General features: G+C 39.0%; 12 protein-coding genes across 24 annotated transcripts in view; 8 read left to right on the forward strand and 4 right to left on the reverse strand.

Annotated features, from left to right (window-relative positions):
• Window positions 1-2,013: 2,013 nt before the first annotated feature.
• On the forward strand, window positions 2,014-56,047 carry dgkh (diacylglycerol kinase, eta). Of its 8 annotated transcripts, XM_026910344.3 has the most exons (31): window positions 2,014-2,251; window positions 4,337-4,495; window positions 15,910-16,020; window positions 16,911-17,057; window positions 18,378-18,458; window positions 26,636-26,740; window positions 27,712-27,844; window positions 32,564-32,670; window positions 33,051-33,176; window positions 33,564-33,666; window positions 38,008-38,170; window positions 38,277-38,385; window positions 38,482-38,621; window positions 39,761-39,842; window positions 41,022-41,113; window positions 41,211-41,310; window positions 42,588-42,885; window positions 43,115-43,246; window positions 44,210-44,344; window positions 44,488-44,605; window positions 44,978-45,088; window positions 45,185-45,281; window positions 45,476-45,583; window positions 47,065-47,178; window positions 47,278-47,412; window positions 47,500-47,766; window positions 47,897-47,989; window positions 48,100-48,219; window positions 48,996-49,101; window positions 50,350-50,480; window positions 52,337-56,047. In XM_026910344.3, exons 1-31 carry the CDS (start codon window positions 2,204-2,206, stop codon window positions 52,421-52,423), a joined length of 3,858 nt encoding a protein of 1,285 aa, XP_026766145.1. In that variant the 5' UTR covers window positions 2,014-2,203; the 3' UTR covers window positions 52,424-56,047. The 8 variants fall into 8 exon arrangements, with proteins under 8 accessions (XP_026766145.1, XP_026766137.1, XP_026766157.1 ...); XM_026910336.3 differs by having other exon boundaries at window positions 2,014-4,495; XM_026910356.3 differs by lacking the exon at window positions 50,350-50,480 and having other exon boundaries at window positions 2,014-4,495.
• Window positions 56,048-57,385: 1,338 nt separating this feature from the next.
• On the forward strand, window positions 57,386-58,069 carry LOC113526169 (uncharacterized). The gene has a single exon (XM_026912995.1). It carries the CDS (start codon window positions 57,386-57,388, stop codon window positions 58,067-58,069), a length of 684 nt encoding a protein of 227 aa, XP_026768796.1.
• Window positions 58,070-59,733: 1,664 nt separating this feature from the next.
• akap11 (A kinase (PRKA) anchor protein 11) lies at window positions 59,734-86,898 on the forward strand. Of its 3 annotated transcripts, none has more exons than XM_053234061.1 (12): window positions 59,734-59,870; window positions 64,818-64,911; window positions 68,315-68,425; window positions 69,315-69,368; window positions 69,594-69,725; window positions 70,015-70,258; window positions 70,455-74,727; window positions 76,896-77,051; window positions 78,064-78,150; window positions 81,183-81,229; window positions 81,612-81,793; window positions 83,334-86,898. In XM_053234061.1, exons 2-12 carry the CDS (start codon window positions 64,849-64,851, stop codon window positions 83,499-83,501), a joined length of 5,517 nt encoding a protein of 1,838 aa, XP_053090036.1. In that variant the 5' UTR covers window positions 59,734-59,870; window positions 64,818-64,848; the 3' UTR covers window positions 83,502-86,898. The 3 variants fall into 3 exon arrangements, with proteins under 3 accessions (XP_053090036.1, XP_053090037.1, XP_053090038.1); XM_053234062.1 differs by having other exon boundaries at window positions 78,067-78,150; XM_053234063.1 differs by lacking the exon at window positions 78,064-78,150.
• An 8,317-nt stretch (window positions 86,899-95,215) lies between these two features.
• Window positions 95,216-103,872, forward strand: tnfsf11 (TNF superfamily member 11). Its single transcript, XM_026913123.3, has 4 exons — window positions 95,216-95,507; window positions 97,300-97,329; window positions 101,857-101,983; window positions 102,069-103,872. Exons 1-4 carry the CDS (start codon window positions 95,319-95,321, stop codon window positions 102,488-102,490), a joined length of 768 nt encoding a protein of 255 aa, XP_026768924.1. The 5' UTR covers window positions 95,216-95,318; the 3' UTR covers window positions 102,491-103,872.
• A 12,362-nt stretch (window positions 103,873-116,234) lies between these two features.
• On the reverse strand, window positions 116,235-130,166 carry epsti1 (epithelial stromal interaction 1). Of its 2 annotated transcripts, XM_026910928.3 has the most exons (11): window positions 130,031-130,166; window positions 125,237-125,295; window positions 124,468-124,551; window positions 124,301-124,374; window positions 124,104-124,187; window positions 123,572-123,645; window positions 122,944-123,028; window positions 120,981-121,064; window positions 119,858-119,931; window positions 119,531-119,706; window positions 116,242-117,695 (listed from the first exon to the last, which is right to left on the reverse strand). In XM_026910928.3, exons 1-11 carry the CDS (start codon window positions 130,147-130,149, stop codon window positions 117,565-117,567), a joined length of 1,044 nt encoding a protein of 347 aa, XP_026766729.3. In that variant the 5' UTR covers window positions 130,150-130,166; the 3' UTR covers window positions 116,242-117,564. The 2 variants fall into 2 exon arrangements, with proteins under 2 accessions (XP_034160375.1, XP_026766729.3); XM_034304484.2 differs by lacking the exon at window positions 124,468-124,551 and having other exon boundaries at window positions 116,235-117,695.
• Window positions 130,167-130,170: 4 nt separating this feature from the next.
• dnajc15 (DnaJ (Hsp40) homolog, subfamily C, member 15) lies at window positions 130,171-147,942 on the forward strand. Its single transcript, XM_026910940.3, has 7 exons — window positions 130,171-130,309; window positions 132,731-132,918; window positions 133,327-133,378; window positions 139,214-139,287; window positions 142,972-143,048; window positions 144,779-144,849; window positions 147,429-147,942. Exons 2-7 carry the CDS (start codon window positions 132,811-132,813, stop codon window positions 147,497-147,499), a joined length of 453 nt encoding a protein of 150 aa, XP_026766741.1. The 5' UTR covers window positions 130,171-130,309; window positions 132,731-132,810; the 3' UTR covers window positions 147,500-147,942.
• Window positions 147,943-151,921: 3,979 nt separating this feature from the next.
• Window positions 151,922-200,157, reverse strand: enox1 (ecto-NOX disulfide-thiol exchanger 1). The gene is made up of 15 exons (XM_053234003.1): window positions 185,343-200,157; window positions 174,352-174,483; window positions 173,725-173,862; window positions 171,255-171,422; window positions 170,910-171,116; window positions 170,075-170,308; window positions 165,248-165,460; window positions 163,432-163,538; window positions 161,752-161,869; window positions 159,762-159,946; window positions 158,609-158,716; window positions 156,886-156,945; window positions 155,699-155,798; window positions 154,517-154,602; window positions 151,922-152,804 (listed from the first exon to the last, which is right to left on the reverse strand). The coding sequence occupies exons 1-15, from the start codon at window positions 185,404-185,406 to the stop codon at window positions 152,673-152,675; spliced, it is 2,052 nt and encodes a 683-aa protein (XP_053089978.1). The 5' UTR covers window positions 185,407-200,157; the 3' UTR covers window positions 151,922-152,672.
• Window positions 200,158-207,093: 6,936 nt separating this feature from the next.
• lacc1 (laccase (multicopper oxidoreductase) domain containing 1) lies at window positions 207,094-211,315 on the forward strand. The gene is made up of 5 exons (XM_026909917.3): window positions 207,094-208,111; window positions 208,753-208,931; window positions 209,392-209,557; window positions 210,162-210,387; window positions 210,533-211,315. The coding sequence occupies exons 1-5, from the start codon at window positions 207,583-207,585 to the stop codon at window positions 210,729-210,731; spliced, it is 1,299 nt and encodes a 432-aa protein (XP_026765718.3). The 5' UTR covers window positions 207,094-207,582; the 3' UTR covers window positions 210,732-211,315.
• A 20,804-nt stretch (window positions 211,316-232,119) lies between these two features.
• serp2 (stress-associated endoplasmic reticulum protein family member 2) lies at window positions 232,120-236,303 on the forward strand. Its single transcript, XM_026910044.3, has 3 exons — window positions 232,120-232,466; window positions 234,729-234,801; window positions 235,905-236,303. Exons 1-3 carry the CDS (start codon window positions 232,383-232,385, stop codon window positions 235,943-235,945), a joined length of 198 nt encoding a protein of 65 aa, XP_026765845.1. The 5' UTR covers window positions 232,120-232,382; the 3' UTR covers window positions 235,946-236,303.
• An 851-nt stretch (window positions 236,304-237,154) lies between these two features.
• tsc22d1 (TSC22 domain family, member 1) lies at window positions 237,155-266,140 on the reverse strand. Of its 3 annotated transcripts, none has more exons than XM_026911892.3 (3): window positions 262,832-266,140; window positions 239,645-239,696; window positions 237,155-238,592 (listed from the first exon to the last, which is right to left on the reverse strand). In XM_026911892.3, exons 1-3 carry the CDS (start codon window positions 265,396-265,398, stop codon window positions 238,332-238,334), a joined length of 2,880 nt encoding a protein of 959 aa, XP_026767693.1. In that variant the 5' UTR covers window positions 265,399-266,140; the 3' UTR covers window positions 237,155-238,331. The 3 variants fall into 3 exon arrangements, with proteins under 3 accessions (XP_026767693.1, XP_026767700.1, XP_026767707.1); XM_026911899.3 differs by lacking the exon at window positions 262,832-266,140 and adding an exon at window positions 243,021-243,919; XM_026911906.3 differs by lacking the exon at window positions 262,832-266,140 and adding an exon at window positions 240,202-242,840.
• Window positions 266,141-273,558: 7,418 nt separating this feature from the next.
• gtf2f2b (general transcription factor IIF, polypeptide 2b) overlaps window positions 273,559-288,358 on the forward strand; it is a 16,866-nt gene continuing 2,066 nt past the window's right edge. Inside the window, exons 1-7 of the mRNA XM_026909864.3 lie at window positions 273,559-273,735; window positions 273,852-273,925; window positions 274,361-274,379; window positions 274,742-274,886; window positions 287,270-287,351; window positions 287,443-287,542; window positions 287,617-287,760. Of these exons, the coding sequence (XP_026765665.1) occupies window positions 273,667-273,735; window positions 273,852-273,925; window positions 274,361-274,379; window positions 274,742-274,886; window positions 287,270-287,351; window positions 287,443-287,542; window positions 287,617-287,760 (633 nt within the window). The 5' untranslated portion in view covers window positions 273,559-273,666. The remainder of the gene's footprint in view (window positions 273,736-273,851; window positions 273,926-274,360; window positions 274,380-274,741; window positions 274,887-287,269; window positions 287,352-287,442; window positions 287,543-287,616; window positions 287,761-288,358) is intronic.
• Window positions 280,011-281,976, reverse strand: kctd4 (potassium channel tetramerization domain containing 4). Its single transcript, XM_026909849.3, has one exon. It carries the CDS (start codon window positions 281,519-281,521, stop codon window positions 280,574-280,576), a length of 948 nt encoding a protein of 315 aa, XP_026765650.3. The 5' UTR covers window positions 281,522-281,976; the 3' UTR covers window positions 280,011-280,573.

Raw genomic sequence — 288,358 nt, forward strand, 5'->3', positions numbered from 1 at the left:
AGTGAGCATCAGACTTGGACCATGGAGCAATGGAAGAGGGCGGCCTGGTCTGATGAATCACGTTTTCTTTTACATCATGTGGAAGGCCGGGTGAATGTGCATCGTTTGCCTGGGGAAGAGATGGCACCAGGATGCACTATGTGAAGAAGCCAAGGCGGAGGAGGCAGTGTGATGCTCTGGGCAAGTGTTCTGCTGGGAAACTTTGGGTCCTGGCATTCATGTGGATGCTATTTTGACACGTACCACCTACCTAAACATTGTTGCAGACCAGGGACACCCCTTCGTGGCAGCGGTATTCCCTAATGGCAGTGACCTCTTTCGGCAGGATAATGTGCACTGCTACACTGTAAAAATTATTCAGGAATGGTTTGAGGAACATGACAAAGAGTTCAAGGTGGTGACTGGGCCTCCAAATTCCCCAGATCTCAATCCAATCGAACATCTGTGAGGTGTGTTGGCCATCAAGTCCGGTCCATGGAGGCCCCACCTTGCAACTTACAGGACTTAAAGGATCTGCTGTTAACGTCATTGTGCCAGATACCACAACACACCTTCAGGGATCTAGTGGAGTCCATGCCTCGACAGGTCAGGGCTGTTTTGGCAGCAAAAGGGGGACCAACACAATATTAGGCAGGTGGTCATAATGTTATGGCTGATCGGTGTATATATATATATATATATATATATATATATATGTGTGTGTGTGTATTTGTCGGTTTGTGTCATATTATATATATATATATATATATATATATATATATAATGTATACGTACTATAGACACTAATCAACATAAGTGTACTTTTGTGTACTTCTATTGCTAGTTTTACTTGTCAACTGGTCAAATTAGACTATTCTAACGTGATACCTATAGTATGTCCATAACATTTTTCCATATGCTTCAACTCAAACCATTGACTATATGAAAAGTTATTTATTGGCTTTTACTACCTGTTTATAAATTATTTGGCCTTCTTATCTCTTTATCTAATTACCATTATAATTAATCTACGCTTGCAAACCCTATTTTAACTATTGTTGGAAAAAAGACCAAAACAGCTTTGAAATGCCTTAAAGGCATTTCCTTTTAGGTTTCCAGGAAGTGTGTGGATTTGTCGGTTTGTGTCATAGTATTGGGTAAAACTGCATCAGTGGTTACTCATCACTGGACTTCCCTTTTTAGCCAGCGTTTAGGTTTAATCTGGGAAACAGGCCCAGAATGATTTTAAAATGATTTTGTGAACATTACTCCATATAAACATTTATTCTTGAAGTCAATTCCTTAGTGCATCGGGAACTCCAAGAAACTATGTTCACCACTTCATCTTTCAAACAGCTAAATTCTTTTGCACTCAGAAAGAAAAAAAAAAAAAGGTTCCTCAAGGATTCTTGGCTCTAGCTTTCCAAAGGAGTTCTACTAGTGACCTTTTCTGAAAGAGAAATCCACAATCCATCAAGAATGCAGGATACTAATCTTCTTCTAAGGATGTAGATTGTGCGCTTGTAGCCTGTATGTTGTTTAAATGAATAAATGTGATTCTTTGCACAAGTGGAAAGAGTAATTAGATGGTGTGTATGGTTTATCAGGTCACCTCTAATGACCCCAGATGCCTATGAAGGCAAACTGCATCTTGGCCCAGACTGGTCCCTGCCTCAGCTGAATAGAAAACAGAGCTGTGTGCTCACCTGATCTCATATCTTTAATGTACATAAAACAAAAACAACAACAACAACAACAACAACAAGTGCACTTTGTCGCTTTGAAGGTTCAAATCGAGTCAACAAAGAACTGGGAAGGATTAGGAGAAGGAGTGTAGTAGGACCAGGTCAAATGACATCACAGGCTACGTCCATAACCGCAGCTACCCTTCTCAAGTGTGTCAAAATAGGACAAGCACTAGTGGCAGGTTTTTGGACGTAGCCATGGTGATCGCTCCACTTCCTTTTACGGCTTGACATTTATCACGTGGCGAGAAGGCTCAGCCCTTGGAGAGACCCTGAAAGAGGAGGAGGAGGAGAAGGAGGAGGAGGGAAGTGATAAGTGGCGGAGTGGAGAAGCTGGAACAGGCTAACAGCGAGCTGAAGAATCCACCCATATGCCCGGTTAGGCGCTGAGAAATTCAGCTGAAGATTAGACTGAAAGTGTGTGAGGCGCTGGTGTTTGCGGCACGGCAGCGGGACGGACTGCGGGGGGATTTGGGAATATGGACGATGAGTACCAGTACACACGGAGCCCTGCCTGGGAAGAGCTGGTGAGTACAGCCTCACTGATTTCCTCCCCGGAGTTAGGAGCAAAGCCCTGTCTCTGTTTCTCCACACATTCTTAATGACTGATTAAGGTTGGTTAGTGTAACACTGGGAGGAGCTTTTGATCTAAGAGCGTGCTTTGGGCTTCGAGCAGGGCTGAGAGATCAGGCAGTAAAGTGAGCAGAGAGAAGGCTGCCGCTGGAAAGCTCTGCTTTTCCTGCTTTTGTTGCGATCAGAGGAAGGGAGAGGATGATAGACGCGGATAGCCTAAGTGCACTGAGAAAAGCGAACCTGAGCAGATGTTTAGATAAGCTTCTCTTCCATTTTAAACACTTTCACAGCTCCAGCCCTTTAACTCGAGCGCTGTGAGACTGTTTAAAAAAGTCGAAGCCAAGTACGTTCAGAGAGTTTGAGGATTTCAGTGGAGTGAATGTTATTTAACATACAAGGGGGTTGGAGTGGAATAGAACAGAATGGAAGAGAATAGAATGGAGAATAGAATGGAATAGAAAATATAAGATGAAAGGACGGAATATAGAAGAGTACAGAATAGAAGAGAATAGAGGAGAGAATAGAAAAGAATACTGAATAGAATAGTACAGAATGATGTAAGCCAGAATATAATAGAATAAAATATATAGAGATTAATATGGAATAGAGACTAGAATAGAACCAAATAGAAAAGAGTAATAAATAGAACAGAATATAGAATACTACATTATAGAGTAGAATAGAATAGAATAAAAATATGTAGAATAATATGGAATAGAGAACCTAGCAGTATAGAATAGAATAGTATATTCAGGGAAAAATACATATAAAAGAATAGAATAAAAATGATATAGAACTGAATAGAGAATAGAATAAAACAATAGAATGGTATAAAATGGCATAGAATAGAATAGAATAAAAATGTAATATAGAATAATATGGGATAGAGAATAGTACAGAATAGAACAGAAAAAATACATAGAGTAGAATAGAAATGATATAGATTTGAATAGACAATAGAATTGAGAATAGAATGTTATAGAATGATATAGAAAAGCACAGAGTAAAAAATGTGATATAGAATAGAATATTGTCACGTGATTGGTAGCCGAGACTCACAGCCATTTATTGTTATTTATTATGAATTATGAACAAATAATGGATGATAGAAATGTCACCTATTCAAATCTTTCCTTGTATAGCCTACTTACACAGGACAAAGTTTATTCTGTGACGTAAATAATTTCTTCACTCATCACTGAAGCTAGTTTTAAGGAAAGACTACTTGAATAAAATAATAAATGCATGCTTATATGGATTTTTATTCGCTTATCTGTTAGAGCACAGTCTGATTGACAGTGATAGTTCTGGTGAAGGAATACTCAGAACACACGTCAGACCTTGTCCCTCATGAGGGAACCATAAAAGCAGTGGAGCTCTGTAGAACTCTGAAGCTGAGCGTTTATCAGAACTGTTTCAAAGTAAAAGCCTTCTAGCGTGATAAGAACCCTTACATTTCTATAAAATACACCTTGAGCACAAATGTATTGAACTAAATCTATATCCAGATGAATATCAAATCAGTGTGAATAATGTAGTTTCACGCGACTGCACGAGTCTATAAGACACATTTTCCACTGTAGTTTAGTTTCTATGGAGCGACCTGCTTCAGAGGTGTATAGTAGACACAGCCTAGTGCCCTAAGTAGGCTGAGTAGAGAGACATCTGTTGCAGTGTGAGTTTGAGCCACCGCTAGGGTCTGCTACAGAGATTTCCTCCCGCTCTCTTGCTGTAATAATAACAATAATAGGAATAATAATAATGGATCTGTGCCGTGTGGAGTCTCAGGCTGTGTGTAAGCACCAGCCGTGGCTTTAAAAACCCCCTCGACAGGGAGCGCTGCTTGCAGAATGCCCACGGCGACAGTATGCCTTTATAGGACAGAGTGAGTAGGGTTGAGCTCAGTGCATGGGGAGTAGGAAGAGAGGAGGATGACGGCGAAGCGAGCCGCTGTGGAGCCCTTGTGCGGCTCTCCGTGGCTCGTGGAACGGAAGGGAGCGGCAGCGCGCGCTCACCGCGGTTCCGCTCTCCCGCACCAGGAGCCCCGCGGAGCAGCCGCCACGCAGCACAGCAGCGCGGGGTCCGGGGCCGCCGGCGGATCCGGGGCTGCAGACGAGTCTTCGGACAGCGAGGGCGAGCAGGAAGGGCCGCAGAAGCTCATCAGGAAGGTGTCTACGTCCGGCCAGATCCGGAGCAAGGTAAGCGACCAAACCTCTGCACCGTCAGCTGGGATAATATGAATGCATGAACTGTACTGTGACTTTTGATGTATGATAGCTATGCATCAGTAATCCTCAGTGCTTACACACATTCATATAATGGCCTGCCTGCATGAGTCTAGATGACGGACCAAAACCACACATAAACGATTTTCCTTTCTTTCTTTCTTTCTTTTGAGCTGTGCACTGTGGCACTATTACCATGACAGACAAAACTGCTATATTGTCAAGCTCTTCCCTTGCAAATGGAACAAACCTGTTGATGGGCCACTTGTTGAAATAACATGGTGTTTGGATTCAGTCACTCAGCAGAACGTCATCATACACATAGCAGTGCTTTTAAATGCTTAAGTGTTATTACTGGGAAAAAAAATCTCGTTTGTTGTTTGATGTATTGAGCTGTGTTTGTTTACTTGTCACAGTCCTGTAAACATTCCCAATCCTCATTTCCATCACTATGATTCACCTGAATAAACTCATTTAATAGTGGACTGCTTGTTGCTCCTTGAGCATACTGTCCAGTACTCAATTAGGTGCCACCTTAGACGAAATTACTGTGCACAGAAACTCGGCGACATTAAAAAGTTCCTCTTTTCTGCCCAGTATGAGCTCCCCTCAATTATTGACTGCTGCTCTCTAGCCTCACTACATTATTTAAGAAGGCTATATTTAGAGACTTGCTGCTCTGGATCATGAACCGATGCAAGAAGGCTTTTGACATGTTAATTAAGAGCCCATTACACACACTAGATGGGTAAATAGAGACTCCTTAAAATGTTAACAGGAATGAGTGAGCTCTTTCAAAATGTCATTCCGTCCCTCATCTTCACATTTCTCTACTGAGCGCAAGACTGTATCAGTGCAGTTAATAACTGACGTGTTTGCCTCGTGACATAACAACATGCAATGAATGCAAAACTTGTAGTATGCTTTTTACAAGTATATGCTTATGTGTTAACATGAATATTATTAACATGGATGTTATGTCTAAAAATATTTCCTTTTAAAACGATCAGTAGAAAGCTTAAAGAGATGTTTATATACTTACTGTAGTAGGTTAGTAATCTGACCTACACACAGAGGCTTTGGAAAGAGCAGTTCTGTTCACAGCTTTTCTAAAACTTTTTTTTTTTTTTAAATAATGCTTGAATTTTAAAGGTTGGAGTTTCTCTGCTAATGTTAAGAGAGCAGTTTGCTATCAGCCCCTTTAAGAGCCCTAAACAGGACATCTGCATCCTCGGTGGGGAACATAAGCACAGTCTGGCTGGTATATGAATTTCTGTATGTGCATATATAGTGTTAGTATGTGCTTATGTGTCTTAACGATGTATGTGTGTGTGTGTGTGTGTGTGTGTGTGAGAGAGAGAGAGAGACAGAGACAGAGAAAGAGAGAGAGAAGAGAGGCAAACAGCTTGTATGTGCACATAATATAATCACTAAGTGCAAAAAAGGAAATGACTTTTTTGTGTTACTTTGGGTGACCAAAAATGACCAAAATCATGATACTTGATATGAATCATGACAACAGCAAGCTAACAAACTGCCAGCAAAACAGTAGTGCTGCACTAAAAAAAAAAAAGAAAAAAATCCAAAAACCTGAGTTCAGTGATGCTTTAATTTAACATCTACAAAAATGATGAAGGGAACATTTAAAAAAAATCTATACAAAATTTTAACATTTAACACTTTTAAAGATTCAATACAAAATTTTAATACCTATTTAGAGTTTGTAATTGTTCTAGTTATACTGCCTATATAAGTCTTCTGTGATGTCTCAGAAAATTGTATTGTGGCATAATTTATCATGATACTGATATGATCTTGTCATATTGCAAAGCCATTATACAGTATATCTTTTTGAAATGAGCAAAGTTGAAAAACTTTTAAAAAAATGAGAAAGAAGTAAGTTTTTTTCTGGTAGCTGCTGTAACTGGACTTGTTTTAACTGGACCTGTGCCGTAGCAGACTGCGCACTGGGCTGTGATGTGTGCAGATTAGCAGTAATGGAGCACACAGCCTCTGAGTGTTCCACCTCATTGTTTGCACAACTTGGCTCATCATAGAGACTGTCTATGGTTTCCTGCTGCTCCTTGTCCACTGACATACACACACACCACATATATACAGTGACACACACACACACATACACACACAGCTGTCCAGATGCTGTGGATCTTTTACTGCAGGGGTGCAACGACAGTTTTTCACCCTGATTTGCTGATGCCATGGCGACCAGCCAGTAGGCCTCCATCTTCATCAGAATAACGTGTAGGAGCAGAAAGCTTCGAGCAGGATGCTCGGTGGCTTTCAACAGCAGTTAAGCTGGACAGAATAAGCCTTCAAACATGAAAACAAAATGAAGAAAGACTTGTTTTAATCTCTTTGTCTTATGATGTGTAGATTTGGTTTCCGTAGCAACACACCTCTCAGTGTTTATTCAGTAGGTTTCCCACTCAACACTCAGGCTATTTGTGATGCCAGTTTACAGGTTTTCTACAAAAGCATGGTGAGAAATTGTGCAGCACAACAGCCTTTGAGTTTATCAGTTTAAGGAACCTAAAATATTTGTAATATTTTTATATTTTTTCTGACAAAATTGATGATGCATTTTAAATGTAGTGATAATATAATTATCATTATAGTAATATTTAATTCGCATACTTCTCATTGATTCTGTCTGTAGATGCATTGATTATTTATAATTTATTTAAAATGGCTAAAGTTTTGCCATGTAAAAGGCTTTTTCCGTAATTTTCCACTGACCCTTAATGATGCAACATTTATTTCAGTGACTGTTTACTTCATGCCTGTGATGCAAGTAAACATATCATATGGTCAGACTTCCCCTTTTTGCAGTAAACTTGTTGACTCCTGAGCTGAGGCTTATAGCCAGAAGAGCAGTGTGAGGTCTAGCTTGCAGCACTCCTGCTTCTGGCATTCTGATAATTCATGAGTTTTGCTTTTGTGTATTGGAGACTTTCCTTTAAATGGGAGAACTCAGCAGTTACAGATCATCTGAGACCTAGTTTTCCACACACGTATTGAGAGCTTTGCTATACCATGAAATGCTTTTACCATTAAATAGAGGAATATAGGTTGTATAATGCTGTAAATTCAAAACTGTGACTGACTTTATTTCCTAATGAATATCAGCCCTCTGTACTTTTAATGCGCTGAAAATCTACAGTTACCCTGTTGTCATCTGCAGTGATGCGATTAGCCACGGAATGGGAAAATTTGATAGTGCAATTAAAACTGGAAATGCACACAGATGATATTGCATTTAGAGCTCATTGATGCTGTGTTGGACAATTATCAGCACAGCGTATCACAATAGTGTCGATCAGAAATGTCATAAATTATGTGTAGAAACATTGTACAAATGAAACCAGATGCTGCAGTCAGAAGAGAGAAGTGCTAGACGAGTTTAACATACTCTTCTGAAGTTTTACCTTTGCTTTACCATTAAAAATGACATAACAGTGAAAGAAACCAAGAGGCCATTGTATCATTCTACCATATTCCTAATGCAAGAGTGAGTGCAGTTCAGAAAGCTCAGATCCAGGTGTATAGATAAGATGGGGAAACCCATGATAATACTGATAGAGAGGACTGCAATCATGTCTGACAAGTCCTCTTATTGAGTTAGGGAGATCTGCTTTGTCTGTGTGTCCTGTGCTCTAATGCATGAATAAGATGCACCGTTGATTAGATAGTGGAGCTGGAAGAGTGGAATTGCCGCAGGCATGAAGCAGAATACACGCCGTCTGTTTGTGTAGTTTGCTATACAATCAGATCATCTGTCTTTCACACATAGGGCTCTAATTTCATGCAGGTGCAAGCGTAATTTAGTGGCATAACACCAATGCAAGTCTAATTGCTAATTAGGTTAGGCAAAAGCAAAGTTTCCTTTTTTGCTGTCACTTGCTATTTTTAATGACAAAATATTAACAGTTCCTGTACTGACAGCAAGGGTGTGACTGTTAAAATCTGCCAGTGGAGTTATGGAGTAATGTTAGAAAGCCCACTCAAAGTTCTCAAGAACTTCCGTTAGTGCAAGCACAAAACTATAATTTCCTGATATTGAGAAAAGCCTTAAAAGTCTTGTTCTATTTCCAACAATCCAGCTTATTTATTTTATTATACTTTAATGATAATAAGCTACTAACAAAACTTCTAGACTACTAGCTAAATACAGTTGACTGAATTATTTTGTCTGTAACTTGGGGTGGACAAAAATATCGTATTATGGCACTTGACATTTCTGCGATGCATGATGTGTACCATGATGTATAGGTTTGCTAATAAACTGCTAGCAAAACAGTAATGTTGCATTAAAAAAATCTGTTCAGTGATACATTTATTTAATGTTTGCAAAAATAAATTCTTTAACAAAAATGGAGGGAATTAAAATTTATGCTTCCAATCGGAGTTTGTAATTGTTATAAAGATGATATCTCAGAAAAGTGTACTGTCATATAATTAAGCAATATTGCATGAGCCAGAGTATGGTTATACTGAATATCGGCACGATTGCTCTTGCAATGTTGCGGATATCAACAGAATGTCTAACAAAATGAATTTAATACCAGGGCTAACAAATTTATTGTCCCCATAGAGATGAGGACTAAGCCTAGTGTGTGAACACACATGAAAACACATCCATGACGTGAAATCTATAAATGAACTTTACAGGTATGCCATTATGAAAATGTCACTGCAAAAGTCCCAAGCCCCTTTTAGAGTTTCCCCACTTTTCGCTAGGTCACTGCTGTGCTAATGGTCACAAAAATATGTAACAAATAAAAACACAATGGGGCATATAAGATGCTATTATAAAAGAATAATCAATGATAGGGTGGTGTGATACCCCTGTTGCAACCCTGAAGTTCATTATTTTCCAATAACAGCACATACTGAAGTGTATATTATACCTCTTATACCACAGCAATTGCCAGCAATTACAAGTTTTTAATGATGAAAGAATGAAATGTTGTACCTTTAATTCATTTATAGGTGCGTTTAATGTTGCAGAATGTCTGCGAAACAAGTTTGTTCCTGTTATCACTTGCATTATAGTAACTACAAACAGTCATTCCCTCAACAGCCTCACTTCTTTCTCTTGATTGAGTGTAACTTGGCACCATAGAAATGATAATGTATTTGAACTGGCTCATTAATATAAACCAGTGATTTGTCATGTAGCTGTAACTAATGTCATATCCATGCTGCTAAAGAAAACAAATCAAACATTCTGACCAATCAGATTAAAGAATTAAACAGCGCTGTGGTATAATGAGGATATATAACACAGCAATCAGATGTTATTTTTGTGATCTACTTCACAAACTTCACAAAAGGTTCATGGGAAATGGTTCTTCCATAGTCTTCTGGTTAAAAGTGATAAGTCTTTCCCATATAACGGACTACGTTCGTTGATTTACAGTGGGGATTTCACAGATCAGCTCTGTTGATAATACAGGGAGTAAAGACAGAAAGCCCTCTATAAACCCCGTTGCTTCCAGAGTTGCTGGGTTCCTGTTGGAGACACAAGATTAGACAAAGCATCTCCATTCAAATATGATTCCCTGCTCTTTCACAAGGGGTTTGTAAGCAAAGCATTAGGCGAAAAATTGCACTTGGTGGAGGTTAAAACAGCCAATATATTCTCCTCGTTATGTAATTTCCATTTTCATGCTAATTGGCTCCACTTGACATACAGTATTTCCCATCTCGCATGAGTTCTTTTTGCAATGATTGATCAGTTTTTGGAGTGTGACTGTGTCAAACCCTAATATCCTCCTGACCCTAAATGCCACTGTATTTAGATGTAATATGACAGGTGGTACCTGGACATGGCACGTTTTGGCCAAAAGAATTGGGACTATATTCATAGTCAAGGCTGTCTGGAAGATATATGTTTGCATTATGTGTGTATATTGGGGGAGGGGTGGCAAGCCAGGGCTAGCTTCTTTTCTTTGTTAAGCAGCTTTAATGGCTGTTCTCCTCCCCTCCCTCCCCTGCTGACTGTATAGCAGTGTTTCAGTGGCTGTCATTCCTTCCGCCTCCCCACGCCTGAGCGTCCTGACCAGTGTAATTGTTACCTTGTGTGCTGCCTCCTCTGTACACAATGGCTCTGTGTCGCAGGAGATGGGAAAATTATGTGCAACATTTGACAAGGTGTAATTGCTGGACCAGTTTAAACCCTGCTGCAAAGTTTTAGTGAAAGTGGTATTTTTAACTTCCAGGGCGGCAATGGCGTGTTTGTGTTAATGTGGGGCTCTGATCATGTTCAGCTAACACAAAGCCTGAAAAGTCATCACCGGGGAGGCAACATGTCCCTGCTGCTCTTTGTGATTTCACCAAAGATCATTTATTTTTCAGTTGCTACTTTGTGCCATCCATGAAACTGGAGAGTCTCAGGTTGTAATTGTTTGATGGGGAGAATGTGTGAATATATGCTTCTGCAGCATCACCATCGAGGCGTAGCCTGGACTTAATTTAAAGTGGGCCTCAAGAGATATTAAAGGTGAGAAAATTTTGGGGTAATTCCACATATCATTCCTAAAATACATCTTAAAGCAGTACCCCCCTGTCACTGTGATCGCATTGGATAAAATCCAGTCTTCCAAACATGTACATTTTCTGAATTCAATATTCACCCAAAAAACAAAAGCACTAGGTCATATTTGCAATCTTTGGATTACTTTAGAGCAAGTGGTTCACTGATTTCCTTATTTTCTCTATTGAGAATTAGTAATCCCAGTACTAGCTCCCAATTAGACCCAAGGCCATTTGCGACAGCAGTATACAATGGTGTGAAAGCTTGGTGTGGAGTTTGATATGCAGACCATTAAGTGCTAACACAGAAAAATGCATTCTTTCAATTCCAGTTTATGCCACAAAACCCCACAGGCCCAATGTAGTAGATAGAAAGATCACCACCATGCAGAAAGGGATCTTATTTACAGGACTCTAGCCACTAACTAAGACTCTAAAAAGGTTTGGTCATTTTTTATTTATGCGGTGCTGGTACTTACATCCATTTGAAGCCTGGACAGATTGACACTATCACACTGTATTTGTTCATTCAGTTCTTTAATTGTTGTATGGTGTTGCATTGGTTTGACATGTAGAGTACTTTTTAAGTAAGTTCTTGTTAAATTTTACATTAGGTAAGCAGTGAATCAAGGAAATATGTCTTTTGTGAGGTTTGTCTGAGCTGTCTTCACACGTATATGCGTTGCATCACCTGATTGTACATTAACAGGTGTAATCAGTCAAGAAGAACGTACTGGGAAAAGTTAAGGTTCTTCAGTATAATCAAACAGTATTTTAAACATAATAATTTATACATATTTTAAATATTTTTCTTAGTCAAAGAATAAAAGAAAAAAGAATAGTTGAACTATTTGTAACCAGTGTCTATATTTATTATAGTATTAATTATAGCATTATTTAGTTTTATATGTATTTTTTAATAAAATGTTTATTGTTCAGTAAACTCTATGTGTATTTCATTATATTCATTTTTTAAAATTATTCATAATTTTGTTTTTGCAGTTACTTTTGCTATATAAAAGGCAGACAGAAGTTTAGTGTCGATATATAGTATGACCCTTATGACTCTACATAAGGCATAAGTGCATTAATACAGTACTTACACTACTATTCTATTTTTATATTATTATACTGGAAGAGTGACATAAAATCCAGAGAAAAATCTATTAAATAATAAGAGTTTGTATGATAATTAATCATCTGGCAAAACTCTATAATTGTATAATTAAGTACTCACAGTCAGAGAGAGTATGTGAATATGTATCTGACCCTGTATAACCTGTATTGTAGAATGAGGTACGTGACAGCAACACAGTTATTGTGGATACTTACAATTAAGATCATGTATATAACAGCACCTGTTGCCATGAATTACACAGTACCAGAAGGATGAAGTGTTCATCTTTTCCTGAGTTTATTCCCAAGACAGAGCAGACTCAGTCAGCGTGTTACAGAAGTAGGAACAGGAAGCCACCTAGCTGCACGTATGCGTATGTGACTTATGCGGGAAGCAGCGTTTCTTTGACGTATTAGATATTAAATACTGTACTTTTTAAATCAACATACTCATACTAACAAGTACTTAAGTTGCCTAACCATTAGATAAATATGTGAAGATTCTCCTGTTCTTAGTTAAGCTTTTGCAAGTTCTTCCCTTAATTCAGTTCAGAGGTTGTCAGGCAATAAGTGTATAGCCGAAAATCATCAAGGAGTTGTGTTTACTGCAGCAGAGTGCCCATCTTGGCACTAGGCACATCCTGTGTGTGTTTGTGTGCGTGTGTGTGTGTGTGTGTGTGCGTGTGATTAGTGTGTGTGTGCAGGCACTGCAGGCGTGTGCCAGGGAGTGAGATAGTGAGGCTGGATATCCTCAGGGACAGGATGGAAGCCTGTTTTCTTCATTCACTTTCTGTACGAACTCCTGCTTTGTGCTCCGCCGAACACAGCTGCTGCCCTCATTGGAGCCTCAGTCTATTGTGTACATGTATCCACACACACACACACACACACACACACACACACACACTACTTTTTTGTGTGTCACATGTCACATAGGAAGATATGGGGTTACACTTGTGGTGTGGTATATGTGTGTGTGTTGCGCACTGAGGTGTGGGTGTACTCTATGGCACAGTGAGGTTACTCAGTTCTGTCTGGCACAGAGCAGCTCTCCCTGTCAGTGTTTTGTGAAGAAAAGCTCTATTAATAGATTGCTGCTTGTCCTACTTGGCAACAGGAAAGGAACTAAAGACAAGGAAAGGGTCTATTGAGACCAAAACAGGGGCAAAAAATGGAGCAATAAAGTAGAGCATTAAAGTTTTTCCTTAGACCTGTTGAAAAAAGTATTGTCTTTGTGCTTTCAGTGTACTTTCCATGCACAGAAATAACAACAATAATAATAATAATTCAGTGCTTAATAATAAAAAAAATTCAGTGCTTCATCCGTGATTTCCTCTCCATTGCCATAAGCACTGAACGTTAAAACCAGTGTCTCATACAGTGTCTTCAGTTCCCTGTGCAGTAAGCTGGGAAAAGAAAAAAGAGAGATAAATGGAACGAAACAGCATACAGTCATGCAGCTCTCATGAATCCTCTCAGTCAGGCGAGTTCTTGGTGCTGAAATTGGATTAGGCAAATTGCCCGCTGATTGCATTGCACCTCTCATCCATCTGCTACACATCACCTGACCTTTTTCACAAAGAAATGTTAGGCTGCTGGCCATTGACGGGGAATAATGGTCAGTTTTTGAGCGAGCCGTCTTAGTACGTGGCTAAGCAAGTAAAATGCTCCAGGTATGAGTAACCTTGAGGAAGCCACAGTGGTGATGTGTGGTTTGTGTTTACCACTCCTTCTGCATCACTACTTTAATGTTTACTTCATGGAGCACATGAAAGTCCTTATAAGGAAGCTAAAGTCATCTTAATTTGTTGCAGGAATTTGATTTTGAAACTGCACTACGTGAGGGAAACATCTGATAGAAACTTAGCACGAAGGGTCTGTCTGAGTTTATTAAGGAGGATTCTGACTTGCAGATTGACTTAAGCAGAATGTACAATTAAAAGGGTGATGGTTAAATATTATGTGCATTAATATAAGACAATGATTTAGATTTAATAAATAAATGTAATAATTAAAAGATTAAATAAATGCATAAAATAAACAAATATACTAGCTTATAAATTAAGTAATTTAAAGGAGTCATCATTTATTTATTTATTCGTTTGTTTGTTTGTTTGTTTACTTACGTACTTGCAATTTCAAGAACCTGTCAGGTTGGGTGAAAAAAAAAAGATGACGACTCTGGCTGTTTTATTATGAATGTTAAAACTAAACCCTGTAGTTGGGCGAGATTTGGAGGTATGAATCATTTTTACATTACTAAGAATCAATATCTCGTTAAATTTTTTACTCAATATCTAATCTAGTTAAAATCGTGTCACTAGAATGTCACAAGAGGTGCATGTACTGAAGAGTTCACAAGTGTTATTTGAGTGTCGAAGACTTTAACAACTATATAGTGGGAGTGTGTGTGTGTGTGTGTGTGTGTGTGTGTGCGTGTGTATATGTGTGCGCACCGGTGGACTGACTTTCTGTTTAAGTTGACACAGCTGTGGCACCAGGATGTCAGATCGAAGCCTGCCTCTCTGTTTGCAATCCCTTCAGAGAGCATATTTCCTCTGCTATAAATAGCTTCCCACCCCTATATGTCTGTGGATTCTTGTTTTTTCTCTCTCTCGCACTCTCTCTCTCTCTCTTCAGTGTTCGTGCTATATTTGTAGCTGAATGGACAGGAAGGAGCAAGACCGCTTCCAGCTCTGCGGTTGTTGTTTATTGTTGGTATAGGGACTGGGATAATGCGAAATGACAGTACAGCTCTACTAAAGGCGACTGGCTGACACTGTGACCCAGGGGTCATCCCTGAACACACACACACACACACACACACACACACACACGTAACCCTGCCATGTAACACCAGGGCTTTTACATAGACACATGGTTATGCTCAACAAGGATCTGCTGGCTTATACTTTAAAGCCGTGTAATTTTGTAAACTGAAACTCTGACCTCTGAGGTCCTCTGTGTGTGATAGTATGTGTGTAGATCTGTTCGTCTCACTCAAGCTTTGCTTTGAGTAATGAGCTTTCTTTATTGTGTGCCGTTTGCCTTGTCTCTCCTCTCTCAAGCGTAAAATTGTTGTTGGAACACACTTGACACTGACAAAGATACACAGCGAGGCGTGGTCTCTATCCAGGGGCAGGCCAACACACTGACACAGCCCCATGTGACATGCCTTCACTTTCAAGCCCTGCATCACTTAACAGTTTCACACTCCTCTATAATTGTACAAATAATTTGATTTGTAGTGCACAGAGGTTAGCAGGCTCTGAAAATGCATGCTAGGAGTAAATTATAAGCACACATCATTGTTTGAACGTCTGTGGCCTGGTTTAAGTGAAGTAATGCTTACTTTGGTGCCAGTGTCTCTCCAGAGCAGCATTTGGTTAACAAACCAAAAAATTTGATAAGTAAAGTGCTTTTGGTTAGTGTGGGCATGTCCACACGAAACATGAGAAAGCACCTCACTGAAGCGGGGTAAACCATAACATATGATATATTTAATTTAAAAAAATGTAAAGTGCTGACATTTAGAAGCATTGACATGGTGCTGTAAAAAAAAAAAAAAAAAAGCAAGGACAGAGAGAGTTCTCATGAACTCAGTGATCCCACCTCCACACAGATCTGTTTTTGTGCACCACTTTGTCTCATATAATGTGCCTGTGGATTCTGGGAATAGATGAATGTCCTCATCCTGTTTTACTTTCTCTCTGTAGACGAGTGTGAAGGAAGGCCTGCTCCTAAAACAGACCAGTTCTTTCCAGCGCTGGAAAAAAAGATACTTCAAACTCCGCGGCCGGACACTTTACTATGCCAAGGACGCCAAGGTGAGGTTACTGGCTGCTTTTATACTGTAGGTACATCACATTTAGATGACTCATACCTGGCACACACTTGGTGTTATTAGCACTTTTCCATCAGGTGGTGTGGTATGGCATAGCAATGGTAACAAATCCAAGATCTCACATTTTGCTGTTATTTCCATTGCTACCTGAAATGTGTTGTGCTGGATTTGGTAACCTTTCTTGCCAAGGTGCTAAGAGTACCAAGAGTGCCAAGAGTACCAGTCAGGTTGGGGCTAGTGCAGACTCAAAAGTTGGCACATTTGTCAGACCAGCGCCACTATGAAAAAAATACATTTTGGTATTACCTATTTTTATCTGCTATTTATTTTTTCTATCCATTATCAGTTTTTTGTGATAATGGTGCATGCAATCAGATCAGCTCCTTTCATTCCCTTTAAGAAGTGAGTATGCGCAGTGCAGCACAGTGGTGTTTACATACTGACATACTATTACATTTCACTAGTGCTTTTAGAGTTTACTGTTAACACTAGCATGTGGGAAATTATTTCAGCACCCAACGACCTCCAGAGAACTCCTTCTACATTCACAGAGTAGAATTATGTGATAGGAATAGGCCACTGGTTCTTGACCATGTCATGGAGAGTTTGGGATTTGGTTTAATAACCATTCCGTGCCATGCCATACTTTCCATTGGAAAAGCAGAACACAAACTAGAAGCGCACTAGCCCCCCATTGTTTTCACACTGCTGAGCCATCTCTAAGGTAGAATTTGGTCTAGGGGAAGTATGTGAGATTAGACAAAGATTTTACGCACTTGCAACAGGTGTATATATACCCCCACTGCTCTTAATGCCATGGTGTATATGTGTGTATGTGTATGTGTGTGCGTGTGTGTAATTGCCCTGTGGTAGACGGGTGGCGTGCTGGCCCGCTGGCAGTACCGGGTCTCACGCAGCCGGGTGTGTTGGAGGGTTCTGTCCGTCTGCTGGTCCGGTGCTCGCCTCCCGCCTCCCGCTCTGGGTGCCAGCGGATCGGAGGAAGGTTTGGTGGCGATTCGGGTTAGCAGCAGCTGCAGCTGGAGCCACCTGTCTGGCATTGGATATCCGTCTCTCTCTCTCTGCCCCTTATAGCTGAGATTACTGACTGCCATTTGCTACATTCATTTGGCTGGCCCGTACACTCTGGCATCATTTAGGATGCCTGTTCTCTCCATTGTGCCTGAGCTGGGATGTGAGCTTGCAATGGTTGAGAACATCATATCATCGCTGTCGTCATGTCCACATAAGCAATAGAAGAGAAGTGTTGTGGAGATTTGGGCCTTGTGTGTCACTGTTCTTTGTCTGAAAGGAGAGACTGTTTAAACTAATCTCGACTCTGCATCCACTCTGTGTGACGCCCCCAACACGAAGAGGCTAAAGACAGTCAACCATTCAGTGTGTCCTCACTGTTTCCACCATGTATGTCATTCATACGGAAATATCAGCATTCTGCTTTGACCCACGGGTTAAGGATGGCATTCAAACACCGTCTCGTATTCTGAATATAAAAGAAAGGCTTTTCAAAACCTCCATTTCTAAGGCTCTTATTTGCAATTCAGAAAAACATTCTCCCTAACATAAATGTTCTGATTACATGTAGAAGGAGCCATGATTGTGTATGCGAAAGAGAGGAGAGTCCTAGTAGTGACCTCACAGGCACAAATGAAGTGGCTGAGCATCTGGGGGGCTCTGTTTGTGTTGGCATAACACCCTGCTCTCCAACAGATATTGCAGACCTAGTCCAGCCAGCCAACATTGAGCCAGCATTCTCCCTACTAGATGCAAGCCAAGACTGCAGATCATATCATAAACAGGATGTCACACTGCTTACACTTCCCAAGTACACAGTCATCACTTAGTCAAATATCTGCCAATCAGCACTTGAATGCAGATTAGGTACTGTAAAGTGATCTGGACTTAATTGCAAGCCTTTGGTTTGATGTTGCAGTTGGTTCCTTGTTGTCTCGTGGAGATTTTTGAGCTGCTCTGAATCATAATGTAGCAGAGTGAAGCACTGAAGGTTGTGTGAATGCCCACATGTCTCATGCTCGTTCTGTTCATTGCTTTCCTTCCGTGCTTCAAGCCTCCACCGCTGTTAGGAAGACTATTGTGTTGAACTCACGCTATAAAATCATGTAGATACATGTCCATGAAGAGGATAAGAATAAAGCACTTTAAGGACTTTGCTGCATTAACTTTGACAAGCTACAGCTTTCAGTCAATCCAGGTTGATTGAGCTATTAAGTTAGTTTTTACTTTTTAAACTGAAAAATAGACAGTCAAGCTGTCGCAGAGCAGTGAAACAATGTGTTTACTATTTCTCTGTACTATTCTCTACAGTCCCTTATCTTCGACGAGGTGGACCTCTCAGATGCCAGTGTTGCCGAATCAAGCACAAAGAATGTCAACAACAGTTTCACGGTAAGCAGCTGTTTCAGTAGATTACATCAACACTGTAGGGGCATGTACACTGTACACTGAGGCTTGTCATCGATGCAGCATGCATACAGCAAAACTGGCTTTCCCCCACTTAGAGCCCTTATTACTGCATGTAATACTGCTTAAAACACTGTGCTTACACTATATGACCAAAAGTGTGTGGACACCTGACCAATCACACCTATATGAGCTTGGTGATCATCCCATTATAGATTTAGTCCTCCTTGTTATAATTACCTCAACTCTAATGGGGAGGCTTTCCACTAGATTTTGGAACGTGGCTGTGGGGATTTGCCCATTCGGCTACAAGAGCATTAGTGAGGTCAGGGAAGAAGGCTTGGTGTGCAGTCCACATTCCAAATCATCCCAAAGGTGTTCTGTGGGGTTGAGGTCAGGGCTTTGTGCAGGCCTCTTGAGTTCTTCCACACCAACCTTGGAAAACCATGTCTTCATGGAGCTCATTGTGTGCAGAGGGGCATTGTTATGCTGGAACATGTTTGTGCTCCTTAGTTCCAGTAAAGGGGAATTCCTAATGCTGCAGCATTCAAACACATACTAGACAATCGTGTGCTTTAAACCGTATGGCAATAGTTTGGAGAAGAACTACATTATGGGTGTGATGGTGAGGTGTCCACATACTTTTGGCCATATAGCATATTACTACGGGGTAGCTGGTGTCAGTAATGTCTCTGCTAATTTAGTCTTAAGATAGGGACATTGTTTTGTGTACTTGGTTTATCACAGTAGAAAAGAAAACTATGAGAATTTATTAAGGGCTTTAATTATATGACCTTGATACTAATACTGCTGTAGTAAATGCAACTAACAAAATCAATTACCTTAATCCAAATTGCTGTCTATAAAGACAGAATAATAAAACAAACTCCAAATCTGCCTTACAGAAGTGTTACAGAACAAAAACTTTATTGTGTGTATTAGTGTTAGCTAGGTCAGCTAGGTCTTTTCGCTAGCTAGCATTATCTGGCTGACTCTGTGTGTTTGCTTCCGTCTGATCTTTCCACCCGATTGCTGATATTGTGGCGTAACTATGCTCGCTCTGCGATACAGAGCACGGCACACAGCTAACAGAGAAAGCTAGCTAGTTAACACATACAGTTTTGTTATAGGAAAAAGGTTTCTCTCTACTCTGGAACCTAAACAACCTCTTAAAAACACTGGGGTTTGTTTTCAGACAGCCCCTTTCCTCATATCCATTAGTGTGCTTTCACATGCATGTGTGTCAGTGAGTGTCAGGGTGTATGAGTGCAAACAAGCTCGAGAAGTTAGCTACGATCAAACCTTTGGAGGAGCAGCGAGTGTGGTCGTGTCCTTCTAAAAACTGCCCTGCTCCTCAGGCACGGCTATAAAAAGACATGGAGAAATACTAAGAAAGCTCAGAGCAGAATTAGGGCTTATTGATAGTAGCAGTGCTGTTAGTGCTTCACTGAGCGTGTTTTGGATCACTTGGCTGATGGCATATTGTTTAACAGTGCCTTGGGTTAGTACGAGTGTATGTGTGTGTGTGTAGCACATGCTCTGGGGTGATTTATGAGGTCTCATTCTCGAAAAATAAGCCTCCTTCTGTGATTTCCTGTGTTGTCCTACTACAATTTGTTGATGGTAATAATAATCATTCAGTCCAACTCAAGCCATTATGGTCTGGATGCATGTTTTCTCTCAAAGAGCCAGAAAACTGCAAAAACACAAATGATGTCTCAGCGTTGTGTAGGCTTTACAACGGTTCCTCTTTAAAAATTTAGACTCATTTCCCTCAGGACAAATAGCCATTTTTGCTATTAGAGCATGGAGCTGCAGTGGCTCTTAATTGCTCTTTCAGCTAAATGTTTTTTTTTAGTGCTCTCTTGATGAACGATGATCTTGTTGGGTATGCACGTTCTGTTGCGCCTCTTTGAGGAGAATTTTACTGCAGGCCCTTCTTTATTGTAGCTAGGCTTTTTTTTCAGTTTCTAATAATAGCACAGCTCTGAGTGTGCTACGGAGGGAGGGACAGAGAGGGATCAGGCTAGCATGGAGAAGCTGGGGTCTATCTAAGGAACAAAAGGAAATCCTCAGAGTGTCGTCACTGAGCGAACGCCTCCCCGAGTGGAGGGCTGAAGCAAGACTAAGCGATAGATACAAGGAGAAATCAGAGGGGACGGAGAAAGGGAGAGGTGAAGGAATGATGGAAGGTGAATAGCCAAACGAGTTCAGACGCTTCTGATTTTTAATGCCACTACTTGAACGTATGTTTCAGCACAGTGAAGGGCAAAATCTTTAAGATTTGCCTCTTCAGAACAAGCATCTGAATCTTTGTTAAAGAGGCTGTTGTCTCTTTAAGATACTCACTAAGGGTGGTCTGCAATATCCTCTGTGATTTTTTTTCCTTTCCCTGCATGTGTGTTCAGTTCCTAGAGGACGCTAGAGCATATTTTCAAGGAGTCCAGGAGGGGTAGTGAGAGTAAGGCATGGGGACATCGGGCATTGCCCGTCTGTACATTATACGCATGCACACACACATGTGCAGGGTACAGGAGCTCAGACATCCTCTGAGGACACAGCGCTGCAGTCGGGAGAAGGCAGCTGGTGAGTGCATCGCTCTGAGATTTACATGCATACACACAGGCAATCAGGGAACAGCGCTGCGGGACTGTGACAGTGTGAATATTGCATATCTTTCTTAACAGACAAGTGTTAGTGTTATTCTTCAGAATGGAAAATTGCCTTTAAAATTAATGGATGACCTCTGTCTGTTTTTTATCCTCAACACTGAGTTTGTGTGTGTTTTGCATTTTGTGTGTAAGTGTGTGTGCATGCTTTCGGGTGGGGGTTGTTCTGAAATGAAGATGAAGAACAGAGTCTTGCACCTTAAAGCACATTCCAGTGAGCGCTTTTTTGGCTCAGATTCTGACAAGATGCAGGATTCCATTATTCAATTTAAGCTCGTGCAGCGCTACTGAGAGCTTTTAGCTGATTGCGAGGAAATTGATCTGTTGCTTACATTTGCAGCCTGTGTCCTCAAAATACAGAGCAATAACATGTTTTATTGTGAGATTTGATGTACAGTTTGAAAGGTTTCTGCAATCTGTAATGTGTACGAATGTGTACACAAGGTGAATGCGCATTTGGAGGTTAATAACTTGGGCTCCGTCACGATTTGTCTCCTGGCTTTTAAATCTGTAGCAATAGTCCCACTGCGGGTTACAGAGGTGGTCCATTAGCACTCAGCTGTACAGCAAAGCATCATGACACAATAGCTATTATTATGTTCTTTTTCCTCTCTGAATGTTATAGGAGCAAACTTCATTAGCTCTGCACACCCTCCTGCTGCTTTCACTAATTCAGCAATTCATGACATTTACAAGGTTTGGTAAGATAATCTCTGTTAACATGACTGATGTAACTGTCTGCTCAGAGAAGAATTAGTTTTGCTCAGAGCAAATACTGTAGCAGTCCTAATATAAACAAATGCAGGCACAGGGACATGTATTGTGGCTTTGTATTATGCAAAGATGACAGAGATTTACTTTATATGTATGTTATACTTACATTTTAGACGATCATAACATGTAATATAACTCAGCTATAAATTATACTGTGAGCAGAGTGTGTAATGTTTGTATTAGTACTTTTTTTTGGCTTTTCAAGGTAGAGAAATATTAGTTTCACTAATTTGGTGAGGCATAAAATTGAGCAACAGGTCAACAAGAACAAGTCCTGAACCTCAAACATACAAATACAAAACATGAAAGAATGACAGAATTTGTGTTACAATATTATTTCAATAAAGCAGATACTGCAGTGTTTTACAGCATTTAACATTTTACAGCATTTAACAGATTCCTTTATTCAGAGCTACTTACATTTATCTCATTTTTATACAATGCAGTTGAGGGTTAAGGTCCTTGCTCAAGGGCCCAGCAGGGGCAGCTTGGCAGTGCTGGAATTTGAACTTACGACCTTCTGATCAGAAGTCCATTGTCTTATCCACTGAGCTACCACTACCACTGCTTAAGCTATTTAGGAAGCACTGTGGTATGCTTGAATCTACATCTGATTCACTTTCCTAATGAGATTGGAAAATGAGAGAGAGAGAGATTGTTCCTAGGATTTTCTAAAAATTGTTTGGACCTACTTTAGAGTAGCTTGTTGCCTTTATCAGCTTTATCAGTGAAGTGTGTAGTGCCCAGTATTGTATAAAGCCATGATAAAAACACATTTTTATTTTACCATTCATTGCTGTTTAAATCTGTTGTCTCTTTTTAAAATAAACAAATCTTGTAGCCAAGCAGCTGAAACAGACAAATCTTTCAGACTGTGATGATTACATTCAAACTGAATAGGAACAGAAGTGGCCAGTCACTGTAATCATATTTTGAAGATTCTGTAACTGATATTAGCAAAGCACCATTGTTACTTAGCACCCTCTATGCTTTGCCTGTGGTCATCCACACAAACAAAACTTGGTTTTTACTTTGGTTTTAATAGCACCCCCTTGTGGAGAATCTTCCACTTCCAGAGCAGTTGAGCGAGTGTGCGAGTTGGTGCTTTACATCTAAATACATGGTGGCTTTTGAAGGGATATTCAGTTTAGTTACATTCAGTTCAGGTTGTATTTGTATAGCACAAAAAAAAAAAAAAAAACATGGTTGCAAAATCCAATTTACAGAATCTGGGTCTAGATCTAGATTCCTGTTGAGGGAGACAAAGACAACAGTGTCAAGGCAAAACTCCTTGATGTGAAATAACCAGAAATCCTGGACAGGAACCAGACTCAGAAAGACAGCCCAGCCTCTTCTGAGTGACACCAGGTAGTGGGATTTTAATCATTACAGTAATCTTTCATATAATGAAAAGCCAAAATTCCAAATACATTCAAATCTCTAGGATGTTATGTATGAGCATCTAAAGTATGTAACTACCAATGCACATTTATTTTTTTTATTACATTGCTTATATGCAATTGTTCATTGTTTAGCTGAACAGTCTATCACTAAGTCTAACATCTTTAAATAGTCTGTACACTAGCAGTCAGAAACTTGCTAGAAGGTGTGCGTTTTTATCTAAGCTGTGTTTTATAATTTTTTTGCTTACTAAAATGCGCAATAGTGCAGAATAGTACATACTGTATATTTACATAGTTTTGCTGTAATGCCTAGCATATTGTCCAGTAACCTGTCTGTGTATTTCAGTAATAAGTTTTATATATTTGAGTTATTATTTGTGATATGACTAGCAGTTGCATTTTTACAGTCCAGAATGCAAACAGAAATTTAATGAGATTAAATAAATATTAGAAAAGTGGCATAATATCATAATCACAATTACGTGTATGACAATTTGTTGTTAGCCAAAATGTCACAATTGTTACAGGCCTACATCTGGTATTGTTTAACATAGTATTGATGTTGCCATAATGCTGCTACCATGACAACATTAGTCTCAGACTAGAGCTTTTAAAGAGACTTTTAGAGGAAGTAGGATGGCTGTGGTTTGATGCTTTGGGATTTGAGTATGCTTGGGTAATGGGGAGATGAATGTCTAATGTGACTACTACATCAGGGCAGGGCTGAAAATTGATGGGAATGTTTTAGCAAAAGCGTATGCAATGACTTTTTTCTATAATGGAGGGACAATCCTTCAAATCCTTTGGAAAAGTTCTAGTAACTATATTAAAATATCATATTACGTTTATGAAAGTTTTGTTAAACTGATTCTAGTAGCTGCAGTGTACAGTAGCTTTGGCTGCAGGCCGTGTTGTGGAGGATTGCAGTATCTATGGAGAGTATATAAATAAACATTAGGTGTGTGGGCTTCCACTAACCTCCTCCACACGCCTGGTGTTCAACTGCACCTTTACATCTCCACTCTCCCACTGTTAATACCAGTGTATTATAGACTTCTTCTCATTTACAAGGCAGTAAAGAGAAACTGATCCCATACACAGCAGACATGCTTCACACTTGCACTGGTTTGCATTTACAAAGGAGGCTTTTCACATTCCGATGTCTTGCTAGCAGCCCATCAAAGAGCTGGTCAAAGGCACACTGGACATCCGCCAAAAGAACATTTGCTGAAAAATCTCCCACTTACCGAAGGGCTGTTTTATAACAACGTTCCTGCGGTTCTGCTACTTAGAATGACAAGACATGAAACAGGAGAGCATAGTCTACTAGATTAGTTTTACGTGGTGGGGTCAGTATGTCAGAGCACCATTTGTAATAATCCAGCAAATGTCAAAATATATGCTCAGAGGAAAAAGTAGGTTATTTTGCCTGCCCTAGGATCTATAAACAGAAAAAATACAAGGGCTGTGGACCCTTAACATCCGAGCAATCAGGAGAATGAAATCTCGCACTCGTTGACTAGAAGCGTAGATGGAATGTGATTTGCAGGCGTGGCTGGATCTGTTTAAATTTTGAGTTTCAACAGCAGCTAATTTCTAAAACACAATCTCCCACAACACATGGTTTGGTTTCTACACTACTTTAACATTATTTTTGTTTCATAACTTATACATTCTGTAAAAAAAAAAAAAAATAAATAAATAAATAAATTCACAGTGGCGCCCAGAGTGTATTTCAATGCTGTGCCCAGTGTTCCTGGAATAGTCTTCAGATCGACCACAACCCTGACCGGGCAATAAGTACAACAAGGACAATAAGTAATTTCCGTAATTGACTTTAATTGATAACTGAAGAGCTAACTGGCTGTCTGCCTTGGCTTCTTGTCCAAAGTCTGAACTTCTTTTTTTGCTCTAAAAACTCAAATGGCCAAGTGCATCATTATCTGTGGGACTGGTGAGCAGGTTGTGATGAGTTGTGTGGAGATGTGAGGCAAGCAAGCTCATGTCTAGGAACACTACACACACCTCAGTAACAACAGCACAGGGAAAAGAAGCAGCAAACTAAGAGCCACAGAGTTTGCATCACCTGAACAGCTCAAAACAGGGAGATATAACAAGCGGGTTTGTGCTGACTCTAATGTAATCTTACTGGAGTGTGACTCTGTCTTAGCCATTTTTTTTTAGACTTTCTGTCTTTGCATTTCTCTGATTCTGACACATCTTTCTCTTCCCCTGCGTGCTGTTCTCGCCTGCCATCACCTTTGCTTCTGTAGAGTTCAGATTGTTCCATTTCACTCGGCCTCCTTCACACTTCCTGTGTAATCCAGCTCATGAGCCGCAGACAAATCTTTCATAGTGATGAGAAATTTTCTGTGCGAGACGGAATTTGTTTATTTGCATTATGCGGTAGTTTTTGGGAGAGTATTAGAAGTTCATAACTGCACAACTCTTCTTCAGCGATGCAAAGTGATGCTAATTTCAGCTGATTTATTCTATCATTGTTCTACAGAAAACTGCATACTGTGCTTTTGAACAAAGTGAACTTCTTATTGCTGTTAAAAACGTGTTCATTCAACTTCTTTCAGATGCATATCTATGATTCCAGCTGTTTTCAAAATCCAAAACTTCCTCTATCTAAATAGCTGGTAGAAGTTTTCATTCCAGTGCTGTTTTATTGTAGTCAGTGTTCTAAGGATAATCCTGTTTGTGTAACTAATGCGTTAATTAGTTCTAGCGACAAGGGTGTTTTGTTTCAAGAACGAGGTGTTCTAGGAGCGCTCCTTATATTAATAGAAGCAATGTGTGCAAAACTTAAAACAGTGCCTCCCCCTCCTCCTCCTCCTCCTCCTCTCTTTTACACAGATCCTATGTTGCGATGTAAAACATGCTCTCGACCTTTCCTTTGTCACTCTGCTCTTCGCCTGTAATAGTAAAGTAGTAATGTAGATTGATATATTATCAATAGATAATGTGAGTATTAAAAGCATTGGGCATGTCTGCTCATGGATCGTTAGTGCAGCGACTACCTCTTTTATGAAACAGGCTTTTAGCATTTTCTGAGGCGCTCTGCCTGTCAGCCTGGATCTCGATCATGCTGGGCTAGCGGAGCAGGAGAGGAGAGCAGGGGAGGGGGAGGACAGGGAGGGAGGTAGGGGGTCATCTTGACTCTCATCTTTAAGAAGCGGAGACTCATCCTCAGCTTTACTCTGAGCTGAGACAGGCAGCCAGCCAGATAGACAGGAGACATTTATCTCCCTGCATCTCCTTCCCCCCCCTCTCTCTTTCTCTCTCTCTCTCTCTCTCTCTCTCCTTGCAGGTAATTACTCCGTTTCGAAGGCTCATCCTCTGTGCGGAGAACAGAAAAGAGATGGAGGACTGGATCAGTTCTTTGAAATCGGTTCAGTCTAGAGAGCATTACGAGGTAAGGCACTCATCTCCTTTTAGTTGGGAATATGTTGTGGATTTTGTCATCTGTGCGACTTGATCCTGATCTCATTGGAGTCTTGAACTTGGAGACAAGCTTTCTTTCAGTAATGTAATGTGATGCTGTGCATGTATGATGTGATATTTGTTTTGCATTGCTGAGGGTTGGTTTTTATATGCAGTTTTTCTTACTGTAAATTCTGAGCTTAATAAACCTGCCAAAGAATCACCTCTCTCTCTCTGTGTGGAGTATACCAAAGTCCTGGAGATTCTGCTGCATGCTTTTCCATACTGTTCTCTAAGATTTCCTCTTTCTGTTACTCTTGAAAGGATTTGATTAATTATTAAGTTATATGAATATTTCACACTTTAAAAAGTGTACACTGATGTACATTTCTGCAAATTTGAATTAGCATTATTTGAATTTGCAGCCTGTTGACAGACCATACTATGAGTTATAATATTGAGCTTATATTGCTTTGAAATGAGAGGGAGGGGGAGATTACATAAGTCCTAATTCTCTGCAATACCACACCCTGAGCCCATGTTCCTCTGTCAGCACCCACACATCTGCCAAGTGGGGCACAAACCGTTCCTTCATTCTTTCTGATGAATAAATTACATCAGAAATCAGTGGTGACCTTAAATAAGACGCAAACTGTGGAAAAAAACTTGCTTCGACAGTGTAAAATTATAATAGCACCACTGAACACACTACGGATTTTTTTCTCTTGTACAAGAGTGGAATGTGTGGTAGGCATGTGTGGTACTGTGCTGTATACAGGAGTTTCTGAGGGTACTGTGTGTGTGCGCGTGTGTATGTGTGTGTGCCAGCATGCTGCTTGCATTTGCACTGTCTTAACTAAAAAAAATACTCGTCGTATGTTAAAGTGTATTTTCTTTCTAGGACCTCCAAAGAAAAGTCTTATCCTGGTTCTGCCAATTTGTTTTTAACTCCTTCTTTGCTAGACGGCACAGTTTAATGTGGAACATTTCTCAGGGATGCACAACTGGTATGCCTGCTCCCATGCTCGCCCCACCTTCTGCAACGTCTGCCGTGACAGCCTCTCAGGGGTCACTTCTCATGGCCTCTCCTGTGAAGGTAGGTGCCCTTTTCGTCTGTCTTCATTTTCTTCATGTACCTGCTTAATCTTTCTCAGGTCGAGAAATGCTAATCCCTCTTTAATTATGGATTTTGTTTCGTTGATGCCTCCCATCTGCTTATTTTGTGCTCACTGTTCTTTCTGAGAAATGTGAGCTTTTTTGTATCAGAGCTTATCCGCAGTTGCGTTGCAGATCCACAAATGATCTTGCACAGAGAGAGAAAGAGATGATGAGTGTGGCAGCGCTCTTCAAGTGTAGTGCAGATGAGCGATCATTAACACTGTTTTTTTTTTTTGTGTCTGTGTGTCTGGTATGTGTGATCTTGATACATGATTAAGTATCTTAGATAAGGTCCTGCTAGGTTAAAATACTCACCCTAAAAATATTCTCTGCAGTATCATGCATGTTAATGGACTGAAAACAGTGGAAAGATAGTGATAATTAGGCTCGGAGACATACAGATGGTGCTCATTAAACACCTCTGCACATCATTGGATCTCACAAAACCAGGAAGAAAAAATAGCTTCACACTAACACTTTGTGACCCATAATCAGCTTGGTTTAATTTTGAGCAGGAGTCTATTTTTTCCCATCATCTGCAAAGTTATTGCTGCAATGATTTGATATTGTGTAAAAGATAGTTAAACATTAAACATTAATTCCATTTCTGAAGCACATGAGTGCAGACCGGTTATTACGGGGAATTTACAAGGTTTCCACAGCTGGTGAATGCAGCATTATGAACTATTTTCCGTCAATAACTCAATGTTTGTGGAAGAAATAAAACACTTTTCAGTAAATGTTCTAATTTTATGGTGCCCTTTATACACAGTTTGAGAAAGCTCATAAAGTGGCTTTGCTAAATGACCAGCATTAATCGCTGTCAACGCTTCTTAATTTTCATGAAGAAAGATAGAGTTTGTGTTTTGCCATCAGTGCAGAAGTGAAAATTAAGGGACACTTTGGAATGTTGTTGTCTTTTTTTCCTTGCATGAAGGGAGCAGCCAGAGCTCTTTTAGTCTCTAGAATATTCAGTATGTTACAAGGAGCAGATGATGTATTATTTGGTGTATCTGAATCTCTAGTTAATAGAACCACAACCAAGAGCTGTCTGAAGGAACCTGCAGTTCATGTTGGGTTCTGGTGGCAATGCTGTTTTTTTTGTTGTTGTTGTTGTTTGTTTTTTCTTTTTTCAAACCTGTATGCATTTGCCGTGTTACCCAGTCAATGTTGTTTAGGTGTTTTTTTATGCATCAGTACCAGAGCTCTGGGTGTCTGCTAGTCTCACAAGCCAGACTGCCATTTGCTAGAGACTCTGGTATGTTTTGGCAATAAACCTGGCCAAGAACCACAGAAAGAGGCAATTTGACTGACTTGGCAGATGACTTTTTCCCATAGTCCATCAGCAAGCACATGAGGTTATCTCATTTACTCACCCCTTTAATTCTGTGAACTTTTTTAAAGTCCAATGACTATATCTTGCTCCCAAAAGCTCATTGCATGGTGGTGTTCAAAAGTTTGGTTTCCCACAGAAAAGCAGTGCAGGAAAGTGCATACGTGTATATGGAAGAGTATATATACAGAAGTGCAGAGAGCCAATCAGATTGCAGTTTTCATGATCTTGAAGCTTATGGCCAGAAAAATGTATGAAAGATATCTGATGCTCCATGGCCTGTAGGCTGAGTATTTGAGGCTGAGACTAGGTATCAGCTGACAACCAACACTCATCCAATACTGTTATCCTCTTAGTTATTGACTCTATAAACTTAGTTAATGCAATGCTAAACTTTTGTTGTAAAGTTATGCAAAATATTAAAGAGACAATAAGACAAGTTGTGCCCTGTGTTCACATTCATGTCATGTGAGTCAACACATTTACTGCATAAAATTCAATCTAATACCGAATCAGTGTTTCAGCCTAGCATCAGCCCCAATACTGCTGCTCAGTGTAGTACTGGTACATCCCCTAGTATCTTTTTATGACTCTTTGTGTATGTCTTGAAAATACTTCCGGTTCAAATGGAGCATTCGGAAAATGAAGTGTTGTGTCCTTGATCGTAGTGACCTGAAGAAGTGAGAGCAATGAAGAGTTGTTGAAGCCAGCTCAGAAAGGTAAACGTCTAGAGTGGCTGGAGAGCCTGTGCGTTTGGAGCAATCATTGCTGCTTATATTTCTCTTCGATTTCCTGCACCAGCAAATCAATAAGGATTGATGTGCGACATGGGCCCCAACAACAGAGGCATACTCGATATTTCTCACTGTCTAATTTGACAGAGACATCCGGTCCATTAGCTGCACGTCGTATACAGTCTCACGATCACTCGACATTACCAAGTGTTCCGCAAATGGTTTGCTAACAGCTCCGAGAATGACATTAGCCTTATTGATTAGAGCCTTGTTTTCAGAGCCATGGAGAATGTTTGGGGAGAGGATCAGCTCAGATTGCAGCTGAAGTGTAGAGCTATAGGGAGATGAGGCATTTGCTTATTGCTAATGTGGCTTTGGTAAGAGAGGGCTTTCTGAGACTTCACATCAGAGACTCGGTAGATGTGCCTCCTCATTTATTATTGAGAGAGAGTGAAGCAGAGAGTGAAATGTCTAGGTCCACGCAACATGTTCGAAATGCTGTGCCCCATTTTCTGCAAACACTTCTGCACAGTTCTCTGGTCTTGCAGCACACAGTAAGGAAACGACCAGAAACACTCTGTGTGTGATGGTGCAGTGAGAGGAGTGGGGAAGGTTAACCCCACCACTATGATAAGCGGTGTCACTGCAAATCTGACTAATCGAGCAGGTAACTGGAGACCTGGCAGCATATGGCAGAATAGAGGAGTGATCTGATCAGACATGAAGATAGGAAGATTTCACTGAACTTCAGCGTGTGAATCTTTACACACCAGCACCGACTCAGTGTTTGCATGTCGCATACGGCGTGGGCGTTTGGTTTCTAGATACATACTCTTTAGTATGATTCAGGCATTGTGCTTTGCGAGCCAGGCTTTAAACAGAGACCAGCAGCATGAGATTAGTGGTTGTGCAGCTTTGCAGTGTACTCGTTAGTAATCAGTACAGATATCTACATTGATTAGGAGGTGTTTTGGAAAAATGGCTTACTGTACACTTTGAGTGCATTGGCTGAAGCAGGCAAACTGTTGTTAAAAGATTGCAGCCAATCAATCAACCACTTATTCCTCAATGTGGACCCAGCCAGATGAACATTTTTAATCTGATTAAACCTGCAATGCAATTTAGTAGAGGAAATCAGAGAGTTGCCAGCCATTTGCTTATTGCTCCTCACCCACACAAGTGGCGTGGGGAGTGGAACAGAATGTGCAAATGTGTGTGTGCATGTATGGAAGTTGATCTGTTGACTCAATTTACTCTTATCGGGCCATATTCAGAGTTGGCAACTTAAGCTCATAAGATAAAGTTCAAAGTTCAAGATTAAGTTGGCAACTTAAGTTTAAAAGCCATCGGTATCCACACACATCTTTCAAGTTCAAGTCCTTATTTACATTTTCTGGGTGGTCCATTTAAATTATTAAAATTACCCACAAGCAGTTCATGCCCACAAGATTTTTCTTGTGTTACTTTGGCAGGAGTTTGGCTGACTGATAAAGCAGTTACCTCTTAGGGCCTGATACACTAAGCTGTTTGCACCCGTTTACAGGCATAACCGAGCCTAAAGCTGCAATTTATGCATCATGTACATGTCAACATGCAAACTGCATTTTTTTCATTCATATGCATTGTATGAGGGAGAATTGTCTGAAAAAGTGTGATTCTGCACAAATTCGGGCTGAGAAATGGGATTTGTGACTGATTACATATTCCTTTTGATGTAATAATCTTAGTGGCGGCCAGTTTTCCATGTGATTTTGTCCACCTTCCGGAACCAGGTGTTTTTATTTATGACAAAATGTGTAATAACAAAAGAGTAGTTTACGATGTTAGTGAAAGAGCTATTTTCAGGAACGTCACGCAGATCTGCCAACAAGATCTAGTGAAAGGACATACCTCAGGAACACATACAACACATCTAAGATGTTTCACCTCTAAGATGTTTAACACATTAAATACACAATTTTTGTGACAGTTAACCACAAGAAACAAAGAATAAAGTGCAATTTCACACTTTTACACAGCTATCTTTTCATCAGAACCAATTAGTAATAAAATTGCATGCTAGCCATGTGAATGCTCTTCATGCAATTTACTTTTTTTTTTTTTTTTTTTTACATGAATCGTAATTTAATACAAACTTCCTTTATTACCACATTATCTTTGTTACTGAACTTGCAATTCCTCTTTAGTCATGAGCTTTTTGACAGCTCTGTGGTTGACCATACTTTACATCAGTATTTTGTTCCTCACACAGTGTGCATTTATTAAGCGATTCCAGGCACAGCTCCTGCCTTAGTAAATTGAATGTTAATTTCAGCCGTTGATTGCGGTCACATTAAGTTGTATTTTGCACTGTGCCTCCTGACAAATGTACGTCTAATCCTTAGATTTTAAATTGATTTTCATTCAGTTTGGGCGATTTCATCTATACATTATTAGGATTTATTTAAGGGCTGGTTCTATTATTGGTTATTCTCATTCATAATTCATGTCTTTGAAAAGTCCTTATAGAAACAGTGAATTGCACTGCCACAGTGAAACTGCAGGCTTTCTGCTAAAGGGACTCATAACTGTTTTTCTTCTTTCTTTGCAGTGTGTAAATTTAAAGCCCACAAAAGGTGTGCCGTCAGGGCCACTAACAACTGTAAATGGACCACACTGGCGTCTATTGGGAGAGACATCATTGAGGATGAGGATGGGGTGAGTGACATCTGAAGGCTTGAAATCATGCTTTTTTTCACATGCCTAGTCTAGACAGAATAAACAACAGAAGATCAGAAAGCCAGAAGAAGAGGAAATACAATTATATGAAGATTATAGGCAGAGGGAGTAAATGCAAGAAAAAGAGAGGTTGAGAGCAAGAAGGAGAGGGTAGGTCAGCCCAAGGTATTCAGAGCGGGGGAAAAAGAGAGAGAGGTTGAAGCTGGGATTGAAGCATGAGGGAAGTGGACAGTGGCTTTAACAACAGAAGCCCAGAAAAGCCAGGAGAGAGACAACAGTACAGGAAAAATAGTCAGGGGAAAGGAACACTAATCCACTTAATATAACACAGTATCTGGTTTTTTTTTTTTGTTCCATAGATTGCAATGCCACATCAGTGGCTAGAGGGCAACCTTCCAGTCAGTGCCAAGTGTGCTGTGTGTGACAAAACGTGCGGTAGCGTGCTGCGCTTGCAAGACTGGCGCTGTCTATGGTGCAAAGCTATGGTAAGGTCTTAGTATTCTAAAAATGGCCATGTAACTGCAAATTTATGGTTTCAGTTTAAACCAGAGGTCTTCAATCTAATCCACAAAGGGCCAGTGTGGCTGCAGGCTTTCATTCCATCCAAGCAGGGAGCCACACCTGATTTCACTTGTTTAATCAGTTCAACTTAGTCTCCAATCAACAATCAAGTGTGCCTCCAATTTGGCTGTAATGAAAGCCTGCAGCTACACCGGCCCTTTGCGGATAAGATTGAAGACCCTTGTTTAAAGCATTAAAGTTGGTGGGACAAAGAATTGTTCTTTATTAGTTGATTGAGCCTACTGAGCATATGGATAAGCCCCTGTAGAGGCTGTGATCCTGAAACTCAGAATGTGTTTCTGCTTTAACAGGTACACACAGCCTGCATGGACCTCTACCCCCGCAAGTGTCCTCTGGGCCAGTGCAAAGTGTCCATCATCCCCCCCACTGCCCTCAACAGTATTGACTCTGATGGTAGGCCTCTTAATTTTGACTCTGTTTCATACCCAAAGTTTTTTCTCACTTCTAGAATTTCTAGATTTTTTTGTCCACCTCTCCCATGCGGATCGGATTTATTCTTTAATGTATGTTGAATGACAGTGAGGATAAATAAATGATATTTATGTAACAGATGAACACAAAATGCAAGGTCACTGCAGTCGTCTTCACAGTATCCTGAGGTCTGATTGACAGTAATTGTAGAAGACGGCGCAGTGATGGGTTCTGATTGAGTATGCTTGTGCATTTGTGTGTGTTTTGTTAGAGTAGATGGAGCTCATTTGGTTTGCAAATCCCTCTCACAGCAGTAAGACTAATACCTCTTTCCTTGGCCTTCTGAACTGTTGTGATTAGATCAGGGATGTGGAGGACGTGTTCTCTCGGTCATCTAAGACACAGTAGCACAGTGTGTTGTAATATCCCTTTACATTGTTTCCATTCTCTCCTCGAGTGAGCGGTCTTGTGCCCGTGCCACATGGAAAGTCACTTCTTCTGCAAGCAAACTATCTTCTGTGTATGTAAACATAATAGCCTGTGATAGGCCATGAGCTCGGAAAATTCAAGATGAAAGCAAACAGTAGATTTTCCCCTTGTCTCTCCCTCTTTTTCCCTCTCCTGCTTCTTGATGCATTACTAACCTGATGCGGCGGCTTCGTCGCTGGACTGTTTACTGAACCAGCCATCTTTGCGCATTTGCTACTGGAGGTGTGTTTTCCAGGAAATTGCATGCTCCTGATTATTGATGGCTAAATAAAATGCTGTTTGCAATAGTAGTAGTGTGAAGGTCTATTAATAGAGCTGCGCACTGGGAGGTTACCTTCGGTGTTTCCGTGTCAGTGTGTGTGTGTGCCCTGATCTTTGAGGACATCCTTTATTGATCAGGCCTCAAAGCCCATGAGGGAAAGAGCTTTCTCTTTTTATTAGAGGAGTGTGTATCAGAATGAAATGTTCGTTTGCACTTAAACACAAATGCAACAGAAACTAGATTTGCTTTTCCAAAAGAAAATACACTGTACTTGCAAGTAACTGAAATAGATGGGAGGGATAGGAAGATGGATGCAAGGAAAGAAAACACAAAGACCAAAAGAAATAAAGATGGCGAAAGAAGAAGGAGAGAGAGAATGTGATACTGGGAGAAAATAAGAACAAAAGAAAGTGTAAGAAACAGATAGACTAAGGGAGTGAAAGAAAGAGAGCGAGGAAGAAAACAGTGGGGAAGAAAAGAGACGAAGAATGAAAGACAGGAAAAAAGTGACAGGGAGAATAAGAGAAGTATGAAAGAAGCAGAAAGAGGGAGACAAAAAGAAGGAATAGAAGATTGATACGATAAGAGGTAGGCAGATATACAAAGAGAGAAAAAAGAGAGAGAGAAAGAATGAAAGCGGCACCACCTTCACAGTGAGAACCCCATAGAAGCGATTGTAACAGGCATTTGGAGTGCACCCGAACATCATTTTTTGAAGCTGAAAAGCTGAATGATTTTTATAAATTCTGAGTTATGAGTTTTAGTGGAATGCAGAATTAAAGCAGAGCTGCTGATTGATCCGCCGTAAAGATCCGTTGTGACATTATCTGTGGCAGCTGGAATTCAAACTGATAGACAATCTAATTGGTGAGATTTGCATTTATAGTCTGATTTAATATTATTGGTTGGCTTTGCTAGTAATATGAAGAATAAGAAGAATGACAGCAAAGCAGCCAGCATAGATTACTGTGCAGTTCTGAGGAGCGAGTGTGTGTACGTGTGCACTATGGTGGATAAAGAAGGAGCTTCCCCTCTGCCCTCAATCCCTCACATGCAAGGGATATCCTCCTCTGAGCTAAATGGGTAGTGGGTAGTAGAGTGGCATCTTAATTGGCCACCGACTGCCTTTGGCACGTGTATGAGCTTCGTGACTGTGGTACTTCTGCTGAAAGTAGAAAGAGGGAGGAAAAAGCGAGAAAAAAAGACAGAGCAAGACAGAAGGAAGAAGTGGGGAGAAACAAGAAAGGAAAGACGAATAAGAGGATGATGGAAGGGAGGAAAGGGATAAAACACATTTGTGCTGTGTAGAACATCCACACATTAATGTTTCCACAGATGCTCATGCACATGGAGATGTTGATGTAAATCAGACACATGAGGTCTCTCATAAATATGGTGCGTTATTGCTTGGTTATCGCTTGTGTAGGCTGGTGTGTTTCCACAGTGCTCAATGCACATGCTGCCAGCATGTGACCCGCTCCACTCTGAAACAGTCTGATGCTGTAGGGAAGCTCACTTAGTCCTACTGTCTCTCTCACACACACATACACACACACAAACACAGGGGAGACCTGTAGTCTGAAGTTCCTATAAAACATCCATTTAAAGATCAATACACCACAAAGTGAGACTAATAGACAGAAGAATTGAAAGCATCAGGATTGTTTCAGTTCGCTTTCAGCATTCCAGAGAATTGGTCATTGTTGATATAAATGGTCATTGTTGATTGGTCATATTTATTTCTTTGCTCCTGTGCGCTATACAAAGTCTCTGACATGCGCAGATTTGACACTTTACTGTAGTGTTCAGAATCAGGCTTAAGGGTAGTGTTCATGGAGCTGCATGTCACCTGCGAAGATCCTTAATGACAGGTGACACAAACATACACAGTTGCAAAGCCTTATTCTAGTTGGACATAAAGATTTCGCCTTCAATATTATTGATATTAACATAAGACCTGAGTCAAATCACAGATTTTTGTTATTGTGTTATTACACTTACTGGACTGACTTACATTAGAACATCACGAACACCATGTTCGAACTGACTTTCTAGCTCTGTTGGAAAGTTGAATAAAGGTCACTTTCACAAAAGAGGCTCTGCATTGTCTCCTGAACTAACATTAACATGAATATCTGATTTATAATAGCAGGCGTTTGGCTGACCCTTAAGCAATGTGTGTTTCTTATTTCTGCTTACAAGACTTTTATGAATATTTATGACAATGTCAAGACACTATAATGACAGAGGTATTTATATTTTTTCCTTACCATAAATCAGAATGAGTTTGTTTTTGATCTTGGACATGTTACAGGATCACCGTTATGACGCTCTGACATATCAGAAGTACACTGAGCACAGAGGCAGCTGTCATAACATTCTAAATTCAAATACAAGAATCAACCTGGAAAATGTCATAAAACAAGCTTGGATGCTTATTGGAATAAGCCTTTTTAAATACATGAGTGTATTTCAGTTGTCATGAATACCATATACAGTTCAACACTATCAATGTTACAAACAATAATATTGACACAAACCCATTTTGTGATGAGCGATGCCTGTAAATAATCAGGTCAAGTGGGTTTTTATTGTCATTCCTCTATAAAGCTTGTATACAAGAAATGTCGTTTCTCCAAGACCACGGTGCAACAAATAACAATATGCATACTGTTATGTGTTGCATCATGGTCCTGGAGAAACGAAAAGACTACACTGTGTGACGAGTGCAGGACATTAAATACACAGAACAGAACAATAAATACACAGGATAATAAATACAAAGAACATGGGCTGTACACTGTAAACTACTGGTAGAGTAGCAGCAATACGTTTAGTGTTCATAAAGTGTCTGAAGCAGCTTTGTAAAGTGCGGTGTGCAGCAGTATTAAGTCATATTGGGTTAGGTGATTGACTGGCCCAGGTGAGCATTTAGAGGCAGCAGGATGTTGAGTGATCTGACTGCCTAAGGGAAGAAACTGTTGGGAGGTCTGCTGGTGGTGGCATGGATGCTCCTGTACCTTCTACAAGATGGCAGGAGGGAGAAGAGTCCATGGGAGGGGTCGTCTGCAATACTTGTGGCTATGCAGATGCAGCGGTTGTTTTATGAGGTTTTACTGATAAACCCTGAGAACCAATTCACGCAAGAAGTACAACAAACCCTACATTGTTCAACTGGTTGTAGTGCCTTTTTAAAATCAGCTTTGTTGTGGCATCACAGCAAAACAACACTTTTGTATTGTATTTTACACAAACACAATATATTGTATCATATAAACACAGAAAGAAACTTACAACACCCCATGTATCATATCATAAATATTGAAGGTTTATACCAGTCACATTGTTTTCATTTCCTCCCTTAAAGCTGTAGCCCTCAGTGGAAGGGAAAGCATACCCTTACTGCAAATTAATGTGACTCAGACTTTTCTAGTATTAAATAGGTTGTTAGTCATTGGCCTTACATAACTCTCATCTTCCTCGAGGAATAAAAGCATGCATAAAGATTCTTCTTGTGATTCATACTTGTGAAAGCACTTTACTAAGTGTATTTCTTTTCCATTTCTGGACAGGCTTTTGGAAAGCCACCTGTCCCCCATCATGTGCCAGCCCACTTCTCGTTTTTGTTAATTCCAAAAGTGGAGACAACCAAGGAGTGAAATTTCTGCGCCGCTTCAAACAGCTACTCAACCCTGCTCAGGTCTTTGACCTAATCAATGGTGGACCTCATTTAGGGTGAGTCATCCTGAAACCTGTGGCTGCAGGCAGTAAGATATGCCATTTTCCAGCTGTATTATGCAAGCCATAAAGTTCTGAACATTACTGTTGTGATACTTTTCAGGCTACGCTTATTTCAGAAGTTTGATAACTTCCGAATCCTTGTATGTGGAGGTGATGGCAGTGTTGGCTGGGTCCTGTCTGAAATTGATAAACTCAATCTTCACAAACAGGTATGTCTGTGCTCTTAGTAAGATTATTAATAAGTGAAAAGAGTTGTGATGGGTTCCGTGAAAGAGACGAATGAAGATGTTTACTCTTATTGGCAGTGCCAGCTGGGTGTATTGCCTCTAGGCACGGGAAACGACCTGGCGCGTGTGCTCGGCTGGGGGCCGTCATGTGATGATGATACGCAGCTCCCTCAGATACTGGAGAAACTGGAGCGAGCCAGCACTAAGATGCTGGATAGGTACAAACACCTCACTCCTATAGAAACAACAAACCTTGAACACTTCCCAAAATGTCTTAGGCATAGTCTGTGCACTGTGATGAACATATACAGTTTAATTTAATTTATCACTCTCTAGTTGGCAGCAAATTCAAATTCTGACGATGCCACAGCCATTTGTGGAGGTAGCCAAGGGAGCAAAATTGGCCGTACTCTCTGGGTGGGAGGGGTGATATACTCTCTCCCCATGTCTATTCCAATGACACTAGCCAATCATCGGTATCTGTGAGCTCACGTATGCGGAGGAGGGCAGATAGGGTTTTCATCCGAGTGCGTTATGCTGCCCTGTGACGCAGCATGAGCAGCAGTTAAAAAAGTTGTGGCTGGCTGGCTTCACATGGAATAAAACGGGAGGAATAAAACAGGAAAAAGAAATTTAGTTTATAGCAATAAGAATGTTGTACAAGCTTCATAGATGTCCTTTCAACATCATCTTCAAATATCTTCAAACTATTAATAGTGAAAAAACAAAATGTTAAAAATAAGTTACCTTTCTGAATGTAATAATAATAATTAATAAATAATTAGTAATCCAATAGATATTAGATTAATCTAATAATATATTTTGACTGTCATACTCTGCCGTCTTCAGACCAGCTCATGGCATTTTTTAATATCGAAGATTTCTACTGTGTGTAGCTAGACAGTAAACTGAGGTACATTTTTCCATTATAACCTTTTTCAATCAGGTGTATGAATAAAGAACAAAATAAGAATAAAATGGAAAACAAGGCACTGGATTTACAGGTAAAAGTGTAAAATAGGACAATGCTAAGAAAGCCTTTTAGCAAACATTGCGTAGCTTATTTGCTGTGTTTACCCTGTTCATTAGCTGCCTTAACAGTTTTTTACTTTTTTAGTGTTTAAGGTTTTAAAGACTGGGTTGCAACCACATGTTTGGGCAAAAATGGTTCTTTCTGACACAGTCATTTTCACATAGTTCAGGGTTATTTCCTAACAGACTCTTTTTGTTGCAACCCCAAATGTAATACTTGCAGTGCAATTTAGTTGAGCAAACAGGATGCTCAGCTGACTCGACATAGCAGCTCTGTTATGCCTGCATTTTTTTGTAGCATGCACCTGCTCTCTGCTTTTCACAGGTGGAGTATAATGACGTATGAGATTAAAATACCTCCCAAACACAGCTGTCCTGCTACACCTGAGGAGGCAGAGGACTGCCAGGTACCTGCACCACAACCCCAACACAAACCAACATCCACAAACAAATCTTATTTAGGTTTAACCAGAGCAGATTTATTCAGTCATTTACTGCTGACAGTGTTTATCTACCCTGGAGCTCTGATTTATTAATGCTTTGCATATATAGAAACATCAATGTGATAAACACCAGAAAAAAATGTTCAGGCTGGTTTTATAACAGGGTCTATAGAGGATTGTCTTTCAAATGTCATGTCTGTTTTACGTATTTGTCTTAATGAATGTTAGGTAATGTTTCTACCTAAGAGTGCAAAATGCAGGGTATTGTCAATGCAAATAAATTCATTTAGCATCTGCAGTTTGATTTACTGAACCCTGAATGTTATTTTGGGTACAGTGATTGTATATACAAATTTAAATCACCAAAGAGCAGGTATTAGATGTGTGTAAACCTCTTTGCTGTAGAGCAAAACAATTATTAAAGTTCATCCAAATATATCACAATATCTCAAAATAATGATACATTTCTAGAAATTATGATTTAATATTACCTTGGTAATTGGTTTAATAGCTAAGATTAGCATCACTTTTGCACCTGGGGTGCCAAATAGAGAGCCTACAAAAACATTTTCTTTATATTACTATATATAACTTATAGCCAGAACACACACTATTGATTTTGTGTTCACAGTTTGAACACCTTGTAGCTGATGCACAATTAGGCATACTGTATGTTTCAGTTTACATTTCCAGGACTTTCTTTGAGAAAACATAATTTATATATTGCTTCCTCTCCTTACTTTGCACGTGACGCCATAACACAATAACACGGTAATAAAATTATTCTTTGTAAACCACCCACATCATGCTCACTAATTGTGCAATTTGTTCCATAGCACACTCAAATTATTTATTTAGAAGAAGCCTTTTTTTAGGAGAATCTTTTATTTGTCACATATACATTACAGCACAGTGAAATTATTGTCTCCACATATACCAGCTTGTTAGGAAGTAGGGGTCACAGCACAGGGTCAGCCATGATATGGCAACCCTGGAGCAGAGAGGGTTTGCTCGAGGGCCCTACAGAGACAGGGCCTTCTGATCAGTAACCCAGAGCCTTAACTGTTGAGCCGCTCAATGGTTAGTAAATCAGAACCTGAGAATCTTGAGGAACCTGCCTGTAATGCTGCTATGTGGCTATAGTTTCAGATATCAGATTATGAGGATTCAGTTGCTGCTCATCTCACAAAGATCCTCAACTCAGATCAGCACTCTGTGGTCATATCCTCAGCAAAGTAAGTCTACCCATCCAGTACTATGGGCACACATGCACATCCTCGGCTATCAGAACTACAGAGAAAAAAGTAAACTATCCTCTCCTCTGTCCATCAGAATCCTGTGTGAAACAGTGAAGGATTTTGTTGCCAAAGTTGGGAAGTCCTATGAAAAGAGCACCGAGAACACAGAGGAAGCTGAAAGCATGGCTGTGAAAGTAAGTTTGAACTGCACCTTTCTCCTATATGGGTTTACAAAGCACCATTTTCTATGCACAACACACAGCCATGACTCCTGCCACAGTGTCAAGCAAAATGATGGCTAACAACTTATGAAAGTAAAGTAGTTTGCTGTGACACAGTAAATCAGTACATGCAAATGATTGTCTCCAGTAAAGTTAAAATCGAGCCTATAATGCACCATTTCTCTATTCTCGGTACTACAGTTCCTACCTGTGATTAGTTCCTATTAAACAGTGTTTGCATAAAAAAAAAGAAAAACAGAAGTAGAACTTCTAACTGCAGTTTCATCTTTTCTAGGGATTATTACAATTTTAAAATGCATTTAAAGAAAAGAAACATGGTTATACTGTACATATGTGTAAAGTATACAGTAACCCATATGTAATGTGGCTACTGATACGTCTTGGGAAGACTTGGTTTGAAGTCATTGTAAAATCCTAGATATATGTACGTACATAGTTTGACCGCATCACAATAATTGAATTCTGTATTAATACAGGAGGTTTTAAACCAGTAATTATAGTTATTAAGCCATTGTACTGTCCATAGAACACCCCAATTTTTCCTTTCCTTATGTTGTTTAGCAAGCAAAGCTTACTGTTAACAGGCTACATTTTATGGTGGAAGAATGCTGTATTGCGAGTATAATTAATAGATTAAATTATTTATTGAAAATTGGATTTTATCGTTATCATTTTGTCACCATTTTATAAAAGCAATAATCCACTCAATGGCATGTGTTACTCCCCCTCATGGCTTTTTTATTTCTTTATGAACAAAGAACTAACAATACTTGAGAGATTGGTCACTTGCTTATGTGAATGCAGTGTAAGGCTGAATTTTTTTTAGATTTCCAGCTAATGATTTTATGTTTTCTATATTACAGTTCTAGAAACATTTGGTCCCAAAACCATGTTGCAATGTTGTCATGACATTGTTACACAAACAATAATTACCACATATGTTTTCTGAACTGTACAGGAATGCTGGTTTGAGAATGTTACAGCCTAACCTTCTTAGAAACTGTTGCATATATACTGAAAGTTCTAATTCTTTATTAGATGGGTTTCACATGAGGATGGTGTATAGGAATTAAAATTGTCCATTTAATGATTGTTTTTTTTGGAGCCTGTCATTTCAAGCTTGTGCCAAATCTTAAGTAATGGTGTGTTTTTAGAATAGGACTGTGGGCCCTTTTTGTTTGCTCTTTTTTATTAAGCTGCTTACTGACCCCTGTCTTCTCTCTGTGCAGTGTGCAGTCCTGAATGAGAAGCTGGATTCACTCTTGCAGACTCTGAACACTGAGGCTCAGGCGATAAGTCCTCCTTCTCTCACCACTCCCCCTATTGTAGAAGAGGAGCTGGAGGAAGAGGAGCTGGAAGAGGAGGATCTCAGTGAGGAGTCTCTGACAGAGCTGAAGGAGAAAATGGAGGAGAACGTAACAGAGAAGGACTCTCCACACAAGCTTTTCAGGCCACGTGAGCAGCTCATGCTGCGTGCAAACAGCCTGAAGAAAGCGGTCAGGCAGATCATCGAGCAGGCTGAGAAAAGTAATAATAACAGGCCAGAGATGATTATAATGCTCTGATTAGAGATTTGCTAATACCAGCATTACCTTTGTAGCAGGCAGTAGTGGATGTGTAGTATCTTCCTTTTCTGATTTGTACCATCATAGCATAGTGGATCTTCCTTTTACGATTTGTACAGTTTATTAGGTGTAAACATTCACATTTGCCAAGAACTTAGTGAATCTATGTCTGTCCTATTTCTGCTTCCTAGTGGTGGATGAACAGAATGCTCATACAGATGAACAGGAGCTGCAGTCTCCTACAGACATCAAAAAGGACATGGAGGAGGAAAACAAGGACAATGAGAAGGATGAGGACACTAAAGAACTGGAGAGTCTGCCCTGTGAGTTCAAACTGCGCTCACGGAATAAGTATTTAAAATGTCAAGAACTAATGAGTGTATGATTACATGTGGTATCAAAATGGGCAGGTGAACACAATACATTCAATAATCATAGTTTTAGAAAGTCTTGCTGTAAAATTGTCTTTGATTTCTGAAAGATTGATGAGGATGCCCTCTAGTGTTTAGAGCAGAGTATGAACAGTTTAGTTTGGGTAATTGTCTTTGTTACAGAGAAAGTTTGTTTCTGCAGTATGCATATAACCCATTTTGTGTCTTCAATATGTATGGAATATAGTTTATTGTTGTTGTTTTTTTTTTCATTATTTTTTGGAGGGCTGTTTTCACAGGCTTGAAGCTTACACATTTAGAGAGCAATATATTTGTCTCTGTAAGGACCATGTGCTAGACAAATCGACTTGTCCAGGATAGAATAAAAGGCTCCTGAAGACACTACATTGTCATTAGGTGCTAGTGATAAGCTATTGTTAGTGTATGTGAACTTGGATATTTGACTTTTTATTAAAAGATAATAATCTGATCAAAATTATTGTATTATGGAAAACAAAAAAACAACAAAATCTGAAACATACTGTGATGAAGCATCCATACAACTGTTTGTGGAATATAACTTGATAATCCTACCTTCACGCTTTCTCAGATGTATTCACTTACAGTCGGTGGTCTTTTATATAAGGTACACTTATAGCTTGTAGCTATACTCATTTACAATTTTATTAGCTACGCCTTCTGTACATAGGTGCAAATAGTAGGTTATCCCATCTTCCAATCCCTGCACCCCATCAATGCTGTCCTCCTTCTTAATTTTCCATCCTACTGTAGAATTTATACTTTGATATATTTGGCATCTTCTTGTTTATCATGAAATTGCTATCACAGAGAGAAGATTCTTCTGTGTTGTCTTCAGCTTTTCTGTTAACATGCCATCTTTCTTTGGCTCTATAGCAGCAAAGTCACCCTGTTCACCTACCGAGAGGCGTGTGAGTCGTAGCACACAGTCCTGTGGCTCTTTCTCCATTCCTCCCTTCACCACGAGTAAAGAGAACCTGCCTGTCCTCAACACCCGCATCATCTGTCCAGGTATGATTGCACTGATACTAAATCACGATCTAGGACGGAGTAAAGTATTTCATTATTTATTAAAAGGCTCTAATTCAGTAAATTGTCATGTATCAAAGTATTTAAGTTTGCTAACAAAACTTCTCTGATCTGCTGGCTTTCAGGTTTGCGTGCAGGTCTTGCTGCCTCCATAGCTGGAAGCTCAATCATCAGCAAGATGTTACTTGCCAACATTGACCCATTTGGAGCCACACCTTTCATTGACCCTGACCCAGATTCACTGTAAGATTTTCTGACACACCTCTTCATTCCAACACACACACACAAACACGCACATTCTGTGTCAACTTATATTTATGCCATAGTTTAACAAGACATCATGGACTTCCTGGAGTTTCTAAACACTCAGGTGAACTTTACAAAAATCAAATATGGTTAGATTCAGTTAGATTTTATTCCTAAGAGTTTTTTTAATAAATTACCTTCAGTTAAAGCTTAGATAGATTTCTCTATTTCTCATATCTCAAATTTCTGAAAGTAATTAACCACAAAGACATTTTTCCCTAACCTCTTTCTCCATCTTCACAATAATTATGGAGCCTGTAAATGCTTATATACAATATTTATATTTATGCTTACATGTAATACTTGTAGAGAGGGGTATTTGGAGAAGTGTGTCATGAACAATTACTTTGGGATCGGCTTGGATGCCAAGATCTCACTGGAGTTTAACAACAAGCGTGAAGAACATCCTGAGAAATGCAGGTCAGAACTTTTTCTCCTCTCTGGCTATTTCATATTATTTCATCTTATTAGATGATATGAATGTTTTTTGACTATCCCCATGTTCCCCTGTGATAGGAGTCGCACCAAAAATATGATGTGGTATGGAGTCTTAGGCACGAAGGAGCTACTGCAAAGAACCTACAAGAACCTGGAGCAAAAAGTGCAGTTAGAGGTAAGACAAGAAAGTACATATTAATATGCTGTACATAGTAATCTTTATTTACGCCACCCTCAGTGCATTGGTTTGGTTCTGTATATAGATGTGAATCAGTAGGAAACACACACTCACGTTCATCCATGGCTTGCTGCTCATTTCCGCTTTAAAAATAGTCAGAGCACTTTATTTTTGTATGATGGCTTTTGCAGTGTGATGGACAGTACATCCCGCTCCCCAGTCTCCAGGGAATTGCTGTGCTGAACATTCCTAGCTACGCAGGAGGAACCAACTTCTGGGGCGGGACCAAAGAGGATGATGTAAGTGTCCCTAATAATCCTTGACCTTTCCTCTTCCTGTATCTGCTGTATATATCCTAATCATCCTCTCTCCATTTGGACATGGATTTACATCAGCTATGGATTTGGCATTGTTCATTGTTCATGGCATTGTTAGTATTGTATACATCTTGCACTGTGGCCCAGGCTTTAGTTAAATCTTGAAATCCGATTCTTCACTATGGATTTTTGTGTGTTGATCTTAGTCAACCTAATGTGAGGCTGTCATCAAAACTAAGCCCAACACATTGATGAACAGCTTACATCACTAAGAGGAGCAATCCTTCTGTGATCCTTTTAGTGTCATGTCTGTCTCTGTACCTGCACCCAGTCCAGTGCGCAATCAAGTGAACTACAATACCCATGACTCCCAACCAGCTCCATGTCAGCATTTATTATGCAAGACTTTTCAGAGGTTTGTGTAGTGTTAGAAGGTGTGTTGAATGTGGCCATTTACATTCTCTGTGGTCAGATACAAGCTGACCATGACCATATGCTTAAGCAGTTCTTCATCAGATTCAAGATGTAGGACAAGACTTGACTGAATCAATACGTTATCTCAAAAGCAGTGACTTGCCTTTCCATGACCATATGTTTTTAGCACACAGAATCTAGCCTGTTCAGTAATCTTTCTGTTGTTGGCAGAGCTTTATAGCAAATAAGCACCTGCTGATCCAAAGCCTAGCATCAAACTGGCTTCACTCAATTCGGATCTGTCTACTGCGGTTTCAACTGATGCTTCTGACCACAGACTGGGTGCTGTGCTCACAGCACCAACCACATGCAGTATATTGTCACTTGCTTTTAGACGTCTGCTGATATATGCAACTACTCAGAAAGGAGGCCCTTGGAGCTGTGTAGTGGTGGAAAAACTAAGAACATATCTGTAGTACGCTACAGCAGGCGCTTACCACCTTTCTCCCCACCAAATCGGGTCACAAAACCACACTGAAGACATATGCTCCTAATGACCTTTACCTGCTACTGAGAACACTTATAACACTAAATCTGATTTGTAATGTTGCTGTCTACTGCTCTGACATCCTGGTCTCCAAGTGAGTTTCCACATCCACTGCACCTTGATCTGGACTGAATGGATTGTGCAAGTAAATTGCTCGTGTTGGTCCCATTCTCCTGTGGCAGCTGAAGAAATTCACTGTAACTGTAAATGGCTTCAGGCCATTTTGCCTAACATATGACGATAGGTATCAGAAATATGTTACTTACACAGCATTCTTTGTGGAGTAAAAAAAATGTATGTGCACACTACAGACAATTTATCTATATGGTGTATGGAAATTTCGACCGAAGCTTCCTCTTTGAAAGTAGTACACTCCTGGCAATTGAGCTTAAATCTAAACAAAAATGATTCGATTCTTTTTTCTGGCATGTACCCTGTGCAACATTACAGATGGAATGAATAAAAAGAATAACAGTACTCTGCTTTTTTCTTTTCCATCCAGATATTCTGTGCTCCATCATTTGATGATAAAATCTTGGAGGTAGTGGCTGTGTTTGGGAGTATGCAAATGGCTGTGTCCAGAGTGATCAAGCTCCAGCACCACCGTATTGCACAGGTGAACTTCACATTATAAAATGTGGCATACATATTTGTATTAATCCTCTAGATTGTACTGAAATACTCATATGCTGTCAAACTCCTATCACTGCTACAGTGTCGCACAGTGAAGATTACCATCCTGGGAGATGAAGGAGTGCCTATTCAAGTGGATGGAGAAGCCTGGATCCAGCCTCCTGGAGTTATTAAGATCCAGCACAAGAATAGAGCCCAGATGCTTACCAGAGATAGGGTGAGTGTTAGTGTGCAGATGCAGACTGGACAAAACCCAAGTGCTGCTTCTTGCAGTTGAACTTTCTGGCCATGGTTTTCCCAACAGGCGTTTGAGAACACGTTGAAGTCCTGGGAGGACAAGTTGAAGTATGACAAGCCTCCACTGAGGCCACACCTGTACTCTCAGCACTCTGTAGATTTAGCCAGTGAGGAAGAAGCCGCACTTGTCCAAATGTGTGCACGTGCAGCAGAGGAGCTCATCACCAGGATCTGTGAGGCAGCCAAGACAAATGGACTCCTGGAACAAGAGCTTGCTCATGCTGTCAATGCTGCATCTCACGCCATCAACAAAACTCACCCCAAGTTCCCTGAGGTGAGGTAGCCATCTAACGTAGTACACTGCTCTTGAATTGCATCAAACCATTGGTCATAATAAATCTTATTCACACATGCTTTGCCTAAAGGTTTGTTCTAATGTAATCTATTGTATATGTTTCCTTTAGAGTCTGACCAGGAATACAGCCATTGAGGTGACCAGCACAGTGAAGGCCCTGCACAATGAGACTGAGTCACTTCTAGTGGGACGAGTGTCATTGGTAAGGCAATTTTGAAAGTTAAGGGTTTATATTTTACTTTTGCTTGGTCATTGTAGTCTATAACTGTGATGTTGGGTCCTGTTTCATGTTGTGGATTTGTGTCTGTACAGCAACTGGACCCTCCTGATGAGGAGTTATTGTCCAGTGCTTTGCAGTGTGTTGAGGTGGAGTTGGGCAAACTGACTGAGATCCCGTGGCTTTACCACATTCTCCAGCCCAATGATGAGGAGGTGAGCCCAGCTTATTACTGTGTATTTAAAACAAACTCTAGGCACATGATGTGTAATAGTCTGTGACAGTTATGTTTCTGTTAGACACAGCCATCCAACATACTTGTCACTAACATGCGCAACATGGCCGTTACCAGCATGCACATCAGCAGCATGCCCATCACCAACATACCCAACACCAACATGTCCATCACCAATATGCCCAACACACCCATCAGCAAGATGCACATCAACAACATGCCTACTGCTAACATACACAACACCAGCATCAGTATGCTCGACAAGCATCATGACAAACATCTTCAACACCAGCAGTCCCATCACCAATATGTCCAGCTTGTCTATCACCAACGTGCACATCACATTAAACATGCTCATCACCAACATGCCAGACATGTCCAGCACCAATATGTCCAACATGCCAAACATGCCTGTCAACAATATGCCCAACATGCCCATTACCAACATCACCAAAATGGCCATTACCAAAATGCTAATCACCAAAACGTATCACCAGCTTGTTCATCGCCAGTATGCGCAACACGCAGATGACCAACATTTTCAAAACCAAAATGCCCATCACCAACATGCACATAATCATATTAAACATGCCTGGCATACCTGTTACCAAGATGTCCAACATTCTAACACCAACATTCCCAACACCAGCATGCCCAACACGAACATACTCATCACCAACATACCCAACATTCCCATCAACATGCCCAGCATGCCTGAGAGCAAAAATTTTTACTTGAATTGTATGTTTGTGATAGGATCACTCCCTGGAATATGGCAAGAGAAACAGCCGAAGTGGCATGTTCCGTATTGTGCCAAAGTTCAAGAAAGAGAAAGCACTGAAGAAGTCAAGCCCACAGTCAGGTAAGATTGCGTGGCAGTTCTGACATTAAACACACATAGATTTTCATAGATGGACATTGGAAGATTGCATTTATGGAACGTAGTGTTGCCAGATTGTGGTTTGCAGTTGAGAGGAATACCATAGTGCCATGTAATAACAAAACTGATCTGAGAGGTGTCCCTATTTGTCACTAATGCCACAGTGCAGAGTGAAATAATCATGTGGCTGAAATCTTAAATCCATCACGGCAGTGCTATGAGGCATGTTTGATGCCATAGATCTTCATGAAGCATCTGTATCCCTTCCCCCAAGAGTTCTCTGTTCTGTGACGTCCTCAATACAAGCCAACCATCCATGAGCATCCTGCACTTCCTTTGTACATGATGTTGTCCTGTGAGTCAGATACAGTCTCATGTGTCCACACGTGAACAGCAGGCACAAACCACTATGACTAAACTCATGGAACGGAAACCATTAACATGCATACACAAATTAAAATTCATATTTCAAGTGGATTCAGGTTGAAACCACTGGACTCTTGAAATTTATAAATTGCAACTTAATAGCAAGTACACTTCTCAATAATTGAAAATATTTTTCAAAATTATATGCTTTCTAGGAAACTATAACTATTAGAAATCAGTGCATACAGGTAACAGAAATTGCCCCTGGTGCTTCAGTGTTCTGGGATGATGTCAGCATATAAGCTTAATATATATATTAAAATATCTGACGCATGGCTTCCTGCCTGTGGATGAGCAAGTGTATGGCTGGATGGGAGAGGACAGTTGAAACCATGGTTCAGGGTCAAGACATAGATCATTAGGGTGCACAGGCTTAAACCTCCCGTCTTCCCTGCTCTCTCCCTCTCTCTCTCTCTCTCTCTCTCTCTCTTTCTTTCTTTCTCTCTCTCTCTCCCTCTCTCTCTGTTTCTCTCTTCTGCTGTCTCCTGTGTCTGCTCTGAATGCAGTGGTGAATGTCCCACTCTGATAACCTGCATGCCAGAAATTACCCTCTGGGTGTGTGCCAGTGACCAGAGATTTCGTACCAAACCAAAACCTGTTTAACCCTCTTTTTGCCAGCTGCTGCTGCCACTCCTTTCTGTGTCTTCTCTTTCTGTTTTTGATTCCTTCCCCCCTTTGTGGTTGTTGTTGTTGTTTTGTTTTATTTTGTTTTACTTCGGCCCCCTGACTCCATTTGCTCATGTCCTTCGCGGTGTATACGGGGCTTGGAGACTGAAGGGGCCTTGTCGCTCTTGACTTGTGTAGTTCAGAGGTGGGGCACTGAGGAGGTGGGCGCCTGGCTGGAGCAGCTCAGCTTGGGGGAATACAAAGACACCTTCATCCGGCACGACATCCGCGGCTCTGAGCTCCTGCACCTGGAGAGGAGGGACCTGAAGGTATATACACACGCCCCTTTCGTGCCTCACAATGTCCCTCAGAATAAGCAGAACTTTATCTCTCTTCCTTTAGCTTTCACTGACTCTGTCTCTGTATCTTTTCTGTCTTTTTACCTGACCCTGTTTGCTGTTTTGTGCTGCACTGCTCTGCTTGGCTTCCTTTGTGCAAGTGTCGTTTGGGACTTGAACCTACTTACACGCTAACTAACTGTTTGTGGCCCTGCCATGATGCAGCTTTGGAAAGTGTTGAGATTAGAATAGAGAATAGAGTCAGTGAGAGGTGAAAAGGTGGAGAGGGAAGATCCGCTCACACTGAGGTTAGCTAAAAGCGTGACTGCACCTGCAGCATGGTGTGACACATGCATCAGCTCGTGTTGTGTGTTATAGACACGTAAGTTCACTGGTGTCAATTACTAAGATGTGAATGAGCATGCCTCTGTTCGTGTTATTTTTTGAGTACAACAAGGTGTGTGTGTGTGTGTGTGTGTGTGTGTGTGAGAGAGAGAGAGAGTGTGTGTGTTGTCACATGGCAGGAACAAGAAGAGACTAGATGAAATGTATCTAACAAGTGCAAATCTGCTGCCAAACTGAAATACAATTGCATAGCCATGTAATATATTCCTGAATTAATACTTAAACCAGTAGCTGAAAACATCATTGACCATTTTCACATCATTGTATTTTCTTATCATTTGCACTTGTTGATTATATTAAGGTTTCATACTTGTACTGTGTCAAATGTCACATAAATCACACTAGCAGAACTATGCCAAAAAGACAAGTCTTGTCTATACCGCTTATACATCCACTAATTAAGACCTCATCTGCAACCTGGCTTCTCCAATGTCTTTATCGTAGCATCAGTTGTATGTTATTCATTTATTATTTGTGCTGAATGTATCAACAGTCTTCATGATAAAAAAAAAATGTAGATGACGTGTGACAGCCTTGCAAAAACCCATCACGTGTTGCTGCGGCTGACTTTTAGCAAACAGCCAAAAATGACCAAGAAAAGCAGGTTTTCTACCTATAACATACTTTGATACCTATAATTTAAAAACCATAATGAAGTGTGGCGGCCTGGGAAAAAACTGGTGAATTATTATTTTTTTTTTAATTTTTAGCTGTTTGCCAGAATTCAGCTGCAGTGACATCTGTCAGGATTCCCCAGGCCACCACTCATATAATACATGACCAGTATAATATGATCATTCCAGGATGATAATTATGGATACGTTGAAATGCGTTGTTTTAATATTTGGTGATATATTATATATATATATATAGATGCACCTATAATTTATCTGGAAATGATCTGTGTTGTCTATTAGGTTGTGCACATTTGAGAAATTCATGCAAATTATACTTTTTATATTTATTGCTTTTTTTTATTTAGGGTGAAAAAATGATTTATATATATATATATATATATATATATATATATATATATATATATATATATATATATATATAATGTCTGATACCAGTTAATTTGTAGTTTGTGTGAAGCCTTTCAAAATATATAAAAATATTTTATATAGTAACAGTGTTAAAATTTTGCATTGTAAAAGGAGGAAGCACTGCTATGTTGTTTTGCCAATAGATGTCTGTCTAAGTACATATTTATTTAGTAATTTTCATATTCATTATATGTATAAATATACAGTACTTTTAACCTATACTCAAACCAGGCATAACAAAAACACTTTAGCACTTAAAGTCTGTAGCTACATACACATCAACCTAAACAGATATCCTATATTATAAAAATAATTTAGTACTGTGACAAATTGATGTTCTTTCTTTCTTATACATGTAAGATACGAACTGCAAATATGCCATTATTATTTGCACAGGATCTGGGGATCTCGAAGGTGGGTCATATGAAGAGAATTCTCCAGGGAACTAAAGAGCTGGCCAAGAGCGCCATGGTGGACCTGTGAGGCCCGAGGAGTCCTTTCCTTCAGGAGAAGTGAACGTTTTACAGAGCTGCATTGTCTGGATGAGCTCGGTAATGAGGGGTTTCCTCCCTGTGATTTAGCATAGCTTTAGAGAACCTGCGAATGTGTTGTTTTAGTACGAGTGCTGGTGCCAAAAGAATTGTAGTGGTCGAATATTTTCAGGTGGTTGTTAGATTTACAAAAAAAGCCATTTCTTATTGCATTGATGGCACAATCAGGTATGCAACTCTCATTGCAGAGGCAACTTCTGGCATCTTAAAAAGAGTCAAGTAGCAAAACAGGACTTCCATAAAGTGTTCACTGTGGGTGAAGCAAGGCCATGTAATAGCTTGCTGGCTTTTCGCCTTGTGGTGGATGGCTACAATAGGATGGAGACGTGATGTGTCAGCAATATTCTTCTTTCGACAGCACTGTTTACATTTTAAGGAGACAGGAAAATGGCTGCTGAAGAGTTGTACTCAAATTGCAATCATAGCAAATGGTTTTTCAGTGCAGAAAGAAAGTTGAATATGGGGTATCCTGAAGCAGTGACATTCTGATGCATGGAGAATTTGCTTGATTTTGGATATCTATTTCACTGCATGATTAGTGTTGTTTTTTTATTGTACAAATTAACACTTGAACAAGTTTTATATGACTTTAGTATGATACCATTTGTTACTACTGAAGCATCCCTGTGGTCTTACTAGACTGCTGTTTCATTTCTATATATTTGTTTGCATGAGACTTCTGTGTCAAAGAGCAGTGTCATGTATCATATTTATTGTAAAAGTGTGCTTTATTGTAGGACATCTATGATTTATATTCGATTAGGACATTGAGTAACACAGAAATATCAGTTCTTTAAAGTATCAGTAAGGAAGAATACATCGAAGTGACTACAAAAGTGAATGTGCCCCATACATTTTCTTGAAATCATTTTCTTTAGTTTGCATTAGTATGCAAATTTTAAAAGAACATAATTTTAAGTATCAGAATATTAGTGTGGAAGTTCTTAATAGATTTATGAAATAATGGAATCACTTTTCTGCATTTTGACTGTAGACCTATTTGGAACATTTAGATATTTTACTTGCAATAAGAATCTTGTGTTGGTCATAAGATATTGCAGTTGATCTGCAACTTTGCATAAGTTTCTCATAATTGTCATTCCTCAAAATAGGGATAAAGTATATGTTTGATAAGACACCCAGAACTAAATTGTTAAGTTGATGGCATTACAGGGTATACAAGTATAAGTGAGGTTTTTGTTGGTTAATATATGCACTGTAAATATGTTGAAACAGTCTCTACTGTTAGTTCAAGTTGTAAGGAAATGGTTTGTATAGATTAATGCTAACATGTTATATAGAGCTTACACATTTGATTGTGTATAGTGCACCATAATACAGATGTGATTTATAATAATGTTTAGTAATCACCTTTATATGTTAAGTGCTGTTGTATTCTATTGAAGGTGCAATATTGTATTTATTTTGATACATATTCTTCTCTATGAAGCTTTATGTGATTTTTTTTCATGGAAAACAAGAAATCAATTCATGCACTCATGTTATTTTAGTTATTTTAGTTTAAGGTGGGATCGTGGAAATGCCATATTCTCTCCAAATTCATAAAATCTTCCTTAAGCAAGTTGTTGGTTCTCTGTATTCAACTGTGCTTCCAGGATTCGCTAGACAACTGGATGTTCTATTAGACACACTATGGAACTAGCAGAATTGCCTGCTGTGCCTCTTTTATTTCATTATAATGGAGATTTTCACCCTCCACCCTCAATCAAGTCATGTCATTTACAACTTTATGTAGGTTTCGCCTGGGGTTTATGTCTTATCAAAAATTTCCCTCTAGGGGGTGGCAGAGTACTGAATGTTGGTTTAGTAAAAAATGGTGTGGATCCCAACAAAATACTTAATAATAATAGAATAACATAGTTATTCTCAAAATGGTTTTTAATGAAGATTTTAGTATCCATTAAATAACTTTGCACTCTGTATAAAGACGAATTTGAAAGGAAATTTGTGTGAATTATATGGAAATAAAAATATCCAAATGTTCAGATAAAAATAATAATACAGCTGGATATTAAATAAAAAAAATGGCCATACATTTGACTGCAGATTGGATGGCTGGCTTCCTCTTATGATCTAACTCTTAAACAAACTGTACTGTTTTCCGAACCTCCAAAATATGAGTGTGTTAATGTGCCTAAGAGTGTAGAAAACTGTTAGTGGACAGGATTTATTAGGAGAAACGGGAGGAGGCCTGGTTCGGTGTGGTTCTAATTTTTAACCAACATGTTATTTGTGGATAATATAAACTTTCACACTACACTCATAGAAAAAAAGGGTTCCTCAAGGGTTCTTTAGCTTTCTAAAGGTTTTCTACTCTGAACTTTTTAAGGGGAACCCCTCTTTTGTAGGTTTCTGTGTAGAGCCTTTCCCAACAGGGTCAAACTGAAGAACTCTTTAGGGTGCTAATGGAACCTAACAGATTTTTTTTTCAAAGCATGTCACATGTAATAATAGTGAATGTAGTGTTATTTTCATCCTTTTAATTTCACTCTTCATAAACAGATATGCATTGCCTTGGAAAGGTGTCAAAGACTACTTACACAATGAGGAAGTGATTTACCCCACACAGTCATTGCCAATGATGCAAATACAGCATGTCATCAGCTGACTGTGCATTTCTTTCTAGAAACTCCTACAGTGCAATTTTAACAATGTGCAGTGCCATACATGCTAACTGTTAAAAAACTAAGATACATGTAATGGTTTCATGACCTCTGGCTATAGCACCTTCACCAATTAGGGGATTGATAGCTCCTGAGTACTGAAAAATTTGGCCTTAGAGATTTACCATTTCTCAACTGTAGCAGGTTAACTGACCTCAGAATAACAGTGCCTCGTATGTGGTTTCATTTGCATTCATTTTCCCCAAGTGCAGTCTTCCTCTCAAACTGCAGTTACTTTGTCTGCACATGTTCATGTGTATCTGTCTCTGAACAAGCTCTCAAGAGTGTATCCATGAGACTGAGTGTGTTTTTGATGAGACTTCTGGCTCATGTGAGCTTGGGCGTATCTATAGATGGTGTACATAAAGCTGTATACTGCCTGATTTTTTCAAAACCAATTCACACGAGAAATTTTTAGAGCAGGATTGCTCTAGAGCATATCGCTGACATGATCTAATTATGAGAAGTGCGATGTGAGTTTCATTTGTTTACATTGTGTTTACAATGGCACAGTTTAATTTGTAAAACTATGTGTATAGCTATATACAACATTTGCATATTTATTAAGGTTAAACAAATGATGTGTATGTGTTTTCACCATTGGGATATAATGTTACAGTAGTCACTTGTATTGATATCTGGATGATCTTTTGGTAAAGTAGTTGGTAATTCTTATGACTACTAAGTGACTGTTTTCTGTGCCTTTTTATTGTAGGTGCATGATTAACTATTTATTACAATATGAAAGTCACTGAGATGTGTATTTTTGTATCCTGATTGAATAAATGTTTCAATTTTGTTGTACATTTTGAAGTGGTAAAATGGTGCCACTTAATATCTTACTTCTTCAATAAAACTGAATGCATACACAATGTATGGTATCATGTATGGTCTCATTTCTTTCTTGAGTTGTCTTGTGAGTTTTTGAAATATTGAAAGTAATTTGAACAAGTAAAAGTAAATCATAGGAAAGTTATAAAGTCAGCTCCAGAATTATTAGCACCGGACCTTTGGTAAAGTTTATAATAAAATGTCTTTGTGGTAAATCAGCTTAACCTCACACTGAAAATATGAGAGAGAAAAAAATGAGAGAAATCTTTTAAACCCTGGCATCGTTATCACCTCATGTGAAAGATTAAGTCATGATGATTGCTTAAGAGTTCCTAAACACTGAATTTAAAAATTAAGATAAAAATGGGGACATTTTCTCTCATATTTTTGTAAAGTTTTAAGTTAACCACAGACATTTTTGTATAGCTTTTTTTAACCCCTTTTTACCAAAAGGTGCTGACACAGAGTTCGGTCACAAATGTATATATCTAGGGTTAGCATTACAGTGTAAACACTAATGTTTCACAATTTTACATAAAGATGCTCATAAAAAATAAAATAATTCCATTTAGAATTACATACACAACGCTAATTGTTAATAATTTTATCGATATCCATTGTGCTTAGTCATTTGTACAAAATTATTTATTTGATTGCAGTTGCAGTCTTCTTCTTTGCCAGTCAGACTTCTTTGCCTACATGCTATTTAAATTATGGCAGGTTACAGGGAATCTAGAGTCTGTCGGACTCTAGCATTTGATCATGTGTAATGTGTGATTCATAGAAACAAGTTTTTTGGAAAAAAAAAATTAAAAGAAGATTAGAAACAAAACATTGTCGTACCCATTTCTGTCCCAAAATATTACTTTTTAACCACAACTGGGTAGCCAAACATTAAATATTTAGTATTTCTTGTTTGTCAGTTTCATCAAAATTACATAAAAATATAATCTGATTTTTTTTTCTCTCAAAGACGCACGATACAGGCAAATATATACACATACCCAGCAGTTAATGACTAAAATAATGCATTTTACAGTTTTAAAATGAAAGCAAATGTCTATAAAGCAGTATAAAATTGTACTATACTTATTTTCACTACTATATAATTGTATGTTTTAATTTCTATCAAGTAAAAGAATCTATATAATTTTCTACTAGACCTAAGTTCCACTTGCCGTTCACATAGTTTACCACTAACTGCAGCACTCCAGGAACTGGCCACAGAGTGCCAGCTTACAGCAATATTTCCTAGCTTCAGTCCTGGTAACCCACTTCACTGCAAATTTTCAGTGTTTTTCTGCTCCAGTATACTTAATCCAACTAATCAGCTAAATAACACAGTTCTTAAAGAAAACACTAAAGACACTTAGCACCAAATGCAAGGGCATGTACCTCCAGACCTGGAGTTAGAGGGGTGCAGAGGAGTGTTTATTAATCCCACACCCACCAGCTCCCAAAGGAATTCTGACCAATCGTGCCCACTCCCACAGATTCTCCTCACCAATTATGCCCACTCCCACAGACTCTCCTCACCAACCCTGCCCTCTCCCACAGATTCTCCTCACCAATCCCACCCACTCCTCACCAGTCCAGGCAGCTCCCACAGACTCTCCTCAACAATCCTGCCAACTCCCACAATCTATCCTCACCAATCCCACCAGCTCCCACAGTCTCTCACCAATCCCACCCACAATTATGCTCACTCCCACAGACTCTCCTCACCAATCCCACCCACTCCCACTGTCTCTCCTCACCAATCCTGTCTGCTCCTACAGACCTTCCTCACCAATCCCACCCACTCCCACAGATTTTCCTCACCAATCCCACCCACTCCTCACCAGTCCAGGCAGCTCTCACAGACTCTCCACAACAATCCTGCCAACTCCCACAATCTATCCTCACCAATCCTGCATGCTTCCACAGTCTTTCCTCACCAATCCAGCCCACTCCCACAGACTCCCCTCACCAATCCCGCCGGCTTCCAAAGACTCTCCTCACCAACAGTGCCTGCTCCCCCAGTCTCTCCTCACCAATACTGCCCACTTCCACAAAATGTTTGAGCAGAGTTTAACCATGGATATTTTTGCCTACAATATTTTCTAATGGACTTACTTTATCAGGTTCTATACCCTGTCTATATACAGTGTCCCCTCACCACTCCTGTGATATCCCACAGTTTCTCCTCACCAATTGAGCCAGCTCCCACAGACTCTCCTCACAAATCCCACCAATCCCACCTACTCCCACAGTCTCTCCTCACCAATCCCACTTGCTTCCAGAGCCTTTCCTCACCAATCTCACCCACTCCCACAGTCTCTCCTGACATTTACATACATTTACATTTATGGCATTTGGCAGACGCCCTTATCCAGAGCGACTTACAATTATCTCATTTATACAACTGAGCACTTGAGGGCCTTGCTCAAGGGTTAAGGGCCTTGTTCAAGGCCCAGCAGTGGCAGCTTGGCGGTGCTGGGATTTGAACTCTCGACCTGCCCTACCTTAACCAGCTACTACTTCCTAACCAATCCTGCCGACTTCCACAAAAGGTTTGAGCAGAGTTTAACCATGGATATTTTTTTTTGGCTTGTACCTGCCCACAATATTTTCTAATGGACTTACTTGGTTCTATATAGTTTCTATATACAGTCTCCCCTCACCAAACCAGCCATATCCCACAGTCTCTCCTCACCAATCCAGCTAGCTCCCACAGTCTCTCCTCACCAATACTGTTGCTCCCACAGTCTCTCCTCACCAATCCCGCCAACTCCCACAGTCTCTGCTCACCAATCCCGCCTGTTTCCAAGACTTTCCTCACCAATACTGCCTGCTCCACAAAAAATTTGAGCAGAGTTTAACCATGGATATGTTTGCTTGTACCTGCCCACAATATTTTCTAATGACTAATAGACTTACTTGGTTCTATATAGTTTCTATATACAGCCATATCCCACAGTCTCTCCTCACCAATCCAGTCAGCTCTCACAGTCTCTCCTCACCAATACTGCCTGCTCCCACAGTCTCTCCTCACCAATACTGCCCACTCCCACAGACTGTCCTCACCAGTACTGTTGCTCTCACAGTCTCTCCTCACCAATACTGTTGCTCCCACAGTCTCTCCTCACCAATACTGCCCACTCCCACAGACTGTCCTCACCAGTACTGTTGCTTCCACAGTCTCTACTCACCAATACTGTTGCTCCCACAGTCTCTCCTCGCCAATACTGTTGCTCCCACAGTCTTTCCTCACCAGTACTTTTGCTCCCACAGACTCTCCTCGCCAACCCCGCCTGCTTCCAAGACTATCCTCACCAATCCTGCCGGCTTCCACAAAATTCCACAAATTTAACCATGGTTATTTTTTGGTTATGTGGTTATGTTTGTTCTATATCCTAAACTATAATTAACTAACCAACCTAAAAGTAACTGAAGATGAATCAGTAAATGAAACAATTAATAAAGTCCAATTTACACTAGACACAGTAACTGCTTTGCGCACACGATCACCATGCCATGTCCAAGACGCTTCATGTTAATCAGCCTGGTCTTTCTTTGTTCAGCATTCTTCTTTCTTTCTTATCTTTATGTCCTGACCGTTGCCAGAGTCAGAACTGCCCACTCCTCTCACTTTTTTTGTTGGGTGTCGCTGGGTCTTTGTGTGTTTGCACTGACAATTTTCAAAATTGAAAGCTACGATAAATCACAGAGCTCTGTTTGAGACGCGTCGACTCATTGACTCTGCGCTCATCCTGTCAGAGCTGCTTTTCCGGGTTCGATTGCTTTGGCCTGTTTGACTTGTTTTCATGAAGAGGGGGCACACAGAAACATCTAACAGCTTATTGCGTGGCTGTGACAACAAAGGTGAGACGTTTAGCAAATATTGTCTTTTTTATGACAGTAACACTGATCAGATATTATCTTTAAAAACGATGTCGTGATGTAATCGGTTTAAGATTGTTGAACGACGAACATGCTCGCTTAGCATAATCTGCTGCACTGACTCGATGCTAGCTGGCTAAGCTTTCTGTGTTGTAATCTCTGCATTAAAATGACATCTTTAGCTGTAGGCTAGCAAACTCAGATAAATGCTCTAATCAGTGCTTCATGTCAGCCTTAACAAGCGTCACTGGATGATTTGGGCGGTAATGTCAGCAAGATCAGTTCACTAAGCACACTGTATTTGATAAGAAAGCCAGCAGCAAATCAAAGCCTAACGCATGTCACTTTCAGGCCTGACATGAACAGCGCCCAGCCAAGCTAGTTGTGGGTAAACAAAAAGTGTGCTGGAAATAACACTCAATAACGCACTTCGTTTAAACAAAAATAATAATAACAGCATTGTTTATCTGTCTGTCAGTCTTTCTATTTATCTATCCAGCTCTCTGTCATTCAATCTACCTGTCTCAGGTGATAAATATATAAAATACACTACATAGCACGTACATAAATAAAAAGAAAAACACTACAGTACATCGATTTGATTGTTTCCCTTATATATGTTGCCAAGAACGCGCTGTTTAGCTAGTTAGCTTTTGAGTAAACATCACGTCATTGTTTAGATGTTTTTCTTTGCCACGCCCCCTTTAGACTGTAGCTTAACTAGCTCACTTGGAAGAAACTCACATAGCATACTTCAGGAAGTCTCAAAACGGTTTTTTATTGTACACGACCACAACTTCAGTATCTAGTTATCTCTTTTAAATTAAGCTGGCTGGTTCTCCAAGCTTTGGGACTCCTCAGGAACTCCTGTACCTTGGAAAAATATTCTGTGGTCCCCCTCAGCAGAGATTTATTCAAATATTAAACACATTATTTAAATGTTTACAACAAGATTTTGGCTGTTTATTGGAGGCATAGAGCTTTTTTTTTCATTTCTAAACGTTTCTCTGACGGAACACATTGTTAAATAAAAATGTCATTAGATTGAAGTTGATGTTATTTGTTGGCCTAATTACTTGAATCATTGAAGCTGGATTAAACACAATAAATTCTAGTGACTAATAGGCTAATGATAATGGTGGATTGTGATATGTATTATGTATTTTATGTTGTTTATGTGCAGTTTATATAGTCCTCTGTACTATGCTGCTGTTGCATTTCATTCCAGTGTAAACAGGTTATATAGAGGAATGACAGTAAAACCCACTTGACTTGAAAAACCCACTTTCTACACATGTAACAAAATTTTTAATAAAGTGGACCCTCTGGCTGTGTTTCACAAACACCTGGAGCTCCCCAGATCCCATTTTAGAAGTGCTTATTCAAAATAGGTCTTAGTCTCCATGTACTGAGTGAATGGAAAGTGAATTGAGTGGTAAATTCTAAAGTTTCACAATATACACTGATCAGCCATAACATTTAAACCACCTGCCAAATATTGTGTAGGTCCCCCTTGTGACACCAAAACAGCTCTGACCAAAATAGCACATTATCCTGCTGAAAGAGGCGACTGCCATTAGGGAATACTGTTGCGATGAAGGGGTGTACTTGGTCTGCAACAATGTTTAGGTAGGTGGTATGTGTCAATGTAACATCCACATGAATGCCAGGACCCAAGGTTTCCCAGCACAACATTGCTCAGAGCATCACACTGCCTCTGCCGGCTTGCTTTCTTCCCATAGTGCATCCTGGTGAGAAAAGATGATTCATCAGACCAGGCCGCCTTCTTCCATTGGTCCATGGTCCAGTTCTGATGCTCACGTGCCCATTGTAGGTGCTTTTAGCAGTGGACAGGGGTCAGCATGGGCAGTCTGACTGGTCTGCAGCTACACAGCCCCATACGCGGCAAGCTGTGATGCACTGTGTGTTCTGACACTTTTCTATCATAGCCAGCATTAACTTTTTCAGCAATTTGTGCTACAGTACTGTAGCTCTTCTGTGGGATCAGGCCAGACAGTCTAGCCTTCACTCCCCACTCGCATCAGTGAGCCTTGGGCGCCCGTAACCCTGTCGCTGGTTCACCGGTTGTCCTTCCTTGGACTACTTTTGTTAGGTACTAACCACTGCATACCGGGAACACCCCACAAGACCTGCCGTTTTGGAGATGCTCTGACCCAGTCATCTAGCCATCACAGTTTGGCCCTTGTCAAAGTCGCTCTGATCCTTACACTTACCCATTTTTCCTACTTCCAACACATCAACTTTGAGCGCTAACTGTTCCCTTGCTGCATAATATATCGCACCCCTTGACAGGTGCCATTGTAACGAGATAATCAATATTATTCACGTCACCTCTCAGTGGTTTTAATGTTATGGCTGATCAGTCTATACATAGTACACTCATTTAGTGTACATAACTAACCAAGATAATGGCTGTCCTGCTGTGTAGCTGTGTCGTTATGTAAACTTTTCACCCACTCTCATGTCATGCTTTGAGTGCTAAGTTTACTATTGGCAGCACCCATATATCATATACCTCAGTGAAATAAGTGAGTCTCTCCTCACCAATAGTCTTTTGCTTAAATCGACGCTGCATGCTTATTTGGAATAACTATCACATATGACATTTATCATTTTACATGTCTTTTATTTGATTCCCTGTACTTAGAATTAATTCATATTAATTTACCACTGATGGCTATCATGTTGTAGTACAGTATATGCACAGCCGAAACAATCGAATATTTAAATGCCTGCAATCTTTCAATGCATTTTGTTCTCTCTCTCTCTCTCTCTCTCTCTCTCTCTCTCTCTTTGGTTTTTTTATTTTTTTTTTATTTTTTTTTTTAATATAAATAAACTAGCTTTCCTTGTTAGTGGTACCTTTAATATGTATGGACATAGTGTACTTTAAAAAAGATTTAAGGTGCATAATTTAATTGTTATTTCATTTTAGAGTAATGCTTTAAAGGTACACTATATGCACCTTTCTAGGTAAAAGATGCATATAGTGTACCTTTTGAAGGTACCGTCCTAACTACAAGGAAAGGTACAGTTTAGTACCTTTTTTTCCTGGGACGGGAACAGACCTCAGCATGTCTGAACATAGGTTTTGTCTTTAAAAAATCAAAATCTAGTTGAACCTTTAGTTTTTTCGGAATTTCATTAAGACTAAAGGTCACAATTTTACTGCGTGAAAGGTTTTCCACAGTTTGTCTTTTCCACCTATATACATTTATATTTTCACTCTTGGTTTGTTTTCATAGCTTGTGGTAATGTTAGTGGTAGTGTTGGATTGGATCTTGAGCTTGTAATAATAGTATAGCGTATATAATAATATAGTGTTGTAACTTGAGATTACAATAATTGGGTGCCAGCTGCAAAACATGGGTCTGATACTGGAAAAATTATGGAATGTAATTTTCTTGATTCATGTCTTCTAAGTGCTGTTGTTGTGCCCTTGAGCTCTCACGTCTCTCCCCATTAGTGTCACTGGTAAAATAGATTCCTTCACTGTGTGTGTGTGTGTGTGACAGAGAGAGAGAGAGAGAGGTTGCTTGTGGTCACTGTTAACCCACCAACGCATGTTCATGCTAAAAAGTCTGACCTATTTTAGCCTTACTTAGGAAATTCTTGTCAGTGCAGTTTCACTCTGCAGATGCTTATTGTATTACAGAAGATAAGGGTTGAGCTTATGTAAAATACCCTGCTGTGTTTTTTTTTTTCGTCTGGGATAAGAAAGGTTTGTTGCTACCAGTCCAAAGTTCATACACACCTGCTCATAGAAGGGTTTTCTTCATTTTTATTATTTTCCTTTTTTATTTATTTTAAAATTATATTATATTTAAATGAATAATATTAAACTACGTAGGTGTGTTATATGGCAGTTCTGCAGAATGCAATTTTCCTGCTAAGGTATATTTGAAATTATATGATTATGGGTATTATTGGATTATTTAACAGTCCAGTGTATTTAGTTTTAATTTAAAACTGAAGAAAAAATTTTTTTTTTAATAGTGATGCTGTCAGATTGGTTTTCAGAAATTGGCAGTCAGCTCGTTTTCTAGTTCTTCTTTCGTGTAGGCTTCTGTTTTGCGGTGTGTAGATAATATCTTGCATCAGGCAGCTGCACTATGTTTTAGGCAATTGGAGAATGTGATGTGCTCAGATAGGGCCAGCACAGGCCTACATTTTTGTAGATAATGATAAAAGCCGTTTAAATGTTCACCTACATTTTTACAGCAGTCAGTCCTTCTCACTTTAATCAGGTTTAAATTCATTTCTTGAATTTGCATTTTTATATTAATTAATATTAATAATTAATATTGCATTTTTAAGAATAATGCATTTTTATTCTTCATGTCAATCAGCATCTTAAATTTATCATAGTGATTGGAAAATATGAAAAGCAAAAGACTGGGAAACAGAGCTATGACATTGTTTCAGATTTATAAATATTAGCAGTCCATAAATCACTGCTTGTCTACAGCACCTTATGTTGCTGGTGGCAATATATATATTTTTCAGGGACAAACTTTCTGTTAAAGGTGCAGATTGTAAATGTTATAAGTGTTCCTAGATATTCAGTAATCATGTGCTTTTAAAATATGCCTTATTAGAAAAAAATTTTATTCAATACTTTTTTGCTTTGCAAGCAGCAGAGGTCTCTAAAAATTGCAAACTGCATCTTTAAAGGAAATTTAGGTTCCCTTAAACATATTGTGCTACTTCTGATGTTAAATACTGTGACATGTTAAAATCACATTGCCTATGCCTTACTATTTTACTTTGTATGTTGGGAAACCGGAGAAAGTACCAAACTGCTGTGCTGGTTTATAATTTATGCGTCTACTTCAGGGCTGTTGCTGTCAATCGGATCTGTGTGATTGATCTGGCAATCTCTGTTATTCCTCCTTTCTTCATTGCAAGGTGTGGCCACCCAGCCCAGCCCTGCATTGCCATGGATGCCTGTGCCCGGATCAAAGGTGTTCCACTCAAGAACCGTGTCAGCATCAGGAAAGAGGTAGCCTAAGTATTAAAGAAAAACCCTTACCATTTCTGTTTAGTGCTATGATCATCGTTATATTATTGATCATTGTTGCTGCTGGTAGTAGTAGTAGTAGTAGTACTAGTAGTGTTGTTATTAATATTAGTATTGTTATGGTTGTTCTTGGTGATATAGTTATTAATGAAAACATTATAATTATTAGAATTAGTACTAGTACTAGCAGTATTGACATAATAGCAGTCCGAACTGGAATTAAAATAAAAAAACTTAACAAGTGTATTGGTATACAAAAAAAAAAAAAACACCAGTAAAACATGCCACTACATACTACAGGCTAGTGGAAACAAATCAGTAAAGCATATAAACAGTAAAAGTAGTCTTAAGCAACAGCGGGGGTGGGAAAAAGGGCTGAAAGAAAAAGGTTCGGTTTTAACTGGGATTTGAAGTATGTAATGCAGGAAGTGTTATGAAAGCTCTGTGGGACTATATTCAAGGGCTTAAGTCCCAGGCTTAAGAAAATTAGAGTACATACAATCCTTTACATTACAGTATAAGCACTTAATGAGGAGGTTGCATATAAATCTGTGTATGATGTGTGTATCAGTAAAAATTGAGGCTGTGATGTTGTATAATATAACCAGAGGACAGCATGTCAATTTGAAAAATAAGAGATACAGAAACAGATCTCAGTATTGTCTGTCATTGAGATAAGAATAAACCAGGAGAGAGCTGTGCCAGTGGTTTCAATGACGGATAGGCAGAAAAAGAGCGTTTCATGGTACAGTGTTTCAAAAGGTGAGCTACTTTAAGAATAGGAGAAGAATTTTGAGCACCAGAATCAGTAGAGTGTAGCAATATCATTAACAAGCCTCAGTGCTGTAAGATGGACAAAGCCAGACTGGAAGGACGTAAAGATATTAATGTCAACTAAATGGACAAGAGCTCTTTCTATATTGTTAGCTATGAAAAACAGATTAGAGATAAATCTTTTTTTAGTTGTTGTTTTTCTTTTCTTTTTTTTTCTTTTTTTTTTTTTTTGCTAAAAACTGAGAATATTCTATCAGTCTAATCCATGCAGAGAGTGGCAAAGGCAAGACATCAGGTTGGGAATGGGAGCAGAGACATCTGACAGGTTTTCGGGAGAGCAGGATAGAGGTGGAGACAGGAGGTAACCCACAGGATGATGAGTTCGACCTCATGCTCATTTCCCTGATGGAGAATGGACTGGCAGGAGTAAAAATAGAAAGAATGTGGACAGGGTGTTCAGGATAGAAATTCAATGTAAGAAGCCTGATGGGTGTTGGTAGAGCAGAGCTAACAGAAGAAGTGGAAAAGTGTATTGGTAGTGCGCTTTGCAGCTTCTAGCTGACACTGCTGACAGAACCAGGGGAGAAGTAGGAGGTTTGGGCAGCCCTGTATTTAGGAAACTGTGGTTAGCGTGTGTTAAAGAATGGCTAGCAGGTCAGTCCATGGCTTTCAGTTGGCAATAGGATATACCAGAGGGAGTGGAAACCTAAAATTAAATTCAACAAACATGTGTTTAACAATGTATAGGAAGATAAAGATGTCATTTAAAGTTAAAATCCTGATTATTTGTACTATTATATGAATATTCAGCAAAATAGTTTTGTTGCAATTTATCATTTAAAGTACGCAAGAAAAAACGGCCTTTCACCAGCCTGCAACTGTTTCATAGTGTTACTATAAACACTCAAAATGAATGAATGAATGAATGAATGACATGTACTAGAATTTATACAATCATACAGACAGTTAAAACTCTCAAGTGAGCTCCTGAGAGCTTACCCAATACTGCAGTGAATTATGATTCATTATATTAGGACATTAAACATAATTAAAAAAAAAAATCATAATCACAATTTGAATACAAATAATTGTGCAGATTTTGCACATGCATTATAGTAATGTCACCAAACAACATGGCATTTTTGTGTATTTGAACCCTTTCCAATAAAGACTATGATTTTGAGATCCATCCTTTCACACTGAGGACAACTGAGGGACTCGTATGCACCTATTACAGAAGGTTCAAATGCTCACTGATGCTCCAGAAGGAAAAACCATGCATTAAGAGCAGGGGGGTGAAAACTTTTTGAATTTGAAGATCAGGGTAAATTTAACTTATTTTGTCTTCTGGGAAACATGTAACTATCTTCTGTAGCCTGAAGGGCAGTACTAAATGAAAAAATATGATATTTAGGCAAAATAAGAAAAATGTACACATCTCCATTCTGTTCAAAAGTTTTCACCCTCCCAGGTTTTGGTTTTTCCTTCTGGAGCATCAGTGAGCGTTTGAACCTTCTGTAATAGTTGCATACGAGTCCCTCAGTTGTCCTCAGTGTGAAAAGATGGATCTCAAAATCATACAGTCATTGTTGGAAATGGTTCAAATACACAGAAATGCTGGAAAACCAAAGAATTTGTGGGACCTGAAGGATTTTTCTGAAGAACAGCAGGCAGTTTAACTGTTCAGGACAAACAAGGGACTCATGAACAACTATCAGTAAACAAAAAAACACAGCTGTGGATCATTCAGGTAACAACACAGTATTAAGAATCAAGTGGATGTAAACTTTTGAACAGGGTCATTTTTATAAATTCAACTATTATTTTCTCTTGTGGACTATATGTAAACATCTTTTATGTGAAATATCTTATTCAGGTCAGCACTAAATAAACAGTAACATGCATTTTGTATGATCCCTCTTATTTTGGTAAAATAATCAACATTTTGCAGATTCTGAAAAGTGTAAACTTTTGACCTCAACTGTATATTGAAACAATCTTAATGTCACATCTTAAACCAGAGATTTTACTATAATTACAACAGAGAGTTAACACAGAACACAAGAAGAACTGGTACATGGCATGAAATGGATAAACAAAAAAACAGCACCAGTGTAAAGTGGCAGCCAGGTAAAACAGTTTATACATATTGGAAATGAGAGGCTTTCTATAGGAAAATTCAACACCTTGTTAAGGGAACCCACAGAGCATCTCATTTTTTAGGAAAAATCATTAAAACTAGAGTCTAACTGATACATGATATACCACTACACGTATTAGAATGGAATTATTGCCTTTGTTTTTACATTTGTTTCTCAAAGCCAAAACACTCAAAATATCCAGCAGTGAAGTAATTCTTGTAGAGTTCAGTTCTGTCCAGCTGGTTGATACTGTTGGCATTAAGTCAACACTGGGGAAGCCATTAAAGTGTTTACTGTTTTAAACATCAACTTTCACCACACGACTGCACTCATTATTATCTTCCTAGTCTACAATATGGAGTTAAATGATGGATAAATGTTTCTTAGTTGTCATTATACTTGTTTTAGCAGTTTTTGACCTTGAATGAAGGAACTAACAGCTCTATTTTGCTTTGTGTTTGTATGACTAGACTGTCCGTGAGAGTTCAGCCCTGTCCCTGAGGAGCCTTTTAAAGAACAGGAAAGAGCTGAGCAATGTGGTGCCAGAGCTGCACGCTAGAGAGTCACAGTGTCTACAACAAGTAAGGATAATGTACAAAAAAACATCACAGTTACGATTACTACAGATTTCAGAAGAGACCAAAGTATGACAGCAGAATTATGGCTCTCTTCACAAAACATTTCAAGCTTGTTTATATTTGTGAATGTGAAATGTCTTCATCCATTCTGACCACGGGCTTTCAGCTGTCTCAGACATTGTTATGGCCATAGATGTGCTTAATTGTATTTTAACTGCTTTGTGTATTTGATCTATTCATAACTCGACATGTGCAGGTCAACAACTATCTGTCTCTTTTCCCTTTAGCCTTCACAGCAGTGGCAGATGTTAATAACATTTGTTTTATACAGTCATTCTCTTGTGTGTCAATAATTCTGGACTGTAAGCTTGCACTGGTGGTTTTAACCACAGTCTTGGTTAACTGAATGATTTTGAAATAACTTCCTCAACTTGGGTATTGTGATATAAACAATTGCATCAGAGTTTATCTTAAGTGGTCCGCTGTGCATCATAACTACCTTAAAGGTGTGCAAATAATTACATCTACCAGTAATCTTAAGTATGTCATCAGTCCTGAAGTGGCATTTGGACTAAATTTGTCAACTGTGGTATATGGTCTTTGGTGTGGGATTGTATATTTCTCTTGCTAGGTTGTGTGAAATGCATTACAGGTGTGGTGATCGCATACTTTGTGTCACATGCAAGATCTGTGCCTTCAGTACAGCATCACACACAGGAACAATATGTATAAAAATATTTCAGTGGAAAAGATTGAGGAAATGGCATGTTTAATCTGATACTCAGCCAAAGTTTTATGGAGTTCTCAATCCTGGTGCAATGTTCTGTGTTAGAACTGTGCATTCTTACTACTAATAGTTTGTAAATTTACATGGCTGTGTTCTGTCTTTTAGATACATTTCATATGCTTACCTAGTTCTACAGGAGGGGAGGATTTCACACTACAGGTAAGTGTTTATTTTCAATAAGCAGTTTGCAATAAGCAAACTTGATATAATAAATCATTATGTCTATGTTTTAGACATTGGTTATGATGCTGACAACATTTTGCTGGCATGTAGATGCTTTGGATTATTATTACACAAAAACTGCAGTAGTGACATGGAAGGGGTGCTCTAACTTGCCAAATGATCTTAATAATAAATACATTCATCTATTTATAATTCCTATAGGCTGTGACCTCTCTCTCTACTGAATTGTTGGAGTTGCTAAGATCCCTACATGTACAGACTCTCAAAGATGAAGAAGTGCTGCTCATCAAAGATCCAAAGCGAACCTTGGACAGAAAAGATGGAATCTCTCAGGTATTATCTATGAGACCAAATGTTTCTAAAGTATGCATGCATGTGTGTGTTTGACTGTGGATTATTTCATTTCTTAGGTATTAAGTGTCCTCTGTGGTGTTTTCTGGTTTTCTAGGTGTGTGGTATGTTCTTTGTGAAACAATAGGGCTAATTTTGTAGGCAGACAGGCCTTTATGTCGAGCCACAAACTGATTGCAGGCCTAACAAAAAATTGTGTGTGCTTTCTTAAACATGTTTAGCCCACACAGGGTGATGTTTTTACAAGTACTGTCTGATTTTCTAATTGCAGATTAGCTCATCCAGAGCCATGTGCATACTGAGATATGGCAGCCCTCAACAGATCAGTGTTTGTACTTTGCTGGGGCTACTGAGCTGCTATACGGCAGGGATCAGATACGCTCTGGAGGTACAGTCTCTGCAGAGGGGCATATCAGAGTCATGTCAAGCTGAGGATGATGACACCAACCAGTCTGTCTCTTCTATTGAGGAAGATTTTGTTACAGCTTTTGAACATCTTGAAGAGGAGGAGACAGGTTACTCACTACTTTTACATGTTACAGTACCCATGTAAATGAACCACTGGGCCACTACTAATATTAATGAATTGTTTGGCTCAAGAACCATCTCACATTCTGTATTAAGTATGCTCTACAAAAACTATGTTTATTTAACTATATTTTTTAATGTTTGAATTTAGTAATTGTCATTATGACTTTTCTTATTTTGTAGTTGTGTATAACAAGAGAAACCAGAGAGATGTGGCCTCCCAAACTCTCCCCTCCCATTTCAAAGATTTATCTGGGTCCCGTATCATCATTAGTTCTTTCTCCAAGAAGTCTAAGAGTAGACAGAAGTCAATTTCTGATGTGTCAGGATCAGTACAGAAGTCACCAACAACATGGTCTAAGGGTGCAGAGAACGATTGGACCCTATCCACACCTAGTAACCAAACAAAAAGACGTGCTACCTCTACATCATTCACTGAATCTGATGATTCAGACTGCTCTAGTCCAAGTCCCATTATTTTTTTGGACGAGGTTGGTTATCAGAAGAGTCTAAAGGCAAAGCTTGACATTCCAAAGATCCCTGTTCTTAAAGAGGGAGTAGAAGATTCTGACTCTGAAGTTTGTGAGTTTTTTGACAGTTTTGATCAATTCGATGATCTGGATCAATGTTTTGATTCCACTATGAAGGTGCCAAAAGAACAGGTCCTCGTTACCCAGAAAAAAAAGCCATCTGACAGCTCTGTTAGTAAATATGATTCAAAGGGTGGCTCAACGACAATAATGAACCCTCACAAGTTTGACCACAGGACTCTTCCAGCCAATATCAGGAAGCCCACTCCACTTAAACCAGGATCTCCATATAGTATACACTCTGACGCTCCAGATTCTCCACGACCAGTGAGGACATCCTGTGAGGAGAGTGGGGGAATCTTCAGCCCGGTTCACTCATCAGCATTTAGTCCTCTGGGAGAAGGAGGAGCCTTGGAGTGTTTTTGGAAACTAGATGGAGATGTTTCAGAATTGCGCAAACCACAGGACCTCTGTTCACTATATAAAACTTATTCTGATTTTGCAAACAATCTCTCAAAAGAAATTCTTGGAACCGTTTGTGGGTACTCTTCTCCTGTTGACATTAACATTAATAAGAACTTGAGTTGTGTGTGCCATAAAGAATTCAAAAACACTAATGGACATCTGATGAAACTGTCAGATATTCAGGAGACGGTCACTATTGCCAAATCACACTCGCAGTCTCTGAAGGATGGGATTCAGAAGTTTGCCACAGACTTGGTTGAAATGAGCATTGGCAGTGCCTTAAGAGATTTACAGAAAGGAGTGTCATCCTGCACTACAACACTTTGCCATTTAGCTGCTAGGCTAACATCTTCAGTGTTTCATATGGCCTTTCAAGAGATAGGAATGCGCCATGCTTATGTGTTAAAGGAGCGTGCCATAAATGGACTGGCTAGTTTCCTTGTTGGAGAAGCAGTCTCTGGAGCTCTGAAAGAGTTTCTGTTTGTGAAAAAGCAGATTTTTAACAACACTGTCACCAGATTTGCAGCTGATCTTGCTGAGGAATTAGTATTTGAGGGAATTATGGAGGTATGCCAGTTCTCACATCCTTCTACACCTCTTACCCCAAAGGATTGGTCTTTTGAGCAAGAAGAAGAAGTGGTTTGTTCTTATGCTTCAGATCTTTCTGAGTCAGTTCTTCAAGAAGCCTTCATAGAACTGTCCCAAGCTGATGTGACATTCACAACACAGGCAGCCATAAGTGTGTCACTGGACAATATCTGCTATGTCAGTGCTGAAGATGCATCTCAGACCACAAAAATCTGCAATGCCCAGTCAAGTTACCCAAATTCGCAGTCGCTTGTACAGGCTGAAAACCAAGAAGAAGAAGAAGATGGCTGCACTGTAAAGAAAGCTTTGTACTGTGTGTCGGGAATGGCCAGTTGTGTTCCAGTTCCTGCTGCTGGCAAAGCTATATCCTACCTGCAGAACCCAGAGGAAATGTGTCAGTATAAGTCCAGCATTAGTCACACTTGCCAGAGCAGCCCCAGAAGAAGCATTTGTTCCCAAGGAAGGGCAGTGACCTCCACTTCAAACACATCCACTGCAACATTTTCTGAGTCAGTACTAGGTATTTCCAAAATCCGTAATGTCTGTGGTAATCTTGGGAATATATCTACAAGTGCTGCTGAAAAAAGTTTTGAGAGAGTTTCTGGTGCTATGGTTGAGACAATAGTGGGTGAAGCTTTTGACATTGTGTCCACAAGCAAAATAAAGAAAAAAGTGGACGACTGTGCTGATTTCTTAAGTAAAAATATAGGGAGTCGTATGGCTACATGTACTGGTATAGCAAAATCCCAGGATGTGGCATGTCAGAGTTCACCACCTTATGATTTATGCATACCACAGAAAATCTTGTCTTTAATTCCTAAAGGAGATTTGCCTGAGTCATCGTCATGTTACTCTCAGCCTCAGTTAACTTCAAAGAACATAGATAAGACAGTTTGTCAATCTGGCTTGAGAAATGTACGTACACTTGACAAAATCTCACCAGAAGTCAAGTCTGTTGTGATGAAGGATACTTTGGAAGTGCCCAGTTTTGAAGGGGGTATTCGGGGAGGCAGAAAAATTGTCTCAGAAGAGACGCTTAACGGCAGCACTGGAACAAAATCCAGTGGAAGCCCTGGCACTCCTCCCTCAACCCCCCAACAGCCATCAGATGTCTCGAGTGAGAAAAAGCTTAAACAGTTTTCAAAGAAGCTCAAGGGCAAGCTTGCTAAGGAATTCTCCCCTGCAACACCCCCACCCACCCCACAATACCAACCCACTCCAGGACTCGAAGAGGGCTCAGATTCAGAGAAAGAGGAATTCATGCTGAGGCTCATGAGGTCCCTTTCTGAAGAAGCTGTCAACAATGAAGATGAAGATGATGAGCAGGAAGATGGTCTCAACTCTGCAACCCATAACACAGAGCAAACTCCCAGTGTGGGAAACAAAATGATTGAGAGAGGGGCTCTGCGTTATGCTGAGCGTTTGGCATGCCATATTGTTTCCATGGCAACTGAGATGGATACTTTAAGCATTGGCGATGTAAGTAAGCCAGAGAATGAAGAAGGCAATGACAGCTTTGCTTTACACAGTGCACAATTCTCGGAACAGACCTTGAATTCCTTGTGGACATATGCTGGGGAAATTGCTGGGGAAGTCATCAGTGATGTAAAAAGAATGATGAGTTCCAGCAATTGCCATCACAAAACAATGAAAAGAGGATCTTTTAAGTCAGATAAGAATCAGCGTGGTGACTGGAAAGACAGTCACTTTGTCAGCAAAACTAACCAGTGGTCAAATGATCTCACTCCACCAGTTCCTAATTCTCAGAGTAACACTTTGGGTAGAATCTCAACCCAATCTGAGTACCCAAGCTGTGAAAGTGTTACTGATGAGTATGCAGGATATGTTATCAAGGTACTTAAAAAAGATGGAGGAAGCCGGGAACTTATCCTGGATCAGTACGCCAGTCAGTTGGCTTATAAATCTATCAAATCAGGCCTAGCTCATGCCGCACAGAAAATAAAGCAGAAGACCCCTTTAAGACTTAGCTCATCTCGACATTTACACCATGAGGGCAGCCGCAGCATTTGTAAGATCCCACCATCTGAGTCCTCTCCTGCAATTCTTACCCGAGGACAAGAAGGGTCCTCTAGCGAATCCATGCTGTGTGTTTGTCAAGATGTTGAAAACATTGGTAGGAAGGAATACATGGAACTTGTGAACTTTGCAGAGTCATTGGCCTACAATATTACATGTGATGTCACAAGAAAGCTAAGAATGTCCTCGATTAGGCTTCCAAAATCGCTTACGGACTCATGTCTCTACAGGAAGTCAAATGTTGAAGACATGGCAGAAAATTTTATCAAAACCGCATTTTCATGTTCAATGCTACCATACACTGGGAAAAACAGGCAATATCATAGCACCAGCAGCTTAAATGATGGAAATTACAATAATGGTGTTATGCAAGTAATTGAGCATTATGCCAGGAAGATTGTTGATGACACTTTGGAAATGACTCTGGGGTCTACAGCTCTTCAGACAGCAGAAGAGAGGAGGTCATTGGAACTGAGTTCTTTCACTGAGAAGCTGACGGAGGCATACAAGGCTTGCCGGTACTGTCAAGCAAGAGACTGCTCATTTTGCAAAAATTGTCACCTTAAGTACCATGGAATGCAGAAGAGAATGCAGCAAGACTCGGACACAATGGTTGCTCTTGAAATTCCCAAAATCCACATAGATTTGGACAAGAGAGCAGTTTTCGCTGAAGAAATGGTATCTGCAGCACTTGAGAAAGCTAAGAAGGAACATAGCAGCACGAGCTTAAATGCAGACAGTGGGATTGGTCATGATGGCGCAAGCTTTGCAGAAAGCCTTACCACAGAGATCATGACGTCTGCATTGTCCAACATCTGCCAAACCATCAACCTCAGGTAAATAAAAAAGATGACTAGTTTTGTAAAAAAAAAAAAAATTTGTAATAACTTAAGTTTGTACCTCTGAAGAAATGTGGCTCATCAGTTACTCAAATACTGTGGGTTCCTTAGTCATTAACATTTCCTGTGTTGATGTAATACTGGACAGATTTAGGTAAATGATTTGAATTACAAATATTCAACTGCTTTGATGTAGTTAATTGCGACTTATGCCATTATAATTTGGTTGAATTTATCCCTAATTCAGAAATAATACAGTATAAATATACTGTAATGATATGTGTCGTGCGTAGTTATGTGCAAATTCCATCCATCAGTCTGAAAGTGAGATCTGCGTATGAAGAAGAGTATCAATACTCTTTCTAGCAAAGCAACCAACACAGTGATTTCACACTGACTTCAAACATCTAATCAGTCATAGTTTGTATTAGTTAAAGTCTTTAAGTCTTTTTTTTAAACATCCATGTTTTTTTTAAACTCTTATTTTTATTTAGTTTAATATACAAAATTAACAATGCAGAAGAAAAAAAAAAATTCCACACACAAAACATAACAACAAAGCCAAACAGATGAGGTTATCATTTCTATAACATTTACAGTTTACTTAGCTGAGGATGTCTTTACATTCTTTATATATCAACCACTTTTCCCAGTCCATTCTGAAAGCACTTTTTTTATCTTTAACATATATGTAAGTTCTTCCTTCGCCAGGATTTCTTCAATAATCTTAAACCATTGTTTACAATTCAAAGTGATGTCTTTGAGCCAATTCCTAGTTATAGTCTTTTTACATGCCACAAGAAGAATCTTACATAAATATTGGTCACTTTTTGGTACTATGTCTTTAATATTTCCCATAAGCAAAAATAAAGAGGTTCTGGTATTCTATATCCAAGTACTTCGGACATAACTACCTGCACATCATCCCAAAAAGATTGGATTTTCTCACAACTCCAAAATATATGTGTGTGGTCTGCTTCTAACTGTCCACACTGTCTCCAGAAAACCTGCTGCCTGGAGACTTGTTTGCTTTTGATCTTAGCTGTTAAAAAGAAGCGAATAAGGCACTTCCAGGAAAACTCCCTCCATATTTGTGAGCTAGTGGTAGTTTGGTGTATTATCCACATATCTATTGGTATTTCAGTCTTTAATTCTTTATCCCATTTCAATTTTATATATAGTGTGGAGGAGGGGCTGCAACACATTAATACCTCATATAAGGAAGAAATTATTCTGGGTAATGTATGATTATAGGCATCCATCATCATTTTAGTAAGGGAATGGATATCATTTAATTGGAAATATCTAAATAAGTCCTGATTTCTGATTCCAAAATCATCCTTTAAGTCCTGGAAACTTTTAATTTCACCCTCTGTAATTACACAGCACAACGTTGTTATTCCCCTCTCCTTCCATTGTTGAAATATTGGATCTTCCCTTCCTGACTTACATTCCTTATCATGTGTAATCCACCTAAATATTCCAATTTCTCTCTCCAATTTGAACTGTTTGACAATAGAATGCCAGATCTTTAATGAAATTGTCACTATTGGGCCCAGTTTGTCTTTACTATATCCACTATAGCTCTCCCCTGTAAAAGACTGAGCTTGAAGATCTTGCATATTTGTTTCTATGTCTTTCCATTTGGCTATGTAACTAGAAGTACACCAGTAAAAAATGGGACATATTTGTGCTGCACAGAAATAATTTTTAAGATTTGGAAGAGCCATACCACCTTTTTCTTTAGGTAATTGGAGTGTTGAATAGCGCACTCGGGGTCTCTTACCACCCCATATGTACCTCGATATTAATTTATCCCATTCACAGAATTGCTTTGGTGGGATTTCCACTGGGAGTGATTGAAACAAATACAGCAAACGTGGTAAAATATTCATTTTTACTCCTCTTATCCTATCACTGAAGCTCATGGGATATGTGGACCACCTCTCAATATCGCTCTTTATATTATTAGTAATTAGATCGTAATTGGCCCTATACAATGTTGTTAAGTCTTTAGTTAAATTTACACCTAGGTATTTTAGACATTTTGCATCCCAATTAATGTCATAGTTTTGTTTGAGTTCTGTGTTGGGTTTACAATTAAGCATAAGAATTTGGGTAAACATCCATGGTTTTTAAGTGAATATCCACTATTTATGTTCCAGTGCCCCTGGGAGTGAGAGTGTCAACATGACAGAGTCGACCGTCAGTCAGCAGCTGAATCTAAGCGTGGGAGATGACAGTCTTGGCAGCTGGTCTAATTTGAGCTTTGAAGAAGACCATCCTGATGAAAGTAGTAGCTTCCATCACCTAAGTGACAGGTAATTTTTAGGTTCAGTAGCTTGAAGAAATTCACTTTGATTACTAACTCCTCACCAGCTTTTTTCAATTCTAAACACACATTTTTCTCACTTGAACACTGTTCATATTTGACAGAATAAGATGAGGAATTGCCAGAGAATTTAATGCATAAATGTAATGGTTTGAAAAGCTGGAAGAGTGGTGCTTAATTTAGTTGTCAAAATAAATCAATCAAGTAATTGTAAATGACAAGCAAACTGTTTTCATTGTCCACATTTTAATGTAGCCTGTGACATTTTGTTGATGTTGTGTTTCTGGCTCCTCTATATCTTGCACATTAACTTGAGGCCTTTATACAACTTAGGTTTCCCCAAAACAATGATTCATCTTTGCCAAGGAGTGATTTATTTTGATTGTTTTTTTTTATAGATACTACACTCACTCGTGAAAAATAGTTTATTCCACAAACAGCAAAACCAAATGCTCTGTAAAACATCTAGAGATATGGAAATTGCATGGACATGGAATGGAGTTATTATATTTCCTTTTTCAATTAGGAATGATCTCTTCCCTAGGCTGAGAAAATTAAATTATTTAATTTAAATTATTTGAAAATAATTCTTGGCACAAACTTTTATCTAAGGAGGATGCAGTCATAAGCAAGTAGTTAATTTGGATAATGAAAGCCATCTGTAGGTGTCAAAATATTTTTGAAAGGTGTGGTTGTAAGCAGTTTTTATCATGGGGCAGTGTTTCCAGGTTGCTAATTCTGCTTCGTAGATCAAGCTCTACTCTAGAAATGTACTCATCTGATGTCCCTTTTAACAAGTGAACTGGTGGTGTAAAATAATGGCCTTTTCTGCAGAAGGATTTGTTCTAACTGTGTGTGGCTAGAAATTAATCTGATAGGTAGCCTGTTATAAAATCTCGAAGATTTCTTTGAGGTGGGTATGTAAGATCCACAGTGACATGGCAATGACCTGGTAGTGTATGTGCTTGCCCAGTGTTGAGTGCTCCTCTTTTCTCCTACAGCAGTAATGGGAACAGCAGTAGCTGGAGCAGTCTGGGGTTAGAGGGCGAGGTTTATGAAGAGCATATATCCTTCTCCCCATCAGACAGGTTGGTCCAGAGCAGGAAACTGAGTATAGTCAGCGTGGGCTTTCTCTAATGTCTGCATGATGTAAGAGCTTTGATCACCAAGTGTTGAAAATGTGTCTGTGTGACTGTAGCAACCTTTGCCTTGTAGAGACAAACCCAGGAACACAACAGCTCTTTGTTGGTCTCCATTCTGTGGTTTTAACAAATGGAATTAGTAAATTAAATTACGTGTGTGTGTATGTGTGAGTGGGTGTAGGAAGGGTTGGGGAGTTAATTCCTTCTGTCAGTTCTTTGTGAAATCTTGACTCTTACAAAAGAGCAATCTGTCTTTGCTGTCTGCTGCATGGCTGAGTGATGGGAGACTGTTCTGGCCCCTGCTTCTCATAAGGATCCTGTTCCACTGGGAAAATGACTCAGAGATGTTCAAATGGCAATAGAGATCACTGTCAGTACTTCATTTCACTGAACAGGAAAATGCTATCTGAATGTAGCACAGTGAGGCTCTTCAATGAGATGAAGTACAATTGAATCTGTTGCCTTTGGGCGGAGTTATTTGTGTAGCAGCCTGGGAAAACCCTTCTCAGCGTGATTTAAAAAAAAAAAAAAATCTTTTGCTATATATAGTTCTGAATACACCAGAACTAAATGGCTCAGAAGTCCCAATTATCAAGCAGTTATTTCCATGTTTAATAATAGTATCCTTTATTATTATTATTATTGTTATTAATACAGAAAATAGCTCATGTAGATAATTAGAAGTAGAGTAGAAGTATTAAATGCGTGTGTGTATACAAGCATTATATATATATATATATATATATATATATATATATATATATATATATATATATATATATATATATATATATATACACTGATCAGCCATAACACTTACAGATGAAATGAATAACATTGATTATCTTGTTACAATGGCACCTTGTCAAGGGGTGGGATATATTAGGCACCAAGTGAACAGTCCGTTCTCGAAGTTGATGTGTTGGAAGCAGGAAAAATGGGCAAGTATCTGAGCAACTATGAGAAAGGCCAATAGACAACTGGCTCAGAGCATCTCCAAAATGGCAGGTCTTCTGGGGTGTTCCCGGGATGCAGTGGATTGTATCTACCAAAACTTGTCCAAGGAAGGACAACTGTTGAACCGGCGACAGGGGTCACGGGCAGCCAAGACTCATTGATGCACGTGGGGAGCGAAGGCTAGCCTGCCTGTTCTGATCCCACAGAAGAGCTACTGTAGCACAAATTGCTGAAAAAGTTAATGCTGGCTATGACAGAAAGGTGTCAGAACACACAGTGCATCGCACTTTGCTGCATATGGGGCTGCGTAGCCACAGACTGTTCAGAGTGCCCATGTTGAGCCCTGTCTAACCACAGAAAGTGCCTACAATTGACACATGAGCATCAAAACTGGACAATAGAGCAATGGAAGAAAGTGGCCTGGTCTGATGAGTCTAGTTTTCTTTTACATCATGTGGATGGCCGGGTGCTTGTGTGTGCGTCATTTACCTGGGAAGAGATGGCACCAGGATACACTATGGGAAGAAGGCAAGCTGGCGGAGGTAGTGTAATGCTCTGTGGCATTCATGTGAATGTTACTTTGACACGTACCACCTACCTAAACATTGTTGCAGTCCAAGTACACCCCTTCATGGCAACGTTATTCCCTAATGGCAGTGGCCTCTTTCAGCAGGATAATGCGCCTGCCACACTGCAAAATTGTTCAGGAATGGTTTGAGGAACACTACAAGGTGATCAAGGTGATCTTGGCCCCGAAATTTCCCAGATCTCAATCTGACTGAGCATCTGTGGGATGTACTGGACAAACAAGTCCGATCCATGGAGGCTCCACCTCAAAACTTACAGGACTGAAAGGATCTGCTGCTAATGTCTTGGTGCCAGATACCGCAGCATACCTTCAGAGGTCTTGTGGAGTCCACATATCCCAATGGGTCAGAGCTGTTTGGCAACTCAAGGGGGACCTACACAATATTAGGCAGACTGATGCACATGTGCCTGTTGTAGGAACTTTCGGCAGTAGACAGGGGTCAACATGGGCACCCTGACCGGTCTGCGGCTACGCAGCCCCGATGCACTGTGCTTTCTGACATCTTTCTGCCATAGCCAGCATTAACTTTTTCAGCAATTTGTGCTGCAGTAGCTCTTCTGTGGGATCGGACCAGACAGGCTAGCCTTCACTCCCCAGGCGCATCAGTAAGCCCTGGGCACCCATGACACTATCTCTAGTTCACTGGTTGTCCTTCCTTGGACCATTTTTGGTAGGTTCTATCCACTGCATACAAGGAACACCCTATAAGACCTGCCATTTTGCCATTTTGACAATCAGTGTTATTGACTTCACCTGTCAGTGGTTTTAATGTTATGGCTGATTGGTGTGTGTGTGTGTGTGTGTGTATATATATATATATATATTTATATATAACATTATTAAATTATAGCCGAGTTTGTTAAACTGGCTCGTTCTTTACCTAATGTGATTTCTACAGAAAGCACAGGTTAGAAAGTAATTAAAAGCATTTCTGCATTGTTGTGATTAAACAACATATTTATGTTTTCTTAAAGTAGTGGTGTCAAAGTGAAAAACGCCATTTTGGTCAAAACCCAATTTTATCTTTTTTTTTATCTTTTTATCTTTTATGTTTGCCAGAATTCAGCCACAGTGACATCTGACAAGTTTTCCCAGTCTGCTTCACGTTTGTTCATGGATGCATTACTGAGTGCAAGTCATGTACACATTCAATAAAAATATTTAAGAAATTGGGTAAATTTAGTGTCTAGCAAAGGAATGCTGAACTAAAAGTACTCAAGTTTCCACTTCACTTATATGGTATAGTTAAATATCATAGGTAAATAGTGGAACAGGTCAGTATGAAAACTAGGTTTGCTGAAAACTGTGATCCCTCTCTCTATCTTTCAGTTCTGAATGGCCCTCTTGCATGTTTTTTCCAGCCTTTTGGCTTTTTCATTGATGCTGCCTTTTTTTATGTTTGCTCACACTAGTGATGTTTCTCATCCTGTAGTGACTACACAGAGGAGAAGGAAACTGAGGCCAAGAACTTCATGGGTGGTAATGGATCATTTCTTGCTCTCATCATAAAACTTTTTTTTTTTTTTGATAAAGGTAAATAGTGAAATACCATATTTGTACTTGCAGCCGGGCTTGACCCCGTCATTTTTCAGAATGATCATACTTGGCAGTAGGAGTGTTCCGCTACTTTGTCCAAACTGCACTGCTGTTGTTTCATATCCCTGTCTCCTGTAAGTGTCCAAACACTGCGGGTCTGCAGATGATTTCAGACTGAGCCGTCTGGCCCCATTTGCTGAAAGACTGTGGGAAACGGATTTATGCTATGGGCTTGCTGAAATAGGGGTTATCTGTTGTGATCGTGCTGATGGCAGTTGGGGTGTATGTGTGCTTTTAACAGGCCTTTGTGTGTTTGTTCTGGCAGGGACAGTGCGAGTGGAGAGGGGCCACACAGAAGGGGACAGGACTTTGCTGGTGGTCAGTACAGATGTGTGGGGGCAGGGCCAAGATCCCCAACTGAGAATGGTGCTGCAGTGGATGGCAGCCTCAATCACCGAGCTGCCAGTAATGCAGCTCAGCCAGCAATCTGAAAGAGAGTTGCAGCAGGTTAGATTTTCCAAAGATATTTGATATTTCAAATACACACTGTATGGCTAAAAGTTTGTGGATACCTGATCATCACACCCATATGTGGGCCTTCCCCAAACTGTTGGAAACCACAAACCACAAAGTTGGAAGCACACAATTGTCTAGAATGTCTTTGTGTGCTGTAATATTGCAATTTCCCTTCACTGGAACTAATGGGCCCAAACCTGTTCCAGCATGACAGTGCCCCTGTGCACAAAACGAGGTCCATGAAGTCATGGTTTGCCAAGGTCGGAGTGGAAGAACTCGAGTGTCCTGCACAGAGTCCTGAGCTCAACCCCAGTGAATACCTTTAGGATGATTTGGAACAAAGACTACGCCACAGTTTTCCTCACATAACATCAATGCCTGACCTCACTAAGGCTTGTGCGCATCCCCACAGCCACGTTCCATAATCTAGTGGAAAGCCTTCCCAGAAGAGTGGAGGTTATTATAAAAGCAAAGGGGGACTATTTTAGAAAAAGTACAAATGGGTGTGATGGTCAGGTTTCCACAACCATTTGGCCATATAGTGTATTTTTGCTATTTTTTTGATACTTTAAATATAACTGGCTTTAATTTTTGTTGTAGGTACAACTGGAAAAATTTGATGATGTTCAAAGACACATTATTATACAACTAAACTTATATACAGCAACAAGAAATCAAAATATTTATGGTCAACTAAGCTTAAGTTCTTGCAACTTTGCCGCATTTAAAAAAACTACTGGGAATCTATACTGCAAACTAGTTATAAACAAAATGTTTTAAGTAATATAATTTATGTAGTGTACATGTAACTCAACCAGCCCAAAACTGGTTATTTTTGCATTCCAAAGTGTTTTATTCCTCTTATACCACAGCAGTTTGATAACGGCAACAAATTTGTACTGATTAAAGAACTCTCTTGAAGTTAATAAGACTAAAAAAATGCAGCTTGTCATATTATCAAGAAAGTGCTTAGTCATCTGTCATGAAGTCTTTCCTGTGTCTGAAAGTTACAGCTATACCTCTGACTGTTATAAAGAGCTGACACTGGCGACTCATGTTAAGAATGTTAAATAAACATCACCGCACAGAAAACTTCGACAACTATATGATTTTGATCTCTTCATGTGGAATATCCACCATAGAAGTCCCTGTGCATGAATGCATTAATATTATAATAATATTATAATATTAATGAACGCATTAATATTAACCTAGGATTTGCTGTACTGTCTGAACCGTTCCTGTCATAGAATATTAATCAACACCTTCTGACCAATCAGAGCTGAGAATTCAGCAGCTCTGTGGTATAAGTAAACATAATAGCAGTCTTGGATTATAAGTGCATCAGTATAAAGTTGGTTTAATTCTCATTTGGTCCAGTTTGACTTCAGTGTTTCTCATTTTTAACTTATAAACATTAACGAATACTGCAGCCCATCTGATTTCTGACACTGTAGCCTCAGGTTTATACAAATATGGGAATGTTATTTCAAATGCATTCTAACTATGGCTGCTCTGTTTATATTTGTAGTTTCTACGTGTAGTTCAGAGGCTGAGAGAGAGGGAGTGGAGAGTTGGCGAGCTCCTTCACGCTCTGCTTAGATACTACGAGGAGTGTCCATCCCAGGAGGAACCATGTGCTGAGGATACAAGACATGAACGCAGGTCCCTTTTCCACTGGCTTCTTGAACACCCATAGACCATCACCACCCACTGCTTACACTAGTGACTGACACGCCTGTAGTAAGTGCTAACGGCAGTGTACTGAGGTGAAGATTTATATCACTTTCACGTTTATGTGCAACGTAGCTGCCAGTTTAGAGGTCTAGCCAGTGGGTTGTATCGGGTATGCGTGTTTTTGAGTGTATTGCATGCCCTGACTGAAGGTATTTTTGTTCTCCAGCTTTTGTTGTCACTTTTTTTTTTTCATTTGATATTGGATTGCATATCGCACACTTACTATGTTATCATTTGCACTTTTCTCAGTGTTTTGCTTTCATGCCCTAAGCCAGTGTTACAGCAACAATCAGAGTGATGGTATTGCTTTGTCAAAGGGAATCCCTAGAGCACAGATGAATATTAGATTGCCTCTCTTTATGGGAATAAACATGATAAAGGGACCAGCAAGCCAAACCACTACACCTCCCATATCCATGTTCCTGGTCACTGCAGAATTTTGTGTCTTGATATACAAATGAATGAAAATAGTAGTGGACAGGAATTATAGGTCAATTGTTCATAACAGATGCATATGCAGCTTCCCAAGTTAACAAAATACCATTTCATAGTAAATATTTTGACACTTTAAAAACAGCTGCTGTCGAAAGACTCCATCAGAATATATTTTGATAATATTCCCCTCTCAGTGTGAAGCCTTTCCCTTTTCAATGTGTGGTCTCACTATGGCACTGAATTTATTAAAAGGCCCTTATGGATAAGTATTTATGACAACACAGCATATATATAAAATATATTTTTTGTATGACTGAAAAGGTGAGATGGTGTGGTGCACTCAGATGTTCATTAACATCTGAGTGCACTTGGTATACTAAACTGTATAAAATACACTGTTGCCAAAAATTAAGGAACACAAATTAATATTTTTTTAAGAGTACATTTAAGTTGAGTAAATACTTAACATTTTAAATAGTCAGTAAATGACAAGCTGCTAAACAGGCAAAGAAGCTCTGTAGTATGAAGTAGGGCAGTTTTGCCAATTTTCTAAATTAAACTCTTAACCAGTTATTTGTGTTAACAGTTTTCTATAGTTACTGTAATAGTGAGACACTATGTACAGTTTGTACCTGATGTGGGCATGTGGGTCATGTTCTTTGCTTGAGAGGGACAGATATTATGGTTGTAGAACTGTTTTTTTTCCCTCCCATTTGATTCTGTTTATGTGCAGGAGTAACTGTATAAAATGAACTGATTCTTATTTCTGGATTGTCAAAGATGGTAGATGGCATATCCTAGAAAGACAAAAATTTGACAGTTAATTTTGTTTTAAATTCTGATTTTAATGGTAATTCATATTTCCTTACCCAGACTTTGATATAGATGTTTCTTGAGTTCTTTCTGTTCGTAATGTTTGTGGTTGCTTAGATTCCTCAGAGAACCACTCTAATTTGAACCATGAATGAACCACAGCTGCCAGTGCCTGCATAACTTGGTCACTAATCACACTCCTTATGTCTCCTGGAGATGTTTTACACTCCAGCAGGAAATCAACCACCACAGTCTTTCCCACACTATCTCATTCCTCTCACTGACTGCACTTTCCTGTGCACTCCCCATGAAGGTAGCACTTTACCCTGGAATGGCCATGTAGGTCCTTCCCAACTTATTTCAGTATCTCAGAACTGTATATTCCCCACACTAGGCCCAATATTAAAACCACCAGAAGTTTGTGTAGTTGTTTGAGTATTAATAATATGCCTGCCCTGTGGTTACGTATAAGGATGCTTTCATACCTGTTAGTCCATTTGCTGAGCTGTAGTCAGAGCAAAATTGATATTTTTGGTTTGTTTTCTACCTGGTTTGGTTTAGTTTCGCAGTGCACATAATTAAACAAACCAAAAAGCAAAAAACTTGGTAGAGGGCTGTGCATGGCTGAAAACATACTCATAAACCTCATTCATTCATTGGTCAGAAATACAACAATGAAGAAAGGCAAACAAAGCTTTGTGAAATGTGCAAAAATCACCCAATGCTCAATAAATTACTAGATAATTATATAAATAACTAGTTAAAACATTTAATCTGACAATTATTTCTACTTTTTAGCATAGCATTTCTACGGCACTACCGCTCTGTACTTTGGCTCAGTTTGCGCCTCACAGCTCTCGCATATACAAAAAATGCAAAATACAAGGCGTGTTTGGTTCACTTCCTGCAGTTTGATTGGTTCAGGGTTGAATTGCTTTCAAACCTTGCTAGCGTTTGCTTGGAACCAGACCTCGCCAGAATGCCTCAAACCGGTTGTTTTGGACTGCACCCAAATGCGATTTCTGTGTTTTCATCTGCACAAACAAACCACACCAAGGGGAAAACACACCAGGGTTTGATTCAAATGGACTAAATGCTGCATATGTGAAAGCACGCTAAGAGGCTTCTAGGTACCAGTCATTCAGTTTAAACTGACCTATTGCCATACATGTTGAATCATTTCATGTATTATTCAGAAAAATGAAGCAGTTCAAAGTATGGTTTAGAGAGATATGTATGTTGGAATAGGCAGTTAGGATAGGCAGATCTGGGTAGTAGAACCTATGGTTTCACATGAACACTAATGCATGCTATTCTATCCCTTCATGCTTACATGTATTACTATTAAAGTGGTGTGGATGTTCAGTTTGTGGCATCATATCATCAACGATTATTTCTCATGAGCATGGTCCAAAGTCATACAGCACTGTGGCTGCTCGTGCTATCTGTATGTGAATCGCTACAGTGAAAAATTTCTCTTCTTCATGGTGCCATGACTCAAATTCTGAAGGAAAAACAGAGGAGGCTATTTTGTTTACATGATTTCAAATTGCCATTAAAAAAAAACCTTTGGAGGTGGCTATTGTAGGCATTATCTAAAACTAAATGTGGAAAAGAAAAATTTGCTGACCACCCTAAAAAAAACTCATAATTTATGTGTACAGTATTTGCAGATATACACTTTTGCCTCTTTCACAGTGGGATTGTATATGCTTTTGCTGTAAGTATAAACAGACATAAATGTGCTGGCTTTGTGTACTGACTTTATTTTATGTACATTCCTATATTTCATGTATGACCTATTGCTATTTGTGTTATTTAAAGCTGTGTACTGCAGATTTGACATTATAGTTTAAAGGTAAATATTTTGTTACTTGTGCAGTGTCATGCTCATCTCAGTGAAGTAGACAGACAATATTACACTGACTTCTCTATTTTTCCTGCTTATTTGTATTATCTTGAAAAGTAAGATATTTAATAATTTATGTCAGTATAACTTATAATTGTGATTACACTAGTGAAGTTGCTGAATAGTTTACATATTAAAAGCCTAAAGTAAGAGCACTACACCTGTTAAAGCTGTGGCTAAGAATAAAGCTTTTTCATGTGAAGCTGTCAGGTTTTCTTATTTATTGAATGGCACAATAAAAGAGTTGGAAAGTGAAACCTTTATTTTACCATCAAATGTGGAGGAACAACACAGTACGTACACCCTCTTAGAGGGAAGTGAAGCGTAGGATAATAAGGGTTAAATAGTTCCTGAGTTACGAACCTGAGAATACTGGCTGTATACAAATGCAAAAATTAATTCAAATTATAATAATCATGTTCTAACGATTGATGCAACTCGGGGGGTATGGAGCCACGCTCATGGGTACAAATTGAACCTGCAACTCAGCAGCCATCTGGTGCAAAGCCCTTCCTACTCATCCAGAGCTGATTCTGCAACCTTTTGACAGCTACTCATTAACTCGTATATTGTCTTTACCTCATGAAATTTGACGATACAGTATAATCCTTGCTGTGTTTTTGCTGCTATGTACAGTTCCTGTCAACATCCTGCTCAAAGAGCTGCTTGAGTCTGGAGGGGATTCAGGGAGACATGAATAGAAAGCAGAATAGAAAGAGATAATTGCAGGCTTTAGCAGTGACACAAAGACTGAAGAATGTAAAAGGGTGGCAAGTCTCACAAAAGGGCACTTCTAACACAGCCCATTAAACAAAGCTCATTACTGTGTTGATAATAAAGCTCTCAGAGATATCATTCATGCTGCCCGGCCCCTCTGGGCTATTAAACAAGGTAACACTCATCTGTTTGGAGCCTGCACATGCCATGGCACCATTGACTTCACAAGGCTGACTCGCATGTTGGTGTGAAAGCAGACAGGCTCAGTCTTGGACTGGAATCCCCCCCTTCAACCCTAGGACTGCCATGATTCAGGCCAGACCATGATATCATATGCTTCTCAACGCCAACAAAACGCCAGTGTTGCTGGGTGAATCCACTGCTCTAAACACAGAAGCTTGAATCAGGGCTTTGGTATTTGTGACCTACAGCATGGAGAGCGTTTTATGTGAAGAAGGATCTCCACCTACATCGTTTATACAGGATTTGTTTAGTCCGATGGACTATTTATTTAACATTTTGTAAGCCACGCTGAGTGAGAAGCTTTACAGAGTTCGACAAATCGTTGGCTGAGTAAGTTTGCTCATTTGCGTGAATTAATGGGCAAGTTTTCATTAAGTATTCCTGAGAGAGTTTCATGAATGTCCATAATGTGCAGAAACACACACAATTTCCTCTTGTACTTAGCACTTCATTTAAACATAAATAAGAAACTGACACAGAAAATCATTTTCTTAATGTTTTTCACATCCCACAGAATTGAGTCCCATTTTTTTTTTTCTTCATTACAGTAAAATGGCGTGCATAATGGAGAGCTGGTGTTGTCTCTAACACCGACCACTAACCATCCAATTTGCTTCAATCTGTTGGACCGTGAACTCACTGACATTTGGCTGTTGCACCACAAGCATCACCAAACACCTTATTCAACAGCCTGGCGGGACAGTCGTTAGCTGACGTGATTAGAGCAGTGGTGCCCATCACGGCTGAGTGGATGAGCTGTTCGCTTCTATTCCACCGCAGATCATTGTTCTACCTCAGCGCATGGAGTATTGAGTGGCCGTATCCAGGATATCTTAGACAACATGACGGCGCACATGGCAGTTGGCCTTGTTGTGTTTGTGGGCTGGGTGCATGGCTTGGGCTCTCCCACAGCCCTGAGCCAGATCAGCCTGACCCTGTTTATCATGGAAAAGTCCCACCGTGGGAGAGCTCGAGCTTACAGACGTCTGTAAGATCCTTCACTTATTCAAGGAGTTGAGTCATTTTAAAATATCAGTATTTATTGGGGGAAAAAAACGAAGACCTTACAGACATTCGACAACATCTCAGTAACTGAGTTCAGTATTTCCCCTTCTGAAACTGTTTTGACTAATGTGATTGAAAACAGGCAAAGAGGCTGCGGATGAGAGACGCTGGCCGTGTTGTTCATGACACACTGACAGAACTGTTCTGACCACAGTCCAATTATTGACAATAAGGTCACACCTAATTTCTCAGAAGTTTATTGCCTTTGCCTCTTTGATATATTTGCATCTTATGTTGTGATGATTTCAACTCATGAGCTCATATGTTTCGTGTCATGACGATAGCACAAACACTCCTTCATCTCCTTCCATGACATCAGTCCTCCCTCTAACTTGTCCAGTTTTAATCCCCAAATACAAGCACCTCCTTATTTACATGGAGACATGGAGAGGAGGAAATTGAGATTAGATTTGGGGATTTGTCGATGAATCATGAGGTTTCCCCTGAAAGCCTTTTGGGATTGTATCTCAGTCATATTATTCCTGTTTGTGGTTACCAGAAGCGGGAGAAATGATTGTACAGTGTCACCTTAACTGGAATTGGAACCAGGAACAGCTTGCTTAGTGGGGTAGCACATTTCACTTCGGGAGCTGGAAAGCTCTAGCCTGTGCAGTTCACTCAGAGGTCCAGTGGGAGAATGAAGGCTGGAGCCAGATTGAATGGAGTAGCAGTGTGGCTTCTCTAATTGGGTCCTAACTGATGGAAAGACAAGCAGGAAGCTGTCTGCGGAGAGCAGAGGAAGAACTGTTAAAGTAGTGACATATTGCATGTTTAGTCCTTGTGGATAGACAGCTAGCCAGCTAGCAAGAAGAGTTGTGGATATGGCTTTGCACACAATAAGAGGGCCAGTTACAGTTTATGTACAGATAATTAGAGACTTTGGGGTTTTAAACCAGTGTTTCAGCTCCTACTATGCATTGTTCATCTGAAACTCGCATCACTGTAATGATACAGCAAGCGTAGTCTGTATTCTGTCATTGTTTAAAGTGGAAGGAAATCAGTAAAAAAAAACCAAAAAAAAAAAACTGTGCACTATTGTTAGAATAATCGCAACACTGCATTTACTTTCAATTATAATTACCCATTTATATTTCAATAAATTATTAGGTTTAACTCAGAGGTTCAGTGTATTGGTGTAATCGATGACACATTCCTGAGAGCAGATTAAAAGGTTTTTTGTGTGTTATAGTTATCGCAGCCAAGTATGTATTTGATCTGCCTACTCCAGGCCATAAACAAATGGATCACATATCAAAATAAAAGGTTGTGCAGGGGACTGTTTGTGCCTTTTTTAGGTTGTTGACAGTCAAAGTGGGCCGGTCTGTAGCATGCTGACACAAGTTTGTGTTTTGTAATGCATCTGTTAAGAATTCCTATCAGAAAGACAGGTCTGAGAAATTTTCTGCTGCAGCTCATCCATCACCACAGATTATTAGTGTCTGCTGTAATAATTTATTTTTCGGTCAGCTCAGTTATCCTAGTTCTACACTTATCCTGATCCTTGAACATGTGTGGTCAAAACCTGGTTCATAAATGATCTCTTAAAATTTGGGCTTAGGCTAAAACCACAGACTCCCCTTTGTGCGTCGCATGAGCTACATCTCAGCAGATGGGTTTCCTTGTAAACACACTTGTTGCTATGTGAGTTGCTATGTAATAAGTTCACAAAGGTCTAAAGTACAAAGGCCAGCACAAGGAGGCAGAGTAGTGCTTCACACACACACCCATATGTGTTCTTCTCAAGCCCTCTCGTGTTTTGGTGTGTGAATGAGAGGGCGGTAGGAGGAGGAACGATGGAGAAGCTCTTTTCCTGCTCTGGGATGGAAGTACCACACAGGATGTGGGAGAGAGGGGAAAGACAACAGTGTGCTCTTTTATGTCCCTGTCTTGCTTTCTAAACTGTAACAGTATTCCATTTGACATTCATTACCAGTCCGTAACTGGTTATAACCAGGATTGTTAGCTATAACCACAAGTGTTATTGCGCATGGGAGAGTGAAATCTAGAACTTTACAAGTCTGAAAGACAAATCTCTTTGGGCACTATTACAACAGTCATATTCCCTTACTGAGGTTTAGTTGAAGCCAGGGGTGTTAATAATTCATGGCTTGCTTCCTGTTCATCATGAAGTGCTGAAATATCATGAAACTTATGCAAAAAACGTGGTTGGCTTGAAATACAGCAGGGCCGCCACATGGAGTCTAGAGGCAGAAAAAACACTCTCATGGTGACTCCACAGTCTGTGAAACATGCAGAGGGCTCTGGCACTTGCTCTCTCTCATCCTGCGCGTACAGTACTGTGCTCACAGGAGAGCTAATAATACCCTCCCGTGGCCGGCTCAGCACACAGAAAAGTGCCTGCCAGTGGTTTCGGCTGCTTTGCTCTTGACACTGTATGGTTTTGGCTGCTGTTCATATTCTGATGGAGCATTGGGTTCAGCTTGTTCAACTACCTCCTGGCTTGGGCAAGAACAGCTCACATGGCAAAACAAAAGGGTATAAATACCACCCAAACCTTCCTGCCACAGCCCTAGCGCCTGCACTCTGCGGAAAATCGCTGAAGGCACGAGAAAGCCACTGCAAAAAAAAAGGGTTCTCACGGTATATTAATGACTCCAGAGTGAATGTGGAGCATTGTGGGATAACAGCGCCACAGCGCCTGGCTGGCCAGCTGAGTTCAAAAGGTCAGAGAACGTGCTGGTCTCGCGCGAAGACTTCGTCCTGTGTTGTGCTCAGATCTGTAAAAGAATGCAGGTGAACTGACAGTCAACAGGGATCTGCTTTGCCAAAATGCAGTTACAATGTAGCCTAATATGACACAGTGAGTAACCAGAGTGAGATCTGTGGTTTTGGAAAAAAGCTAATTTAATGGCTGCACACTAAATGATTTCAGAGCAGTGAGGTTGCAGGATTTAGATTAAAAACATAAAGGCCAAGTTTCACCCATGAACTCTTTTGACACCTAGTGATTATGCAAACACGCTTTTACTCTGACTTTATTGTCAATAGAGTAACTTGAAAAAATCTGAATTTTAATCTGCTTTAAGTTTTTTTTTTTTTTTTTTTTAATAAATAAATAAATTTGAGCTACTTCTTGGAGCAATACTAAGAAGTGCTTGAGTTCTGACAGCAAAGCCAGTGTGTGATATTTAACATGAATTTGTGATATTAACCTCAGCAGTTCACTGATGCACATCAGCTATATGGCCAACATCTGTAAATGATTATCATTTAGACATGAACTGCTTGCCATCCTTCAGCATCTTACTCTGACATGCTCATATGGTTCTATTTTTGGATAATGGATAAATGCATTTCCTGTGGAAATATTACTGTTGCCACAAAAGATTGGAGGCACAGACTACAATCTGACTTTATTTTCCTTGGCAGGAATGTCAGCTGTAACACGTTAGTAAAAAAAAAAACAAAAAACATGATTTTGGAGGAAAGAAAGTCATAATGCCATTTAACACTCCAAATAAGACACGCCACTGCAAACAGGGTGGGGTGGACAAAATAACTAACGCCACCTAAAATAAGGACTTCAGAAAAAAAAAGAACAAAAAAACATCATGAGGCAACTAAAGATGCAAAGTGCCCAAATAGTTTGCGCTCAAATTATGTCAAAGTGCCCCTGTTCATCAAATCATGCAATGTGTCAAAGGAACACTGCCAAAATCAACACAAGGTAAACCAAAAAGAAACACACGGCAGCATAGTGGAACAGTGGCTGTAACTGAAGCTTAAGGACAAAATGTGGTAGATACTTAACAGAATAGTTGTTAAACACAATGAAAATGCAGCATAAAGTAATTACTCTAGGATTGAATCAGCACTTTGTTGAAAAATTAAAGAACAACTAAATGTGGTGAGCTTCACAAAACTGAGATTTATGACCAAGCTGCCATTCGGAAACTGCTGGTATCCAAGGCCCACACACAAACACACATAACTTGGTGTAAGCAGCACAAAACCTGGACCCCTGAGCAATGGAAAAATGGAATATGGTCTGATGAGTTGACTTTCACCAATTTTCCTACTTTCAGATGTGTTTACATTTCAAGAAAACCAAATCCACAATGTTTGTTGCTAACTGTTTAACATGTTGGGGGATGCATAATTTTATGGATATCCGTATTTTGGAAGTCAAGTAATTTAGCTCAAGTAATTTCTCAGCCTGGTTGTATGATGGTCAAAGAATATGAGGCAATTTACAAGACCAGGTGAACTTTAACAACAGTTCCTTAATTATACTGTATACTAAGAAGGAAATTCCCAAATAGATGCTGCTAAAAATTCAAGTCTGCATTCATGAACACAGTTATGGAATCATGTAACTTCCAGAGGCACTCTAATGACCAGATCCGCTCATTGCATCACCTTTACTGTATGTTTTAGAGTAAAGCACTTCTTTGATCCCTCAAAGAACTGGAGGTGTTTCTTCTTAAAGGAAAAACAAGTAAAGCTGTAGGCGTGATGAAGGCAATGAGTGACCCCACTCCTTATAAAGTACTTTATATGTTGTGAGGTGTTTCCATTACTTTGTCCACCCCCCAGGGTTGTTCGAATGACTTCATCATGTCTCATCATTTGACCAAAGGCAACTGAATTGCAATTAACGCGGCACCATTGCAACACCTGCTTAATCATTCTACCCAACGCATACAAACGGAGACATCCTGCACGCCACTAAATCCAGCATCATTCAAGAACTTAGGCTGCATTCACACTGCAAGTAAAAGACCAAAATCTGATTTTTTTTCACAATCTCTTTTCTTTAATGACAGTGTGAACAAACAAAAATAATATTGGCTGACACTTTACATTTTAAATTCTGATTTGTTGTCTTTTATATGTGGTATATACAACATGTTTAAAAAGAGAATGATGGGAAATGAGAAGAAATTGGTGTCAGTGTGTTTCTCATTTATTCATTCATCTTCCATAACTGCATTATCCTGATCTGAGGTGGCGGTGGATCCGGAGCCTATTCCAGGAACACTAGGCCCGAGGCAGGGATACACCCTGAATCAGACGCCAGTCCGTCACATTGTTTCTTTTGATTTTCATTATTGTCATTTCTGTCAACACTCACAAAATAGAATAAAACAAGACAGGTTATCTAGGTGACTCTTTCCAAATGTGCAATCGCTAAGCTATTACTTTCAATGTGAACAGCCTTTCTTCTTTAAAATCACTATTGTGTATATTAATGCTAAAATGAGTGTTTTGTGCCATTGTTCAGAACTGTGTTGGATGAAGGCCACATTAAAAAGGTAATGTAAAAAAAAATTAAATTTATAATTGATTCATTAAACTTCAGTAACTATTTTATCCTGGTCAGGGTCACAGGGGATCCAGAGCCTATCCTGGGAACACTGGACACAAAGCAGGACTACACCCTGGATGGCACGTCGGTTCACACACATATTCACGCCTAGGGGCAATTTAGAGCAACCTATTATAGAACCAATTTAGAGAAGGTGAATTACCTTCTAGCATGTTTTAGGGAGGTGGGAGGAAACCATACACTGGTAAGGGTCACAGTGGATCTGGGGCCTATTCCGTGGCTGTAAAGAAGAATTACACCCTGGATGGGATGGCAGTTCATCATGGGAAAATAGATTTCAGCCTTAATGATGCTAGGGGAATGAACTGCCATGCAAAATTATTGTGCACTCAAATCATAGACTCTCAGAATCTTTCCTTGTTGCTGGGGTGGTACCATTATTATTTGTAACGTTAATGTGTATCTTTCAACTGGAAATGTTGATATAGTGTACCTTTAAAAAGACTGGACTGTAATTACATTTTAGCGTAAAGCTTTGAAGGTTCACTTTATGCGCCTTTCTAGGTAACTGATACCTACTAGAGGTGCAAAAGATGTACACCTCAGAGTGTAGCAACACCCAAGCCAGAAAATACAATAACAATAACAGTGCTGGTTATTGCATTAGGGGTGTTAATAAAATACTAATACACATTAAAACCCATAGTTTAAAAAGCATAATAAAGACAACATCATTTTCTTTAATAGTAATAAACAGCATTTAATATTGCAACTGTACACTCTGTACACTTTTTTTTTTTTACCTAGGAAGCTCGATGTACTCTTGAGGGTACCCTTCCTTGTCACTGGGTTGTCACTTTTATCCTCAAGGGTCTATCTTTTGCACCTTTAGTGTGAATGTTTTACCTGCTAAGATGCATAAAGTGTACATTATACATGTAAAATTAAATGTGTTAGATATACATAAGTGGTCCTTTAAAGCATTTTAAAGTTACACTGCATTCACGTTCCCATGTAAAAAAAAAAAAAAAATACACACTGCAGGTATAAAAGATGTCTTCTTGTGTGTACCACCCCAGTGTACAGTTCGGTGCTTTTTTCTTTGTATAAATGTCCATAATGAAGTCACTGGCTTGTAAACTGACTGTGCTGCCGCTGGTGCGCGAGACAGTTCCTAAGTCCGCTATTATCTGATTGGCTGAGTCTCTGCACGGCAGCGCGGCCGCTTTGCCCACCCACCGTTTATATAGCAATCCGCGCACGTTACCGACTTCCTGCACCGAGGAGGTTATTAGAAGCGCGCGCTCATGGCAGCTAATGATTATCGCGGTTACCTGCGGAACCATATGGACATGGAGCACGGGGGCTCGCGCTTCCAGCCGCCGACCCAGAGCGCCCACAGGCCGCTGATTTTCGGCACGCTGGCCGTGATGGGACTGCTGCAGGTCGCGTCCAGTGTCACCATTTTGCTGCACTTGACCGGTTATCTCCGCGAGGTGAGCCACGCGAAAGCACACTTTCTCTGTACACACTGGCACGATTACAGCACGAGCCTGTCCGTGGCGCGCGTGAGATTAAGTGCAACTCTGTTGACCTTGAAGCAGTTGAAGCGAAGTGCGTACTGATAGAAACGTTTGGGTTTAGAGCTCAAACTTCGATTGTGTTGTAATTTTCACTGCTCGCGTGTGCGTTTCTGAAGTCGCGCGCTTTCGTTTTTACCTGCGTGTCCGCTGGAAATCGCAGCGAGGGACTCTGTGCAGAACTGGAAATGGCGGTTGGGGCTTATCTCAGCCTGTATGTGTCGCTTAGACGCCCTTTTCTTTGTTTTTTTTGAAGATCATCTTCAGGCAACGTGTTCGAGTTCTCCGAAAAGAAACTTTCACAGCGCTAGATTCCGCAGCATGTCGCCTCACTGGTTTGTGTTCTGACACGCGCACAATAGCACGAGCTTGATTTTCCGACTCGATAATGGCACTTGGCGCTGTGTCTCAGTGTGCAAGCTCACAACGCGGAGCTGTTCAAAGGTTTTGTGTGACTTGGAGGCTGCTGTGCTTTCACAGCGCTAAAGGATGCTGGTGTAGGATAGGAAAGGTTGGGAAATCACCTTTCTTAAAACAATCTGCTTCCATGGTTTGGTTCACTTTTGGTTTGGCAAATTAAAGAGAGAGAGAGAGAGAGAGAGAGAGAGAGAGAATGAAGTTTAGGGCTGAGGATGTCTAAATTGTCCTTAAAACCAAACTTGTGCATAAATCTGGACAAAAAGTAAAGTATGCATTAAGCTTTTCATCCCAGGACAGAGAGCAGGGTTTGTAAAGAAAACATGTTCAGGATCTTCCCAGCTCTCATTTGCTTATGTAGGGGCTTCAGATTGAACTGATCATTAATTTAAGTAGCTCACACACACACACACACACACACACACATGCACGCACACACACACGCGCGCACACACAGGCCCATCACAACATGGTATAAATCTTAATCAAGGCCAGCTTCCCTTGTTTATGAGTCTTCACTGTGAATCTTGTGTTGTGAGGCTTTGGCATGAATAGTAGTGTATAAGTGTGTGAGAGGCTTTTTATGTCCTGGGGGAGAGCCCAAGTAACAGACAGAAGATGAATTTCAGTTGTACTTGGCACAAAGTACAGACTGGCTTTGGAAAACGGATGCAGAGAGAAAATCAGATGAAGAAAATTGCTGATTTTTTTCCCCCTATGCATAGTATTTTTTAAGTTACTGCTTCTTCTTTTTTCTTGTATTATTCTGAAAAATGGGAGGGCACATGACACAAGAGGATATTTGAATTTAACTAATTAGATCATAACCAATACCAATCCACATACATCACCCTTTTCTTAGTAAAAGCCCAGTTTCACCTGCATGTATAAAGGAATGAGTCATGGACAGTCTCACCTGTACACTGAGCGTGCTTTGGCTCGCATATTTTTAATCACAGCAATTACAATGTGCCCTGGTGTGCACGTGATTTTGTAGTTGTTTGTTTTGTCTTCTCAGAATAGACTGAAAAATAACTTCTGCTTCCATCAAAAATTAAATTTTTGGTTAGCTAGCCTGAGATCCATCAGTGCATGCCTTCAGATATAACCTCTTGTAGGAAACATCTACACATCTGTCTCAGGTTTACCCTGTGAACAATATGTGTTTTTTATAAGTTCATACACATTACAAAGTATGCAACTGCCCCCATATAGAGTCATTTTATATGCCATTTTACAAGCACGTGATTGAATACAGATGCAGGACTGAATCATGTTTGTTATTTTTCAGGTTGACCTTTCTTCAGCTCAGCCTATAGAGGTGAGTGTCTTTGTCTTGAGATTTTACTGATATTTCACTGATTACGCCACAGGAGACTTACTTCTTATACAAAAAGGGACCTTATCTTTATTTGGTGCTATGCAGCTTTGGTGTTAAGTTCTGTTCAAGTCTGTTTAGTTGCTAAAATGAGTAATTTCCATGAAATACTAGTGCTCGTAAATTCCAAGTAAACTAAAAATGGTCATATAATGGTATTTAGTTTGGTAGAACTAATGGTCCTCTTTTGTTGATGACATCCAAGATATTCTTGCTGCTCTTTTACATGCTTGAAGCCACTGTTTTCTCATAATTTGTTTAAAGCAGAAGATAAACATTGAGCTACATACCGCAGCTGCTGTCAAACATTTCCGTAACTGTGGTGGTTGGGGCTGCCTGTGTAAAGGTCAAGCCAGAGAGCTTGGGCCTGTTGTCTGTCAGGATAACCACTATGAGGAGTTAACACGCATGTCATCAGCCTCATCACAATGATTTATAACAAGGGGCATGTTTACATAACCTGGGTTTGGTTTATACACAAAAAATATGAGGTGCATGTCAGTGCTTCTCTCCTCGCTGTTTCTTTTCATTCCTTCTCTCAGACTGATGGGAGAGAAATGCTTTGCATGTGGCTTTGCTAATGGCCTCACAATCACTAACACTAATCACCAGCATAACAGTGCAGGTGCAGCATGGAGTCACATGGGAAACATGTAAAAAGGTTAGAGGTTTTTATTTTGCACCTCGTATTTATGACACTTTCGATTTAATTTGATAGGTTTTGGCCCTTAATAGGACTCACTCAAACCACCCACACTGCCTGGGAATAGTAGTGTATCATCTCATTATGTTTAAAAGCATTTGAGCAATGACTTCTTGGTCATGCTTTTTTCACTGTGGACTGTTGACAGTTTGCACAGCCTCAGACATTTCTTCTAAGAAAAAGCTAAAAAGCCAGTGTGTAAATCCACGATGTCTCTTGCTCTGTTTTATATTTCTCAAGTGCGGTCCAAAGTTGTATATACTGGCCTACACTTTGTTTGTGGTCCGCCCAAACTCTTAGGGTCGTAGCAGAACAGCATCCAGAACACTGCACAGAAGACAGCTAATCAAAGCGTTTAATCACAATTGTAGTTGTTGTGTTTACTGTGGAATGATAGCTATGCTATTTGGAAAAATATTGTGAAAAACATAGTATTATATTTCATATAGCTCAGCAGAGGGTAGTATTTGTTAATGGTTGATGTTTGGTACTGTAGCTGTTGATTCTGATGCAGTGTTGCCAAATTTCATTCACTGGTCCGTCAGTTATAAACAGCAAAATCTGACTGTAATCATGCAATGTAATCATGCATCATTTCGAAGCTTTGCAACCATCAACATCTTTAAGTGCGGCATTTACTAAAATCTGGATAATTTCCTGGCAGGTCAGTTTTAGTGCAGTACCACGCATTTCCAACAGGTTTCACTGGAAACACTCAGTGCATCTCTCAGAATTAACACTTGAAAGTGTTGCATTCATTTGTTTTCATTTTGAAATGAAAATGAGAAAACAAGGAAATGTTTTTTGTTTTTGTTTGTTTTTCTTGGAACACATTAAAATAGGAAATTAATTATTTTTTTCATAAAAATATGAAATAAATTGACTTGAAATATTGGAATTTTAAATGTTTCTACTTGTTTCACCATACAAAGTCTAGAAATCACATATTAATGAATCCGTATATGAAAAAATGCCAGCTGAAGCACATTTCAGTGTGAACAGTCACCCTGGAAATACAAGTTCTACAGGCTACTTTCTGGTTAAGAAAGTACTCTGGAACTTTGTTCTTTTTTTCATAAATTATATAATAAAAATGGGCTCAACATATGCAGAAATAAATTGTAATAATAAATTAAATTTTAAATAAATAAATAAATATTCTTAAATTGTAGCCCCTGGGAAAATCCTGCTGATTTTTTTCAGCTACCATGTCCTCCTCCTTTACGTCACAATCTTGCTATTTTTTTTTAAAAAAAAGTATGTATTAGTCCATATTAGCAATACATTAGGCATATCTGGCAATCTATCCAGTAATAGCTGATACACATTGTTTAATTAATGTTAAATTAATGGTAGATTAATGTTAAATTAATGTTTATTAATGTTAGTTTCATTAAAAATGAAACTAAAACGATAAAAAAAACAAGCAAATGAGAAATATAAGATCTTTTAGTAAAGTAAAAAGTTCTATAGAGATATTCACGTATTCGAAATGAAAAACAAATGTAATGTACAGGGAGCAAGACCAATGTAGTCACCTTGAGCTTTATCTCTGTCTTTCTTCTTTCGTGAAGGGGCACTTACGACAAACCTCTGTAAGCATGTGAGTGAGCAAATAAACTGCAGTTAGTTAATATAACTGATGTTAACTCTACACCTTTCATCATACCTGTCTAATAGATGTAAGACAACAAATTCAACATATAAAATCATAATTGAAATTTACATGTATTTCCAACTCAGGCTTGAAAGTGTCTTTCCTGAATTGAAAAGGAGGAATTTCCAAGTTTGTTTTTTTTTTTTGTTTTGTTTTACTGAGATTTTGTTAAGCTCATTTTTAGAACAAGTTGAACTTCCTTGTTTTCAGAGAGTGCATGTGACTGTGAACTTTGGCTGTTTGCCAAACATCCAGGCCCAAAAAAAACTGTAGCATTCCTTAGTTAAACACCCTTCCAAGTTGGTAAAGTTACAGGAATGTGCCATCTCCATGTCACCTGCATCATTTTGGTGACACATAATATAACACATATGTTTCCCTGTCCTGAGAAAAAAAACTCAGAAAACCTGTTTAGTCGAAACTTGCTTATATAATGGAAGCCTAGGGGAATTGATGAAGTTCATTGATAAACATTTGAATTATAGTGAAATTACAAAACTAGAACCATTCTACCAATATAAAAATAAGTCCCGTCACTTGATTTCATTAGGTTATATCATATCTGTGGTTGATTAGGTAGAAACCAAGGTGTTTTGTATTACTTTGAAGCCACACTGATTGGTAATGCATAGCCACAAATTCTCTCCTCAGAAAAGAACAAATTGCACAAATTTATAGCTTAATTTACAATACAATAAACAAAAATATTATCAATTGCCCTAACAGCTGCTAATGGACTTTCATTATAAATGTGTTTTGAGTAAACAGGTTTTCCATCCCCTCCGTACAGGGAAGCATGTTGAAATATCTTTCTACACATAGACAACAGATGATGTAGATAGTGGTTGTGAATTAAAACAAACTTTCACAATGGTTTAGATTGCAGTCTAAACTTTAGGACCCTTGCACACAACAAACAAGATTTCTTTCATCCCTTTCTGCCATTTCATGTTTAATAAATTCATCCATGTGGAAAATCTCAACATTGTTTCAATATTTGTAAAGGCAAAGGCATACTATTAGCTGTCTTCCATGGGAAACACTAAGTGTGCATTCTGCATGGTTTCACGTACGCTTTGGTGCTATTTGACATTTGTTTTCTCCAAGAGACATCATAAGGCCAGAGTCAGCCTCATTAACATGCAATGTTACAGGAAATGATTTCAAATCAGTCACAAGCCAAATGGGGCCACATGCTATCCTTTTCCATCACACACAACACTCGCTGCTTTAGCTAAATAGCCGTTTAGTCTACAACCTTTGTATAGACTAAATGTTAAATTTTTTTATTTGTCTAATTGCATTTGTCTTATGCAATTAGATTTTCCACTGTGTCATTTATTTACACCAAATTCCCAATCTTGATAATATTCAAATCTTGGTTGTTGTTACAGAAATCAGTGACTTGACTGAAATTTCTGTTTTGATTGAATAATCATATCATTTCAATCAATGATTTGGATAAAACATATAAGATTTTTTTAACATAACATGCTTAACTGATTTATTATCATTCTGAAGCACATGGTCTCATGCAGTTTTTTTGGCACTGCTGTGTGAAAAGCCAGTCTTTGTTCCACAGTACTTACTTAACTGGTACTTGTCATGTGTAGAAATAACTATAGAACCTACATTAGTACTGTAACAATAGAGGCTTTACTTTTACAACAATAATCTCAGTTAAAATTTTCATTTATGTTTACCATGATCTGGGTTATTAAATGTGGCTAATTATGGTGCAAACGTGACTGCAGCTTTATGGTCTAATTCATATGGAAATATATTACTATTATGTCTTGACCATCATTCATTATGAACTTTTACATATGTACAGGTAGGAATGTGTTTAGTGATTCTGTAGATTCCATCTTAAGAATATTTCTGCTGGATTTTTAATAATGGTTAATAAATGAATACATGTTGTTAATAAGTTAATTGATCTACTGTTTTTTTTTTAATCATTGTTCTATCAGTGCTATGTCTTAATTACAGTTCTGCTATTCAAATGCATGTTTATGATCAGTGTTAATAGGCTCCAGGTCAAATTGCTCTCATTTCCTTCCCAAGTTCTTCCAAAGGTTCCATACCTTTTTATTCTGTTCTTCTTCAGGAAGTTCATTCTGAACCCATAATTGCTGATGCATTCAGAGACATCAAGAAAAAGGACAGATCCAGAAAAAAAGATCAAACACCTGTAGCTCACCTTTCTGTCAAGACCCCCATGGACTTCGCAAGCAGTAAGCAAATGCTACTTTTCAGTTAGATCTGAACACTTATTGCATTGATGTTCAATTTTAACCTGTCCTTAAATTGAATTTGCAGCCGACTCCAAGGTCGTGACCACTATCCATTGGAATCAGTTCCATGGCACTCTGACAAAGGTCAAATACCACGACGGACGATTTGTGATGGAGGAACAAGGATTGTATTACGTGTATGCAAAGACCTGTTTCCGGTATGCCCCTGATCACGCCTCAAAGAAACAGGATGTTAGCAACGTCCAGCTGATTCAGTATATTTTCCATGAGAGTCACACCCAGTCTAAACTCAAACCTGTGCTGCTTTCGAAGAGCGGAGGCACGTTTAACTGGAGTGACCCAAACTACAACATGTACTGTGTGCAACAAGGAAGAAGTGTCCGGTTGGGACAAAGCGACGGCCTTTTTGTCAACGTGTCCAATTCATGGCTGTTGGATCCAGAGCCAGAGGGGACTTACTTTGGTGCTTTTAAAATGAGCACCTGACTTTTGTTTATTTTTGCTACTGAACTGGTTTATGCACATTTTACAACCTTATGAACAATTTCAACATGACCAAGAACCACTGAGCACTTATATTTTAGATCACTGACTTCTGACTATTTTTTTTTTCAATATTGATTTATATTGTACATCATTAAGGGCACATCAGAATTCTAACTGTTAATTTTGTTATAAAAGTTTTGGCATGTTAACATTAACTGCCATAGTAGGTTAAGACAGCATTGCTACTTCATTATGGACTTCACTTGCTCTCCATACTTTTGTACAAACCTTGCAGATACAAACTGAGTGAAATTCTGTTTGTCAATGTTAAATCTAGGAACACACTTCTGGATGTATGTCACCTGATAATTACCTGGGGTAGTTACAAGCTCAAGGAAGTGCTGTAAGTGGCTGGTCAGATTTTGGCACGGCAACAGCAGGACTAGGTGGTCACACCCTGAAATAATGGTTTTTTAGTTCCAGGTCTGCAACTCCATACACAGTTTTTGTAATAATCAATCTTCCACCCACAATCTTCAACCTTTCAAGAGTTGAAGCAGGTGTATTAAGCAGGTAAAACACAGATGTAGTACAGTCCTCTCAGATCTGCCATTTAGAACCACTGTTTAAAACCTTAAATTAAATATTTGTTATGCTCTGTTTAGCAAGCTGAAGTCCTGGAGCAGATTTGGCACTGATTTCACAACTCCCAATTTAATACAATGTTAAAAGATTAACAAAAAGGCTGTTGGAGGTCTATGCCAGCCATCATGCAGACCTTTGTTATATAATGGGATTTTTGTTGGTTATGCAAAATTACTTTGAACTAAGCAAAACAAAATCAAAGATAGCTGGCCTGTCTTTTAGTCATTGTGAGAGCTGAAAAGATTGACATGAATACAGTGAACCAAACTGAGTTTGGTACATGCTAATTTAAAGAGTTATTTTTCATTTCGCTCCTTTTGGAGGAAATGAGAAAATGCACTAAATGTATTTATTTATTTTTTATGATGAAAAAGATGGACATTTGTAAAATGTTCTGTCTGATTCTAAAACTCTTGTACATTGTGTATGTCTGCCTAAGCTCAATTTTTTCTACAGATTATGGTTGACAGGCATTGACTTTAGGTCAGTCGTAGATCTGCTTTTTTGCAAGTGGGGCACGCACAGTTCTCCATTTAAGCCTTATTTTGAGCGGTTTCTCATTAAAGAAACTTTGTATTTATGTATCTTGTATTTGACAGTTCTGTGCGCAAATTCTCATTCAACATACAATTTAAATTTCAAACGTAAATTGTTAAGGATTTTTCATATCATCAAATGTTTTGTTTAATAGTATTGTTTATTTATATCATTCTAACTAATAAAAATACTTTTCTAAATATGCCTAAAATGCTGTATTGCTGCTTTTGCTTCAGGTTCAGAGCTAATTTGCAGAAATTAGTTGCTTAGCTTGTTTTGTTCAGTAGGAATAACGTGTCATTCAGCTATTTTTCAGCTACATTGTCTCTTTCACTAAACGGCATAAATTTAGTGAGTCCTCCAATTGGTCGGTACATGAGGATGGTTGATTCTAATGACAGTCTGATGAGTCTGATGAGTGAGAGAGTCACTGCTTGGTCCTCAAGCAATGCTGTTAACATTTAAATTCTCAGCTTTACACTTGACCTCTATACTACCTCACTTGAGATGAAAAGTGTCTATGAAATGAGTAAAAGTATAACTCTGTAATTAAAAGATTTTTTTTATTTTCATTTGTTAGTTGGTGCCCTGCGATGGGTTGGGACCCCACCTAGGGTGTCCCCCCGCCTTGTGCCCTAAGTCCCCTGGGATAGGCTCCAGGCCCCCCCGCGAGGATAAGCGGTACAGAGAATGTATGGATAGGTGGATTTGTTAATTGTATACGACTTTACAGGATTTCAATACAGTTCTCTAGGTTAAAGCCTCCATCTCCCTTTTGTTCTCTTAAGGCATTAAGGAAATTGTTTGCTGGAGCTGTTAGAATCCTTTTTAACTAGCTGTTTAAAGCTAATAAACACTGATTACTATCCTAAGAACACCCATCCATGAAGGCAGTTGATGCTTTCCATATTTCCCTGCTGGATTTCAGTTACGAGAGGTGAGTTTTCCACATAGAGCATTTCAGTACAACAACTTGCCAGAAAGTGTCCAGAAGTGGGGTGGGTGGGGGCACTGACTGAAATGAAGCCGTGTTTTATAACCAAATGGTGCTTTTGTCAGCAGAACATGGAGCATTGATACATTGTACGATTAGTGAACTTTCTTTTATGGGATTCTGTGGTTGGGCAAAAATGGCTTTAAGGTAGGATTTATGATGCAGCTGTGAACTTGTTTTGCATGTTAAGGTTACTTAGAAGTTTGCACGCTCACACATTCCTCCTTTGCTGACTAAGCATCGGTTATTTTTGTTCTGTGCCACATTTCAGAAAGAGCTCTAACTGAAAGCTATCCATTTAGGTTTGGGTGAAAAAATAAGTAAATAAAAAAAATAACGGGCCCCTGTACTGACCTCGGCTTGTGTGCCCACAGTCTTCAGGACCTTGGACAGCACAGTTCCAATCTGCGTGATCCATCAAGGCTGAGACCAAATGCCAAAAGGCTGATATGCTGTTAACTAGTTCTGACTTGATTGGTTGCACTTGTTGTCCCTGATCATTACAGGTTGATAAAGGAAGTGTTTTGTAGCTAGTGATGAAGTCAGAGGCCAACAAGCATGGGCACTAGTTGCTAGATGGCAATTTTATTTTATTTTAGGTAATAGTCTTAATAATTATATTACATTAATAATAATACATTATATGGCCAAAAGTATGTGGACACCTGATGAATCACACCCATATGTGCTTGTTGATCCCATTCCAGATTTAGTCCCCTCCCTTTGCTGTTATAATAATCTCCACTCTTTGGAAGGCTTTCCATCACTGTGTGGATTTGTACTCATTCAGCCACAAGAGCATCAGTAAGGTCAGGCACTCACATCGGGCAAGGAATCTGAAGAGTCTGGCATGCCGTCAGTGTTCCAGTTCATCCCAGAGGTGTTCAGTAGAGTTGAGGCCACTCAAGTTCTTCAACACCAGCCTTGGCAAACCATGTCTTTATGGACCTAGCTTTGTACACAGGGGCCTCTTAGTTCCAGTGAAAGGAAGTCTTAATGCTACAGCATACCAAGACAAAAACAATCGAGACATTCCGACATTGTGGCAACAGTTTGGAGAAGGCCCACATATGGATGTGATGATCAGGTATTCAAATAATTTGGGCCATATAATATATTACCAGTGTTCATTATAATGAACACAAAAACAACAGCAGTGCTATACAACAGCCAACATGAAGTCTAACATGACCTAGTATAGGTAAAGCGATCAAATTATTTATGAAGAGAAAATTACAGTTAGTGTTGTTGTACATCATTCATAAAGTTGTGTGCAAATGTTGGGCACCTCTGGCCAAATTACATGTTTTACTGATTTTTGAAGTGAAGTCAACATAACCACTGCAGCAAACTATTCAAAAAAATAAAGCATTGTTCTGTTAAGCCGAAGTTACTTTAAATTTGATGAATTTTAAAAATAGGAAAATATAGTAATTGTGGCCAGTGCAAAAATACGTGTGTAGTACATAAATATTTCTTACCAATGTTGTTTATATGGTGTTTAATTGGTATAAGGTTTTTATTTCTTTTCCATGCTGTCATCACTACTGACAGCTTCTGTTTGTGATCTACTATCATTTAGTCTAAACCATTAAATTCCCAGAATGTGTTGTTGGGTCAGACATGCTTTCCTTACTCTTGTAGCTACAAATCCTATTAGTTTCAATGTAGTTACTGACTAATTCATAGTAATTGCTGAATAATGTCTAAAAATGAATAACTGATAATAAGAGGAAAGCGTAGTAAAAAGCCAATCTGACTAACCAGCATACTAAATACCCTGTTGGTTAGCTTGCTATGTAAACTTTCATGTCATGCTTTAATGGTCAGGTTTATTATTCCCAACACCCGTATACCACAATGAAATAACTTAGACAAGCCACATTGGTCGGTTGTAGGTTTCACCACATCATTTACTTTCATTGTTATGCTAAATTAGAGTAACCTTCTGTGATATTTGCTGTTTTCCTAGTAATCTGAATAACAGTCATCGACATTTTCCTTTAGTTTCCTTTAGTCTGTAAGCTTCTACTAACAATGCCTTTTTATTGAAATTAATTTTATTAATTTTTTGTTAGCATAATTAGTTTAATACACATTATTGTATACAACACACCCACATATGTGTGTGTATATATATATATGTGTGTGTATGTGTGCGTGTGTGTGTGTAATACACATATATTAAACAGAAAAGGTGGATGGTGGATGTTAGATCCTGGGAGTTTAAAGGGTTAAAAAAAGGTTTAAAAAAATCATGGTAGAAATATTTTTTATTTTAGGAAAATAAAAAGAAATAGTAAGGGTAGTAAGTGATACTGCACATAACATTAAAAATAACTGAAGTTGCGCCAGTTAAAAGATTTGCGTGGAATTAATGTTCAGTGGTAATTAAAATGATGCTTCACTGTTATTTCCATAACAAATAAGGGGTGTTTGGTTACAGAGAGGGAATCCCCCGGTGATTCATCTGCAATGAAGTTATCTTTAAGCAATCCAGAAATGAAGGGCCTCCTTCTCCAAAGTAAGAGAGATTATTGCCAGGCTTATGATAAAGCTCTCTGCATATGCATGCTTTAATCACTTTAGCTGAGGAGATTAGTATGCACTTAGTGACAGAGCGGCAACTAATATTTTAGATTTGCTTCGGTGTCTGTTTCCAAATGTACAAGAAGCTACCGTACACATTGTAGATTAATTTAAAGACTGTCTGTCATTCCATGCTTGTATTCATCATTAAAGAAATTTAATTGCTTAAGGTAAAGTGCTCAAGACATGTCATATATTTATGCCTATGTTGTACAAATGGGAAGCACAGTGGTGCAGTGGGTAGCATTGCCACCTCACACCTCCAGGGTCCCATCCTAAGCTCAGGTTACTGTCTGTGTGGGGTTTTGCATGTTCTCCCCCTGTCCATGTAGTGTTCCTCTGGTTTCCTCCTACCTCCTGGAACATGCCAGAAGGTGGATTGGCTACTCTAAATTGCCCATCTGGGGCGGTTTCCCGCCTTACACCCAATGTTCCAGGGATAGGCTCTGGATCCACTACAACCTTGATCACAGGATAATGCAGTTACTGAAGATGAATGAATGAATGAACGAATGAACGAATGAATGTTTTACAAATGCACAGTCTCATCTGTGACAGGAAGCAAGTAGACAAGGAAAGCAAGTTGGTTTCTTCTTATATATTTTTTGCAATATCTTGCACATAAATACATGAAATAAAAATTAAATATCATGCAGCATATGATATTCAGTTTCAGGGTACAGCCCATTAGTTAATTAATTTGTAATGGCAACTAATCCTGATGTCCATTATGTGGAGAGACATTATTATTTAAACCTCAAAGACCCACATATGGGTGTCATGGCTATACAAATTTTAGCCATATAGTGTAAACCACAAAAAAACTCCTGACCCATAAAACTGGCATATGAGATAAGACTACAGATAGGACACATTTTATTTTATTCCAAACTCCCATCATGTGTAGACAAGAAGGAGTTAATTGCTGACAGCTAACCACATACTCTAGCTAAGCTTTGGTTAAAGATTCCCAGAACCTTTGCTTACCACTGCATATCATCTTCTCAAAAGCTTCGAACTTAATCCTAAATTGTGTTCTGTGGAACAGATTAGCCTGTAGAAATATGACTTCTACTTGTGTTTGTGATCTTATCCACATCTGTATCAAATGGGGACGAGGAAACATACATTCACAGTAAACATGCATTCTAGCTATGTGTCAGGTTTGATAGTATCGTTGATCTTTGAGTGCTTATCATTGAATCAAACACTATAAATATCAGTCAGGCTTGCATGGTGCACATTTGTGATCTTATCTATATCTGTATCAAATGGGGACACAATGTGTCCCAGTTAACATTATTTTTATCTACGGTATGTGTCACATCTGATAGCATCTGTTTAGAGTGCATTTCAAACACTATAAATGTCAGGAAGTCTTGCATGATGCACATTGTCTGTCATGTTCGTTGAACACAGAAATGTTGAGTCAAAGATAATAAGATTCAAAGATAGTTTCTTCTTTTTTAAAGTTTACTTTGAACTTGCTTAGTTACTTCCTGTAAAGGAACAATATTTGCCTTTTTTTCTAGCATGAGAAAGTCAGGAGGCATCATAATCCAATTTCCTATATCATAATTAGTCACACTGGGTATACCAAGCTCTGTATATTTATATTCTCCTCTAGACCTTGACATAATATCCTCTAAATTACTTCTTATGCTAGCTATCTGTCCTTAAGAAACCACATTTTCTTTCTAAGATTTTGGAGAAAGTTGTTACCCAACCGCCTTTTTTAAAAATAGCACAATGTTTTTTCCTTCTGGTTTTCAGAAACATCATAGTACAGAATCAGCACTGGCTAAGGTGGTCAGTGACCTCTGGTTATCTCAGATTATTATGGATATGTTTTTGTCTTTGGTTCTACTGGACTTGATTGAATCATTTGACACCATTGACCCTGATATTGTAATGGACAGGCTTGAAAACACAGTTGTTTTGTTGGTTTAGATCTTGACAATCTGCTGTTGGTTTGTCATCTTAAATGGAGATTTTTTAGAGCCTGAAAAAGTAGAACACAGTGTCCCACAAAGTTCTGTTTGGATCCCTAATTGTTTTTATATATATAGGCCCTTGGACATTTAGCCTACTTCACATGATGGCTTGCTTTCTTTTCTTTCCTTTTTTAAAAAAAAAAAAAGATTAAAAAGGAAATTTGTTTACTGGCACTGACACACTAAATCCACCTATTATAGAGGAATTTCTGTATCTGTATCTGTAGAGCAATATTAGCTCTGTTTCATTATGGTGTATGTTACAGCTGCAGATGCTTGACATCTGTTTGTCATTACCGAGAGTGTGTAATGAACTCTGTGACAGCAGCTGTTCTCATGCAACATTCAAATATGCACTTATTCAAAATGCCCACACCATTTTAAGGCTCTAGAGCTAACATTAACAATAGATTTAGCAGTAGCCTAATGATGAAGCCCATCTCAATCATAATAAAGAAAAAGAAGACATTTATGGTCTATTAGAGAAAAGTAAGTATCAATAAACAGAAAACAGACCATGATTTATAAACACTAACTCTAACTTTTATGTGCCCGTGAGTCTAAATGTACTGCTGAAGATCTTCCTTTCCTTTTTACATGAGGTTCATATTGAGTCTAATAAGTTTCCATTACGTGGAGCTTTGTAGGACGTTTGCTCAGATGGTTTCTCTTTGTACTGGATGGTTTGACAAACATATCAGTCTTGTGTGGAAACTCAAATGGAAAATCATTTGTTGTTTTGAATGTCCTAAATTAGAGGTTTTGAGGTGACTTATTGGTCAAAACACTGCAAATTGTACAGGACAGTATATATTTTTTTATCTTTATACACTTATGTCTAAACACAGTAGAATAAGTTACAAATAGTGAATCATTATGGATTACCTTAAATTAACAACAACAAAAAAATGTAGTTTGTCATGTCGGTAAAGAAGATTCTACTGTGGTGCAAAACTTACTAACCATTACAAAGCATTACAAGGACTCCTTCCATAAATGTGAAATAAACATCTCTTTACAGAAAACTTCACCATTACAAAGATTATATATTTTTCTTTGTTTTTAATCAATTTATTATCAGACTTAGCTAATATGGATTTTCCACCACGTGTTCCTGTGAATGAGCTGTTACTATAGAAATGTTATTGTATTGGAATGAGCGCAGTAATAAACCTGTGGTTTACACCTGTGACTTGCAGCTGAACTACTATCCAAGCTTCTGATATAGAAAATTAATCAGTGACCATTTGTACAGCCATGTAGCACAGCCTAGTAAACAGAAATGAGACGATTCACTGCCCTGCACTTGCAGGTCACACAAGCACACACTCTCCATAAACAGATCACTGGCCTTCTCTGGTGATCTTGGCAGACATGCAAGAGCGAGAAAACCTCAGAGTATACAAGTCATTTTACAACATGTATAGAACAGACCTAAACAAAAGCCTTGAAATTGAAACAGGCATCATGGTATGCTTGTAATTTTGTGCCAACTGGAATGTTCCACCTTCAATAGTCCCCCCACACACATACCCGCAAGCAGTGCAGCAACAAAGATTTTATTTCTTCAGCTATTTTAAGCTTCAGGTTTACTGCATGTCTGTAATTCAAAAAGATTGATTGATTGTTTTTGCAGGCATATTAAACTGATAATCAGAAACCAGCCCTTTTTGTTCTTTTTTCTTACCACATGGCATGATTTGTTGGTTTGCAAAATTATCTGTTTATTAAATTGGTGCATTTTATTAAAATTTTCCCTGTGAACTCTTTCACACTTTGCATACATTTCTCTCTCATAAGTATTTTAGTTTACAAACATACACTGTATCTCAGGTATTTATAAAAATTAATTATTCACTGCTGATTTAAAGACACTGACGACTGAACACATGCTTTCCAGCTACACAGCTTACTGTGCATAAAGATGTTTATCCTGCAGGTAAACAGAGAACTTGACATACATAGGCAAGATGAAACCACTGATGACACTTATCTGTGTCACCTCAACTGTTTCACTGTATCATTGTAACACAGTTTAGCATCTTACTAAAGCATGTTGGTGCTTTAGTCCTTCAATGAATATTCATACAAACACAAGCTATGCAATACAAGGATTTCTTTTGTTAGTACATGGGCACATTTAAAACCAAGGCATATTCATTGCAGCTCTTATATAAACAAGAATATGATGCTGAATGTGCAGCGATAGCGTGAGAAGAATACGTTAATTTCAGTCACAAAGGTGGTCCCGTCCTTCTCCCCTGTGACTCAACAAATCACAGAGTGGAGAGCGTCAGGCTAAACACTGGTCAAGATTTGGTGCCTGTTTCACCACACTGTGCTCCAGATGCTGAATGATCATGCTAGGTGAGCTGGCAGTTCTTCTAAAGCTTCGGTTAAGGTTGACTAAACTCTCTATTTGATCTTTACCCTCTCTTCATCTCTAGACATTGCTAATTTCACATGGCACCATGCAGCAGACTGCTAAGGGGCTGGGCACAAACCTTTGTGCTTTTGATCTAGCACCCTTATTATGCACAGCGGTTTTTCAAACATGAAAAGACTTTACAGCAGACCTGCACATGTACATTGGACAGATTAAAAGATCATCTTAAATAATGAAGAAGTAATTATGTCATGTTTCACATGACTGCCGAGAACAGGTGGTTAGGGCACTTGAAATATGGCTTCTGAGAAGAAATATTAGGTATTAATCTGATGATTTGTGTAATTGCTTCAGGAATCAGGAGGCAGACTGTAAACACAGACATGACAACATTGTTTTGCATTAGTTCAGTGACTGCATACTTTCTAGGGAGTGGCCATTGCTGCTTCAGAAGAGTCATGACTGTGGTGAGTTAGATGAATAGGATGTCTGGCCACCATATGTCATGATTATGTTGAAACACATGGTCTAATAATACAAGTTAAATACTACTATAGTTTTTGTATGTTTCTGTTACACATTTTCACTAATGTATACAATGCATTCTTATGGTAAGTGCTACTAAGTGATTTTTGTTGTCATTTTCACTTTTTACAATACATACTACATGGTATGTACATATGATACATACCGTATGTATAGTAAATACACTAATAATACTCTTAAAGACATTTAATCTCAAAATATGCAGACAGCAGTGCATACACAACAATTCCCCACCCAAAATAATGTAATATTTGTTCATACAGAAAAAAAAAAGTTTTGGCAGATAAGGGTTTAAATGTGAATGATCTGAATAACGATTCACTGGAAAATAAACTGCTTGGTTTGACTACGTGATCCTTGCTGGGATTGTGGGCTGCTCTGTATGCTTGCTTTGAGCTAGCTGATTTGTTAAGCTTATCATAGTCCATGCTTTAGGTACAACATGGCAGCAGGACCTGAAAAGGATTTCCACATTGCCAAAAACAGATATAGAGTTTTTACATTTAAGTGTTATACAGTCGAAATTTGTTTAATCCCTCACTTACTCATTTCACAGTTTTGAGGCCCGATTCAACATCATCACAGTTTTATTCTCTTCTAGGCACTGCTATACCACTAGTATGGAAATCGAAAAAGTATATGCTTTCCTATATTTTTATTTGTTTCAAATTAATTGTGGGGATCTAGCGGAAAAAAACATTCTTTGTATTGTATAGCGGGACCATTCTGGTCTTCGGAGACTCACTTTTGTAGAATACCACAATTGCCTGAAATTGGACTTTACACAATAACTCGCTACAGTGTTGTGAAAGTGGTCTGACTGTCTTCTGGTCAAAGGCCTCCCCCAGGCTCCTGAACTGATTACGCTGTGAATAAACTGGGATACTGTTGGGAGTTCAGATGTATCATTGAGGATATTACTGAGACAGAAGACCACAGCATGGTCAGGGCTTTGTCCTGTGCAACTTCTAAATTAAGTCACTGAGTTTATTTGCTGGAATGTTTTTGTAAAACCGAACTGACCTCTGTTTCTGGGTTCATTGCAGTTGTTTATATTATTCTTATTTTTGCTCTGACAACCTCATACAAATGTTTTCAACCAATAGAAATGCCTGATAGAGATTATTTCAATTACTATGTATCGTTAGTTGTTGAAAACAAAATAATGAATATAAATCACAAGAGAAGCAGCTCTGTTCTATTCCATTCGTTAAAAGTAATCCAGCAGTGTTTTGCTGTCAAAATATATATATTTTTTGCCCAATCAGACAATCAGATTGACCCATTGTCCAAACCTATCATTCAGTAATCCAGCCAGAACAAGATATAGCTAATGACAGTGTCACTCTTCAGATCAGTGGCAAACTGTTGATGCTTGGTCTCCAGCGCTGTCATAGCCTTTAATTTGGAAACTAGCAGCATGCTGGGCCCATCACAGACTGGCCACATAGCCATGCGTTAGTGGTTTTCAACATGAGGTGCTCCTCTCTGCTCTATGGGAGGAAGGTTAGTGTGATGCCTCAAACATGCTGGCAAGGGAAGTCAGTCAATTTTCAGTGATGAGGAGACTTAGGGCAGAGGAAGTTCAACAGGTCAGGGTGTAGCTGTGTCTGCTATTACCCATGAGAATCCAGAGCAAGCGGATAGTCACAGGAGGCTCTTTTTTCCTGAAAAGGCTGTTGGAGCACCAAAGTGTGGGCATCAGCAGGCAGTTTTATTGCTTTTGCTATGGCCTCGGATTTTGTGCCAGTGCCAGACCAGAGAAAGCAAATATTTTGCTTGTCTCGCAGCTGTGCAGGTCCCATGTAGACTTCAGGCTGGAAAGAGGCCAGCCCTTGGTGGGGAAACAGTTGAGATAAATAACTTTCCCAGCAAAATAAAATTGTCTGTAATTATAATGTTAAATCACACTGCGAAGGACTATGAGTGGCGTCAGCACCCTGGTCTAAGCCTGATTTCATGCAAAGGGGAGATCCTTTAAACACCAAACAGCATCACTGAACTAAAGTCAAGGAATCTCATAACCTCTTTTTCCTCACACATTCTCATTGCAGGCAAGCCAAAGTGAAGACAGATTTTCATCCAGTGTACTGATTTTGCCTTCACACCACCATGGCAGTATAAACACAATCATAAAATCTGTTATAAAATCACTCTAAAGCCTCTCTCCAGCCTTTTCCCACTAATGCCAAGGAGTGTACATTAAAAAAAAGTTTAAGCTATTTGATCAGCAATACAGCTTGTCTCACTACATACAGAAGTCACTGGGTGTATTTTTACTTAATGAGGTCCAGGCAGATGTCTCAAATTAGAAGGCCATTACCTATAAACAGGCATGTCATGTGTCAATGCTGCCAGCAAGCCTAGAGTAAAATCAGTCTGCTGTGCCTATGCTGCAAAATTTCAGCAGAGCAGATAAATGACCATCTAAGATATTGACCCTCTCCTGAACATAGCCCCAAAGAGCCCCCGTAGAATGCCCTGGATGTCATCATCAGGAGACCATCTAACTTTCTGACTGACATTTTACTGACTGAATATTTACCATTATTATTGTTTTACTTATTATTCATGAAATTAATGTTGAGTTTAACAAATGCTGCACTGATTTTGTTTCATCAGTATATAATGGCTATACTGTATGTCTTTTGGATGTGAGACAACTACAAAAATATGTCTTCCCTCTGAAGCCCATCTGCAGTCTATTTTACCTTACAGACCATTTGTTCTGTATATGTAGTGAAGTTGAAGAGTAATTGGAGGAAAGGAAGCAGTCTTACTTTGATCATTGCAAAAATGCCTTGATACTATTTACGACAACATACCCATGCTTAATGTTGCATACATGATTTAGATTATTGTGAAGGTATAAAGCTTGAGTACCTATAGAGGAATAACATATTTCAGTCTAACACATAATATATTTTAATTCTAGTGAATGGGTTTGCTCCATCCTTGGTTAATTTCTTTGCTTGTGTGGGTATATGTGTGAGAGAGTGTGTGTGAGTGCAAAAAAAAAGTCAGCAAACTGTCAGCACTGTTCATCAGCAGCCAAGGCGTGCCTCCATGGTCTCTCTTTCATGGAGCCGATTTTTTCCCCAGGAAGCAGAGTGACTCAGTTGTGGTTGTTGTGGAGATTTCTGCATGTTACAGCCCTGCAAAAGGCATGCTTTTCCAGTTCACATTAAGGTCCTTCATCGACCTTAAATATCCTTCCCTTCCAATAAAGAAAGATATCTACAGTTTATCTACGTCTGAGAGAGGTAAAATGGAATGACCTTTTGTAATAAAGCCATATCCTTTAGGGTTTAAAAAACTCAGGTAATCTTTTCAATCATGTTTTTGTTGTAAAAGGGCTAGGCTGTATTTCATTACCCTATTTTTTCCCACTTCAGATGATTTTGGAAAAACTGCAAAAAGTGTTACTCATAGTTTAGAATGTGACCTTTCCTTTTCATGAAGTTTGGATAGCAGTCAAAAACAAAATCCAATGAAGTAATTTTTTTTTTTTTTTAAGAAAATCAGTATATTTTGTCTTTGAGTCTAAAGGATAATAGCCTCCAGATCTTCAGGGTGTATTCAGTGGTTTAAAACAGTCTATAGTTGTCATTATTTTTTCCTCAGAATTCTTCTGTGATATGGGTAATGCTGTGACTTAATTCAGGGGAGGAACCGCAGGAAATCCCCCTTACTGCAGCTGAGGTAATCAGGGTCCTGCAGGTTTCTACAAAATAGAGAATGTGAGCTATTGGGCTTGTGTACCCTCAGGATAGAGCTGATGGTTCTCTCACTCTCTCTCACTAAACACAGGGTTTTGTGTGGCCTAGAAAAACAATTCTCAGATCCATTTTTATCATGTGTCAAATGTGCTTGTAGATTCAGTCCTTAGTGATAACAGATTCATTTCATTTGTGTAGGTTTAGACATTGGAAACCCCCTATTAAATATTCACTCATCTCTACTCTTGCCTAGCATGCACACACACACACACACACACACACACACACACACACACACACACACACACACACACACACACACACGCCCTAAGATCAAAAGGCAAGCTGGCTATAACAGGAAATGGCCTATTTAATAGGGGGATAGATTAACATAATAAGTGCAAAATTCGTCCCTTCCTGCACTTGAATATGATTAATCGTGATTCAATGTCAACATGTGGTACCAAAATTATTGGTGATTGCAAAGTGTAGTGTATGTTCCTTCAAGCCGGGTGAAAAGGCCTCTGTGCTCCTATTCCATTAACTTTGATGCTGTTGGAAAGCCTGATCTTGCAGGATGTAATAGTTGGATCAGGATCCCGACCACACACATCGACACACACCTGCACTCTTCCCCTCTTGGTGTGAGATGAAACATCAATTTCCAGTTTTTTCATGACTGCATGTGCTGGATTGAGCAATGGCTCAACTGGTAAGTTCATGCACAGTACAGGATACAAAAAAACAGTCATTTGGCCAGTGATCTGTGTGCTGCTTTGGTCTCATTCTGTCTCTCTCTATAACACTAATGTGAATTATAAATCAGTGTTTAGGCTTGTGAGTACAAACCAGCAAATGCCCTTGGGAACTGTTGATCTTAGTTTGAATGAGTTACCTCAGACTACTGGCACGCTTAAAAAAAAATTTAAAAATCTCATTAGAAGGTGATCTTTCATAACTGGGAGGACAGAATGATATGTCTGGCATGCTCAGCTAGGTTAAGAGGAACATTTATTTATTGTCATCAGAGTACAGAAGAAGGAAGTCTTAACAGAGACCTTTCTTGAATTGAATGGCTTTGTGTATATGTTTTGCAGTGTTTGGGAATGCTACTTTGCCATTGTCACTTGCCAAGCTGCAAGCAACTCATAATTTAAAATAGCTAGGCAATAGCCAAACTACACATTTGATAAAGAAGCTAGCTACTAAGAAAAGCTACTACAAGCTACTACCCATGTACACGTTACTATGTGAATCTTTCACACTCATAAACACTGATGAACATGGCCTTGAAATTCTTGTTTTCATCACTAGTAGATCCTAGTGTAACTGTATAGCATGATCCTTTTTTTTCTCCACACAGATCAGTGAACCTGTGAGCCTGTGCCCCAACGTACATTTACACCAATTACATATATTGAATTTGGTTCCTGAAAGATGCAATAGTTTGCACAGATTGCGTTTTGCTTGATTCAAAACATTGATCTAGTAAGGAAAAGGGAAGAAGTAACGAGAAGGTGTTGTGTAACAAACTGCTTCAGTGCTTCTTGGTGAAAAAGTAGCTTGTTTAGAGAAAATAGAAAAAAAAAAATAGAAACAAAAAAAAAAGTAGTTAAGCTAGTAGTGTCCCCAACACTAAAGATTTGAGCCAGTAACATTCTCATTTAAGCATTGAGTAGATCATAAGCTTGCTGGTAATTGCCGTTACATTGAGAGACAATGTCTTCCAGATACTCTCGCTGACAGTAAGAGAACTTATTCTGTAGCTTCATTACAACCCACTCGAAGTCAGTATCTATAAGGGAAACACAGAAAATGTACAATTTAGGAACATTCAATCTAACTGAAAAGTAGAACATATCAGTTTAATTACTGTTTTCATGTACTGGCACTGAAATTGAAGTACGATGAGAAGTACAGCAGCATGGTAGCGTGGGAAGACTTTATATCCCATCCCACAAGCCATCCTATTCCATCCTAATCCATCCCATTCCAGATTGAGCCTGAGGCTCAGCAGTTTGACTGAATCTTCCTGCTGGTTCATCTAGTTCATGCAGCAGGACAGACAGGGTGGGAGTGCTCCACCGCAGTGCTCCTGCCAGCCCATTCCACACACAGTGTCATCCCAGTCCTCTAACCACATGCTAATGGGCCAAACAAGCCTTGTTGCACACACGTCTTGTCCATGCGTCCCCAGTCCCAGCGTCACAGACTCTTGCTGCCTCTGCAGCCTCTGCTTGGATAGAGCCGCAGACGAAATTGAGTAAGGCAAGTGGTGACATTCTCCAAGCTTAATCATTGTGCTAATTAAGATGGATAGAATGAGTGTCACGCAGTGAAGGATTGCAACAGAAGATGCCAGGGACCCATAGGCACGCTATGGAGTATGTATGAGGCATACTGTATAAACACCAGATGTCCGGAGACCTCAGGAAAAGTCCAGTGAGTGCAACATTACACTGACAAGGACCACAGACAGCTGAGAGGCAGCCCAGGACAATTACAGCTGTAAGTGACATTGAATGTCTTTATCAGTCAGAGGCAGATCTGTGAGTTTTTGGATTGGTCCTGGCTCACCCCAAACCTTGGCTAAGAGTCAGGACCCTACCAGTGATTCAAATGTATTTCACTGATTCAAATGAGGCTGAATGTACACATGTAATGTATCATTAAGTATCCTGGAATACATGCAGACAGACAGAAGGTGAACAGCGCATTAATCCTACACTGTCATGCGGCATGTGCTCCATAAACAGTGCTAGCTCACGGAAAAGTCAGCTCTAGCCACCCCTCTTGGCAAAAAAAGTGAGGAATTTTCAAATGTGGAGATGGTTTAAGGCTGTGGCCAGACAATGAATCAAACTATAAATCATCTAAATCTGAATGTTTTTATGAAGCAATGTTGAGGATTTCCCAGTGATCTTTCACCTAGATAAACAATATGTGTAAATTAAATTCCATACATTAAAAACTTATTTTCAACTACACAAGCGTGTAGAGTATTTCATATGGCTAGGTTAGGGCGTAGTTTAGGACACTGAAGACGGATTTGATTGTTTATGTTCTAAATCATGAGCTAATTACATTGCTTTAAACCTGAATGAACCTTGAATGTAGCTTGTCTGAAGATTGAAGCATGTGTACAAGTAAGGACAGAGCAGAAAAGCGCCTAGCCGGTTTTTCTAGTGTTGACTCTCAGACATCATACTAATCAGACTGCTGTCAAACAATTTTTCCAGCGTACATTTTGGAAGTGAGTCAAACCAACGTCAAATATGACTATTTCTGTCAGTGAATTGGCCTCTCTCAGTGGGTGCACCTAATTAGCTGTAGCCTTTACTGCTACCTCATGCATTCTGCCGCACTAATACGGCGTCTCAGCGCCACATTTCTGTCTCATAAGGAGGATTTAGAGGCTTATTTTTTATTTACATAATATGTTACATTGACTAACGGTGCTTGACAAAAAATAATATTAGGAATGGGAGGCAGAGCTCTGCACAACATCAGTCACATGAGACAAATTGCGTTTTGATACGAGGTGACATTGCAATGGAAAGAATCACAAAAAATGCTTTGAAACGCCTAAGACTAAACACGCACAACGTCTGGCACATAAATCTGAGTTACCCTCCTCCGCTGCGCTGTCAGTGTGAAGCTGTGATGGGAAGGGCACAGGGGACGAGGCAGGGTCCTGCGGTTCCTCCGTCTGCCAGACATTACCAAGCTCCGGCGTGCAGGGGAGCAACTCAGACGCTCTACCTGATCCTCTCGCCTCCAGTCTGTCTAGGAAGGCCGTGTTCACCCTGGAGGAAATATATCACCACCCCATAACAACCTTCCAGACTGACCCATACATCAGAGAGTTATTTTGAAGCCATTCATATTTCCCTGGCTAGCTGATTAACCGTGACATTCATGGGTTTGTAAAGTTCTTCTAGAATTAGGTGTCCTTACCGCAGCCGTTCATTTTCCATTTGTCTTTTCCTGTCCTCCTCTTCTTGTTTTTGTTTTTCTTCCAAGATTTGACTCTGGAAATGATAAATTAATGGAATCTTAATCCATAATAGTAATGACTCATCTATTTTTTGGAGTAAGTTGCATGAGAGAGCAGTTGTTTTTCAGTTACTTATAGTTGTCACAATAGCTTAATCACACACTATCAATATCAACCACATAATGGTCATTCAGTCCTTTCTGTCCTCGATTATTTTCACTGATCATAATTTTTTTTTTTTTAGATTTTAAATTGTTTTAACATGAATCAGGTAAAGCTTGAGAAATACTAGAAAATAACTTTACTATTCTATCCATTATATCCTTCTGTTTCATGTGACGATGTGACGTCACACTGTATATTTGCTGTATAACATGGGACTGACTGCATCAGTGTTATCACGTCTGTGCTTCATTAAGAAGATTAATTTTCATTCATACTGATAGTCGACTGCCCTAATACACTTCACTACATACATCTTCAACAAACACCAGTGCAGCGGATCCTCAGTGTCAAACTAGGACGTTTATTGCAGGAGCAAGTATTACTAACATTAGTGAAAGTTAGGTAGTTAGCTGACATGAACTTGAGTATGAGATAAATATATATGACTGTGGCATGGTTGTCTGGTTTGTACTAAACAGGCTAGTTTGAATATTTCAGAACCTGTTGATCTCCTGGGCTTTTCCCACAGTCTGTAGAGTTTACACAGAATATTGTGATAAACAAAAAAACATCCAGTGAGTGGCAGCTCTGCGGGCAGAAATTCCTTGTTGACGAGAGAGATCAGAAGATAGATATATGTCAGGAAAATACAAATTTGGTCAGTTTATGCCAGTTTAAGTGGAATCAGCAGTTCAGGGGAAAGTACATTGGAATTATCACCTTTGTCAAAGTACCATTTATCTTTCATATGGTGAAACATCATGGTGAAAAATTATGACTGAAATGCTACGATAAGTTAATCAAGGGCATATGCTGGTGCTTTTTCTTGGATATGGCCCAGGTTTATTACAAAATGAAACAGACATGAAATGTTCAGGTGATGTTTTTTTTTTTTTAAAAGTGTTTTGACTCTGGTACCTTCCTTCTTTGCTCATCTTTCTTCTGCTGCAGGGCCATTTGTTCCTCGGCCTTCCTGGCCTCCCTGTATTCGTGCCCTCGAGCCTGTGAAGAAACGCCTCAGTATGAATCAGGCCACTAAAGGTGATACAATCACACAGATGGGCAGATCCCTGAATAGCGAGTATTAGATGGTCTTTTGCGATATAATCGTGGGATTCTTAACACAATGAGGTGCTATGAGGAGGGGTGAGGCAAGAGTGCTTAAAAGATGAAGAGATCCTTTGTGCTTTTGGTCAGATAGTCTAGGGACACCAGGGAACGGCTGCTCTGTTTGGAATGGCTTGAGAGCAAGAGGAATAGGTGGGACGACCTGGGCCTGGCACCCTGGGAAGTCAACTCAAATGATCATATGCACAAACAGAGGATATGGAGGAGATTAATCTGTCTTGTCTTCTCAGTGGCCACAAAACCACATCAAGACGGCGTCTTTCCACACACACTTTGATCAGCTGGCTTACGACATTTAGATTGGAGCATTCCATTACTTTTGTTGGAGAGCTTCCAGAGACTTGAATCAATACCCTGTGAAGTGCACTCAAAAAAGCCTACTCTTCTAGAACACTGATGGGACCAGACCATTGTTACTTATGCAGTATGCCTGTACAGAACTAACCCCTGATGTTTTAATATGTCCGTTAGCAGGATGTTCCTCCATAGAGAAAGAACTGGATGTCCAGAGAAGAAAAGCTTGCACAACAATACAATAAGCCACACAAAACTTTTTTCCTCACCACAGGATCTGCAAAAGCAATGTCGTCAGATGCCACATTCAAGTGGTTCATACAGTAAAACAGGCCCCACGCTTCTCATGTCTCAGTCTCCTGTCTGCAGAATCATCCCTGGCCTGCTGAGGCACAGACTGAGATAGAATACTATTTTACTATAAAGAATATTATTTTTAGAGCACTTTTAAAAATACACACCATCCCATAGCAGCTGTGCCTTGTCTGCTTAGCTAAGTGAGCAAACCAACAGTGACAGTGGCTAGGAAAACTCTCTAGGCTGGAGGTAGAAAGAACTAAGATTCAGCAGGGGAGCTCAGTTTGCTCTGCCAATCACTGGAAAACATGAGTTACTTTGAATCTATTGCACAAATGCCAGTTTTATGGAATATAAGTTGCCACTAATGATGCAAAAAAATATACACTAGTTATCACTGGAATCATTACACAGCAGTAACAAAAGACAGAATAATAATAAATTCTTAAAATAAATTAAAATTAAAAAAATTAAAATAAAAATAAATTCTTGTCTCACAGATACTACAGACAAACAGTGCTTGTCAGTTCCCTACAAGAACTCATTATGATAAATGTATTTAGAAATACATGTTTCAGCAGATTGAATGACACTGAGGCAGCGACAATGACGCTGTACTGATAGACCCAGTTACATCGTCCTAGACTGCTTATGTCATTGGCTGAGACACTGGCTGCAGTCCAGGTACTTTCACTAGAACAATGCAGGTTATACCACACCAGTCTGCCCTTTTCCTGCACTCTCACACATCCTTCTACATTCTGTGAACTCTGGGAAGTCCCTTCAACTCTGTTCATATCATTGTGCAGAAGCAGCACTTGTGTCCTCACATTGGCTGGCCATGAAGAGAAAGTCTGTCTATTTATATTTGGAGGAAATTCAATGATCAGATAGCCCTCTCCAATGTGTGGGTATAGACGAGATAATTCAGAGAGGAAGCTGAGCCCATTGGCAGACTGACTCTTTTCTTCATATGAATGCACCATGTTGATGAAAGCCCTCAAGAGGGGCCTGTTTATTCTGAAAACATGCATCAAAGTCCTATCAATTGGTGTGAATTACCCCAGTGCCTTGGGCTGTAACCTCAGTGCCACAGCTATGCAGCAAAGATTTGAACCCAGGCCTATGGAACACACAGTGCATTCTTTGGCTGTCATCTTACCCATGATGACGTGGGTGTGGAGCTGCTTGCTGCCATAGGAACTGAGCCGGACCTCTCGAGCCTTTGAAGATGCTCTTCTCTTTTCCTGCAGAGCAGAAAGGCACAAGATTAAATATTAATAGACCTACCGCCAGAATATTGAATTTTTGTTAATTAATGGATACATTAAATTTTAAATCAAATTCGATATCAGTGTGTCCAACATAACAAAAATAACTGAAGAATTCAAAGAATAATCATGTCCCACAAACTCTCTAGACATAAGTGAACACATTGTCATTTGATAACTGCACTGGTTTATTTTGCCAGTTTGAGGCATTCCCATGACCATGAATAATTTATTGTTTTGTGCGCCACTGATAATGTGGACCTCTTCTTTTGTTGTTTTAATCGACTCACTGCTCAAACAGACTTGAACTCCTGCTGCTCCTTCTTTAGTGCTACTGTGTCTACTGGAGTAGACAGTAATGGAAAAAAGCTGTAGTTCTTTGAAACTGTTTTCTCAGATTTGTTATTTTTGGATTTGAGCCAGCAGAGCAACATCAACCAGCTTTCTCCTAATGACTGAACATAGCATTCTTAACTCCATGGGGATGTGACAACATCTAATGAAAATATGTGAACATACATTAGGAGTTCATGTTGGTACAGCTCCTTTCTTCTTTCCTCCTCCTGCTTTTTCTTCATTTCTAGTCTGGTGGCCTGCAAAGCAATGGTGAGCTCTGAAGATGTTTCAGAATATACATAAATGATTGGGTAAGAAAAGAATTAGATTCAACCTGAACACACAACAGAAATAGGCTGTTATTATAAAAACACACAAACTATTTAATAGGCAATTAACTGGTAATAATTATTATTTAATGAGTGACTGGAACACGTCTAACCAAATTCTTATTCAAACTGCTGTGCTCTGTGGTCCTAGTTTCTGTATATGAGTCTATAGATTAATTTTATTTAATTGCCTTGCATGCGATGACTATTTGAAAGGTCTCAGCAATGACCTCTAGAGTTTTAATGCAGCACTACAACAATGAAATAAAACCTCAGATCTAAATCAGAGCACTTAATTCAATGACTTCAATTTAGCAAATCTACAAACTAAACATATAATTAAATATTTATGTGATAGAAAATGTCAGTTTATCATCCTGTCACACCTTCTCTCTCTGAATGTCCTTCATCCTCTGATTCTCTTCTTCCTCTGCTTCTCTCCTGCGTTGGTTCCTGTCCTCTTGTATGAGCTATAGAAAAATATATAAAAAATATAACCAAAATATAACCATGAAATACAATGCTCCTATACATACAGGGTCATTGGAGAATTCGTTTTAAATTCTAAACAGAAAGTCAGCACCTTTTTCTTGAGTTTAGACTGGTGGGCCACTATCTGCTGTCTCTGTCGTACCTCTGACAATGATACATCCCCACCTATGACACAGAAAACATTAGCAGTACTTTATACTTTAATTTCGTGCCTATAGTAAGTGCCCAGAGCTTATATGTCATACATATCCCTACTACCCAGCTTTTCTGGGGCCAGTTGAATGGGGCCAGGCTGATGTTCCTCCTTCCATCTCTGCAGATCATTCTGTTCTTTCTGTGACACTGCAGAAGGAAAGATAAAGTACAGACCCTTGCCAGTGTGTTCCCTACACCTCCTTAAATCTTAAATACATATTTGCAAAACAGTGTTTTCATTATTTAAATGAATGGAAAAGTATTTAAATGCAGTATCACATAATTAATCATTAAATCATTAATTAAGATGTAATGTAAGATTTTGTTAAATGTATAAGGCTTCCTTTAAAATGTTTAACATTTACAATTACTGTTTTAAATAATAGATTTAGATTAGATATTCCCTATACATATATATTGTTATTCAGAGACATCTTTGAAAATTCAGCAAAAAATTTAGAGTGCTTTGATAAAGCACAGGGAATCATTGACATTACACAGCTCAAAATGTTTCAGACTAACACCTAGATGTGATTTAACACTTCCTGATTTAACACAGAAGCATAACTAATCAGTAGACTCAGTGCATTTTGGGACCATCTCATTTAAACAAAGCAACAAATAATTTTTATATTACTTGTGAAGGAAGGTGTAGTACTCATCACTCCAAGACATGAACAAAATGTAATGGAGGGTAAAATTACATTTAACTCAGACTGGTATTTTTAGCCAAACAGAATCTATGTTGAAATCACACCTGCAAGGAACAAATAAGGAGAGGAAATTTGCGGATAACATGGGAATGGAAAAACTGTAACCCATCATGACTTACTTCTCAGCAGTTTGCTCCGTCTTGATTCATTTGGTGGGATCATGGTGTATCCATCGGAGCTGAGTGAGCATAAACATAATTAGTTACAGCAGGTACCTTTTACTCACCAACTCCATCCATGCCTTGAACTCAACAAACTCCATTGGCTCATTTGCAAAGAATGTCCCAAACAAAGGTGGGGCATGAGTAATTTTATGGTAAACAAAGTCCAAATACATTCCCACAAATTATCATCTGGAACTTCCCTTAAAAACCCACCATAGAAGCTATGACCCAAATGCGTCTGTTCGGAAAGACACTGACGGTAAATTCACAATAATAAGCACACTAAAGAACACATCAGCATCACTGCTGGTTTACAGCCAGAACCTTAGTAATTTATAATGCATGATCACTGCTTTGCTTCTATACAGTGTCTAATATAGAATTTAGTGTTTAGTTACTGTAAACAGCTATGTCACACATGGACAAATAACATGTTGAGGATATTTCAAACATAATCCCCATAGGAGACTTGCTCATAACTTAATTTGTTTTATGTAAACCAGTGTTGAAAAAGCAGCTTTGACCTAGCCAAAAAATATTAATTAGTAAATATGAAATATAGATTTGTTTCAATTTTGTTAGAGAATTTATAGTCATGCACTATTTTTTACAGAAGCACACGGGAGGACGCACCAAATCTTGTGGATCCCCTCTGGAAAGGCATTCATGAACCATAACCAGGGAGGTGAGGTTTCACAGTGTGCTGCATTTATTTTTCTGCACATTACAATATGTTCAAGACAGAGTGAGACTAACCTAAAACATCTCTTCTAAATGTGTGTTTAAAATGTTTGCACATCTCAAAAGATGTCTTATGATATCCTAATACTTTTCTGATGGCTACATATAAAGAGAACTACTTCAATATCATGACCATCATGTCCATCACTTTTATATACAGTAAATTTGATAATATATCCATGCAATGCTTATATACCGTATATTGTCATATACTGCATTGCCAGTCCTCGAGTACCCCTCTTGTTGTTTCACATGCTCACCCAAAGTCCTTATTCTCTATAGTCTGTCGCTCAACACTCCTGATTCAACTGATAAGCTAGTGCATGTCATCTACATAAGCATATGATGTGTTCAAATGTGTTAGTGTTCACCATGTTTATAAGAACACTTCACATGAACAGTCCATTCTTATGGTGTTCACCACTTTAGAGTCAGGAGTCAAGATTTTCTGATACTGTTCGCGAGTTGTGACACAATGTTATGTTCAGCACAATGGTGATGTTCAACACAATGGTGATGTTCAACACAATGGTGATGTTCAACACAATGGTTATGTTCAGCACAATGGTGATATTCAACACGAGGTGTAACCACAGTGCATTTTTAGGTGTACTGACCTTTTCTTTAGTAATTTATCAACACATCTGATAAATATACAGTCAGGTCCAGAAGTATTTGGACAGTGACAGAGTTTTTGTGATTTTGCCTTTATACACCACCACAGTGGATTTGAAATAAAACAATCAAGATGTGATCGAAGTGTAGACTTTCAGCTTTATTTTAAGAGGTTCCACAAAAATATGGCATTTACCATTTAGGAATTACAGCCATTTTCAACAAAGTACCTCCATTTTCAGGGGCTCAAAGGTATTTGGACAAAGTGACATAATTGTAAATGTAACCATAATTTTAATACTTGGATGAAAATCCTTTGCAGTCAATGACTGCCTGAAGTCTGGAGCCCATGTTCTCAAAACTCAATTTCTGAGTTTCCTCCCTGGAGATGCTTTGCCAGGCCTTCACTGCAGCCACCTTCAGTTGCTGCTTGTTTGTGGGACTTTCTGCCTTCAGTCTTGTCTTCAGTAAGTGAAAAACATGCTCTATTGGGTTGAGTTGAGACTGACTTGGCCATTGAAGAATATTCCATTCCTTTGCCTTCAAAACGTCTTGAGCTGCTTTCGCAGTATGTTTAGGGTCATTATCCACCTGCACTGTCAAGCTGCATTTTGTAGCATTTGGCTGAATGTGAGCAGAGAGTATAGCCCTATCCACCTCAGAATTCATCTTGCTACTTCTGTAAGCAGTCACATCATCAATAAACACCGGCAAACCCGTTCCATTGGCAGCCATACACGCCCATGCCATAACACTGCCTCCACCATGTTTGACACATGACGTGGTATACTTTAGATCATGAGCTGTTCCTTTCTTTCGCCATACTTTTCTCTTCCCATCATTCTGGTACAAGTTAATCTTGGTTTCATCAGTCCAAAGAATCTTATTCCAGAACATGGAAGGCTTTTTTAGATGTTTTCTGGCAAAATCTGGCTTTCCTGTTCTTGAATGTTACCAGTGGTTTGCACCTTGTTGTAAACCCTCTATATTTACATTTATGAAGACGTCTCTTGATTGTAGATTTTGACAGTGATATGCCTACCTTCTCCAGAGTATTCTTGACTTCTGTTGATGTTGTGAAGGGGTTTTTCTTCACCAAGGAAATTATTCTGCGATCATCCACTTTAGTTGTCTTCCGTGGTCTTCCAGGCTGTTCCAGTATGTTGTTGAGCTCACCAGTGCTTTCTTTCTTTTTAAGAATGTATCCAATTGTTGATTTGGCCACATCTAAGGTTTTTGCTATCTCTCTTATAGATTTATGTTGTTTTTTCAGCCTAATGATGGCCTCCTTCACTTGCATTGAGATCTCCTTGGACTTCATATTGGTATCTCCAGTCGAACAGCTGCCAAATGCCAACTCAATACCTGATATCAACTCCACACCTTTTATCTACTTCATTAGTCTTGAAGTAACGAGGGAATGGACCGCACCTGGTCAATTAACTTCTTGTCAGTCAATTGTCCAAATACCTTTGAGCCCCTGAAAATGGAGGTACTTTGTTGAAAATGGCTGTAATTCCTAAATGGTAAATGCCATATTTTTGTGGAACCTCTTAAAATAAAGCTGAAAGTCTACACTTCGATCACATCTTGATTGTTTTATTTCAAATCCATTGAGGTGGTGTATAAAGTCAAAATCACAAATACTTCTGGACCTGACTGTACATGATGAATAAATAAGAGATTTGAACTTGACAGCGTATCCCATATATAAAAATGTGGTAACTTATTGCAAATTATAAGATTTGAAGCAGAATCAGTTGAGGTTTACATTAGTTAGTCTTCATATACATAAATTTACACACACTCAGGAACAGATACAAGTTTTTTCCAAATTTATGGGATTTTCATGAATACCATTTTTTTTGTGTAAACGCTCATGCGAATGATTTACACATAAATCCATTTGTATTCAGCTTGATAAATAAGGCCCATTGTCTGGATAAATTTGCTAAATACAAGCTAACTGTTATCCCCAGCTATTAGCTACTTTGTGCTTTAGGCCACTTGAACTTTGAGTGTGTCATCTGACATTATGGGAGCAGGTTCCACAGTTCTAAAAAGAAAACTCAACCCTGAAACACATTAATTAATTAGGTTTATATTGAAATATTTGTGCTGCCTTCAGTGATCCTGGTGATAATTAGGACATTGGACACTATGACACTAGGATAATTAGGACACTAGGACATTGCTAGCACAGTTACAATGCGGTTTAGTAGGTTAAAATTTTCAGTGGTCTCAAACATAATGGATAACGGTCAGATTTCAATGTTAGCTCCTGGAAAAAAGAGCAAGAGTTTCTTTTCTCACTCACCATATGAGTTATGGAGACTCACTCAGCTAGCTGATCTATGAGCCCACAATGCAAAGCAATTATTACGATATTTGCATGAAAGTTAAAGCATTGGAATGCAGTTCGTTTGAGCAGAGTATACAGATGAGGAGGCAAGACAGCTGGACAGACTAAACAACTAAAGCGCTGCTGCATCTGTCTCTTTTGGTAGAATACAGTCAGCAGATAGCCGAATGGGATTGTGGGTAATGTAGGAAATAGACCAACATGCCAATGAAAGGAGTTTAAACTAAAGAAATCAACTCAGTATTTCATTACAAAATAAATCTTGGACACCACTGATAATGCAAGTTGGTCAGAGTGGAATTTTGCTTTAATGTGTATAGTATGTGCATCTATTGGCCATATACAGTATATAGATAGTTCAGGTTTTTATCTACAAACTAGTGAATGTTATGTTAAAAAATAATCCTGAAGGTATGGATAGCTGCAAATACAGAGAGAGAGAGAGAGAGAGAGAGAGAGAGAGAGAGAATGCAAAAAAAAAAATTATAAGCCACCATCTATAATTACAATAATTCATACTCGACCTGAATTTATTGTAATTATCAGGCTCTCACTGGTTTTAATGACTCTAACACATTTGATACGTGTGAAAGCAGCTAGTCTATCTATAGCTATCTGCTGACTTGAGTCAGGTGAACTAGAGCAGGGAAAGTACTCAAGTACTCCAGACCTGAGCTGGCGCGCGCTACTGCTCTGCGCATGCGTGGACTTTGTTTACAGCGTTCCGGTTTCACCGGGCTCACCAGCGGAAACGAAACGGAAACTTAAGCGGATAGTAATTTAGAAGAAATGGATATCTTTCAACAAAATATTAAACTTATAACCCATAATTCTAGCGTATTTATGAATTCCAGTTATATAGCTAACTATTAGGCTATAGGCAATAGTTTAATCTGTCAAATATCTATTAAGCAAGCCTAATGGAGCATGTCCTACAGTTAGTTAATTATGGGGCGCCACATGTAAAAAAAGTTTAATACTTTTAAAGTTTAGTGAGGAAAAGGCATTTTATTTATCTGGTAATGACTTACTGTCTCGGATTCCGAGAATCTTGAGGTTGGGTGTTTTGGTTTGTGGAGTTATTCCCATCCGTTTGCGTTTCGTTGACTCCTGGCGCCGTCTTTATGTCATCGCTCCTGTTTGGATTCATAATCTGGTCCTGATTCAGGGTTATGGATAAAGGAATAAAATAGTCTTCTGTGATAGTCCTTCGTTAACTGCTACTAAATCATCAGAGAGAGACGTGAACCCGTAGCTCGTAGGTCTTGGCTAAGGCGTGTCCACTTACAGTGTCATCAGTCGTGTGGCAGGTAATTATCCCAAAGTTGTATAATCCAATCTGAGCTATAATGCTTATATAATTAAAGTAAACTCAAGGCAATGTGACAACTATACTGTGTTAGACAGCTAGAGCACTATTAGTAGTATAATACCCTATAACAGTGACACAAATCACATGATGGGATGTAATCTGATCTGAGAGTCATAATAATAATAATAATAATAATAATAATATAATAATCAAAAATTTTTCTCCAAGGATATTCATCCAGGTGGGCACGGTGGCTTAGTGCCTCCGCCGTGTTTGCGAAGAGTTTGCATGTTTTCCCCCTGCTTTGGGAGTTTCCTCCAGGTACTCTAGCTTCCTCCCCCAGTCCAAAGACGTGTTGTTGTAGGCTGGTTGACAACTCTAAATCGTTAGTAGTGTGTGAATGTGTGTGCGATTGTGCCCTGCGATGGGTTGGCACCCTGTCCAGAGTGTCCCCTGCCTTGTGCTCCAAGTTCCCTGAGACAGACTCCAGGCTCCCCATGACCCTGTGTAGGATAAGCAGTATGGAAAATGGATGGATGGCTGGCCATTCATCCAAAATTGAATAGAAATAAAAGTACTAATAATCTATGAATAATATAAAGGTTTAATGATTATTGTGTAACCATATTTGCTCTTATTCTTTCATAATGCATTTCTTGATATTTGCTTATTATTTAATAACATAAAAATATTAAAAAGTAAGTGTGTCTCTATATTTGTTGTCAACTCATTTACTTTGATGAAAAGTCCCCTTTAACATAATGGTCCCCTTTAAAATATTTAACTGGTAAGGATAAAATAAAATCTATGGTTGCATGATTTATAGTACCTAAAACCTAAAAGAAAAAAGATGACAAACAAGACCAGATTTACAATTCATTCATCTTTAGTAATTGCTTTATATTGGTCAGGGTTGGGGGAATATGTGTGTGTGTGTGTGTTCATGATGCCCTGGTCCCATCTAAGATCTGTTTCCGCTTTGCACCCGGTGTTCCTGGTATAGGCTCTGGATCCACTGCAACCCTTACCATGATAAAGCAGTTACTGAATATGAATGAATGAATGATCTTGTAATAAGTGGCACTTAATTCACAAGACAGTGTAAAAAAATTGCATGTAAGTACGTTGAATTCACTACCAGATACTTGTGAACAGCGTTAACAGGGTTGCAGGGCTAAATCTGAATAAAACTCATAGGATATAGGTGCCTGAGATGGGCCAGTATTGTTTTCCACAAGTCAAGCATATACTTTATAAAATAAACATTTCAAAAATTGCAGTTTCTTAGGTCAAAAAGGCACCCATTCAGGATAATGACCCAGGTATCTTTGCATGTCCTGATATATTGCTACTTTCAGAGATCTTCTCAAACAGCAAAGGCATCAAAGGAGCTGTTTTGTTTGGAGCACAGCCAACATAAAGCAGGAATATCTGCAGACTAGCATCATTTAGGCTACTTTGCATACTTTCAGTGGAAGTACTGAAAAGTGCAGTGCACTGCTGACTCCCAGGTGATATATTAGAGCTGCCAATAAATAAAATGTCAAAGGTTTTTGCACTCTGTGGTTGTAGTCTGCTCTCTGTGGCAGAGGAGCGGTCAGCAGAAGCCACAGCAGCTTCACCACTTCACTGAACAAGCAAATTAGAGGCAAAAGGTTTGGGAAGAACACTTGTCATTTGTTCCTAAGAAGACTTCACAGAACAGACAATTAGCTAATTATGACAGTTGTGCTATTACTGCATTCACATTGGACTTCTGTTCAGTTAAAGCTGAAACATTTTTTACTTACTTTACTCTGTTCTCTGGTACTTAATTTAAGTAGGCAAAAGAAAGGTCTACTTTATGCACAATGATTAAAACTTCTCCACTCCAACAATTGGAGAGCCTACTCACTTCCTGTTACAAAATCACAGTCAGAAGAACTTAATCTTCAAACTCAATCTCCAAATCTCTTTTTCTGTTACCGTGGGTTAGAAATATGAGGTTATGTGTATTTAAAATCATTTTTGTCATGATAGCTGTCAGAAATAAAACTGTGTTCCATATGAAATTAAATGAAAATAGATTAGATATGTGAAATTATATTTTCGGTTTCAGTCCATCGTAATAAAGCACAATATTTGAGTTTAAAAGATAAAAGAACAGTTAGTTTTAAACAACAAAATGGGTTCAATAAAAATGGAAAATAAGCCTAGATAAAACAATTCGATTAAATAAACAATACAAAAATACTGATGTAAACTTGCCTGAAAGTCAGAAAAACAACGCTCCATAATCTATTAATCTCAGTAAATATTAGATAGATTAATGAAGAAAGCTAGATAAAACAGACAGTGAGTGAAGTGTATTTACTGAAATGTACAGTTAAATAATTACAATTTTACTACATTTACAACCTAGTCTTTTTATACTTTACAGATACAGTTTTCCTGTTCTCGGATTCGCGCGTGTCGTCTGTCCTAACAGGCGACCCGTAGATGTTCTTCGGCGTGTGAAACATGGCGGGTTCAGGCAGTCGTATAGCGACGGATAGTGACCTTCTGAGATACGCTGAATATACACCTACATCTAACCGGCGGAGTGAAACAGATATTGACAAGCGCATTGTGAGTAAACTCTACTGTGTGGCTTTTAAGGCATGTCTTATAAATAACCTGTGACGTATTAGCTCACATTAGCTCTGAAACACCGGTGGAGCACGTAGCAGGCTAGCCAGGTATCCAGTTATGTTTGTGACTTTGGGTAGCTAGCTAGCTTCATATGTGCTAGCTTTAGCCTGCTAGTTGTTCGTTAAAGTGTTTAGTATCGATCTTTTTTTGTGTGAAACTTAACTTTCAGAGCCTTTTTGTCATTAGTTAAAATACAGAAGGCACTGTGTCAGTACCTAGTAGCTCTTGAAGTGCAAAGTTGTTGACTCATGAACGCGTTATGAACACAAAACATTTCCACTCCATTAAATTTCTGTCTCTTCGTTAAGAGCTGATTGCTCATGTGTGTTGGTGTGTAATTTACAGGGCAGCACACTGATTGCAGTTGGACTTGGTGTCGCTGCAGCAGGATTCGCAGGTAAGCAAAACTGATGTAAAGGTACACGTTCACAAATTCTCTTCATGAAACTGTGGCTTTTCATCTGTAATCTGTCCTCAAATACCTCTGCAGTAGCACAGGGTTCAGCTCTCCCCGTCTTCAGGAGCTTCCCTCTGACTTAATGATTCAGCTCTCATCTGCGCGTGAACCACGTGTTCCTCTGATCATGGTCACGTGGAAGTTCAAAAGGTCAAAGCAGAGTTAGTAGTGATGGGTCGTTCTTGAACGATTCGGTCATTTTGAACGAATCTTTAATGTGACTCGGGAAGAACGAGTCATCTCGGGGAGTGATTCGTTCAGCCGCGCATGCGCAACATCCTATAGGTTCTGTACTGGAATTAGTTCACCTGTTTCGAGTCTTCGAGTCTGAGGCGTTCGTTCATCACGTGACAGCCCCATAAGCTTAACCAGTGCAGCCTGAGCCGGAAAGAGAATTGATTAGTTCATCTCTCGAGTCTTTCGAGTCGTTCGTTCATTTGTCTCATGACATGACAGCGTTGGATAGAGAAATTAGTTAATTTACAACCTTCCTTACAAACGGGTGCATAGTAATTATTATTATTATTATTATTACATAACTCCACAGATCTTCAAGAAACAGGAACAAAAACATAGTGACAGAAATTGACAGACCTTTTTTTATTTCTAGGAAAATGCTTATTACACATCATTTGATAATTTTATGATAATTCCTAAATATGATCCAACATACAAAAAATACAGTTTTACGTTATAGTATTACTGACTGAGATACTGATCCGGGAAGTGGTCATGTGACAAAAGAACGAACGACTCGAAAGACTCGAGAGATGAACTAATCAATTCTCTTTCCGGCTCAGGCTGCATTGGTTAAGCTTATGGGGCTGTCACGTGATTAACGAATGAATCAAACCCGAAGACTTGTCAGATAAGAGGTGAGGTGAGCCAATCATAGACTAAAGATCCAGGTAAACAATGAATTATCGTTTTCTGTTTCTTATAGCATTATAGTTTTGTCTTGTTTGTAGTGTGATCAACGTTCACGTAAGTAGTAGATGTGTTAGGGAAGTAACACGTAACATTTTAATTATATTTTGCTAAAATGAACGAAATGACTCGAAAAAAGATTCGTTCATTTTGCTGAACGAGACTCAAAGGTCCGAGTTGGTAAAATGATCCGAACTTCCCATCACTAAAAGTTAGATCTGGTAATAACAGAGGCTGACCGTACCTTTTTTTTCTTTTACAGAAGTGTGTATTTGTTTGTTTTGTATTCATGATTTTCCTCTGTGGCTTCATTCACCTGATACAGAATCTTCCCAACTTGCTGTCTGGACAGTTTCAGTACTAAAAGGAACTTCCTTCAGTCAGTGTATCCATTAAAGAGCGATGCTTGTGGTTCTGTTTACGGATGTAGATGTTAGGCTGTGTCTACAGTGAACATTTTTTATAAAAACTCTCTATGGAGTAGTTGCTTAAGATGGGACCCGAGATATGTAATGGCATTTTCATTACAGAGAACAAATGTTATTTACTGAAAATATTTATATAAAGTTGGCTTTATATACAGTTGTAGGGTTGGGTAGGGCTGTCGATTAATATTGTTAGTCGATTAATCTGACTCTTTTTATAATTCACAATAAAAATAGACTTAAGTGGACAATAAGTTCACTTAAGACAATCATTTAATTTTGCCAAACTGTATATAATTCTAAAGGTTCTATCACTCAATATTTGATATTTAATCACTGTTTTACGATAGAAATGCCACAGTGATTATAATTCCTTGATTTGTGTGATGAGTAACCATGGAAACATGCAAAGAAAAAAAAAGTATTCACATGTTTACTTCACATTTGGTCAGAGATAATTATCATTTCTATCTACTTACTATTAAATTTTGTGCTCTGTTGGGTGTTTAAGTGGTGAAAAACTCTTTCATAATGCGATGCGAGTGTATCATACACATCACACACCATACACATTATTTTCGGGCTTGTGCTTAAAATGGGTGTGCAAGTTAAGGTTATTCAAAATTATTCAAATCTATCTAATAGTGAACTTACTGTGCTGTCTCTGGTGGCAGATCTGTGAAACCTGGATGTCGCCTTTTCAGGTGCTGCAGCATTGAAGATGTGCTGTTATGGTATTTGAGTTAATTTTTTGCGGTGACGGCAGACAACAGCATTGCTTTTCACATCTAATATAAAATGCTCCCACACAGTTAACATTCTTTGTTGTTTGTTGCACTGACCCGCGTCTGTGCATTGCCATACCTCCCCCATTTTGCTGAATACTCAAAACGGTAAATTGTACTTGAGATTTTTAAAAAATCGAGTACTCGAATTTATTCGAGTAATCGTGACAGCCCTAATTTAGTGCTACTGCAGCCAAAGACAGCCGACAAAAAAGTTCTGGCAGCGTCAGAGATTTTTGATTAAAATCGCAGTTTGACTGCTGTTACAACACTCGTAGGAGGGCGGCGCTGGATTACGTGAAACTCATGGGATGGCTTCAAATACTGTAGTAGCAATTGTGAAACATAACCTAAACATGCTCATGGACAGAAGAAATATCTTTTTTACCTCAGGTTCACCTTCATGCATGTTTCTGTGTATATGATCGGTTTCTATTGAGGCTGGCCTGACTATGCACTGAGACGTGGGTTAAAATCCCGGCCTGTGTGCTCACACTGATGTCTAAAATGATTCAGTAGCACGTTGTGTGTTGTGGTGACATTAGTTTAATTATTTAAGGCACAATCTACCGCCAAACATTTTTTCCACATTAATAATAACATTGACATGAAATACGTTTATGACGCTGAATACGATTAAAATAAAATATTAATACTAGGGGGAAATTACACCTTATATAATAAATCCTCATCTACTTTTTTTACAATACAATGTATTGATATTGCAGTGGTTCAATTTGTAGTCATTACAAAATAAATTTATCAGAATTTAATATTTTATTTGTGCCAATATCATCTCGTGTCAATATTGTTTCATGCATAATTGCAAGTCTATCATTAGAGGATCTTCAATGTATATTGAAGATCCTCTAATGATAGAGGATCTTCAATGACATACATAACGCATTATCACAGTCTGTTATAGAATTCAGCCAAGATTTTATTGGGATCATCTCATACAATGCAACAAGTAATAATCTTAAAAGACAGCTGTAGTCACCGGCTTTATAAAATCCTCAATATACGCATACCTGTGACCGCGATAATTGAATTATGTATTAATGTGCCAGATTTTAAACCAATAAAAGAGTTATACTTAAGCCAGTTGTAAGTTAGTAATAAAATTACAGTAACACATACCCTGTCATAGCTTATTGCTTTGTTAGAAAATGGGTTTTATTAAATCAAGTATTTTGCTGGACAGGAAAAACATGGACAGCATCGCATGACTAAAACTGTTTTGTGATTTTCTCCCTAGTTGAGTCTTGGCCAATATCCACCCACTAGTTAGGTCTCCCCTATCATACAGCAGCTACCGACCTGGGAGAGTGAAGGCTAACACATGCTTCCTCCGAGACACGTGAAGCCAGCCAACCGCATCTTTCCAAACTGCTGCTCATGCTGCACCACGTGGCGGTGTAACTCACTTGAAGGCGAGCGCTATCCGTCCACTTCCGCATGCATGAGCTCACAGACTCCCATGATTGGCCGTAGCTAAGCTGTGAATTCTAGATAGCGTGAAAATGTTAAATAGTAAGTATTATGGACTGTTTCAGTATAATTTTTTGCAAGTCTGTGTGGGCCGAATGAAATGTGGCAGCGGGCCACATCTGTACACATGTGTAATAGAAAATGATGGTTAATCCCTTCAAAGTTTTTAATAGTATTACTGTAAGAGTTTGTTCAAGTCCTCAGAAGATCCTTACAGTGATTAACAAGGTCAAGGCTGCCATTAGCACAAAAACCCCAAAGCCCTTTTACTATAAAATGAATGACTAGAACTTTTAAAAGTCTAAATGTGGGTGATAAATTATCCCAACTCCTGTTATCAGAGTGTTTACTTTTTTCTTTACTTGTAGGTGTATCTGCCTGACTCCCTACCTTCATATATAGGTAATGGTTGTTAATAGGCTTGATATCCAACTGTGATTGTATGAGGTCATCATGGAACAGCACTTGTGGTTGCTTTGAGGAAGTTACCTAATTCCTCTTCCAGTACAGCTCTCCTGCCAAAAATCTCTTTCCAAGCAGTGTGTGGTCTGCTAAAGGGAAAGGCTTTGGCTCAGAGAGGAGCAAGCCTTTTTGAGGTTGAAAGTAAAGTAATTCTGCCCACTTAACAATGTCTTTCAGCATGTCATAAAATATTTCACAATTATCAACAATATATTCTCTTTAGGAAAAACAAATAGCTCGAAAGGGGTTTATTTTACTATAATCTTTTATATTTTTCTGGTATTCAGACACACAGTGCCTTCAGTGTTGGCTATGTGAACACATTTATTTTGGTTTTTCATTATATATAAGTTTTCATTATATTATAAGTTTTCATTATATATACTCTCACTGTCCAGTTTATGCAGTTTTCCATTTATGCAGTTATCCAATCAGCCAATCATGTGGCAGCAGCACAGTGCATAAAATCATGCAGATACAGGTCAAGAGCTGCAGTTAATGTTCACATCAAACATCAGAATGAGGAAAAAGTTTGATCCCTGTGACTTTAACCGTGGCATGGTTGTTGGTTCCAGATGGGCTGGTTTGAGCGTTTTAGAAAATGCTGATCGCCTGGGATTTTCACACACAGCAGTCTCTAGAGTTTACACAGAATGGTGCGAAAAACAGAAACATCCTGTGAGCAGAGGATCTGCAGGCTGAAACACCTTGTTGATGAGAGAGATCAGTGGAGAATGGCCAGACTTGTCTGAGCTGACAGGAAGTCTGTAGTAACTCAAATAAGCGCTCAACTGTCTTCAACTGTCCAGTTTCAATGAGTCTGTGTCCATGATAGCCTCAGATTCCTGTTCTTGGCTGACAGGAGAAGAACTTGATGTGGTCTTCTGCTGTTGTAGCCCATCCACCTCAAGGTTTTTGTTTTGTGCATGCTGAGATGCTTTTCTGCTCACCACGGTTGTAAAGAATGATTTTATGAGGTACTCTATCCTTCCTGGCAGCTCAAACCAATCTGACCATTTTCTTCTGACCTCTTATCTCCAAGGTTTTTCCACCCACAGAACTCTCTCTTACAGAATGTTTTTGTTTTTACACACCTTTCTGTGTAAACTCTAGAGACTGTTATATGTGAATTTCCCAGGTAATCAGCAGTTTCTGAAATACTCAAACCAGCTCATGTGGCACCAACAACCATGCCACAGTTATGTCTGATGTTTGATGTGAACATTACCTGAAGCTCTTGACCTGTATCTGCATGTATCTGGTTTTATACACTGTGCTGCTGCCACATGATTGACCATATTAAAGTGGACGAAGAGATTGTGTGTGTGTGTGTGTGTGTGTGTGTGTGTGTGTGTGTGTGTGTGTGTGTATAAAATATAATTTTTTCCCTCTTCATATTACAACTTCGTCTTTATAATCCCAAGGAGAGCCTCTTATGCTGACCCTTTTTTTGGGTGCTGATTTGGTTCAGGAGAGAAACACAGATGATGGCAGTTGACCAGCACTGTGGCCACAAAATACAGAGGGGAAACTGAAGGGAGACTTTTCCATGTATTAAACATAACTAAATGTGGTTTTGCATTTGGCTTTGCCTTAATGCCAGCTGCTCTAATACTTCAATTTGTACATAACCCAATAATCTTTTTTAACCTATTAATCTCTTTAATTTTTATATTCATTTTTAGGTCGATATGCGTTCCACTTATGGAAACCTCTTGGTCAAGTTATTACAGAAAGTGCCAAAAAGTTTCCCTCTTCAGTAAGTAATAAAAAACCTTTTGTTAACTCAGTAGTCTAAAAAATAAAACTGTTTTTCAAATATCTTGTATGTATGTATCTTGTATATAATGTCTTTTTGAATCCTACAGTTTCACAGTTTTAGGCAGCCATGATTTGTTAAATGTCTTTGGATTTTTCCAGGTTAAGTTTTATGCTGCATGTTGTATGGCCAGAAGCATTTTTGGCATGTTAACCTTCCACTTGTGGGATTTCACTCTAGTAGAGTTGCAGTTTCACCCCAGACTTGAGTTCATATTGATTTTCCTCAGAGCTGTGAGTATGCTTGGAAACCTCATCTGACCCACAGTCCACCACCTTAAGATTAGCCACCATATATATGTATGTGATAATTGGGGTCAGTCAGTGGGTCACACCTCTAAATCCAACCCTCTAAGTTGTTGGATGTAAGTATTTTTTTGCCCTCTCTGATAGAAAAATACTATTTGTAGGTGACTCATGGCAGAATGTGAAAGAACATTTCATAAAGTGTTCTGTATCAACCATAACCCTATGTTCTCACTAGCAAGCGACTTTCAAGCTTTACTTTTCTTCATAATTTCTCTATGCACATTTAGTGGTTGCATATGATGAGATTAAACCATGATGAAATGAAAAAATTATTATTATTTTTATTTTATTTTTTGCACATCAAACTGTACATGAGAACTATTGCAGGTAGGAACTGAAGTTGTGAATCACGGTAAAATTAATGGCGAGTCAATCATTTGAATTTGTTTCTTTACAGGGTCCTTCCTAATTTTCACTGAATTGAGAAAATCTCAATTCACATGTTGCATGCCACTTTGTTGCTTACTTGTGTGAGTGCAGATTAATAACACATGGATATCTTATTTTGTGTGTGGGTTTGCAGTCTGAGACCTTCTGACAAATCACATATTATTCACAGTAGTCATTCAGTTGTCTTTCCCTTTTTGTCACATACACGTCAGACAATGTACACAATATGGAGCTATCCACTTAGCAACTTGTGACCATGCTTGGAGCTACAGGAGGGCTTGCTCTCCAAAGCTGGAGATAGCTTCCTCTTCTACTTGACTGTGCTTTCTTGTATAGTTGCAACCATTTTTCATATATTAGCCTTGACTTAGTTTTCTCTCCTTAGTATTACCAGGCTACATTAGTTACAGTATACTGTTTGCTACAGTGTCTCTACAGGTTTGCAGTCCCTGTTTGGTAAAAGGCACCCCACTGGCTTGGTTTCTTCCTCTACATTTTCTTCAGTGAATAGTCCACATTTCTTTCTGTCTAGCCAAATACTGCCTTTAGCTAGTATGTTGCTAGAGTTAAGTGGTCTCCCTCATCATACCATGTACTGTTCATTCCTGTGCCTGCTAGATTTTGGATAAAGAGGCCATGGATTAGAGGATGCAGGTTTCTGAATCACAAAGCTAGGATATAAACAAGAGGTTCTATTCAACTTACTTCCTTGACCATAAGAAGGATTTAAGAGAGTTGAACTGGTACCAAAGTCCCTTCCCTTTGATATGCTTAGGGCGACAGATGTAGTTTGTGCTGTACAGCCCCAGGACCGGTTCACCTCTGTGGATCTGTGTGATGCTCTCCAGAACAAAGATAATTTTTAAGGTTTATATTCCAAGTGAAGACCTTGCAATTCAAAGTCCTGCTAGGCCCTCCCCCTATCACCATGGAGGTTGTATGAAACTGACCTTGTCTCCCCTTATAGCTTTCAGTATCAAGATACTGGCATACTTGGATGAATGGATCCTATGTGTCCCCACCAAGGAGCAGGAGCAGGGACACATCCACTGTCCTCGCCTACATTACCTTACTAGATCTTACAGTGACAAAAGTGTTCCCTAACACAGTTCTGTATAGTTTGTCTGCATGAGGCGTGACTGAGTATGCTAGCCAGCCCAATGTGTGGCTGATATTACTATGCTTGCCAATCATATTCAGCCTGGCTGCCACGTGTGGTATCAGTATCTGTTGGCATTGAAATCCTTGATCTTGTCTGCTTGCTGGAGCTACTAGCATTACAGAAATGGGCTGGTCACCAAACAACACGGACAGGAACCTGGTCTTGTCTCAGTGAAAGCAGCCGGCATCTCTGTTATAGACTGGGGAGTGTTGTGGTGTCGCAGTGGTATGTGGGTACGTGTAAAGTCAGGACACATCAACCAGCTGGATGTTAGGGCAGTTTCTCTGGCCTATTCTTGGTGGTTTTGTCGCCATGTGTGATGGTCACATATATCAAACATCAGGGCAAGATGTCAACACAAGATCGAGTGGCTATCTACTGCTAAACTGCTGTCCCCATCTATTCTACAGGGTGTATGTGGCAGCCATGGCAGCACACCAAATCACCATGGTTAGCATATACACTGTATGGCCAAAAGTATTTGGACAACTGAGTATTGAACATCCCATATTGAGTTGTTCCCACTGTAATATTGAGTTGCTCCTCCTTTGCTGCTATATCAGCCTCCACTCTTCTGTGAAGGCATTCTACTAGATTTTAGAAAGTGGCTGTGGGGAATTGTGCTCATTCAGCCGCAAGAGCTTTAGTGAGATCAGGCCTGGTGCACAGTCGTCATTCTAATAGATCCCACAGGTGTTCAGTGCAGTTGAACTCAGGTTTCTGTTCAGGCCATTCGGGTTCTTCCACACTAACCTTGTCAAACCATGTCTTTATGGATCTCACTTTGTGCACAGGGGCATTGTCATGCTGGAACACATTTGGAGTAGGTCCCTTAGTTCCAGTGAAGGGAAATCTTAATACTACAACATTCAAAGATAATCTAGAGAATTGTGTGCTTCCAACTTTGTGGCAGCAGTTTGGGGAAGACCCACATATGGCTGTGAGGGTCAGGTGCCCACATATTCTTTTGGCAGTATAGTGTATCTAGGGTCTCATAGGCTTATTTCTGCCTTTCTAAAGGCAGTGAGGCACATTCAGAGTTGAAGGCTGTGTCCCACCTGAATAATGCACACTAAATGCTATGCCTAAATGAAGAGAAGAGGAAAGAACAGACCAAATAAATGCTTACATGTTCCGGAAGAAAAAAAGCTAAACCTCATTTGCACCTGAATGCTTTCTCCTCTTATTATATAGTAAAACGTGTAATAAATACTCCTCTTAAAATGGCATGTTTTTGTGATGTAAAAAAATTAAACAAAGATGAATCATGACAACTTTTTCCACCCTCAGTGTGAAATGACAAAGTATAAACATATAAATAAAAACCTGCTATTTTAACAGGGTGTGTAGTCTTTTTATATCCACTGTAATTCAGTAAAGAGTTTTTTCCTTCTTGCCCTAATTATTAACTATTGGCCGACCTCCAGAGCAAACAGTATTTGTAATGAAATCTTGTGCCAGTTCCTTCATGTTGTCATAGCTAAAATAATGGTTGGTCTCACAAATATGATGTCTGTTTTTAATAACAAATTTCATACTTCTGACATTAATTTGAGAATGTGTGCATGTGTTACATTAATGGCAGATACAGGTCGTTAACAAACATGAAAAGCAGGGATTTGAGCAAAAATGTTCAGAAACAAATAAAGCTTGTAATATAAACATCCTTAATGATCTTAAAACGAAGTGCTGTCATCCGTTTTTGTATTGTTGTAGAGGATCTCCCACTGTCTGAGCAATGTGTATTTTAATGTATTTCACCAGGCATTCTCGGCATATTACAAAGGTGGATTTGAGCAGAAGATGACTAAGCGGGAAGCCAGTCTCATTCTAGGGATCAGGTAAGAACGTAATTCCTGTGTGTTCTTCACAGCCTTGTCTCACATTAGTTTCTCGTTTTAGTGCTTCCTTTGTGCATTGATCTATGTGAGCAAAGCCTGCTTCTTTTGCAACATGTGAATGCACTGAATCACTAGTTTTCCCAGCAGGGCATGTGGTCCTATTCAAAGACTATCTTTTTGGTTTCATGTCTTAACTTTGATCCTAGCGTGGGTGACGACTGTAAACCACAATCTTGTCTTTAGCTTTGTAATCTGCTCTGTCAAGGACCACCCAAAATTTCTCTGGTACAGGAGGATTGAGGAAGTGTCGTCAGGGTTTCACACCAGCTGTGACTCACCCTGGCTCTATTACCCTCTCTGTGGTGGACTTTGCATCATATGGTTGCTGCTCACTTTGTCCTTTTCTCTGTTACATTGTCCTTTGACTGCACCACACAATGACCAACATTGCTTGGCTGTGTTCCTTTATTTTACATAACCATTGTATACTATCAAATAAAGTTTGTTAGCTTGATTGAATAAGCTTAATTCATGCATGTTTAAACAGAGCATCTATTAAAGCAGCAGTGCTTCAGTGAGCTACTACTTCCACTATTACAGTGCAACCATACCTTGCATTTAAACATGTAGATCAAAAAAGAAGAAATGAGAGACAAGCTGCATTGTAAAGAATAGGCAGGCGCTCGCTGCAGTTAAGTTTTGTTAAGGGCGCAAAAACAATATGCTTCATTTGCTCAAGTCAGGATTTTAAGGACTTGCTCATTTTGTCAGTTGGGTATTTGAGCTGTGAAAATAACCACACAACTGTATCTTCTACTAGCAAGTATATAACACGGAGAGTCTTTCAGTGGTTGACTTTCTAACCCCCTCTTAGTGATTACGTCAAAGTGTTCAGCGGCCAGGGATGCAGACAGGGCATGACAACAAGAAAAACGGCCGCTGTAGTCACTCTTTTAATGTCCCCTGGGAGACACTAGTTAATCAGCACTTCTATTCAGTGAACAGAGCATGCTGCTTCTAGTGAATGAGATGAAAAATAGTCATTACAAGACATTACACTTACATCTGTATCTTGGTCTCTGCTGTTGCACAATGAATTTTTTCCCTCTCTTTGCTCTCAAAAGGTTTGTCTTCTCAACAGTTTGTCTTTCTCAGTATCATCTTGGAAAAAGGGCTCTGTTAAAAAGGGTGAGAATAAGCAATTGGACTGATTTACCCTCCCATCTGTCAAGCCTTATAAAGCCATCTGGAGTGCTGTAGCCAATATGAGCCCTCAGTCCACGGGCTATGATATTGAGGAATCAAACCTAGGCAGTCTGGGCTGATGGCATGCTTCCTGTGTATGTAAATGACCACAGCTTGTTTTGGGCAGACATTTGTTTTCAGTAGACTCTCTAAGCTCCTCTCTCTGGTCTTGGCTATCTGTCACACCTAATGATGTGTCTCTTCTAATTTTCATAAAATGGTTTATCAGTTAGGACTTATTCCCTATGTATCACCAGATAAATAATCTGGAAGGCGCTATTGTGAAGCTGAGTGTCTGCACCTTTTCTCTGGAAACGCTCTTGTCTGCAGCCATTTTGATTAGGCTGATGATTTGTTTCAAAATACAGCACAAGATCCTATTGCTGGAAGAATAATTGGGTACATTGTATTTGCTATATGGCCACTAGATGGTGGTGTGCTGTCATTTACCAATAATGGTTCCATGCATGTTTCCCTTTGCACAGTCCAACAAGCACCAAGGCTAAGGTGCGAGAAGCCCACAGGAGGACCATGGTCCTAAATCATCCAGATAAAGGTCAGTGGTTTTTATTCTGCAGGACTATATCACAAACAGTTACACTTTTTTAAACTAATCTTTCTTCTGTATTGTATCCAATGTTTTTATTAAGCAGCACAAATGGAAGGTTAATTGTATTATTATTTCTGACATTTATGTAATATTAAATGTAGAATTTATGTGTGTATAATATTCTATGGCCTCTGCCTAGTGAATTTACTAGTGCCCTGAATTTTTCTGTGGTCATTTAGACTTGTCCAACCCACTCAACTCCAAATAGGCACAATTTTAAAAAAGCTGGCTGGTGATTTATTTCCCTGCTCAAGGTTAATGGCTCCCCTCACGTCTAGCTTTTCCTTCCACCACCTGCATTTTTCACAGACCTGAGCTGTGTGTGTGTGTGTGCACGCGCTTGTGTGTCTTCCTGCCTGCCAGTGCACTGCTCCTCCAGGCCACTGTTACAGTGTGTGAAATGAGCAGTGTGCTTTGTGATGCCTATCTGTGGCTGAAAGATAAGGCCTTTAACCATGAGGAAGATGCCCTGCGGAGAGGGAGAGACCTGTTCTGCAGAGAAATATTGCTCATTAAAGCTGTACCACAAATACACATGTAGCTGTAGCATCCTTTTTGTTATGCGGAAGGCATAGGCGAGCAAAGTGAGTATCTAATCCTGTCACAGAAAAGAACAGATCCCCAGTTATGGGCGTCTACAGCATTTCCTGGCTCGAGATGTTGACAGAACAAGACACTGTAGGCTTCATAAATCATGATAAAAGATGGGATGCAATCACTCTATCTTAATATGCTGACCTGATGTCAAACCCAGTTTAAATGGGAAATTACTCTGTTACATTGATTAGATGAATGGATTCTCTATACTTTGCTGTGCACACATGGCATGCAGCTCTTTGTATGACTTTTGTCATGATTTTGACTTTAGTTAGGCGATGAGGTCAAGATCAATATTCATGTCATTTATTCGTACACTTTTCCAGTAATGGCTCTTAGCCATGGCTGCAGTGATGACTATTTCTCACGGTCAGAGTAATGACATGGAATAATTGTTGAATTAGAGTTCATTAGCTTGCTATCAGTGAATCCATGTGGGTGTTTGAGCATGGTCTGGATGGCTGGCTGTGTTTAGTTTAACTGAAGTCTTTTAAAAGCACATCTCTTCAAATATTAAAGTACCTGGAAAGTCATATCATCAGCCACAGGCACTGACTTATGTGTCCTTATGAGGTTGCTAAAGATGAGCTTAAACTTTTAGATTTAAGTTGTGTGTGTGTGTGTGTGTGTGTGTGTGTGTTTGTTTGCAAGAGCCATGTGTAATTAAGTCTGTCACTGCAAGCTGTGTTGCTTTTGCCGCTCCCCCTCTGGCACACAGACAGATTAGCAACTGCTAGCGGCCCTGCTCCCTGATACCTGCTCACTCTCCAGCGTGTTCTCCAATTTATAACCGCCACTGCTCCTGACACAATCGTTGGTGAGAGCAGGTGGTGTGTGTGTTTGTGTGTGTGTCTGTCTGTCTGTGTGTGTGTGTGTGTGCGCATGCATGTGTGCGCATGCATTTTTTCATGTTGAATAGCCTAAAGGCTGGACGAGATCACTGTGTCACATTCTGCACAGCACTGAAGATGTCAGGCAAGTCAAATTAAAGCTGCTTATGCAGAAGACACTATTATGAACTGATTAAAAAATATAAAAAATCCAAATTATAAAAGAGCCAAAGTGTAAAGGTGATCCTTCTTGGTGTTTGATGAAAATGATGGTGTTTCTCCTACTCACCATGGTTTCCTATTGGCTGTTGTTTAGTGGTGTAACCACACAAACTACAGAACATATGTAGTTACCCAGATGACCAATTTTGTGGCACTGAAAATGAGATGTCTTGATCCTTTTGACCAGAAATCAGACAAATGCAAGTTAAAAATAAAAAATGATGGTGGAAAAAGATTATGCGTAACACAAATGGCATCCATGCAGAGCATCTTTGTCTACTAGAGTTAGAATGAGGCTATAACTGTCAGTCTAGCAGATATTGTACTTTACAAAGCAGCATTTAGCGTATATGTTAAATTGGGCCAAAAAATAGATTCTTCACATCTGAAATATTGGGGTACTCAGATCCAAAGCACTCATGGAGCTGGTGCCCATGTAGGAAGGTATTTTGGGTTAATGAAACTGCTAAGTTAAAGTAATATGTGTAAGCAGAACATTCAAGTGGAAAGTGGAATTAGAATGAACTGGACCTCTGGGTTCAGGGCACATAATGAATCAAAGCTTTACTTGATATATATTTAATCTACAGCAGAATTTCACCTTCTCTTGTATTGTACTGAAGCACAGATTTTTCCATATGCATTTGGTAGATATTATCAAATGTACATGATGTAATTGTGAGGATGGATTAATCGCAATGTTTTCAGCCAGGTCAGACACCATTTGGAGCTCACTATTAGCTCCTTCATGTGAGCATACATATTTTGCATACTGTGTAAAGCTCCAGCTCTAGCTGCTTTACTACATGGAGTGGAGGAGGAAAGGAAAAAAAATACACACAAAAACATGACGGGTAATTGATGCTTCTTCTGCAGGTGGATCTCCATATTTGGCAGCGAAGATCAATGAAGCAAAAGATCTGCTTGAGTCTGGCCATCGGAGTTAACTGTCTGTGTTCTTCAAGGCACCATTCACTCAGCCATTTTGTGTTGACTTCTGTCTGTTGTTTCTGCTCCACTACTTGAGCTCACACTGTCCAGTATCCTCTCATCTGTGCTCACATGCTTTGACCCAGCCAACTCCGAGGCTCTTCATTGCTGTTGTGTCAGCCAAGAACCTCAACTTCCATCACTCTGAATCAGGCATCAGACCTGGATCTTTCATGTTGAAGGACCTATGCTGTAGATAGAAAGCATTCACCTTTATTGACATTATTATTGAAGCTACACTTTGAATGTTTAAAGTTTATGATATGTCTGCTGAAAAACATCAGTCTAGTTTGTCTTTTTTTGCACAAATGTAAAGGTACAAAAATGCTAAAGCTAAGCTAGATGGACTAATGCCTGTACAGTGTTATTTATAATACTGAATAAACTGTGGTTAAAAATACTGAGTGTAAAGGGCTGTTAATTTTATGTTAGCATCTTGTCTGGAAATTTTTACAAGTGCTGAGAAAAATGTTCATCCAAATGCACAAGCAATCATCTAAGTTTCCAAAGTTAGACCACTGCAGAATACATAGTCTAAAAAATCCAATCAGTTTCAGTGTGTCTCCATTTGATATTTACAACTGCTCTGTTTTTATAACTGAGAGCTAGTGTCAAGCTCTAGTACAATAGTCACTATGTAAATCACAGGTTGAAACAAATGTCATGCCTTCGCCGTGGTCTGGCACTGATGCGTGGATTATGTCAGCTTTTCTCTCCTGGCCCAGCCCTCCTTATATGCTGTAGCTGATATCGATTCTTTGCATGCATACAGTAGGTATATCAGAGGTGAGTGTTTTGCCGTTGTCCTGACTGAAGCTGTGTTACACTCAGACTGCCCTGTCGGTTTCTGTTGCTCTGACCCCTCCTGTGACTGCAGCTATTTTCATCCTGCACACTTGCTGTGAACTCTGCATGGAGTTTCTGAATAAGCCTGCTCCCTGCATGTCCTCCTCCACCATGGTGCATTTCCATTAGGTATTATAAAATAAAAGAGCCCGGCTTTCTTCATGCCTTTACCTTTCGAGTGAAGTTGTTTTCCACCTCACCAAGCTTAAGAGACGGAAGTGAACATCTTAACACATCATAAAACTCACTGTAATAGCTTGTAAAATTTTCCTAAAATTAACATATACAACATTTTTACGTGAGTTCTTAGATATCTTGTGCTGTGTGCTGTTTTTACTCAGTCGTTCATGAATGGTTCATCATTTGGTGACTCCACAGCTGCTGTGTGCTCGCTATCTGAGCCTCACTCTTCACTCTTCATAGATGAGACTTTTCAAATGCATCTGTAGAAAGGAATAATGTAAGCTTCCATATGGTTTCTTTTATTGAGACAGTGCCACAATCTTTGAGCTTCATTTTTGAATAAATCTAAGTATTTTCACACACATAGCTAGGTTGTGTAGTGCAGCCTTGAACTCCACACATCTGCCAGGTTATTAAATTCCATTTCACATCAAAAACTCTGAGTCATGAGACAAGCAGAGCTGAAAACTCTCAGACTTTGTGACCTATATTTCTAGCTCTGTTTGATATGGAGCCTTTGAGTCTTTATGAAAAGAGATGTGATGGATCTGTTAAACTCTTATGAGAAACAGACTGTTGCCAAAGAGAAAGTCTTGTTAGTTAAGTCCAAAAATTTGCACTCTATATTACAAGTTGAGAGTCCAGCTGCTGTTCAGAATATCCAAACAGGTTTGAGGCAGACAGAACAGCCTTGGAGAATATTTATATCACATTCACTCAAATAAAACTATGGATATTTTCTTGTAATGAACATACTTCAATAAATGGCTTTTAATTTTTTTCCTCATATTTTCCTGAGGGGATGCTAACTTGTGCACTGAGCTGTAACAGAAATGGTGTAAATATGATCTAAGCGTACATCATGCATAGTTACTACAGCACAATATCAACAGTGTCTTGATTATGTTGAGCATTGAAAATAATTTTCATACCGATTAGCAGCAGCACGTAAATAATTGCATAGTGCAGTAAAGTCACTGACATTGGGAAGGATATAAATTATACTTTAAGATTGTTTTTCCTCATTTCATAAACAAATCCAGAGTTAATTAACTAGCTACTGTCAGTAGGAGAGATTAGCACAGCTCATGCTGCTTGTATTCCCACTCCTACCCAGTTTATTTATAGATGACTTCAGGAAACCTCATTTACAAACTCAGCTCTTTCTATAGACTTCCTCAGACAGACCAAAAGAATGTCTCTGTCATTTCATCTTCATGTGAAATAGGCTATGCAACTGACTGAAAAATGTTATTTTTGAGCTTTCTGGAATAAGTGGAACTGGAACATCTTTCTAGTAAAGTCCTAGCCAGTGATGGTGTTTAGTTGTTTTTCATTCAGACAAAGTCTGGAACATTCTACTAGTACTCTTAGTACTACTATTACTAGTACTACTACTTTACTGTAGTATGGTAATGCATGGTGTCAGAGGCACCATGAATGAAATGTTGATGGAGAGTACCTACCTATATCACATTAGTATCATATTGCTATGGAGACAGCAACACCCGCAACACAAATAACGACCAGTGAGAAAATAACTTTGAGAGAAAAGGAGAGATACAATGTTAGAAGGCCTTGCTAAACATAGGTTCAAAGTGAAAAAGAAAGAAATTGCACAGTGAGAGCCTTGTAAACATCCTGCTGTGCTAGCATTTTGATAGTCATCATAATTCATCAACCACAGATATTCAGAGCATTAATGGCCTGCATGCATGGCAAACCAAATGAACAGGGGAAGGGAAGAAGGAAAATATGAATGTGCTTAATGTTCATTTTCCAGCTTCAGGGTTAGTTAGAAAGAAGCTAGTGTGTCACAGAGGAAAGAAATAAGAAGCTGAGCAGTAAGTGCTATTCTTGCAGTTTGGGTTTGGTGTCCAGCAAACACTATTTTTGTTCACTGGCAGGAAGAATAGCTTATGCAAGCTGTATTTCTGTGCACCATGCTGTCAACAAAATGCATTCATTTTTTGCCGTCTTTTGCAGACTCAGGAAGTCTGTAATGAGAAATTTGTTTAATCCAAAGTAAATGTAAGTCTTTTCAAATTAATATACAAGTTACAAAGTGCTGTCTATAAACAATTTAACCTATCTAACCATATGTACCTTCTTATGTAGAAACTCCATAAGCCTGAAAAGACAATAATGTCAAAAATGACGAAATATCTTTCCTTACCATGTGAATTTCTGCAGCTCCATATACTGACAGCCTCAGATCTAATTCCTGATAAAAAGGAATTCGATTTTTAAAAGTTGAGGGCAGTTGAGAGCAGTGCTGGTTTAGTGGTTAAGACTGTGGGCTACCCATAAGAAGGTCATGAATTCAAATCCCAGCACTGCTAAGCTGCCATGGTTGGGCCCTTCAGCAAGACCCTTAACCTTCAACTGCTCCAGGGGGACCATATCAATGCTGACCCTGTGCACTGAACCCAAATTCCTAACAAGTTGGAATATGTATATTGCATATGTGACAGTAAATGCTGTTGTCATCCTCTTGTCTTCTAAAACAAAATTATACACAGATCTGGAACACAGCATATCCCATATCAGCAAAGTGCAATATAATAGCACATGGGTGCATCTCAACCCCAAACTAAAGTACGCCGTGTGAGGTTGCACTCGGAAAACAAAGAAAAACCTGAGGGTGCTACCTCAGATTTATTCTTTATTTTAAATGTAAATTTGACCTGATGAACAGGAATTTAAACATTTAAACATACCCAGAAGTAATTCTATCCTATGTCTGTTTGATTTGGTTTGTACTCCAACTCTCTTTTAAGTCTGGTTCCTCTCGTCGTTTCTTCCTTGTCCATCTCTGGGAGTTTGTCCTTGCCACTATCGCCTCTGGCTTGCTCATTAGGGATCTAAATATAAATCTACATCCAGATCTCTGTAAAGCTGCTTTTTTGACAATGTCTATTATTAAAAGTGCTACATAAATAAAACTGAACTGAATTCATTCTGAAACTTCATCATACTTACTTCAGCTGAATGTATTACTATAAACACTAACTATTTCCATCAATAATCAGTTATTGCCATATCTTATGCTCATAGGATTATCCGAAACATCCTTTGGTCCTGTTTTCATTGAGAGAACCATGCTCTGACAAAGTCCTCTGGAGGAGGAAATATAAAAATGTACTTAGAACAGCTAGCTATCTCTTCTTCTTTCCCATTAAGACAACAGCTTGTTTTATTCAGAGTGATTAGGGAGCCTCTGCTTCACATCTTCATCAAGTCTGCTGACTATTGCTGCATAAAATGTTGGTAAAAAATAAACACGGAATATGCGACAGATTCCGAGACAGTGATGTGACACGGTTTTCATCTCTGCATGTGTAATAGTGTTTGGGTTTGAATAAAAAGGGTTTTAATAGAGTTTTTGAGAGTCATAATTAACATGAGCTGATAACGATGGTGCATTATGACACAAAGAGAATGCACATTACATACACTGTCCACACAACAACAAAAGACCCTAAACAGTAAAATATCTTCTGTCACTCAGGGGTGGAAATGTTCATGAGTAAGTATTAACTGCAGCATGGTTACTATACTGGAGCATTTACCAAGGCTGAGGTTCCTAAAAGAATTGTAGCACAAAATGCACAATGACAAGCTGGACGAGGAACTATTCCTCTGAACACTTTCTGTAAGGTTGAGGTGATTTTAAATCTGTAATGCATTTGGAAAACTGGTGAACAACTATGAAATAAATGTTCAGTACAGTGAAGAGCCTCAGACACTGGATCTGCTGGGTGCACACTTGTGTGTCACTGTACATATCCATATTCCACATTCTTCATTTATAATTGAGCAGTGCTGTATTCCTAGATTTCTCTGCCCGCTGTTGACAGAAAGTTATGCAACAGGATCAGACATCTGAATGGAGCTTCTTCAAGTAAGCACATCTATCCTGATTCTGTGCATTTTCCTTTGCCGTCATCAGTGTCTATAAACCAGAACAGCAGGGGTGACAGCTACAGCAGTGAGGGACTGAGTTTCTCTGAGGCTTTGGCCAGTTTCATTCTGTCTGTCACCGAGGCACAGCGCTCGCAGATCCCATAACCTCAGTGTCAGCAACTGTCTCTCTGTTCGTTATGTCGAGCTGAGGGCCTCAAAACCACAGAACTTCCAGCGTTTTTCCAATGTGGCGCCCACACCACTAAACTCCTGCTTGAACATGTTGGGTAGCCGCACCATCAGCCGCTCTAGATCACTGGCGGAGATCTGGGAAGAGAGGTTCAGACATTTACCCATAAAAATACACTGATTTATTTATACCTATTGTGAAATCTGATGTTTTACCAGTCATAAGTTGTCTATGAATGAAATATGTCAAACTTAAACTCAACGCATTTTGATCTTGTGACTTAGGTCAGTGGTCAAAGCCCACTCAGTAAGGCCACTTGAGCTGAAAGAGTGTTCAGTACAAGGTGCTACACTGAACACAAAATAATCTACATGGCAGGAAATAAGCCATTGAAAATAAATCATGTGCTTAACAAAAATGACTAGGCCGTGATCATATGTATCAACCATGCATACTCATAATTTTGTGTGTAAACCATGAACATTTCTACTCGTAGAATGTGATTTATCAAGTTTTTCTTGTGCATTAGGATGTGCATACTTATTTTCACTTATTGTCAGTCATGTCAGCATGATGACAGAGTAATTACTGATTTCTGTGCTTATAAGGTGCAGACAGGCATCATAGAAAATGGGGAGTAAAATTGTATAAAAGCCATTTAAAGATGCTGAGAGTGATTTCATTTGCCCTGTACAGTTTTAGTCTCTATTCTAGGGTTTTTAGCCTTGGGCACATTTCACTGAGAAATTGGAGACCAGTCTGGCACTTTCTAACAAACTCTGAGTTGAATAATGACACATTACATGCATTCATATCACTCATGCTGCAATACATGACATTTCTGAACTTGCATGAGGATGTAGTTTTAAAAAAAGACTTCAAAGCACTTGGATAAGGGTGTCTGCTAAATGCTTTAAATGTAAATGTAAATTTCTAAAGACTGTAATGGAAAAGACATTTTTGTGCCATCACAGCTTTTCTAAATCGGGGCGATAGTTTGCACAAGTAGCCATAAAATCTAAAAATATCATTTCTTATTTAGTTCTTAGACAAACCACTCCAACCCAAAAAAACATACTTTGTTTATCTCTACTTTATTCCCTTTATTTTTATAGGGAAGTTGTTTACCATATATATCCATTTGGGGGCATTTCTTTATGTAAATAAGTGTGGCCATGCATGAGCAGAGCAATTTAGAATATGTGGGATTTATCAGTGTCCACTGCTTTTAGCAAATGTGATAAATGGCATTTTTTCTTGGCAGCTCTTATGCACAAATTTAGAACTTGTTTTATGCACGCTTTGATATATGAGACCCCTGGTCTGCAATAGGATAAATATAAATAAATATATAATGTTTTTCAAATACACAACAGAACAGCTCCACTGCTCCATTCACATCAGCTTGGAAATTTCAGGAGAATGAATTAGCTAGTATTAGCACATAGCTGTGTTCATATTAAACATTAGCATAGCTCTTCCTAATATTTAATAGAAATAATGCATAATGTGTTAAATTGAATTGAATTAAATTGAAATTTGAAACAAATATTCTAATTTGCTTGGACGTGTTTGTGTACCTGATTGCCTCAATGCTGGGTTTGCTCAGAGAAATCTGAACTGCTAGAAATCTCAAAAATGCAAACACTTAGAGGTTGTCTTGAATGAATTTTCCCAGTCAGAAGGTAGGGTTATTGGGGTATAGTTATTTCCACATGACATGAACACATCTTTTACATCAATCTAGAAAAGAGCATCTGCCAAATACTTTAAATGGTATAAATTGTGCGTATTTACAGATGCCAACAAATACATTCCTTACTATAAAAGAAAGGAAGAAAGGTATTACCTTTGCATCAAGCCTTTGAATGTAAGACCAAAGATACTCAATGTTGGCTCCAAATGGGTGAACATGCAGGAAGGTTGATATAACTCCTGCACAAAGAGAGAGCACAGAAGGCTCAATATTGGTTATGGCCACATTTGCAAGTAACTGACAGGCTGGTAATAAAGGCAGCCTGCACAATCATAAAACCCCTCATCGGAGCAGAACCAGCAGTCATCCCCCCCTCCCCTACTTTAGTTGATTACTTTGGAGAGGTCCTCCAAAGGTAACGCAGTGAAGCAGAGGCAGAGAATATAGTGCCTTGCCTGGAGGGTCCCAAGCCAATATTTATTTCCTTGATTTATATGGCGTAACACTGCCAATTACAGAGGAACCTAATTCAATTCCCTTCACAAGCCCTACGTTCACAGAGGCTCACTCTTGAGTGTGCAGGGGAGGGGTGGGCTCGATCATGATGTCTGCTCAAATTTTAAAATGAGAAGCAGAGTAGCTGTGCAGGAGCAACTTTTTCACCTTCATGCTGAGTTGCAGTCTGCTGCTCCAGCATAGATAAAATGTATTTCTGCATGAAGAGAAGCAAATCTAATAGCAATCATCTTATATAAAGGGAAGAATATTAGCAGTGCTACTTATGGAAACAAACGAAGGCTTCATCTCCAGAGTTAACACTCCAGTACTGCTGACTGATGGTTTAAGCCTGTAAATGTAAGCAATTTTGTGTTTCACTGTTGATGTTTTATGTCCCTTCTGCTGGAATGAGCTGTGCTTTTCTGCCGTTCTGGCTCAAGGCCCCTCAGTCATTTTTTCAACCCTAGCTTCCTATCTGTATAGTATGTTTCCTCACTGTTAGCAGGGCAAATATGGTGTGTGTGTGTGTGGAATTAGTATTGGATGTGTAGGTCAGAGCCAGTGGAGCAGCTATCAGACAAAGGAACAGCTCCCTTGAGCCCTTTTGACCTCGGTGCTCTTCAGGATCTTCATTCAAAAGCACAGAAGATAGACAGAAGCCATGACTACATCTCCTAGCAACTAGTATAGCAGCATTTCTCCGTCTGTCTCTCACCCTCTCGCTCAGCTTACTGTATGATTTTAGATGTTAGAGTAAGGCCAATCCATTCAGCATTCTTCCCAAACCAACCACTGTTGATCACTGTTGATTACCTACATAGACCAGAGAAGGCTTACCAAGTAACAGAGCTTCCTTCTCAGATCTTAGAGGACCTCGTGTCACCCCCTCACTGCTCTTCTCTCGATGGTGATAGAGTGCTGCAGTGCCATTTACTCCCTGTCCATTCACGCACACGTCATGGACACACATAAAAATAAGGTGTAAGATGAGTAAGAAAGAAAACTCGGTGAATGATGATAGAAGCCACATACATGCTGACCAGTAGTAGTAAACAAGCATTCAGCTCCTCTTTCAGAGAAATCAATGATTATCGACATTTACCCCCATCCTCTTTGCAGAGGCTGCTAAACATGGCAAGCCATAAGTCAAATAAATGATGAAGTGATTCACAGATCAGGACATCTCACACACTGCTTTTTAGATGCTCTTTGAGGTGACCTCGCAAATAAAGGCAACATTGCATAAGGCATGTAGATCTATTTTAAATCTAAGCAAACAATTTCCAGTCAGTGACAGTAAAAACAAAACTGTTGTGTATGTGTATATGTGTTGTGTAAAATGGTATGTTGTTTTGTGAAGGTATTGCCTTTCAGTAATAGTTTGATATATTCTTCAGAGCAGTAGAGTTCTGGAGAGAAGATTAGGCTGCTCATAAGCTGCTGTTATGTGAACTATGGTGGGGAGTCACTTCCTACAGTTGCCCATCTGCTCCATGTGTTCACAGTATTCTATAGATAGAACACCATAAAAACCAAATGTATAGCATGAGAAGATGTGAGATGTAAGTAATCCAGACAGTGCCTCTGAGCAGAGATGATACTTAAACCTCATTATTTATACAAGAGATGTCCTGATGGAAAAGCTGTCAATCACTACCAGTGCATTAAGAGCTACACAAATGATAGTGTCCACAGAGGGCTCTAGCTGTGTTTGCATACTTTAAATATGCTATCTTTGTACAGCTTATGCAAGATGGAAGAGAAACATGCACAGAAACACAGAGGTATTCTTTCATTTTTTTAGCATTACTCCAAACAACATGCGGCAAGAGATGCTGAAAGCTAAGGCTTTCTTTAGCCCAAAAATTGGTCATGAATTGTTTTGATATTACCATTAAAACTTGAGGCACTTAAGAACCTTGTATACATTCTCAAATTTACTTCAGCGACATATACAGCCGCATTATGTGAAATCAGCATGTCCAGTATGCATTAGTTTAGTGACAGCACTGACTCTTCTTTACCTTTTCAGGGGTGTCAGTAGTGTGGTTTGTCCCTTCCACCAAGTCTGTGCTGTTCAAAAGCTGTCAGGAGAAAACGAAGTATTTGTTTTTAAATGTTATGGAATTGTATGGTTATGATTACAGACACTGCTAAAGGAACAAAATTTTTAAGCAACCCTGTATACTCTGACCTGTGTGACACCTTGGCTTTTTATTTTCATAGCACATACATAGCTGAGTAAATGTTAAATATTTGATCCCTTTTCAGTGAATTAGTCCCTTTTTACAGTTATGCATGTACTACACATGTTTGTTTCAGTAGACAACTATTGAGAGTGTGTCAAACCCAAAGTTCCTCCTGAAAGTCCGATTCTTATATGTAGAATGCCTAGAAAACAGGTCAGTTATAGACTTCAAATCATGTCTATCAATCTGTTAGGATTTTGGTTAGGTGCAGTGTAAACCACAATCTCCACAGGACTTCTGCTTTATTGATGTTCCTATTATCTCAGTCAAATAACATTCATGCAAACCAATGTGTGCAGTTAGGGAAATTGAGTAAACAAGCATGGATTTTATTCTGTGCTCTAAGGCCAACCACGGTGCTAGCAAAGATGAGAGGAGATCATGTCGCACTGTTCAGCAGTGAAGAAGCAATAACACTTGGATCATCTTTCAGGGGCACTTTGTCAGTGACACAAACACACTAAACACTGTAGTGTATGGTGTCTTTACAGACAGCACATTTTCCCCCCATCTGTAGTTCAGAGAGCATGAAATGGTGAATGGGATGTGCATGTGTAATATAGACAGTAAATGAGTCAGGCTCAGCAGATGTCAAGCGAAACAGAAAAAACAGCATCCCTAAGCTACGTCCCGCCTTCCAGGCATTAACGTTGCAAGAAAAATAAAAAGATAGTCTGTGTGTGTTTGTGTGCGTGTGTGTGTGTGTGTGTGTGTGTGTGTGTGTGTGTGTGTGTGTGTGGCTGTATGCACAGAGAAAGCACACTGAGGCTACAGACTGGCCTTGTGTAGTCACATGTGAGCAGACAGAGAGGTAAGACAGCCAATTTGGAACATCTCCCAACAGAATTTTGTTCTAAGTATGGGTTACATCAGGACAAAAGATTTAGGAGTAAAATAGGGCTCCTTAGTAAGTTATCCACATCTATAAGGGATGTTCAATTAAACAGTTAATACTGTTTACAGTAATTCTTAGTAGTTACTAAAAATATGCTTGAAGACAGAGGTTCCCTAACTAGGGGTTGATTTATAATTGGGGCCATGAGAGAAACTTCTTGTTTGTTTTATCCATTTATTCTGCAAATTAATATTACAAATAGCTCTCTAACTATGAAGATGGATTCTGTGGGCTAATATTTTGTGCATGCTATTTTAATCTTTTTTCATTATGCTTTCATTTTTCATTATGCTGCACTACCTTGGCTAGTTCGTTGACAACATCGAGTGACTCTGACTCATTGGAACAGCAGAAGTCAAGAAAACGAACATGAAATTATGCTGAAACATTTACTGAATATGGATTTACAAGCATGATGGTAAACTATGAGGAGAAACCATAACCTGCAGAAAATTCATAATGTCAATTTAGGGTTATTTGCCCAAAAACCTTAAAGAAAGGAATCCCTGCTTTAAGACAAATAGCTGAATAATATGCTGAGACATAAGGGGTTGGTTAAAGGGTTAATCTGTGTGTATTTAACACTGTGTGTGTTAAACTTACCTTCTCCCTGAGGCTGAAGATCTCCCCCTCTAGGTAGCGCTGCTCGTCTCGTGCCTGCTCCAGCTCCAGTTCCTTTCCCTTCAGTTCATCCTGGAGCCTCAGTAGTTGCTGTGGAGACAGACAGCATTATGAAGAACAAATGATAGCAGACGCCAACAAAGTACTTGCCTGTGTAGGTGATGAATGCTTATGAAAAGAGATAAACAACAGGGATGTCAATCTGGTGCAGTCAAATTAAGCAGGGGACTGCTACCTAGAAAAAAGCTAGGTACCGCTAACAATATTAATGCATTCCACACACATCTCAGCTAATGTTATGTTACCAATGCCTTATGGTTTTATGATACTGTGTAGTCAAGTCAGTCTTAAAATAGTACACCTGGTCACAGCTCTGCGACTTTGTAGTCAGATCTCATCTTGTGTTCACAGTCAGAGTGGATTCTCCACTGAAATTAAGGATGCAGTTGGATTTCTGTCTAAAATACCATACCTTTTTTATTTAAAGACAACCAGAAGTCAAACCTGATCTTTATACTGTTTGTTCATGCCCCTAGTCATATTGTGCCTGGCTGAAATTGCATTGGGGATGAAATAAAATACAAATTCTTGTTTTTCCATTAAAATGCAAACATTTTTCACTGGAACCATGCAGGATAAAAATTATATTAACCAATAATATCATGTTATGTTAGCAATCGCTGAGTAAAAATGCTGAGCCTTAGTTACTCAGAAATATGTCATGTTATGAAAGACAAATGCGTCATGACTTCTGCTTCATGGTTTTTTAGTGAATGAAAGACACGTGTGTTGTTTTTGGTTTTGTCTAGAGAGGCAGTAGAGGACTGCCGAGGCATAAACTTGAGTTAGTCGAAGTGTCTGGCAGGCTGCACTGCAAACTCCCAGTGCTCTTGCTACCAGGTAAGCATCACCACTTTGTGTAAAGAGGTCAAACATGTCCCATGATATCAGAGTGAAATGGAGCTGTGTTTGTAGTGTGCATGTATGCTTACATCTTATAAAGAGTATATAAAGAGTAAAATTGAGAGCTAGTGTTATTCTGGCTAAGGTATGCTCCCTAGACCTGTCAGAACTGCATTGATTATACTGTATGCATTATGTGTGTTGGAGGGGTGTGTGTGTGTGAATGTGTTACCTGCTGCATGCTGTGCATGGTTTGCTGCAGGAAGTTGAGCTGGTGCTCATGACTGGGCTCCTCTTCAGGGTGCTGCATCTTTCCCTGCTCCTTCTTCAACAGCTCCACCTCATTCCTGTAGGCATCCAGTTGCCAGCGCAGACTGTCATTCTCCTCTCGCAGGCCATAAGAGTGCACAGCCAGAGCTGCCGACATGAAAAGAATACAAAAGACTGCTGTTAGAACAGTATATGCAAAAAGGCAACCAATAAGGTTAGAAATGATACAAGTAATAAGAAATATGAACTAATACTAAAAATCTTTTCTGACTCTTTCTTTCAGGTCCATAAGTATAAGCAAAATATTGCAGTAACTGTTCAGGAATTACTAATCAATTGTTACTAATTACTAATTATTCTTTTCCTTAAGAAGCTCTTGGGTTGCTTTTACGGTACTTTTTGGGTCATTATCCATCTGTACTGTGAAGCGCTGTCCATTTGACTGAACATGAGCAGAAAGTATAGTTCAGTACATTTCAGAATTCTTCCTGCTACTTCTATCAGCAGTCATATCATCAATAAACACCAGCAACCGAGTTCCACTGACAGCCATACATGCCCATGCCATAACACTTCCTCCACCATGTTTGACAGATGATGTGGTATGCTTCAGATCATGAACCCTTCCTTTCCTTCTCCATACTCTTCTCTTCCCATCATTCTGGCATTCTGGTACAAGTTAATCTTGTATCAGATCTGGTCAGGCTTTTTTAGTGTTTTTTTTTTTTTATTTTTTTTTAGCAAAGTCTAATCTGGCCTTTGTGTTCTTGAGTGTTACCAGTGGTTTGCATCTTGAGGTAAACTGTCTGTATTTACATTTATGAAGGCATCTCTTGATTGTAGACTCTGACAATGATATGCCTACCTCCTCCAGAGTGTTCCTGACTTGGTTAGATGTTGTGAAGGGGTTTTTCTTCAACAAGGAAAGAATTCTGCAATCATCCACTTTAACTGTTTTCCATGGTCTTCCAGGCCTTTTGGTGATGCTGAGCTTGACAGTGCATTCCTTCTTTTTAAGAATGTACCAAATTGTTGTTTTGGCCTCTCCTAAAGTTTCTGCTATCTCTCAAATGCAAATTCAATGCTTGGAATCAACTCCAGATGTTTATCTCCTTAATTTGTCATGAAATAACGAGGAAACAGGCCACAGGTTTGCTTTTCAGTGCCTTTAGGCTCTTTCAGGCAAGGTAACACATTTTTTGCCCAAATTAAGAAGTCCAAATAGTCTATTGCTACACATCATTGTTAGGTCAGAAGTACAGTATAGTTCATGTTGTACTTGGCTTACCATGCAGTGTGTATCTATAGCTGAATACATATGTTCTAAAAAGGTATAATGTGCAGTTGACAGTTTATGTTACAACATCAGCCAACTGTTTTTCCATATTGTTTTACATGTCACATAATTCTTGGCTTCAGGCCAGGATCTTTATAAAGGCACTCTGAGACAATTGCTTGTAAAATGCATTAGCTGCATAAAGAATACTGAACTGAATTGAGCTACTGAATAGAGTATTTTTCCATTCCAACTAAAATACTGTTCAAGGTTTCAGGGTTGGACAGTTCATGATATATGGCTAAGCTCTGAATCTCCAGACAGCTGAGCTGTGCAGAAACAGTCCTTCTTAATCCAGTGGTGTCAAGAAAAACATAAACCTGGATGGTTTAATAACTCATTCTGACACTCCATCACAAATAACTAAATAGATAAACATTTTCCTCTAGATTAGAAATGCATATGACAAATGAGATTTGAGTAAAATTAGTGCTAGTATTGAAAGTACACTAATAGTGTTATACTCACAATGGAAGTTAATACATAGGCTCGTAGAAAGATGGTTTGAATCATAACAAACCACAAATCATGAATCACATTTAATAATGGTACAATTTTATGCCTTTTAAGAAATTTGACACAATTTTAATTAACATCTGAAGAACACAGTTCATACCTGAGTTATCCATTCGAACCTTCTTACAGGGGTTTTCCTCCAAGTCTTCATCTGACATCTCCATTTCTTCTTCCCTTCGGATTCCCATGATCTCCTCACTGTGGGCGTTTCTCAGCTCCTAAAACACCACAATCATAAACACACCCAATCATCCACCCACACAAAGACACACAAACGTACACAATAGGAGAGACAGAGGGAGTCAGAGAGAAACATGCACACACACCATTAGTGGCATCTGTCCTGTAACATGTTCTTTGCTAGAACATGAATTTAATAGTTCATATTTCATTTTTACTCTTCTATATCTTCTAGAGGAAAGTGTCCCTTTCATTTACATGGGTAATCAATGTTACAGCATTGATTCAGCATTGATTTAAGGTAATAATAATAGTATCATTTTCTCAATAATAGTATCTCTGTCTTTCAGCTCTGAACAGGCTTTTATTGCAGCCCAACTTTGTGATAAAACGACAGACAGTTGTTGACTGATCGAGTCCAACACAGCCTGCTGAGAGAGCTGAGGCTCTGCCATCACACAGCTGTGCGTGATAACAAAAGCTTGGATGCTCCATTTGTCTGGGACTGAAAAGTGTAAAAATCACATTATACAAACTTCCAGGCTCACTGATCCCCTGATAGTCATTATAGGGATCAGCAGTGAGGTGGTTTAATGCCAGTAGTGTGAAATCTTGCAGATCAGACACAATAAATATCCTTGGAGCTGTTGCACTGAAGGGAAAGAGAGCACATACGAGATTCTCTGAATGTATGCATTGGTATAGTCCCACATTGCTTGTTCTTTTATATTGTTTTTTTTTTTTTTTTTTTAAAACTGTGATACATGGACACTTTTTTGATCTACAGTTAATTTTGTTGCCACTATGTTGTATCACAAAATGGTAAGTAAAGAAAATAAATGTTATAGTATGACATACAATTTAGCTTAAACATGTTCAAACCACACTGGCCAAGATTTCACAATGGTGACATCAATACTGATTTTGGCCTATCACTGCACCAAAGTCATCTTCACAAAATCAGCATCTTACCTCTGGTTAGACTGAGAACATAAATATGAACTTTCCTTTTAATGTCTGGACTTACAGAAGTGTATGAGTACAAATAGTATACTTCCTTTAGGCGGGGTACATGTTTTTTGGTCCTCACAGTAAAACATCCCATTAACGTAGTGCAAGTTATACATTTTAAATACGTAATTTGTAAATATAGTACCTCTGCAGTGTATAACCAGATTAAAAGAATGTATATCTATAAGGAATAAGGACTTGTATTGTTCTATATAGGTTTGTGAAAATAATCTAGATAGCTACAAACTTCAAAGCCTGATCAAAGTCCTAGAATGTAGCACCAACATACTTTTAAAACTTTAATCTAAACCTAATGCAAATTTAATCAGTAATGAATAATTAATCCAAGCGTATCATTAATGACTATCATTTTAACCCTAGAAGTATCTGTTGCCATGGTAACTTAAGAGCTACTTGACTTTCTAGTACACACAGACTGTGCTGCAGAGCGAGAGACCAGAATCAGAAATGCAGGATGGTTTATTTGTGAGACCACAAAAGCCATAAAGACCCACAAGTCACATTAGCAGCTGGAGTACCAATGTAGCCTGTGGAGTCAGCATGACAAGAAAATAGGAGACATACCAACCTCACACTGCTTTCGCCAAATGTCTATGTTCTTGCGCTGTGCTTTTGAGAAATGGTCCCATGCCTTTTGCCGGGTGGCAGCGCTGAATACGGCCGTAATCTGCTCAACTTTGGTGGATAAGGAAGTCAGACAAGACAAACCATTTATGTAGAGCCACTGCCAGCTAGAGCCACACACCAGAAACCTTCCCAGTGAGGTTCCTGATAGTGTCTGCTCTATTGTACTTACATCTTATGACCTGCTGATTCAAATCCTTAAGGACTGAGGAAGGCAACAAGATACAATGGTTGGAATAAAATCCCACTTCAAGTCTTATTGCTTGTAATGAATTTGGGAGAAGCTGAGGGCGAGCCTCACTTAAAATTAGAACATATTCTTGTATTACTATTTCAATATGCAATGTATGGGTTTCAAATTAGTTTTGAAGATAACAAATACTGAACTTCTACCTCTTGTAAAATGTTGCCTTTTGATCTGACTAAATTTACATACTTTACTTTAGATATTTGTATGATTTGTGTGTTGTGTGTTTAAACAGGCCCATGCACAGGTTTAAGTTTGAAAGTTGAGGTACAGCAACCCAGTGGTTCCTAACTCTGATACTAGAGCACCCCTGCATGCTTGTTTTAGTGTATTTAACATACTCATGTTATATCAGTTGTGTGAGAGTAGGGCGGAACTGGCCAACTGGCAAGTCTCCTGTGATTAATACAAGCAGATCCCTCTATAAACAGCATCATCATAAATGCTATTGTTTAAATGATAATTTTGGCAAAATATTCATAGGCAGTCAGTATTGCAATATAGGGGGTGGTTAAAAGCCATGAAGCTCTTTGAAAGCTAAGCCATCCTATGTGACCAGGATGGAGCTGATCCAGATGTGACTTGATGAAGTAGATCTTCAATGGTGCAGCCAGGGGTAAATTCCCAGTCGCAGGGTTCATGACTGCACTCCAGGTCCGCATGTTTGCCATGTGAGCCACCAAATTGCAACAAAAAATATACAGTTATTAAACATAATAGCCAATCAGTCTATTGGCAAAAGGGCAGGGGTATAAGATCAATCTGTCTATCTGTGCATGTGCCTGTGTTATAACCATTATAACATTCAATGCCATCTCATACTATTACTACAGTATACTAGACAATATTTATCAATTTCTTTAACTGTGGTCAAGCTGCCATGTAGCTACAACTAGAGACATAATTCAAATTTTCATAATTCATAGTTTACATAATTCATAGCATCTTGCATACCATCAGTACATACCCAATAAGAGTCTCTGTAATAATGATCTCACTGCTAGAATCTGATTTTGGCCTACCTGTAAGTTAAGTTGAACAGCTCCATTCCTGAAATGAAGACAGGCTCCTCCCACTGAGACTGTACTTACCCTGGGCCATTCTGTGGGCTATGGCTAGCATCCCCCTTGGGGGCTAGGTCTGATCTTATTATAATATATATATTATATATATAATATAATATATATTTATATATATATATATATATATATATATATATACATATATATAAAAATTTTTCCTCTTCCTGACAGGCTGACATAAATATGGCATATTGTTACCTGCATAAAAAGCTAGTTTGTGTGTCATTACATTTTGGCACAGCTGCTAGATGAAGCCATTTACAATGGTTCATCTCGAAAATTGAGTCAGAAAGCCCACTGATCTGATCAAAGACTCAGCCAGCTTAAGAATCACACATAATCTTGGACAGAACAAAGGATGTACTGTTGTCATGGTAACACTACATGAACATCTCTACGTAAGCAGTGTGTATAAGGCCTGTGAGTCTTACATTGGGTGAGGATGGTGAGCAGTGAGTTCTTGAAGCGCTCTTTGGCTTGTTCCATCTCCTCCTCATGCTGGGCTTTCTCATTCATCAGGCGCCGCACATGGCTGTTGGCTGACTGGATCATGGAGTAGAATTGATTGGCAGTGCGCCGGTTAACCTCACCCCTTTCTGTCCATGTGAACAGTACTGCTATGGCCTCACTGAACTTGCTGTCATCTGTGGGAAAAGCGGGAGATATTATCATATGAATTCAGGGATTGCAACATAATAAAGACAGATTTTTTTATATAAGGTTACATTAAGTATTATATTAGATATATGAAATGTATGTTATATGTAAATCAATTACACCTATTTTATCCTATTTTAATGTGTTAATGGAACATTTAATCTGGAAGCTGAGTCATTTAATGATTCAGTGATGACTTGATGCAGCAGCAGGTCATGCCCATAGATTTTGGTGAGGTAGGATGAATGTAATAATGACAGCCTCAAACAGAATTAAGTCTAACAGGCTATCACACATGACTTATGCTATAGGCTACTATCTACTGATTTTTTACAGTAACCCTGTAATAGACAGTTGAGACTCGACAATATACAGTCATCCAGCAAGAGTTTAACAGCTTGTTTTGAGCAATGTACCTTTGTTCAACTGTGTTTGATACAGCAGGTGTGTTTCCTGTCAGAGTGTGTGAAGTGCACACAGAAGTGCTAATACTGTATTATTAACCAGGATTGCCCAAAAAAATTGGGCATTGGAAAATGGAGACACATTTTTATTCTTTTTCTCAGCTTTTGTGTGGGACAAGGTCCCCGTGGTGCACACACATTTCTAATGTACAGATCCACTTTTCCCTCTCCAAATCACCAAACCTCCAAATCTCCCTCTTACCTCTCCCTCTCCAAATCCCCCTTTCCCTCTCCCAGGCTTTACAATATGTCTTATAACTGAAATGGTTCTGTACATCATAGACACACTGTCTGGACTAATAATGTGCCTTTGTTTGCAGAAATGTATTAGATTTAATTCTGTTTATTTATTGTTTATTATATATTATAAGGAGTATTTTTAAATTAGCCCAATTTGGCATAAAATTACAACCCTGGCAAACCTTTTATTAAAAGCACAGATCTGAAATATAATTCATAAGTATAATCCAAAGTATAATTCTCAAATGTCTGAAGTGCATGAAGTAGATGGTCTTGAGTTTAGCCTCCCTCAGTTTCTGTAATCAGATCTTTGTAGACTGTTTGAAATGTATTATAGAAATTGCCAGAATAAATGGCATTGGTCAGTCAGGCCAGTTATAAATGATACACTCTCCAGCATGTGTTTGCGACTAGAAAATTATTTCTGCAGCTCGTGGGAGAGACGCAGTTCCTCTTGCACATCTGAAAAACAGTGTGTGATAATCTCAGTATATTCTAACAATTTTAATTATACCGCCAAGAGACCAATTATTATTCCAGGAGTTGATGTGTAATCCATGTTTGTTTAAAAAAAAATAAATAAAAATAAATAAAAAAACCCAGGAGACTATAGGGTTCTAAAGCAACTGCTGTGTGAGTGAGGGCAGATAGGCATTTAGATTGCACTCTCATTCATCATTCCAGCTAATTAAGAAAGTAGAATTCTCCTGGTCCCAAAGCAAGCATGCCATTTGACAAGAGTAAAAATAATTCCCTCAGTCAAATGAGACTGCATAGCAACTCCCCACCAATCATGATGTCCATGATAGGATTTGTAAATGTGTAAATCTCAACACTATCCCTTCAAAATCCCCCAGCATACCCCTTTGCCCCTACTGTAGCTTTATGGCAGTTAATATGCTACCAGTTATTCAGAGCCAACAAAAATAGAATTACTATTCTATGATATGGTATCAGTTTATTGTGAATAATTTTATTTAAATTTATTTTTTCCATTCTCCTAAAATAGAAAAACATTAACCAGAAGCTCCTTTTTATGAATAAAAATAACAACAAAAAAGAAAATTGCATGCCTTCACCTGCACCAGACAAGGCGCTAAAAGAGCAGGTTAAGAAAGACTTATCAGAGACCTGAGACCCAAAAGCAGAGCTGAATAAAAGCCAAATCCAGTGGAAACACTGGATTTACATTGCTACACTGGCTTTCAGTGCTGCCCTCTTACAAAGATGTGGTTTTATTCCACTGAAATATGGAGACAAAAAAACAAAGGCCTGCATGCTGTTCCCATTTAAACAGGCACAATGATATTTATAGCCAATAAATATTAGTGTATTACAAAACAACAAAAGCTGCCCCAAATTCAGAGTAAAGACTCATAGTGGTGTCTTTTCAGTGCCAACCAGAATACTGAACTGTATCTGGCATACTTTGTGTGCATTTTGGGGCTCATTTAACATACAAGTGCACATGGTGCAGGGAAGCACCACACTGAGAGAATAGGAAATGCTCAACTGTGTGCCAAGATTGCTGATAAGGTGGGGGGTTAGCAGTTGAGTTACCATCATCTAAATGAAAGCAGATGAGGAGATTTGAGAGGCTTGGAAAGGCACTTTACACTTAATGTCTGTTTGGATTTATCACTCAATTTATCACAAATTCCAGAAAAAATTATATGTTATATTATTTGACCTAGAAAGATCTGGAGAAACAATATATGTATCAGTCTATTTATTCTTAAACAGACCTTGTTTTGAAGTGAAATTAATTCTTAAAATGAAAAACCCTGTTGATAAACCATAAGCACAAGTTCAGTGGTATAACTAGTTTATGCAGCATATACAATGGCAAGCAAATTCAGAAATTGAGGTGTTTTAGATTTATCTTGACTGCATGTATCACTTCAAAGTGCAATTGCCTGCTTCTAGTTTGTGAGGGAAAAAACATGGGTGTAAAACCAGCTGGCTGGGAAATATTCCTGAAGTGTAGTGATCAACACTCCATTATCTATGCCAAGGTTTCAGTTGTGTCTATTATTACATGTTCAACCTGGCAGAACATTTTGGGTTAAAGAAATGGCAATAGTGCTCATCTGAAGTATTTACATAATATGCTTTAATATGAATACAGACTAAACCTCAAGAAGTTCATCTTTATTTATTAACATACCTGACATACAGCGATCAGCCATAACATTAACACTACCTGCCTAATATTGTGTAGTTCCCCCTTGCGCCACCAAAACAGCTCTGACCTGTTGAGGCATGGACTCCACAAGACCTCTGAAGGTGTGCTGTGGTATCTAGCACCAAGATGTTTGCAGCAGATCCTTTAAGTCCTGTAAGTTGCGAGGTGGGGTCTTCATGGATCGGACTTGTTTATCCAGCACATCCCACAGATGCTTGAACTGATTGAGATCTGGAAAATCTGGAGGCCAAGTCAACACCTTGAACTCTGTCATGTTCCTCAAACCATTCCCAAACAATATCTGCAGTGTGGCAGGGCGCATTATCCTGCTAAAAGAGGCCACTGCCGTTAGGGAATACCGGTGCCATGAAGGGGTGTACTTGGTCTGCAACAATGTTTAGGTAGGTGGTACGTGTCAAAGTAACATCCACATGCCAGGACCCAAGGTTTCCCCGTAGAACATTGCCCAGTGCATCACACTGCCTCTGCTGGCTTGCCTTCTTCCCATAGTGCATCCTGGTGCCATCTCTCCCCCAGGTAAACGACACACACACATCCACATGATGTAAAAGGAAACGTGATTCATCAGACCAGGCCACCTTTTTCTTTAATTTGTGTTACAGTAGCTCTTCTGTGGGATCAGACCAGACGGGCTAGCCATCGCTCCCCATGCGCATCATTGAGCCTTGTGTGCCCATGACCGTGTCACTGGTTCACCGGTTGTCCTTCCTTGGACCACTTTTGGTAGGTACTAAGCACTGCATACCAGGAACACCCCACAAGTCCTGCTGTTTTGGAGATGCCCTGACCCAGTCATCTAGCCATCACAATTTGGCCCTTGTCAAAGTCACTCAGATCCTTACGCCCATTTTTCCTACTTCCAACACATCAACTTTGAGAACCGACTGTTCACTTGCTGCCTAATATATCCCACCCCTTGGCAGGTGCCACTGTAAGGAGATAATCAATGTTATTCACTTCACCTGTCAGTGGTTTTAATGTTATGACTGATCGGTGTATAGTAAATGAGCACTTATATAGTAAATGAACACTTTAAACCCACTGTCTGACACTCCCTAGAAAATCACTGTTTGCGAGTTCAGACCATGCTCACAACTAAAAGACATGAAGATTAATGGTGGAGCTGTATAAAAAGGGGAGACCTCTGAGAACTTTGGCTGGGTGGCTTCTGCTTTGGGCTAGACAGCCAGTACCCTGACTAAAGACTCTTGGGTAGACTTAGAGAAAGAGTTGTCTAGTAGAAAAAGCGACTGAGAAGAAGGTGAGGTTTTAGGCATGGTCTTTCATCCAAACATCAGTTGCTGGAGTTATTTCCTAACTCCATTTATACAGAACCTGAGCCCTTTACTGCAGTATTTAGAGGCATGAGGTCTTCTAGGGTATATTCACCAAAGACCACTATAGCAGCTAGTCCAAAACCGATGCACACCAGCCCTACACAACGAACAACAGCTGGGCTTTTTTTGGGGGGGTTGCAGCTATAGAAAGTGCAGGAGTCTAAGCTGGGAAGAAGTACTTAGGCTAGGCAGTCAAGCATTTCACTAATAACTTTTACATCATCAGAGAACAGCAGGAATGAAACAGCATACATGGCCAAGCAGGTCTTCAGAAAACATGATGTAATGATGACACGTTTCCTGATGAAAACCAGCCATGGACTCCATGACAACATTTTGAGTAGAAAGACACACCTTTCAGTTTTTCAGCAAGTAGGCCTGCCTCATGCTCTGAGTAGTGCATGATGGGAGGGGGAGAAGGAGGATGCAAGCGGTCTTCCTGGATTTTGCGTCGATGACGTTCTTCTCGTGCCAGCAACCTCTGTTTGCACTCCCACTCATACAAGTCATCCCTCGCCTGAGCAAAGTCCACATGTATGCGGCCTGAATCCTTTTTATCTGTGCTGGAACCAATACGCATCCTGTAGCCTAAGACATAAAATACAACCATAACAAATCAAAACTGATATAAAGTACTGGTGTATTGAAAAAAAAATTCATATCATTAATGACAAATTCTAAAGAAATAGATGACAAATTAAAGGGGGAAAAAAAACAACATAGGTTTTGGGCCAGAGCTGCCAGAACAGCTTCAGTGTACATGTGCATAGATTGTACAAGTCTCAAATGGTGTTTTGCTTGTGGTCGTAAAAGGTGCTGTCTAACACCTCACGCCAAAATGTCCCATAAGTGTTTAACTGGGTTGATATCAGGTGAGTGTGAAGGCCATAGCATATGATTTACACAATTTTCATATTCATCAGTCCATTCAGTGAGATCTTTTACTTTGTGGATAAGAACATTGTCATCCTGAAAGAGACCTGCCCATCAGGATGCAAATGTTTTATCATAGAATAAAGTTGATCAGTGAGAAGAGCTTTGTTTTGATTTGCAGTGACTCTTCCCTTTAAGGGGAGAAGTGGACCCAATCCATGCCACCAAAATGCCCCCACAGCATATTGTTTCCTTTAATTTATATATCAAAATATACTGTAAGTCAGTCTTATGCAAATGAAAAACAAAAGCACACCAGAAAGATAAATGGCCTTGTCCACCATGAACTCCTCACTAAAGCGGATGTGGCAGAAGTTTTTCTTGCTCTTGCGGATAGCAACAATTTCACCACACTGGTCAAACACCTCTCGGATAATTTCTTCACTTGCATTCTCAGGGAGTCCACCAACAAAGACTGTTTTACAGCCTGGAGGCCGCTCTCTGGTAGATGGAGGTGGAAGATCTGCAGGATACATACAGAGCAAGTCACAAGTGACTAATGATTGCATCAGCCCCACTTTTTTAATCAACCCATCTTTTTTGCTGGGAACGATGAGATCAGCAAATGCACTTATCTGCAGGATACACATGAAACTCTTACTGGGGTTCTGGGGGAAAAGTGTACAGCTCTTGCAGTGGATAATCTCTTTGATGACAGGTAGCTCAGGCTGCACAGGTGGAGGAGGCACCAGACTGATCCCTGCCATCATGGGGTTAATGGGTGCAATAATGCCTAAGTTTGGGTCAAAACCTTGGATACAAATGGAATCTGTAAAAAAAAATCAAACAAAATAAAGGATTAGGAATGCATCCATTAATTTCAATCAACTATAAGAGAATGGCCAAAATAACCTAACAGTAATTAAACAAGATGCTAAAACTCTTACTAGAGGAGAGGACATAGGGCTTAGGTTAAGACTTAAAATACAATAAAATCCTATTCTCTTCTCTCCTCTAGGATACATAGCAGACTATAAATCTCTGATTGTAATCATGTGAAATGTGTACTTTATCAGATCCCTGCTAAATGTATGAACATATAAATTCTTCAGTACATTTCACACAGAAATACCTCCTATTTATGATTTCTTAATATTATACTTTCCTCCAAGGATTGCAGGACTACTCATTCTTTTGGCCTAAAGCTTCTTATTTGCTACCAGAGAGTGAAGGAATGGGTTATTTGGAATTATTATCTCTTTTTTCTACCATTTCAGAGAAATTAGATCCAGAGCTGAAGCTTCTTCACAGGAAACAACTGGCTGTGATTGTAGGTGGAATGTCATCAATCAGAAGCCTTCAAAAATACCATTATTGGCCATTTGTGAGCCAGGGTAATATTAGTTCCATGAGGAAATCACTTTAATCTTGTGACTTCTTCAGCCCAGTAGCATCCCATCCAACCCTCATTATATTACATACAGACAATACATAATAATTCAGAGCAGTCATGATCAGTAATGTCCAATAGTGACACAAAATCTTAGTCTAATTTCCACCACCTCAGCCTAGAATGGCAATGTGTTTCAACAGCCTTTATTAATATCCAGAGAATATGTAAGTATAGTATGTGTCTGCAAATATTTTGTGGCCAGACTAATGGCCCATAAAGGCTTCTTTGAAGATGTGGATCAGCATTTTTTTTTTTTTTGAAAAATTCTCCGTGACTTAGTGTGACAAAGTAGTCTGTATGATACTTAAACCTGCACTGCAAAATGGTAAAGGGAGAAAAAATATTATCTCAGCAAATATTATAACATACTAATCTAACATATTTTAAAAACTATAATGAAAACAAGTGCTTGAGCATGTTCCAAAGTTTCTTTTGAAATCACTACATCTGTAAACATTAAAATGGCCCTGCTGGCTACAGAACAAGCAACCTTTCTTCTGTGTGACTAAGTCCTTTTATGTGTGTCACTCCAGGTATGTCATTGTTCTTGTGACTCACACATTACCTACAACCACCAGGCTCTGAAGACGTCCCATGCAAACCACTAGTAGTACTTCCCCAGTTTGATTTTATTAACTGGTCACTTCACGCCAGGAGCAATTCATAATGATTTTAATATCCAGTCTTGAATGATTAATCATAGCACCCAAATAACAAAACTCTCAAATATAATTCAAATGTAAGCCATTCCAAATTATACAATTTCCATAAATATGCATGATCCGTAGAATCTGCTCATACATTTAAATCTCAGCTTAATTTGCCTCAATCTACCGTGGCTCCTGGGGATGATATTAGCTCCAATATGTCGCTAACTCAGCACAGGCTCTATTTTGTATAAGATACTATTGTAAATGCAGTCACAGCATTAAACTGTATGGAAAGCTAATTATAGAGCCTCTCCGTCATTCACTCACTCCCTTACACTGCGATACACTTCAGAGACAGTCCCAGGCAATGCTACATTCCTTGTGGATTTATTGTCACCTCTAGAATTACTGGCACGTGGATAAAAATGTCTTTGTGGTTAAATAGCTTAGATTTCTTTCATATTTTCAATGTGTGGTTAAGCCAATTAACCGCAAAGACTTTTTTTTCTTTTTGCAAAGGGTGCCAATAATTATGGAGCTCATGGTTTCTTGATTACAAGAATCATTTTACAATTACAAAGGCTGTAGTGATTGCATTAGCAGTTTACCATTCCTTAATTCATGATTCTTTCATTTCCACAGTAGGTGTTACAGAAAGGGTGCCAACACCTTTCCAAATGATTCTAAGTAGAAGCTGGAACCAGGAACAGCTTATATAGACCTCAGACAAAGAGGCAGTGTATGCCTCCAGAGCACTCGAGGGTACCAGCCTTTCCAGAGCTGCAACAAATGGGTCCTCAATGAAAAAATAAAGCTCAACAGACTGGAACACAGTTTAACATAAAATCCAATGTCTAGCATTGCTGCTAAAGGTCACATACTTGGCTTGGACAGCTGGTGCTAGTGTGGTTTGCTAGGAGGAATATGAGAGATTTGCTTTTGACTCAAGCCATTGCTCCGGTGTGAAAAAAGAATAGGGGAAAGTGGAGAAAAATCATAGATCATAGGACTAAGATACATGGCTCTACCTGACACCAACTGCTGCCCGGTTAGGCCCATAGGCACAATGCCCAAGTTATTCATGGCTGTAGCCCAAGCGCTGGGGTCCGCCACAGGCACGCTGAGGTGGGTCTGCTCTGTACCCAAACCCCCAATGCCATCTGCTGCTGCAGAGAGAAAGCACAGAGGACACATTTAATTATATAAGTAAATATTGAATAAAACCTTACGCAATCTAACTTCACTGAAGACAAAGACAAAACCAGCTTGACTGAACGATCCCTCTAAAAATCCCTCTGGTGGCTGCAGACTGCTGATTAATTTCTGTGTAGTTCAATGCTTTTTACTAAATCACATCGTAAATGTCCCTTTCACGACCTCTGGTGTGTCTTTGAAAAAATTTAAAGTATAATGACAATTTTTAATACTATAATTTTGAACATATGTATTACAGCAAAATATATGCCTGATTGTTATCAAACTGAACAGTTAAAGACTTTATCTATACCTAAAATCCTATTATCGAAGGCAAGGATAAAAGGACATGAATCCAAGACTAACGATGAGGCTAAAACAAAAGGCTTGCTATAGCATTAGCAGAGTACTGAATCAACGTGCATAAAGGCAAGGTTCTGACAGAACAGAAAATGATTTACCACTGGCCATGGCAGCTCTGCTATATCTCTGTTTCTGTCTACCACTGCTGTCCCCAAAGCTCCTGCTCCTCCAGGCCAGCTGCCCAGGGCAGAGAGTAAAGCTCAAGGGCTCATCACAGCATATGTGCAAACCTACAACAGACAAATACAATCATATTATATGAACATACACCACAGAAGAGTTCACAAAAAAAGATCAGAACACATTGGCTTTGGTTATTTGCATGATACCAATTCATATTATTTAATCAATATGGACATAAAATGAAGTTGATTAAAGCATATATACATACATGTACACACATATGTATTGTCACACTGAAATGTAAAAGTAATAGCGTACATTCTGCATTTCCACCGGTGGGGGTGGGGGGTGGGGTATGTAATAAAGGTACTGCATAAGGGCTGTAGCCAGACTGTCATATGTATGTGCCTAAAACATTTAAAAAGAAATATGTATATTTCAGTAAGTTCTTTCATTCAGTGATTTATTCAAATCACATTCTCTGTATTATAGAGAAACAGTGCAGCACCTGCTTTTTTCAAGTAAAAAAGGACAAGCCTAATATGTGACCTCTCTAACATGGCGCAAGTGGTAACTAACTGAGCCTCTAGCATGGCTCAACTTGACTCATTATCCCTCATCATTATACAAGGAAAACATGCATCAAGACTCTTCTCTGCACAGGAACCCAGGTTGTGGAATGAACTTCATTTGTCTGTCCAAACAGCTGTCTTCAAAAAAAAAAAACAGAAGATCATCACCAACTATTTAAATGAGTACTAATTAAAAAGGGTATTAATAATAATAAAATCCAAACATTCTGTGACTTGTGTGTTTTTGTTGCTGTAAAAACCCATACTAACTCCCCTCTCTCTCTGTTTTTAATGAAGACTACAAAGCACTTCTGTAGGATGTCTGGATAATGCTATAACTGTTAATGTAAATGTAATTGACATCAGACATTACCTCAGCCAGGAGTGATTGTAGGTTTCCACTGATGTATCACTAATAGTTTAAAAGGATCAGGGGTTTGGGTAGGAGGGTGATGGAGATCATCAGGTTACTCTTTGTCTAGTTTGTGGGTGCTTGAATCAGAATTCCTGTTATTTAAAAGAGGTTAATTGTTATTATTATTTGATTCTAGATCTTGCTACATGGTAAGCAGAATTAACTATGATTCAGTCTATTAGAATGCACAACAAATACTCCTCAAGGACATGTGGCCCTCCAGAGCCAGTGCTCCTATCAGTGCGTCCTCCATAAATGACTTCCATCTGGCCCTAGGCCATCAATCTGACACACGTCATCCTGCAATCCATCAGATGTCCAGTGGGGTTTTGTGTGTGTGTGTGTGTGTGTTCGTGTGCGGAGCTGGCCAGACCATTCCAAACCACCCCCCAGACCCCCCACCCCACTCCACCCCCCCGTCTCCTGATAGCAGCTGCAGTTTGCTCTCCTCTTCTAGCTTTCTCCAATATGCTATAAGTGCACCCTAGCCTCCATCTGCATGCATTATATCATCTAGGAAATCAATGTCCCCATGAAACAGAATTATGCCTCTTAATATGGGTGAGGGTGATGGATCCTGGTCACGGAGAAAGCACTATGCTCTTTCCCAACAGAACTGAGAAAGCAGGGCTGACATCAGTATGCAAAACATGTTCCTCTCTGCCACTTTCAAGCTCACTGCAGTAATGATCATTATTCAAATCTGACACACAGAAATCAACTTAGGAGTGCAACACAATTTTCCTTTAATCAAGGCAATCATATCACTACTTTTATATTAAGGGTTCAGACTTAATGAGGAAATGTTTATGCTGCCAAATATATTTCTGCTGAAGCAAGTTGGAGGCTTAATAAATATCCAAACTTGCATTAAAATAGTTTTGCATATGAAGGCTTTTATAAATCAATTTACAGTAATGAAAAGGCATAAGCTAATCACATATTCTCTATGTAGTAATTAACAAAATAATTAGCATAAATAATTGACATAGAATTCTGTGCTTCTCATCGTACACCAAGAGCCCAAGACAACATCCTGCCACATGTCAACACCTCACTGCTTTACTCCTGCTGTCCTGCCGTACGTCTCTCACATTGCACATGCCATGGACAGTAACCCCCACCAACCCCCTTCTCTACTCACTTTCACATGCCATGAAATATTTACTCCACAACTTGTGTTGCCTTCATTATTCATGAACTCACTTGACACTTTGAATGATTTAAGTGACATTCTGCGCACCCCCATGAGGAAGAAGTGAAGGAAGAGATGGGGACAGGAATCATAAATATGGCACACAAATGTAAGTGTCCAGCTTGATCCCAAATGCTTCTCAGGATGTTCATTATAGATGAGAAGAAAAGTGAATAAATCAAAGTGATCTGTGTAAATAGAGTTTAATAGCTTTCTGGTTCTTTTCCAAAAAGTCTACCTTCTCAGAGGGAAAAGTTCAGCATACTGTCAACATTTGTGCTTGCTAAAATGTGTGCCTTGACTCTTTTGATCCTTTCTTTTTTTGAGAAATGATTTAATCTATACAGACATAGCCACTGATGACTTGTCCTCCAACTCATATGCTCAATTTCAATCAATTATGCTTTGCTGATATAAGTAATTGCTACCCTAATTACCTTGACAAATGATTGGGTTATAGTGGCTGCATCAGCGTCTCCCAAAGCAACATGGATTTCACAAACACACAATACTTTGTACACCAATGTATTACTTAAACAAGGCTACTATGATCTTGTTTTTAGACACTTGTTAAAATAATTGAATATCCCAGAATATTATGTGTTTTGCTTGGGATATTCAGGGAAGAGGCTTTGACTAGAAATGGCTAGAACACTATGTGACATATGTTTAAGTAAAAACCAGAAGCAAGTGTCATTATCTCCTTTAAAAAGCTAAGAGTATGGTGCCATGTTATTTGCTAACAATGGGCTAGGCAGAACTTTATGAAGGATCATTAAAAAAAAAAAAAACACAACGGAGCAAACTATTATAGATAATATAAATAAATTTGTATTTATAAATTTGTAAATGATTATAAATAATCATTAACAGGTTGGTGTCATGGAAGGCAATTCCCACCCCAAAGTTGATTATTTTTCTATAACAGTACTCCCTGAAGTGTATATGCCTCTTATACCACAGCAATTTGGCAACACTAATGACAAATTGCACAATTTATCTGTTTATAGTTATGTTTAATGTTGTTAAACAAGTGTGAAACAAGCAAGTTCCTGTTATTACTTACTTTGTAACAGCTATAGACACTCATTCCCTCACCAGACTATCTTTTTTCTCTCTCTTGAAGTTAATAAGACAAAAAAGCAGTTTGTCATGTTACTGAGAAACCTCAAAGCCCTCTGTCCTGAAGACATCTTGTGTTGGAAAACGTAAAGGAAGAGCTTTATCTCTAACTGTTATAGAGTGCTGACATTGGTGACTCCTTCTAAGAATGCTAAATAAATGTCTTCTCACAAAAAACTTCACTATATCAACAATTACACAGGGTTTTTAATCCATTTATGTCCAGCATCCACCACATAAGTTGTTATTATACAAACAGTAACGTAGTAGAGCAAGTACATTAATATAACCTGTGATTTGGCTTGCAGCCAGCACTATTGTCAGAGCTACTGTTGTAGAAATGTAATTAATAACTTGGTCTTTTATGATCCACCACACCTACTTTGATCAAAAGGTGCAGGCTATTTGTTGGTACCTCGAATAATGAAGGCTACAGCAGGGAGTAGAGCTTCCTCTTACAAAGCCCCAGGAACAGCCCTCCACTTAGTGTTCGGGGCTCAGACACAATCTCAGTGTTTAAGTATAGGCTGAAAACATATTTGTTTAGTTAAGCCTTTTGTGAATAGTTTTCTTAGGTAAAGGAGCAGATCTGGAGGGTTTACAGGCATAGAATGTTGTGGTGAACTGGGATGTTTGGATGCTGTCACTCCCCCACTCTCACATATTCACTCAGTTTTGTTGACGGTGGAGTGGCTGGCCGCTTTATGTCCCAGGGCGCCCTCATGGCTGTGTTACCTTCTGGCTCTCCCCTTTTAGTTATGCTGTCATAGCTAGTCTTGCTGGTGTCCCTGCTAGCACTCTGCATGCAAAGTACATTGTCCTTAACCATTACGGGACAATAAGCATACTTAATAATCTCTCCTTCCCTTTCTCTCTCTCTCTCTCTCTCTCTGTCGAGCTACACATTCTACTCCTGAGGTACCAGGGATCCTGACCCTTCTCTGCTCTCAGGACCTGCCTGATCCATCCTGATGCCCTACTTCTGGTTGGAGTTCTCATCAATTGGAAATCACTCGCTGCTGCCACATGGACAGCCTGAAGATCATTGAGATTACTGAGGATGGTACCACTTAGAAACCATGAAGACCACAATTTTGGACCACAATTCATATGAACAGTTTTGCTACGATGGCTTAGGACTACAATTGCTATGATAGCTTTAGAACTCTCTCTCTCTCCCTCACTCTCTGTCGAGCTACACATGCTACTTCTGAGATGCCAATGATGCCAGTGATCCTGACCCCTTCTGCTCCTCCTCGCTGCCTGACCCATCCTGATGCCCTACTTCTGGTTGGAGTTCTCATCGGTTGAGTTCGCTCGCTGCTGCTGGGGGTGGCCCCATATGGACTGCCTGAAGAACTGTTTGGATTGCTGGGGATGGTGCCACCTGGGGGCTGTGGAGATGGCTTGGGGATCACATATGGGGAGCTGTACTGTAATGGCTTGGGACTGCGATTGCTGTAGTGGCTTTGGGGCTGCAGTTGCCACGAGCAGCTTCGTACTCAGGACTCCATCAGTGGACAGTGGATAGATTTTAACCAGCCGGACCTCTTGCAAATACTGCGATGAATTTATTGGTTGCACAATTGCACTATTTGTCCATATAGTACACAATAGAAGGGATTTATTTATAATTGCACTATCCGTTGCACCCAGATGAGGATGGGTTCCCTTTTGAGCCTGGTTCCTCTCAAGGTTTCTTCCTCATATCATCTCGGGGAGTTTTTCCTTGCCACCGTCGCCACTGGCTTGCTCATTAGGGATAAATTCACAGTGATAAATTTAAATATTTACAATATATTTTTGTGAATCCATTTATTTCTGTAAAGCTGCTTTGTGACAATGTCCATTGTTAAAAGCGCTATACAAATAAAATTGAATTGAATTGAATTGAATTGAACTGCAATTGCCAGAAACAGTTTCGCACTCAAGTCTCCATCAGTGAACTGTGGATAAGTTCAACAAAACAGACTTCATGTGAAAACAGTGATGAATTTCCTGGTTACACAGTTGCACTATTTGACCATGTAGTACACAGGTATAGAAGGGAATTATTTATAATTGCACTATCCGTTGTCACCCAGATGAGGATGGGTTTCATTTTGAGTCTGGTTCCTCTCAAGGTTTCTTCCTCATATCGTCTCAGGGAGATTTTCCTTACCACCATCGCCTCTGGCTTGCTCATTAGGGATAAATTCATAAATTTTAAATTTATATCCTGAATGTATTTATTTCTGTGAAGCTGCTTTGTGACAAGGTCCATTGTTAAAAGCACTATACAAATAAAATTGAATTGAATTGACTTCTGATCAATCAGAATGGATGTGGATGACTCTTTTAAATGACACAGCTTTTATTTGCAAACCCTAGATGGAATCATATGCGATCACATTATGGTAAGCATACTGAAAATTGACACGAATGTTTGAAATTGAAATTTATCAGTCTCACAATCTCTGGTTTGCCCACAATGTGTTTTCTTTTCCCTGTTGTTTCACCGCTGACCAAACATTTGTCTCCTATTTCAGGGCAGCCTGGACTCTTTGGGTTGAACAGAGCTTTGAAAAGACCAGCAGGCTAAGAGGAGCATCCCTTTCACTGGAAAAGGGGTCATGACCACAATATCACTCACTGCTGAGAGCAAATTGCACCTAATAATGCCTTTAGAAAGGCACCATTAAACTCATGTCTCCTCATGAAGAGAAACCTCCTACAATGGAGAATGAGAAGCACTATGCCAAGATTCATTTAAGTCCTGTTGCCATAAGTCATTATAAATGCACCAGTACTATCCTGCAAGAAAAACTCTGAGAAGGTCTTGTTAGCTTGGGTGTTTTTAAAAGTAGTTGTTAATAAGAGCCCAAAAGAATGACATTTAGCCTTTTTTACTTTCCTTTTTATAGCCATGATTTAAGATCCATGTCTCAAATATGCCTGGCTTACAGCTTCTCACTGATCGTAAAAATCAGTATCCATGTTCATCCTCTTTGGGAATGCGTTGCTGCATATCTGGTGAAATAGAACACAGAGAGGCAACTCTCCTGCCACTTTCTGTGAACAAAGATATAAGAGTGGGATGACTGCTGAGAGATGCGAAGTGTGCTCAATATTCACTAAGGTCTTACAAAACCAGCCAAATGGGGACAATGCCTGCATCAATAAGCAAACATGCAGAACAAGCACCAGTGGCCACATCCACTATCACAAAAGCGCTATATTACAAAGCTGATGTAATAGTGTCGGATAATAATGCAAATATCTGAAAAGCATTTATTAGAGTGATGAGTGAGACACACCTATCTCTTCCAGTTCCTGTTTCTAAAGCCTCCTTCCCCCAAAATGTCTTTGATGTGAAATGCACACCACCTAATCCTATTAGTGAGTTTAATAATCTGTGCAATCCCTTTGTATTACAATAATATTATTCCTGTTGGAGTACATACAGTGTTATTATGTGAAGCTTCCCTCTGACTGTCAGTTCTGATACATTTAGTGCTGTTTTTGGCCATGTGATCAATCAGCAAAACAGGGCCTGCAGCATGCCAGTTTAGGTAACATGCTCTTTAAGACACATAAGACCCTCCTCCATGAGAATAAACCATCAGCTTAATACAATTAATACTTGTTAATTGTTCATTTCATCTTAGATTTTCCCTCTTTGTTTGTCAATATGGTTAACTGATAATAAAAATGGCTTTTTGCACACAACGTAGTTGAATTAATTAAAATGTACCTTACTGTAAACTTGACTTTTAAAAAAAACTGACTTTTATACCTTTACAGAATTGTATAAACACATTACCATTGCACACAGACATTCTTTGCAGTTCTATATAAGGGAAATTTGTCCAGTGTTGAACAAAGACATGTCACCAGCTTTAACATTATTCGGAGTGACAGTACTGCCTGTACAGAGCTCAAGGGCAGGTCGTTCTAGTGACTGCTTTCTCAACATCAGCATGTCTGAAATGTGCTTCTTCTGAATTGAGTAAGGGAAATATTATACACCATATGAAGATATTTATTCTTCCAGGCACATGGAAAATTACCATCTTATGGCTCATTCACATGTAAATGAGCACTTAGTCCTGCTACAGAGACCCATGATCAAGCCTAGTCAGTCTGAAGGTATGTGTGTGTCAGTGAAGCATGACTGGCAGATGCTATAGCAACAGAGAGCAGGAGCCCAGTGCTGCCAGTTATTGCTGATTCTTCCTTTCTGGCCATAGGGTTCCACCAGCCTGTGCTCTTACAGCATTGGCATGCATCATGTGCCCTGTCCATGCCTTTCATCTGCCCTGTCTATGTGTAACTCCTTCAGTCTGAACTGCTCCCCTAAAGCCATGAACATGAAAGTGGAAAGACAGAGTGGGCGTACGTTTCTTTCACTGGGCTCTCTTTGTTCATCGTGTTGATGTGCAGTTAATCACAGCTGATTTTCAGTTCTTGTTTGTTGATGTGTACACTGTCTTGCCACTTCTCTCGGTGCTAATTTCTCCAATTGGGCTGCGAAACATTTGTGATACTGGACTATGGGCATGCATGGCTTTGTCATAAAGCTTCCACATGAGGAATGGGTCGATTAGCCTGACTATTACAGGATACAAAGCTAATTAGCATATGGATCCTGGCATGAACAATAAGATAGCTCATGGACTGCCAGGCTGCAGCATTCAAACCAAAATTTCCCTCAGCTGTCAATAAAAAAACAGTTGTAAGCGATTTTGTCTGTAGACGCCAGCACAAAACAGCATGCAACAGAAGGCATCTCTTCACATCTTCCCCCCTCTCCCCAAAGGCTTCATCCATCAGCATCCACTCACTTCACTCCTCCTGCAGGCACTCTGTCTGTCTCATAGCCTCCATAACTCACTTGCCCTCTGGCTCTCTCCATGGGACAGACACTCAGAGATCTCATAACCAGAGCTCCATATAACAGCAATCTTGTCTTTAGGTCTTTACTGGCATAAATACAATAAATACAATAAACTCAGTGAAGCATTTTAGCTGCGAGGCCTAAAGACTGCCATCGTTATTATGCTCATCTTTAAAAAAAAAATCTTTGTTATACATATTTTACTGGTTTCTCTTTAGCATTATCATTGTTTTAGCAATAATAGAATTATCTTTGTTTTATTCATTGTTGTATTACGAAGTCCTAAAATGGCTGTTGTATTTTATACCACAGCACTGTTGAATGCTCAATTCTAATTGGTCAGAAGGTAATTAATTTTCTACACCAGCTCTGACAGTAGTGCCATCTGGAAGGATTATACAATATTAATGCACACATTATAATATCTTATTGTTTCTATGGTAACAACTTACACAGGAACTCCACAAAAATTAATGTATAATCATTAATATGGTGTAGTTTTTTTGTGAGGTTTATTTTGCATTTATAGAAGGAGTCTCCAGTGTCAGCTCCCTATAAAGGTCAGACAAGAAATTTTAATTAACGGTAAATTGCAGTGGTATATGAGGAATGAAACACTTATAAAACATGCTGTTATTGAAAACAATCAACTTCTAGGTAGCACCGTAACGTCAGGTCATACCACACTACCCAGTCATTGATTATTTTCTTATAACAGCACAGCTCCATAAACTAGTTTGTGCTTGCCGTCCATATTTTCCAGTTGCCTTACAGTTGCTTACAATTATATATTCCTTCCATAGAGGTGTACAAGGTATGTGAACATGAGTGTTAGAACATTCAGGATAAAATATTTATTGAAAATTCACGCGCTAATTTGGGAAATAATTCTTGCTACATACGCATTACGGCATATACATGCTTTCCTGTGTGCACATAACAGAAGCAGTCTTTCATTAGAGAGCATGAGGTCTCGCTTGTGCAATTAGACTAACTGTCCATACTGTGCATTCAAGTCAGGCGGTGAATTAGTGGAGCACCTTTCTCTGCATTGCATTGCAGCTTAAATAATATGAGGAAATTAGAGGGAGAAATTTGGGTCATTTATTATACTTTACACATGATCATTGCTACTCTTTAAGCAGTTCCTGAAGCAGTTTCCACTCAGTTACACTAGCAATTTAGGCAAGGATTAAACACACTTCTCTCTTTCTCTTTCCAGTTATCAATATACCTGATTTAGAGGAAGATTCACAACAAACTATTAAACACCCAAGTCAAACTCAGTTCCAAACCATCACAAATTAACACCCTCAGCATGTGGCTTCCTTCATCACAGCCTCTGCACCAGAACCCAATTTTATCCCTCAGTGGCCACAAAGACTGTACATTGATGCTGCTGTATTGCATCTCAGTGATTTACAGGGCAAACACATCAAAAGTGTACAAACGTAGAGCTGTGTACGTGTGTTCTACAGCCTCTTGTGTTATGTGAGGAGGCGATTGCCCTGAACCACACTAAAAGTGACCAGATGGCGAGAATGAGCTGGAGCATTCCTCCAGCCGTGACTGCTCTGCATTTTAAACAGTTTCCCTCTCTACATCTCCTATCTCTCTCCTGCTGTCTCAACTGTCACCCAAACACACACACACACACACATTGGGCAGAAGGCATGCCCAATTAGCATCGTGCTGCATTTCACACAGGCTTGTAAACCTGAGTTATGGATATTCTGAGGTTGGGGGTCCACATTGACAGAGAAGAGGAAATGAGCAGGAGACAAAAAGACTAAGCCCATTGTATCGCTCTAACTGCAGTGCATACATGAAGCTACGAATCAGTATGAATGCTTTTTTTGTTTTACTGTATTCATTTGCATCACTAAGTATGTGTTAAATGCCATTAGAGTTTTAAGAGTGAATAAGCATCATATGAGCAACACATTTTGCAACAAATTCCATAATGTATTTGAAAAAGAACAGAAACCTGCAAATGACTATGATATAATGCCCATAAAAAAGAGCACCAGAGAACTGTAGTGATATCATGCTTGGGTAAAATCCTCTCCAGACATGATAATGGCTTTTACAGCTGTGCTGATTTAATACTGATGAGGCAGCGCCATGACAGAGTGAGTCTTTCTTCACCATGCAGTTAGAGTATATGCAAACATTATATATACTATATCGCCTAGCCTGGTCCTGTTTACTGAACAGAACCAGACCCAATATTTCCCCAGAAAAAGGGAACCTCCTGTGTATTCATTAAAATCCATTTTCCAATGCTTATCCCCACCTCTTTTGCATTGCTGTCAAATGCTCTTTAGCCATTAGAGGCTCATTTCAAACCATTAATCCAGGATATGGAGAAGGCCAGGGTTGACTGCAAGTGATCCCCATTTCTGTGAATGTTACAAATTGAAGGAGAAGTGGTACTTTGTAAAGCATTAGGGACAGAGAGAGCAGCCTGGCTGTTGAGTATAACTTTATACTCCCCCTCTAGCTGAGGTCCCTTTCTAATGCTCTCTTCCTAACCTGCACACAGTTGTTGTGTGTAGCATTCAGCACCCTAAAAAGCAAACTGTTCATAGATCCAGGTTGTGCTGAGCCTGTTGATAAAGGAAATAATGAAGGAAAAACTCCACCAACATAAGCTGCATATGTATATAGGAGTGAAATATTGTCTGAGTTTCAGGAGTGTAAGAGTCTTTGATTTGGAACGCTTTAAAATAATGCCTTGAAGCATGTGGTGACAAACAAGCATTTTATGCTGGATCTCCTCCTACCTTTTGGAGCCTTGCTCAGCGCATAACAGAACTGCCTTTGACTCCACTGCTGCTCCATTTGCATACTCTACTGCACCGGAAAAACATTTAGCATGGTGGACACATGCTCGCAACAAGGGAGTCATGGGACAAGGTAGAATACCATTGGACCATTTGCTACTGTATGTCTGGTCTTCTACAAGCATGTCACACCCAAGGACGACATGGTTATTTATCAGCTGGCCAGCGCCCAAGAAAAAGCAGAGTGAGCATAATAGTGGACAGTGCTGAACAACTCATCTCCACTTAATATGAGCGCTGCACGATTCAATTCTCTTCTTGCTACCAGTCACAGCCATTATAACATTTCAGTGCTGTACTGCAAACATGTGGCCAAGCAGTATGCAGCACACCTGATTTTAGAGAATAATGACACACTTTCAAGTCTGTTTTGAGCTGAATCCATTAGAGAGTTGGGTATCTGCACCAAGCAGTATGAGTGACAGAATCACTGAGCTACGGCAGCACCATATGTTCCCTTCCCTTCCAATTAGTGTCAAGCTTAAGTATAAATTGTTGAGCTTTAGATTGTTGTCTCAACTCGTGCACATCATTGTATAAGAATATATGTCATAAAGTCATTAAACACATGTTTACAGACTGAGTTACAAACAACATTCAGCTTTAAACCCACTCTCAGCTAGTGATCAGAAAATCCAGCTGATTTTGGATTGTTTATGCTGAACTACAGAGCCAGACCCAGTTGCTTTTACATTGCTTTCCTCTTCTTCTTCATGACAGGCTGTTGGGTTTCATAGTGATCATGAGTTCTCTCTGTTCCTGTGGTCTGATGAGGGATCCAGATGTTTTGGCTCACACTTCACCATGTCCTGGGCTGATCTGCAGGCCTCGCTTCTCAAAGCCCTCAGTGAGTGACATCAGAGAGATGACCGAATTAAATAGTCTTTATACACAATTATTTTCATACAAAGACCACTTTGGATGTCTGGTGTGCATAGGTCATTAAGGATTTTTTTACTGCCTGATAATCACAGCATGGCATGCTATCACAGTCATAAAAAAACAGAAGTTAGTGTAAATGTTTATGCTTCTGTCTCTCTGTGTGAAAATCCCAATGAAACATTCAATTCTTTCACATTATAGACATAAGCATATAAAATATATTCTGTGAATATTAGGATTTATACTGAATTAAACCTTTTTTTACTACTGCCATGTGCTAAACTGGATTCAGAAGTAGATAAAAAGAACAATAAGTTGTATACATTTTTCACATTCACCTGAGCCACCTTATTTATTCTTTCAATAATTTGGTCTTTCAGTCAACTGTCCAGATTGTCACAATATCAAAAAAAAAAAAAAAAACCCGACATAGCTGGGGAATTGAATTCATGTTACATATTTGGTCTATTTAGAGTGCTTAGGTTGGTCTGAGACATGGATGTCTGAAGTTAATTTTAATGTTGTTTCTATCAGTTTTGTTATATACATTGTTGTTGATTATTATACTCATTCCATCAGTAATGTTTGATGTGTTGTTTTTTGTGACTCTTGACCCTAAAAACCTGAGTGCAGTGCAAATACTTGTCCGTATTCGAACAAATTGTGTTTAACATCCAGCCTTTTAGGTAGCTGAGATGCTAGCAAGATATTGTGAGTAAACAAATTCTACAATCACAGTCTATCATATAATGGCACAGAAGGGTCTTCTGAATGTGATACTTGACAAAGTTCCTTTTTAGTTAAAGTGCTGCACCTAAAACATGTAGTCTACATTTTTAATGCAACAGTGTTAACTAGCAAAAATAGCTAACTAGCAGGCAGTTCAGGCAGTAGACATGGCACGTATATTTTCTCAGCTTTTATTAGAATAAAACCACGAGATAAGTAGCTTTGGTCAAAAACTAGCTAGCCATCATCATCTTCAGCTATGTTTTTCTGCATGAGAAGATACCTGATTTTTCCCAATCAGTGCATGGTTATAATATGGACATATGTAGTTTGGGGAAAATGGCCACAAATGAATGAATAATTTACTATATCTATGTATATGATGTTACACAGACAAGGAAAGTTGCAGGTCATGAAATGAAAACAAAATTTAGCAACAGTAAAAACGTGTCCAAAGGCAATTCATTCAGGGGTTTACTTTAAACACCAGTAATGCCATTCCCACCTCAGCACTGTACTCACAACTTCACAAAATGAAACAATTTAAGGCAATTCTGAGGAAACTGCAGCCAACAAGTATATAGTATAAAAGTGTATGCCATTTTGAACACAGCAATTCCTCTGGGTTCAGCAAGACCACTGTGGCATAGAGAATCCTATTAAACAAGTCAGTAGAACATTTTCAAATGATATACAACCGATTAAAAAAAGGAAAACCCAGGAGGGCCTGGAAAGGAATCAGATAAGGATGTTCTGAGCCTCTACAATGTTCTCTCTTTTTCTGCACAACCATTCAGTTTTTTCCCTCAGACCCATTAGTCTTTTTCAGACTTTTATACACTGCACTGTAAAGAAACGCTATACAAAGAGTTCTCAAGTATTTAAGATGGCCACTGATGACCCAGTTTGTGCTTTTCTTCCTAGCTAACAAATGAATACTGAATTTGGTTAGGGGTTCATAATTCTTATTCAGCTGTATTCTTTATGAGAATAGAAATTTCCTTGAAAACAGGAGAATAAATACATAAACACTGGTGAACACAGTGAACCATTGCACAGCTGCTAATTCCTTTGATGCATGCTTAATAATTCATAAAGTATTCAACAACATGACACAAGAAATGTGCTGAATTAAAGCATCAAGGTTCAAGACCCAACCACAGGCCTAAAAGTTAAGCCTTCTGATTCTGAATATAACCATTAATGGGGAAAAGCAAAGCAAACAAAAACAAGGTTTAAATGTGTGGACTAATGATCTGGATTTTAAAAGAAAGCTGATATTTAGAGACAAATATCATTTAACGTGCAAGTGGCTGGCCAGCATACTTAAGAGATTAGAGAGCAAATAAAAACCAAGCTAGACCATGAGTAAGAGCAGACTTGAGCATAACATGCTTGTTTCCTCTGCTGTTGATATAAAGTATTAACCTGAAATGTTTCTGCAGGCAGTGCACTGGCCTCAGGAGTAATAAGCAGGTCAAAAGTTTCAGTTCTCTGCTTAAGCTTCAGTAGGAATCCTGTTCTGTTTTCACTGTATTCAGGGTGTAATACCATAGAGGAAGGTCAAGGGCAATGCCTACAGCCCTGAATAATTCACATACATTAAACAAACTCTCATGTGCCTTTTTATGCTTGCTCCAAAACTCACATCTCACATCAGCATGCAATTTTTTCATCAGCTCTTTGTTAAAAATTAGGAATTTCCACTGAAAATTGATACCCAGTTTTTGTTTTTGACTCTATATGACTGATTCACTATTAGTATCAGCAAAGCTAAGATCTCAAACCAGAACTTTAATCCATGTGTAACTAATATTGGAAACATATTAAACTAGATTAAACTCAAATACATATGTATTTAACTAAATATGTATAATTCCATAAACAGATGTGTTTCAAGTGATGTGTCTGCACACAAGAAAATTATATTGCCATTCTGGCCAGACCCAGCATCAAGGGAGAACGCTCTGTGAAACTGCACACCCATCCATCCATCACAGCCCAATCAAAACTATAAATTTCATCCCCACATGTTACAGAATCTTGAAGTCTTTCAGGAGCCTAGCTAGGTTCAACAGCAGTTACTCTTGACTGTAAATTGAAGGGGAAAAAAGGTTTCTGACATCTCTTGTGCTTGGAGAAACACAGAGTGAACAAATCATCATATAGCTTATGCAGAATGTCATACATCTGTTAACCTCATCAATATGGCTCATTTATTCCAGTCAATCAAACTTATATATATATAACTTATATATATATCATTAGCAGTCCTAACCACAAAGAATAGCAGACACCAAAATGTCTGAATTCACAAAGCAATGAATTCGTATTGAAAAACCTCTCCTTGTGGAGAATGTAATTAGTGAAGCTGTCTGAGAGTGTTTTTGATGTGCTGTTTTGACAGACAGAATGTAGGCAAAGGGTGTTCCTGTTTAGAAATCAAAATCAGAGTGAAAATAAAATGAAACTTTGCCATAGAAGAAAGAAAGGAAGTACTATATATATTAGGGAAGTCAGTGGACTTGTGCCTTACAGCTGGTCTAGAGATGAGATCATGCACTAAACAGTCCTCCACCACAAACAAAATGAATCCCTGAAAGCTGACTTATAAATGCACTACACACATGCACTCAGACACATGCAATAAGAGAAGAAAAAGAAGAAGCTTCTGACACATCCTATATTATTCCCATAGATATTCAAACCAGCTCTCCCTTGCTTTCTCTCTCTCTTTCTCTCTCTTTTTCTGGTTGCTGGATGTGTTCAGAGTGTTTGCAGGACCGTCAGAGCTCTGCTTGATGGTCTGTGGGCTGCTGAGAGAGAGGAATTATGGAATTTGGATTAATGAACAGAGCCAGTTATAAATCACATGCAGGGCCTTGGAATAGATGAGCAAGCCCAGTTTTCCAGTCTGTACCCTCAGCCCTGTTGCCTCACATCACTGCTGTTGTGCCACTTGCTCAAAGCTGAAAAGAACAGCCTGTAGCACCAGCCTTCAAAAACAAGTCATCAGCTCTTCACCTGGCAATGCAACAACCTCACGATCACTGAATATGGCACTGCAGTGCTTACCATTGTCAGCCATGCACATTTCTGTGTTTTTCTACTCTTGGTGTCCCTATCTCTCTCTCTCTCTCCTCCTATATATCAACAAGATGAGTGGCCTTTGAATGACCATCTCTGGCTTTAATAGCCCCCATAAATCTCAGCAGGTTTACCCTGGCTTAATGGAGGAAAAGGCCAATTCATCACCTCTACACTACTAGAGGCCACAAATATATCAAGATGTAAATTCCAAGCCTATTATTATCTTAATTTTTACCTTGTACCATGTGACTGTGTGTGTTTGCATTTGTGTACACTTCTTATGCGATACTTGACTGTAATGGGGTGAAAAAATGCAGATTAGTGTGACAGCCAAATAATGCGCTGTTAATCTTTATAGTTTTAATGCTTCTTCTCTTCAGCAGCCGTTAGCTGCCACTGGTCTTTTACACCTGATGCTCTGTCTCTCTCGCTTAGCCTGCAGTTCTTAGCTCAGATATACTATAATCTCATGCCTCTGTAGAAGCAAACTTCATATTTATGCAAATAAAACACTGTCATTTGTTCTTAAGGACACTCAGGTATTAAGACATTTCCATGGATTTGCTTGATTCTCTAAAAAAATACTGCCAGTCAATATTCCTAAAAAATGGTTTTATTCAAGTCAAATACCTATGAATATCACTTAAGTAAATACAATTTGCATGGTCCTGTGGTGAAGTATTCAGCAGGAATGGGATATTACTTGTAAGGTGAATAAAAAAATACCTCATAAACAGTAATCTAGCCCAGACTGTATTGTTACTAGATCATTTTCTCTCTATCATTTCCATATTTTTATTAAGAGAAAAGCATGGACGGTGAAATAAATGTATACAATAGTGGCATCATGTGTTATGGTAGTTGATGAACTATATCAGAAAGCCTGAAAATAAACTTTATTTCAATCTTAACTAATGACAACAGAAGAAAATGTTTCAAGCCAAGAGGATCAATAGTTCTTCAGTCATGCTGAGTAATATTGATCCCTTTAAGGGAAGAGTTCCTGGAGCTTGGCAGCAGGGCTCGATAAAGCAGCGACAGGTGGCTACAGTTTGCTCCTGTCTGGCCTGAGATCTGAGCATGCACTTTGCTGTTTGGATCAGCATGTGTACACTGTGACATTAAAGCTGCACTCTGCAACACTCACTTTCCACCAGTGACAACGGACCCCAGTGTTATTTCTGGCATTCCCTCTTGATGGGTCCAACTCTTTTCCTTTTTACAGGCAAATATTTATTCTTTTATTACACTATATGGGCAAAGGTTTGTGGCCACCTGACCATCACACCCATATGTGGTTCTTCCCCAAACTGTTGCCAAAAACTTGAAAGCACACAATTATATACTGTAGAATGTCTTTGCACAGTATGCTGTAGCAATTCAACAATTCAACCTTCACTGGAACTAAGGGGCTCAAACTATTCCAGCATGACAGTGTTCCTGCACACAAAGTGAGCTCCATGAAGACATGGTTTGCCATGATTGATGTGGAAGAACTCAAATGTCTGGATTTTTTATTTTAGCTGTCTGAGTGACAAGAGTCCTCTGAAGGTTTGAGTCCTCTGAAGTTTTCTTTCTCATGTCATCTCAGAGTTTTCCTTGCTACTGTCTAAATTTGGATTTTTATAAAGTTTCTTTGTGATGATGTCTATTGTTAAAAGCACAATACAAAACAATTGAATAAAAAAAAAAATCACTTTCACATTAGCCGAAGGTTGCCCATTTCTTCTATTATGTTTGCAGTCTATCGATGCATGTGGAAAGTAAGTTGACAGACATGCAAGGTTGCTTCTGTATGCTTCTGGCTAACCCATTCTGTCTGAATGCGAATTTATAATTCTTGATTATTAGCCTTGAACGCTTTCTTTCTTAAATCATGTACTTTATTAGTAGCCGTCAGGATGCAAAGAGCTCTCAGACAATTTTTTTTAAACTGCAGGTTAAACACACACACACACACACACACATACACAAGGCCCATGTCTCAGCAGAAGGTGCTATGTGCAGCCAAGAGGCATGTTGTTTTGGGTGTAGCAGCAAACTATGAGCCAGGTTTGACTTAAATCTTCCCAGAACTCCAGATTTATGAGGACATATGAGTCATGATGTGGAAGAGTTAACTACTGAAATACACTGAGGTGTTTAACAGAAAGATGTGAATAGTGACAATATTCAATGATTGTATAAGACACAATGTTAAAACTACGTCTAATGTAATCACATTTACATGACCTATATGCACATAGTAGTGAGGTTATCATATGTGAAAACGGGTTGTAAAACAGACTAGGCTTCACACCATATGTGCTACAATTAATGGAGACTGGAAAGAATGTGAACAGTGGGTATTTTAAAAAAAAAAGTGTATCTTAAAATTTTATGAGAAAAGTCACAAAATACTGCTGTGAAATCAAAATCAAATGCTGGCTGATTGTGGGGATATCAGTGCCAAAAATACACACATGGTAGAGCGCAGTTGTGGTCAGGCGACCCACTGTTAGATCAGTGAGAGCTGTGTAGTGTGCCTGTGCATATGGAGGGGAACAGCAGGTACTCTTCTGAACTAGAAGAAAATTCCTCATTAACACGTGGAAATAGGTGAGACATCTTTTGGGCATTAGACTATTGGAACACATTACATATTGGAATAGTAATTCAAAGATTAGTTCACAAACACTCATAAAATCTAATCATCTGTAAACACACCACAAGCATCATTCCCTTTAAATGGATTGTATAAATAACCTTACAAAAGAATGGCAAAATTCCTGGGACAGACCTGATAGATTCCTCCATAAAACAGTGCAAGAGCCTGCATGTTTTCCAACCGATGAGGCACAGAGAGCTAATGAAGCTGGTCTGAGGCAACATGTTAACAGACTCGTGAAACAGCAGAGGTGTATTGCAGTGATGGGCTCTGGACACAGAGAAATGTTCAGAGATAAACAGCCACCAGATTGGAGTCCAGCCAGGGTCTGTTCCTCTACTCCCCTCTATTCATCATAATGTCCATGAACAGAGCAGCCCCTCTTAATGAGTATCTTCTCTAGCTGGGCTGACTAGAGCTTTGTTGGGAGGCGAGAGGTGGTGTTAGTGCTTTAGTCATGATCAATCACCCTCAGTCAGGCACGGATATGCATCTCACTGTTCTCATACTAATCAACATCACACATCAGCATTGCTCCCGCTGACATTATCGATTTTTCACCAGACCCTTACATCAATTATTCTTAATTATACATATACACAGAGTTGGCGATTTAATATGTACCCCTACCTTTTGGCATATACTCATTGGATATTTTAGAAGATATACCTACATATAGGTTCATTTTGTAGATGTATAATTACTAACAACTAAATTTGTCTAGTTGGTCAGTTGTCCATAAAAAAGGACCACCATAAAACCACTACTAACCAGATATTATTTGGGTGGTGCATAATTGTCAGTAAAATGGTGACCCTAGCATGATAGTGACAAGGTAGTGTGTGTGATAAGAGTGAATCTGTGTTTTTGAACACTGTATAGGGTAAATAACTGTATTGTACTCTGTAATCAACTGCAAAACATAAGGTACACTATATGGCCAAAAGTATGTGGACACCTGACCTTCACACCCATATGTGCTTCTTTCCCAAACTGTTGCCACAAAGTTGGAAGCACACAATTGTATAGGATGTCTCTGTATGCTGTAGCATTACAGTTTCTCCTCACTGGAACTAAGGGGCCCAAACCTGTTCCAGCATGACAATGTCCCTGTGCACAAAGCTAGGTTCATAAAGACACGGTTTGCCTTCCCAGAAGATTGAAGGATATCGTAACAGCAAATGGGGACTCAATCTAGAACGGGATGTTCAACAAGCACATATGGATGTGATGGTCAGGCGTCCACAAACTTTTGGCCATATAGTGTACCTCAGATTCTGTTTGATACCCAAAAACTCAGAAATTATCATTATAATAGGGGTTTAATGCAATTTAGTTGCTCCTAATATCGATATCTGTATCTGTATTTGGATTTAAACCCAAAATTAACAGTTTTTTTTAATTAAACCTTTTTTATGAATGAATCCTACTACAATGTCCCCAGAAACACTGGAAAATACTAGAAAAAAAACCCAGATACAGAAATGTTAGCACTGTCAGCATGGTCTGTGAATTTTGGTCTCAATTAGAGACGTGTGGGGGACAGTTTTTTTTTTTTTTTTTTGGTCACATCTGCCTGTGATTTCCCAAAATTTCCCAAAATAGTCCCTATATTTCGCAAAATATAAACAAACTAGCCTAATTTAAACTGCAGTGTCCTTGACCACGCAGTTACTATGGATACTGTAAATGTATCAAGCAGCCAGAACAAACAAACAAATAAACAACCAAAAAACCATATAGTGCACCTACTATTCATATTTGTATTTGTATTTATTTAGAACACATTATCTGTTCAATCCAAATAATGCATTCATATGCATCTACATTCCTAATGTAAATATTCAAATTGGAATATTAACTTGAATTACTGAATTTTATAATGCTTATGTTGTGCAGTAAAATTAGGTAAATACTGTATGGTAATCCACTATCCATGAAATTATGCTGTACTTAACTCCTGGGAAGATCTGGGGACTCTGGTAACTGTTGCTATGCAAACATTACTCAGCTCATAAATAAGCACAAACCATTGAATACTCTTTTCCTGCCCTTCTCTTCTCTGTTATAAACTTAATGGAGACTGCCACCTCTTCCACTGGTCATCACCTGAGTAATTTTGCACAGCTGGTAGGTTGGTAGCCTGCTGAGTGTGGTGGCAATCGTCACAACTTCCAAAAAGGCAAACATCCAAACACAAGGTAAGCACTCAGAAATTTACCACATTACCCAAGCAGTCAATCATTTCCATCCACCATTAACTTCAAAACAGAAAACAGATGGAGCTTTTCAGGGTGGCTGTAGAAGTCTTTGAGGAAAAATACAGACGCATACTAAATACTGTCCATTACAGACTGTGAGGGATGTATAGATTATAATTCAAATTTAATCATACAGTCTGTTCATTGTACAGCATATCTTGAACCAGTGCAGGAAATGTGATCTGAGCAGTATATGTATCTACTTCTCATTTCAGCATCACTCAAGAGGCACGATTGATTTTGTGTTCCCTGTGTTGCACCATGATTAAATAGAGCATAGCCTGTATCAAAAGCTTAGATGTGCATTTATGTCTTCTAGCACAGCAAATGCGCATTGGTTGACTGATTTTATCTTCTTGTACATTGAAATTCTTCTTTAAACCACTGTTATTATTCATATAGCAGAATTGGACCTCGTCAAATAATTCAGACATCTCAGCTTTTTGGCCTTTAAATGTTGACAGCACAGATTATGATCAGTAATAAGAATTCAGACTAGAGGTCTACAAGCACAGTTTCTGAATCCAAAGAGATACATTTCAAGTCATTTATAACTATTAAAAAATCTCAAGAAACAGCCAATTTAGAAATGTCACTGACAAATGATATAACCAGATGTCCAGCAGTTATGACTCTTGAGCTGATGTTTGTGGTTTACATGTCATAATTTTTGCCACCCCTCCTCCTGTTAGCTGTTCATTCATTCAGCATCCTGGTGGCTCTGCAGTTACTTCCACTGAAGCCTTCAAATCCCAGATAAAAATGTACTTTATTTACCCATTATAACGTCCCTGTATTCTCTGTTTTCCTAAAGCCCTACTACTGCTGTGTTCTTATGCCACACTCATCAAACTGAACTGAAGGTGGTATTGAAGGAATTGAAGGTAGGAAGGAAAGCTGAAGGAAAGCTCATCTGGCATTAACAATACAGCCCAATACTGGCCCAAGAACCAAGAAATCCATGACTTGTTTAATCGTAAATTATACGGTAAATCTGACATTAAATAGTATTATTGTATTTTTTAAAGATGGCAATTTGTCTATAAGTATCAAAATATTAAAATACATCTAAAGAAATGACCTAAAATACATAAAGTTACAAATACATAAATTTGGTTGTAACACTTAGTGCTCTTCTCAGATATAGCAGATCTAAAGAAAGTTTAAAACAAAGGAATTCCTCTTGTCTTTCCTCATTATTTATATGTCAGTGACATTTTTATATAGAATCATTAAATTTCCATGGCAATATACATGGAGTCTCCTTCTAATAAAGAGGATTACAGATTTTACCCTGTGCGACAAAGTGTTACTAAAGAAAAATCCTCCTTCTTCAAAAAGTCATTAAAACGTAAACCATTATTCCCGTTGGATATCACGGTGCTATTATGGATGCATTACCTTCAGAATGAATGGAAACAGTGTTTGCCCTGATATTATACAGCACACTGTCACTATGCTAAATGTAAAGTGTGTGTGTGTGTGTGTGTGTGTGTGTGGTACAGAGAAGGCACAGAATGAATGTGTATTACTTTGTAGCTCTCATACTGCAGATTTCCCACACTGCCTCAGAGCTATAGAAATGGGGGAGGGATAATGTTACACTTATTTTTGAGCCCCTGGGGATCCAGTTGCTAAAACATTAATGGAAAAACACCATGGCAACACAAGAAATCTCAATCTAAACACTGGATGCCTTCTATGTCCCCAAGCAAATAAACAGTATCTACTACACCTAGATAGTTCAGAGAAATCACAGTAGAAATCTAGCATATATCTATTTAGGTATTATGTACCACTGATTCTGGCATGACCAAACATAGATATAAAATCAAATGTGTTTTCACTTACTAACAGAAGACTTTTTTCATATTCCATATCCCAAAGCAATTATGTTGCTGAAATACAATGAAACAATGAAATTGGCCTATAAATTTAATTTTGTGGCATACCTCAGTACTGAGTAATTTTTCCAAATTACAGGGCCAGTTAGGTTTGCACCTTAAGCTTCGCTGCTGGGACTTTTTTCCCATCAGAAGGAGAACGCCATTACATCGAGGAACAAAACACTGTATTCTTCAGGTGCTGCTGCTCCTTCGTGCTCAGGGGAAAACAGAGTGTCTCTGCACAAATTGTTTGAGGTAGATTGAGCATGAACAGGCACCATCACCAGGTTCATTATTTAACCTATCAACTTGTGTTGCCATGCTGGTGCTTCACTTTCTAGACATAATATGGGCGCCAACTCAATAGCTGTCAGAACTGCACCTCAATTAAGCTTAAAGGAATTTAAAGAAGTGTAGTTACTAAGCAACCTGTTAATTCCCAGTTGAGAATGTTGCAGATGTGGCAGGTACACGTGTAGATCTGGCTGAGCATACTGATCTATTCCTCTTAATGGTGTACTCTGACTGAGCTTGTCTCACACATCATATTTCATTAGTGAATTACTTTATTTCCAGTTAATGAATTGCGACATGACATTGTTCTTATGCATACAAAAAATGACTATAGATAACACAGGAATGAATGAATAATAAATTAATTCCCACTTGTCATGAAAAAAAAACGCTCTGTCCTTTTATTTTGAAGCTTTTGAAAAATACCACCATAATTTATCATATTTGCTCTCTTGACTTTTTTAATCTCAGGTCTGAAGGGCACATCTGAATGCAGAGATTTCTAGAATAACTCACAGGCTGTATTTATGGTGTCAGGAGTTGAGTTAATGTAAGTGCATGAATGAGGTGATGCAGTACTGGGTTATGGTTTTAGAATGCAATTCACTGTGCATACCAAATACCATTATCTGAGGCCTCTCCACCTCCCTCCACCCCCAGTACAATAGAGTGAATGTTGCAATCCACAGCTGATTCATATTTTTTTTTTCACTCTTAGTTATTACTCCAGCGCCTTCAGGTCATATCAATTCCCAGAGTAATCTAGGTGAAAAGAAGCAGTTCAGAGATGAAATTCTGTCAGTGATATGTTTTCCTGCTCAAACACAATCACTGCTGACATAATGCTCAAATGACAGAAAACAAAGCTGAATGTATGAAACAATATTTGTTATTTGAAGTCGAGCCATAGCTTGAACTGGACACAAAGTGGATAATTGTCAAATGGGTCTGCTATTTGAGCCAACTGAAAGGCAAAGGCAAACCAGCACATTTCTCTGATTACTGACTATGCTGGAGAAATCTCTTCTCTGACAGGAGACTATTTGAGCTGTGGCTCAATCAGGCTCCTCATCAACTCCAGCTGCAGAGGGGAGAAACCTGAGGGGTATTAAACAGACTGAGAGTCAGTCGTCCAGTGCTGCCTATTTAGCCTGCTCTTCTCCAGCAAATCCCATCCCCCATCTTTATCAGGTTTTTTTTTTGTCGTTGGAGCTAACGATAAAAGACATCAGGGCTGCCCTTGAAAAGGTTGAGCACAGTGCAGTATGTGGATTGATTAAGTCCTTACAGTAATTTTAGAGGATAAATGAACAAGGCAAAACCAATTAGCATTCAAAGGACTAAGCATCAAAACTGCAAAAGTAGGGACATTTCTTGTGCACATAGGAACATCTCACTTATGCAGGAACTTTTTCTCTCTCTGCCAAACAAATGGAATGGCAGACTACAACTCGCCTTTTCTTCTCTTTGTTCCCTCTGAGGAGGAAAAGAACAAAAATAATCTGTCTTCTTTTCAGAAGAAAAAAACTCTCTCTTTTCTGTAAGAGCCTATTTCTCACTGTCGCACTGCCACGAGCCTTTGGGCATGATGGTTTGTGGGAGCCTCTGGCTGAAAGGAGACCTGTGACCTTCTACCAAGCTCAGTTATAGCTCTCCTCAAAGTGACCCCTAATCACAACACACAGCGCTTGTCAAGGGAACAGCAGGGACTCTGTTACAGTAATCCCACTCCCCATATATTTCTTTGCTCCATTGCACTGGCACACGGCCACTGATTTGTGTTTACATGCCGCATGAAACACCACATCTTAACCTTCATAGCGCAAGGACAGAATTTAAACAAGATACACCGATAATCAAGAAAACATTTTGAACAGTCGAAAGAACTGGGAGATAACAACACTGCAGTTTCATTTATTAATCGGGTATTTGTTGTGTTCCGACTTCTTCAACTTCCCAGTAATCCAGACCACACTTTTGAGTTTGGTTTGATTCCATGCACGTCATTCATACAGTATTGCAGGCACTACGATTACAATTAAGCCCAATGTAGTTTTGTTAGAATGGGATTAAATCTTATTATTAATTTAATTTATCCATGGGCTATGACCAGGAATGAATTCTTTTCTACAATATTAATACAAAGAAAATCTGCACTGTAAAAAAAAAGAGCTGTAAATAATACGGATGTAACATCAGGATGTGATAACAGCAAAAACATGTCTTATTTCCACAGAATTATAAGTGAATTCACTACTGACTCTGTAAATGTTTAAGTCTGTTAGGTCTTCTTACATTTGGAGTATAAAATGTGTAAAAAATGAAACAGACACCACAAACTAACTTCAACCACACCATTATGGTGCTCTGCTGTACTTGTGAAAAAGCAACATAATTCTGTGTGTGTGGTGTGAAAATTCCTCCCCAGACATAGTCTGGTAATAGTATGACAGAGGATCTGCTCATTATCTGCAACACCCCTGTTTATCCCTGTAACTCTCTGAAAGACAGTCAACACACCCCACAAGACAAATGAAAACACAATTGAGGTAATGTGACACTGTTTCATGAATGAGAATTCCATTGCAGGGATTTTTTAACTTTGTTGAACAAAGATGATAAAAAGCACCATTTTAATAGACAGCTATAGTTGTTCTGTTTAAAAAAATACCCCACTATTATCAAGGGAAAGGGAATTTAAATAGCACATTAAGTTCCAACCATAGCTAATTGACTTCAGCACTTAAAATTAGTAATTACAATTAAAAAAAAGGTGTGGTGAAGGGAAACATGCCTAATGCAAGCCTTTCTAAATATTAATTATTTCTAGAACGAAGAACATATAGTTTCATTAAAATTCAACATACAGTAAATACTTATTCTGTGTTGCTTTGTGTTTGTACATTTGTGAGGAACACAAACTGCAGTTTAATTGGTGCAGTCTTCTGTGACCCACACTGTCTCCTCCCACCCCCACCCCCCTCATGGTTTAGCTTTATCTTCCTTCTTATTCTACTAAATCAGCCACCTTTATTCCAGCAAATGAGAAGCAGCAAAGTGCATTTCTTAACTGCCTTTCCACTGATATTCTTATAAATTAAAGTAACTTGATTTGATGCCAACCTTTGGTGGAAGGCTCCACAGCTTCCAGAAAATGGAGCTTATGGTTGCGCAGTGGGCATCACAAAAAATATCCAGCACATCAAAGGGTGCTTTCATATCCTCTGTACTGAAATGCAATAAGACACAGTGACCCCTCAGGACAAACAGCAGCTGTGACCAAAGCCATTTTAATCTAGCGTGCTGGATGAATCTGGTCCCATCTTTAATGATCTTTGCTGCTGAATGGAAAAGCAGACACACAAGCCTGACTAACTCACGCAGCAACACTGCAATGATGCCAGGTTCCACTAATCAAAGGAGACAACTAGTGTGATGGCCAAATGAAATGCAAAAACACGCCATGGAAAATACCACCACCTTCCCGGTTTCCTACATTTCTGAGTGAAAGCTAGGGATCAATATGACCTCAGTTTTCATCTGCATGCAGCTAGGAAGAGAAAGTGTGTGGCTCCATTGTATTTTTGCATTTACAGCAGACCTATTGAGAAAATGAAATCTGTGTAATACAACACAATGCACCCACAGCAGTGTAAATTTCTCCAGCTAATGTTTACACAAGTGCTTTAGTTGGTTGATCGTGCAGGGCCAGTGGAAAATGATGGAAAACACAGCTGGGTTTTTCAAAAAGATAAGGCCAGCAGAAACACCTTTCAGTCTCATAGCTGAATTAACATTTTTAAAAGACCATAAACAGTCAACTGCAATACACTCTAGTAAAATGCCATAGCAATTACTGATCATTTAATTTCAGTGGGTCTAGCAAGGATCAGTGAGGTTTCTCAGTCATAGCATAATTCTAAAAGGATATATACCAGCCTCCAAGACACCTAGAGACCTTTATTGTATAAGACAGTTGGCCTGATTTGTCATAACTTGGGCAAAACTGTGATGGTACATTATAACAAAGCAAGGAACTGCACCCTGTGATGCATATGCATTTTCTCTGCATATGTATTTGTCTTGTTTCCTTTCATTTTGCAAAAAAAAAGCAAGAGAAGAATAAAGCTCACTTAATGTATATTTAGCTTTGTAGCAAACCTGCACACAGCTGGCAGAAAACAGTTAACCCTTTAGTATATTATTCACTAACTTCAGTAAAACTACTAAGAAAGGTATAACTAAGAATAGTTAAAAGAGGGAGGAATGTAAGTCTGGATACCAGAAAGGTTCTGGGACCTAAATGTAATTGATATTTGTTCCATCATCTGTAAGGGGGGCAGGGTGGTTGCTGCCTCATAGCTGCAGGGTCACTGGTTCGATCCTGAGCTCTGGTTACTGTCTGTGCGGAGTTTCACATGTACTCCCCATGTCCAGGTGGGTTTCCTCTGGTTCTCCAGTTTCCTCCCACTTTGCAAAATGTAGGTGGACTGGCTACGCTAAATTGCCTATAGATGTGAATGTGTGTGTGCACAGTGCCTCGTGACGGACTTGCTCCTCATTCAAGGTGTGTTCCTGCCTCACCTCCAGTGTTCCCAAGATAGGCTCTGGATCCATTATGACCCTGACCAGAAGTAAGCGGTTACTCAAGAGGAATTAATGAATCTTATCTGTAAACGTAACGATGAAACGAGTTCATACAGTTCATCATTACATTGTTCTTGTTCGCAGTGAACAGACAGACACGTTAGATAGGCTTTCTTTTGTACTGTATAGGTCTCTGTAATTTAGGGCAGATGGCAGCATCAGCAACGTCTGTCTGTCTAAGGTGTTATCTAGCATGATGCATTTGTTAAAATGTAAAAACAAGCCCAGGTAAGAGCTGCAGCTCTATCTAAAACCAGGACTGTTCAGTGTGTGCGTGTGAACGGAACTCTCTCCATGGTGCTGAATGCATTTCCCAGGTGATGATGTCATTAAGGGCTTCTGCCATGGAGATAGAACTCAGCAGAGTCACGCAACTGCGTCCTGTGCGTTAATGTTACTCTTCAACTCCTTACATCACATCACAAAGCTCTTTAAATAGTTTAACACCACCATACTTTATAATACAACAGCCCTGTCAACCCATATCACACTAGACGATGCTTGAGACTTTGGAGTGCATTTTGATGAAAATACTGCTGTAAGCTTCTTAAAGGTTGTCTTAAAGCTCAGCTCCAGCTTCTCTGTAAACTTATCTGAACAAAGCTTTATTAATCATGCTCATAGTGTCGCTTTGTTATACGTGTTAGGCTGTTAACTCTTAGGCTTATCTGCTAAGTCGCATATATACAGTGTGGATTTAACCGTATCAGCGACGGGCTTGCTCTATCTTAGTCTCTTCAACACTACATTATCCACCACAGACGCCTCACCTTTAGTCCTGTAGTAGCTAATTAACACCACAGCCAACATGCAACACGTTAGAAATCATCTCGATTCTCCCTCAACAAGTCAAGCACGCTGTCAGAGACTAGGAATGACACACCACTCGAGCTCTACTCTGATCTCCTGTGTGATGGAGAGCCCTGGTGCGTTCCTGAGCTTTACACACCGTGTGCGGGAATAGCACGGGTAAAGTGAGGCAGCCAGAGCATCGGGCTGCGGGAAGCAAACACGCAAACCATCACACATGGAAAACAGCGCGATCACATTACAGACGCTTACCGTGAGGAAAACGAGCGTGGCTGATCTCCGACCGTAATCCGTTAACATGAACCGTGCTGGATGGTGGTAGTGGTGGTGGTGGTTGTGTGTGTGCGTGTGTGTGTGTGTGTGTGTGTGTGTACTCCTTCAGCCGTGCTGCATCTCAGCGCCACATTCCGCTCCAGTCTCCACTCGGCTACAGTGAAGCGCGCGACACCGAGCGCCGTGCACGACCCTCTCCACGGAGAAACACGAGACAAGGACGTTTCAAGTTTCACATATAATCACGCATACCTCTCCCTATACGCGTCCACATAAGCCCTGAACAACCTACACATCCTTTTTCGTTACACTAGCACATGCATACGGCTTATCTTTTTTTTTTTTTTTTTTTTAAACAGGAAAACAGCAACATCAGATTCCTTTGAGTGGGGAAAGCATTGTTCCTCTTTATAAAGGCTCACTGGTTATACACTGTTTACTAGCCTAAATGCTTGCCTAGATTTAACTGCTGCTCACTGTCTCTCTGTTAGTTTTTAATGCTTTGATTACCGAAAGTGTCATCTCTTGTATTTGAGGTCGACATCTACTTCAAAACGAGTGGAAATAAAAGTCACACAGCTTAAAAAAAAAAAAAAAAAAGGGACACTGTAAAATAATATTTCAACATTTGTCAACATACTCATTTGTTTTTGTTGTACAAATAATAGCCTAATAGCTGTATGGTACTAAAAGTCTGTGAATATAAAACAATTGCTTATTCACAAACATCAAACTCTATGATTATATGATAAAGCGTGATGCTGAGTAGCCTATACCTGAAAATATTTAATCAGAGTCACATGACTGGGGACAGAATGAACACATGTCCACTGGGAAAAATCTAGCTGTTTAAATCTTAAATAGCTAGAAAGATTTATGGTATTCCTACTCCCTCTGCTGGTCACTAAAAGAACAACACAACAGCACAGGAATTATAATTATTTCATTTCTCAGCACCCATTTCACAATACAAGCTTACTTAAAATCCCAGAGTGGTGCTGGTGCTTGTGATTTCATAATGATTACAGCACTGCTGAAGTAATATTCAGAGTCTAACCATATACTTGATATAAACATATACATATAAATGAATTTGTATAAGGTTAATAATTTGCATGTTAAAATAGAAAGTGGGGAGTTTTGGTTCAAACAGAAAGTTTATAAAACGTAGGCAGTCAGTGACCAGATTATATAGTACACAGTGACTAGGTTAATATACAGTAACTAGGTTTGACAGTATACAGTAAATGGGGTTGACACGACTAATTCACTGGGCTTGAACCGAACACAGTGAATGGATTTGATGGCACCCAGCATGACAATATGCATGGTAATACACAGCAAAGACGGTTGATAGGAGGCTCCAAATATTAAGAGGGTTATATAGTACACAGTGAGGGTTATATAGTACACTGAATGGTACAGATAGCACACAATTAGTGTGTTTGATAATCAGGGTGTAGTCATATAACTTTGGATGACCATCAGTTAAAATGTGCCTGATACATTTGGAGGATCCTATTTCTTTGCTACAAATAATTTCATACAACAGTACATAATATGTAGCACATGATTAGTTGGTTGCTATGGTGGGCATGGCATTCCCATTTTTTGGAGACTGTTAAAGAAGACTACACGATGCATATCCTGACTTATTAAAATTGATTTTCAAAGGTTGATTGTGTGACTAATACTAATATATGACTAATATACTAGGTGACCAATACATATTAATATAAAATTAATACATTTATAGTCCATTATTTAAAAAAAAAAAAAAAAAAGTGAGATCTGATAAACAATATTTTTTTTTCTTTCTTACTGGCCCATTTTTGCTTAGTTAAAAAAAAAAATAAAAAAAATAGCCAGTACACATTATTTAAAATACTATTAAAATTCAAGCCCGCATGTCATATTCATTTTGCACACATGTACACACACACACACACACACACACATAGTTCTACACAAATTAATTCACCACATAGAAACCCACAGACAGAAATAATGTGCGAAGAATGCGTTTTTACTTTGTTCAGACAGTTGATTTTGCTGTCCAGTGTCACTGGCCCACTTTAGCTGAACAAGTGGCCCATTTTTAAATAGCTGTAGGGCTTAATCATTTATCTTTTATTAGGGATACACTTGGGTCACGATTTGATTCCATTCATGATACTGGCTTCATGATTCAAAATTCAATTCGATTCAGAGAATATGTCAAACAAAATTTCAATGAAGAAAAATTTGGACTGAAAAGACTCCTTTTTATTTCTGAATCATAAACAATGCAAAACACTGTTCATTTTTGTCTGTATAAAACTAAAGAAATCAAAAATTGCTACAAACAGAAGTTTAATATTGTAAACAAAACGTACTACAGGTTCACCGTATCTTAAAAATAACTAAATAAATTTATAAATTCTCCCAAACTTTTGATTGAATAAACAAATCTGTGACCTGGGGAAAATGATTGACTGAAACATAAGCTCCCTAGCAGCAGCTGAGGCATCATTTTAACTGGAAATAGTGCTCCAATGTCGGCTAAAATGCTCAACTTCCTCGACTTCCTCGTTCTCAGGCACTGTAGACCGCACTGGTGCGGGGCTGGTGTCATTTGAAAGCTACTGAAGAGCTCCTTTTAACTGTTATAACATGGTTGTGTAACCATATAACTTATAATGTGTGTCGGTCATTGCAATCTCGAGCTACTGGGCCCAGCCTACTCTCTATATATTTTATGGGTTGTGCAGATTAGGACCTCTGGTGTTCAAACAGTGCAACTGCATTAGATGCATAATTAACAGAATGCTGATTTAAACTATGTGAATCACACAGTCCCATGACGCACATCATTAAATTTTTGCATTGCCATGCATTGTTACGGTGTATCGTTACACCCATTTTTAATTATATAGGCCTATTTTCTTTTTTGTCACATAATCAGGTTACAAATGCATAACAGCATTCACATTTAAGAGTCACTAAATTACATTTACATTGTGTAGATAGTGTACAGGATTTCAAGGTACCGTGGAGCAATAAACAAAAAAGGCTATATGGCTATAAGATTCAAAATGAACAATGTATACACAATGTCAAATGACAAACAATAGTAGAGTAAATATAATTTGATTAGTGGACGTCAAAGAAGCAACTTCCTTAATATAACCCAACAGAGAAGTCATATAGGCCTATTTTCAACACAGAACGGTAGAAGAGACATGGCTTAATAAAAGAAAACACATTTGGAAGTCATGCATATATATTATTATTAAAAACTGCTTTGATTTAGGATGACTTCACCCTACCTAGTGATTGGTTATAACTCTATATAATTTAAATACAATGTCTGCCCAGTGACTGGGTCTGATAGCACACAGTGATGGGGATTAATAATGCCCAGAGCCATAGTACTCCTTAACTGGGTTAGATATTACACAACAAAATGGGTTAGATAGTGGCCTACATAGTGTCTGCATTTACACAGTAAAGCATGCTGACCTAATTCACTCCATCATTCAGTGGTACACCATACTATAAATGAATGTGGATGAATGAGTGTGTGGTTGTAGTTGTAATGGAATGACTTGTAGTTTTGGGTATTATGACTATATAGGCATGGACAGTATACATATTTGCGTGTGTGTGTATGAATCGTACTTTACATGTGTGAGTCTGTAAGCACACAGGAAAAGCCTACACAGCAAAATGGCCAGTGTCTGACTCATAGACTGACTCAGAAGAACAGTAAAGGCTTAATTCAACACTGGATCTTTTGCTGTGTTAACACTGCAATGTATTTACTGCATAGTGGGATCTGATTTGTGGGTAAGGTTGGATTTTCCTAGGAGGAAGAACGTCTAGTCGGTTTTACCGTGGGGTTTCCTTCTACCTTTGGAAAATAAGCAGTTCCTGGTGTAGAAGAGGATTACGTGAGAAATCTCCTGATCTCTCTACTTCCCTCACACCTGTGGTTTGGTTTGGGGCTAAGTCAGCTTTAAACTTCATGATAAAAAAGCTATATATTATATATATATATATATATATATATATATATATATATATATATATATATATATATACACATCATCGGTTAAAGTGTGTTTGGGGGAAATGAGAAAATACTTCTAGTGTTTAGAAAGGTTAGAAAGGTGAATCTTGTTGCATAAGAAAATGTCAGAAGGACTAACAGCACCTGGAGATAAGAGCAACACCGCTAATGCCCTGCTTTTTTGTTGTTTATACTGTATTTTGTAAACTTCATACTTTTATTGTACTAAAATTGAATTAGAGTCATTAAATGCCTACAGTCTGAAGTTCATAATCTCATAAAGTAATCATAAACTCGTTGTTTTCTTGGCCGGTCAGGAATTTCCAAAAAAGGGCGGTGTGTACAGTCAGCTTAGAGGAAGTGTTAGCGTTAGCGTTAGCGTTAGCACTTCCACTCACAGCTAGGTACATGAAGTTCCACATTCACAGCGGTTATATATAAAGATGTGAAAAGAGCTACAGAGGACACACACTTACACTTCTGCACTTCACAAGACGGAATCATTTCCAACACTAACAGCTAATCCGCATCCTGAAGCTACTATCTGAATACTCTACTCTTAGCTGAATGTTAGCAAATCGTGCGTGCTCGGGAAATCCTCCATGCTGAGATGGCTGAGCTCGTTCTGGCGGATCTGGTTCATCCTAACTGTCCTCGGTACCGACGCTGCGTGGAGGAGCGCGTGCACAAGCTCCTGAGCTCTCTCGGAAATGGCACGAGCGAGCCCGTTTACCTCATTCTCCAACAGCACGCGGGCTGCTCGGAGGAAATCACCGACACCTTTCTTTTGGAGAGATGCGCTGGTCTGAACCGACGTGTCCATGTGTTAACCGACAGCAGCTCTGTAGGCGTGCTGTACGCGTTCAAGCGAGCCGCGGACGAGCTGAGCGTTAAACGCGTGCACGTGATGACGTGCAGTGCGCGGCGCGCGGAGCTGCAGGAGTGTGAGAAGCAGCTCTTCACCGAGCTCTACACCTTCACCTACAGCAACGAGCTGGACTGCAGCGCCTGTCCTCTCACACAGCTCAACACCACATGCACACAGCTCCCCCAGCTTAAAGAGCAAATCAGCGGCTTCCTGCAGCGCCTACCAGCGCTCCAGGGAGAGATTAGCGTCCTCAAGTCTTCCCTCATCTCAGGTGCGTTTCACTGAAAGAACACTGCAGAACAGGGGTGTCCAGTCCCCCCCCCCAAAAAAAAAAAATCTGCATAAACTGCTTCAACAAGTACCTTTAAACTCCTTTAAAGTGAGTTTCAAGTAAGTGGCTTTTCTGTTCTTTTCTCAGTACAGGTGTTACTGTGGCAATTATACAGATGTGGTAGATAGCGAGACATTAAGCTGAAAACCTCTGGAGCACATCTGATAGTGAACTGAAGACTGAGATCAGCTATTTAAACAGATGGAATAAGTTATGGCTCTTGGTTGGTCTCTAGTTTTCTTCCACATCTGTGGTGTACTTCAACACTGGACTGAGAAAAGAACAGAAAACCCAGTTACTTGAGGACACCTGAAGACCACTTTAAGGATGCTTGTTGGGACAGTGATAAACGTTTATGTGAAAATCACTTTAATTCTTTAAAAGAATTTGTGAATTAAGCTGTTAATCTGTATTATTCATCCTTTCAGAGACCTCACTACTTTTTCCTAGGAAAGAATTTCTAAGAAATTGTATATAAATTTGTCCAATTAGTTGCTATTTTACTAATAGAACTTTTAAATTAAGTTGCGAAAGCAACTTAATGTGTCTTAATGTGTCTGTTCTTCCTTGTTTCTGCAAAGACTGCTTTGCCCATGGCTTCACTACAAGAACAGGGGGAATTTCCTACATCAGCACGCTGAGCTCTCTAAACCTGTTCAGCAGTTCTCGTCGCAGAGACTCACGCGCCGTAGTGGCTGAGAACCTACGCCGCCTTGGCTTGCATGCCGGCTTTCAGCCTCACCAGTTCCACCTCTCCAAGGTGGGCCTCCTGACCCTGCACTGACTTCACTTGGAATAACAATTCCACATAGCATAGGGAAATAAAAACCAACTGAGCCACTTAAGCATTGATTCATGTTTTTTTTCTTTTACCATACCAGTTTATTTACATGTATAACATTCTGTGTGTACATGTACATGTCGGTATGGTTCTTAGATAATCTAGTCTGAGTGTCAGTTACTAATTGTATTTTTTTAATTCTGTACATAAAATGGAGTATTCTACACAGTTTATTAAGAATTCCAGGCATTACTGTTTAAACCCTGCCTCTGTGAGACATATGAATTGGAGTTCTGGTTCACGTTGTTTTGCAGTATATCATATGCCTTTACATTTCATCATGACTCAGTAGTTTTTTGCCATATATCATATGATTTTTCAGTAAACTTGCCTTGGTTTATTTTTTCTCATAACTGGAGCTTCTGTTTTTGTCTGTTAGGTTAACCATGCCAGTGATGTGTGGGTAATGAACAAGCCAGAACCTGAGAGCTATGATGGCATTGTGACTAATCAGCCAGGTGTTGTAATAGCAGCCCCAGGAGCTGATTGCATGCCTCTGCTTTTTGCTGACCCTGTGGGAAAGGTCATTGGAGTAGCACATGCAGGTGCCTTACCTCATTTCCACTTCTACATCAAGTAATGAACACTTCCCAAGAATTCCCAATCTCCTGATGTGTATAAAATCAGCTATCTGCTCAAACACATAGTTCATAAAGGTCATAGTGTGTGACAAGAGACAGCTATATTGCTGTGTTTTTACATCTGCCATTGTGGTTGTTGATTTACTGTTGTGCACTGTGACTTTTTTATGTTTTTTTTAAATATATTATTATTTTCTTACATTTTTTTGACCAGTTTGAAAAACAAATTTGCTGTTTGTTGTTTTTTTCACAGTTCAGGGCTTCTACAGATTATAACATAGCAGAACTCAGATGATATAAATTATGTATTATGGGTTTATCAGTGTTTAAAATAAGTATTACAGCAGAAATGCTTTTGTTGTTCTTCTGAGAAATGTTCTCCACTAAGGAGTGAACATTTTTCACTTTTGTTATATGAATAATAAATAGTAAAGGATTTTTGTAAATATGCACATTTTTTCATATTTTTTTACCTACATGTAAAAAACACACACACACAAGAGAATGTGAGTAAGAAGTCCAACTCCGATATGGTGCTTATTTTGTTTTCCTTGCCACTTCTGTATAGGCTGGAAGGGAACCCTCATGGGAGTTGCCATGGCAACAGTAAATGCCATGGTGCGGGAGTTTGGCAGTGAGCTTGCTAACGTGGTGACTGTGATTGGGCCTTCTGTTGGACCCTGCTGTTTCACTCTGGATCAAAATTCAGCAAGAAAGTTCCAGGCCATCCACCCAGACTGTGTCAGAGATGTGGAGTCACCTAGGCCTTATGTGGATATCAGACTTGCCACTAGGTAAATAAACAAACAAAAAAAAAAGACTTGTCAAGAAATGTGCTGAAATCCTCATTTTGTTGCTAATGATGTCATCCTAGAAGGAATGTCACTCTGTAGCATTTCTGAAATCTGTCCTATTCACTTCTCTAACTCATGTTTTTAGGGTCCTCCTGGAGACAGGCGGTCTCCTCCCAGAGCACATCCAGGATAACACAGTGACAAACAGACCCAACATCACCCTCTGCACCTCCTGCCATCCTGACTCCTTCTTCTCCCATGTTAGAGATGGCACCAACTTTGGCACCCAGATTGGCTTCCTATGGATCAAGGAGCCCCATGAGTTTAAACAATCAGATCTTTAGAATCAGTGCCTGTACTGCACAATGCGAGCATCTCATTTGGCTGCAGAAGCAAAAACCACCGATATTCACAGTACATAGAATTCAGTAAGATGTGTATATTTAGAGATAGATGAAGTTAGACCTATTACTGCCATACCACTTACATCATCTCATACTTTCTGAAGACTAAGACCCAGTGACAGCCTTTTTAAAGAATGTTTGCATTCTAAATGACAGAGGGTATTGATAGTAAGAGTAAATGATGCAATTATTTTTGTTTTGATTTAAGTTTTGATGAATTGCATGGTTGTAGCTCACTTGGTAGAACTAACTAATTCCACACTGCTGTTTGAATTAATTAATACAAAAATTTGTTTACCATTTATACTACCTCTTGGCATTCTCCATGTAGAGGTACACTGTCTATATAACACTGCTAATTCTCTAGGAACCTGTAATATTAATTTCCTGTGGTAGGCTATTACCAGTAGCTGATCTACAGTATATAGGGAAGCTCATTTTCTAAGAGTACACAGTGATGGAGAGCCACTGTAGGGAAACTAACTGATGCACAATAGTAAAATGTTATTACATTATTGGCAAAATATCTTTTTCATTTTCATTTTCAACAGTTTTAAAAAAGGAAGAAATATGTATGGGGTAGAAATGGTCGTTCAGCGTTGTCGCCTTGCAGCTCCAGGGTCCCCAGTTTGATCCTGAGCTTGGCTTACAGTCTGAACAGATTTTTGCATGTTCTCCCTGTGTCCATGTGGGTTTCACCCGAGTTATCTGGTTTCCTCTCACCTCCCAAAAACATGCCAGGAGGTGGACTGCCATCTCTAAATTGCCCCAAGGTGTGAATGTGTGTGCATGGTGTCCTGTAATGGAGTGGCAACTCACCTATAGTGTATCCCTGCCTTGAGCCTGGATTCACGGTGACTCTATTCAGGATAAAGCAGCTACTGAATGAATGAATGAATGGATGATTAAAGTATGTGTCAGTACTATTAAATGGAAAAGCACCACCAAACAATAAATGTAAAATCAGTTTTTATTAACTCTCCTCCTGTGTTGTGTGCACTCCTAAAAAGTTTAAATCTAGGACCAAAGGCTTCTTTGGTTTGTCCCATAAGGGCTGTAAGTAGAACCTTTCAACAAACGGCTTCACTTTGAGAATGGAAACCCAATTAGGTCTAAGAAGCAAAAAAAAAAAATTAACTATCCAAAGAACCACCAAGTAATCGCTGTACTGTATCTGTACTGTTCCCAGTCTTAGCTCATCCTGGTGTATAGGACATGGGCATGAGATGCCGGTGTATAAGAGCAGACACTAGGTGGCTCTGTTCTCTTTGCTTTTAAATAGAAGTACTGTTTTGTGTGAAATGTTAACAATGTGGTTGGCTCCCATCCAGCTGCAATTTAGCTCCATCACAAACAGCCCTTATCAGCCATTCTGCCATGTCATTCTAAACATCTCAGCTATGTCCTGTCATAATAACCACAACATAGGATATCTATTTATTAGTAAAGGGTGATGGAATTGTCAGCGGGTGCTTACATACATGTTGTGGAAGATATTTCTCAGAGATTTGTGCCATCTCTTGTACGAGTGGTAGCTGTAGCTATGTAACGGCTGGTGTCCTTTGTGTGGCTGAAAAAGCAATGCATTGCGCTGATCTCAATTACAACAATGGTAACTGGCCATAGTGTTGTGGAAATGAAATGCCTCAGGGCTTCCAAGACAACTGAGGGATTAACATTTGCTCCAGAAAACCATGATGTTGCAACCAACCTTAAATTCATTGGCATCATCTATTTGACTACATACATCAGTTTTGTTGTTTATATCTTTGTATATTTCACAGAATAATAAATGGGAAATACATATACACAGAATGGGGTTTAAGGTCTGCAAGGTTACGCTGACCTCATGGAGCAATCACAGCTTGCATATGTAATTGCTATGTTGTTGTTGTTTTTTTCTTCACATGGCCTGGAGAAAGGAGCAGTAAAGCTAGATTCACCAGTGTCAGTGATACTGGATTTGTAATAATTAAGTTTAATTTAACATACATCATTTTTCCACACAGTATGAATTATAACATTAGCATTTAAAACTATTAAGGTTTTCATAATAATAATAATAATAATAATAATAATAATAATAATAATAATAATATGTGAGAATCAGAACATATTAATATGTGAGAGTGAATTGTTTGCCTTTGTGGTATAGTGGAGGTTTGGTGATGACACAGTTCAGAAGCGTAAGCTGTGCAGGCACACATATGCTATCCTTACACTCCATGGGAGGGGCACTCCTTTCAGGCTTGTTTACGGTCTTCTTTGTGTCTACAGCAGGATTAAAAGTGCAGATACCTGCATTCATGTGAACCAAAGGAGACATGTCACATTCATATCCCAAATTCTGAACAATTGAAACATGCTGAATTCAGTTTGTTAAGTCTGATTAAATATGGATGTTATTTTTAAAACACAGTGTAGGTCATGGCTCAGTGTAATTAAATTATTTTATTTGGGTCAACCTTTCACTGCATTATACAGTATAAAAGCATTTATTAGTGCAAAGTGAACAGAAGAGAAAAGAATAACATCATGTCCATAACGCTTGTTCATTCAGCAAGGATTTTGAGCACTCCTCTATACATGGATATTTATGAAACACATTAATTTTGGTCACATTATTCTAGATGTATTGTTGAAAGTGTGTGTGTGTGTGGCTCATAATGCAGCCTGTGCCTCATAATGTAGCTCGTTAATGTGGTCTGTTTGACAGTGGCAAACAAAGGCAATGGCTCTGTCCTTTTTGATCATCATCTACAGTCACAATGTGATCATCATGACGTCCATGCAGACCTACTTCTCTCCTGCATTATACGCCACACGTACACACACACATACATACACATACACAATGTGATCACAATTAATTTGCCCTCATAGACTGCAGTGTTATTAGGTTTCCCCCCAAATAAAGCCACATTCTTTGCTGAATGAACTAACCTCATTGGAGTGCTTTATAATGTTTATGATCAATTTAGCACATGTGTATGTGCAATATTATCATCAACTAAAACCAAGATTATGAACATGCACAGACATGAGCTATGCAACAACACAATATGTAGGTCAGGTCATTGAGTAATTGGCTGGGGTCAATGAGGCACAGTGATTAGTCTGACCTTCTAAAGCATTGATTTAAGACCACTTCCTCTAACAAATTTCTCGTTCGATGAAACCGAGACAAAGCTTTGCTGGTTCACTCCAACAGTTTTCTCTCTCTCTGTCTGAATTAACAAGCTCCATTTTTCACTGCCTGCTCTGCATAGCGTTCTACAGCAAATAAAATTGAAATAAGTTTAAATAATTGAAACACGTTGAACGATATCTACTGATTTATTACAGTGTTTACAGTGTATCAGTGTTACAGCAATTTCTTATTACTGTTATTACTCTATAAGGCTGTAAGGCTGCTACATGACAAATCTGCATCCAAATTTTTCCAGTTTTCTAGTCAGACTTTTACACTCAGAGCCCAAATAGTAACTCTTGGCAAATGATTCAGTTCAGTTGAAAGGCATCCCTCAAAGAGCTTCCAAGTGCACAAAGTAAACAATACAAATTGCAGGGGTAGCTGTTAAGAAGAAATTCCACACCACCGGCATCCCCAATTACAATCTCCTGTCACGCAACAGTTACTTAACTTCTGTGCTGTACAGCAGACAGACCATGTGGTCTTACTGAGTAAGGCTATTATTGTGGCTTGCAGGATTAAGAAGGCACACACACACACACACACACACATTACATAGGGGAAGGGGACCTGACAGACATGATCATGTCTTGTCAGTGGAGGTCCCCTTACCTTATGTAATGTGTGTGTGTGTGTGTTTAAGGACAAAGATCAAAAAGATTTTTGATTTAAGATGATGAGGGTGATAGTTTTACAGTGTTGGTTCAGATTAAGATGGTGATATTTTTAGTGTTGGTCTGGTGTGAATATTATTTAACTGAGATGGACAAATAACTCAAAAATGATAGTCAGCTAAAAGTGTTATTAATAATAATATCAAGATGAAAAAAAAAGTTTAATTTATATACCGCCTTTCTCAAAGTCAGTTTAGAAAGTATAAAATTCAGCTCACACAGAAAGGAAACTTTTTTGTATTTCGTCTTTTTTAATCTTTTATTCAGAGCTCAAAATTGTCTCCGTTTGGATTGTGTTATATAAGTGCTGATCGCTCTTTCCACCCTCGCCAGTGACATCTTCCCTATACACACTCTACAAATACACGCGGCTGTATCAGCCACCCACGGAGCTCGGTCCTGCTGCCATAAATACACATCCTGTCCGTGCTTACATAAAGGAAGTAAGAACATGCTTTGTAAGACAACTTCAAATGCCAGAAGTCCCCACACTCAGATCTATAGCAACAACTCTCTGTCCTTCCATTGTGAACAGTTTTTAGTAACTTACTTAGTAACAATGAGTATAAATTGGAAGATTTAAGTAGTTGTGAGTCAGGAACCTAATATAATAATAAATGGAGAGTTCCCTTCACAAGGGGTGGAAAGAATGCTTTAGTTTTTTTTCCCCCCTTTTTCCAAGCATGGTAGTGTTTTAAACATGTGTTAATGGGGTTAAACCTATTAAAGTACAATCTGAAAAAAATGTAAAAAGGGAATTTTAGTTCAGCAAAACATTAAAATTAAATACTTAATACAAATTAAAATGAAACAAATAAATAATTGCTCATAAAATGTCCAGTGATACAAGAAATATAAAACTAGACAAACGCTACAATCAAAAGATACGTTTAAGCTGCTTTTTAAAAACTGCAGCATGTATTTACAAATGTCTGTCTCACTTGTTGGCCTTCCCCTATAGCATGCCCTGGTGACCATGTCTGCTTTTATATAATGTTCACAAAGGAATTGGTTTATAAATAGACAGAGCAAATAACTAGAAATTGTTTAGTACATGGAAGGCAGTGGCATCTATTGTCTTTATGACAGAAGATCTAAATCCATAGTACAATGTAATGAATGGGCTCTGAAGTCTCTGGCATTCTGAAAAAGAAAGGTCATGTTATGTAAATAATAAATAGTCTAGGATAACACACTTATTATATCATGCAGTTTATTTTTTGGATAGTCCAACTGTGCTTTAAAAGTAACATAATGAGACTGAGAAATGAAACCATTACCACCCCACTCTCTCATTTTCCTCTCTGATAGACTGACAGATCTGATGATGTTTTGGACAGAGTGAAGGACCAGGTTCCCTTTCCATTGCCTGGGAGAATCCTAGCTCATCAGTAACCAAGATTATTAGTGTACAGTCCTAGATCCCCAGTAGAGAGTCAGTACTCATCACTGGAGTGACTGAGCTTTTCCAGAGGCTGCAGGGCTTCTCTGCAGTACAGACTGGATCACTGGTGCTGCAGAGTGAATCATTTGCACTGAGGCTGATGCAGCAGATTTCCCTGCAGCTTTCCACCTGCAGACCTGCAGAGGCTAGCTGATATAAAGAAATTTATGCAGTGACAAAAAAAAAAATCCTGGCACATCTCTCACACTACTGTTAATCAGCTCCATTTTATCTGCACTCTTTCCATGGGAAGACCAACGAGCAGAATTAAGTGAGGTTAGAATAATTACAGAGAAATGTAGCCACAGAAATCATTGCTCTTTATTTACTAGAACTTCTAAGCTTGCAGACAAATTCCCATTTTTGACTTAATTGATGTCAGTCATTTTTATATAATTATATATATATATATATATATATATATATATATATATATATATATATATATATATATATAACTAAGCACAGGCTAGATTTTAGTGAGGAAATAAGCAATTCCATGATAGTTCATCTGCTATTTGATCTGTCTTACAGGCAAAATTACAGCTGATACTGATGTAACTTTTTTGTTTCAACAGTTTAAAGGTAGATCATCCACAGATAACACTGTTTTATGTCAAATGACAAATGTGAGTATGTTCCCCCATGATTTATACATGCTGAAACTGACTACTTTAGTAGGAAATTAGAAAACTGTCTTTAAGGCATTTGTATGGAACTTTCAACACAATGCTATATTATATCCACATGGAAATGAAGGAATGCCTTTGCTATACACTTTGTCTAAATATAATAATGTAAATATCTAATATATGTACCTCTTGTTATAACCTTGCAGTATTTTGTTATTTTAATGATTTGCAGTTTTCGAGGCCTGAAAAAGCAGATACTTTGTGTAAAACCTAAGCCATTATACCTTAGGCCACATTTATTCAAGAATAAAGGCCATGAACCCTTTAAGCTTTTGGCTGTGTTCCTGGGGAAAGCAATCATGTAAAGAGTGCTGAGTGTCCTCTTCATCCTGGGTGGCTGAGGCGTGTCAGCAGCTTCTGTCTGGCTGCTCTGCACTGCCCACAGGCTCATGGAAGAGGCACAATTAATCAGGGGTTACTTTTCTCTTATGCATTCTCTCCTCCAGAAGAAATGACCTCGTTTTACAGCTCTAATGGTATCAGCTGGTAGAGTGATAAATATGTTTGAGTTCTCAGTGGAAAACAAACTGTCATCAAACTGCCTTGATTGTTTTTATTGAGCTCTGAACACTTTAACGACACTGCTAATGGACCATAAACTTTTTTTTAGTCATATAAGACTGGGATTATATGCTTGAGTCAGCCTGCTGGAAAGAAGACTGTGACAGGGGTCATTATTCTGATACTCTTATGAAACTGTACTAGCCAAACCAGTATGTAGCCCCAACTTTCTGACTGGCACAACTTATCAGACCCTGTGGCCAATGCTGCATTAAACGTATCATTTAAAAATCTAAAGGCATGGAAATAAAAAAGGATATAAAAACATTCCTCAGGCTGAGAAAAATTACAACGTACATTTAAATTACAGTTTTTAACTTTTTTCTTTTGTCAGTACATTTACATTTATTTAAGATAAACGTACTGCTGTCTATTTATATATACAATCTTGGGAAAAAAGAAAGTACATCCTCCTTCAATTCTTAGTTATCAGGGCCTAAATAACAACTGTGTGGTCCCCATCAGCTTCTATAAACAAACAAATAACCAGGTGACAACAAAAAATAGTTTTCAATATGCAGTCATTTTTTCCCCCAAAAAGTAAACCAACATTTAGAAACCAGGTGGGAAAATAAGTACTCCTTTCCTACTTCCACAATCATTAAGAGAGTAATTAGCAGCCAGGTGTTACTAATGAAATGTACAAGATTAGTTAATCATCAAGAGGTGTGACTACTTCTGTAAAAGCAGAACTTTTGGCAGTTTGGTGTTATGGAGCACTCAGTCGTGTTAGGATATTAGCCATGACCTCAAGAAGCAATTGTTGCTGCTCCTCAATCTGTGATGGGTTATAATGCCATCTCCAAACAATTCAGCATTCTACAATGAGAAGAATTGTTTACAAATAGAATACAAAGCCAGTTGTCATTCTTCCCAGCAGTGGCCATCTCAGCAAATTTAATCTAAGGTTAGACCATTTAATGCTCAGTGATATAAAGAAAAACCCAAGAGCTACATCATGTGGCCTACAGGCCTCTGTAAGCACATTAAATGTTTATGTTCATGACAGCACAATCAGAATAAGACTGAACAAGTATGGTTGTCATGGAAGGGTGATTAAGAAAAAGCTCCTTCTCTCCAAAAAGAATATAGCAGCACAAGTTAGGTTTACAAAATTGCATCTGAACAAACCGCAAACGTTCTGGAACAATATCCTTTGGACTGATGACAAAGAGAAGATGTTTGGTCATCATGCACAGTGCCATGTTTGGCAAAAACCAAACACAGCGAAACACTACAAACACCTCATACCAACTGTCAAGCATGGTTGTGGAGTGGTGATGATTTGAGTTTGTTCTGCAGCCATGTGACCTGGGAAACTTTGGTCATTGAGACAATGATGAACTCTACTTCTTTACCAGAATATTCTTCTGTCATCTCTCCACCAGCTTAAGCTGGGCCAAAATTGGGTCATGCAACAGGACAATGATCTCAAGCACATCAGCAAATTGATATCTGAATGTCTATAGAAGAAAGAAATCAAGGTGTTAGAATGGCCAAGTCAAAGTCCAGACCTAAACAACAATGAGACACTGTGGTGGGATAGTAAGAGAGCTGTGCATAAACAAATAAACATAAACACATCAATGAACTGAAGCAATGTTGTAAAGAATAGCGGGCCAAAATTTCTCCAAAGCAATGTGAGAGACTGAGAAAGTCCCCCAGAAAACATTTACTTCAAGTTATTGCTGCTAAAGGTGGTTCTACATGTTACTGAATTATAGGGTGTACTTATTTTTTTCCCATAAAAATTAATGACTACATATTGAAATCTGTTTTTTTGTTGTCACCTGAGGTTGTTTGTTTGTTTATAGAAGTTGGTGAGGACCACACAATTGTTAAATCACTGATAAATAAAAAAAACACAGAATCGAAGTAGGGAGTGTGCATACGGTATACATATAGTAGTTAAACCTACATGTGAGCTTTGCATATAAATCCATAAATACATAGTTGATTAAAACATATCCCACTTCAAATGGCTTCATTGCTGAAGACTGGTCTAAACTGGTTCTTTGCATTCTAACAGGAAGTAGGCAAGGCAGGGCCAGCCAGCTGTTTTGGAAGCAGCTTTCTTCTCTGACTTGGAGCACAGGCAGGAAGTGCCAGTGTGGTGCAGGTGATCCCAGCTGAATAGGTCGTTTGTTGGTCAAGTCTCTGTCCTGGCTCGCTCTTGCTCCTGCCCTAATGCAAGCCTACAGAACTGATGAGTGTTAACAAGTAGAGGGTTGTTTTTTTCCTTCACACTCAGCAGGTTGACTAGTGCTGGGGATGAGGAGAAGGACTTTTTCTTAGTATGGCAGCACTGACCCATATTACAGCATGGACTCCCTGAGGGAATGATTGAGCTCTGTGTTTTTCTCTATGTTTTTCCCTCTACATTCCAAACCAGCCCATAGAAAGCAATGCTGAGAAGTCATCTCTACCAGCGTCACAGTCACAGTTGCATATCCACTACAAATATTTTAGTTCAAGTGCAGAATACACACACATGTAAATACAGTGTGTGCGCTGTTTTGTGTGTGTGTGTGTGTGTGTGTGTTTGTGTATACTGTTTAAACAGCCTATTTGGGTAAGCTGGGCAGGAATTTGTCTTTGTGATAGATTACCCTCAGGGCACATGTCTCTTCATACCACGTTTGAGGATGAGCCCATGTGTCAACACCAGATATTTTATATATATAGCGCAATTTTTTGGTTCAGGTTTCTGTTACCCTGGTGCACTCCACCACAATTCCTCACAATAGATTGTGAGTTTACTGGAAAGTATAAAACAATTCCTGGATTCAACAAACCTATTATGTGTCTGTAAACAAAACAGCTGTGTCTGCACAGCTGGGACTTCATTACTGCACTCAGTAATGAGCCTGGTCTTGTCTGTCCAAATAGAGCAGGCTCAGTTGTAAAATAGAAATCCTGTCCTCAGTGATACTGTCACAGACAAACAGTACTATGAAATGGACACTGCAAAACTATATATTAGCACGTGAAAATATCTTGAATACAATTGAATTTAACTAAGATTTCTCATTATAATATTTGGATAAAGCAGATATAAGATTACTAAGCCAATTCCAAGACATTTTTGTCTAAAGTCAAGCTTGAAATTGTCCTGTTTTATTGGCAGATAAAGCAATTATTTCTAGAAAGAGGCACAATTATCACAATTTCAAGACTGAAAAAAATAATGTCGAGAAATAGGCTTAGAAAGCGTATATTTGTTTTAGAATTAATCTCATAATGATAAATAGATCAAATCAACTGTATTCAAGATATTTTCACTTGCTAAGATGTTTTGAAATACTTTTGCAGTAAAATATCTTTGCATCTTTGGAAGAGTAGGTACATAGGTCATAATTTAATTTCCTTTGTGGTTAATTATGAGGTAAATTATTGACTATAAAATCCTATGCTGTTTCTTCAGTTTGTACATACATATTCTCTTATCAATCTCACAATGATCAATATGCACATTACAGTCCATCATTAGGGTTTGAAGACTAGTGATAATGATCACTAACTACTGTTTTGATGTAGTAAACATATGTAGGATTCTCTGAATGTTGTTCCCAGAAGAGGTGTGAGGGAAGCCCTGCACTCTGGAGTATCTTGCAGTACCAGGAATATTCACTCTACCTTTATTCATTAGCTAAAAGATCACAGTAACTGATCCATCCTACAGGCTATAGCTTTCCATCACTTTCTAGAAAGCACCTAGGTAGCTTGTCTGATCCTGGGTTTATCTGTTTTCCCTGTTACAAGTTTGTTCACTTTTACTGTTACACAGGATTTTGGCTACATTGCAAACAATAGGTCATTGTCAGCAGGAATATTGTAAAGATGAATTTGTGGGGAATGAAACATTGTAGCTTCTCACGCCAAAGTGTTCATTACCCCATCAGATCAGTGACGGCATCAGATGACACATAAGAGAACAGTAAAGGGTGCGACGGAGCAGGCTAGAAGCAAAACAAACCTAATCCATTGGCCTTGTATTCTCCTCTTATGCCAGCCTGACTCAAGTGTCACTGCTCTCTGTTTTGCAAATCTCTCAGTTGCATCTCCACATGGATGTCACTACATGCTACATGCTTGCATGAATATGTGGCTATCTGGGGTAAAACGCCACATGTGGCTTGAGAGAGAGAGAATCTCTTGAGCCTCCCTCTAAATGAGCCGTGTGGAATACGTGGCACCAAACGGCCAAAAAATTTATCACATGACTATGATATGCCATATCTCCGAGGTACACTAAATATTATAAAGGAATACAAGCTGTACTGAGCATGGATACAGCTGAATGGTTGTGAATCTGGATAACTCTTCTACTTCAGATACAATTTCCAATGGAAAGTGTATTTTGTCACTCTCTGAGAGCACTGAGGAGTTGGTTGTCTCCCTTTTTTCCCTAGCTGAATGTGAGCCAACAGCATAGCTCCCTAAAGGAGTGTTGATTGTCTGGAGCGTACTTGCCAGCTATAAAGTAGAATTGACGTTCTCTGCATTCCTGTGCTGAGTCAGTGAGAGGTTATGAGCTGCAGGTTGCTGTCAGTGTGGATGACTGCTCTCACGTGCTGCCGTGAATCCTACCTGCCACCTTGTCCGTATCTGAGTGACATTTCACTCACACCCGGATGAGGAATGTCTTGTTCATACATTACATCACCAAACAGACATAGAATAGGGACAGAAGGGATGCAGATGCAGCATCAAGCAGCATCTAGTAAAGTAAGTCAAAGTATGACTTACTGAGACAAGATTTAGTGACTTAGTGAGACGACGATTTATAGATTTATACCGTGGGACACCCAAAGCAGTCTCAGTTCTCAAGGATAAACTATGCCATCTCACCCCCAATTTTTCACTATCGACCAAGTCGTCCTCAATATTTAAAACTCAACGTAGTTAAGCAACAAACCGCATGGGTGTTATCTCACTAGCGCTGCAGCTTGTATCTGTTGGCACATTCTACAGTGTCTATTTATAATGTGTTGTTTATCTTTAGAGCTCACCACAATTCTTTCATCCCCACTGGGTCCCATTATTCCCCCTCACCCACCCACAAAGGAGTTTGTTCATGGAGACTATGACTAACTATGTCAGCTATGCACCTGTGGATGAACACAATCCCTGATCAGCAGATGATATCACAGGCATCATATACCTTTTCCTGGAAACACAGTCCATAGTGTTAAAGTTTCAGTTGAAACTTCACGGACTGGTCCTGTACATCATTAAGGTTCTCTCATCATTAAGGAGCATTTCTTTTCCCCGGTTCTCTATGAGACAGCAATACAGAACTGAGTTCAGTGGGATAACCTACTCACTTCTCACTCTTGCCTTTTTTCCTCTGGATTGGAAAGATGTTAGTGCTTCTATATCCAATGGCCTAGAAAAAAAATAAATGTGGTGCATAAATATGATTCACAGTAGCCGTGGGAGATGGGCTTAGACGGTGTTAAGCTAGATAAGTAGGACGCTGCTCTGCTTTTTCCTCTCTTCTTTTTCATGAAGTTGGCAGGGACCTGAGTATGTGTTTGGTATGTCATAAAGTGTACTAGTTTCTGTGGCCTGGTCAACAGTAAGGCACTGAGACTGGCAGCAGATGGACATTGGCTCTTTCAGACAGGTTAGTGCCCCAACTCACACATCTGCCATTTTATGTGGCCTAGTTCTGGCCTTTTAACGTGTCCCTGGAGTCAGCGGAAACCTGACTTGCATGTTTTGTGTTGATCTTGGCTCTGTGAGACACGCCAAGCCTTCCTTTGAAAAGCACTTGCCATTAACGGATACTGGGACACTGAAAGGAAGCAATTTTCTCAGCTGTTTATCCAAATAAGAGGGACAAACGTCCCTTGATTGTGGTAAACCTCCCTGAGGAGAACCCAAGTATGCAAATATTTATGTTTTGCCATGAAACATATCATTGTAACATGTCTGATCTTACAGAATTTTCACCTACCACACCCTCTGGTCCAATTGCATGGTCTGCTGAAAAAAAATACACAGAGTCTGGTGAAAAGAAATGTCAACATATAGAGTCAAAACAATCTGTAGTGCTGTGACTGGATCATAGTGCAAAAATAACCTGACCTTTATACAATCATTTTCTTATTTCACTTTTATTAGTCTTCTGTTACTTGTGTCTTCTTTTTTTAAAGGAAAGAGTTCTAACTTCAGTTCTTCCTCCCAGGAACAGAGCAACACTCTACATGATTCATAAATAATAGCAGTTAATGAAAGATAGTGGCAATTATTAATACCACAGTATCATATAATTTTCTTTGATAATTTTACAACTATAATGACAATTACAATACATGTTTACAGGCAGCATGGTGGTGTTGCACTTAATTAGCACTTTTAAAAAATTGTGTTGTCTGAGCACCTCCCCAATACCTTTGGTATTCCTAGTTTGTGACCTAGCGAGCCAGTATCAGAATGTCTTTTTGATAGACTTCAAAGCACTTTTGTAAGTCGCTCTGTATAAGGGCGTCTGCCAAATGCCATAAATGTAAATGTAAATGTAGTGGAGAGCATTGCCACCTCACAGCTCCAGGGCCCTGATTTGATCCTGAGCCCTTGTTACTGCCTGTGCATCTCTGTGCATGCTCTCCCTCTAACTGGGTGGTGGGTTCACCAGTTTCCTCCCACCTCACAAAAGCATGCTAGTGTATAAATATGTGTGTGATGCCTTGTGGTGGACTGGCATTCAATCCAGGGTGTGTTCCCACCTTGTTCCTGGGATAGGATTACCACCGTGAATATGACCAACATAAGCAGTTACTGAAGATGAATGAATGAATGAATGAATGAATACATGTTTACATGCGTATAAAACAAGAATAAATCCATTTTAGAATCTAAATGTCTCAGTACATAACTGTTCAGAATACATAATCCTCATCAATTCAGTGTGCCCTCTCACTTCATTATTATTGCTGTGCTCCAGTGGTTTTGTGGGATGAAGCAGAATGAAGAAAATTGCTAGTCACTAGCTTGCCAAAACCTAGTACCAAAGCAACTGCAGTTGAGTAACATGGAAAATCAGTACACAGAGCAGCCCTGCCTCTGTTTCTCTCTGCTACATCTGTCCCTGTGATGAACATGCCACAGCCTGGCACATTGCTCTCAAAACAAACCCTACTATTAGTTCATTTGCTCCCTATACTAATGACACCTACCAAAACAACTTCACCCAATTACTCACAGGATTACTGTGTCTGGAATGAGAATTTCCATCATTATAAATAACTTCAGTGAAAGGTGAAACTCCCACACCTAGAGTTCAGGGAAACACTCCTATACATTGTGTGTTGTGTGGTTGCTATAGGGTTAAGTTCTAGGCCACAAACATCTCTGGACTCCACACTGTGAGTGCCTGCCTTTCTTTGCTCTTAAATACTAATTGCGGTTCAACTTTATGACAGACTTGCTTTGCATGCCCGGTCCAGGTCCACTAACAGACCTTCTTGCTTCTTGTGCTTTAGGTCAACATCTAGTAATATATCAGAGCACAACTTTAATAACAAGTACCACAACATGATGTTCAAAAAGTTGGTTTTGAAAAAAGTTGGCAGATGTCAAGTTGGCTTTGAAAATATTTTCAATTGTTGGGAGTGGTTCTGTCCTATACCAATCCAGCAAGTTCCAAAGAAGGGTGTGACTGCATATTAGCGTGTGAACTCTGCTCTGTTCCTTCAATCCACAAACACAAGAGTCAATCAATAATGCATAACCTTCGAGTGGCGTGTGGCTCTTCTCTCTTTCACACTAAGTCCCTCCTGTCATGAATACAGCCGTCCATGGCAATAACTGACTACTTGCCTGTGTGTGAATCCACATAATAACACTCTCTATGTGGAACAGCAAATCAGAGCAGCCTGACAGAGTCACTAACATTCTTTTCTTAGCTCTCTTTGTCATTTCTCCTGATATGCAAACAGTGCCTATGATAGCCCACACACAAGTATTGACAAAAAATTCTATAATGGACCTATGTATGGTCAAGTGAACTAATTGTTCTAATTAAACAGGGTTTGGAATCAAGGACATGTAAGTAACACTTTGGGTGAAAATGTATTTTGAATAAGATATCCAAACTTAAAAGATTAATACAACCAGGCCAAAGTAAGGCCAAGATTAGTCTAGTCTATCCTGTAAAGTTTGACAAATGGTACCGACATCCCACTTCCAAGCCACTGATACATGCTGCATGTGGTGATACTATTAGAACATGATGATCTGATGATCTGACTCCTGGGTTTTAAGATCAATATCATTTGGTTTCATAAAAGAGCAGTGTTTTATCATAACCCTTCATTTAAGGAGACCCTTCTAAGAGGTTGTCCTCCTGACGCCATACATTAGAGTACTTAGCCAAAGACAGATGTTTATCAGACAATCTATTAACTCAAGCACTGTTGAGCCTGGAACTAACTCTACAAGTGAAAAGTGGCAATTTAATAAAGCATTAACGTCCACAAATATAGCACCACATACGTGCAAACTTTTCTGCAGAGATCTCATGTTCAGCTTGAGCTTGGGGACTAATTTATTCCTCCCACATGGCTCAATGGGCTATATTCTTTTTCTCTTGCTCACAATAGCGTATACCTCATAGTCATGCTGTGGAATCTGAGAAACATGTGCCTTCGTTCACACGTGCTGTGTTTTCCTCCTCCAGTCTCTAATTCTGTCAGCTCTGTCTGACCTTGTGTGACTAAGGGGACTCTGAGTCAAAACGTCTGGAGGCTGGAGATCATACCTGAGATAAAACTATACTGCACTATGACTGCTGCAAAACAAAAAGCTCAATGCAAAAAAAAAAAAAAAAAAAAAAGATTTATGCAACAATAAGGCATCATGATTTGCTCAGACAAAACATAAACATATCATCACATATGATAACATGAATATTGTCCTATATTCACAAGTTGCCTTTCATACCCTTTAGTACCCTTTAGAAACCTAGCAAACTATTTTACATTGAATAGATCAGTGTGGCCATCATACATTCCTGAGTACATTTAAAATATCATGCAGCCAAACAGCTGTCTCACTGTTAAACCACGCAAATTCAAACCATAGACATACATATTAGAAATCTAGATATCTAATAACATCATTCTATACCTAGCAATACGAAGTCACTTTGCCTCTGTCACCATGTTGTAAAATTAGATGTCTTTGAACAAAATGAAGCATTTTTTAAAAATGCACATAGAACAAAAATGCTGAAGTGTAGCAAGACATTTCAGGTGTATCAGAGTAAAACATTTCTTTAATTTAAAAGTTACTAAAGTAACCCACACTAGCTTGTGTGTGTACTGTTCAGTATTTTTAATGGTTAGTTAGCTAATTTTCATTACAAACATTAGCTAGCTATGTTAGCTGGATGGATTATAATATACTAACCAAAGCGAGTGAGGCAACACAGACATATTTAAAAATTTAGTGCTGTATACCTAATTTATCAATCTATAAGAAACTACAGTATATTATAGACGCAGATAGTAGTTTATAAAGGTGTTATTTCAATTTAAAAAAATTCAAACAAATACTTGAGTTATATCATGTAATGCCTTATAGTAAAATCACATGGTCTTCTCTGCAAGGAAAAAAATGATTTATAAGTTGATTTTGTAACATATATACATACTTCAGTTTTCCAGAAGGCATTGGATGATGATATAATTTATTGGAAATCAAGCCATATGTAAAATGGTGGTTAATTGAATGTGACCTAATCTACAAATCCTATCTTAAATGGGTGAGCTAGCCCAGTCATAGATATCTAGACACAATACATAATGAAAATCCTTATACGATAATGTACTTTACTTTAAAACTTTAATTCTTTTGCTTCCAACCAAACTTAAAAAAAACAACAACATATAGCTCTAAGGGTTCCTGTCCTGGCATTTTTTTCCTTTTCTCTTATTGCAATCAGGTGATTGAAATTTAATTTAGGTGTCCTTTCTACCACGTCAAATGAAAGTTTACTAAATTCACTTGACTTTTGGACACACTAACCTCCTAACATTCTTACAAAAGATGGAACTTTTTTGATTAGTGGCTGCATGTTTAGCTAACAAAGCATGATGTGCACAGGCAGACATGCCTGTTTACTTCTAACTTTACATCTTATCAACACCAATCAGTACTCCACAAAGAAATCAACTCCTCTCTCAGACCGCCCACCTGTTATTTGACTCTCTTAGTCCTCTCAGAAAGGCTACCTATAATTTCCCACAGAGACAGCAGGTACACAATAGCCCCCTAGATGGCACAGCTGGTCACAAAGACTCAAATGGTGCTGGGAACAGAGCTGTGACAGACTTCAGTCTTCCTAAGATTCAGTGTGGTCCAGAGGGACAGGTCTATATTATCCCTCCACAAAGCTGAAAGAGTGAAACAGTGCCAGGCTTACAAAGCTCCTCCACCAGCTACAGAGAGTGAGAGAGCAAGAGGTGTGTGAGAGACATGAACAGTTAAGAGGTACTCCAGAGATGAGCAGCAGCACTTGAGCCCACAACCTAATTATATTCCTGAACTTTATATGTCCAAATCCCAGAAGGCTGAGCAGGACGTATGTTACTTTGTGCTTAATTTAGCAGGATGAGGGAGGTACAGGTCTCACAGTATGCTCTCACCTTCAAAAATGCACACTGTTTGTCACACTGTCACTGTGATTACTGCTAGTTTAAGAGTGTGACAAGCTGTCATATAATTCCGTATAGCAGAACAGAAAGCATCATGACAGCAATGTTTGCTATCATATCCAATCACTGGTTCTCTTATTCTTTCTGATCTTTAAATTTTCATTGTAATATCCTTACCTGTTTTAGCAGTTTTAATTTTGTTGGCTGGAGCATTACTCTTCCCTGTCTCTATTGTCACTTGGTAAACTCAGTAAACCTGAATTAACAAAGCCTTCTGAACAGTTTAGGATATAATAGGATCTAATCATATAATCTTAACAGAACGCCTGGCATACTTATGTTTAAATCTGATTTAGGTCTTTGCATGTTTACTGTTATTTCATATCATGACATGTTGACCTGCACACCACACATCAATCTATTCATGATATTTTATAAGTTTTGGCAAGCTGTAACTTTCAAAAGCCTTATTCCTTTTGTTTACCTGCTTGATTTTGCAGTTTTTGCCTGTTAACATATTTATTGCTGAGGAAATTGAGAACAAAATTAGGAATGTAGGAGTAAACAGATTTGAATCTAGGTCAGACCTTTCTGGCCCAAAAGCAACACTGTTAAAATAGCCATGAAAATTTGCCATTAGCCCACAGTGCGAGTAATTTCAGTCAGGTGACTAGTTCATGCTGCAGGATACTACACTGAATGAAAAGAAAATTATCTGCTCTCAGTGGAACTATTATGTTTTGTTGCTCCCTAACAGAGAATATTGCTGGGAATTACAAAAAGGAAAGATGATCTTATTTTGATGCTTGTGCTTGGCTCTGAGACAGAGGGCTACTGTGCTGAGTGCAGCTGTGGGGGGGGAGAGGAGTGAGAACAGCGGTGGGATAGGGATGCCCGTCTGTTTACAGTGAGCTTTTGAACCTTGGGCAGAGGTCACACTGGCTAAAGGACACTCATGCACTCAAAAAATGTAAATATATTTTTAAATGTCATATTTCAAGTTACATACCTGTACACCTGCACATCCTGTTTTCATGCAGTTATCTAAAAAGACAATCATGTGGCAGCAGCACAATGCAAAAAATCATGCAGATACAGATCAAGAGTTTCAGATAATGTTCACATCAAACATCAGAATGAAGAAAAAGTGTGATGTCTGTGACTTTGATTGTAGCATGGATGTTGGCACCAGATGGGCTGGCTTGAGTATTTCAGAAACTGCTGATCTACTGGGATATTCACACACAACAATCTCTAAAGTTTTCACAGAATGGTGCAAAAAAGGGATATAGTAACTCATATAATCACTCTTTACAAGTGTGGTGAGCAGAAAAGCATCTCAGCATACACAGAACATCAAATCTTGAGGTGGATGAGCTACAACAGCAGAAGACCACATTGGGTTCCACTCCTGTCAGCCAAGAACAGGAATCTGAGGCTATCATGGGCTCAGACTCACCCAAGCTGGACAGAAGATTAGAAAAAAAAAATCACCTGGTCTTTTTCCAGTCTTCAACTGTCCAGTTTCGGTCAGTCTGTGCCCATGATAGCCTCAGAAGTGGAACCCGAGGAGGTCTTCTGCTGTTATAGCCCATCCACCTCAAGGTTTGACATGTTGTGCATTCTGAGATGCTTTTGTACATTGCAGAGATGCTTTTAGTACCACAATTTGTGTGATTATCTGAGTTACTGTAGCCTTTCTGTCAGCTCGAAACAGTCTGGCCAGTCTCCGATGACCTCTGTCATCAACAAGGTGTTTAAGTCCACAGAACTGCCGCTCACTTGATGTTTTTTTCTTTATTGCACCATTCTGAATAAACTCTAGAAACGGTTGTGTGTGAAAATCCCAGGAGATCAGCAGATATAGAAATACTCAAAACCAGCCCATCTGGCACCAACAATGATGCGACAGTCAAAATTTCTGAGATCACTTTTTTTTTTTTCTCCATTCTGGTGGTTGATGTGAACATTACTCGAAGCTGCTGGCCCGTATCTGCATGATTTTATGCACTGCACTGCTGCCACATGATTGGCTGATTAGATAATTGCATAAATGTGCAGATGTACAGGTGTTCCTAACAAAGCATTCAGTAAGTGCATATATACTATAGCTGCAGTTTGAAGTATAACTTGAAATTTTCAATATGTTTACATTTTGAAAACTCTACTGAGCAATAGAATTGGATGTGTAGTTTATTCTTTACTGCATAGTTTATAGTATATTTTATAGTCTAGTGTTATTTTATATTTGTATTTATTGACATAGTTGTATTTACAGACATTGTACTGTTTGTCACTGTGTTTACTTATCCTCTTACCTGTCACTCTTTCATGTTAATTGTAGCACCATGATCTGTCTGTGATGAGAGGAATGACAATTAAAATTAACAAAGCAGAATCAATCAATCAATAAATGGCATACAGTGCTATCAGATTGGCATGGTCCATCACATTAAACTGGTACCCATGCAGGATACACACTCCCTTACAGCACACCATGAATTGTTTGTTTGTAGGAATGCACTGATTCCCACATTTTCCGGTGTAAATACAGTATCATTATTAACACTGATGAAAAATCCAGATGGATCTGACCAGCTACCATCTGCCAAAACACAGGCTGAGCTTGTAGATCATGTTTGCCAGCTGCTAAGTGCTGATATACAGAATACAGTTTCTGAATAACCACAACTAACGCTACATTGTAGACAAATTGTTTTAACAAAATAACACAATAGTAAGGCAATTAGAAATCTTAATCATGTATTGATCAATTTAGTCAAGTAATAAGGAAGCTGGAAAATAACTTTCTAGCTGGTAAAGATCACCTACCAGCTTGTGTTTTGGCTGCTAAATGGTCAGACCTGGACTTTTCAGCAGGGATTGCTCTGGATGTTGGCTGATACTCATTACTGATCTGAGATTCCAGTGATCCTGACCCCTTCTGCCCTCTGGACCTGCCTGATCCAGCGTGACGCCCTTCTCCTGGTTGGATTTCTCATTACTTGGAAACCACTCTCTGCTGCTGAGGATGGCTCCACATGGACAGCCTAAAGATACATGAGATTACTGTAGATGGTACCACTTAGAAAACATGAAGATGGTTTAGGACTACAGTTGATATGAACAGTTTTGCTACGACGGCTTAGGACTATGATTGCTATGATAGCTTTAGGACTGCAATTCCAATGAACAGTTTTGCACTCAAGTCTCCATCAGTGAACAGTTCAACAAAATAGACTTCATGTGAAAACTATAATGAATTTCCTGTTTACACAATTGCACTTTTTGACTATACAGTACACAGTTATAGAAGGGAATTATTTATAATTGCACTACTTGTTGTCACCCAGATGAGGATGGGTTCCTTTTTGAGTCTAGTTCCTGTCAAGGTTTCTTCCTCATGTCGTCTCAGGGAGTTTTTCCTTGCCACCGTCACCTCTGCCTTGCTCATTAGGGATACATTTATAAATGTACAAGTTTAAAACTTATATCTTTAATTTATATATTTTTGTAAAGCTGCTTTGTGACAATGGCCAATGTTAAAAGCACCATACAAATAAAATTCAGTTGAATTGTACTGATACATTGTCAAAGACTCTTCTCTGTTGCCACAGAGTGCAAAATATCACGTGTTCATGTAATAAAGTATGTCAGAGAATCAAATTAAAAAAAAAAAAAAAAATTTAAAGAGGTCTGATCTGATATGATCCAGATATTTAATACTGTGTTGTTACATAAATATTATTTAATTTCTTTTCACTCACCAAGATGTGGGAAAAGTTTCTTTTAAAAGCACAATATAGCCTATTCTTGTAATGACACCAATTTAAATGTCTAACATTAGTACCCCAGTATAGGGAACCTCACCCACAGACACCCCACTACATGTCAACAGTAATGCTAAGTTAAAGTTACAGTGCTCTAGTCCTTAATTCCAGGCTAACTAACAGCTCGGTGGTCCGTGAGGAGATGACACAAAACATGACTGAAATTTATGTACACTAAGAGTCTACACCAAGAGAAAACATTCACTTTATCCTATTTTATCATATCATAACTAACAGCCAGATGGATAAAAGCTGAAAAACAGCAGGCTATATCCGAAGCCTACGCTAGTAGCTCTATGTTATGGAGGAAGCTATAGCTAATAACCAGGAGCTCCATGCAAGAAAAGAAGGAGCGCATCAGCAGCGTCTCTCCTTCAGCCGTTATTTTGATGGAGGCGCCCTTCACTCCGTTATATCCAGGCTTTAAGAGAGAGCAGGTGCAGGGAAAAGAGGTTAAGCATCACCACGGATAATTAGCAACACAATCTGATTTTCTAGGAGCAGAGGCGTTTATTTTTCCGTGTGACAAGAAGATGGTCGCCAAACAGAGGATCCGGATGGCCAACGAGAAGCACAGCAAAAACATCACGCAGAGGGGCAACGTGGCGAAGACCCTGGTAAGACATGTTTATCCTGCAGGAAATGACAATTAACAGCGAATATTTCTACAAGTAGCGTTTCTAAACGAACATAAACCCCCTCCGGAGATGTCTTCGTTTTACAGGAGAGATTTTTTTTTTTTGGTCAGTCGTTTGCCACGTCAGCGGAGAAACAATTCTCTCCTTATCACTACCATCATCGTTTACTCCTGCTGTTTTAATAGATAACGCTATCATTTCGATCATACACATGGGTAACCTATGTCGTCTTCTCTCTTGCCTGTAAAGCTATGTAAGCTGTTACTTCATCCTGGCTTAATTATGTATCCAGATGTGAAATTAAATTATGCACTAATTTATTTCTCATCCAAAAAGAGCAGCCTGGGTTTCTGACAAAACCACCAACCAGTGTTTAAGCATCAACACTGTACTGGGGCAAACTTTTACATTCAGTACATTCAGCAGATGTGTTTATGATGTGACATATACAGACTTTTCCCCAACTGCTGTAAAGCCCAGTGGTCACACCCTCTCATACATGTGGCTATAAATAAGTGCACATTAGGCCTACACATCTGGAACCTGGAACCTGATCATGATTCAGGGCTGAGGATGCAGGATAGCAATTAGAAGTTGAAATGAAATATTTTGTCCCTTAAGACCTTTGCTTATCATTTAATTGCCTTGTTGTCACTGACCTTACCTCAACTGCTATATCACCTGAACTCCATGTCCCATCTTGTTTGAAGGCATGTCCAAGAGCAGTTTACTTTTCAGCTGTGCAGTATATGACTCCATGTTGTCAAAGAAGCAAAGGCGACGCATATGTAATCCATGTAATCCTAATTTAACTTTAAACTGCCCTTCTTAGGTTGAACGTTCAAAGGACAAGACAGTTCTGTGTCTCATAGATATCATTATATGTATGCTAAACAATAAGCCCTGTTCTTAAAATAATGGCAGGCTGATTTTATCATTGCTGTACGTGCTATCTAATGTACTTTTTTTTCGCTTATAAATTAGTAATTTCCCTTGTTGCAGTGTTGTGTTCTTGTGTTGTCAGTGAGAACTTTTTCTTCATGCTGTAATCCATTTTGCGGGGCAATAAATCACCAAAGGGTGGCATGGTGGTGCAGCAGGTCGTGTTGCCGCCTCCCAGCTCCAGGGTCCTGGGATCGATCCTAAACTCGATTTACAGTCTGTGTGAAGTTTCTCATGCTCTCCCATGTTTATGTATGTTTCCTTCCAATTCCCAAAAACATGCCAGTAGGTGGATTGGCTACACCATGTTGCCCTAGGTGTGAAAGGTGTGTGTGTGTGCGTGTGTGTGTGTGTGTGTGTATGCATGGTGCCCTGCGATGGACTGGTGTCCATCAGGGTGTATTCTTGCCTAGCACCCTGGGATAAGCTCCAGATCCACTGCAACCTTGACAGGATAAAGTGGTTACTGAAGATGTATGAAGCACCTGCTACAACCTACTAAGCACCTACTACTGAAGATGTTTAAAGCTCTTACTAGGTGCTCTCATTATTTTAATATTTTAATACATAATATTTTAATTGGGTAGTTGACTAATCAGGTAAGATACTAGAACTTTGCACTTTCCAGATATTGGAGAATAATATTATACAGGCAGTGTCAAAATGATACAGTGAAAAGGCTGAATAATGCTACAGTGAAAATGCCTCAGTTTCACAGACATTTTAGAGGTGTAGATGGTTGGACTCCAGGCTCTGCATTTCAGTCATGCCATGTGCTATTTGGTTATAACCAGCAATGAAAACACATGATAAAACCAGGACCATGCTAAACTTTACTAAAACTCTAAAACAGAGGTGTGTAGTCATATTCAAATGGTTCAGTGTGGCTGCAGGTTTTCATTTCACCTCATCAACTCATCAGTCATTTGATTGTGTGAATGTATTAAGGTGTGCTTCGGTGGAATGAAAGCCTGCAGCCATACTGATCCTTTGTGCATATGACTGCACACCCAGGCTTCAAACATGTTGCCGTGTCTTAAATAGTTGGCTCATCTTGAGCCATTGGGATTATTGTGCAATCATCTCAATTTTTTAATTTTATTGGCTGACTCTGTGTTTGCCATTTACTGGTCTTCTGTGTCAGTGAACTCAACAGAAGTACAACATTTTCAAAATGTATGGCTGTTTGGCTATTTCAACTGACAGTAATGAACACAGGAATTGTATAATTCAGTACTTGTTATTGTTACTTTTTGGAGTAAATGAAATGCAATTTCTTGTTTTCTGATTATCTTGCAGCGACCACAAGAAGAGAAATATCCAGTGGGACCATGGCTTTTGGCACTCTTTGTATTTGTTGTTTGTGGATCAGGTAACATCCTTTTCAAACTCTTGTATTTACCCACATACAAATGGGTGACAAATTACAGTTAAAACCAACATAACCTGCCTTAGTGAGGTTTTGAGCCACCACAAGCTGCCAGAACAGCTTCAGTGTCCCTCAGCACAGATCTCTGGAACTGTGCATGAGGGATGAACAGCATTTTTCCAAAGTAGAGCATATTCTCTGATTTGGTGTTTTAATGCTGGTGTTGGAGAGTACTGTCTAACACGTTGCTTCAAAATCTTCCATAGGTGTTCACCTGGGTTGAGATCTGGTGACTGTGATGGCCATAGCATATGATTTACATTATTTTCACCCCATCAAACCATTCCTTGTGCCCTTTGGATGGGGGCATTGGCATCCTAGCAGATATGACTCCCATCAGGATAGAAATGCTCCCAAGTGGTACAACAGAAAAACGTTCCCTGTAGCCGGGAAGTTGCAAGTTTGAATCCCAGTGATGCCATAGCCATCTGTGGCCAGGAGGCAAGGGAGCAAAATTGGCCATGCTTTCTGGGTAGAAGGGATGACATACTCTCTCTCCCCTGTCAGTCACAGTAACACTTGCCATTTGTGGGCTTGTGTGAGCACATGTATGCGTAAGAGTGCACCTAGTGCTTTTCTCTGAGTGTGTTACGCTGCCCTGTGACACAGATTAGGTTGGCTGGCTTCATGCTTCTTGGAGGAAGCAAGTGTTATTCTTCACCCTCCCACGTTGGTAGCTGTCGTATGATAGGGGAGAGCTGGCTGATGGGTGAAAATTGGCAGGAGACCGAACCGGGTAGAAAATGGTAGAAATCGAAAGAAAAAAGATGTTTCATCATAAAGGTGATCAGACAGAATAACTTTGTATTGATTTTCAATGATCCTACACTCTAAGGGGACAAGTGGACCCAAACCTTCCAGCAAAATTCCCCACATAGCATGTGAGAGCCACTGGTTTTTCCTTTAATTTGTCACTCATCTGTATAGATTCAGATTTCAATGCCATATGAATATGATTGAGAAACAAATACAGTACTTTAGTTGTAGAACTCACAACTCTATATTCCTGGCTCTAACCACTGACAATCTGTTCTTAATCATCTTAGCCATCTTTCAAATCATTCAGAGCATCCGAATGGGAATATGAGTCCTGCGCGTCCTCTACACATCCATGAGATCTGCGCCCATTAGGCACAGTAGTAGGGAAAACCGGAGGCTGCAATTCTAATTGTCAGCTGTATGCTAAGGAGCCGAGTCCTGTGCACAGTATATGACATTGCCATTCACTTGTTTACAATGTACCTGGATGATGGGAACAAGTGCTTTTCTACTGAACCATTGTGGCTGGCTTTGCCCCCTCATGTCTGATCATGGATCATATTTGTGCAATAGAACATATGCTTTTGTAACCATTAATGTTGTGCCACATTTTGTTTGTATATGTTGTTTGTTCTACTGATGTCCTGTAAGACGGTTTTGAAAATAAATTCTACACATTTGGGAAATGTCTGGTTTCAGTTTTGCTTTTATAAATAGAAAAGTCTGATCTCAGGCAGAAGGTAAGAGAATATTTAATTATACAGTGAATAACAGAATTATAAGCAACTGTGACATGCTGCTAAACAGCAATTTTTAAAAATTTATTCACTATTTTTCTGATTTGAATATTTAAGATTCTGTTACACACAGGTTGTTCAGCAAAACATGGAAACACCAGAGGAGCTCCCTTCTTGCTTGATTAAAACGATAACTCTGAAGTCGGAAGGGTAAATCTTGTTTCAAGTCTGGTTATATATATATCCCCTTCTTTGTCGTGTGCAGTTTGAAAAGTTCAGCTCACAGTAGCAAAGTAACTATAAGAATTGTCCATTTGAGATGAAAATACTGTGCCAGTTCATTTCAGTCAGGTTTTAGATCTACTTTACCGGAAGCCCAATACATTGAAGGTTCGCAGTAAAGAAACTGTAACTTATAAGTGGTTTGGGCTATATGTCAGGACTATATCAATCTTGCCCCCTTTCTTGCAAGGACACCTGACCTAAAAAAAAAAAAAAAAAAAAAAACAGGCAGAAGGGACAAGAAAGACAAGAGAAATAAAACGGGGCAAGACATACGTACATTGTAGATTCTGAAGTAACTGATTTAATGTGAAGCAGCCTTGAGATAACAGATTATGACTCCTAAAATTAGCTGAAATCAGTAGTTCACCTGACCTATTCCTCTTGGTCTCTCCATCTCTCTCTCTCTCTCTCTCTCTCACACACACACACACACACACACACACACACACACACACACACACACACACACACACACTCTCTCTTAGTTAAAATAACACATATGTTCTCAGCCAAGGTTCCTTAAACATTTTATTGAGAGTTGTGAAGTGCAGTTGAACTATTTTACACCTTATCACCGGTTTTGAGAGCCATGCACGCAACATAAGCATACAACTTATATATATAATGCAGTAATAATGCATATTAGTTATTAATGATATTCAGAATAACTAAGTTGAAGGTTTGATCTCCAGAGTACTTCACTGTCAAAAACAGAAACAAATCACATGGGTGCAATATACTTCAAATAACTTCAAGTGAACAAGGTTTACAGTAGGTGTTAACACAGCCAGGAATTTGAGTAGTTGTCTTTTGTCCTGTAAATATCCTAAGACTGAAACCTCCGTTCTTGTATAACAGCATAAAAAAGTCAAATATTTCAGGCAAACCAACAACCCAGTCTTTAGTTTGTACAACCCAAATAGTGTCTCTTAGTGTTTCTCACAATATCACTATTTTACAGATTACTTACACTAAATATACAAGGATATACAGGAGCCCACATTCATTCTTCCATCCATTCTCTCAGCTCAACATCTTTTTCCTCAGATTCTTGTGAGTCACTGCACTGAAACAGCAGCTTTTAAGTTGCAACAGATGGAATAAGGAATTCAATGTTAAATACTGAAAATCAATACCTCCCTCCTAGGCAACTTTACTCCCTTCATTCACCCAGGTATAATGATGACCCAAATGCAAATAATTGAGACACCATCTCATACACCTTCCACATAGTTGATGGTGCACTGATTAGTTGTTCAACAAAGAATTTTCACATTTGTCATCATTAAAGTGCTTGCTTTTTGGAGTCTTAAAAAAAGACTGATCAGCATTTCCACTACAAAATTGAGTGAGGTATGGAAACACCATTACAAAGCCAGAGTTACCACTGAAAAATGACATCGCTTAAAATCCTTTAGACACAGGCACAGTGATTTGAGTTGTGTCCACTTCGAATTTTCTTTTTCCCAACAGTAACAATCCATGGAGTTTGGCAATATCCAACATGTCAGCAATCTACTGGACTGTCAGCAGTGTGTACAGCAACGCAGTGTAGCCTTTATCAAGTTCTTAGACTTTAAATATGTGCAAACTTTGACATAATCCTCTTGTGAAAGAGGCGTACGTGTTCTATAAGTGAAGTCTGCCTTAGCTCAGTTGACCACTCATTCCTCTTCACAGGAAACTTGGATGTTACACTGAGGGGCCAGAGTTCTGTGTAGGGAGCTGCTGCACCGCCATCGCTGATTGCTGTGTTCCCTGCGTGGACGACGGTGGAGAACCACTCTGGACCTGGGCCTGAAACTGTGCCAGCTGCTCCGGACTGGCTAAATTCTTCAGCAGGTTGTTTTCCTGCTCCAGCTGAGAGTTTCTTTCTATCAGTTCTTTGATCTGCTCTTTCAGCACCTCCACTTCCTCTCGAACAGCATACATCAAGTGACTCTTCACTAGATCCTGAAGACAGAGAATACACAGCATTGCAGCATTCAGAGTTAAGCATAATGTTAGGACAGAAACCACTTCCAACACAAGGAAATCAAGTAAGATGTGTATAAGCCTGAATTATCACAGCACTATTTACAGTACTAGTTATGGGTTTAGTAAGGTTTTCAGTTATGCAGGTAATTTTTGTCATGATTATGCTTATGTTGTTGTTGACTGGAAACATTTATTTTAAAATAAAAAAATAAAAAAAATGAATTGAGGACAGGACTAATGATTTTAAGCGCATTTGCAGCATTGTACATGAGCCAAACTGATGCAACGCTGAGGAAAGCTATGGGCATATGTTCAGTTAGGGAATACCTGCATTCAGCACTACAGGCTCTTGCTACACTCCGCGTCACTGAGAGAACAAAATGGCCGTCCCACACCGAGCTCAGCCAATCAGAGGCCGAGATATTTATAACCGCCTGTAAAAGCTTTGGCCTTTGCCTAGCAACAGTAACGAGGCACAGGCTCGCGTGAGGCCGAGTACTGCTCCTGATCACGGCTTCATGCAGGAAATATGACTCCACTTTCAAAACGTTAGCACGGGCAGGGGTATTATTTATGTTTCTGGACATCTCGGCACTGAAAATTAGTATTCGCCGAAAATATGAATAACTCCTAATGTGAAATACCACTGCTCGTTTATTATTTGCGTTATAATTACAAGTGGTGAAGCCGCAACGTCTAATCGTCGTAATTCTAAACGAGAAGAGCAACGGCAGGGGGAACAAAAAACAAACAAAACAGACCTGCAGTATTCCTGCCATTGGTTATAACAAACACAGCAGCGGAATAGACTGAAGTATTAAGGGAGCTGAAGCTACCTGCCTGTGTTGTGCACCACCATGTCCATTTAGTGATTATGTAATTCACTGGACAGTTGGGGATGCTGATGCAGCTCTGTCACCAGCTCTGTCCTCAATCATTACTATTCACCTTACTGCACAAACCCACTCTTATTCTGCCGCTAACATGGCCTCGTTATATATAGCGAGAAAAGAAATCCACACACTTACCATTGCTTGCTCGATTTTGTTGTCTATGGCCACAACACTGGCACCAGAAGAGCTGAAAAATAAACCCAAACACAGCCATGATTAATCAGATAAAAAAAATAAAGAAAGAAAGAAAAAGGACTAAAGACGCTACTGTAGGCAGAATACATCTGAACATTCAATGTAAATGTGTACATTCAATTACATTCTACTATAAATAATAAATATTGCTTTTTCAAACAATTAAATATGGCACTAGCATGACGATGAGCCTACATTTAATAGCAAAAATGTCCAGATTTACAGAGCAGTCCTCTATGCAGCATCTTTCTCTCGGAGAAACGGCTCGAATGCAGAAAAGCAAGCAGATTTCAGACCTTATTAACACGGTATTACCATCCACAGGCATGGCGATAAACAAATATTCTATGTTTTAAAGCTATAGTAAAGAGCTATAGTTAGGATCACTTGACTAATTACTATAAACAGGGCATTTCTAGCCCTATACCACTGAGTCCTGACGGTTCTTGCTCTAAAACACATACGCTTGTCTTTTTTTTTTTTTTTTTTTTTTTTACCTATTGTCGAGCCTCACGGAGGAAGTTTCGGTTCCCAGCAGTGATGACAGAAAAGATATTGAAAAATTTCTTAGCTGGCATACACCAAGATCCATCGCCACCGAATAGCATTGAGAATTCATGCTATTTCGTCCATATACACCGAGACAGAAGCGAGAAAACTGACACTGTTAAGCGATGCGCGGGTGTTGTATAGCCTCACCGCGGTTCACATTGAATCGGTTGGCGAGAAAAGTCGACCTTCGGAAAGAAAGGCTGGTTTTCAGCAGCGCGCACATCCACCTCCGCCGCACAAAGGCTCTCCAAGGTCAGCTCATCTCCGCTGTGCTGAAAAATCTGCAGCCTGCACTATTTGCATAATATATCCGAGAAAAACAGCGGAGCGCTGCACCCTATTGGTGGAGCAGGAACATGGTTTGACTAATCTATGCGGTAACGCCTCCACTGGAGCCTCAGCAGCGCCATCACGCATAATTTATTTAAAACGCGCCTTCCTAATAAGGAAATTCCGGCTACACCAGAACAATACATTTTGTACGACAGTGTAATAAATTCAAATATTCGTGCTACACATTAATATCCAAGCCTACACAAATATCAAGATCAACACTAAGAATTTACCTGATGAAATAGATACTTATCCACACATTATCTAAAGTAGATACTTTTTCACTGAAAACTAACTTTCACTACTAAAGCACAGTCACAACTACAGCACAGTGGCACCTAAACCCATACAGCAGCTTGAAATGCTATCAGAGATTCAGCACATACATGCTGACACTTGATTGTAGTAAATGGAACTACAGCTGGCTATGAAATAACGATTTCTAACAGGTCTCGGAAATATTTATAAAATACATAACATTCACTCTTTTCTAAAGACAAAAAAATGTGCCATTATTTCATTTAAGAAGCAAATTAATTAACTACTTTCACACAAGCCTCATTGTTCAGACATGTACATGTTCTGCAGATTTAATGTCTGAAGGGAAAAACCAAAATAAATTAACAAGGACATGTTTTTAGTAAAAAACTGAGACCGGTGTAATGTTATAGTTTGTGCAAGCTGTGCAGTAATTTAGGCAAACTAACATGAGCACAGGTGTATGTGGTATAATATCCAAGTCAGTCCTGGCCATAATAATTGCCTTTCATTAGCAACCCCATGTAAAGAGCCTGCCAGGTCAGAGCCAACAGGCACTGTCACGTACAGAAAAATTAAATGCTTTGACCAGAGCAACACATCAAAAATTAAATTACAGGTCATGTGATGAAACGTAAGATATACTGTACTTCATTAAATGTTCCTTTGGAAAGAGCTGCTTGGGTGTTACCGAGGATTTACACCATGTCACATGACCATCAGAAACGACATTCACAATGCTGATGTAACATTACACACAAAAAGCATAGTACAAAAACAGTGTAAGCAGATTAGACTCTCTGTTCTAGACAAGATCTTATTGCAGCAGGTATTGTACTAAGACTTTGTATATGTTTTATTATAGTAATTATTTACAGTTAAAAGCTATCCATGATGAATCCTAGCATGGGAGCCTTGGTTAATAAATTTGTTTTCTCTCCAGTATCAAGTGAATATTGACAAGTTTCAGGACAGTTGGTGACCCTGATCAAAGATCACTAATACCAACCCTGAACTCCTATGCAAGTCTGAACCTTACACTGCTGGTAATCTTCACTATGCAAAATAACAGTGTGTAAAGTTGTGTAGTATTATCTACTTATTTATTCACTTTAAAAACTATAGCAATCAACTTTCTAACAGTACACTAAATTAGTGAGTCAAAGAAACTACATCAGCAAATATGAAGAAGGTATTATTTACAGATATGCATTCTGTGTACTAAGAACGCATTCTGGGAAGGGAATGTATACTACTACTAAAGGTCTCGGCTTGTTTGACCCCTAGAGAGAACTGGAAGCCTACTTCTAGGCTTCTACTTTAACCTGTGTGGAAACTACTAAAAATGTGTTATAACCCCTGTATGTTCATGTGGATTTGCTCCAAATGGCACAAAAGAAAACAACGTTTTGCCTGGGTGATATGGCCACAATATAGCTACCACATCAGATTAAACTTCACATTTAATATCTTAAAATACAACATATCTGCAATTATGGAATGGATAAGCCTGCCTCAAGATTATGGTGGTAGACTAGTCTCTTGGTTTCTAGAAAATATAGGCCAGTTATATTAATTAAACATAACAGCACAACAAACAAGGGATAGAATCCAAGTAGCTCAATGAACGACAAGCTCTTCCCGAGTTCTTATCTGGAAGAGGCTTTAAACAATTATAGCACCCAAATATACGTCATCTCTGTGTGGCCTGACCTCAGTGCCTGACCTAGGCTAATGTCATTTAAAAGACTTACAACACACTACTGCTCATTCATCCCAATACGGTGACTTTAAGCCACCTTACTGTTTTGGACCAACCACAACACGCCAAAAAAGATCATGACCCAAATGACATCTTCATCTTGCCAACACTGACCATCATCTCGATGACAATGAAAGTATTGAACATTACAACACATATATGTTTCAGAATACAACCATTTTAATTATAATACAGTCCTGTATTATTACTGGACATTATGTTGACAGAGTTAAAAATAGCGTTTCCATTCAGAAAGGATTTCTATAGCTACTTCAAAATGAAATCCAAAAAAAAAAAAAAAAAAAAAAAAAAAAAGAACAGTGCAGCACGCAACTATACGTAGACGTGTCTACAGAAAGGCCTGAAAACAATGTAAACAAGGCATTTGCTCTTTTCAGTTGTGAGCTTTACCTCTTCAGATGCTTTTCCAACTCCCAGAACAAAAGCTTTACGGCCATTCTGTCTCGGCCCTGCACCTGGAGATCCGTTTCTCTCATTGATCCGTCAATCAACAGTCCTTCAATAAGAAAGTTCAATCCGCTATACTCCACAAGGCTCAAACATATACACATGAGGACAACGAGCAGTATGTTACGCTGTGTACCTGGCACAAAGATGCAAAAAGCAGTCCAAGGGTTGCATGTGCCTCTTTTCAATTGTCTGCACTGTGCTGCCTTTGTATGTCTAACAAGCCGAGTTGCAAGCGATTGATAGAAAACAAGAGTGGGACAAGCTGTGATGTCATGTCATGTGACTCACTGTTACATAAACCATCAGCAGAGATTAAGACCTTCCCAATGATCAGTGCTTGTACAAACTGATGCTCCGGAGGCTGCTGCCCACACCACATCAGCGGCCACCCAAATTTCATATAGCCCAACCCACTCTCTCCTCCTCCTCCTCCTCTTTCCCGCCAGTGTAACATGCATTTCTCTTCTCCAACTGCTGCTTTGTAGAGAGATGGGCCCCTGCACTTCAGCCTGGACTTATCTTGTCACTTCTCATCAGTGTTGTAGGCCAGCAATGGCTTAAAGTTACCATGGCTGATAAAACATGCACATGTCTCATAGGCTTAGGCTGTTCACACTGAAATAATAGAGAAGAGCCCAACAATAGGAGGGACTGTACCTGTCCAAAGAACATTGAGTGGGTGCTTTGGATGGTGGTGTGTTGCAGCTGTGTTTAGTTGAGGCTCTATGCACTCAAATACATCAGCATCAACACACAGACTCTGCTGCAGGCCCATACACCAAACATTGCAGGTTTCTACAGTTAGGTGAAAGCACACTCTTCTTTATGGAATAATTTAGTAATATTCAATTTTCATATAAGAATATGGATTCCAATGCATTTAAGCTTTACTACATTACTGTATGTAATATTATACTTAAAAAATACATACAAATAAAAAAAATTAAAAGAAATTTACCTTGAGAATGTCTCATTTAATGGTCTGTATTTTACTGGAGAAAGAACTTTTGGTAGGGATCACATTTAGCTTCTACTTATGACATCTGCTTTCTTAGCTATAAAAACAGTTAAAATAAATAATTAAACAAAGTTAGCACTTTATAGCAAAAAGCAATTTTACCAGCATGGATAGCAAGTTTTATATGCTGCCTGTTAGGTTGTGTTACGGAATACATAACGTATGTGTGTATGTATATATATATGTATGTATGCATGCATGCAATAAATGTATAAATATAAAACTAAAAATAAATATACAAATATCACTCATTCAAAACAGTAATGAAGCTTTTAGCTGCAAAAGAGCCTATTGTAATAAAACTGGTAAACATGTTCATCTATCAGAGGAGTTGACATGAACAAAATTGCTGGAACATTTTTTGTGCACGTACAAAGATGCAGAGACTACTGCCTTCAGATTTGACTAAAATAAAATACCTTAGAAGCCCGATGACCTTACACTGCCTTGAGTGGCACAGTACAAACTTAATCTCAGAAGCCCCAAAGTGCTGTCTATCCAGATGCTTTCTGAACTGATCCAGGGTGGAGAGGTAATATTTGGAAGTGTCATTTAAAACAATATCGACTAAATGGTATATCGAATACATGATTATCAACACATGCTTATTTGTTACACAGACAAATAAATGCCACATTGCCACCCAGCATGAGAGTGTACGTCATTTTGCCATTTGGGCTGACAGCAGCAGGTTGCACAACAGAGCTTCATCCTGTATTCTCCAGCTCCCACTCTCACAGTGCAGCACACACAGAAAAGACTGGACAGCCTCAGCAAGTTTCACTCCACGAGCAAGGAAAGGAGGAGAGTAAACTGCTTCAATGTGCATGTGACAAACAAAAATGATTAAAGACTAATGCATGAGCTCAATGAGTTTCTAAAAATACTGGTAAAGGAAAAGTATATTACATTTTTATCCTAGGTAATTCATTTCAAATTCAGCAGACAACAACTATGTTTACAAATCTTTCACCCATCAGCAATTCATGTTTCATACAATATGATCTCACTGATGTGCACAAGGAGCTGCATTTTCCATTTTCACTGTCCTAGGGTAATTTCTGGACAAAGGACCAACCACAGGCAATATATAAGATCTGTTCTATAGCATGTTGTGCTCTAGTTTTTGAGGAAGTGTGAAAAGCATCTCACACGTTACATAACTGTGCTCATCTGTATACAGAGGCAGCAAGTAGAAGTAATGTGAAGTGAAATCTGGTATGTACAGGATTTGCTCGAAGGCAGAACGGTCAATAAAGAAGACCTGGGAGAAACCACTGAAGTGAGCTCAAAGAAAAAGATGAATAAAGTTTCCACCATGACAACATGAGAACATTTCTTGGCACTGTCGTAGCTACCAAATCCATATAAACTCACACATTCCATCCCAATAGCTGAAACCAGTGCAGTCTGTACATAAACTGACAGTTTAGACCATTTGTGATGTACGATCTGGGCATACAGTATTAATGAGTCTGGAACTGTATAAATATGTACTGTTCTTAAGCCAAGATTCAAACACAGGGAAATACAGCGAAGGCTTTCCAAAGAAGTGGACCAGCACAGACAAGCTCCAGTTAACTGATGAAGTGGCACAATAGTAGGGATGTCACTAATTTGGCTAGCCATGATGGGGGTTGTTTGTACTGTACATGATGTTCTTGATACAAATGACCAGTCAAGCGTAAGCATTACTTCCACTTGAACCCTTAATGTGACCATGTCAACTGTATGTTGGCAAAACTATCAACATTCTGAACCAGAAATGTGAACTTATAGAATTTAACTAATACTGCTATTCCACCAAGTTTTCGTAGTGGTCAAAATGAAACCCCATTTTACAGACTATTAAAAATTCTAATAGCCCCACATCAAAGCAAATAAGGAAATTCTACCCGTGCATATTTTATTAAATCTTATATTGCTTTGAAAAGCTCTGACTTTATAGCATTGGCTTATAACAGTGAGCTCAAAATCTAGACATTACAGGCAGGTCCCACAATAACATACATTTAAGGCTTAAACTATAGAGAGAATATTGTGAAACATTGCTCTGCAAAGCTTAACAGCATCCTTCATCTCATGCCTTGCTCTTTTCAAACTGCGCTTTCCCTACGATGTGTATTTATTGTGTTGGATGAATGCAGCAGCTAACCAAAAGCTCCCAACAGGCAAAAAAATAAAAAAATTAAAAAATCACTTGATCGAAAGTCAGGCGTGTGTGGTGGAGATATTTACTTTCCCCAGTGTCACCACATAAAAATAACAGCCATATGACAGAAGACAGAGCAGTTTTCTAACCACAAAAGGCATATGGCTCATCTGCATGTATGGCAGTGTGACCATTGGGAACACAGGGTTACCAGTAGTGACTGAGAATTGTGTGTCATCCCTGGCTCTTTTTCATCTTAAGATCACGTGCAGAAGATGACATCAATAATGCACATCCCTCCCACCCAGGTTACTACATTATATGTACAGTTTGGGGGTAAATCCTGTGGAAAAATACTGAATTACACTGATTTAATCATCAATCATTTTTCTACACCTAAAACCAAATCTAGCAGCTTGCCCCATTTAACGTAATCTGCATGCTTTTTTTACTTTATTCCCCATCTCTTTCTGGTACCTTATTATTACTATAAGGCGAGCTGTCCATTTTCCTACATTCATTGAGCACGTTTCCCCACCCTTTTTCTCTCTCTCTCTCTCTCTCTCTCCATCTGTCACGTCAGATCGTGACGACTGTTCCTCTCCCTATTGGTTTGCCCTAATTCCAAGAGGAACATTCACAGACAACAACCGGCAAGATCCAGTTTGCTTGGGAGCAACAATCCCTCTGTTGAAAGCGTCTGCGCACTGCAAGGGCATCTTAGTCTTGTTCTGGCCTGTACATGAAAGCACACCTGCAGCGTCTCAAGCCGCAAGCCAAAACTGCCAGCAAAAATGTAACGTCAGACTACAAGCACCTAAATAAATAATATGAGAGAATAAATATAATACTAACACAATGCTACATCTTGCAAGGCAGAATACAGAATCAAAACCAGACCTAAGGATTGATTAAATCCCATTCAAACAATTCAATAAATCATTTGATTCAAGGGCAGATGAATGGAGCACAGAATACAAGGTCACTTACGAGTATCAGTCTCAAAGTGAATCACTTGGTCCAAAAGTTGATTGCTCCTCATCTTTGACAGAGACCACCTGAAAAATCTCAACAGTTGGCTCCACTTAACTCTTCCTGAACAGGACGGAATATGAATATATATATATATATATATATATATATATATATATATATATATATATATATATATATAAAGAAACCTCAGGCACAGTCTGTACAAGTGAAGCTTTATTAAAAAAAAAAAAAAAAAAAAAAAAAAAGCTATTAAACTTTGGACTAATTTTGTTCTAATCTCTCTGAGTGCAGGATCATAGAGCACGATTAGACACACTCCCCTCATTAGCCCATTTGCTTTTTATTCTTTTGTTAAGGCAGGAACGGGTTGTGAGCCCTGAGCGAGCGGGCACACTGCCGCCTTCCGCATGCCTGGCAAGAGAACAGAGGTGTGCTGTTGGAGAGAGCATTGGGCATGCATGACTGAGGAATGCCTGAGTAAGACATGGACAGGAAAAAGGCTAAAACTCAGAACAACGCTAATATGACCTCAATAATAAGAATCATTGTTAAGATACAAGCAATTTCCATATAATCAAGTGGTGTACATAAAAGGAAACAGTGTTGTCAGTGTGTCCACTTAGTCCACCATCTGCAAAGGTGAAAACTGTAAACCACTTTCAGTGAATACCCTCATATTAAGAACAGCTTTCTCAGCTATCAAAACGAGGTGTCTACACAGCTCCATAAACAATGTGGTTCTGTCAAGTACAGGTGTTTTGAGGATTGTTACTTTTTCTATGTTACTGCAGCTTTGAGGTACCAAAATTTTTTAAATGTGGATTTTTCTAATACTAAGGAATGCTATACATTTTCAGGAAGCCTTTTCAGGAAGTTTAAGCATGTTGCAAATGAGCCAACAGTTTAAAAAAAATAAAAAATAGACTGAGAATATGAGGAAGTGACTTGCACAATACCCTTAAATAATCAAAATACAAGTAAATAAGATTAGTGTTAACCTTTAATGGATAGAAACACAAACTGAAAATATTACAGAGCCCCCTGAAGACTAATTACGTTATTTTAAATAAACGCTTGTACTAAACAAATAAAGCAAATACAGGTTTCAGAAATAAACCAGAAGGAACTGCAGTAATGCACTATAAGTCAAAAGATTCAAAACACAAGCATATGAAAAGGAATATGTAAGTGCTCTTCAGTCTAATACAACATGTGTTTATCACTGATTATAGGTGTTTCAATTCAACAGAGAAAGGTTTTAAAATTCTTGTCAAAATCTAAGAGCAATCCGGGAAACAGCTAAACAAAAAAAGTCTAATATACGCGACTATGTAATACAATAAAAGATTATTTTAAGATGAGACGGAAACAAATGTTTGCAATCAATCTCAAAGCCAGGGGAAATAAGGAAAAATGTAATCCTCTGAGATTATATTTAGCTAACAGGTAAACAAAGGAGTAGCTTTAGTTAGGATTAAGGAGCACCTTTCCATTGAATCAGACCCACCAGACTTCTGCAGTTACTCTCCCCCACATCCAATGACAAAGTGCCCAATATCTCTGATTACGGTAGGATTACATCAGACACAGACCTGACGCTTGCATCTCTACTGTGATCAGGACAGCCTAAGCACCTTACATTTATTTTAGATATCCCAAAGCATCAAGAAACACTGTTAACCTCAGGTAATGGCCTTAGCAAAACTTAAAGCAAGTAGGTCACCATTTTCCTGCAGCATACAAATTAAGGAAGAAATGAAAAATACATGGCAGAACTAACATTCTTGTGACCAAAACAAACCTAGAAAATGTTTAGGTTTAAGACAGAGAAAGAAAGGCTACAAGACAGGTTGTACCTAGAAAATGTTTAGGTTTAAGACAGAGAAAGAAAGGCTACAACTGTGTGTAGTTTCACATATTCTACCCGTGTCTGTGTGGGTTTCCTCCGGGTTCTCCGGTTTCCTCCAACCTCCCAAAGACTTGTATACAGGTGGATTGGCTGCTCTAAATTGCCCCTAGGTGTGAATGTGTGTGTGCATGGTGCCCTGCGATAGACTGGAGGCCCATCCAGGGTGTATTTCCACCTCAGTGTTCCCAAGACAGGCTCAGGATCTAGTGCAATGCTGACCAGTTTGTAACTGCTTATGGGACTTACAAAACCACATAACAGTTTAAATTAATTAATGCTATCTTTGTGATAGGGATCATAACAGTGAAAACTGAGAAAAGGTAAAGAAAGAATTTGAAATGCAACACATGGAAGAAGTAAGAAGAAGGATTCACTTTTTACCCTCAAACATCTACACCACCACTGCAAGCAGTCAAACTCAGAGCAGAAAAGCTCTTAAGCTCCCAGTGAAATGACCTTACAACTAACGGTGAGTGTGCACGGTACCAAAAGGAACATTCTCTGTGTTAAAGGCCAATGAACAGCTTAAATGAAAAGAAACTTCTTATGACGTTTGTAAGTGAAATGGTGAGAATGCCACTGTGGTGACTTCCAGATTACTTTTTTGCACATTCATGCCACTGCTACTTCATCAGCACTTTCACAGTATCTGCAGATTTGAGCCTCACAGCATATCTGACCAGAAGATACAATGGCTGACGTCAGCAGGGTGAAGAAAAAAAAAAAATCTAAATACTGTACGCAGGTGGATACGTGACAGTAAATATACAGACCTTTTCCAATGCTCAATTTAATTTAGCCACCAAGCAATGAGAGTTATTTTTTTGGATGTTATTAGAGGTGATAACTTACTGTACTCTATTCTCCTTCATTATACAGTAACTACCCCAAACGTCCCCAACTGACTCTTTGGGTACCTTCTTCTAGCTACTTTAAGTGAAAAGAAAAGCCTGTTGAAATACAAATGTAATTCTTGTAAATCATGTGAACGTTTTTCTGCTACCCAAAAGTTGTTTAAGGAAGTAGACAGAAACAGAGCCATTGTTAGTCCTGAGACAGCCGGCACACAGAAGTGCCCACGGGCCATATCCACTAGAGCTGTCATTTGCAGAATGACATTTAATGCCCACACAAACAAATATAAAGGGAAGGTTGCATAAACTAGAATTCCAGGAAAACAGGAATCGCTGATGGTGCTAGTCTGCTCCCTAGTGTACATTTGCGATATCACAAGGCCTGGAAACTTCTGTCCATCCTAACACATTTCAGGAAGCTTAAGCACGTTGCAAATGAGCCAACAGTTAATAGGGAGTATATACTGAGAATATATAAAAGTGACTTTCACAATATCCTTATGTAATCAAAATATGGATGAATAAGTTTAGAGTTAACCTTCAATGGATAGAAGTACAATAAACTGGAAATGAAGACTAAGATTAATCACAAGTAGACTATTTTGAAAACTAATCACATTCTTTTAAATAAACCCTTGCACTAAATAAATAAAGCAAATATAAGTTTCAGAAGTCAACCAGGAAGAACTGCAGTAATGCACTATAAATCAAAAGACTTTCAAAACTCAAGAATATGAAAAGGCCAAAAATATGCCAGCACACTTCAGTCTAATACAACATGCATTTATCACTGACAAGAATTTTAAAACCTGCTGACTTGAAACAGTTAAAGTGCAAGTGTAACAGCAATTAGGGAAACGGCTAATAATGTCCAATATAGCCAACTATGTACTACAATAAAAGATTATTTTAGGATGGGACAAAAATGAATGTTTTACCAAAACTGCTATATAGTTTTACCCACCTTTACTGGATAACATTGGAACAGTACAGTAAAGGTAATTCAAGTTACTTGCTTTCATAGGATTTATGGCATCTATGCATGGTCAGATATTTCCTGTTTACTCAGAGCTACCGTGAGTTGTGTTAGTAATGCACAGCCACAACTTCTTTCCTCTGAGAAGTGTCCATATCTCTGTGAGCACAAAAAAAAAAATCTTAATGTTCTACAGAAATGTGTTGAAATTTCTATCTGTGGTTATCACATACATTACAGATGTGCTAGACAGAAATGGAGTTAATAAATGTTGAAGTATTAAAAGCTAAAAGCAACCATTTCTCATAAAGTCCGGTGTACGTAATAGCCAGAATGTTGCAATAAGATCTTCAATAAGATCACTTCTCTGTGTCATTGGAATCACTGCCTCTAGGAAGCATATATAGTCATTATTTTCCTTTCTATTTAAAATGTAAAATGTAATTTAAAATTTATGTAAAAGAAATTACTGGGATTCTGTTCTTCCAACCAAAAAGAAAAACATTTAATTCATTACTTGCATATTTTAATAGCAGAGTAGTACTAGTATACTAAGGAAATGGTTGGAATCTCAGTATACAAGCAAATATTTTTAATTATTATGGAAGATGCATACAAAAAAAATTAACAAAAGCCAGTTTTAGGTCGGTTTACAGTGTTTTTAACTCCACATATGCTGATTGGGCATTGTCTATCATGCCCTCATTCAGCATATGTTCAAAATTACCATGACATGTGGTTTTTTGTTGTATGGTCAGTTTTTTTATTTGAGACACAAAAAGTTTTGAGAAAGCTTGTCTGTGCATATTGTTTTTAATCTGCCAGATATACATACGGTGAATAGGTGAACTTGCTGATATGTGAACAGTGCCTCTCGTGTTGCCGTTGTATCTACACGGGTGTGTGCAGTCCACCGTCTGGTTTCTAATTGGGTCAAATGTTAAACATTTATACTTGGAAAATAGCAGTATCATCATCAAAATTCCATGTTTAATATCTCCTTGGCTCTCTGCATATAAAATTTCAGAGTCCAGTGCATAACCATTTGCAAGAAATCCCAAAACAAATATCACCTATCTTTCTCATTATTGTTTACCACCTGCAACACCCCCTGAACTATACGGCCCTTTTAAATGTGTTTATTTTGTCAAAATTTCATTTCTTCATATTCCATCAAAGCAAGAATAAAAACATTGCCTTTATCAAACATACCAAAATGTCATTTGTTTGTATGATCACGCACTAGAGCAAATTATGCTTTATTAGTTATTCTCACAAAATAAAGACTATTTTTGTAACCTTACCTTTATAGCAAAGTCAAAGGAGACCTGCACTTGATAATATAGCGGGTTACCCTATAATCCTGTTTTTTTTTCTTTTCTGTACTGCACTGTTTGTTTGCAAAGTCACCCTACACACTGTAGCCTGTTGCGTTAAACAGCTGATACTAATGAGACTGACACCTGTATCACCCAATCCTACCCTTTCTAAGCTTTACAAGATATATGACTTGCCCTGATTGGTGTTTTGCAAGTCAAGTGAGGCTGCTGTATAATGGTAGTCCCCCTCCCATGTGGCTTTGAAGGCAGCATGCCACTGAATATTAATGATAATCAACCACAGATCATGCACCACTAGTGGGCACTGAATTAATTAAAATTCTCTGCAGAGAGTTTGGACAAAGACACAATGCTTTTCTTCAGCCGCATTTTATACAGTTTACACTGATAAAGAAAATGAAATCATGTGTGAAAAAATAAATAGCCTTAGGCTAAACTATATTAATGCCAACAATATCAATTTTTTAAAAAAAAATTAATAAAATTCAGTTCGCACTGAGATTTCTACACCTTAACTGCTGAACTATTTGACAAAAGTCAAATCTAAGAGATTTATTTATTTATTTAATGCAACTGGCAAAGAAAAAAAAAAAAAAAAAAGCTAGACAGCAGGGGGAGCCATACACACACGTTTTTCAAACAAACAAACAAACAAACACACAAACACACACACACACACACACACACACACACACACACACACACACACACACACACACACACACACACACACTTTTGCAGTGCTTTTAATCACATTAGATTATATTAGCCAGTCCAGGGGTAGGGAGTTTTCCAAAGTTTTCTACCAATTCTACAGCATAAATCTATCTTACTTTATGAACTGTAATAAGCATCCAACTGTCAGTTATTGGCAAGTGAAATTATTTTCCTCCTGCCGGGAGATACAGTAACAGGTTATGTTAGTTCAGATTTAACAGTTAAGTACCAGATCCATCACAAGCCTGAACTACAGGCCTGAACCAACTCAGACATCCATCATCACCAGCACCACCTTCACTAGATAGGGTGCTACCATGATCGTGAACCGTGCCTCCAGCACTTTGCTAAAGGGTGTTTCATCATTTCAGTAGAGAATGGGATGAGTCATATTTTGTCATATGAAAACAATGCTGCATGCCACACAAGAATCCATTGAGCAATTCCAGAGTCACGATGCTAGACTTTTTCCTTTAAGATTTCTCAGTATCACTACAGCAAAAGCAGAATTTGTCTCATTTGAGCTGATCACAATTATCTCAAAAGAATTCTCATTTTTATTACTTAAATTTTTCTTTAATACACTAGAATCTTCCCCCTAAAGTGTTAGGAGTGTCAGTAATGAATAAAAATTATAGTTGGGACCAGTTAGCATGAGCTCATTTGATAATCCTACATAACTACTGATTGAGTTTTAAAAGTACTGCGAGTGAGAGTAGGCTACTGCGGACATTCACACATGAATGAAGTGAAAACAGTGTGAGACAGACAGCAGTGTGTGCTTGTCTGTCTGACACTCTAGCTCTCTCATATTACCTGTACCCCTGGGTGGGTGAATGAATGGCCTGAGAGAGCAGAGAGGAAAGTTCTCCATCAATACTGCATGAATGTCACTGGATCTATGCTTACTGCCCCATACTAAATTGCCCAGTAACTCATTGTGTGTGTGTGAGTGAGTGTGTGTGTGTGTGGCGTGGCCATGGTTAAAGCATGCTCGCTGGTGCATCAGAATAACAAACACACAAACTTGGAGATAAATTTTAAAAAATTATTCTAAAATCCAATAATACCCCAGTACAGAAAACATAAAAATAACACTCATAAACCCAACTTGTCATATTAGTTCTCTCAATTTGACCCAACATGTGAGGCGTCCCAGAAAAACCTGTCAGATATCACTACGCTTTCTGGAAAACAGCCAAAAAGGCTTTTCTGCCAATAATGTACTGACATCTCTACTTTGAGAAAACATAACTATACTTCACCAAAAGGATGTGAAAGTGTTTCTATTTATGCTACTTTCTAAACTTGCCTTGGCTGTCTCCCTGAAGAGATCATGCGTGGCAAGACAGTTTAACAAACGCAGCAGTAAATTCAGTTGGTCTGCCTAATGGTGTCCAAAACCTTGCTAGTTAAGTGTGCTTTTCTCAATATTTGATCAAAGTTTTTGGATAGTTACACGCCATAGCGAAATGGACATAAGCCTAATCAATGTAGTCTGCAAGCAGATACCAGATGTCATAATCTCTGTGAGACACCATCAAATCATCGAAACAGAGAAGAGCGTTTACACACACTGTACAGATTACAGTGGACAAAGTTTTAAACTTTGTGAAGGGTTTTCCCAGACCACCACACACACACACACACACACACACACACACACACACACACACACACACACACACACACACACACTTAGTTATCAGGTTACAGTTACCTTTAATCACTAGTCTAAAATCAACCATGAAATAATGAATTATAAAACATATTTAATTAACTTTCATATTTCAGTAACTCAGTAACTCACAACACCTGTCACATTCCCACTTGCCACACACTCACAGAAGCCTTGGAATCAACCAAAGTACACACACAAAGTATAATTACGGTAGGTTTTCCCACAATTTCTGGTGATGTGGACAAACCCTTTATATAATCTACAGCCAATAAACTCTGTAATGATACAGGAGAATTTTCAGCAAGAATTCAATATCAGAAGAAATGTGTATGGCGATTCTCCTGATGAGAAGCTCCTAGCCTCTAAAGAGTGGGGGAACAGGCATCTGTGTGTGTGTGTGTGTGTGTGTGTGTGTGTGTGTGTGTAAACAGCCTAGAGGGACATGACTAGGATTTACAGAGCTAAACCCAGCTTGGTGAAGGAGCTTCAGGCACAACACACTCCAACAAGCTCAGGCAGGAGTCTCCATTAAATTCAGGCTTCAGAGGCTCCTAACTGAGAATAAGGGGAGCTCCTATCATTGATTCAACCATCAACTGATTGATCAAAGGTGTCTTTAAAGTCTCACACAAAATGTACCATCGACTTGATAACAGTGAAATGAAAATGAAATAAAACCAATACACTTTACTCATTACTGTATGTGCCACTTCTAGCTGTATTTCTGAATAACTACATGAGCCTTGCTCTCAAACAGTTAGTCAGAGCACCCACAGCAGAGCAATAAGGATGTGAGGTTATTTGGGAACATTAGCCATCAGCCACTGACCCAAACAGAACCATGGCCACTGCTGCAAAAGGCAGAAGTTCCATCACTGCCTGTCACCTCTGGCACTGTTAGCGAGGACAAACAAAAATCGATGCCTCAGAACACAGACATGAACAGAGGAAGCTCTGAAATATAACTGAAATTGAAGTTCTCTATTAAGCACTTCCATTTGGTGTAGCACATGAATACAACTTAATCCCATTTGAGCTGCTAATATGTTTTGCACACATCTTGCATTAACTGCCTTTGGTATATCACTGGTTTTTTAATAGTATTATTTATTCATTTCATTACTGTTTGCCTTTTGTACTGTGTCTGCATTTAGGTTTGAAATGATCTTTTTGTTACTACCTAGACCACTAACACTAAAACTAGCATTTGTCTCATTTTTCAGGTTATTGCACATAGGCTAGATGCTTTGCTTCACTATACCTTCAACTGTTTGCTGGATAAGAGTGTCTGGATAAGAGTGTCTGGATAAGAGTGCCTGCTAACTGACTAAATGTAATGTTATAGTGATGTCAGCATTACAGTGCAGTATCACTCTGAACCATGCAACGTCATATAAAGCTTTTCAAATTCAAAAACGCCAATCGACTTCAAGCTCAAAGCATAAATACCTGCCGCAAAGGCACATGACTAAGAAATGCTATCCTAATCCTATCCTCAGCTCTTGGAGAATCAGGGCAAGAAACATGTTGGCTGGGGACTGACTGTGCCACTGGGTTTTAGGCTGCTGGTCGCTATAGCAGCTTGGTGGTGGCTCAGACAAGCGGGCAGACTGGTATAAAGGATTGGGCTGACTAGATGTGGGGCAGGAATGGAGGGCAATGACATGGCTGGCAGCCAGTTCTGCTGAAACAATGACTCTGTGCTAATAGTTCACACAGTGGCATGCTGTAAGCTCAATGCAGGAACCAACTATTATTTAGTCGCGCACATAGGGAGGGTTTATTTTAGACAAAGTGATGCACAACTACAATAATATAAGCTCTAGATAATCAGGCAGTGGTTTATCACAATAATTTTCCAGTCTCCCAAATGTAGTGGATCAGCCAGGACAAGTTTGGTGTATGATGTTTTTCCTTCTTTGGTCTTTCACTTAAGCTAGGCCAATGTAGCTAACAAGAAAAGGAAGCCTATAGGTTTAGCATCGTGCAAGCTACACCCCTAATCACACAACTCAAAGCTGTTAGCCAGTCATAAAAATATTTTCTGATACAATTATCTTAAAAACAAACAAACAAACAAAAAAAAAACAATACATCACTAAGTAGCAGTGGTCATCTTAAAGCCAGACTCAATTATTACTTACTGTGTAAACATAAAACCAAAGCATGTATTTTCAGCTTGAGGGTGGAATAGCTCTGGCAAGAAATTAAAGTCAAACATGCCTTGGCTGATCATCTACATTTGGGGTAATCAAAAAATTATTTAAATTGAATTTTATTAAAAGCTTAGATATTGAATTTTATTAAAAGCTTAGACATTGAATATTGTGTATATATAATTTTATTACCATGATATATAATTTGTTTATCTACAGGCCTATGGTGATAGCTAGGTAGGCAGAAGGCATGATCATGTAGAATTCTGCAGAGTTTAAAAGCCAAAAAACACCACCAATATGTAAGAGTAAATCTAGGTTAAGAATGGTGCATCCTCTAAAAATTAACATAAATATAAAACAATGTTAAAGTTTTGAGAAAAGCCAAATAATTAAACCTAAAATCAAACTTGCTGGGTGGAGGCATCATTTTGTGCACCAGCCACCATTGTGTTCTCACTGACCTCATTTCACACAGCTCAGCTTGATGGACAAGAGGGGAAATCTCATTGTGGGGCAACAGAGCATGAGCAACACATGGATACATGCTCAAGGTTGTACACATCAGCCAGAGATTTCCTGCTGTATCTAAAACCACAAAGAGACAACATTCCAATTCTGCTGACTCACATGCAGACCAGCCCAAGGAAGGCCAAGAATAAAAGGCACCAACGCATCAGCTGATAGCAACAATTTTACAGCCTATTAATATAAATGCAGACACCTAGAGTCAACGCATACCATAAAAATGACCACTAAATGCATCACTGACTAACTCGTGTTTTGGGAGTAGCCCTGCTGCCTCTAGTCAAATATTTCAGTTTCATATTTCTGTTAACAGAGCGCCTCTTACCATTGATTTCAATGAGGACAATGTGTTGCCAACATATGGCAATGCGTGAAGGTTTGTCAGAATGCACTGACATATCTGAAATAAGTGTCCGATATGAGACATTCTGGGGTGGTGCTTCAATGATTTACGTCAATGTTGAGCAAGATGGAAGAGAAACTAATCACATTTGTCAGGTCACATTCAGAGCTGTACAATTCAGCTCTCAACATGTATAGAGCGCAAGCCGAGACTCAGCTTGGAAAACTGCCAATATGTGCACAGGAATGTATTTACCTTAAGGAAGCAACACCACTATAACTATAATTAAATACTATCAACTTGATGAAGAAAGCACTATAGGAGATGGTTTTTTTTTTTTTTTTTTTTTTTTTTTTTTTAATTATTGAGTTTGATCGAAATTGAGTTTGATCCAAAATCCAAATGTACTTGTATTAAGCGTTCTTCCTTCTCTTTACACTCCAGCAAGTGAATTTTTATTTTTTCATAATTTTACGCATGCTTCACAAGGTTAAACAGCATGACATATCTGACATATCTCAAAAAGAAACCGTATTTCTGTATACTGAGAACTACAGTTTCTTTTTATGAATATCCATGTCTCCTGGTCATGCAAAAATCTTCACCTACAAACACACAGCGCATATTAATCTGTTTTCTGAAGAATGCCAAAATATCCTGGTGAAAGCAGATTTACTCTGCCTTTTCAAATATAATGCCTTACAATGGCTTTATCTTTCCCCAGCAAAGCCCTGTTTTCATCCTCCTGATCTAAAAACAGTAACTTTTGTTTTGAGGCTTTCTATAATATGCAGTGCGATCACTGCATTACAAAAAAAGAAAAGAAATGAAAACAAAAACAAAAAATTAGAGCACCGTAACTGGTAGGTTCCACCTTCTTTCTGAAGGCTTAAAATTATCTCTTTTCATGGACAGACCCAAAACCAAGTATAAACAATTCGATCCAATATGAAGTGGTAGAGGCCTGTTAGACTATTGTTTCATCTAATTGAATTCAAGACCTACTACAGAGCAATCTAATTAAAGGAGACAATGGCCATTTTCATCATTTGCTAATATATGTGGCTAATTGCTATCTGCTGCAGAATACGTATTACATATACCAATAAGATAAATAAATATGTGCTGCAACATGTGTTACGCAGATCAAAGCATATGAGTGATCATTAAGATGAAACTGATTTAATTAACCTCTGGCAACAGCGTAGTCAGCTCTACAGAGAGCGAGCTGGTTTGTTCCATCTACAAGCCATTTCACTGTTCAGACTGCACTTAAGAGAGATTGGCTAAATAAACCAGATTAAAAAAGACCTGCATGGTGATGTTCATGTGTTGCTGATCTCAAGCACTCTCCTGCCTGCCTTGTGTACAAACTAGGCACAATATCAGTTTTTCTTTTCTGATACTTTAAGTATCAATCAATACCAACACCCTTCTGATACTGTAACTGCCAAGCTTTAAAACTGAGCAGTACTCAATAGAAGCAGAAAGATAAGATAGCCATCTTCACTTACGATGACCATACTCTGATTAAACACTACTGCCCTACAGGAAGAAATAAACAGCCATCAGCATGACTTGTTTTCCATACATTTAGTCAGCTGTTTGGCATCCTTCTTTAGTATGAAGTATATCCACTCAGCCTATAAGTTAAGAACTCTCTTTGGTAAACAGCTAACCATTCATTGTCATGGCAACCTAGGTTATCATCTAATGTTATCATCAAGTGACATATGTCACATTGCTTTATGTTACGCTGTGCTATAGGCAACAGGAATCCCAGTGTGATTCCTATATTTGTTACAGAATCGGATCAAATTTGTCCTTTATTTTAGGGCATTTTCTGGCCTGATACCAATACTGTAGTGCATCTCTAGTGCAGGCACAGGGCTTGACAATGAAATTAGAAATGCTACTGTGCTACACAGCAGCTCTCCGATCATTCAAATGGCCTAGATGCACTAAAACATGTCCACTGTTTTGCTTTTTCAAAAAGAAAGTAGTGTGGTAATAAACTAAGGAACAATTAAGTGTTAACTGTGAAATAGGGGTGTAATAATAAACTCCGATCACAATTTGATTCGATTCACAATACCGGCTTCATGATTCAATTCAATTTAATTTTAAGGAAGAAAAATTGACTGAAAGACTCCCTTTTTTATTTCTGAATCATAAATGATGCAAAATAATGTGCATTTTTTTGTCTGTATAAAACTAACAGAGGTTTAATATTGTAAACAAAACGTTTGATTAATGCTATCCGTTAAATTAATTTTCCACAAAATGCTTGAGCTATAAATGGTCAGGTTTATCATTCAAAATGCACATACTGTGCCCTAGTATGCATGTAATGTGTGAGTATGTCAGAAGGCACCAGTGTGAACGTCTGCACATGACGCCCATGCATGTTTTCAGATACAGAAGTGTAAATCAGCCGCAACACTCAGTACGGAAAGCTATTTCTAGCTTAGGTAACTAGCAGACACTACTGAGACTCTCGCTCTTTTCCAGATTCTAGACAGTCAGGCACACAGCAATAACAGATCATATACACACATCACCTCAAAGTGGCATTAACATGAAAAGAAAGCACAACAAATTATTTATGCACATCACCTAGCCTTAGTTGGTTGTCATAATAGTTAGTGAATTATATGCTTGCTCAAAATCAGGACAAAACAGGACAGAGATAAACAACCTTTCCTTGCAAGTAGTCAAAATATGCAAGTGTTGCAGACCTTTTCTTTTTCATCTTTATGAGATTTCAACCCACTATGAGTTTTTATTTCTGTTTTTTGAGGATATTCAGATACCAATGACAAACATGTGAGAAACTCCTGGGCTACTTCTACAAAGAAATATTATGGACTTGCAATACATATGACAGCAGGTCTTTCTACTGTACATAGCAGGACCGAACTTCTAGGAACTCAACAGGGTAGAAGAGAGAGCAACACGCAGCACTGTCACTTTAAGAGTACAGCCTGTTGAATGTGAGACCCAGCTGTATCACCGCATAAGTCATGCACCTTATTTGTTCTGGCCTGAACTGGCAGAATGAAAGCATTTCCTCTCTTCTGCCATTCCATAGGGCCCATTAATTGGAGAGATAATCTACTTGATCTCCACACAATGAGCGATTCATTGAGACTCTCGTGCACAGCTTGAATAACTGCCAAGAGCAGATTATGTTAAAAAAGCAAACATAAGACAATCATATTTATAATGCGTTTGCCAGTTGACATTGTGACCTAAGAAAATTACAAAACATTGACAGTGCAGAGTCAGATCAAGAGTATTGCTAGAGATATTTATTAAAAAAAAAAAAGAGAGATGCAGAAAGCTCTCACCTAAACGACAACAAGGCTGTGAAAAGCCAGTATAAGCATGTGGAAATGGATAAGCATGCACATTTGGCCTTTGTTGTGTAACTGAAATTCATCAGAGAGATGAGCCAGTCACCATACAGGTTTTGATATACGAAAAATTTCATTCTTCCCATAATGCATACCTTTAATTGTAGGACAGTTGAAGCCATAATAAAGACAGCATGTTGGGACAACAAGTCCATGAAACACATTTTACTCTGTGTTTACTTATTAATCTTGTTGTTTCAACCCTGTGTCACTTCCGCAGCACCTTACTCAGCAACATGATGCTTCTGGCAGGCAGTTATTCACATCCTTATTAACTAACATTCACACCTAATATTATGACACACGGGCTTTCCCTCACATTTTGTTAAAGTGAGCAAACCCATTCCAAAAGAAAAGTATCACTTGCGAAATATACATGGCTATGGCTAAAATGACAAATCAAACACCACCTTGTCCAGGTTTAGCATACATTCAATGAAAAGACAAAGGGCACCCAAAACGGAGTACTGTATTATTTAACAAGCAAGCCATCTGTGGTATTGTGTAAATACAGTCTTTAACAGCATTCCTGAGTTATTAAAGACAAAATACCTGAATAATGTAACTGAAAATAAGCTGGACTCTATCTTTCAGAATGCAGAGCAGCTATACGAAACAGTTGCTCTCAATTAGAACCCATTCTGTTTGAGTAAAGTGTACGGATGAAGAGGGGAGACAGCTGGACAGACTGAAGGCCTAAAGTGCTGCTCCACCACTCTCTTTGAGTAGAGATGAAGCATGAAGTGCTAAATCCAACTGGCACCCTATCAGTAGGGAGTCAAAGGGCATTGTGGGTCATGTAGAAAATTAAGTGAAATAGATCAACATGTTGATGAAAGAGGTTGCCAGAACTTCATTATAAAAAAATTTTGAATCTCTCATAATATCATACTTTAATTAGCCTATACATACGCAAGCAATTCAGGCTGGGGCTTTCTTTTAAATACAACGCAACTATAGCGATATATCCCACTCCCAAGATTACAACCTAAACTTACAACTAATTTTAGACATCTGGAAATTGACATGCTACTTGAAAAACATTAAGCAGTAATATTCTGCCATAATAGGCTACTGATACAGAATAATTAAGGGTGCTAAATTTCCTAGTTTGTTCTTACAATATAAAGAGTTAAGATACAGCAGACAGAGAATTTAATTTGAATAATGCTTATTGGATATAAAAACTGATTTTTATTTACATTATGTATATTTGATATTATGTATATATATTTATACAGGTTTATTTAATTATTTTACAACATAAGAAATCTTAGAACAGTCTTTATAGAGCTACAATGGATCAATCTTCTGTACCATCAGAAACTTCAGACCGGTGCAACACTAGTCACTGCAAACCTCCAGGCTATTACAGCTTAAAACTGCGTGCAAAGCCAAAGGACTGCGTCAGTTAACACTTGGGCACAGTTACTAGCAATAAATTGATGCAGACGGGGTTTCTCTTTTCTTTCTTATTAAATGATATATGACTAAGAACATGTCAACATTTAATACTGTAGCAGCACAAAGTAAAATAAAAAAATATATTATTTTCATTATTATTGTGCAATATAATTTTCAGGTAGACATTAAGACAAACATATTCAAACTAGCATCACAACAGTTTGAGACCCAGTTTAATTTAACTGCAACTTTGACACTTACCCATCTTCTTCTCCATCTACAGGCAAGTTCTTCAGCAGACTGGCTGAGGCAGTTAAGGCACTGACTCCACCACTCTCCTCAGGAGCTAAAGAGGTGCCACTTTGTGAGGCAAATTCATCAGGTGCAAGCTTGGGAAGTGTGAGCAGGGACTGGTGCTGAATTAGAAGGCGTTGAGCATCCTCCAGCTGCGTGGCCATCAGCGAGGGCAGGGTGGCATAAAGGGCGCTGACAACAGGCTGAGCCCCACCATCCTTGGAGCCATTCTGGACCAAGCTGGCCTGAGGATCACTCTGGATGCTGAGAGGCACATTAGATGTGGGCAGACTTGAAGTAACAGGGACAAACTGGGCTCCCATGCCTTGGCTGCTGAGAGGCGTCTGCTGCTCCACAGAGAGCTGTGCTGGAAGCTGAGGCCCTTTTGTAGGCTGTTGTACAACTCCAGGCCCTGTAGACTGTACCAACTGTGGAATGACACCAGCAGTGGGGGCTTGGACCATCTGTGGCGTCTGCTGGGGTTGCAGTATACCTTGAGTAACTGACTGAGCCACAGAGGCAGGTATGTTGCCCACAGGTGGCTGAGAGGCTGGCATCACCTGCCCATTGCCAGTTAAGGTCACAGGGGTCATGGAGGTTGACAGGTGGGGCAGGGCTTGTGTTGATCCTGAAGCTGCAACCTGGATTATCTGCTGAGATTGGGCGAAATCAGCTGGCCGACTACCTCCTTGGCTTAGAGAGGTGACGTGCACAGGGGCTACCTGGGCTGCTGCAGCTGGCTGTGGAGCAGGAGGGTAGGCCATCTGCTGCTGAGTGACTTCAGGCACACTCTGAGCTGGAGTCAGCTGTGCTGTCTGGGCATACGTCAGCTGCTGTGGGGGAACGGCAGGAGATGGATGGCCAGTCGTCGTCTGCAAGCCTCCCATGTTGACTGGAGCCTGCTGCTGATTGCTAGCTGGCACTGGGGTGGCAATGTTGGCCTTCTTGTGTGGATGCATCTGAGGCTTGGAGACATTAGCAGGCATGGAGTACTCTGGCATGTGAGCAGGTGGTGGAAAGCTCTGCTGTACAGCTGAGGAGCCACCAACATCCCCACTGGCTACACCTTCAGAGTAGTGGCTCAGAGTGCTGACAGAGCTGCTTACAGAGCTGATACTAACAGTCTCTCTCTCTGAGCTGTCAGGTACAAACTGGCGGATGCTCTCCACTGTTCGGGTGCTGGGCGCATTTTCAGATGACCCAGAACCTGGACCCTCTTTGTCGTAATACTCTGTGCATGTCCATCTACCTTTCTTGAATGGTTCTGAAGTAGAGTCCAATTTAACTACTCGGAAACGTGAGCTGGTGGTATGAGGAGCAGGCATTGGGGTCTGCTGAGGCTGAGTGTTTGAGGCAGCGACAGCAGAAGAAGGTTGAATTATGTCAGTCATACCCACATGACTGCCACTTGATGACCCAATAATGGCAGAAGCGGTGGTGCCAGTAGTTATAGCGATGGCACTACTTACGCTGCTGCTTTGCTGACGCATTAAGTTTACATTTTGGTTATTAGTATTATTCAGGCCAGCGGAAAGAGCTACACCACTACTCGTACTTATGCCACCCAAACCAGGCACACTGGAGTTTAAATTATTAACATTGCTTGCTAAGGGCTTAACACTAACTGTAGCACCCGATGCTGCAGAAGCCATTCCGAGAGAGATTCCTGGGGCAGCAGCAATCAAGGGCTGACCAACACTGACTGTGCCAACAGTGGAATTATCCACCATTCCTCCCACATTTGAAGGCATTTTCTGGTCTATGATTGGTAAAGCTCCCGGGTTTGGTGCAACAGTAGACATGACTACATTAGCAAGTGGGATCCCAGCCTGTGTCCCGCCTGAGGCTGATGAAGCAGAATGGGTATGTCCAGAGGGAGCAGAGTGAAGCTGGTGGTGGTGATGGGTGTGATGATGGTGAACTGCACCATTAACCATAGCGCCATGTGTCTGGGGGAGTAACGGTGGTTGGTTTGGGGACACAGCTCCTGGGGTTTCTGCATCGTGAAGGTTGCTTAGAGTGTCTTCTGAAGAGCTCCTCTCAGGTCCTGCTGCATCATTAGCCCGGGACAAGGACACATCCAAAATCTCAGAAGAGGACAGGTCCTCTGTGTGGGACTCATCCAAGTCATCACAACTCTCAGTGTCTTCTGTGATGCTGTTATTTGTGCTGACAGAGATCTGCGCCGGGGTAACGCTAGTGATCTGAAAACCACTCTTCTTTTTTATCTGTGCGCCTGATGAGGGCACACCTGGGGGCAAAAGCGAGGACTGCGAGTGGATGTTGAGGCTGTGGGGAGGAGGGTGCTGAGTCCCGAGTGAGGACGCGGCAGTGGGCAGGGGCTGAATCAACGCTGATGGTTTATAGTCGTCAGACGGCATCAAGTTGCTGCTAAGGCTGGCACCCCCCGATGATGGAGTCAACACAGAGGAAGATCCACCGGCAGTGTTAGCGGTAGCCCGTCTGGGACAATTCGCTGCCTGCGCCATTTTTCGAGTGCTCGCTGAATCTCCTGCCAACTCAGGGTGATGCATTTCTACGGGTGGTCTCTGGCAGAGTTGTAAATACAGACTAGAAGAAGTGCCGTGTTGACAGGCCCTTTTTTAACAAGAGTTTCACCTCGCCCAAGTAGTTTCCACATACAACTAATGTCCACTTTCACAAACAACAGCCAGGTTTCGATAATTCCACTTTTGTTCTGTGTGTTTTAACAATGTCCACGGCCAGGTCGCGCGCTAATATGCTAGCTAGCTGGCTAAGTTAAAAACAGTCGTCGTTGAGTAATGCTAGCTCACAATGTAGCCAACAGCGTTTTGTCGGGCTGTTTATCGGATACGTCTGTTAGAAGGTTGTCAATTTAACATGCCTCATCTGTTATTTTGCCTAAATAATACCGACAATAAGAATTAAACGTCGCAATTAATATCAGACAACGCAGGCTGCTACTACTGCATGCATCGACACTGTATTCTATCAGTTACAGCTAACAGACTGTAAGTCGCATTTTGAATATAACGTTATATGAAGCGTCAAATCATACAACCCCTCGACGATGGCAAGTCGGCAGACTGTATTCGCGTAAGTTAACGATATCGCAAGACTTGTTTATTCCATTTCTCAGCCTCTTTGTTTTAATCCAGCATTTAGTTATACCAGTTGCTATCTTCTTCCCCAGCTATCGCCTTGTAATGTAGCCGTGCTAGTGCTAGCCGCCTGTGACGAGACCGAAAGGGGGAGGAGAACTCGGTAACATGGCGACCGCGCATGTCCGTTTACGGCGCTACCGGCCAGACATAAAGCCAGTCTGAGGCGAAGGCTGAATCCCGAATAGAGGCCATACTTCTTTCATAAGTGCACTACACCGGGCATGATATAATGGCTTCTACACACTATGTAGTGTACTACGTGTTAGAAAGGAAGGTATTTGGGATTCAGTCACAGGCGGGACGTAGGAATCATAAGAAAGTGTCAAATATAGCTGTGAGATGTGGAAAAATAACAAAGACTAAAGTATCAACTGAAATAAGAGCAGTGTCTTTTCTGTAGGCGCTGGATTAATGTGCAGCCATGACAGTGAATGACAATGAGTTAATAAGTGAAGCTTTTGGCAGCTGATATTTGGATGTGCGGTGAAAGCAGTACGTGAGCGGGGAGCTGTAGCTCGGGGCGTTGGTCTCTTGTCTCTTGGCCGTTTCCGATCGATGTTAATTAAAAACCCCTCGGCGAGTTGTGCTCGGGTCTAGGCGCGTCTTAACCAGATTCTTTCAAGTGTCTTAAACAAAAAGCAGGGTTTAGCACATGGGCTGTCAGACTTTTTGCTGCCAGGGTCCCCATTAACTGTAAAATAATTTTTAAAATCTAAAAATAACAACAACAATAATAATAATGATAATAATAATAATAATAATATTAATAAATCCATAAACCCCCTCAGCATAAAAATAATGTATCTATTTAATTTGGGTATTTATTGGACTCATATAGCTATTTGTTCCTGAACTTCGCACTCCAAAAAAAAAAAAAAAACATTTTATTAAAATTGTCATTCAAGTTATTTCATTATTTGTATGCCTATTTTGCTTTTGAGTTATTAAGGTTTGGAATAATAACCAAAATATAACAGTGTTATCATTGTGGGTTGTGATTTCCATCACTGCAACAAAGTTGTTTTTTTTTTTTTTTTAATTTATAGACCCTCTTGACTGTGCTTTATAAACCCCAGATCCCACTTTGAGAATAACAGGATGAAGCAGAATATTCTTCAGACTTTATCTGATAACATATTGAGAAAGAATCATTTAACAAGTTTCTGGCATGAACATTGTTCACTGTTGATTACTGGCTCAGCAGCTTAGCAAAAAATGTATTTGAAAACATGTTGACATAGTCCAGAAATTTGCACTGTTCTCACAAAACCACTGCAGTGATAGTGGTCCTAGATTTTTCCACATACAAAAAAAAAGGAGTAACCAGACACATGATCAGTATACAATTATTGATTGTTTCTTGCCTCTGTTTGGAATGGGAATAAACATATAAAGAGATCTTGGCTTATGAATCTACTAGACTATGAAAAAAAATCCCGAATATGGGTTTAATGCCAGATAATGCTTGAGTAAGATATTAAACTATGGCGCAAATGGATAGGCATGCACTTTTAATGAACAAGCTATTGGCTTGGGACAAAGCCACAGCACAGTAACCCTCTAGTCAATGTACATTTTTTTCCACTTGAATATAGTCACATATACAGTATATGTATAAACAACCAACTATTTTTTCCAACACTCTCTCTATTTGGTTTCGCTCTTGTTGTTAGTAATGGCCATGATGGAAGTATTGCTATCATTTTATTGCTTGAGGTTAAATGGCAGTGCAATTATGATGACAGACAAGGGATAATTACTAAGGGCAACAGTATCAGGCGTCTATCAAGGTTTACAATGGATAAATACATTTAAATATATATCGAATGTGCCTATGTGCAAGTATTCATGTATCAGAGTGCATTCCCATAAAATGTCCTTTTATGCCTACATTTCAAATAAAATGTATATTATATGCCAAGTACTTCCACACTGCTAACTGAAACAGGTGCTTTCTCCTCAGGGACTCTTCAGGGGAGGTCATGTTCAGTGAGGGCTGATAATGAAAAGATCTTTACACCTCTACAAAGCAAAGATCACTGCCAGCATTAACTGGTGGGTTTTTCCATTCAGAGAAGATGCTATGACTGACATACAGCTGATGCAAATCCTCTGGACCTGAACCGAATTGACTGAAGTATATGAAATAGAGTTTGATATGATTTCAAACTAGAACAGAAAGTAAGAGGAAAAGAAAACAGTAAAATAACTGTGCAGGTAGACAGGCAAATACCCATCCATACAAATGGCAGAGAGAGAGAGAGAGAGAGAGAGAGAGAGAGAGAGCCAATTGCAATGTAAGCGTCTGGTCCTGTCAGCAGCTTTAAATCACACTGGCACTCCACAGCAAAACAAACAGAGAGCTATTGTCCTCCTGAACAATTATGCTTGATTTCAACATTGGAGTCTGTTTTACTTCATAAACATTTATTAGAATATCTTTATGATTAGATAAAAAGAATGCAAGCTAGTGTTGAGTCACTGTTTTGTGTAATTTGGGGCTTTAGATGAAGGCAAGACCAGAAAATGGAGTATTTACAGCACTGCTGTACTTTTAATGTTGCTGTTCACCACAGACATGAGAGCTTTTGTGCATGATAAAGTATGTTCATGGATTTAGCAAGTGAAGCTAGGAGATGAAGTTGCTGCGTGCACACTGTAGTTGTGAAGTGAGGTGAAATTCCTAAAAAAAACCCAAAGGCTTATGGGAGAGGGAGAAATCTGTCTGCCACTTTATCCAGTCCAAACTAAAGCCAGTGAATAATTGTGGACAATAACCATTTCAAAGCATATGCACATCAGAAGTGTCTTATCTCAAAGCATTTGATGTATTGAATGCTCAAGACATCTACAAACATCTCAGTGCAAAATTCATAAAATTAATCGGTTGATTTAGAATAACTCCTCTGGGAAGGTTATAATCAGCAACATGGCATGTGGAAATATTCTGTGCATTACTGATGATTATTAATTCACAACCAACTTAGAACAGTACAACAAAGAAAAATACAATCCTGAATTATATACCATACAGGAGAATGTTCAGACACAATTAAATGCTATTAATGCTAAAAATTTGTTTAATACTTTTCTTGGTCACCACATAATTTCATATATGTTTGCTATTTCCTAATGTTAATATCTTCATTATTCTAAAACAACAGCAATGAAGAAAATCCTTCTATGAGCAGGAGTGTTGAAATCTTTGACTAGTAGTGTATCACAATCATGTACTGCAATTTAAAAGCCAAGGCTCTTGCAGCGTGGAGCCACCACCAATGGAACATCAATGGTTCAATTGTATTATTTTCTTTTACATTGCTACATTTCTTTTATCTCCTTCTCAAATGCAACTCCTAGTATTCCCCTTTAAGCTAATTAGGTTGGCAGTACAGTTTGGTGGGCCATTGTTTTTCCAGGATCACTGGTTCAAAAGAATTTCACCAGACCTATTACAGTATTGACCTCTCATGTGGACACACACACACACACACACACACACACACACACACACACACATATATATATATATATATATATATATATATATATATATATATATATATATATATATATATATAAATAAAGATAACCTAGAATATACAGTATACTATGAATCTACTATTATATAGAGATAGAGGTAAAACATTAGTGGCCTAACTGTATAGTGTCTGAAAACATAATTTTCAGTCTGCTGGTTCTGATGCCAATGTTCTGTATTTTCTTGCTGATGGAAGGAGGTTGAACAGTTTATGACTGGGATGGGAGGAGTCCCTGATAATGTTGCATGCTCTATAAAGACATCTACTTTGGTGAAGTTGTTCAGTGGCTGATAGTTGGGCACCAATGATGTGTTGGGTAGTTTTCATCACCCTATTGATCAAAATTGAAGTATTATGATGCTAGGACAGATCCTCAGAGATGTGGACACCCAGGAACTTGAAGCTGGATAAACACTCTACTTTAGTCCCATTGATGTAGATGGGAGAATGTCTGCTGCTTTTAGATTTCCAGAAGTCCACAATGAGCTCTTTGTTGGCAGAACACCATGCTGCAACCTTTGGATCTCCTCCCTGTAGGCTGACTCATCATTGTTGCTGATGTGACCTACCACCATGGTATCATCTGCATACTTGATGATGATGTTGGAGTTATGCAGAGGCACACAGTCATGGGTAAACAGGGATTAGAGCAGCGCACTCAGCACACAACCCTGTGGGATGCCAGTGTTAAGGATGAGGGTAGAGGACATGTGATTACCCAACCTAACAGACTGAGGTCTACTGGGTAGGAAGTCCAGAATCCAAATCCATATGGAGGTGCTGATGCCCAGGTCACTGAGCTTGATGATCAGTTTGGTGGGGATAACAGTGTTAAATGCTGACCTAAAGTCAATGAACAGCATCCTTATGTAGGTGTTGTTGCTGTCCAGTGGAAATGGCATTCTCTGTTGACCTGTTCCTGCAGTAGGCAAACTGGTGGGAGTCCAGTGTAGGTGGTAGACCTGCTATGAGGCGATTCAGAACTAGTTTCTCAAACTAGGTTGAGTGCAATAGGGTGGACAAGCATGCTGCTGTAGAATGCTTAGGCACCCATATGATGGTTGTTGTCTTCAGGCATGTAGGGACAGCTGCCTCGGCCAGTAACAGGTTTAAGATATCAGTAAAGACCTGTGCCAGCTGTCCAGCACATGCCCTGAGCACACAACCGGGTATGCCATCAGGGCCAGCGGCCCTACGTGCATCTACTCTGCTCAGTGCTGAATGCACATCTGTTATGGAGAATGAGAGGGGATGGTCAACATTAGAAGGGTCACCATTTGTAGTGTGCTGCCTGCTGCCTTGGTCAAAGTGAGCATAGAATTGATTGAGCTCATCAGGGAGGAAGGCACTGCTGGTTGGGAGAGTCTGTGTTGTTAGTTTGTGGTCAGTGATGGTCTGGATGCCCTTCCACATGCATCTTGGTTCAGAAGTGCTCCTCAATGTGAAGTTTGTAAGAATGTTTAGCTTTCCAAATGCCCCTTTTCCGGTTGGCCCTGGTTCTGCTACAAGCCTCTGCATCACCGGATTTAAAAGCAGAGTCTCTTGCTTTCAGCAGTAGGCGGACCTCAGAGTTCATCCACGGCTTCTGATTAGGAAAGGTTATCCAATTATACCAGGAGAAAATGCCACACAGACAGTAAGCCTAGCTCTGGATCGAACTGGGGACCCCAGAGCTATGAGCTCTATTTACCATGTCACTATCCCACCCTAGTGCTGATTAATGTGCTGATTAATGGTGGGAAAAAATAGATGTGTATGTCATTAAGACGAGTGTCTGGAAAGCTGAGCCAGTTCATATAATTTTCATGCGGTTTATTTCTTCTGTTGAAGTCAACAATGTTTCAGCAGTCTTTCATTATGCACAATCTTTGTTACAGTGCTTGTTTCAGATGAGCTCGTGAATTAATATGAACGTGATGAAAGGTGAGCTTGGACTGAAAAAGCTCAATTTATAGAACCAGCTTGAACCAAGTCTTTAGTTTTGTCATGTGCAAGTGCAACCCTTAGGTATTTTAAAGATATTCAATTCAGACTTGTATTACAAGACTGGTTTTATTTTGTTTGTAAAGCCTAAGAAATGGAAGAACAGTGTGTGCATGGTTGCCACCTGGTGGCTGGAGAGAGACTGAAGCCCAATTAATGTTCTGCTAGTTTTCAGTAGCCTTCAATTCAGCATCAGTACATGAAGTCAGGTTTGATGCAGATGCAAATATCAATTTAACTTAATATGTTATTAAATGATATAATGTTAAACTAATCCTTGAATTTCTACATTTTGAATAGTACTTATGAAGAATTCTATGATGCTTTCCTGGACAGTACGCAATCAATTTCTGCTATCATCTTGCATACAAGTGATCAACTTTCACATAGTCAGAGAAAGATGCATTTTACAACAACAAGCTTTTGGGGTCGAAAAGTGAATGAGCAAGTCAGCAAGTGAGATGGATGGATATGGAAAAGAATAACATTTATGGAGTATGGGGAGTGGCAAATTAAAAATATATCCATCAGTATATCATTAAATGAATGAATGAATCCATAAATCAGTTAATCAAGAAATCAATAAATTAACACAGAGCAAAATCAAAGAAAATTCAAGATTTCCATAGACAAACAAACAAACAAACAAACAGTATTACCAAGTATTACAAAGACCTCATTTTGTATGTGTGCTAATCAGTGATCATCATTCTCTGTTTTGTTTTTATGGAAATGTATACTGCAACATTTTATATAACTCTATAACGGATGTATAAATAGATGTATATCAGGGATGCTACCCTTCTGGGTACGGAGTACTGAATATACTGAATATCCTGATTCACATCTGAGCCTCTTTCCCACCACAGAATTGCAGGCAATATTGCAGTGGCTGTCTTGGTGTGCTTGCTGAATTTATTTGGGGCTTCAGTAAATCACTTTGGACTAAATATTCAATGCAGGTGCTAGAAAATATACACAACAGATATAGTTAAATTAAATCTGTATGAATTTGCACCAAAAATCTAGTGTTTTGATTTTGTTATAATTAAAAGACATATTTCACTGTGAACACACTCTCAAGAGAAAGACTACAGTTTTACAGTTTGTCAGAATATCATTTCATTTTGTTTAATTATGACAGTAGCATGCATTGTTCTAAAATATGTAGCTACATTTTTTATGCCATTTCTCAGTATCCATAAATCCAAGAATAATCAACAAGTTAAGAAATTCTTCTGTAATATCCTTCTAAGTGATAAACAAATTTAAACTGAAATATTTCCTTCTGAATATAGAAATAACATTTTGGGAAAAACGGTTTTAAAGTAATAATGTGGTTTAATGTGTTTCCACACTAGTTAGTGGGGTTTATAAGGTTTATAAACTGAAAAGTTTATAAACTGAAACATACATCATAATGACACAAACTGATATTTTCAGTGATATGGCCTGACTGAGCCAGGTGGGCGGAGCTAAAAGCCTTCTTCAAAGTTGCTTTATGTTTCAGGTGAACTTCTTTAAAGTTTCAGGCAATCTAATGGTCGAGAAAAAAATATATGAATATATATATATATATATATATATATATATATATATATATATATATATCCCCCTTACACACACACCATACACACACACACACACACACACACACACACACACACATATATATATATATATATATATATATATATATATATATATATATATATATAATTTTTTTTTTTTCTTTTTTTTTTAATATTTAAGTTTAAGAGAAGACATTTTAAATGCAGTTTATCCAAAAATCCAAAAACCTGTGATGAGAAATGGTAGTTTGTACCTGTAGTGTCTTGCCTTAGCGCTTAGCTTTCACATCTAGTTCTGTTTTTAAGGTAATATTTACACAACTCTCATGCTGAAGCTAGGCTACATTTCCACTTGTGACTGTTATGTATAACAGTATTGCGGTTCGTTTGTATTAAACATTTTCTACAAAATGACCATTAGGTGTCAGTATATATACACACTGCACTCTTTGGGCCATGGCTCAAGCACATAAGCCTACCACATTACTGTATATTCACCGTGGACTGAAGCGAGCAGCGGCGTTTTTCGGGCCTGTGAGAGGAGCTGAGAGGCCGCAGCCATGTCTGATAAAGGCCGCGATGTGGATTTAACCAGAGCCAAACAAAACACCGGCGTCTGGCTGGTCAAGGTTCGCCCAGTCTCTTTAGTTTTCAAAATGTACATTTGCTAGATTATTTATTGCTATACTAGTGACTATATGAAAGAAATAAAGATGTTGTAGCCCTGTTGTTTTTCCCCCACTAGATTCCTAAGTATCTGGCACAACAGTGGGGAAAAGCATCTGGACGAGGAGAAGTTGGCAAACTTAAAATAACTAAGTAAGCATTATTTCCCTTACAGAGTTTATTATTATTATTATTATTGTTATTGTTAGCATTATTTCCCTCACATAGTTTATTGTTATTATTAGCATTATTTCTCTTACAGAGTTTATTATTATTAGCTTTATTTCCCTTACATAGTTTATTATTATTTGCAGAGTTTATTAGCATTATTTCCATTACATAGTTTTTTTTAAATTATAATTAGCAGTGTTTATTAGCATTATTTCCCTTACATAGATTTTTATTGTTATTATTATTATTTTTATTATTATTAGCAATGTTTATTAGTATTATATCCCTTACATAGTTTATTATTATTATCAGCAGTGTGTACTAGCATTATTTTCCTTACATAGTTTATTCAGTCCACTGTTTTTGTCAGAATATTTCTGACTTCCTTTCCCAACCTCTTTTTTCCACCTCTACAAGACAACAAGGAAAAACAGTGGTAAGTATCTCAACAGACATTCAGTGATGTTTTAAAGTAACTCTCTTCAAATTCATAAATATAACAATAAATAATAAAGTGGTTGACAGCTAAAAAGTACATTTGAATGGTCAGATATGTTGGTATCTATGTATATTGTTTGTCTACATTTACAGCTTTATTAATTTAAAGAGAGGATGTGAACTATATGACTTCAGGGAAAAAAAGCGTGACTTAAATGATTTCAGTTTGCCACCTGATGTAACTGGTGATTTATGGTGTAGGAGTAGCGTATTGGACTATTATTACCCCAGAAGCCTTGGAAAATGCATTTGAGTGTGCCACAGAATATGGCAGAGTTTGTGTGACTTATTGTTTCTAAGGTGTCATTCAATCTGAATGAAGACCTCAGTGTGGTTGAACATTCGGGGGAGAAGACCATGTCAGTGCGAGCGCCCAGAGAGCATCCGTTCACCATGCAGACTGTGGGGGGCCAGACCCTGGCCGTCTTTACAGAGAACTCCTCAGGTGAGCCTTGACATCAAACACTTCTGATGGAAAGGAGGAGTCTGTAAGAAATTTGAAATCTCATGCCTACTTTAATAGAATCTACAGTAGCGGTGTATAGCAGAGTAGCCATTAAAGAAAAGCTCTATCCTGGAAGTCTTCCATAACAATATTTATGCTTAATGTGCATAAACATGAATGTGCTTATGTAAAAACTAAATTCTAAAATACTGAATGCTTAATGTGCTTCCATAACAATATTTACACTTAACATGTGACATTCAGTGGTGTTCAAGATTCTGACATTTTTGGTTTAAACTTCTTTCATTGACATAGTGGTCTGTTTTCACTTTGGTTAACAGTTTCCTGCATTACCTACAATGCCATTCAGCCGCTTGTTGGTAATGGTGCCAGTGGGAAATAGCCCTTACTTTAGCAGAGAAGTACTTTAATCTTTTAGTCTGTCTAGCTCTCTCACCTCCTTATCTGTATACTCTGCTCAAACAGATCAGGTTCCAAAGCTTCAACTTCCATGCTTCTGCTGTCCTCATTTAAAGCCATTGTGTTTGATATCTCATAGATTGCTTTGGTTGCCCACCATGCCCCATAACATGGTGCAAATTACTGGTATAGCTGCATTGCCTTCTGGAACCTGGAGTCCAGCTTTTGTTATCTTTCCTACTTCTGTGTTGGATCATCAATCATTCAGTCACGAATATGATATTAAACATTGCTAAAAAAATTGTGAGTGAGAAAAGGAGCCAACAGTGAAAGCTGATTATCACTATTGAGCTCATATTTTGAAAATTTTCACCTGCTAAACAACATAATATCGACACTAGCAATGTCCTATATCCACCAACAAATTAGCACTAGAATCTATAAACACATTTCATATCACAAATATTTGTAATATAATAATGTAATCATATTTAATATGTTTCAGGGTGGAGTTTTCCTTTAAGGCATGCATGCGAGTTGTCTGAAGCTCAGAATAGTTTCCATGAAATGAATCCAGAAGCTCAAGAATATATCTCTTCATTTATAGTACAATGTGATGTGCCTAAACATATTTAGAAGCTTTAGATACAAACAAATCTACAAATATAACACATCAAACACTAAACTTGGGTTTGTGTCCAACCTTTAGTCTTAATCCAACCTCTAGTTCAACCTGAACTGTATCTTATTTGTGTGTCTGTGTCTGTGTGTGTGTCTGTGTGGTTATTGCAAGACCACAACCATGTCCAAAAATTCTAATATGCTGATGTGGTGATGCGTGATTTAGCAGTAGGGGCTTATTTAAGTATAAATAGCTAATGACTGAAAGCAAATGCAACAAAATGTGGAATTTAAGCTCTAGTTCTCTTTTTGTTCTCATTGCTTATGAATATTTTTTGCAGCCGTCTGCCTAGCTCTTGCAAGCCGCAGGTATTGATTAAGTGGTTGCTAAGCAACAGGTTAGCCACCGAAGTTGGCAATGAATAGAGGCTCTCGCTTCAGTTAAAAGCTTTCTCTGGCCTATGGGGGTGGTAAGGGAGGGGGAATATTTTTTCATGTAAGTTATGAATTGAAGTAGTTCAGGGTGAAAAACACTTCATCAAATGCTACGGAGTATAAATGCTCATAGCTGCCAAACACTCTAAGAATTTCTCAGAGAATCTACAGACATATGGTTGTTCAGCGCAATATAATTTTAACATTTGTACAAATCTTTTTTTCACACACACAAAACTGCAGTAAACAGGTTACAGCAATGAAATTAGAAAGCAGAAGCCTCCTTTAGACTGCAATACAACTGAATTATTCTGAACTGGCTGGATTGATTTAGCTTGAACAATAAAGCTAGTTGAAGCTGGTAGGTTTTCAAATATATCCAAGACGATTCCTTGTGGTCTCCCATTATTAAACCAGAGTAAGTTGGAGAGAATTTAAAGTTTTTGAAGATGTAGGGGTTATAATACATTATAGCTTTTCATTGTGTAGTCCACCAGTATCAAGTTTTGATTGGCAAGAAAACTTTCATTACATATTTCATGAGCCTATTTGTATGAATTAGCAAAAGATGAAAAAATCTATAGCTGTAGAACTTGACACTTGTTTTCTATCAAACCTTTTTAGCTGGGTTTGTGTTCTCAGTGTACTATTGTAGCCTTTGCTTGTTGTCCTGAATGCAACAAGATTGGCTTGAATGGCTCCTGACTAGTGGTTATTTCTCTCAGAATTATCCAATGCTCCACACACATTAATTCAGAGAGCCCCAGGCTCCAAATGGCATTTGAAATTAGAAATGCATATATGTGTTTTGGTAGGCATTTGAAAAAGAGGCGAAGCTGCGTTCAACAGTGGGTCTTTTCTCTTCCTGAAGTGAACGGCCTGTGTGGTTTGTTAAGGGTGTGTGTGTGTGTGTGTGTGTGTGTGTTGAGCGAGTGGTGGTGAATGGATGTGCCTCAGAGGCTTTAATAAGGTGTCGCAGTCAAATGTGAGATACCGCTTGTTAACAGCACTGCCTCTCACCCAGTGACAGGCTGGGAAGTCAACTTTCCCTGACTCACGTAGGCGCATATAGTCAGTTGCCAGGTCAGACTAGAGCAAAAAAGCAGAAAGCTGAAGCATACACATGCATCGAAAGGCATTTCACAATTACAGTACTTATTTAAAACAACAGTTATTGAGAACTGGGTCCATAAAAAGTCATAAACGATGCTGCACACAGTAACACAGATTTTTTTCTCCTCCGTGACCTAAAATAGAAAGGAATAGAATACAGAGGAGTCAGATGACTGAGATAATTAGTGCAGAAGGTTTGGTGGGGCTTTAGTTGGCTCTTTTCCAGTCATTTTCTCTATTTTTCTGTGTATGGAGAACAGCATTAGCCCGAAGCATGTTTTAAAGAGGTAAATATATGAGTCGTAGTAGCTGATTAGAGACTCTGTATTAACATATAGACAGCCTAAGTGTCTGGATTGTCACTGTCACTTTTGTAGGGGTTACAGCACCTGATCATTATACAGTTCTTAATTATAGGCAAGAGATGGTGCAATATATTCAAATTCGTGACTACTAAATGATTGTGTCAATGAGTGGTTGGTCTCTGAGGGTGATATATCTTGATAATGAGATTAGCGTTATGCAGTATCATCTGGTAAGATGATCATTATGTGGTCAGGAATTGTGCATCATTGTAGCTGTGCAGGATGCCTATGTAGTATAGTACATTTGTTTCCCTCTAGAAGTTGTCGAATTAATCTCTGTGAAACCACTCTTGTTAAACTAAATTAGTATTAAAAATAAGCAGAGCAAGTTTAATAGTTCTGAAGTTTTGTGTTTATAGGTTTTGTATTTTTCACACTCATCTATTCTCACCTACCTAGCGTTTCACATTAGTAATGCAAAACACATTATTAATGCTTGTGATCTGTTTAAGATTCTATTTAAGATTCTGGTCCCTCTGGCATTGTGATGCCCAAAATTTCTCTTTCTTTTAGCAGTTTACATTTTTGAAAGAATGCTAATGGTGATCCCTGGCTAATTGAGAAATGCACAGTTTATCATTACGCCTCTGTGTAAGATACTGTGTCTTTACAAGACCTCACTACTGAGTGGGCAGGCTTTTGCTTGTTTGCTTGCTTTTTCTAAGCTTGATAAGGAAGCAAATGTATTCAATGGCATGGTGCCAGTCAAGAGTGGCATTTAAATGCTTGTGAGACATGTGCGTGTTTTATTAGAATATATTATGTTGTCTGATTTTGTGGTGTGAAATATTTGTCTGCATGCTTAGTGTAACTGTGTGAGAAATCCGTTAATGAAGGAATTGATGACAGAGTAAATTAAAGAATTTCTTTTACCTCCAGATGGTGATGGCCTTACATTTATGCAAGGTAATAAATACATGAAAAATCACATCTTCATCGTGACTGCCTCTCTGTGTACAGATATAAATGTGTTTATGAGATCCCTCAAGGGTATGTGCCACCTTGAATTCACATGGTAGCTTGACCAATTAATTATTATAACGATATTAGTCATGTCGCCCCTGGAACACTTGATAAGAATCAGTGGGCTTTTGTTGTAATGTAGGAGTCTTGCCTGGCAGCAAATGGATGTGAGACTAATCCATGAATATTTGAGCAGTTAATGGCTCTTACATCTGAAATAAATGCGCTCAACCTTACCCCCCCACCCACACCGCAAGGTGTTAGTTGCCCTGATGCCTGCGGGTTAGAAATGCATCATCAGCCATGGATAAGGGCTAATAAGCCCCACAGTCTCTCATCAAAAATGAATGACCCTTATCTGCAATTAAAAATGAAACTCAGTTTGATGTTCTCACAACAAACTGTGGGGATGGGTATGATTCTGTCTCCTCAAGTGTCAACTATTCATTGTGACTCATTAGCAGGAGATGGGTGCAGGACCGATTCTATGGAAACAGATGTATTTTTGTGTGTGGAGATGCAGTCTGCCTTGTTGTGGGTGTAGCCATATGTCCACAGTTACTTCATTTGAAAATGACTGGCTTTGGGCTGTAACCGAGTTTACACTGGCGTCAAACAAATGTATTCATCAACATTCACCAATATATTTATGTACTTGGTATTCATAGCTGTATGGATACAAATAGGTTTAATTAATATCTATAGCATTGCTTTGCTATTTTAATTTTATGTTAGCAGTAGGAAAAGTTATTATCTCATTGTTTTTTCAAGTGTATCATTGATAAAATAATGATCGACAAGAAATGTCAGATGTTACAAGCATATTGAAAACCATGTGTACATGGATGGTTGTATTTATACATAGTTTCTGTATATGGTATATTTTATGTTCTGTCACAAAGTAAAAGCTTGGCTACTTTAAATTAGGATCAGTGCTTGAGGAGAAATTTAATAATTATTGAACAACGGTCCTCTGTTTTTAGGTCATACAGAATATTTCAGACTTATTTAGGGCACAGTGTAGTTTCTGTCTTCAGTCTTACTCAGGAAATTCATTTTACCTATGTCTATACTGAACCCATGCAACTCTGTATACAAGAGTATACACAGCCCCTCTATTACTATTATATAGATGGCTGTTCTGTTAAGTTATTTAAATTGGCAACTAATCCAACAAAAGCTACTGTACTCTTTAAAAACAAACAAATAAAATGATATAACAAACATTAAATAAGGCCTGTAGTACAATTTACTATTTATAATCTTTATTTTGCAAAACATTCACAGGTTTTGAATAAGATTTTGCTGTCAACTTTACTTTTTCACAACACCAGCAATTACAACATTTGCTCCCAAAGGGGAATAATATTTGCACATGCATTATGTATTTCAACCTGTTGATCAGACATCACAGTAGTTGCACCTATGCAACCTGTTCTGAACCTGAACCAATTCCTCTGATCTGAATAGATTCTGGAAAGAAGTTGAAAGGTTTTCTATACATTGCAGTTCAGAAGCCATTATCCATATTCTCTTTGTCTTACTTTAAAAAAAGCTAGTTTGTGTCAAATGAAAGATTATACAGAGTATGCCAGAAGAAAACACAATACAGAACACCTCTTTTTACTTCTCAAGGCTGGTTAGTAGGAGCTGGAGGAAGGCAGAAGCAGCATAAATTGCAGAATGTTCTCTTGTGAATACAGTGCAGGTCCTGTGCTGATGGCTGGAAACATCATTGTGGGTTGATGGGTACTTTTGTGCTGGTTTGGGTCACTTGACAAAGTGAAGAGCCTCGCATTGCACTACTGATCCCCGGCTACTGTCCAGGCAAGTGAGCAGGTGAAAGCCTGCTCTAAGAGCCATCATGACCGTTTCAAGCTTGAGCGTCTCCAGAGTGCACAGGAAGGTGCTGTCCTCCTTGAGCACTAGACGTGAACCCTGCTCGGACTTGATGAAGTGCCGGAACTGGATGATATTGGACGAGACCACAAACTCCTCAGGGAAGCCATCCAGACGACTCTTCGAGATCTGCACCAGACGTGCTTTGACTTTCTCAATGAAGGTTGCATCGCTGCAGTAGATCTTGAGGCCGTGTGATCGCTCATGGCTATCGGTCACCTCTAGGAAGGCAGGCTCACGCTGACCTGCCTGTTGCTGCTCCCACTCTTGCAGTGCCTGGGCCAGCTCACTCAGCCGGTAGAAGTCAGCCTCGCGCCGTAGAAGTGCCAGTTCCTTGAAGTCATCTGGCAGGATCAGCTCTCCGGTCCTCAAGAAATTCAAAATGTGACGGAAAACAGGACCATCACGATCAATAAACGTGTTGCCCATGGAGTCTACATGCTGCACAGCTTTCTTACCACTGACAAGCTCTTCAAGTAGAGAGCCAGGGTGTTTGGCTAGAGTTTGCCGCTGTGCTGCATACAAGTAACCCCCCACATTGAGGGTGATGGTGCCCGAGGAGGGCTTCTTAAAGCTCTTGCTGGGCTGCAGCAAGTCCGGATTGATCTGCCTTAGCTCGCTTTCCATCCTTCTGAGATTCCATTCCATGCCGTTTCCCGAGCCCAGCCTGAGAGAGTGTGTGTGGGGGAGGAGTGTGTTTGCGTGTGTGCGGGCGAGCAAGCAAATAGCAGCGGCGCTGGCATTGAGTGCGGGAGCACTGAGCCCTGCCAGTAAGTGCCAGAGCCTTTCGCAGCCACACAAACACACATACAAGAGCATGCAAGCACGGTCACAAACGCTTACACACTTGCAGGAGGAGGGCTGTTAAGGGTGGGCTTGCCTGCGTCAGTGGAGAAGGGGGGAGAGAGAGAGAGAGAGAGAGAGAGCCCTGTGCAGCCCTGCCTCCCCTCCACTTTAAAGGCTGGACTTAATCACCTCTCCACTCCGATGTGCTCCTCCGCTCTGGTTCAGCAATTAGCACTCATTTGGCTCTAATGAAAGAGATCATCAGCTGGGCAGCAGCTTGTGAGCTTAGAGGACTTGGCCAAACAGCATAGACTCAGCTTAAAACATTGGGCTTAAACTGAGCCGCTGGAAATGGGGGGTATACTGATGTTAAAGTTTAAATGCATTTTAGTTCTCTTTTGTCAGAGTCTTTGCTTTGGAAGGCCATCTGTTCTTATTGTGTGCTTGTAGCGACTATTGGCAGCTTCATAAACAAACACGGCCAGATCGAGAACAGCGCATTGGCATGTTTATGTAAATGACTTGTTTCTCATCTTTCAGAAGGCATAAGTGTAGCCAATACAACACACGTACTTTAAGAGGCCTAACAGGGAAAGGCTGTATCTTCTTTATGATGCTTGTATACATTCTAGTGAGAAATTAAATTACTAGCACTCAGATTATCAGTTAAGGTAGAGGCTTTGATTCGTAACTAGTGCTGAGAAAGTAGTTGGCACTTAATTGACCTCAAGCCACCTCAGAATATGTTACACAAGAGATACTACACTGTGTCATTAGCCTATAAAAACACTCCCAGGTTTAGGACTCAATATTTTTGTAATATTACCATAAGAATGTGGGCTGACAATAATAGACAGCCTAAGCAACGTCTGTTTGTCGCTAAGGAGACATGCCTTTACACAGACCGTTGTGTTAATGTGTCTCTGGCGTCGTTCTCTGCACTTGGCCATTGAGGCATTTCTGTCTGCTGTGTCTGTCAACAATGACAACTTGTCAGTCAGTTCAAATGATCTGTTTTGCCCTGGGTCAGGAGAGCTGAGCTCTTTGGCATCAACCTTTTGTATTAATTTAATTCCATTGTTTTAAACACTGAGGGCATCTACCTTTCCTACTAATAAATGACTGTAATCTTTTGACCACTTAAAGTAATAAACAGCTCCAGCTTTAGAGCATGCACCTTAAGAGTGTTTTAGAGCACGTCTCAAGTGCCTTTCGTAAGCTTTATAGGAAATCAAGTTACAGTCTGCATTTCTCAAGGGAGACTTTGAAATTGAATAGGAAAACAGTTCATGCGATTACAAACCATTTGAAGGCAGTATTGAAAAAGAGACTTGGTAGAGGTACTGGTTAACATTGGAGAAGCTAAATACTGAGAGTGTAATGATTTTTCATACAGTATCAAAAAAACAGAAGAGATTAACATTCAAAACTTCATCAAAATTTTAAAACTGTATCATCGATACTCCCTTAGTCACTCATTTACTCTAGGTGACTGAAAAACTAGGTGTCTGTGTGCATACTGTCAGAGTACAGTGGGAGACGAGAGTGTTGTCCTAGAGATGTCATGAGCAGAGACAGGCCACTGCTTGAAACATGAATAATGCAGTGTGTAATACTCAGCAGTGCAGACGTATTTCTTACATTGATAGAGGGTGTTTGAAACACACAACTGCTGTACCTGGAGGAACCATGAAAAATACAGTATGTTTTGTTTGTGTAATAGGAGCCAAAGACTACACATTATTTGCACAATTATTGTCAGATCTTAGGACAAAGACCTATTGGACATCCATATCTGATATGCCATCTTGTCAATTTGTTTCTTGTCTGTGTCTCACTCCATTCAAGTACATACGAGCTTGGTTCTTAACAGAAAATAACTGCTCAGAATTGTTGCCAGATTGGCCGCCAAGTGAACAGACTTTCGTAGAAGGGCTTTGGTAATATTATGCACAAACAGAGTTAGTTTTTCTGAAGTTAATTATGAATTTGAGTGGTTGGGATTTAAGGGGCTTTTTTTTTTTTTTTTTTTTTTTTTAGGGGGCTAACATAGGCATTCCAAAAGGCTATTTCGAGCACTAAGACTCCTGTGGTAATTAAAAAAAAAAAAAAAAAACAGCATGGTGTTTGTGATAAATGAGATCTAACAGTTTATTCATTCGTTCATTCATCCTTAGTAGGCGCTTTATCGTGATAAAGGATGTTTTGAATCCGGAGCCTATCCAAGGAACACTCAGCTTGAGGCAGGAATACACTCTGAATAGGACTCCAGTCAATCACAGGGAATCATGCACCCACGTTCTCACTCAAATTCACACCTAGGGCCAATTTACAATAGCCAATCTACCTACCGACATGTTTTCTGGAGGTGGGAGGAATCGTTACCTGAAGAAAAAGTTACCGGAAAACTGCATAGCCACAACCACTAATTGATCACTGGTCATTTTTGTGACAGTTTAGGCACATATAATACAAGGTGCCAAACAGACTTCGTTTCAATTAAATATAACCACTAATTAGTGGTGGCTCAACAGTTCATAACGTTGGGGGTTCAAGCCCCAGCACCACAAGCTGCCATTGAGACCTTAAGCAAGGCCCTTAACCCTCTCTGCTCCGGGGACACTGCTTTGTCCCCAGCTTCCTGACAAGCTGTGATATGCGAAGAAAGAATTCCACTGTACTGTATGTGTCACACATATAGCTGACAAAATAAATGCTTCTAATTTGTATTTTAATTTAAAATTTTGTATATTAAAGTTTTATACAGAACCAGATCAATTTGAGTAATATATAATTAAATTTCTTTAGGATTAATATATTTATTTCAAGCAAAAATTGTATAAAACCTGAAAATGTGCATATTGTTACACAATACACTATAGTATCCATACACTTGTTTTGTGCTTTCAAGCTGAATAATTTAGGCTGTTTTATTTGGCACATGTATTTTTATGCCTCGCCACTGAGTAGAGGAGGCATTATGTTTTCGGGTTGTCTGTCCGTCCGTGCGTCTGTCTGCTTTTTCAAGAACGAGTGGTTGAATATTTGTAGAGTTTATATGTAATTATCATTGTAACCAGCAGATGAACTGATTAGATTTTGGAATTGATCCTTGAAAACAGCAAGGTCAATGTCTGAAATAGTTTTTCTTCAATAGCTTCCTTCCTTTTTGAAGTATATTTTAAGGGTATTTCAGGCATACAAATTAGTTACAAGAAAGACTAGACTTGTGGCATCCCTGGTTCTAGTTGTTTCATTCAGTCCTAGATGAATGTTTAATCAACTTATTTTCCCTTGTAACAGTATGCAACAGTATATTTGTGTTCCTCCTTTACTCAGTTTTCAGGCAGTGCTAAGGCACTGTAAGAGTGTCCAGCTCTTATGAAAGGTCTGATGGTTTAACAGTAATATACAGACCATGTGACCATGCATTAATTAGCTCATGTTTATAGAAAGCCTTTTTAAAACCACTAGTAAGATAGACATGCTTAATGTGGAGAGGCACTTGATGCTGACTTTCACAGTAAATGTTAAATTCATGCTCTCTGCTTTGCATATGCATATTCTGTATATTAAAGCATAGGATCCTGTGCCATTCTAAGTATTACCCTAGATTTTAAAACTGCTACAGAGCTATGAGTAACAGCTCAACAGAGCTGTGTTTAATTACAGCTGTCAGGGGGGATGTTATCGAATCACTGTGTATTGTGATAGATTTCACAATGCATATCATGAATATGAATAATGACCTATTGAGTTACAGACAGAAATGTAGTGAAAAAGTTCAGCTAAAGTTCTTTCCTCAGTACTTTCCCTTAAAACTGAGTATACACGCAACCAGATGTCACTCTAATTTTAAATGTTTTTAAGGCTAATTGATGATAATTATAGTGCACAGTCTTTATTTGCTGTGCCAAGATTTTCTATAAATGGTAACACTGTTAAATTATTCATAGTTTGCTGAGGTGTTAGTTAAATCACTTGATTGGCAGTTGTTGGAGGAAAGACTTTTACATGAGACATTTGCCATTTGAAACTGCAAATTACAGTTGACCGTCATTGCATAACATGGAGGTGGTGGGTGGCAACAAGAGTTAAGACGTTCTAAAGAAAATGTCACACGGATGATAAAGATTGCCTCCACCTTTTCCAACTGAGATCACTCTGATGCCTGTGGTGTTTCACAACAGTGTTTCTTTCATAAACCCTCTCCATATTTCCAGTTCTATATGGAAGAGTATGGTTGACACCTCCTCAGCATCTACCGAGTTTGAGATTAAAACACAAGAGAGCAATATTCACAGTTAAAAGTGGGTGCCAAAAACAATCCAAAGTGAGAAATTGTCTCTCAGATTAATTGCAAGGCATAAATAACCCACTGAAAAATTCATCACAAAGCTCTGTATGTGCCATATATTGTACAGAAAGATGGAACAACTGAATTAGCTGATGGGGTTGATGGGGAAGATGCATCAGATTGCTCTACAGCAGGCATATGCAAATAAGCTGAGAAGTCTGGGGATTCAAGGCACTGGTGCACACAGGTTGGAGTACGTGGGGGTTGAGAGAGAGAGAGTGTGTGTGTAGATGGCTCAGGATGTTTGGATGTTTTGAGCCCAGGCAGAGCAAAACGGATGGTAACCTGTGAGGGGGCGGAAGATTGACCTCTAACCTTGCCAACATCTCAGCAGCGGTTTGGCAGCCCACAGCCTACACCACCCCCAACTCCATTCAGCGTGGATGTGAATGCCTCCTGCTACATAACTGAAGGTTTCTCAGATATTGTTTGTATGATCATTCTTGTGTAACATTAAAGAGCATGAACAATCGGGTGTTTATTTTATTTTTTTATTTTTTTTATCCCATATCCAAACCTCATGGCCTCTTGTGCCGCTGAACCATGTGTTACTGTGAGGCAAATGGATGCTTCAAAATAGAAGTGGGTGTATTTATTAAGTCACTCCAACAAGTACTCCTGCACTCATCAGTCAGTAATTGCTAATAATTGTGTGCAAGACCGGTGATGGATTTTGTGGATGAATTTGTGATGCTGTTAAAAGGTTTTCTGTTGGACCAGAGAGCCTTCAAAACCATGACCTTTAGTGGTATTGTTTGATACATGAACACTTAGTTTTATCAAATATTAAGGCATTTAGTCACAAGACCACAGATACACAGACTACACAATGCTGTAGATAAGGGCGTCACACTAAGAAAACAAGAATGCTTGTTTATAAACTAAACATATAGCTTTTTGTGAGTGGGAGATTGGTATGTGTGTATTCTTGCAATCAGTGGATGTATACAGGGCCTGTAGAGGTTAGATAATGATCAGTCTTCTTTAGACTATGACAACAAATGCCAGCAGCAAAGAGCTGAGGAGTAAAATGGATTTCTATGCAAAGTTCAGGGAGGCTCAGTAGATTAAATTTATCACTGGTTTGTCAGACCACTATTAATAAAACAGAAAACATAAGTATTGAGGCATTGAAAGTACCTGCCTGAATCACAAGATTGCAAATGTCAAGTTGAATTTTGAAAAGGGGTTGTATGCCAACACTACAATTGAGGGTGCTTGTTTCTGAAAAGAATTATTCTGCATTGTTCAGTACTTCTCTTCCTGATTTTATCGAGTGGCACTATGTATTCATGGTACAAGTAGATGTTGAAAAGAGCTTTCTGGCAAATATGATGTTTGGGTTTGTTTATACAAGTCATAATGGATTTATTGTATGTTTAATGCACATATTAATGAACAATGATACTTTTTCTGCTTCAAAGACCAGATTACACTTGAAGGCATGGTGGTACAACGTGCTGAATGCAGACCTGCAGTCAATGAGAGCTACATGAAGTTAAAGAAGTGAGGATATCCAGTGGTGTATAGAAAATCAGTACTCAGTATTCAACACTGCCAAGTTAAATTGTTAACAAGTTAAGTATATCATTTGCAGACTACAGATTGAGGAATCAATGAAGCCGCTCCGGCTGTCTCAGCAGCTGGAGAAAGCAATTACCACCAATTACAAACCTGTGTCTAATCACACCTATAATGTAAGTGTGCTTCTGTATTTTTGTCTCTGTGTTTTTCATGTGTACACCTAATTATATGAGTTCTCTGCCTACAGGTGGAATATGAGAAGAAAAAGAAAGAGGAAGGCAAGAGAGCCAGGGCTGACAAGCAGAAAGTTCTGGAAATGCTCTTCTCTGCTTTCGAGAAACACCAGTATTACAACATTAAGGATTTGGTGGAGATCACTAAGCAACCTGTGGTGAGTCACAATGTTCCTGAGTCAGCCAGACCCATAAATATGTTGAAAAATAATGATCTTAACATATGTGGCTCAACAAATATGTTGAAAAATAATGATCTAAACCTGGGGTGTCGGACTTTACTACCTAGTCAGAGTCATGGAAATGTAACGTTCCATCTTGTGTAATACACCTGATGCAAACTAATGTAATGCCGGAGAAGGAAATAAAACAAAGCTCTATAGGCAGTGGCCCTCCAGGACATGCATTTGACACTGTGTAATGGGATTGAATCCTCACATGAATTCCTAAAGACCTATTTATTCAAAGAAGAGATTAAGGAAAGCATCATTTATAATGTAGACAATCGATGATGAGAAGCTGTGTACATGCATATTCTGTATCTATAAATTTGCACCCCACAGGCTTGTACGTCTGTGCCTTTGCAAACACTACAGCTCTCTGTATGGATGTGAGCCAGTGGTTGGTGTAGGGAATTTAAAAATGTCTTAAAATAGTTCTGGGTTTTGTAATGCAGGCCAGTGATTTAATTGGTTTCTGAACATGACCTCTGGATGAGATGCTTGTTTTGATTATATGCATGAGAGTTCCAAATTT

Source organism: Pangasianodon hypophthalmus, chromosome 5 (genome assembly GCF_027358585.1).
Source record: "Pangasianodon hypophthalmus isolate fPanHyp1 chromosome 5, fPanHyp1.pri, whole genome shotgun sequence".
Classification (NCBI taxonomy): Eukaryota; Metazoa; Chordata; class Actinopteri; order Siluriformes; family Pangasiidae; genus Pangasianodon; species Pangasianodon hypophthalmus.

Coding starts and splice junctions, on each gene's coding strand:
- lacc1 (XM_026909917.3), top strand. CDS start 207,583: ATGGCTGAGCTCGTTCTGGCGGATCTGGTTCATCCTAACTGTCCTCGG. Junction 208,112..208,752: donor CAAGTCTTCCCTCATCTCAG/GTGCGTTTCACT, acceptor GTTTCTGCAAAG/ACTGCTTTGCCCATGGCTTC. Junction 209,558..210,161: donor CATTGGAGTAGCACATGCAG/GTGCCTTACCTC, acceptor ACTTCTGTATAG/GCTGGAAGGGAACCCTCATG.
- serp2 (XM_026910044.3), top strand. CDS start 232,383: ATGGTCGCCAAACAGAGGATCCGGATGGCCAACGAGAAGCACAGCAAA. Junction 232,467..234,728: donor GCAACGTGGCGAAGACCCTG/GTAAGACATGTT, acceptor ATTATCTTGCAG/CGACCACAAGAAGAGAAATA. Junction 234,802..235,904: donor ATTTGTTGTTTGTGGATCAG/GTAACATCCTTT, acceptor TAATCATCTTAG/CCATCTTTCAAATCATTCAG.
- kctd4 (XM_026909849.3), bottom strand. CDS start 281,521: ATGCTCTTGTATGTGTGTTTGTGTGGCTGCGAAAGGCTCTGGCACTTA.
- enox1 (XM_053234003.1), bottom strand. CDS start 185,406: ATGCAAATGGAGCAGCAGTGGAGTCAAAGGCAGTTCTGTTATGCGCTG. Junction 174,484..185,342: donor GCTGAGCAAGGCTCCAAAAG/GTAGGAGGAGAT, acceptor TGTCTGTTGTAG/GTTTGCACATATGCTGTGAT. Junction 165,461..170,074: donor ACTTGCTGAAAAACTGAAAG/GTGTGTCTTTCT, acceptor CTTTTCCCACAG/ATGACAGCAAGTTCAGTGAG.
- tnfsf11 (XM_026913123.3), top strand. CDS start 95,319: ATGGCAGCTAATGATTATCGCGGTTACCTGCGGAACCATATGGACATG. Junction 95,508..97,299: donor TGACCGGTTATCTCCGCGAG/GTGAGCCACGCG, acceptor GTTATTTTTCAG/GTTGACCTTTCTTCAGCTCA. Junction 101,984..102,068: donor CCCCATGGACTTCGCAAGCA/GTAAGCAAATGC, acceptor TTGAATTTGCAG/CCGACTCCAAGGTCGTGACC.
- LOC113526169 (XM_026912995.1), top strand. CDS start 57,386: ATGCAAGGGCATGTACCTCCAGACCTGGAGTTAGAGGGGTGCAGAGGA.
- dnajc15 (XM_026910940.3), top strand. CDS start 132,811: ATGGCGGGTTCAGGCAGTCGTATAGCGACGGATAGTGACCTTCTGAGA. Junction 133,379..139,213: donor CGCTGCAGCAGGATTCGCAG/GTAAGCAAAACT, acceptor ATTCATTTTTAG/GTCGATATGCGTTCCACTTA. Junction 139,288..142,971: donor CCAAAAAGTTTCCCTCTTCA/GTAAGTAATAAA, acceptor GTATTTCACCAG/GCATTCTCGGCATATTACAA.
- epsti1 (XM_026910928.3), bottom strand. CDS start 130,149: ATGAATCCAAACAGGAGCGATGACATAAAGACGGCGCCAGGAGTCAAC. Junction 125,296..130,030: donor GATTCTCGGAATCCGAGACA/GTAAGTCATTAC, acceptor ATGCTCACTCAG/CTCCGATGGATACACCATGA. Junction 124,552..125,236: donor ACGGAGCAAACTGCTGAGAA/GTAAGTCATGAT, acceptor TTCCTTCTGCAG/TGTCACAGAAAGAACAGAAT.
- dgkh (XM_026910336.3), top strand. CDS start 4,229: ATGACGGCGAAGCGAGCCGCTGTGGAGCCCTTGTGCGGCTCTCCGTGG. Junction 33,177..33,563: donor GTCTATGGTGCAAAGCTATG/GTAAGGTCTTAG, acceptor CTGCTTTAACAG/GTACACACAGCCTGCATGGA. Junction 38,386..38,481: donor AACTCAATCTTCACAAACAG/GTATGTCTGTGC, acceptor TCTTATTGGCAG/TGCCAGCTGGGTGTATTGCC.
- akap11 (XM_053234061.1), top strand. CDS start 64,849: ATGGATGCCTGTGCCCGGATCAAAGGTGTTCCACTCAAGAACCGTGTC. Junction 69,726..70,014: donor GAAAAGATGGAATCTCTCAG/GTATTATCTATG, acceptor TTCTAATTGCAG/ATTAGCTCATCCAGAGCCAT. Junction 81,794..83,333: donor CTGAAAGAGAGTTGCAGCAG/GTTAGATTTTCC, acceptor TTATATTTGTAG/TTTCTACGTGTAGTTCAGAG.
- tsc22d1 (XM_026911892.3), bottom strand. CDS start 265,398: ATGCATCACCCTGAGTTGGCAGGAGATTCAGCGAGCACTCGAAAAATG. Junction 239,697..262,831: donor GTAGATGGAGAAGAAGATGG/GTAAGTGTCAAA, acceptor TTTATTTTTCAG/CTCTTCTGGTGCCAGTGTTG. Junction 238,593..239,644: donor ACAAAATCGAGCAAGCAATG/GTAAGTGTGTGG, acceptor CTCTGTCTTCAG/GATCTAGTGAAGAGTCACTT.